Genomic DNA, 263370 nt, shown 5'->3' on the forward strand with positions numbered 1-263370 from the left:
ATAAACCTCTTTGCTTCAGTAGTAAGCTCAACTCCCCACTTAATGGGCAGAGAAAAGAATGTTTAATTGAACAGATAGTGTCTGGCGGCAGGACAGAAACACAATGTCTCAGTCCCGAATTAACCAAGGTGAGAAGCAATAAGCTAGCTCAACCTGGGAGAGCAAAGGGCAGCAAGAATTCCAGTGGCATCGTCAAAGGCAGAGTGAGGAGGGAGCCCAAAGGAGGACAAACACGTCACTAATAGGAAGCTCTGATCATTTGGGTTGAGGGTTCATGCAGAGGGGAAGGTTTTCGGAAAGGCAGTGAGAGATACTGGACTGGTACCCTCTACCCCATTAAGTCTGTGTAGGAACTGGATAGTTGGTTATACCAGCCCACAGTGTATGGGTTTCATGCCAGTGCAGTGAAACCAGAAATATACTTGAATTTCCCCCTTGTTTTCCATATCATACATTCCATGTCACTAGGAGTGATGCCTTGACCGATATAGTAGATAGGGATAACTCCGTACACTCCACACACCTGATTGGTAGCCACCATCTGCTAGCAGCAGCCACACCCACTGATTTCTAAGTGGACCTAGGCAGTTGCCTGCCAAGCAAGAGTGATGGACAGGATGAAGTTTTAGGAAATGATTGGACCAGATGCTGCCATTCGAGCTGCACACACATAGAAACTGTACTCCACGCTCCTGTCTCATCTACAGGAATAACTACCACCTCCACTCCCCACTCCGCGACATACAAACACCTTTCTGAGTTTCTAGGTGTTAATTTTATCTTTGATTTTTGTCCATCATCTTTATTTTTCCTACCTTTTCTTCCTTCTTATTGATTTCTTTTTCTTTCTTCCTCTCTTTTCCTCTCCCCGCTTCCTCTCCCCATTCCCCACCATCACCAATGAGAGGAACAGTTTGACTCCATCAGTTAGCCAGATGTACCATATCTAACACCTTACCAACTGGCAAGTGTCACCAATTGTGTGCCACTTAGACAAGGACAGGTGGTGGACAACATGTGCTCATCCTACCTGCAGCTGCTTTTCATAATCAGCAAGCAGAGACCTGGGATCACATAATCACCAGTTACTCCATCCACCTGGAGCTAGGAGAGTCATGGCTCAAAGTTGGCAAACTTTCATCCAAGGTAAGAAGCCCAACTCATAAGAAGATGTGGAAACAGATCTATGTGCACATATGTATAGATTTAGTATTAAGGTAGCAGATGGACATTGGGCCTCCACTAAAGTACTCCCTCAATGCAAGAAAACTTTCTTCTATTAAACCGGCATTCCATGATGCTCACCTTCCTGACACAATCGCTGAAGACAAAAGGAGTGCATAAACAAATGTGGCAAAGAAAGCTGATGGTGCCCAGCTATCAAAAGATATAGCGTCTGGGGTCTTAAAGGCTTGAAGGTAAACAAGTGACCATCTAGCTTAGAAGCAACAAAGCCCACATGGAAGAAGCACACCAGCCTGTGTGATCACGAGGTGCTGAAGGGATCAGTTATCAGGCATCAAAGAACAAAAAATTATATCATTGTGCGCTCACCTCCCATATATGATTGCTGAAGACAAATGGGTGCATAAACAAATGTGGTAAAGAAAGCTGATGGTGCCCAGCTATCAAAAGATACAGCATCTGGGGTCTTAAAGGCTTGAAGGTAAACAAGCGACCATCTGGCTTAGAAGCAACAAAGCCCACATGGAAAAAGCACACCAGTCGGTGTGATCACGAAGTGTCGAAGGGATCGGGTATCAGGTTCATCAGAACAAAAAAATCATATCATTGTGAATGAGGGGGAGTGCCGAGTGGAGACCCAAAGCCCATCTGTAGGCAATTGGACATCCCCTATGGAAGTGTAGCGGGGAATATATGAGCCAGTCAGGGTTCAGGGTATCAATGATGAAACATTAATCTTTCTTCTAGTTCCTAAATGCTTCTTCACCGCCCCCCCACTATCACGATCGCAAATCTACCTTACAAATCTGGCTAGAGCAGAGGATGTACACTGGTACAGATAGAAACTGAAAACACAGGGAATCCAGGGTGGATGATCCCTTCAGGACCAGTGGTGAGAGTGGGGATACTGGGAGGGTGGAGCGAGGGTGAGATGGAAAGGGGGAACCAATAACAAGGATCTACATATAACCTCCTCCCTGGGGACGGACAACAGAAAAATGGCTGAAGGGAGATGTATTGGACAGGGTTCTCTAGAGAGACAAACCAGATTGCTAGTAATTATATGTAAATATATTTATAAAGATAGATATATAATTCAAGAAATAAACCGTTAAATAATATACAGATAGATAATACAAGAAATTAACAGTTAAATTATAAAGCATGAGACACTAGCAGTCCTTCAAGTTTTGAGAGCTGCCAGGTGCCAGTCCCCTTCTGTAGAGAGAGCTGGGCTATATATACCCAGGCAGCAAACAGCAAGGCAGGTCCCCAACTGTCATCAACTGTCGGTCCCCAGCTCCAGAGATGAACATTCCAATTGTGTGGGCTTAAAGGGACCTCAACTTACAGCGACACAGTCCACAGGCTAGGCATCCCACAGGTAGTGTACCCCTTTAAACTGAGGCACAGAACAAGCAAGGTGAGGCTCACCGAGCCATTTTTCCCTCTGCCCTTCAGTTAATCCTACTTGTGTTTATCGGCCAGGCTGGCACAATAAACTATAGCAGGAGACACCAGACAGTGCAAGATGTGACAAAAATAATTTATAAATTATCTAGGGCTCATGAGGGAGTGGGAGGGAGGGAGAGGAATAATGAGCTGCTGATGCCAGGGTCTTAAGTGGAGAGCAAATGTTTTGAGAATATACAAATGTGCTTTACACAATTGATCTATGTATGGATTGTGATAAGAGTTGTATGAGTCCCTAATAAAATGATTAAGAAGAAGAAGAAGCAGCCCACCTCACCTGTCTGGATACATGCAAAGCAAAACAACAAATTGGGATGTAACAAATCGCTGCATAATAAACAAATAAATAGAACAACCCCAATATCTCTGAGGCAACAGAAAATATCAAATCAATTTTTAAAAACAGGACAAGATGGTGCAAACAAGTGACCGCAATAAAGAGAAAGATTTGTGCAATGAAGAATAAGTAATAGAATAACCTCTTAAAATATGTCAGTGACGTCATCTGGGCCAGGACTTGCTTTGTTGGGAGAGTTTTTTTGTCTTGTAACAATAGAAAGAATAAACAGGCCTAGAAGATAGTTCTTCAAAAGATTTAACAAAATTGACAAGCCCACTATCAAATTTAAGGAAGGAAAACACAGAATTTGCATAAAACACAAATGAGAAATGAAATGGGTGACATCACAACAGAACCGACCAAAATAAAAGCATAATAGCAGAAAATTTACTTCCAACCAATTTGAAAATCTAGAAGAAATGGACAAATTTGTAGAATAACATGACATACCTAGACTAACACATATTGAGTTCAAAATTCAGAACAGACCAATATCTCAATAAGAAGTTTAACAGTTACAAAAAAAGTTCCCAACAAAACAAGTCCTGACCTAGATGAGTTCATTGACAAATTCCACCAAACATTCAGCGAAGAGCAGAGGCCAAGTCCACTCAAATTATTCCAGATTATTGGAAGGGGGGTGGGGAGAATATGCTCAAATTCTTTCTGTGAAACCCACAATACCCTGATACCAAAGCTATGCAGAAAAACAAAACAAACTCATTGATGCCCACTAAGAGTAATCCTCCAGGACAGGTGAGAACGTCTCCTGTATGTTTCCAAAACTGTAACTCTTTGTGGGAGTTGAAATGCCCTACGTTCTCGCATGAATCAGTTTGTGTGTTTGAGCTGCTGACTTTGCAGTTAGTAGCTCAATGTGTAGTCACCAAGGTTCCTAACTAGGCAAAGATGGCACTGAAAGAAGAATACAGCTTTCCTCCAGTCCCTAAATGCTTCCTCCCTCCCCCCGCCCCCCATCATGATCTGAATTCTACCTTGCAAGTCTGGATAGACCAGAGGATGGACACTGGTGCAGATAGGAGCTGGAGGCACAGGGAATCCAAGGCGGATGATACCTTCAAGACCAGGGGTGTGAGTGGCGATACTGGGAGGGAGAGTGAGTTGGAAAGAGATCTACGTGTATTACAAGGATCTACATGTGACCTCCTCCCTGGGGGACGGACAACATAAAAGGGGGTGAAGGAAGATGTTGGGGAGGGAAAGATATGACAAATAATAATGTATAAATTATCAAGGGCTCATGAGGGAGAGGGGAGTGGGGAGGGAGGGGGAAAAAAGGAGGATCTGATGCCAAGGGCTTAAGTGGAGAGCAAATGCTTTGAAAATGATGAGGGCAATGAATGTACAGATGTGCTTTACACAATTGATGTATGTATGGATTGCGATAAGAGTTGTATGAGCCCCTAATAAAACATTATAAAAAAAGAAAAGAAAATTACAGATGAATGTCTATGATGAACATAGACACAAAAATCTTTAGCAAAATCCTGGCCAATAAACCAACACCATATCTTACCATAACACATTATGGTCAAATGGGATTAATACCAGGTATACAGCGATGGTTCAACATTAGAAAAACAATCAACATAATCTACTGCATAAATAAAACAAAGAACCACATAATCATATTAAGGGTTGAAGAAAAGGCATTTGAAAAAAAATCCAATACCCATTCCTGATAAAAATTCTCAACAAAATAGCAATGGGGAAAGGGTGTTTATTATCCTTAACATAATAAAGGGAATATATGCCAAACCAATGGTCAGAATTATTTTAGAGAGAGATTAGATGCATTTCCCTTGCAAACTGGAATCAGACAAGGATGTCCTCAATCATCACTCCTATTCAATATTGTATTGGAATTCCTAGCCATAGCAATAGGAAAGAAAGGAGAATAAAAGTCCCCCAAATTGGTAAGTCAGAAGTAACACGATTTTTATTTTCTGTGATATCAGAAATAAACTTAGAAATAAACCGAACCAGTGATACAAAACTTATAGAAAGAAACCTACAAGACACTATTATAAGAAACTAAGAGACTTACATGAATGAAAGAAAATACCATGTTCATGGATAGATTGACTTAATATTGTGAAAATGTCTATATTACACAAAATTATCCATAAACATACTGCAATCTATATCCCGAGAACCTCAACATTCTTTAAAGAGCTAGAGAAAAATTAATCACTGCCTTTATTTTTATTTTTTTATTAGTGAATCATGTCATTTATTATTATTTCCATAAGTAATATAATTAAGACAAACTACTTTGCAACACAAAATAACCACAACTTCGTATTTATTATTGTCAAAGGGAAAGATCTCAGATCTTTGGGAATTTAGAAAAGCAAATATTTTGGAAAGAATAACGACAGGAAGAAAGGAAGGAAGAAGGAAGAAGGCCACTTTCACAGTGCACATTTCCTTGTTCTCGAAACAAGATTAAGTCAGGGCCACCTTGGTTCTGAATCTCTCCATTTTTGTGGGAGGAAGACTCACCATCTCTTTGCTGAGTTCTAGCTCAGCTGTGATCTCCTGGGCAGCTTCAGGGTGCTTGCCACAGTAATCAACGATAAACTGGTGGTAATGCTCCAGTGAGGTCGCCAAGTTTCCCAGCTCTTTCTTGGGATCTGCAGTGATGATTTTGCCATAAAGATGGGCAACTCGAAACTTCGCTAACATGGCAGGGTGAAGAACATCCTCCCCTATGTGCTCAGGGAATACTTGATTGGGGTCTCTCAGGGAGTCCAGGAAGAGCTGGTAGTACTTCAATGCTGACTTATTCAGAGTGTTGATCTTCTTTACGATATGTGAGTCAGGGTCTCTTACCTTGTCTGCAATGGCAACCTTCAAGAATCACTGCCTTTATACGGAAAGGAAATAAACTTTGTATCAGAAAAGCAGTACTGAAAAAGAGGATCACAGTAAGAGACCTCACTTTCCAATCTCAGAACCTACTAAATATTTATAGTATTCAAAATACCCATTCTTAATACAATGACAGACACATAAACCATTGGAACAGGATTGAAAAACTGGAAGCCACCTCGGATAGCTGAACTTTGACAAAGGCCAGAATCCATTAAATGAGGGAAAAGATATTCCTTTCACAGACAGTGCTGGTAAACTGGATATGTCTTTGAAGAAAAATGGAATAAGGTCCATATCTTACATTATACAAAAAATTGCCTCAAGATTTATAAAAAACCTATGTATAAAGCCTAAAACTATAAATATCATCAAAAGTAGGGGCAAATCCAGGGGCCAAAATTTGTGGCATAAGTAGAGACTACCAAACAGTTTTGGAACTCAACTTGATGGTAGTGAGTTTTTGGTTTTTATCAAGCATACCCCAAAATGCGGAAACAGCAGAAGAAAAACTAGAAGATCCGGATCTTCGTAAATATTTCTGTGCGTTGGAAGAGGTCTCCAAAAGGGTAAACACAGAAGGACTATTTCCTCAAATGTATAGAAAGTGTCAACTCGTTGCCAACAAAAAGACAAAAGGCCCCAATGAGAAATGGGCAGAAGTTGAGAATAGACACTCCGTAGGGAAAGGCAGCTAACAGACACCGTCACCAGTCTTGGTGGTGGTTGGTACTAGGTGCCATCGAGTCAGTTCTGACCCACAAGGTCACAACCGAACGAAACACTGCAAAGTCCTGCACCAGCCTCACTATTGTTCCTACATCTAGGCCACTGTTGCAGCCAATGTGTTGATCCATCTCGCTGAGGACCTTCCTCTTGTTTGGCTGCCTTTAAAAGTGACATCTTTTCCCGTTAACATTATAAAGAGTCCTTGTGCAGCAGAACTGCCCAAGATAACATATAATGTTATTTCTGGACGGCTGCTTCCATACGGGTGGATTGTGGATCCAGGTAAAATGAAATCTTTGAGCATGTCAGTCTTTTCTCTGTTTATTATGATCGTCACTAGACAGTGGCTACATATGAATTTGAGCGAAAGGTAAGGCACAAATACAGCAAGGAGGTGTTACAGGCAAGATGAATACCATTACACTCACAGTCCTGCACTGTTGGCAATGCAAGCATCAATCTACATGTGGAAACACAGGCAGACAGGCAAGAGAAACAGGTATGCGTAGGAGAAAGTGACAATCATGACCGTATATAAATTTGACCAAATATATTTAGACAAACATGATTGCATATTCTATAAACAAAACCATGTTAATATAGAGCAAACAGGGTGCAAAATATATAAACTTCTTAATCATAGCCAAATACCTGAAGTAAATGAGTCACTGGGCCTGTAGACCTGAGATCAATGGCTACAGGGGTATTGTGGTAGTTACATAATTTGGTGGAGTCTAGCCTGTCAATCAGGTAGCAGCTCGATGACCTCATGGAGAGGCACTAACTACCGAAATAAATAGCTCACTGGAGGCCAGATACGCTCACTCCCTGTGAGACATTACTGACAACGAGCCTGATGGAGCTACGCCGATGCAGCCAGAGCCCTGGATCTGGAGGACACACGTGGAGACCCATGCCAGCATAGATGCTTCTACTGCCACTGGATCCACAAGACTGTCCACCCAGTCTTCCTGCATTGGTCATCATTGCATGTGTTTTGTGAGTCTGAAGAATTTATAGATTGATATTGGACATATGGGCTAATATTGGACTTATGGACTTGATCTGAACTGGGCTTGGTTGTTTTCTTAATATTCAATTGCTTTTGTATATAAAGCTCTTCCTTATTGTCTCTGGATTTGTTTCTACAGTCAACTTAGGCTAATCCAAATATCAAGGTCAATTGGCTCAATATAGCTCACAAAGTCAATTTTTTGTGAATAGTGAAAAGGGCCTTAAAGCTTTCAGGCAACAACATAAAGTGCCTGCTATTGGTCTCTCCTCAATAGAGCAAGAAGAATAAACATAATTAAAGACCCATGGAAAAAATTAGTCCAGGAGACTAATGGACCATGGAATGTCAGAAATGCCTAAGATTCTGGCCTGTCATTACCCTTCTGGCCTGGTACTAAGCTCAGCCTCATGGTTCAATTTTGAACCAAACACTAAAGGGATCTACAAGAGGAAAAATAACACTAGGGAGGCACGCATTTCTCCAAATAATCAATCATCTGAGATGAAAAGAACAGCAGTTGTCCAAGGACAAGGCTCAGAAGGCAGGGAGGGATAGGACAGGAGGAGGAATGGACATGAGAAACCTGGGAAAAGTGAGATAAATGATATTAAACTGTGGAGGATGAAGTCAATGACACGTCTGTGAATTGTTGCGTGTGCAACTGATTTGCTCTGTAAACCTTCACCTAATTCAAAAAAACGTTTCAAAAATCAGATTATGGTGACAGAAAATGGAAAAAGAGTGAACTAGAGCAGGCGCTGAGTTTATTCCATCTACTCAAATAGTGAACGAAAAGACAACTTGATTCCCACTGAGTCCAATGTTATATTGCATGTCTAAATGGAATAGTTTGAGGGCCATACAATGATTGTACAGTACAGAACAATGTAGAATAATAACCTGCTGTATATTGGGGGGATGCCATTAGAGGAACAAGAATGAGTTTTGGGAGGGTTGGTAATGAAGGAGCCCCGGTTGCATAGTGAGTTGTCAGAGTTCAAAAGAACCAACTACTCCACGGGAGAATGATGAAGCTTCTACTCCTGCCAATATTTCCAGCCTCAGAAAGCCACTGAGGCAGTTTGATTCTGTGCTATGGGGTCGCTATGAGTTGGAATCTAATCAATTCCAGTGAGTTTGGTTTCAACCTTTGAAAATATAATGTTGAGTACTAGCTTATAATAAAAGCACATTGGAAAGGGGGAGAAACACAGACACAAAATCTATAGTGGCATAACTTATTCTAGAGTGCATAATTGGAATAAATGTGATTATGATTGGGGGAACTGCCATTGCTGCCAATTCTATCATTTGTCTCCTTTTAATTTGTCATGCTAAATTGTTTTTTAGAATAACTCAAACCTTCTTCCATAGCAAATATGAAAAAGCACCAAATCATAAGAGGAAATAAGAAATTTCAGTTTTAATTTAAAAATAAACTAGGAGCAGAGGTATTAAATCCCAACAGCTTGCTTTATAACCATCTTCACTGACCTGTGAAAAAAATGAATGACACGTGAAAACTGTTGTATTTTGTGGCTTGAGTCAAGTAATTTCACTGGTAATTTTCATCATGTCAGACGTCGTTAAAGCCATTCAGAAAGCCCAACAGGCTAGAGATTACTCTATGCTGTGAGAGTCTCACTTACTACTTCCTCTTTTGTTCCAATATGAGATGGAAGTCAGGCAAAGCGTCCTTTTTCATGTTTTCTCTGTTGTATTTTGACAACCTGCTGAAGTTAGATTTCATCACATCTAATACAAACTGATATGTCACATTGATTTTAAAAGGAGACTTTCTTTCGTAGAGGAAGAAATAAGCCCACGAAGAGTTGAGGATGGTAGCTGCACATGTAACTAGATGAAGATGGTCAACCATCTAGCTAAAAATACACTTAGAAATCGTTTGAGAGCATTCTAGAGACAGAAGGAATAAGGTGACAGGAGTTTGGAAAAGAATGAGTTAGAGCAGGTGCTGAGTTTATTCCATCTATTCATAAGCCCTGCTAATAAGAAGCCCTCGTGGTGTAGTGGTTACAAGTTGGGCTGTGATCTGAAAGATCAGCAGTGCGAAACCACTAGATGGTACTTTCTATTCCCACAAACAGTGATAGCCAGAAACTAACCAGGCAGTTCTACCCTGTCCCCTAAGCTCACAAGGAGTCCACATTGACTCGGTGGCAGGGAGTGAGACCTAGCAAGAAAGAGGTGTAAAATAACTTGTGGGGCATTTTGTGGTTTGGAGGACACATACACTGGGCCTTGACACATTGTTAGCCCCAGTAAATCAAGTGACAAAAAAAAAAATCTAAATTTGAATGGGGTTATAAACAAACATGGGGATTCAGAGATTTGTAAAACAGCATTATTTGAGTTGTACCAATGCACAAATTATATGTAATTTTTTTCTATATAGATCCATGTAGGTTGGTATTTCTTGTTGAAATCAATGCCTTCCGTCTTCCACCCAACCAAACAGCAACTACTGGAATTTTGGGTTAAAAGTGGCCGATGCAGACACTAGGTGTGGTTCCTTTGATAGACAATTAAGGGCCTCTTACAAGACTTTTAAGGAGCCTTGGTGACATAGCAATGAAGTACTGGGCTGCTAACCAGGAGGTTAGCAGTTTGAATCCACCAACCACTCCACAGGAGAAAGATGTGACAGTTCAGGAGGGGGGCTGGAAGGTGGGGTGCAAAGGGGGAACCAATGACAAGGATCTACATATAACTTCCTCCCTGGGGGGTGGACAACAGAAAAGTGGGTGAAGGGAGATGTCAGACAGTGTAAGACATGTCAAAATAATAATTTATAAATTCTCAAGGGTTCATGAGGGAGGGGGAGTAGGGAGGGAGTGGAACACTGAGGACCTTATATCAAGGGATCAAGTAGAAAGCAAATGTTTTGAGAATGATGATGGCAACAAATGTAAAGATGTGCTTGACACAATGGATCTTTGTATGGATTGTGATAAGAGTTGTACGAGTCCCCAATAAAATGATTTTTAAAATGTTGTTAGGTGCCACTGAGTCCATTCTAATTCATGCTTATCTTATGTACAACAATATAAAACTTTCCCAATCTCGTGCCGCCCTTATAAATGATGCCTGTTTGAGCCCATTGTTACACATACTAGACTCTTTGTTTTGTTGTGGGGCTGTCTCTTTCTCTCTCTCTACTTTACCAATGGTGCTCTTCTCCAAGGACCCGCCCTGCTGATGACATGCCCAAAATACAGAAGAAGTTGAACTGTCCTTACTTCTAACGAGAATTCTGCCTAAACTTCTTTTAAGACAGGTATGCTTATTCTTCTGGAAGTCTGTGAGCCAACATTCCTTGAGAACACCACAATTTACAGGCATCAATTTTTCATTGGCCTTCATTATCCGCTGTAAAGGGTGGACATACAAATGAAGGATCATGGCGTGTGTCAGACACACTTAAGTCTTGAAAGTGACATCTTTCCTTTTAAATATTTTGAAGAGATCTTTTGCAGGAGCTTTGCCCAATGCTGTATATAATGTGATTTCCTGACGCCCGTTTCCATTGGCTTTGATTATGAATCCAAGTAAAAAAAATCCTCGACCACTTCAAGGGTTCATTTTTCCCGTTTATTGTCATGTTGCTCATCGGTTCAGTTGCAAGGAATTTTGTTTTCATTATGTTGAGGTGTAATTGATATCGAAGGCTGTTGTCTTTGTTCTTCATCAGTAAATGCCTCAAGCTTTCCTCGCTTGCAGGAAGCAGATTGGTATTATCTGTATATTAAAGATTGTTAGTGAGTCTTCCTCCAGTCCTGATCCCAAGTTCTTCATAGAGTCCAGCTTCTTGGGTTATATTCAAGGCATTCGTTTTAGCCTTTTCTTCCTTTTTCTGTCTTTTAAATACTTTTTGAAAATGGAAGAAATGACGTAAACGAGCTTAACCAAAGAGTTTAAAGGGCATTTGGAGAAGATAAAATATTATAATGAAACATGAAGAGACCTGAAGATAGAGAACCAAAAGGGAAGAACACTCTTGGCATTCCTAAACTAGAGAATTGAATAAGAAAATGTAAACTTTAAGCTACAATATTAAAGGATTCTATGGGGGAAATATCGAATGACATGGGAAACATCTATAAAGAATATGGAAAGAGCACCATAAATATATATATAGCCTTGGAGGAGGCTGCTTTATTCTGTCCTACAGGAAAAGCAAACAAAAAACTTACAGCCATTGGGTCGATGCTGACTCGTAGCGATGCTGTAGAGCAGGTTAAACAGTTCCTTTGAGCTTCAGAGACAACGGCTGTTACTTTAAGGGCACAGAAAGTCCCTTCCTTTTCCCAAAAAGTGCCTAGGGTTTCCAACATTTGGTTTGAAACCCATCACCCAACTCTGTACTTCAAGGGTCATTATGAATCAGAATCAACCAAATGGCCGTGAGTTTGGCTTATCTGTATCCCTATGTTCATAGAGTTTTAGTAAAGACCATTACCACCAGTCAGGGATTTTCTTTTCTTTTTTTTTTTAAACATTTTATTAGGGGCTCATACAACTCTTATCACAATCCATACATATACATACATCATTTGTATAAAGCACATCCGTACATTCTTTGCCCTAATCATTTTCAAAGCATTTGCTCTCCACTTAAGCCCTTTGCATCAAGTCCTCTTTTTTTCCCCTCCAGCCCCCCTCCCCCCTCCCTCATGAGCCCTTCATAATTTATAGATTGTTATTTTGTCATATCTTGCCCTATCTGGAGTCTCCCTTTACCCCCTTCTCTGCCGTCCATCTCCGAGGGAGGAGGTCACATGTGGATCCTTGTAATCAGTTTCCCCTTTCCAACCCACTCACCCTCCACTCTCCCAGCATCTCCCCTCACACCCCTGTTCCTGAAGGTATCATCCACCCTGAATTCCCTGTGCCTCCAGCCCCCATATGCACCAGTGTACAACCTCTGCCCTATCCAGTCCTGAAAGGTAGAATTCGGATCATGGTAGTTGGGGGGAGGAAGCATCCAGGATCTAGGGGAAAGCTGTGTTCTTCATCGGTACTATAACGCACCCTGACTGACCCATCTCCTCTCCTAAACCCCTCTATGAGGGGATCTCCATTGGCCAACACATGGGCCTTGGGTCTTCACTCTGCACTCCACCTTCATTCACTATGGTATATATATACTTTTTCTTTTTGCATGATGCCTTATACCTGCTCCCTTTTGTACCTCGTGATCGCACAGGCTGGTGTGCTTCTTCCATGTGGGCTTTATTGCTTCTGAGCTAGATGGCCGCGTGTTCACCTTCAAGCCTTTGAGACCCCAGACACTATCTCTTTCAATAGCCAGGCACCATCAGCTTTCTTCGCCACGTTTGCTTATGCACCCGTTTGTCTTCGGCGATCGTATCATGGAGGTGTGCAGCCAATGATATGATTTTTTGTCCTTTGATGCCTGATAACTGATCCCTTTGGCACCTCGTGATCGCACAGGCTGGTGTGCTTCTTCCATGTGGGCTTTATTGCTTCTGAGCTAGATGGCCGCTTGTTTATCTTCAAGCCTTTAAGACCCCAGTCACTATCTCTTTTGATAGCCGGGCACCATCAGCTTTCTTCACCACATTTGCTTGTTCACCCACTTTGGCTTCAGCAGTTGTGCCGGGAGGGTGAGCATCGTAGAGTGCAAATTTAATAAAAGAAAGTGTGCATGCATTGAGGGAGTGCTTGAGTAGAGGCCCAAGGTCCTTCCGCCACCTTAATACTAAACCTATAAATATAGACACATAGATCTATTTCACCATCCTCATACATATATATTTGCATGTACATGTCTTTGTCTAGACCTCCATGAATTCCCCTTGACTCCTAGCTCTTTCCTCCATCTCAGTCAGGGATTTTCAATAAACCAAAGACCCCAAATCCCTTTGTGCCAAGAGTAATGAATTACAAATGGATTCTAAAATAAGCGGGGGCGGGGGGAGGAATTCAGAGATAAAATGGAAAGGGTATATAGAGTAACACTAACCATGGACATGGAGATAAGGTCTTAGAGATACAGATGCTGTGTCCATAAATGTACTTGGGAAAGATAGGGAAGGAAACAATGGCAGGCCCATTTGAGTAAATATGTTTTCATCTGGACATGTGGGTAGCGAAAGCCTGTGAGAGTGGAGCCTTCTGGATATTCATTTACTGATGGGGCAAAACTCAGGAGAAAGTTGCAAAAAAATCTTCTAAAGACTGGAACTTGGAATGTGTGAAATATAAATTTAGGAAAATTGGAAGTAGTAAAAAATTCACTGGGACACATGAAGGTGGATAGCCTGGGAGCAATAGTGAACTGAATTGGTATTGCCCATTTTGAATCAGAAAATCATATAATTTACTGTGTCAGGAATAACATGGCAATCATTGTCAGAAAGGATCTTGCTAAATCTGTGATGAACTGCAATGCTGTCTGTGATAGGATTTTATCTGTCAGCCTTCAAGGAAATTCAATCAGCACAGCTATTTTTGAACTGTATGTACCAACCACAAAATTTAGTGATGAAGAAATTGAAGAATTTTACCAACAACTTCAGTCAGAAATTGATCAAACATGCAATCAATATGCATGGGTAGTTATTGGTGATTGGAATGCAAAAGTTGGAAACAAAGAGGTAGAAACAGTACTTGGAAAATATGGATTTGGGGATAGAAAGGAAACTGGAGATTGCTTGATAGGACTTTGCAAAACTAACAGCTTATTCATAGCAAATATATTTTTTGAACAATGTAAAAGGACTTCTCCAAATGGAATACGCAAAAATGAAACTGACTACATCTGTTGGAAGACACGATGAAAAAGCTCAATCTCATCAGTTAAAACCAGATCAGGGGCTGACTATGGGACAAACCATCAATCTGTCAGATGTAAGTCCAGCATAAAGCTGAAGAAAATTAACACAAGTCCACAATAGCCAAAATATGTCTCGAATCAATCCCACTTGAATTTTGAGAACATCTCAAGAATAAATTCAACACATTGAACATTAATGACAGAAAACCTGACGAGCTATGGGAAGACATCAAGACTATCATTCATGAAGAAAGCAGAAGGCATTAGAAAGGAAAGAACAAAATGGTTATCAGAAGAGACTATGAAATTTAGAGTAGCTAAAGCAAATAAAGAAAAGATGAAGTCAAAAATCTGAAAAGAAAATTTCAAAAGGCAGCTTGAGAAGACACAGCCAAATATAACAAAATGTGTATGGACCTAGCATCAGAAAACCAAAAGGAAACAGCATGCCCATTATACCTGAAACTAAAAGGACTCAAAACATACAAGCCTCAGCCGAAAGTTTGAAAGATTTCTTAGGTAAAATCTTACATGGTGAAGGAACTATCAAGAGAAATTGAAACGAAAACACAGAATAACTGTGCCAAAAAGAACTAGTTGACAGCCTACCATTTAAGGAGGTCGCATATGAACCAATGGTACTGAAGGAAGAGTCCAAAGTGCTCTGAATGCATTATCCAAAAACAAAGTTCCAGGAACTGATGAAATAACCGTTTAAATGTTTCAGAAAGCCGAAGAAGCACAGGAAGCACTCATTGGTCTTTTCCAGGAAGTTTGGAAGACATCTATTTGTCTAACTGACAGGAAGAGATTCAAATTTATGGCCATTCCATAGAAAGGTAACCCAATAGATTGGTCAAACTATAGAACAATATCATTGATATCATACACAAGTAAATTTTTGCTTAAAATTATCCAACAATGGTTGCAGCAATATATTGACAGAGAACTACCAGAAGTTCAGGCTGGATTCATTAGAGGACGTGTAACAAGGGATATCATTGCTGATGTCAGATGGATCTTGGCTCAAAGCAGAGAATATCACAAAGATGTTTGCTTGTGCTTTATTGATTATGCAAAGGCATTCGACTGTGTGGACCGTAATAAGCTAAGAAGAATGCGAATTATGGAATGCGTCATTGTACTTAAGAGTACATGTATCAAGAGGCAGTTGTGTGATCAAAACAAGGGACTGCTGCCTGGCCTAAAATCAGCAAATATGCATTTCAGAGTTGCATTCTCTCACCACCTTGTTCAATCTATATTCTGAGAAAATCATCAGAGAAGCTGGATTACATGAAAAGGGTGACATCTGGATTAGAGGAAGGCTGATTAACAACCTGCAATATGCAGATGACACAACGTTGCTTGCTGAAAGTGAGGAGGACTTGAAGCACTTGCTGATGAACATCAAGGATTCTAGCCTTCAGTATGGATTACAACTCAACGTAAAGAACACCAACATTCTCACAACTAGTGATATCATGATAAATGAAGATGATAAAAGTTTGAAGTTGTTAAAGATTTTGTCTTCCTTGGTTGCACAATCAATGCCATGGAAGTCTCAGTCAAGAGACCAACAGATGTATTGCACTGGGTAAATCTGCTGCTCAAGAGCTCTTTAGAGTATTGAAGAGCAAGGATGTTACTTTGAGGACTAAGGTGAACCCGGACCAAGCCATTGCATCATATGCATGTGAAAGTTGGGCGTTGAATAAGGAAGACCGTAGAATAACTGAAGCATTTTAATTTGGGTGCTGGAGAAGAATACTGAAAGTGCAATGGGCTGCTAAAAGGACGAATTGAGCTGTGTTGGAAGAAGTAAGGCCAGAGTGCTCTTTAGAGGCAAGGATGGCAAGATTTTGTCTTATACACTTTTCACATATAGTCAGGAGAGACCAGTCTTTGGAGAATGACGTCATGTTTTGTGGGAGGCTGTGAAAAAGAGGAAGGCCTTCAATGAGATGGATGGACAGTGGCCGCATCAGTGGCCTCAGGCATAGGAATAATTGTGAGGCTGGCGCTGGACCTTGCAGGGTTTCCTGCTGTTGTGCATGGGGTCATTAGGGATTGGAGCTGACTTGATGGCACCTAACAACAACAACAACAACAACAACAACAAAAGGGGGGCCATATCTAGACAGTTCTAGAATGTAAAGATGGGAGGGAAGGAGTCAGAGTTGATATAATCATAATAAATTTGTACTCTTGCTATTTCACAAAACTGACTTTTCATTTTTCTTCATTCAGATGTTCTGGGCCTGGGATTGCCTTTGTGTTTCCGAATGAATGAGATAGTGTTCAGGACAGTATTTTAATGCCTCTGGATGTGACTCAGGGGATTTTTAAAAAAACAAAGAGCAGTATAGTTAACTTCATGTCATGTGGCTAAACTAGTCCTGATTGAAAATGCTATCTCACTAGTTCCCCCATCATAACCTTTCTAACCTGACTGCTCTTTACTAGCCATGGGAAGAAGAGAAAACTCTGGCAAGATTACACTCACTGTCATGGGGTTGGGCAGAGACTGAATCCTAGAGGCGGAAAGTGGGTAACACATGGAAGCTGGCAGACACTGCTGGGCAATGATGCCACAAAAGGGCACCATCCCTCTTTTCGAGAGAACGCCTTCAGGAAAGCAAACAATACTTATAGCTGTCTCTCAGATGGGGGAGTCCTGGTCTTTGCTTGCAGATTTGTTTTCCCCTGAAAAGGTGAAGTGCAATGAAGCTAAACGACAAGATTCTGTATACAAGATACTGCTTGAAAGATTTGGAGAAAAAATATAAACCAGCATCCCTTAATGACTGGGCTGAATAATAAAAAAGATTGCAATTGCCATTTGGGCTGTTATACTGGCTTCATTTATTATATTGATTCTGCCATAGCCTTTAGAGGGAGCCTGTGTGTGAATAGAAGTATATACTGTGGATTTGGCATCTGTAGCTGGCTTTGTATATTTCTGGGAACCACGATGACAGCGTGTTAAAGCAACTGGGTACAATGCTGTCTGCCTGACGATATGTCAGGGTCTACTTTGCTCTTTTGATAATACCAGATGTGGAAGCAGATAGAATGTTCTAGCAGCCTATCTTCACAGATTCACATGGAATGCTGCCCAAGAAAATGAAAGCACGCTTGGTATAATTATCAAATGTCACTGATGATTCATCTCTAGAGCACAAAAGAGACAATTAAGGGAAGTTTTATGATTTATGCAAATGGAACTATATCTAACACTTGTATTGGCTCAATTAACACAATTTTTGCATTCCATCCAATCTACTAGCTCAGAGTGGAAAGATTTGTTGTGGTTTAATCCACGTGTGCATTAACCAATGACTGCAATGTACTTCTAAGAAGTCTAGCACGTGTAGGTCTGTAGTTTTGGAGTTGGTGTGTTGAGACAACTGGAGAGGCTTCTACTATAGCTTTGCCATCATGATCGGAAACTCTGCTAATCCCAATAACGACCACTCAAAGGTCACTCAAGGTTTTCACGGCTGATAGAGAAGGATGATGGAATAATAAGCAAATGAATTTTATGTATTACTAAACTGGTAGAGAGTCAGGCTTGCTAACATTTCTGGATGAGAACTTGAACCCTGTTGTGTTAGTCCGGGTAGACTAGAGAAACAAAATTCATAGGCACTCACATGTGGGAAAGAAAGAGGTTTATATAGAAGAGCAATTGAATATTGAGGAAACATCCCAGCCCAGTCCAGATCAAGTCCATAAGTCCGATATTAGCCCATATGTCTGATGCCAACCTATAAATTCCTCTTCTGACTAACGAAACACATGCAATGACACCGAATGCAGAAGATCACAGGCCAGTGGGTGCAAAGTCTTATGGATCCAGTAGTGGTAGAAGCATCTCAGCGCTGACTGGGGTCTCCACATGGCTCCTCCAGTTCCCAGGGCACGGTGTCTATCACCATAATTCCATGTGTCTTGTCAGCTGCTATGTCTCCCAGGGTGTGATCAGAGAAAGAGATGTGTCTCCTACCTTCAATGAGGAAAAATCCAGATTTCCAAGAATCCTCAGGAAAAATCCATGCCTACACCGAGGCCTCATTGGCTTTGATCCGATTGACATACTAGACTCCACCCCTTCACTTTTAATCTTCTCAAGTCCCAAGTTGACACCAGATTATGTAACTACCACAACTATTGGCAATAAATCTTATAGACTTCAAGGACAGTGAGCAGGTGTAAGGAGGCTCAAGCTAGAGGGACACACATGGTTCCACGAATGTGTAAACAACCATGGACAGACTAAACGATGGCAAGATGTCAGTAGTAAATGTAGTATTTGCCTTTGCTCTATCACAGCAGTAGAGCTAAAATTTAAAACGCTCTTGTATGCTCCATGGCACACATTGACCATGTTGAGACAAAATAGCGATCATTGCATGCCAATGCACACACAAAGCTCCACCAAAACCTGGACCGGAACTTTAGCAAAATCCCCACATGAGTTCTATGGACACTAACGTTAAACACTGGAATAGTTACACCGATCTTTCTCATGATACAGAATTGTCTCTTTCTGTGGGGAGAGCTGCAGAAATAATTAGAGGCTTGATTCTGTTTTGATATTTTCAAATAGATTATCCTAGCTAAAGGAGATTTTTAAAATGCCAAATATTTACCTGGAACCATCAAGTCTATCACTAGTTAAGCACCACATCTGGATCCTCTTTGCCCACGGCTCCCTCATTCTATTTTCGTTTTATGACTGCATACTATTTTTCATTGTTTTCGTTCTTAACTTTATCACCCTCATTCTAACTCTAGGTGAATATATACATTAGAATTTAAGATGGGAAAGAGCTTTAAGATTAACAAGCAAAATTCCTGGTCCTGAAAGGGAAAAAGCTGGATCCCAGAAAGATTAAGTGACTTGAGATTCATTACAAAAATAGTAGAAACATTCATTAAGCTAAAATATTAAAATGTGAAGCTATTGTGTCTTGATAGATGCTCTATCTAGGTCTATGTGCTTCTGAAGGCTGCCAGTGTTTCTATTGCTCTGCCATTTTCAGTTCACATCACACCCAATTGGCAGTTGTGCTCTCCTGGAGGGATTCAAATCATCTTCCTTTTCAAAATACTTTGAGATTTGGGAACAATGAAGGCACAAGGTCGTGGCTGTAAGCGGGAGGAGGTATGGTCTCCCAATGAAACTCTCATAGGATAGCCTTGTTACCTTCAAGTCTGTGGGTCAGATGTTAGGTTCGAAGCTTTCCCTGACTTGCTTAACTTGATGGTATAGGAGGGGCGGGGTTGAGGGGAAGGGGATAATAAACCCAAAATAGGCAGAAAGATCACAGACTTTGGGCTGCAGAGTTGAAAGGATCTAAGCTCAGCAAGTCAGGCTTCTGGCTGTGGAGGTGAATGAATACAAACTCAATGAGATGTTAGGTCCCTGATGGCTCCTAGTATTGGTAGGCAATAGAGCAGGCAATTGGCTCAAATCCAAAGAAATTGAAATCAATAAACCAGGCGCAGGATCAAGACTCAGGACAAAGCAAGAAAACTTTTCCACAGAGTCCATTTATACTGGAAGCAGGTCAACTTGCTTCCACCCCACTCCAAGGAAAGTTCCTTTCAATAGTTATAGCAGGTCTGTGACGTGAGCAAGGGCACCACATCCCACCTCAATCTTCCCACAACAGATGGGCTTCTCGTAGCAGATCATCATGGGGGCAATAAAATAGTGTTAGATTACATCAGGGGGAATTACTAGGTCATAAGTGCCAATCCACTGAGAATCTTGGTCCAGTCAAGTTGACACAAACCCTACTCAAAATCACACATGGTAGACAGACTTTGGCAGAACTTCTAGATTAAGGCAAACTTGGAAGAAGGAAAAGATGGCCCAGTTCTGAAGAATCCCCATTAGCCATTCCCACCAAGTTGATTCTGACTCATAGCAACATAGAGGGTATGTAAGACGATGAATCTCTCTGGGGCAGACAGCATCACCCTTCAGTGGGGAAGTGACTGGTGGGTTTGACGGGTCTCCCTCATGGTTGACAACACAGTGCTAAACCCACATCATCAAAAGGGCTCAACCGTTTAAAATGAACATCAGGAAAACATGGTGTGATAGGAAAATGTGTCTTTCAGGTTGGAAGGCAGTCAACATTCCACTGGGAAAAATCGTCTCCTCAAAGTAGCATCAACCTTTATGACATAGAGGGAAGCAAGATAGCAACGTCTTCATTTTCTGAGGGTTTACTACCCAAAATAAGAAGAGACAGCTACTATGATCTACCAATAATCAGAAAGTAGCATGTGAAAGTATAAATCTAGGAACATTGGCAGTCATCAAAAATGAGACAGAATACAAAAAGACAGATATCCTAGGCATTCTTGAGCTGAAATGGACTGGCATTGCCAATTTGGATCGGACAATCAACCTGTTTACTATCTGGAGAATGAAAAATTCAAGAAGAATGACATCACATCCATCATCAAAAAGAGCATTTCAAGATCTAGCCTGAAGTACAATGCTGTCTATGATAGGATAGTATTTATACCTATAAATAAGACCAGTTGATATAATTATTATTCAAATTTGTGTACTAACCAATAAAGCCACTGCTAACGAAATGAAAATATTCGACTAACTTCTTCAATCTGAAGTTAATAAAATATACAATCACGATGTATTGATACTTACTGGGAATTGGAATGCAAAAGTTGGAAAGAAAATGGAAGAATTAGCAGTTAGAAAATCTGGTCTTGGTGATAGAAATGACTCTGGAGACTGCATCATAGAATTTTACTGCACAAGATGTCTTTAGAGCATTGAAAAACAGGAGGTTACATGAGCACTAAGGTATGCCTGACCCATGCCATGGTATCTTCAATCACCTCATATGCCTGTGAATATTGGACACTGAATAAGGAAGACTGGAGAAGAATCGATGCATTTGAATGGTGGTGCTGGTGAAGAATGTTGAAAGCCCCATGGACTGTCAGAAGAACAGATAAATCAGTCTTGGAAGAACTATGGCAAGAGTGCTCATTAGAGTCAAGGACTTCTCTTATATGCTTTGGATATGTTGTTAGGCGTGATGCTTGGGACAGTAGAGGCGCGGTGCAAAACAGTGAAAAGGAGGCACACCCTCCAGAGATGGATTAACACAGTAGTGCCGCCATGGACTCAAACACAGTAGCAGTTGCTCTGTTGTGCATGGGGTCACTATGCGTTGGAACTAACTCAATGGTACCTAACATCGACAGCAGCAATGACTTTTTTTATTGCAAATACCTTTTTTCAACAACATAAATAGTAGCTATATGCATGGACCTAGTAGATTGAGTATACAGGAATGAAATTGATTACATCTGTGAAAGGAGATGATTATGAAACTCAATGTAAAAAGCCCAACCGAGGTCTCCATTTATATGGATGTTGATATTGATATCGGCATCAATATCTATGTATTAGTATATCTGATGTTGTGGTTGTATGCTGTTAGGTAGTTCTGACTCATGATGACCGTGTATGACAGGATAGAACTGACTGTATACATTCCTGATTTGGAGCATTGCCAGATGGTTTTTTTTCTTCCCCTTTTCATAGAGCTACTGGTGGGTTAGAACTGCTGACCTTTGGGTTAGTACCTCAGTGCTTAATCATTGTGCCACCACCAGGGTTTCTTCTACTTCTGTATGTGTGTGTATATGTATTGCTCACATGATCGTGAGCACTGCCAAGTCCAGAATTTGTATGATGAGCCTTTAGATTGGGCAAGAAATGATATTGTAATCTTGAATCCCAAATCTGTAGTGCATATATTAAAGAAAAACCAAACCCACTGCCACTAAGCCAGTGCTGACTCATAGTGACCCCCTCTGGGTTTCTGACACTGTAGTGGTTCAGGGGAGTAGAAAGCAAAGTCTTTCTCCTGCAGAGCTGCTGGCGATTTCAAACTTCTGACCATGCAGATCACACCCCATGCATAACCACTACACTACCAGGGCTATGCTAAAGACTCAGGAAGGTATTTGTTATAGTTTTGTGGCAGAATTCCTGATTCTCCAAGAGACCCCAGTTCTTGCTCTGAAGGTGTTCAATTTATTGGATGAAGCCAACCCACATTATTGAGGTTATTTTTTTATTTAGAGTCAGCTGATCTTAAACGGCATTCAATCTAGAAAATACCTTCACAGAAATAATAGACTAGCATGTCACGGAGTAACCAATTACAATAGCCTAGTGAAACTGACACAGAAAATGAACTATCACAAGTATTTTTATTTTAAGATTATTGATTGAATGTTTCATTTCTTATGTAGCTTTTTTATTTAGAGCTAACTTTTACTCATTTTTTGTACTGGCTTAGTTTTCTATGTAGCTTGAAAACAATTTTTTGGTAGAAGCCAGGCATAATATAGTGTGTAATAGAAACAGATAAATTGACCTTGAGTGAAACTTTATGTTACCTTGGGTAGGAGTTGAACTCTACTTAATGTTTGCTGTAGGTGTAAGTGCCAGAGGCTTAGAATACATCTCCTGTTGTTTTTGTCTCCCTTATTGACTTAAGACTTTCCTAAAAATAATCCTCCTCAGAGAGACTCTTTGTTTTGCAAATTTTCAGCTGAAATTTATTATTTCAGAGACTTCTTGATATGGTTGTAATGTGTGGGGGTGGAGAAGTATTATTTAAGCTTTGGATTAAGTCTCCGTCTTTCAGTAGACCTGTGTCCCTGCCCGTGATCTTCACAAGTATTTTCTTGGGCTTCCTTATTTCTCTGAGGTGAAACAAAGGGTAGATGGGACTAACGTGGGGAAAATGTCCTTTGGGATAAGACTCCAGTAAATCCTTTTTGTAGAGAAGTGGCTTTTGTTACGGATAACTGCTTTCCTGCTTGTGAAATTTTGGGGGACTCTTAGTCTGCAGTGGTATTTCTTGTGAGGTTGTGACTGTTTTTAGTCTCCTTTACTTACTGCCCCTTTAGGTGGGCTCCAGGAGGGGGTATAGGTGAGCATGCACATCTGTTCAAATAAACTACATCCACAGCTTATCTCTATCTTAATTGCCTTTGTTTGCAACTGCTTATTTAAAAAGTTGTAATTTTACACTTTTGCCTCTCCATACCAAGCCATTCTGGCAAGAACTTGAGCAGAGGCTAAAGGAAGGATGGTCTCTATGAAATTTTTTCTTAACCCTCAGTCATAGACAATTCTATTTAATCTTTTCATAATGGGCAGATGTGCCAGTGTGTGTGACCCACTAGTGTATAAGCTAGCTTGCACACTGCTTGCGTCCATTTACCGTGATCGTAGTTTTTCCTCTTGTCTCTCTACTCCTCATGGAGATGTGCTCCTCTCTGCTCCTTTAGTCTCTTACACTAGTTTCTACCATATTTTCTGGGGTCCCAAGGAGATTGTGTATGGCATCACTAATTCCATACATCACATCGACCAGGATGTAGCTTACCAAGACAAGTCATCGCATTCCCTGGAGGGAATAGTCTTCCGTGCCTACAAGACCTTTACTAAGCTGGTGAATCGTGATGACGATGCAGTCCTTAATGAGGGAGGAGTGATTTATGTCATCATAACCTTTGTGGTTGGTAAACCTAAATATGTTAAATTACTCTGCCCTCTGCTGCCCTCTTGCTCTTCTGAAAGAAGACCGGGCACACCAGTAAAAAAGCAAAGTCTTACATTACATGCACGTCGTTTAACTGTGTGTTCTCTAACAATAAAGTGAATATTATCATTTTTTAAAGATGGGTGGAGGGGGTGTTCACAGTTTATGTAACTGATCAAGATCACATGACTAGTCTGTTGAGGATGGATTTTGAGCCAGATTCGTCTAACACTAAAGGTAGGGCTCATTCTATTGAATCATCTCCCTTCTCTTTATTTTCCCAATAGGCATTTGCTTTGTCATTCTGACTCTCGCAACCCCATGTGGCATTCTGACTCTGCCCCTCAGGGTCTCCTAGGCACTGATCTTCACCAGGACTTTGTCCTGTGGAGCCTCTAGTGTACTAGAGCTGAAATTAAAAAGTACTCACTATGCGGGAGGTTGCAGTCTAGAGTGAAAGTGCACCTTGAGCTTTGTCATCAGTGCAGAGGCCATTTGAAGGCATGCCAGCCATGTGTCTATTCTTAGACAAGGTGAGATAGTTTGGTCTTCAGGAAGAATGTGTTAGGAGTACCACTCCTGAGGGAGGGCCAGCTGTACCTTCAGGCTTGTACAGGGGACTGCGGAACTGCCTTAAGGCTTTACTGAACAGAGCCACATGTTATCTAGTTTACGGTGGAAGCTGGAAAACAGGTAGCTATGATTTGGGGCTGCAGGGTCATTACCTTTCCTCTGTACACCAGGTAGCCAGGCAGTCAGTCAAAGCTCCAGAAACACCCTGTAAATCCTTAGCTCCTCCAGTTGTATGTGTGTCCCCATCAAGGTTCTTTCCTTGATTCTATAACCCCACCCACAACAGTGATGCATTGTACCACCCCCAATCACAATATTGGGATGATTTTCTTTTAATCATCTATAATTATCCCTGGTGGTGGTGTGACCACGAGGTCAGCAATTTGAAACCACCAGTCACTACTCAGGGGAAAGACAAGGGGCGGGTCTACTCAGTGAGTTGGGGTTTGGGATAATTAGCTTCATGGCCAAGAAAAATCAAATCCATGTGGGTCTCATGCTGATAGGTTCCCACATCTGGGATCATTTGTCTTTGTTTTGTCTTTACCCTGCTTACGGCTTAAGAAGAGGGTCTCCTGATGTTTGAACCTGGAATTTTTTACACACCCGCCCCCAGAAGAGTAGGTTCCAACCACCATCCTCGTGGATAATGGGAGAGTTCTGTACTATTGTGTCACCCAGTTTCCTGCAGAAACCAGCAGAGTTTAAAACGTAATTTTCAGTCCTTTAGTAAAGCTTGTTTTTGTTCTATAAGTGTTTTAGTTACTATGCAAAGATCATTTAACAGTATGAATTATAGCAAGCTATGCATACCATTGTGAAGAATGAATATTCATTGTGTCCTTGTGGTTTCTGTACACAAACCAGGAGGTAGCCTTTTGAACAAACTAGGGAATATTGCATGGGTTAAAATCAGGAAAGGTGCGCAACATGGTTGTTTCCTTTCACCATACTTATTCAATCTGCATGCTCAGCAGAAGTGTAAAAAATTGGACTATGAGTTATCCACCTTCCTGACAATATCACTGAAGACAAAATAGGTGCATATACAAATGTGGGGAAGAGAGCTGATGGTGCCTGGCTATTAAAAGATATAGCATCTGGGGTCTTAAAAGCTTGAAGACGCACAAAGGTCCATCTAGCTGGGCCATCTAACTGGGAAGCAACAAAGCCACATGGAAGAAGCACACCAGCCTGTGTGTGTATGAGGTGTCAACAGGATCAATTATCAGGCATCAGAAGAACCCAAACAAACAGTCATATCGATGCTAATTTGTGTGTGTGTGTGTGTGTGTGTGTGTGTGTGTGTGAAGTGGAGACCCAAAGCCTATCTATAGAGAGTTGGACATCCCCTCTCAGAAGGGTCACAGGATGGGACTAGCCAGCTAGGATGCAGTATAGCACCAACAAAACACACAACATTCCTCTAGTTCAGTGGTTCTCAGCCTTCCTAATGCCTGACCCTCATGTTGTGGTGGTCCCCAACCATAAAATTATTTTTGTTGCCACTGCATAACTATGATTTTACTACTGTTAATGAATTACAATGTAAATATCTGATATGCAGGATGTATTTTCATTGTTACAAATTGAACATCATTAAAGCATAGTCATCAATCACAAAACACTATGTAATTATATGTTGTGAAATATTTATTTCTAATTACAAATAAATGACATGTTGTCTTGAAGCATGGTATGGCATGGGTAACAGTCTTCAAGCCGGGTACTTGTATGTGGGCGCATCTGCATGTGGGCGGACTGCCTGGCGACAGATAGAGGGTGGTGTCTTGGTTCCTAAGACCATCAGAAATAGGTGTTTTTCCGATGGTCTTAGGCGACCCCTGTGAAGGGTCGTTCAATCCCCAAAGGGGTTGGGACCTGCAGTTTGAGAACCCCTGCTCTAGTTCTTTAATGCTTCCTCCCCCCACCCAACTATCATGACCCCAATTCTACCTTACAAATCTAGCCAAACCAGAGCATGTACACTGGTACAGATAAGCTCTTGCAACACAGGAAACACAGGGTGGGGGAGGAAGGGAAAAAAATGGGGATCTGATACCAAGCACTCAAGCAGAAAGAAAATGTTTTGAAAAGGATAATAGCAACATTTTTACAAATGTGCTTGACAAAATGGATGTATGGATTTTTATACGAGCTGTAAGTGTCCAATAAAATGATTAAAACAAAAAGAACGAGCTATCAGAATCGGAGGAAGGGCAACACAAACCCATGATATGCAGATGACACAAGTCCCCTTGCTGAAAGCCAAGAGAACTTGAAACACTGATGAAAGTCTAAAACTACAGTCTTCAATCGAGCTTCCACCTCCACACAAAGAAAACAAACTCTTCAGAACTGGGCCAATTATAATAAATGAAGAAAAAGTTAAAGGTGTAAGGATTCTATTTGGCTTGACCCCACAATCAATGTCTATGGAAGCAGCACCCAGTAAACACAACAGCACATAGCTGCAGAAGACCTCTTTACAGGGCGCCACAGCAAAATGCCACTTCGGGAACAGGCCCACGCCATGATGTTTCAATTGTTTCATTTGCATGGGAAAGGGGAGGATGTATGAATAGGGAGAACTGATGAAAACTGGATGTATTTGAATTTTGGTATTGGCAAAGAATATTGGATGTACCATGGGCTGTGAGAAGAATGCACAAATCAGTCTTGAAGAAGTACAACTGGAATGTACCTTAGATTGAGTACGTCTCGTGTACTTGACCATGTTACCAAGAAGGAACAGTCCCTGGAGAAGGGCATCTTACAGCAGAGGCTCAGGGAAAAGACAGCAGTCCTTAAAGAGATGCATTGATACAATTGCTGCACAACGGCCTTAAACATGTGATGGCGAGGACGGCTCAGGACTGGGCAGTGTTTCATTCTGCAGTACACAGGGTGCCTCTGAGTCAGACCTGACTCAGCTGCATCTAACAAGTGTCCTCAGACTTGCAATCATAAAAGAGTACCCAAATCACCTTCCGAACACAAGAGAGGTCAATATAATATCTAAAGCATTATAACTTGTAAGATTATCTTCCCACCCCAGCCCGCTAAACGGTGCTATGTTAGCAACAGCCAGAAAAAATTGAGGCAACAATCAAGTAGTAATTATTTGTTGTGTATGCAAGCCCTCAAACCGACTTAATGCCAGGAGAGAAATGAACTGAGTGTAAATATTGTTCTTGCTCCCCCTCAGACATGTGGACATACTACATGGAATCTTATTTGGATCACAGGCTTTTCCATTTGATAAATGGGATCAAACATTCTTACTGCGTAGTTAGGGAGACAAATTTACACGTGACAAATCCTAGTATCACAATGCAACTCAGAATTGTTTACCTATCTGTTAACAACAGCAAATACCAAATGCCTTCACAGCAGGAGGTCAACGGGAAAAAGGAGCAGAAACTACAAGGATGCATTGAGTGTCTCCTCCATGAAGCATGGTGCTTGATGCACTCTCAGAACATCCCGAGTAAGAAATTCCTAGATCCTGACTCGAAACTAGAGTAGTCAGTTGGGATTTCATAGGAGGCAGAAAAAAAGATACCATATATGTCATGCAATGAGAATATACATGACAACTGCACTGGAGTTTAAATTCTGAGCACTAGGCTTGCAGATTATGTTTGCAGTGAAAACACTAGACCCATTTTTGAGTCTCTGCATAGATTCAAACCTCGTTGAGCTCTTCCTGACTAGAAAGACCAGGGAAGTGTGTCTGAAAATGGGCTGCGGCTGGCTACTCCCATAGCCAGACCAGGGAGGGGCATTTTACTAACAGGGATTTGCCTCCATGTGCCCTTGTTGGAATTGAGGAGCCCTGGTGGCCTGCGTGGGGTTTCATTGGGCTGCTAATTACAAGGTCAACAATTTGAAACTACCAGCTGCTCAATGGGAGAAAGAAGAACCTTCCTACTCTTGTAGATAGTTAGAGGAAACCCACAGGGGGCAATTCTATGCTACTCAGCTGGGTCACTATCAGTCAAAATCAATGGCAGTGAGGCAGGATCACACTGTCAATCATAACTACCTTGATCAGAGGGCCCGAAACCAATTTTGTCAGCTTTTCTAGCTTCTGTGCTGTACATCACCCCATCCTGGTCTCTTTCCTTCTCCTGTGGTTCTGCCTGCGATTGTTATGAATTGATGGGTGGCCAGTCGTGATTTTGTGACAGTGTCTTTGCTCCCCATATTCTATGTAAGTGGCTGAGTTCCTTTGATTCTGGGAAACCATTGTGGCCTCATGCTGACGGCTTTGTTACTCTAGATGATTTGTCTTCATCCTGTCTTTGTCCTGTTTTAGACTTAATGACAGTGTCTTTATAAATTATATTTTAATTGGTGGTCTCTTTTATCCCCTAGAACAAAACAAAGCAATAAAAGTGACCCGAGTGACATAGAATGGCGGGAAATGGTCTGGCCGATGAAAAAGCAAGAAATTCAGTTAACTTATAGGGTAGGGCAATGTGTGAGTCTGGCGACTTTAGAGAAACAAACCCTCAGAAACTCATGTATAAGAGAGTTTTATATAAAGGTTAAGTGCACAGCAAAAAAACATTCTAACCCAGTGCTCCCCAAACCCACGAGTCCAACATTAACCTATATGTCCGACACCAATCCACAAAGTCCTCCTCCATCTCACAAAACACATACTATGACGCCGACTGCAGGAGGAAAGCCAAATTAGTGAACGTGTAAGCATTTCAGTATGGGCAGGAGTCTCTGCTCAGCTGCTCCAGTACCAGGGCTGCATTGGGGTAGGTCCATGTGGTTTCTTCTTGGGGATGTTTTACAGGAAGTGAGCCTTGTCAGCTGAAGCAGGGAACTGACTAAGGGCAGCTGCACCCTGTTCCAACCATCAGAAAGCAAGAGACCCGAGAACTAGAAAGGCGAGGATCACTGAGCCATTTGTCTCTCCGCCCTTCAATTAAACCCACATGTGTTTATCCACCAGGTTGGCACAATAAACTAACTACCTTAGGCAAGAACTAACAAAAGTAAAATAATTTCAGCCTTTTAGGCGGAAAAAGATATTGCCATATAGAAGTTGTTTGGTTGAAAACAAAGAGTTTGAAGAATTTTGAATTAAATAAAGGAAACATTACACACTCTTTGTAAGTGTGATGAGCCCCATTTTTTTCTGTTTATTGATTTATTTAATGTTATTTAATCCACAGTATTCTTGAGACTTGGGTAAGAAGAGAGATATTAAGGTGGAGCTCTGGGCTACCAATAATAAGGTGGGTGGATCAGAACCACCAGCTATTCCTCCAGAGAAAGTGGAGGCTGTCTGCTGCCATAAAGATTTACAGTCTTAAATATGGGGTACTGTGATGCAGAATTGACTTCATGGCAGTGGGTTATGCTTTATTAAATCATAGAAATCGAGGTGGCAAACTGTTAAAAAAAAAAAAAGGCATTCCCTTCCTCTCTTGAAAACCCAGAGGGCCAGTTGGCTGATTATTTCACTTCAGGTGGTCTTCATTTGAAAGACTCTTTATCGGGCAGGCTCCACTATGGTAAGGTGTAACTTTGAGGTTCAAGGTTTCCCAGGTCTATACATCTTACCTTGTCTAATTAGAGATTTCTGGGGCCTGCCTGCAGGTGAACAGTTGTCCATTCCCCAAAGAGAACAGAGTGGTATTGGGAGAATGGGATTACAGTGGTCCTTGGCGTCTTACTTCGTTTTGGCAAATAACTTCCTATCCCAGTTCAATCGACGAAGCTAATGGTCCCCTATTTTCCTGATATTTCGTTTTTGTGATTAGTTTACTGATCTGTCTAGTAGAGTAGCAGGCTTCTTTGTCCTTGCACTCCTTAACATTTGAAGAAAATTCTAAGTAAATAGAATAGGCAGCCACTAGGAGGTACTGGAGCTAAGAGTTAGGCGCGGGAGGGGGGCGAACCGAAATGGCCAACGGTGGCTCTCTAGGCTCTCTGGATACAAGCGGGTGGCGCTTTTCCAAGGTCGGCGTTGCGATCAGCTTGAATCACGCGCGACAAAAAGATATTTCAAGTTTACATCCCTTTCTTGTCAAAGGAGCAGACGGCCAACGCCTCTGCCAAGCCTGGTTGCGTCCTGGGGTCTGCGTCCTCGGGCACCAGCTGCCCGCACATCTGGATGTAGCGGCGCCTTTCCCTGCAGGGCGGATGAGAGGCGGAGGACTCCGGTGTGCGCGCACCTCCTCGAGGGCGCGCGTGTGCCCTTGTGCGCATCGCTCTGTGTGTGTGTGTGTGTGTGTGTGTGTGTGTTTTGCGCACGCGCGCGCGCTTGGGTGTCGGCTGGAGCCCCGGGCTCCGGGACCTGCTCCTGGGGATGGGGGTCCTTCCGAGAGCCCCTCTCCGCCGACCCCTCGTGCCTCCCTGCGGGTGAATCCCCCACCCGTTAGGGCGAGCCCCGGGCGGCGGCGGCGGCGGCGGCGTGCGGAAGAGTCGGGCTCCCGCCCGTCCGGGATTTCTCAGCCCGCGTGGTGGGCGGGGGGCGCGCCGTGGTATTGTCTGCTGCTCTCCTTGGAGAACAAGGGCAGGCGCGGGGTGCGCGCTCCAGCGGAGCGGAGCGTCGCCGACCCAGCGGGTCGGAGGAGGCAATTCGCGGGTGGGGGAGGCGGAGGAGCCCTGATTCCAACCAATCCGCGCGCGTTTGCCTGCGGAGTCCGGGGCGCAGCGGAAGGCTGCGGCGCGCCGCCCAATTCCCCGAGGCGGGCGAGTTCGCCGAGGCGCCGGGAGCCGGGCGGCTGGGGGTCCCGGGCCGGCGCCTTGGAGGGAGCACCCCGGGGCGGGCTAGCGGTCCCGGGCCGCCGTGGAAATTTCCAAGGACTTGGCGTGGGGTGGCGCGCGCGCGCCTGGGGGTGCCCGGCGGCGCGGGAAGCGGGGGCGAAGAGCCGGGCTCGGAAGGGACGCGGCGGCCGAATGTCGCGGCGGGAGCCCGGCTTCTGCCCGGAGCCGCGCGCAGGGCGACAGTGATGCTGCAGAAGCGGCCGGGGCGCCTGGTCCTCGTAGCCGCGCCTTCCGAGACCTCAGCGAAGGGGCAGCGACCATGGCCTTAGCTCGTGACTTGTCCCCCCGCCACTTCGCCCGGGGAGAAGAACCCCTTGGAAAAGTTGCCTTTGAATCATTCTCGCGCTGACCCTTGGGTCCGTGCGTGGGGACTGAAGAAGCGCGAGTGCGCGTTCCAGCAAGACATTGGAAGGTGTGTGTGTGTGTGCAGGGTGGGGGGCGTTGGTGGAGGGACTGTCTGCTGTCACTTGGCCAAGTGTAGGGCTGAAGCTGTGGCCCCGCCTCTCTCCCGGGCCCAGGGGATGCGATGGGCCCCTGCGGGCTGGTCCGGCTGCACACGCACCGAGGGGCCATGGCTGTACTGGCGTGGAAGTTCCCGCGGACCCGGCTTCCAGTGGGAGCCAGTGCCCTCTGCGTTGTAGTCCTCTGTTGGCTCTACATCTTCCCGGTGTACCGGCTCCCCAACGAGAAGGAGATAGTGCAGGCGGTGCTGCAACAGGGCACGGCGTGGAGGAGGAACCAGACGGCGGCCAGAGTCTTCAGGTACTCCTGATATCCCTCCCTCTTCTGTCCCTCCCGTCCTTTCCTCTCCAGCGCGCAGAGGACAGCAGCGGGGCGTCCCTTCCACGCAGTGCTTCTGGTCTGTCCCCTTTCCCAACCAGTCTCAGTCGTCGGGAACACTGAGTCAGGGTTTTTTTCTCCCCTACCCTCCATCCCACGAGATGTGAATACTCTGCGCTTTGCACTTGTAAAGACTACGCATTTCTTCCCAAGTCTGAGTTGTACTTAACGATTTGCCATTAACGGGCAGGAAGGAGGAGAACCCAGGGTAATTTAGTCCTTCGCACTTGATGAGAATTTATTTACTGGGTTCGGCGGCAGACTTTTGAAACCACAGAGAAGTAGAAGTAGCTTTCTTCCTGAAATGAGGTGAACGGCTGGTATTCTAAATCACAGACAGATCAACTGGATGATGTGTAAATCCCACGGTTTTGTGCAGTGTGCAAACATCATTTACCGGCGTCCTACTAGGAGCCGGTAACATGCATTTGTGTGGAGGCATGCGTGCGTGTGCGTGTGCGTGTGTGTATGTGTATGTTGAAATCTCAAAAACTTTTCAGTAACACAATGTTCCCATTTTATCGACCACAAACTGAGTCTGGAAGCTGAAGTTACTTGGTCAAGGTCATGTGCCTTTGAAATGTCAGAGCTGGAATTTACATAACTTAAGCTCCAGAACCCTCTGCTCTTTTCCTTAGCGCAGACCATGCATGCCTTCTCCATCCAGGAGAGTGGGAGATGTGCTTTAGGTGGGGTCTTGAAATAGGAGAGAGGAAAACAAATGTAAAAACCAGGCTAAAAAGGAAAACTCTTAAGTTCATTGAAAGGTTGTAGTTACCCATTCTTTTGGTACATTTCCGTTTCAGTGTCTAAAAATATGTCCCTTCCAGCAGGGGATGTGCAGTTTGGCTGCATGGCTGGTTTACTCCCCTTTCTTCTCCACTTCCTTTGGCCTGTCGAGGGGACACACTGCTGCTTCCACCACTGGGAAGTACCCCCCCCCCCCTTTCACCTTCAGCCCTTGGAGCAAAAGATACAGTCTCAATGGGTATTGCTTTCTTCACTACGATCTTTCCAAATAGTGTGTGGACAGGTGAGAGCCAGCTTTTACCTTATTTATAAGATATTAGTTGTAGATGTTCATTAAAACCTACATTAAACACACACAACTTCTAAAACATATGTTTATTTCTTCTCAGGCCTGCTAAGTGCCTAGAAAGATGGTCAAAGAGATGAGACTATTATTTCTGAAGAAGGCAGCTGAATGTTCTTTTAAAGGCTTTTCCTCTGTTTAGCTTTCGAATTTTACTATCATCCTATTTTTAAAAAATCATTTTATTGGGTGCTCATACAACTCTTATCTCAATCCATACATACATCAATTGTGTAAAGCACATTTGTACATTCATTGCCCTCATCATTCTCAAGGCATTTGCTTTCTACTTGAGCCCTTGATATCAGCTCCTCATTTTTCCCTTTCCTCCCCACCCTCCCTCCCTCATGAACCCTTGATAATTTATAAATTATTATTATTTTGTCATATCTTACACTGTCCAACATCTCCCTTCACCCACTTTTCTGTTGTCCGTCCCCCAGGGAGGTGGCTATGTGTAGAGCCCTCTAATTGGTTCCACCTTTCTACCCCATCCTCCCTCCACCCTCCTGGTATCGCCACTCTCACCACTGGTCCTGGAATGATCATCTGACTTCCCTGTGTTTCCGGTTCCTATCTGTGCCAGTGTACATCCTCTGGTCTAACTGGATAATTTTACTACCATCCTATTTTCAAACGGCCCTACTGTTCTTTAGAGGAATGTAAGGGTTAACTTTCTCACCTCTGTGATACTGATTATTGTCCTCAAAAGGCATAGCATCCCCCGATACTTTTCTCTGAGACAGAAAGCATTTTCATCTCATGCAATATAAGGAAATAGGTTAAGAACTTTCCATTGGTTCTCAATGAAAGAGTCCCCTCCCCGCCCACCCCCCCCTTTTTTTTTTGTATAGGAGACGGAAAAATGAAGCTCTTTTAGTGACTAGATTTTGTTTTGGAAGATGTGACCAAGCGGATGATGCTTCATATTATGAGCAACGCAGGGTGGCTGTTTCTGAGACACACTTGTTCCAGGCTGTCTGGAGCCTGGACTAATTGTCGCCGTGCTTGGCTGTTTCTTAGTCTAGTCTCTATGTGCAGAGCATTCCTAATTAAAATGTGCACAGTGTGAACTGCCTATACATGTGTACCTCCAAGTTAGTGTTTTCTGAAATTGTCTGAGAGGCACCCATTGCCTTTTGACAGAACTTTCGGTTTTAGAGTAGAATCCTGAAAAATGAGATAGTGTCATCCCATTTTATATAAGCAGAAGAGCACCTGGAAAATTGCTCTATATCTCTGAGTCTTCTTTACTTTAGAAAAGGCGGATAACATCCACCTTTCAGGGTCATCTCAGGTTTAAATACAATAGCTGCTGCCAACACCTTTTGCACCCAACAAATGGCTGTTGTTATGATTCTTTTTGTTTTGTTTTCAATGATCTTTTTTAAAAAGTCATTTTATTGCGGGCTCATACAATTCTTATCACAATGCATACATACATCTATTGTGTCAAGAACATACCATATATACTCGAATATAAGCCGACCTGAGTATAAGCCGAGGTACCTAATTATTACCTGGGAAACCAGAAAAACTGATTGACTCGAGGATAAGCCTAGGGTGGAAAATGCAGAGGCTATTGGTGAGTTTCAATAGTCAAAACAATTGAAAATAAAATTACTAAAAATTGAGACATCAGTGGGGTAATATATTTGAATATTTATTTTAAATAAAAAACAAAAGGACAAGTCATTTAACAGTAAACCAGCACACTAAGTGGAAAATAGGTTCAACAAAAACAATAAGGTATCAACAATGATACCTTAAGAGTACTATTTCCTGAGCTCAATCAGCAACTAAGCTAAAATGTAAAGAGTTAAAGTCCTTCAAAACTGGATTCCTCATCATCCATATCCCAATGCAGAGCTTCAGCTAGTTGAGGTCATCATAGACGCTGTCCTCACTGAAATCACCGTCATCACCATCACTGCTGTCATTTTCATACAAAACTCAGTCTTCACTGCCATCCATAGCATTACTAATACTACATTTCTGGAAGGCACATCGCACCATGTCTTCTGGAATGTCTTCCCATGCATCTCGAACCCACTTTGCTATTAACTCTATGTCAGGCTTCATGAGATTTTCTCCTTTTGTTAGTCGGGCTTGACCAGATGACATCCATTCATGCCACATCCTTCGCACATGGTCTTTAAAAGGCTTATTCAAAGATACACGTCATAGGACGGCTCTGATTGGTTAGATTTGAGTAAATGAACATTCAAGGCCCTGCAGCGTCAGCAGGGCTTTGAATGAACAGCGGAGGAATGTCAATCACCTGCGAGATGTTACACCTTGCTGGGGTACCACTGGCCTGTGTATAAGCCGAACCCCAGTTTCGGCTTATACAAGAGTATATATGGTATGTACATTTACTGCCATCATCATTCTCAAAGCAGTTGCCTTCTACTTGAGCCCTTAGTATCTGCTGCTCATTTCTATCTTCCCTCTCCATTCCCCGCTACCTCATGAACCCTTCATCATTCATAAATGATTATTATTTTATCATATGCTACACTGTCCGAGGTCTCCCCTCCTTCTTCTCTGCTGTCTTTCCCCCAGGGAGGAGGCTATATGTAGATTCTTGTAATCAGTTTCCCCTTTTTACTCCACATTCCCTTCACCCTCCAGGCATCGCCACTCTCACCACTGGTCTAGAAGGAGCCATCTGTCCTGGATTCCCTGTGTTTCCAGTTGCTATCTGTACCAGTGTACATCCTCTGGTCTAGCCAGATTTGTAAGGTAGAACTGGGATCATGATAGTGGGGTGGGAAGGAAGTATTAAAAACTAGAGGAAAGTTATACGTTTCATTTTTGCTACCCTGCACCCTGCCTGGTTCATCTCCTCCCCACAACCCTTCAGTAAGGGGTGTCCGGTTGCCTATCATTTGGCTTTGAGTCTCCACTCTGCACTCACCCATATTTTCAATGATAAGATTTTTTTGTTCCTTGATGGTTGATACCAGATCCCTTCGACAGCTCGTGGTCACACAGGCTGGTGTGTTTCTTCCATGTGGGCTTTGTTGCTTCTGAGCTAGATGGCCATTTGTTTATCTTTGAGCCTTTAAGACCCCAGACGCTATATCTTTTGATAGCTGGGCACCATCAGCTTTCTTTACCACATTTGCTTATGCACACAGTTTTCTTCAGCGATCCTATCATGAAGGTGTGCATCCTACAATGCCAATTTAATAGGACAAAGTGTTCTTGCATTGAGTAAGTGCTTGAGTGGAGGCCCAATGTCCATCTGCTGCCTTAGTACTAAACCCATAAATATATGCACATAGATCTGTTTCCCTACACTCATATAAATATATTTACATCTGTACATTCCACTCTTTGGACCTCTATAAATACCCTTTGTCACCTAGTTCTTTCCTCTATTTCCTTTTACTTTCCTCTTGTCCCACTATCATGCTCAGCTTTCATTTGGGTTTCAGTAATTTCTCTAGGTTACCTTGCCCTTGCTGAATCCCTACCAGGCCACTGACATCCTCCTTGCTACTGATTATGATTCTTATAAATTACAATTTTCTACACATGTGACAGTTTAAGGGAAGAGTTCTGGTTTACCTATTCAAAGTTAGAAATTTTCACCTGCTGAAGTTGCAAAGAATCCCTAGTGACCCCGCCATTAATATTTTTAACGTGTATACTTATATTAAAACCAGGAATAAGTTTTGAAAGATTATAATTAAAAGTTTAATAATGTTTTCAGTCAAATTGTTTAACTACTCTACCTATGATAAAAGCCATTGCAATTTCAATATCTGTATTATTAGTATGCCTGTGGTATCATATGTTTATTAACTATCAGAGATGTTAGCCAGACATGTATGTTAAAGAGACATAATTTTGACATATGATTTTTGCATAAAAGGGATCTCTGTTTCTCCAGTCTGAAGTATCTTTTATACAGATATACTATCTGTCCATAGATAGAGAACATGGATTTATGTGTGGATATCTACCCACGTTTATAAATACATCATGTAGTGACATCATATGTCCACATATACACTCATGCATAAAAGTACACTTATGTTTTACACTATATAAAAGTATATGTATTAGTATAAAATCGGTAGGAATCAAAGAGACTCTGCGACTTGTCCCTGAACGTAGAGTGGATAATGCAATTGGAAGAAATGGTGAGGGCTAGACAGCTGAGCAGGAGATTCCAAATGGTTACACTGGAAGACAAAGTAAAGTATTATAATGTATTGTACCAAGACCAGGTGTTATAAAACCAAAAAGGAAGTTTGCCTTTCTTAAGCTGAGAGAACTGAAGTAGGAAGGAAAGGCTCAGGTGGCAACACTGTTTCTGTGGGTCATCAAAGCAGGGAAGGACTACCCCCTCCAGTGGTACAAACAATAGAAATGTGGGTGAAGGGAGACAGTGGATGGTGTGGGATAAGAAGATAATAATAATTTATAATTTATCAAGGGTTCACCAGGGTGGGGGAGGGAGAGAAAAAAAAGAGGAGCTGATACCAAGGGCTCAAGTAGAAAGAAAATGTTTTGAAAATGATGATGGCAACATGTGTACAAATGTGCATAATAAAACTGATGTATGGATTGTCATATGAGCTGTAAGAGGTCCTAATAAATTGATTTGTTTAAAAAGCAAAAGAGGAGGCCTCTCGGTGAGATGGATTGGCATAGTGGTACTAACAATGGGCTTAAAGAGAGGAGTGGTTGTGAGGATGCTACAGGACTGGGCCATGGTTCCTTCAGTTGAACAGAGGTTACTGTGGGTCACACCTGACTTGCTGCTACTTTATAACAGCAGTGACATGGACAAAATATTGAGCCACATAGAAAACATCCCTAGAAGATAGAAGGAATACACAGAGTCGCTGTATGGAAAAGAACCGATGGCCAGTCCGTCATTTTAGGAGGCAGCATGTGATTAACACGTGAGGGTACTGAAGGCAGAAATCCAAGCTGCATTGAAGGCATTAATGAGAAAAAAGGCTCCAGGAATTGACAGAATACCAATTAAAATGTTTCAGCAAATGAATGCAATGCTGAAAACACTCATTCTTCTGTGCCAAGAAATTTGGAAGACAAGCTACAGCCCAGCCAACTGAAAGACATTCATATTTGTGTTATTCCAAAGAATGGTCCCCAGAAGAATGCAGACATTATAGAACAATATCATTAATGGTAACCATTAAAATGTGAAGATGTTCAAAACTTGATTCAGCAGTACATTAACAGGGAGCTGCCTGTCAATTCAAGCCTGATTGAGAAGAGGACCTGGAAGGTGGGATGTAATTGCTCAGGTCACCTAGGTCTTGGCGAAAAGCAGAGAATAGCAGAAAGCTATTCACCTGTGTCTTCCTTATTATGCAGAGGCATGGTTATAGGTAACTATGGGGACCTTTATGTAGAACTAGAGACAGTTGTTTAAACAGTACAAGTGAATACTGTATGATTTTAGAATCTCAAAAGGTATGCATCCAGACTGTATCCATGTAGTCAGTCTGTATGATGAGCCAGACATCTGAAAAGCTGGGCTGCTGTAAAGAAGGATGCAGCATCAGGATTGCAGGCAGGATCATTTACTTGAGATAGGTTGTTGAAAACAAAGCGGACTTAAAATACTGATGCAGATCAAAGACTACAGTCTTCAATGTGGGTTCCACCTCAATAGAAAGAAAGCTTACTTCTACAACCTTAGCTTTCATCTGTAACTTGTTTCCTTCCAATGATTTCCCAGTATTGGTGTCATTGTAGTTCTTGGGGCAGGACAGGCTTTGTTGGCTTTGCCAACCCCTCTTCTTGGAGGCACTAACGTCAAGACTACAGCTTTCTGCCCGGCTAATCCCTGCTCATCCTTTGGCAGCATTGGCTAAGGACAAAGACTTTGAAGTTAGTTGACCTGTGTTCAGATTCTGATTCCATCACTCTCTGTATCTTTAGAACAATCCAGCCTTGATTGTTTATTACCTCATCTGTAAGATGGGGTATCTGGTAGGATTGCTCTAAGAATTAGATTAAATAATGTATTTAAAATGCTTAGAACAAGTTCTGTCAGGCAATTCGTCCTCAGTCATGCTAGCTCGCCTGAAACCCCCTTTCTTATCCCTCCCTTCCTAGCCTAGCTGTGCAAGCAGCCCCTTTTCTTCTTCCAATCTTGTGCATATTAGTGTGCTGCTTTTATTCTTCTCAACACTTACTAGTAGGTTTTCTATTGTTGTCATGGAAGATGTTATGACTGTTTAACAGTGAGCTTACCAAAATTTTTGCTTGCTTGCATCTAGTGATGGGGACAGACAATAAGAGCGGGCATGTGTAAATCTCTGGCAGTGACCTATACATTTCTCAAGTTGTATTAAAATGGCCCATTAATTGATCTGCCGTCACGTCTGCATTCCCAGAGCTGGGTGTTCTTCACTTTCACATTCACAGTTCTTGATATCCTCATTCTTGTGGAGCTAGTGGGTGACCAGGAATCTTAGATGGGGGTGGGGTCAGAGAGCTAATTAACCAAGACGTACGTAAGGGGTATCTACTTTGTGTCCGGCATTCTGCTCGACAGTGTGGAAGAACCGAAGGAGCAAATGGCACAGGTGCTTGAAGATTTCTTACTCAAGAGCAGATTTTCCAGTTCATCTCTAGTTGATATTTTGGGCTGGATGATTCTTGGTTGTCGGCCTTCCCTGTGCACTGTGGGACACATAGTAGTGTCTCTGGCTTCTTCCCACTAAATGTGACAAGCAACAATGTTTCCAGACTTACTGAAATGTCCTTGGGAGGACACAGTTGAGAACAACTGGAGAAACGAAAGCAACCTATTTGACAGGATTATAAGAAAACAAAACAGAAAGCATCATGCAATTAAGAGCCAACTTTGCAAATGGCAAACTGGAAGTGTTTTGACGACTTAGAGAAAGCTAATGTCTCTGTGGGCATCTGCAGTTGTGGAAGGCTTCCTGGAAGAAGGATAATGAATTGTTCTTGGAGAGAAGAACAGAACTGGGTTTTGAAAAGCTTGGGAAGGGGGAGGCATTTTAGGATGTTTATTGTTTGCAGCTGTTTCCACCGAAAACTTCTGGGAAGAGCTGGTCCGTGTTCCCATAGGTGCGTCTCTTGGGCCCTGGCAGGAAGTGCCCCTTTTCTTTGGTCCTTCCCTTGTCTTCCCCTTCCCCATCCCCAGTGGGCACAGTGTCTGTCCATGGTGCCCTTCTAGATTTGGGAATTCCCTGCCAAGATGGCCCAGACTCACGTCTGCAGCAAGTGTGTGTGGTACATTCCCCAGCTGTCTTCCCGAGGTGGCCAAGGGACGGCACCTTTGGGGCAGGGCTAGGATGTAGGAGAACTTGACTATGAGACTGAGACGGCCACCCGTGCTCCCAGGATGGGTTCGTTCTGTCTTGTCATGCTTTGGGACCAAAGCCCCTAAGAATTCTCCATTTGAATGTGGCATTCTTTGTTGTTAGTCGTATATATTTGCCCAGGAGGGAGAATAGGAAATTCCTACTTGTTGATTTTATTTCTGACTTTTCACTATTTAGATTCATGATGTGTGGAGCCTTCAGGTGTTCTCTTCCCTCAGCCTCACAAATAGAGGTGCTGTTAGTGCCTTTGGTTTATGCTGTACAGTCGATCCTCCGGTGGAATATTGTAGTGCTTGTTTTGCGTCTTGGGAGCTAATATTATTCATTATGGAGAAGGATGTTGTAGTAAACTAGTTGGATCAATTGAAAAAATCATATCTGTTACTGGGGGTATAGCCCATTTGTTTTTCTGAAGTTTATCTTGGAAGTGATGCTGATGATAAATTATCAATGCAGTCCCTCACGTTGGAATTGATAGATTTTCTGGTAAAAGATAGATTTGAACAGACGAGCAGTGAGATGGGAGCAGGAGGCGGCAGTCTGCTTCCATAAAGACTGCAGGTTTGGAAACCCCACGGGGCAGGTCTGCCATGTAATCGAGGGTCACTACGAGTCAGAATGGACTCATTGGCAGTGGGCTTTTTGGTGTTTGGTAACCAGGTGAAGGGAATGGGGCTGACTGCAGGGGGCACACAGTCTGCAAGGGAAGGAGGCTTGGAACAAACAAATTCATCTATGATTTGTCTCCTATAAGCTCTACTAGGAATGCCTACCCAATTGTGTGATTTCATGCTACGAAATGGGTCTTTTCACCCTCAGAAATGGGTCTTTTCACCCTTCTCATGCACTGAAATAAATGGAAAGAGCATGATTGGCAAACAAAAAACCAGCAGAAACCAACAGAAGTACAATACAAAGAAAATTTATTTTAAAATCCAGAACTATAGTCGAAAGACATCTGGATGAATAAATAAACTGGAAACAAAAATTTAGCAACAGTGAAAACAGATGCCTGTGTTCCAGAAATCACGTTAAGAGCCACTTTATGAACTCGTTTAATTCTTATTACAACCTTCCGAGCTGGATACTACTGTGAGCTTCGTTTTACAAACCAAGACTCCAGGAAGTTAGGTAAAGAGTGGGAAGGTTTACAATTTGTGGTACAGGAGGGATTTGAACTCAAGCCGAGTCGCCACAGTCGGTGCTTCTTGGAGAATGGTGATAACTGCTGACGTGAAGGTAATATTCATTCATTCTTTTATTTGTTCCTCGCATGTTTGGAATTTGAGAGTCTTCTACCTGCCAAGTACTGTAACAGGGTTGAGGACAGAGAAGGGAACCACACAGGCATGAGCTCTGCTTCCTTGCAATTTAGAATCCAGTTGGGGGGACAGAAAGACAATAGTGACATAAAGAAAAAATAACGATGCTGTTGTTAGCACTACCCTGCAGTTGGCTCCTGACTCCCTGTGACCCCATGCACAATGGAAGGAAACGCTTCCGGGGCTCGCTCTGTCACCTGCAAGATCAGTAGAAGATCAGACCTATGTGATCCACAAGGTTTCCATGGGCTGATTTCAGAAGTACATTGCCACACCTTTTTAGGCAGTTCATCTTTTTTGTTTTTAAAATCATTTTATTGGGGGCTCTTACAACATTCCATACATCTATTGTATCAAGCATATTTGTACATATGTTGCTATCATTATTTCAAAAACATTTTCTTCTTGGACCCTAGTTTTATAAGAGGACTCCATTTTCCCCATCCCCCCTCCCACCATTGTGAATCCTTGATCAAGTATATATTGTTATTATTATTTCATATCTTATACTGTCCATTGTCTCCCTTCACCCATATTTCTGTTATGCATCCCCTTCAGGGGGTGCTATATATCCAACCTTGTGATGGGTTCCCCCTTTCTCTCCCTTCCCCTCCCCCACCATCCCTCTACCCTCACCCTCATGATATCACCACTCCCACTGTTCCTGAGGGTTTTATCTGTCCTGAATCTCACGTGTTGAGAGCTCTTATCTGTGCTGATGGGCATTCTCTGGTCTTGCCAGATTTGTAAGGTAGAATGGGCTCATGGTAGTGGGGGGGGGGGAGAGGAAGCATTCAGAAACTAGAGGAATGATGTATCATTCATCAGTGCTCTACTACACCCTGGTTGAATCATCCCTTCCTTACAACCCTTCTATGTGTTTGTGTGTGGGGAGAAGGGGGATATCCAATTGTCTACAAATGGGCTTTGGGTCTCCACTCCAACCCCCTCTTTCCCATCGATAGAGCTGTGTGTTTGGGGTCTTTGATACCCTATGGAAACACTGCTGAAGCCTGTTCCATGCCATAGCAGCGTCCAGACCTCCACTGACAGAAGGCATTGGTTGATATGGAGTCTGTTGGCCAGGAAATGAACCCAAGTCCCCCACATGGAAGAGGAGAAATCTGCTACTGAACCAACAATGCCCCACATACAATGAAGGGAGCAGAGACAGCAAGCAGGGCATCAGAGGATGGATTTTAATGCAGACTTGGGAAACCAGGGTGGGCTTCCTGGATGAAATGATGTCTGCAGTAAGACCAGAAGGATGATAAAGAAGAAGGAGTTTCAGTACAAGGAAAGGATGGAGGAAATGGCATAGAAATGGAAATCATAGACGCTGATGGGAAATGAAGCAATGTGATCTGGCTGGAGGGAGGCTAGCAGGAATGGAGCAGAAAAGAGGCCTGAGAGAGGGAGGTCGGAGCTGTCTCCCAGAGCCTTCCCTATACCAGCCTTATGAGGAGCCCAAGTACTCCGGGCACAGCATCTGGATCGGTTGTGCTCATTCAAAGCTGTTCCCAGCCTCTCTGCTGCAGGGCTGCATAGGTTGGTGTATAGAATTCCCAGTCATCCTTACCTGGCTGTGAGAAATGACAGGGAGCACATTCATACCTGTAAAGAGCCTGAGCAGAGAACTGGTTCTAGTCCCGATTCTGTGGCGTTGGCTCATTTATTTGGTCTTTCTGCTCTTTCACTGTGGATGGCTAAAGCTCGAAAGGATTGTTGTTGTTAGGTGCCACCAAGTCAGTTCCAGCTCATAGCGATCCCATGCACAACGGAACGAAACCCTGCGTCGTCCGGTACCCGGCTGACGGCGGTTACGTGTGAGCCCTCTTGTTGCAGCCACTGTGTCAATTCATCTCAGAGGAGCTGCCTCCTTTTCACTGATGCTCAGCTTTACCAAGCACGAGTTGATACTGCGTAATTGTTAGAAAGCCACTGAAGAGAAAAGCGGTGCCTTGGGATACATCCCATACCTGTGTCTCTGTTACCTCCGGAAAAGACTATGTGACCATGAAATGTGGCCTTGTGACCCACCAGGATGCGGTAATGTGACCTGACATATTTTAAGGAAGAGAGCAGAGCACCAGGCTGTTGGTTGATGCATTCACAAGTGCTGAGTTGCCTGTGTGTGCTAGTCAGGCACTGGGCATAAAGTGAGGGAAACAAGACACAGTCCCCGATTTTAGAAAATTGACAGTCTAGCATAGTGCATGAGTTGAATCAGTAAGGCAGTAAGAAATTGAGTAACATGGTGTTCCAAAGGCTGTAGTTTGTTTGGGTTAGTAATTATGCTGAATTTGGAAGCAATCGATTCCCACCTCCTTCAGCCCCCATCTCCCTTTCTCTTGAGCTCTCTCTCGTCATGGCATTGTGTGAGAGGCAAGCGGCCAAGTCCTTAGGAGCTGTGTCACTCCTGAAATTAGGTGCTAGGAGGAAAGCTGACCTGTAGTCAGAGGGACACGTTTACCGGTATTCAAGGCTAAGTCACTGGGTGAGCTGCCAGAGGTTTCCAAGTGAATGTGATGACAAAGGGGTTTGGTTTGTCTGTTCTTTGGTTTTTTTATTTTTAGATAAGTGCTTATTCTAACAATTGACAAGCTCATATACACACACAACTCTAAACCTTCTATACTTATTGTTAAAATTTATAGTGCTTATTGTCTGCTTGATTTTGGGGTAATACATATTTATTGCAGAAAGATTAACTATGTTATACACAGGAGAAAAAACACCCATAATTCCATCACTAAGAAAGGTTCATTGTGAACTCTGCTTCTTTCTTGAATATTTGCCAGTATGTGTGTGCATCACTAAAAAGGTATATAATTTGTAATGTATTTAATAAGCTTAACTGAATTCAACCTCTTCCTTTAGGATATTCACATATAATTCAATTATTTATCATTTCCAACCTTGGTGATAAGATGTCTTTATGATTTTCTTTTGGAAAAATTATTCATTTAAAAAAATTTTTTTGAAAAGTGTTACCATATTGGAACAAATTACTTTCCCAAAAAGGATACTCATGCTGCTTGAAATTTGCATATTAGTTTTTCTTTAATTAACTATGTTTTGCTATTTATTTGGTGATGTCTGAGTTTAGAATATCCAAAAGCCTTCCTATGTTCTTAAAATTGGCATTTAAATGATGAAAACAGTATTTTCATTTGTAAAACAAACATTTAATAATTTAGAGGCAACCATTGCTAATATTTTGATAGGTTTTCATTTGTATCACACAGATGTTCAATGCCTGTATGTGGAAAAAATATAAAGAATTTGACAGTAAGTTACAAATTTTTTTCAGTAACAATATATGTAGATTCACTTTATCCCTTTTCAATAGTCACAGGTTTTTCTATTGTTTGGATAGGTGATTCATGTAACAAATCCATTTTTATTAGGCATTCATTTTGTTGCGGTTTTTTACCTTTATACACAAGGCTGTGATGAACACCCTGTGTACACATCTCCAATATTTTTGTTTATTTATCAGACATTTTTAGGAGTTTTTTGAGTAAATGTGTGTGTGTGTGTGTGTGTGTTTTCTAACACAAATCCTTTGGTTGTTCGTGAAAACCTTAGATTCTGGCAAGTGGCAGATTTTGCGGTTCCCCCTTTAGTGTGGCTCTGCAGTGTAGCTCTGCATAAGACTTTCAGTGGCTTCTCTCTCTGAAGAGGCGAGCTGAGTCCTTCCTCATTGAACTGTGGTGTTGAAGAAGAATATTCAAGTACTCTGGACTGCTAATAGGACAAACAGATCTGTGTTGAAAGAAGTAAGGTCAGAGTGCTTCTTAGAGGCAAGAATAGCAAGACTTCGAGTGACGTACTTTGGCCATGTTGTCAGGAGAGACCAGTCCCTGGAGAAGGACATCCTGTTTGGTAAAGTGGAGGGGTGTGAAAAAGAGGAAGGCCCTCATTGAGATAGATTGACACCTTGGCTGCACCATGGGCTCAGGATAGGGACCATTGTGAGGTTGGACAGGACTGTATTGTGCATAGGGTCCTGTCTGAGGTGGCATCTAACAACTCGATGGCACTTGACAACGGTGCTTCGTGTGGCTGCGGGACCAGTACATCAGTAGCCAGCACACAGTGACTGCGGACGTGAAGTGTTGGAATTCTCCTTAGGTAGGTTTTGAAGAGGACATGCACCTAAGAATGACTCTCATACAACTGGTCTTGTACAGCAGGAGCCTCTCCCTTCAGTCTGCATGTGGAAACCCAGCTCGTGCACAGGGAGACAACATTTATTGCAGTGTGACATGTGTCTTTCTTTAGCTGGCATGGTGATTCTCTCCATTTAAGGACAGTGGGTATTTAACCCACAATCAAAAAGTAGTGCCCTTTGGGATCATTTACATAATTTGCTAGGCTTTAACCACGAAATGGATCAGGCCTTTAAACAGAAAAATGCACTTTCACAACCTTCTGAAGTAGATTTGAAGGAAAAAGGAAGTGTTTCAAATAAAACAGAAGCATTGAATTTTGTAATGAGACCATTTTAAGAGTAGTTTCCCTGTTTACTCAAATTAAAAGTGCTGGCCTTCCAGCTGAAGGGTGAAGGTGGGGTAGAATGATCAGGTCCATGATGACATTTTGTTGTGTTAGTTTTGGGGGGTCGAGTGTTGGTGATCATGGAGACCTTGGACAACCACTTGTCCCTTGTGCTCCCTTCACCTTTGTGAAGTGGCCACGCAGTTGCTTTACGACTGTCATGGATTCAATCATGTGTCCCTAGCTTCCACATCTACTCAGGACCTCAGAATGCGGCCTGCTGTATTTCCAGATAGGCTCTGTGCAGCTATAACAATTAAGTTAAGATGAGGTCATACTGAATCAGTTGTTGCTAGCTGCCATGGACTTGATGCTGACTCATGGTGACCTTATTAGAGGCTACCGTATTAAACACTGTCCAGTGCTGTGCAATGTGTGCAATTGCCAGCATGGTATCAACCATCAGTGACCTCATCTTAACTGAATAATGTTGCCATGATGCCACTTCATTTCACCAAAGGTTTGGCATGCCCTCCATTTCGCCGAACATAATGTTCCCCTGATAGTGAATCCCAAGCCAGGGAGTTGGACATTGTTCTGTTGGTGATTTGGAATGTTTTCCTTTGTCCATGGTCAGAAGTAGATCACCCGGTCTTATTTTCGAGTCTGTCTTAGTTTGGAAGTTCTACTGATACCTTATTGTCATCGGTGACCCTGATGGCCAAATACTGGTGGCATTTTGGTTGAACCCTAACTTTGAGGGCTAGTGCCCTTATAAGAAGGCCATGCAGAGATAAGGTAGATGTCAAAGGATGGTCCAGGGACAATATAGCTAGTCTGAAGTGACACATTTGTAAATCAGAGAAAGCCAAGGATTTCTGGAAGCCATCTGAAATTAGGAAAAGACCAGAAAGGAGTTAGCCCCTAGAGTCTTCAGAGGGAGCTGAGCTCTACTGACACTCGCTTTCAGACTTTGGGCCTCCACGACTGTGAGTTCATAGACTTAGCCTCCCTCTTTGTGGAGCTCTCTAACAGCCGCCCTCGGATCCAAAGGCTAAACTCAAGTAAGATGCATCCACATTGAGTCTTGTTTTCACATTTTCCTTGTCCAAGCTGTCAAATAAATATTTGTTGGACAAATCAAAACATTAAATTGCCTCAAGGATGTCCACATATCTCCTAGGGGTAGTTCATTTACTGGCTATGATTCTAGGATTAGGATCCTCGTATAGACTCTGTACTATTCCTGGTTGTTTTTAGATGTCGCGAGTTGGTTCTGACTGAGCAACCCTATGTTCAATAGAATGAAGCATGGCCTGGTAGTCTACCGACCTCACAATTGCTGTCAAGTTTGAGCCCATTGTTGCAGCCACTGTTAACAATCAATCTCATTGAGGGTCTGTCTCCTTTTCACTGACTCCCTATTTTACCAAACACGGCACTCTAAGTGTTCACCACCATTTCATTAGTCACTGCTTTATCAATTTGAAAAATATCTGTCCAGTGCCTTCTTTGTATTAGGCACTCTGCTAGCTGATGACAATAGAGTGGCATGCCAAGAATATGAGGGGGCTTCAAAAAGTTCATGGAAAAATTCCATTATCTTTCCATTCCATTTTCCCATGACCTTTTTGAAGACCCCTTGTATATGCAAACAGCAATGATTATAAAAGGAACAGTGATATTATACTTACTCTCCAAAATTACTGGCCAAAATTTCAACACTTCACTTGCTATGTCTCGGTGTCTGTAGGAGGGTGCTGCAAAGAGTCCATAGAAAAATGTAATGAAAATAATCTTTCCATGAATTTTTGAATCCCCCCTGGTGATTATGAGGATAGACACTTGCACCCAGTTTCTGGTGTAATATCTTTTGATTCTAGTTAACTTATGCAACGTGTAAAATGTGTTGCAGAGAAACAGCACTTTCAAACATTGCCAAAAGATACACGAGTTCACTGGGGAAAGCAAAGATACAGAGAGAGGCTGGCCTAAATGGGAATTGCTCATTTTGCAAGCAACTGGTCTCGACCAGTCACCTTGCCATCGAATAGGAAAGGAGAAGACGCATGGGGTGCAGGGGGTGGGGGTGGGGGTGGAGGAGAGAGAGAGAGAGAGAGAGAGAGAGGAGAGAGAGAGAGAGAATGAGAGAGAGAGAGAATGAGAGAATGAGAGAGAGAGAGAGAGAGAGAGGAGAGAGAGAGAGAGAGAGAATGAGAGAGAGAGAGAGAGAGAGAGAGAGAGAGAGAGAGAGAGAGAGAGAGAGAGGAGAGAGAGAGAGAATAGAAATGTGTTAGCTATGAAGTAGAAGTTCTATTTTTTGGTAACATCATAGTCATTTTTCCCAATAAGTGCTCCAACTTGAACATGCTGTAACTACTCCTCTGCTCTCCTGAACGCCTACTTGTGGCCTGTAATGACTTTCTGAAAAATGTGGTCAGATTTCATCTTTATGATGCTGGGGGTTAAGCATTGAATAGTTGACTGAAAGTTGGGTGGTTCAAACCCACCAGCCATTTATTGGAGAAAGCTGAGGCTTTCTGCTCCTAGAAATAGTTAGTCTCAGAAACCCAACCGAGCAGTTTATTCTGCTTCACAAGTTCAAGAAGCAGCGAAACGCACTCCACAGCCGTGAGTTTCCAGTTCCCAGGAACGCCCTGACTTGTGGCCTCTCTCTAGTCAGAGCCACTTTCCTGCTGCCATCTCTTCCTCATCGCCTTCTCATCCTGCTCGGGGCTGAAGTGCGCGTTCTCAATCTGAGCAATGATCCCACTCTGACCTGGCATCCTAGATCTTCCTTTCTTGGCTCCTTCTCAGTCCTTTAGGGAGAATCCATCTTCCCCAACAGAGTTCTGTACTTGTAATTCTCCCTAATATTATCTAGGAATGAGGGGTGCTCGTGGAGAATGGGGCTGGATTGCCAAAGATACCCTTCTGAAAGCTGAGCTGAGGGGCTAGCCACACAGCCATCCAGTGGTTCTACTCATCTCAGGATGTGGGGTCCTTAGCAGCTGGCCCTCAGCTGTGTGCACAAACCACTATGTCATAAAATGAAAGATTGATTCTTGTGTTTCATATTGCAAGCTTTATCACTTATAAGCAGTCCAAAATAATCTCTGTGGACATTTAAAATAGAGGGGACAGTATGGAAGATTAAATTTAGATGTAGGGAGCATTTATTGAGCACCAAGGATGTGCAAGTACTGTTCGAGATTATTTTTATGCACAAAATAATCCTGTACTTAAAAGACCAGCTCCATTTCTCAGACACTCCAGATGATATTTTTAGTCATGTTAGTTGTTATTTGTTTTGTGTCTAACAGATGCCACGCACTGTTTTAAGCACGTTCCCCTGCGAGATTTAAGATTCACAAATACCCTGTGAGGGAGATATTCTTACCTCATTTCACAGACAGAGGAACAGGCTGTAATTATTTGCCTAAGGCTATTGAGATTGCAAGTGGTGCCGAGAGCTAGCATTTAATGAGTGCCCTCTCTGAAGAACTTTTGTGTGTTCTTAACATCTGAACGTTATCATAGCAGCCATATGAGAGGGCCATAAGACAGTACAGTTTATTGTTGGAGGAACTGCAGCGCGCGTTGCTTAAAGAACTTTCCCAAGGTTCCATGGTTAGTAAATGGCCTGACTCATTCTGAGACTCAAGGCCTTCCTCACACTAAGCTGGACTGCCGCTTTCAGGAAGACTAATATGCACATTTAGGACTTCAAGACAAAGCCTGATATCTCTTTATATTATATATTATATTATATATTATATTATATATTTTAACATAAAGGAATGAATTTCAAATGGCCAAATTTCAGACTATGAAGAGTGAACACCTCCTATATTTTCCCATCTAGAGCTGTTTGTACCATTCACTCCACAAGGATAACTTCAAATAAAGTAGTAAATACAGTTCATGGGGGAAGAAACGTCCTCTTCCTTTTCCAGTTTCTCTCCCTTTAACATTTCTGATTCATCCCAGTGGTTAGGTCTACCCACCCTCCTCTAGACATCATAGACTGCTTCCTCCGTTCCCCGTTATCATGTGAGATATAGGTGAAGGAATGATGTACATTGTGATATGAATCAGCAGAAGGAAAACCTGTACAACCATGAGAGGCAGGAGGGGATATGAGGACTTTGATGTTGAACTCGCCCCACCCCACCATTTTTATTGTGACTTCACTCACTGCCTGAGAAATGGAATCTAAGTGAGAGTACCTTGGGTTATTCAGAAGATAAAGTATGGATCCAATGTAGTTTCTGCTTTTTAAAACATTTTTAATACCATATATTTATATGAGAAGTTAAAACTTAATACAAATGAATGATGAATTATTAAACATAAAAGCCTCTTCAATTTTACTCCCTGGAGGTAACCAGTAGTATTTTTTGGAGGGTCTTAAATAAAAATAATGTATTTTGAGTGGAAACATATCCAGCAAAATAAGTTCCTGCTCGACAAGTTCTCCAGCGATGTCCGTTCCAGTCTTCGTGGTGTGTCGGCATTCTCGTTATTTCTGTTCCCATGTTCCATTCTCAATAATGTGGTTTCGCTGCTCCTACTTTCTCACTCTTGCTGTCGAGTACGGTTGACCGTTTGGTCTCCTACAGATGATTTCTTGAGGGAGTACAGGTGCTCACGAGTGGTGTTCCTTATTTTATGAGTTAGCCTGCTAGTTAGCTAAAAGGTAACCTCGGGGATAGATCCAGCTCAGCGTCTTAAGAGTGTCTATGACATTAATGTCAGAGTTCTGCAACTTGTCCACTAAGTTTGGATTTTCCCTCCACCTCTGACAGCCCTGATTAGAAGGCTCAGTGGGAGTATCCCTGCCCCACTCGTCTCAGAGTACAGGAAGCCGTGGTTCATAAGGAGCCCTGTACACAAGTATCTACTCGGAATGTTGGGCTGTCTTCTTTGGGGGATGAGTAGAGATCAGTAGTTGATCATACCTGGTCACTTGCAAACTTTTAAGACATCAGACACTACTAGGATGGCATCCTAAACTAGGATGAAGAACATAAAATTTATGAACTATCTTATGCCTACTGTGTGTGTATGGTAGCAGCTGTTTGTTGACTGTCAGAGAGGTTAGCCAGACACATATATTAAGGAGACATAATTTTGGTCTAAGATTTTCGAATAACTGGGATTTCTATTTCCCCAGGCTGAAGTATGTCTTTAACAGATATAATATCTGTCCATAAATAAGCAACATGGATTTATGTGTGGGCACGTATCTACATTTATAAGTAGAATTTTATAAATAGGCATCATATATGTCTAAAATATGTACTTACTCATAAACTTATGTAAAAGTATGTGCTGTTCTATCAGATAAGGTTCCTACATTTTTTTAACCAAGAAAAATAATCCCACGAGGTGAATGATTATGCCAAAACAGAATCATTATCTATGACCTGTATTTATTTTATTATATAAGAGTACAGACATATATAGAAATGTATACATACGAGGGGTAATTCCCCTCACAAAACAGTAATTGTGCTGTGTGAAGCAGATCTTTTGTAGTACACGTTTTTCCCACTAAGCAAGCGTCGAGCAACTCATTCTGAGTTAGTGCACCCAGTGGCGTACCATGGGAAGGTCACAGTGAATGTTTTCGTTAAAGCAGTTTTGCTCAAACATCATATGGGGATGGCCGATTTAAGCAAACAGTGTGAGCCTGTGAAGTTATGTTTCCTGCTCGGAACAATGCTGCAGATACTGGTGTGATGTTGAACACTGCTTATAAGGACAATGATATTGGAAAAAACACAAGTGTGCGAGTCGTTTTCTCATTTCAAGAAAGGTGAAATGTCGATTGATGACAAACCTCATTCTGGTCGTCCATCAACTTCCCTAGTGGATGAAAATATTGACTTGTAGTGCATTTGGAATTTGTTCCACCAGGTCAGAGTGTTAACAAATCTTTCTACTTAAAGGTTCTGAAACGATTGCATAAGAGTGTGTGACAAAAAAGGCCTGAATTGTGGCAGATGGGAACTGGTTTTGCCCCCACAATAATGCACCTGCTCCTGCAGCCATCTTAGTGCACCAGCTTTTGGCAAAAATCAGCATGCTCTCTTGCCCCACGCACCTTACTCACCTGACCTCTCTCTGTGTGACTTCTTTTCATTTCTGTGAATGAAGAGAGACATGAAAGGCCAGTGATTCGACAACATAGAAGAGGTGAAGAAAAAAATGAGTGAGGTGCTTTCAGTCATCCAAACAGATGAGTTTGAAAAATGTTTCCAAGAATGGAACCACAGATTTGACAAGTGTGTTAAATGTAATGGAGAGTACTTTGAAGGGCATAAGGTTGGTTTGTAGAAAAATTTAAATACATAACTTTGGGGGAAAAAAGGTTCCCTTTTGGGGGGGTACCACCTCATATAACCATAAGTGTACATATATACATATCCATGTGTGAGTGTATGTGTATCCCTCAAAAGTTCATGGAAAAATAGAAGTAAAAGATGATGGAATTTCCCCACCAGATTTTTGAACTCTCCTTGTGTATATGCACACATTTATCTTCTGGTTTTTATTTTTGTTGTAAAGTTATATATTGCATAGCACTTACCAAGGTTGCCCTTTTCTTATATCTAACTTACTGACATCTGTGCATAATCCACCATGTTTGTGGTTGACTTTCTCATTCCACATGTAGAATGCATAGTACCAAGAAAATGACTTCTAGTCTCCCTCCTCACCCAAATACCCGTGCTAACCACCAGTGAACGTTAGTCTCTGTGTGGGTACTACTCTTAACTTTGTATAAAAGTAAGATCATAAAGCAAATGATTTTGATGTGTATCTTTCCAGACATTTTCCTATTCAGAGAGTAAAATTTGTCATCCAAATGGGGGCACTCAAGAGTGAAATCTTAGTTATTCCAGGAAAATAGGCAGAAACTGTTATCATTTCAAACCCATTGGGATGTATAGTCTTATGTGTTTATGTGTACTTTCATCTATATAACCATTAATATATACCTCCATATACACATTCTGTATAGTAGTACACATCCTCTAAGATGGTCTCCAATGACTTCTACCTTCTAGTATTCATGCTTTGTGTAGTTCCTTTCCTTTGAATGTGACCTGGATGTAGTGATTCACTTATAAAAATAATTGTATTCATTACCATTCTGTAGAATGATGGTCTTCCACTGCAGTGATTAGCTTATTGAATGATAGAAAGATAGTATTTTCTGTGTGGGTTCCTCTCTTTCTCTTTGTCTTGAATTGCTTGTTATGGGGAAACCTGCTGTCACCTTGTGGAAGTGTGCAGGCAGCTGATGGAGAGCCTTACATGGTGAGAGACTGAAGTATCTAGTCAACAGTCAACATGGAACTGAGGCCACAACAGCACATCAGTGAACTTGGGAGTATATCCACCAGCATTAGGTAACTGCAGTCCCAGTCCATAATGCAGCATCATGGGAGGCCCCAAGTCAGAACCACCCAATTAAACCACTCTTTGACTACTAATCCTCATAAACTGCCTAGCAAAATGAAGAGTTAGCGACTATAGGCTGTTACATTTATGGAAAACTTATTCCATAGTAATTTATAACTTCTTTATTTTTTTGCTTTTTTAATGTTTTATTAGGAGCTCATACAACCCTTATCACAATTCATACATACATCAATTGTGTAAAGCACATCTGTACATTCATTGCCCTCATCATTTTCAAAACATTTGCTCTCCACTTAAGCCCTTGGCATCAGGTCCTCTTTTTTTCCCCTCCCTTCCCGCTCCCCAATCCATCATGAGCCCTTGATAATTTATAGATTATTATTTTGTCATATCTTGTCCTGTCTGACATTTCCCTTTACCCCCTTTTCTGTTGTCCGTCCCCCAGGGAGGAGGTCACATGTAGATCCTTGTAATCACTTCCCTCTTTCCAACCCACTCTCCCTCCACCCTCCCAGTATCGTCACTCACACCCCTCGTCCTGAAGGTATCATCCACCCTGGATTCCCTGTGTTTCCAGTTCCTATCTGTACCAGTGTCACATCCTCTGGTCTAGTCAGACTTGCAAGGTAGAATTTGGATCATGATAGTCGGAGGAGGGGTGGGTGGGTGGGAGGAAGCATTTAGGAACTAGAGGAAAGTTGTATTTTTCATAGGTGCTATGTCGCACCTTGACTGACTCGTCTCCTTCCCTAGACCCCTCTGCAAAGGGATCTCCAGTGGCCAACAAATGGGCTTTGGGTCTCCACTCTGCACTTCCCCCTTAATTCACTATGGTAAGATATTTTTGTTCTGATGATGCCTGATACCTGATCCCTTCAACACCTGGTGATCGCACAGGTTGGTGTGCTTCTTCCATGTATGCTTTGGTGCTTCTGAGTTAGATGGCTGCTTGTTTACCTTCAAGCCTATAAGACCCCAGATGCTATACCTTTTGATAGCCGGGCACCATCAGCTTCCTTTGCCACATTTGCTTATGTACCCGTACTTTATTATAACTCATTTACACATATTTATATGTGTGATATATATGATACATAACTGATTTATAGATATTTATGAAATATAATTGAACTATTTAATAGTTCCTTCCCATCTTCCCCCAACATATCAATAAATGCATACTTCTTTGAGTATGTATAATACAAAGCAATACTTTCTCATTAAAAAAATGATTCAGGAGTTCTGGGAAGATGGCACCAATATAGGATCGGCCACATGAAGAGCTCCCTGTGGGCTCGCCAGATTTGTGGATGAGGTAGCTGTGTTGGGGAACTTGGATGTGAGACTGGGTCTTGCAGCACCATAGGGCTCTTCCACAGAGAGTGCAGCTGTGCTCATCTTGTGCCTGCTCCCTTTTCTAGCATCTTCCCATACTTTGCTTTCTTTTCTGGTGTAGGGCAACTCCCAGTTACTTCCCTTACGCTCCATGCCCTGTTTGGTGGCTTGCTCATGGGGAAGTGGTCTGGCACAGTCTGTACCTCGGGGGCATCCCATGGATGCTCTTATGGGCCCCTGGAGGCACTGGGTGTTGGAAGTCTTGTTGGCCTGCAGAATAGAGTTCCCATTGGTGATATTCCCTAGCCAAGGCCCAGCTTCCTCTCCTGGTGGTTCATCAGATAAATAACCCCAGCTAGTTGGAGAGTGATCCAGAACTTAGAAACAGAGGCGTTGCCGTGATCCATAGTGCAGTGGGTTGCAGGAGGCTGGTAGAATTGTTCCTATTTTGTTTTGAGAAAGGAAACACAAAACTCCTCACCCCACCAGAGGAAACAGAACTGGTTCATATCTGGATTTCTCAGAGGTTTTCCTGCCACAGGCTAAATCACTCTCTGATCAGAAGTCCCTCTTCCCTGGGCAGCTACTATAATAGCCTATTCATACCCTAGAACCACATATAAGGAGTGGATAGTTCCGAGTTGTTCAGGGATCCACGGTTATAAAGCACAATAATGGAAAGATTGCACATTCCCTACATAATATACAGGGTCGATAAAGGGACTCTGGTAGATTCATTATACTCCTCCACCTCAGCAATACACAATCTCCTTTAATTTACCGAGTAAAAGCACATCTCCCATTACCCTCTTCTCCAACTCATTAAAAATTGATACATCTAAAGGAAGGGTCCCTATGATTAATACCGCCACTTAAAACCTACTCCCAAGCACCTAAACCCCAATCATCCTACTCGCCCAATTAACCCTCCTTCCTCAGCGACACTCAATACATTTTCCAGCAATTATCTGATCCTCCCCTAACCTAAAGAGTCAACCCCTCCCCCTACACATCGCAGATGATTATGCTTCACCATCAGCTCACCCAAAATGTGATACAGGCAACACCCCAACCAGACACTACCGTACAAAATCTATACAAACAAAAGTCAATTAGTGAAGATGATCCAAACCCAACAATTTATGCAGAAGAAGCAATTCTCAAACTGCCAGAGAAAGAATGCATGAAAATATCGTTTAGGGCCAGACAAGAAATTAGGGGATCGATCCTGAAAATGAATGAAGAAATAGAGATACTAGAATCCTCACACCGAAGGGAAATTCAGGAGTTAAGGAATGACGTAGCAGAAATATAGAGAAAGGTATATGATCTCAACAATAGAATGGAAAAAATAAAAAATTGAATCAGCAATCCCAAAGCTAACCAAGCAGAATTCAGCAAACGAGAGAAACAGTCAAAAGAAGCAAAAGAATCTGAAGAAAGCTTGAAGATGATGTGGGATTCCAGAAAGTGAAATAACATTCAAATAATTGAGGTCCCCGAACAGGAAGATACAAATAAGCCTACAGTTGAAATAGTAAGGGAATTTTGGGGGAAAAAATTCCCCAATATCACAAAGGAGGAAACAAGAACCATTCAGGAAGCAGACATAACACCAATTAGATTAAACCACCCTCCCAAACGCTTCAAGACACAGAGTAGTCAAACGATAGAATTTCAAGAAAGAGGAGAGAATCATGAGATCAGCCAGAGAGAAAAAAGCAGTCACCTATAAAGGTAAACAGATAAGAAGCAGCTCAGACTTTGCCATCGACACCATGCAGGAAAGAAGAAATTGGAGCAACGTGTTCTGAATGTTGAAAGACGGCAACATGCAATCCAAGAATCCTTTATGTGGCACAGATCTCCATCAAATTTGAAGGAGATATTAACGTTTATCTATTAAGGGAACATTCGGAGAACTCATAAAAAACAAAACAAAACAAAAACAGCATTACAAAAATACTTTCCAGTTCTTTATGGGCAGAAAACCAACAACCACAGCACACAAATGTGGGACCACCAAAGGGTGTAACACCACCCAGTAACCAACACACTAAAAGCAGTACTCAAAGCATTACAGATCCAACGGCAATATGAAGACAAGAATAAGCTCCTCTCACATACACACCATCCTATAAGGAAGAAAGGAAAATACCAAACACAATTAGTGTGAGATGACAGCAACTAATCTACATTTAGATTTGATTACATCGAATGTTAATAGTTTAAATGCATATATTAAAAGACAAAGGGTAGAAGACTGGATTAGACAGCAAAATCCATCAATCTTCTGCCTTTAAGAGGCACATCTCAAACTCACAGAGAAAAATAGACTGAGAGTCAAAGAAAGGCAAAAAACTTACCAAGATAATGGCAATGTGTGTATATTTTTTCAAGCAGAGGTGGCAATACTGATCTCAGACAAAATAGTTCTCAAGGTACATGACATAATGAGAGATAAGAATGGGCATTACATAATGTTCAAGGGATCAGTAGACCAAGAACCCATAAGCATAATAAACATATATGCAGTCAACAAAAGATCCCTGAAATTTGTTAACCAAATTCTCAAAGAGATGCCGAGAGACATCACCAGATCAACAATTATAGTAGGTGATTTACATATAGTAATCTCCAAAGATAAATCAATAGGTAAATTCAGTAAGGAAACTGAAGAGCTGAGCAACACAATCAAACAACGTGACCTAATAGACATTTTCAGAGTTCTCAAGCCAACATAAAAAAATACACAGTTTTCTCCAGTGCACACGGGTCATACTTGAAAATAAACCACATGCTGGGGGCACAAGGCAAGTGTGAGAAAATGCAAACAGATAGAAGTCATTTAGAACACCTTCTCTGACTACAGCACCATAAAGTTGTACATTAACAACAGGAAGGGCAGCAACAAAAAATGACAAGCACCTGAAGACTTAATAACATGCTTCTCAAAAACTAATGGGTATTAGCCCAAATTTGAGAGGAAATCAAGAGGTTCCTAGAAACCAATGAGAATGACAATATAACATGTCAAAACCTAAGGGACACAGCAAAGGCAGTCATCAGAGGTCACTTTATTGCAATAAATGCACACCTGAAAAAGGAAAGAAGTATGGTCAGCATTTTAACTCCGCATTTCCAGCAGCTAGAACAGAGCCGATGGCATCATTCCCCAAACAGCAAAAGAAAAGAAATCATAAAAACTAGAGCAGAGATAAATGAACTAACAAAGAGAAGACTAATGGGAAGAATCAACAGACCAAAAGGACTAATAACAGATATATAGAATTTTACAAGCTTACAATAATAAAAAAAAACTAATGGCCTTCTGAGAAGGTGGGCAAAAGAGCTGAAAAGACAATTCACAAAGGATGACATTGGAATGACTAATAATCACATGAGTAAATAAATGCTCCAGCTCCTTCACCATCCAGGAAATGCAAGTCAAAATAACCAGATACCACCTAACACCTGTAGCTATAGCCCAATTAAAAACAAAAAACAAAAATAAAACAACAAATGTTGCAGAGGGTATGGGCAAATAGCAAATCCACTGCTGGTGAACTTGTAAATATATATAACCACTGCAAAAGGCAATATGGTAATACCTTAAACAGATGGCAATTGCATGATCCAGCAATGCTATTAATGGGCATATATTCAAAAGATATAAGAAATAGATCATGAACAGATGTTTGCTCCCCCATATTCATTGCAGCACAGTTCACAAAGGCAAGAATCTGGAAACAACCTAAATTCCCATCAATAGAAGATGGATAAAAAAATCCCTGGTATACACACAATGGAATACTATGCACCCCTAAAAACCAGAGCTGAAACCGTGAAACACCTCGTGGAGGGATCTGGAAGACCATCACAAGCACAAAAGGACAAATACTGTATGCATCCACTGCAGTAGAAACAAGGAGCCGAATGGGCACAAGTTCAAACTTTCAGACCACCCAGTCTTCTGGTAAAGGGCCTGACCTGTGCCAATGTACACACATCTTCCACTCTAGGCCAGGTGATGGAGAACACTGGGACGTTTAATCCTGGATCTTTGGGGCAGAGCAGAAGATAGCTGTCCCAAGAGCGGCATACTGTTGGTTTGTGGATAAACAAGGTCTTGCTACATCAATACCCTGTTTGCTGTATTGAGATGTGTATTATTCTGGATATCTTTGATGGCTATTCTGTTATATTTTGCTTATGCTTGTTCACTGTAGGGTGTATTTCAGAGGTGCATTGCCACTGGGGCTCACCTTCTTGAAGCTGTGTTGTTTGTTTCTTTGTTTTTTGGTAAATGAAACCCAGGGACTATGAGCCCATAGGGAAAGAAAATATAACAAGGGTTTGGGGTGAAGAGGGATATAGATGGGTGGGTGGGTGGGGAGAATAAGAGGGAGATGATGTCATGAAGTCCAAGAAGGAAAAGGATGTTTGGAGACTGATTATGGAAGCATTTGTACAATTGTATTTGACATGATTGAACTATGGAACGATAAGACATAGGTATTAAGTCCCAAGTTACAGCAAATTAAAAAAAAAAAAAAGCATAGAGCTAGGAATGCGTTTTTGGCTTCACTAAATCCTAGCTGCAACTTAAGAACAATCACTTCTTACAGCATGGCCCTGCTTGAACTCACCCTCATGAAATGTTCACTGAAAATAAGGGTGCTAGAGCAAAGTGTGGTGAAGAAAGCAGATGGTGCCTGGCTATCAATCAGAATAGTATCAGGGGCCTTAAAGGCTTGTATTTAAACAAGCAGCCATTAAGCGAGGAGTCAACTAAGTTCACGCAGAAGAAACACATCAGCTGTGTCATCCAATGATGATCATTACAAATTTGAATATGGTGAAAAGAAAAGCATCAGGGCTAAATTTTTGAACACCCAATTTGTGGAAAGCGTAGGGGACGGTGGGAGCACTCCAAACCTCTCTGCAGAGTGTCTAGTCAGACTGAGCCACTGGCAGATCCACGGTAGTCCCAGGTAAGAGTCGAGATCAGTCTTAGTATCGGGCAGAGACCATTCTAAACTTGAATATGCTGGATCAAATTCGATACTTGGCCAGTTGACCTCCCAATAGACCAACATGAGATAATTCTGGGTGCAAGTGTCTTACTTGGTCCATGACAGAAATTTCTTCCCTGACTTTTTGAATGATGCTGGGGCTCTTTTCCTTTCCACACATTTTTTCGTATTGTTCTCTTTATATTATTATGGTTTTATCTTTACCATCTTAGTGTGATTTTGTTTTTTATTGATTTCTGTTGCTTTTGCAGCTGTGAATCACAGGAGTGGATGCATAATGCTAATAACTGATACAAGGGGATCTAGGGAATACAGAGGCGGGGGTGTGATAGGGAGGGTAAGGGGATTTGGGGAATAAATAATGAAGGTGGGTGGGGGGAGGGAGCACTAGACGGATTGTGATTGGATACCTCATTTTAAAGGTGATTTAACCATGGGGGGCAGGGAATGCTCTAAAACTGATGTGGTAATGATTGTACAGTTCTTGATATGATGGAACGATTGAATTGTATGATATGTAAATTATGTGCCAATAAAAATGTTGGAAAAAAGATACGTTGTTTCTGTATACTGACACCCATTTGTATGTAAATTGAAAACTATAAAATTATTCAGGATTTAAAAAAAGACTCAGAATATCGATAAAATTTCATTTTAGGAAATGTTTCCTCAAACATCCTTGAAAATGTTTTTCTGCTTCTTCAATTGTCTTCACAGGAGATAGGAGGGGAAATTTTAGCACCATGAGACAAAAAAAAAACCCAAAACACTTAGCTTTTGATTAAGATTTGTGAATTATCTTTGAGTTGAAGTAATTTGTTTTATGACCCAATATGTTTGTGTGAGAGTTTTCCTTTCCAATGCTAAAGTTATCCATTAAAAAAAACATTCCAAACCGAACTTACTGCCATAGAATCTGTTGGCTGCTAGAGACCCTGTGGAACTGTTCTTAGAGGGGCCTGAGTGTGAACCTGTACGGAAGGCGCAGCCGCCCTTTTGGACTCTCACTGGCAGAACCAGGTCTCTGAGGGCATTCGAACCCCGTGTCATCCGTCCTCTAGTACAAGATATTTCTTCTGGTGCTTTTTAATTTAACTGTTTGCATTTCAATAATAGATAAATCAATTTATTTATTTATTTTATTTTTTAAAAATTTATTTTAACAATTTATTGGGGCTCATACAATTCTTTTCACAGTTCATACATATACATACATCAATTGTATAAAGCACATCTGTACAGTCTTTGCCATAATCATTTTTTCTCTTTTCTTCTTTTACATTTTATTAGGGACTCATACAACTCTTACCACAATCCATACATATACATACATCAATTGTATAAAGCACATCCATACATTCCCTGCCCCAATCATTCTCAAGGCATTTGCTCTCCACTTAAGCCCCTTGCATCAGGTCCTCTTTTTTTTTTTTTGATAAATCAATTTAGTATGTAAAAAATGAGTTAGAGGGCGTTTCCCCCCTATGTTTTAGAGTCACTCAGGAAAAACAATAAAATAGTATTATCACCCTTTTGATTTTGATGACAAGTGTGTCTGTATTAGATAATCCTCTAATATATGAAGTATTTTGGAAGTCCCTATTTTCTTCCATAGATTTTTGCGCTAGTCTTATTCATCAGCCTAATATCTCATTATCGTAGCTTGATAGGAACCATTGATACCTGATAGGACCAGTCCATTTTTCTTTGTCAGAAGCTTTCTTCTTCCTCTGCTATTCATTCTCTACCCCTTTTTAGGTAAACTTAACATTTGTTTTTCAAGTTTAAAAGATTCCTATTGAACGGTTTCTGGAATTGCCTGAATTGTATGTATGTACATATTATTACAAACAGGGAACTCATATAAAAGTGAGATATGTTTCTTCACGTAAGAGCATTTGATCCTTATATTACTAACCTGAGTAGAACTTTTCAGTTTTCTTCTTACAGTTTCTGCATATTTCTTATTAAGACTAGTTCATAGTATATATTTTATATAATTTATGTGCTGTTATTATATTAATAGCACTTTATTTCTCTTAGAATTTTGAGGTAATTATTGCTATATATGAACATTTTTCTTTTTATCACCACTCACCCATTTACATAACTTACTGCATTACATTTAGCCAGTTCGCTATTAGGTTTTTCAGATCCACACATATATTTTATAAGTTGTGACAACTTGTTTATATACTTTTCTATGCTTTGTGTTCCTAGGGGGATTCTTGTAGTGTTTTTCAGTAAATACAATGTTGAATTTTTGTCTCTCGATATCTTCTCTCCCCTTCTCTCTTTGTGCCTGTTTTCAGTTGAATCTTGATACTCATCAAGTTCTCAATCCATGACATTGAACACATGACTTAGCTGTGAAGAAGTGGTGAGTGACTGAGCCAGAATTTCAAAAACAGAATTCTCTGACTATACTTTTTAACCACTATATTTTATAGTCTTCTAAAATTCTTTATTACTTAATTGTGCTCATGGGGAGCCTATACACAGATCAAGGGGATCTGTTTACATTGGTGTTTGAAAAGAAAAAGGGGATACTGTATGGTTTAGAATATGAAAAGATGTGTATCAGGCTTTCTTCACTTACTTACTCAAGCTGTATGCTGAGCAAATCTGAGAAGCTGGACTCCATGAAGAGCAAGTGTTGGAATTAGAGGAAAGTTTATTAACAACTTTCAATGTGCATATGACATAACCTTGCTTGCTGAAATCAGAGGATTAAAAACACTTACTGATAAAGATTTTAAAAAAAACAAACCAGCCATTAATATGAGTTACAACTAAATGTAGAGAAAACCAAAATCCTCACAAGTGGCTTGATAGACAACACCATGACAAACGGAGAATAGATTGAAGTTGTCAAAGATTTCATTTCACTTGGATCCATAATCAACCCTCACGTAAGTAAAAGCCAAGACATCAAATAATGTACTGCACTGGACAATCTGCCACACAAAACCTCTTTAATGTGGTAAAGAGCAGAGATGTCACTTTGAAGACTAATGGGAGCTGGGCCCACCCTGGGGTTTTTAATTGCTTCATGCACATAGTGCCTGCAGCGATGGGCTCAAGCATAAGAACAAGTGTGAGGCTGGGCAAGCGCCGACCGGGCAGTGTTTCATTCTCGTGTGCATAGGGTGGTCGTGAGTTGGAATAACCTGGCAGCGCCTAACAAACCAATAAAACAACACGTGCTTGTGAGCGCTGGCTGATGAATAAGGAAGACCGAGAGGAAAAACAGAATCAATGCATTTGAATTGCGTGCCGGTGAAGAACACGGAAAGCCCCATGGGCTGCTAGAAGCATAAATAAATGTGCCTTGAAGGAATCCTCCTGAGAAGTGAGCATGGCCACATTTCATGTCACGTGCTTTGGACATGTTATCAGAAGGGACCAGTTCCTGGAAAAGGGCACCACGCTTGGTCAAGCAGAGGGTCAGCAGAAAAGAGAATGATCCTTGATGAGCTACTGACGCAGTGGCTGAAACAAGGGGCTCAACCCCACAAGAATTGTGAGACTGGTGCAGGCAGTGTTCATTCTATGCTACATGGGGTTACTATGGGTCAGAACCGACTGGACGACACCCAAGAACAACAAGATAGTTAAGAAAATGCGCTTGTTTCTGAGCTCATTCTCTCAGATTATGGTTTATGAGTACTATAAATCTAGTCACTAATCCTTTTCCCAAGATGCATCCAGTTTTAATGATTGTGATGGAAATCTACAATAGATATCATGACCCATCTACATATGTCAGAGGGTCGCTATGAGTAGGAACTGACTCTATTAATAACATCTAACATCAACACATGAGCCATGATGCTGAGTGGAAGCCAGACATGACGGATTTCTGACTTCAAGAGCAACTGATTCCACCATACAGTAGTCTCACTTGATGAAGGTTTTTTGTTTGTTTGTTTTGTTGGTTGGCGGCGGGGCGCCTGAATTGAAGTATTCGGTTGTCCTCACTTGTTTTTCCTAGATTGTTTACCTGTCCTTCACTTCCCAATTGCTTCAAGAGCTTTTGCTGCGTGGTCTCCTCAAGCTCTGTATTATTTTAAGGTTGTCAGCTTGTCAAGAAACACAGCTCACTGGGAGGTGCTTAAATCAAATGAATTTAGTTTCTGGAAATGTCATTAATTTAGTAGGGTCACAAGAGTAAAAGGCAGGAAAATATTTTGGTTTCTGTGGAGAAATGGAAAGCAAGAGACAGAATGGAAGTTCTGTTCAGAAAAGAAGGCAATAGACTTTTAAAATTAGATTGTGTTGATACAGTGGGGACACTATGGATTTTACTTGGGAGAAAGGTTGGCTGGTCTGAATCAGGTTCTTTGTTAGTGAAGGCTAGTTCTGCGATTGGCGGTTGAGATGGGGATAGGTAAGTAGAAAAATAACAAAATTAGAAACTCATTATATACTTTAATGTGATAGGACTTAGAAATCTGCTTAGCACATTTTCTTTATTCAACTTGGACTCTGATGGTAACTTTGAGGGGTGATAGAAACTGCATAGTCTCTGGCCTCTAGGAGACCGTCACTTGGGGCTCAGAGAGTGGAATGATGATAATTGGGAATAGAGACGATTGCTAAACTTAATCTGGCAGGATGAGTGGGTGGAATTCGGTAGAGAAATGGAAAGCACAGGTACTGAGCCTGAGAGAAGAGATGTGACAAATGTTTTTTGGTTCAGCGTAAGTGATGCTTGTTTGGTTTGAGTCAAACCATGTGAGTGTAAGGAACAGGAGAACCTACTGGGCACTTAGGCTGAGGTTCGATAGGAGGTTGAGAGCCAGAGGAAGTTCTTGAGTTTGAGAACATGTTCACTGTGATTGGGAGCATGAGTCTTGCCGTGGTGTTGGGGCAGCGTGAAGGTAAGTACACAGAGGCGGGGGATGACTAGGAGACGGTTCCGAGAGCTGCGCTGAGAGTGCGGATAACGGCCGCAGCATAGGATAGTGTAGTGCGGATGCACGGTGCTAATGTTCAAACAGGTCTGATGGCAACCTTGACATCGCACTTGACCTGCCCGAGTCATGGAATCTGGACTGGAAGAGTAGGATTTTGTTTATCTGACCATGGAACCAGTTGTCATTTCTTTTTGTTCTTAAGATCACATTTTTAACTTGTTTGAGAGATGGGATTCTCTCTACATTTGCATAGTTGTTGCATTGAAATGCGCTGGATTGTTGGAATGGACATTCCTAGTATAAACTCTTGGGTAGGACAAGCCCATGCTCTCATGATGATGGCGGCAAGAGAAAAGGTCACAGATCTGCTGGAGGAAAGAGACTGATGGGTTTATTTCTCTCTTTTTGGTTAGCACATTGTGCTCATATGAGATAACTCTATCTGAGAGCTCTTTGATGATGAGAGGTCCATGAGGGCACTTCAAAAAGTTCATGGAAAAATTACATTCTTTTCACTCCATGTTTCCATGAACTTTTGGAAGCCCCCTTGTACATTAAGTGTTTGTGCTAGTATTCTGGAATGGGAAGCTGGCCAATTCCACATAGCCACGCCATCAGTTCCTCTCTTTTGGGCCCCTATGCCTTGGGAGGGGATGGCCTGGGTGGACCATGCTAAGAGGAATCTGCATGAGGCAGCCTTCCTGACTTCATTCACTTGCTTTTTCTCTTTTTGGATGCACTTCCTCAGTGCTTTAAGGACCTTGAAGCATTTATTCCAAGTTCACCCTTGCCCTGCAGCACACACAAGCAGGGACACACATATGCAGAGCAAATTAAAAAATTTTAAAAAATAGTTAGACATTTGAAGACATGAACATCTCTGACTTTGTCTTACAAGCAAATGCCAAGGTGTAAATAGAACATGCCTCCTGGTGCCTGGACTCGGACATTGATTGGTCCCTCCATATGGCCGGGTATACCTTCCTGCTGGCAACACATGCCCTTGACTCCACAGACATCCCTAGCTTATTCCAGACACAGCAGCACCTGTGTGGGATGTTAAAGCACTTACTATTTTAAAAATCAAGAAATCAAGCTTATGAATAAGTCCAACAATATCCGTCCAATTTAGTGCACATTCCCGTGATTCTCTTTTGTTGTCGAACATCATGGTATCTGACTTAGATGTCTTGGTTCACCGAAATATGGTGACACTTGTGGACAAGTGGTTAGCCAACTGGCACAGGCTGGAATCCTCTTGCATCTCATTTTCAGCTCCTTTGAACAATGTCCCATTTTCTATCCCTCCAGGTCTGTGTGGAAATTAGCTCTTCCAGCGTGTGTGTTGTGCTTTTCCTGTTTCTGTTTGGCAGAACACAGATGCGTTTATTTGCTAGCTCTGGTGCACTGTGCTTTCTTGCTTAGCTTTCTCACTTGCTTTTACTTTGTGATGCAAATGAACTTAATAATAGCTGCCTTTCAGTGAGGAATGTTCTAAATCTCATGCAGATGGACTTAGATGTTCTTATTTAGTTTTCTGCACTAACCCTCCAAGGATCCTGCTGCCATAGCGGGTTATATGTTGGCTGCTAAGTCCAGCAATTCAAAGCCACCAGCTGTGCCATGGGAGACAGACGAGGTTTTCTGCTGTTGTAAAGAGTTACAGCTTCAGAAACTCTACTTTGTTCTGTAGGGTCCTTATTAGTCAGAATCCACTCGGTGGCAGTGAACTAATTTATGGACTTCTACTAATCCTTGAGGATGAACTGCCACCGAGTTAATCCTGACTCATGATGACCCTCGAGCACAGGGTAGAATTGCCCCTGTCGGTTTCCAAGACTGTATTCTTTACAGGAGCATAAAGCCCGAGCTTTCCCCCATGGAGCGGCTGGTGGTTTTGAACTGCTTGCTAACTTTGAGGTTGACTGCCCAACGCAGAATCACTATGTCAAGGTACTGTTTGGTTCCCATTTTTAATTGAAGAAACAAGACTTAAAGAGGTAACAGGACACACCCAAGGTTTTATACGTAGTAAAGGTTAGAGTCAGAATCCAAACTCAAGACCGCTGGTCTCCAGAACCTGTTAGCCATGAACTGTCATATTTGAGCTACGAACAATACAAAGATGTGGCAAATAAAGTTCCTAGAGAATCATAAGCATAAAATATTATCAAAACTATTATCAATAAATGTAGGATTAATTCAGTGTTTCACAAAACATTTAATTTTCCTACTACATAATCAAAAGTCCACTAAACCTTTAGAGATTCTAGGCATAGATAAGAGTATTGATGTACCTGGTTTAGCAAATACTTTAAATTTCCATTATGAATAGGTTAATGCTTTTTAGGAATTGTAAATATTAATTTACTGTGGTAGTTACAAAATCTGCTGTCAATTTGAGACTTACGAGTGAAGGGGTAGAGTTTCAGGCTGTCAATCAGGTTGTAGCTTGGTGACCTCATTTGGAGGTGCTAAGGAGATAAATGGCTCACTGGAGGGGGACACTCCCTCAGTCCCTGGGAGACATCCTTGTTGACAAGCCACATGGAGAAAGGCTGATGGCAGCTAGAACCTCAGACCTGAAGAAGCTATGTGGGGACGCCTGCCAGTGCTGAGATGCTTACAACACCACTGGGTCCAGAGACATCCCAACCACTGGCCTGTGATCTAACTGCATTCAGCATCATTGCATGTGTTTCATGAGTCTGAAGAGGACTTAACAGACTGGTATCAGACATAGGGGCTAATAACGGATTTATGGGCTTGGACTGGCCTGGGTTGGGATGCTTTCGCAATGTTAAATCGCTTTAAAAAAATCATTTTATTGGGGCTCATACAACTCTTATCATATCACTTGCTTTTGTACATAACCCTCTTCCTTATACACATACAGGTATCCCTGGATTTATTTCTCTAGTCTACCCAGACTAACACAGTCCAGGTTGACTAGAAAAAGATATTCATAGACACTCATATGTGTACAAGAAAAAGCCTTATATAAAGAGTAATTGTACATTAAGAAAGCATCCTAACCCAGTCCAGATCAAGTCCTTAAGTCTGATATTAGCCCATATGTCTGATACCAGTCTATAAAGTCCTCTTCAGAGTCCATGAAACACATGCAATGATGCCAAATGCAGGATGATCACAGGCCAGTGGGTGGGAAGTCTTTGGATCCAGTGGTGGTGTAAGCATCTCAGCACTGGCAGGGTTCTCCACGTGGTTTCTCGAGCACCCAGGGCTGCATCAGGGTAGCTCCATGTAGCTTCTCCAGCTCAGGGCACTAAATAGTTCCATGTGTCTTGTTGGCTGCAGTGTCTCCCAGGGAGATTGCTGAGGGTCTCACCTCGCTTCCAAGGAGGAAAAACCAGATTTCCCAGAATTCTCTGGAGAAGGCCATGCCCATACCGAGGCCTCATTGGCTATGATCCGATTGACAGACTAGACTCCGCCCCTTCACTTGTACTCCTCTCAAATTGACACCAGATTATGTAACCGACTACCATAATTACTTAAATTTTTTTTCATTTCTGTGATGCCTGTAGTTGGCACACCAAATACAAGCATAGTCTGCCTTTTGGCTAAACCGGCAGTGAGTAAAGTATCTATTTACAAACAAGAGCCGAAGCCTTGGGAAATAATATCCAGTTCTCAACAACAGTGATGATACACTGATCAAGCATGTCTTTTCTGACAATTGTGGGAATTTCAAAACTGTGCTTGTGTTCAGGCACAAAGGAGGCATTGTTCAATTGCCAAGTGCTGCACAGCAGCTGGGCTTCTTTGTAGAATGTTGAATTAGCATCCTTGGTAAACTCTAACAGTGTAATAAATCCAGTTTATGAATATAGGCAGTTCTTGGATTATGATGTACTCAGTTTTTAAATCTGTCCTTAAGATGAATTTGTATGTAAGTCAAAACAGTAGACTGTCTGGATGTTTAATGTACAATGGAGCTTTCTATGCACAAGAAAACTTCAAAGAAACACTTTCAGATATGCCACAATATCTATAACATAACAATACAAAAATGGTAATAGGTTTGATGTCTGTCACAAAGTAGCATCTGTGTTATTACAGAACATTTTATATACCTCAAAGTTTTAGCATACACTCACCCTGTCCATGGGTTCTGAATCCATGGGTTCTGAACCAATTATAGATCAAAGGACCCACCCGACCCCCTCTCACAAAAAAAGAAAGAAAAGAAGCAATTAAATGGTCAAAAATATGAGGGTGCATAAAGTATGAAGCATTTATGTTGCATTAGGTACTACAAGTAATCTAGAGATGATTTATACCATACAATAGGCTATAAACTAGTATCATGCATAAAGGATTTGAGCATACAGTGATTTGGGTATTTGGGGGATCCTGGAACTGACCCCCCATAGATCAAAGTACAACTAGAAGAGGTTTATGGTTCATAACGATAGGTTATCCACACTCCAGATGGGTGTAACCTGGGGATTGACTTACTGCATTTTCTTAACTCTTAGAAATCAATTTATTAGTTTATTAATATGTAACCCTCCATCACTAATTAACAAATAAAGTCTACAGAAAGATGTGCTTTCTTCTCTTGGAGCTCAAGGGTGCCTTGATATTTTCATCACTCTGCATCGTGTCACTGCCCTAACCCAAAGTGATCCAGTTTTTCTTATAGAGCCTTTTTTAGAGCCAGAAGAGGAGATTTGAAAACTCATGCACGTACATATTTATTGAGAGGAACAGGAATATCCTACTAGGAGCGCTATGACTTTGGACTGTGTGCTAGAATTTATGGAGCGTTTCATCAACTCCTGGTGATTTAAGCACGCATTCGCCTCGTTAGGTGGCGTGTTCTGGCACCAACATCTCATAAATGCGCACCAGAGAAAGAAAGCAAGATTCCTGAATATCACATCCCCTTACCTTCTGTGCCAGTCACATCCCTCTCCTTGTTTTCCTATTTCCTTGGAAGAGAAAGTCTCAACTTCTTAGCCAGTCATTTAAAGCAGAGGTGTCAAACTGGCGGCCTACAGGCCACACGCAGCCCTGAGGTAATTTTTTGTGGTCCGTGATGCTCTGAAATAAAATGAAAATAGAAAAAAATTGTTATGAAGTAAATAGTGCTTAGGGGAAACCGAGACAATACCGTGCACACAATTCCCTCATTAACACTTTAACTACTGAAGAGGAGTATGCACGTGGCCAAGTGCCTTTCCTGGGGGCCTGTGGCCATGTATAAACGCGCTATCAGTTCCGGTGATGTTTGGAAGCGATATGTCTGTCACTCTCAGTGTCACGTAATGTAAATAGATCCCAATAGCGAAAGGTTAACAAGAGCACTCTGGGTTGTGCTGTTATGAATCATACCTAGCGGCAGCGCTAGTTAACATTTTTAGAGTGAAGCCATTACGATTGTGCATCAGGTTTATCAGCTGTCCACATTTTGTGTTTTTATTAGTTACTTTGTTATATTTTTTGGGCACAACATAAGGGGTAAGTGAAAACTAGAGGAAAGCTGGAAAATTTCGGGTCAAAAAGAATACTTTCAGTTTTATAAATAGGTTAAATAAAATAAATGTTTAAATAAAAGCAATTACATAGTGCTTTAATTCTCCTATCCATATTCGTGAAAACTCACTTCAAAATATAAACTTAATAAAATTTGTAGACGCGATGTGGCCCACGTGAATCTTGCCTGTTCCACCAAATGGCCTGCGTTTTCATGGGTTTGGCACCCTTGATTTAGAGCCCTCAGAATAAGGTCCTACCTACTTTCTGAATTTAATCCCCTATAGAAAATGATCACATATTTATTTCCAAATGCATTCATGCATTATGGCTGAGGTTTCCCAATTTTTAAAAATTTTATGGACTAGAATCACAAAAATCAATGGATCGTGTTTTTAGATTTTCAGTTTGGGCAGGTAAGAACATGATAAAATGTCACTATTTCATTCAAGACTTTATAATTTAACATAAAAAAGTAAGAATTATACTGGTTAAAAAGAAATATGTAAACTTCACCTATGTAAATTTTCCTCATCTTGCCGGAGAGTGTTGAAAAATTTCTTATGGCTTGCTGCCTGGCATTTGTTCCTTTATGTATGCAGTTTCTTTGTCAAGAATTCTCTCATGTTTTTCTTGTCTCTCGCTTCTTGTCTGTCTGGATGAATCCTAAATCCTTCAATTGTCAGCTTATGCTTCACCATAGAGGATCTTCCGTTGTGCTGCCCAGTGTCTCCTTCCTGGTCCCGTCCCCCTGCTCCGGCCCGTGTCTCCAGCTATCTCCTCCTTGTGCAGGTCTGCGGGTCTCCTTCCGAGATGCTGGTAAACGCTGGGGCTGTTTTCCTTTTCCTCTCATAGACCAGGAGATTCTTGAGGACAGGAGCTACATTCGATTTATCTTTCTTCCCAAAATGTAACACGTACCCAGAGCCTAATAAGTAATTGATGATTGAATGGATGAATGAATGAATGAGTGAATGAGTGAATGAATACCTGGGTACCCCCCCATGGTCTCTTTCCGTGTCCTGTATATCTTCTGTGACTCTCAGTTTCAAGAACATAGGATTTATTCAAACAAGCACATACGCTCATTGCATTGAATGGATTTGTTCGTTTTGACTACTTGACGGATTGTGTTCTCTGGTGCCAGGGTGTCTGGCCCTCGTCAGCAGCTGCAGTCTGAAACACTTCCACACACTGAGATGCTTTCCGCAGCTCTGCTGGTCAGCGTGCGTGCTTTCTCTCGGTCCTACTCAGTGCTGGTTTGCCACGTCCAGGGTCACAGTTCACTTCTTTCTATGGTCAAAAGTCTGCAGGAGATTGCAATAGGTCAGTGTCATGGGGGTCAACTGTAGTGAAAGCAGTCTTTCTAGGGGCTTATGGTACTTTGACCTTCTGTTGCTGTTACTCCTTTAAAATAAATAAATATTTCTTTGCTTTCAAAAATCATGAAAGCCATTTATCCAGAAAGCACGGCCATGTTTTTTCATAAGAGTTAGCGGTTCGCTGGATTCAGGTGTTCCCTAGGCAGTACACCTCACCGGGTCACTTTGCCAGCCCACAAGATGACTGAGCCGCAAGTTACTGACTCATGCTTGCTCTGTCCCAGAGAGGAAACGGCTGGCTCTTTGACCTTGTCACTGAGGTGCCCGCCCCTAAAGCTTTGCAGCCAGGTGGCGGCCTTGCCTGGAGTGTGGGTTTGTTGCTGCTATGCTTTGGAAGGATCATTCACTTGATGAGCTCCTTAAAAAAAAAAAAAAGTCTTCCTTAGGCTCCCATAGCATTAATTGTTTTTTCTCCTGTACTTTATTGCGTTTGGCGTGAGAGTTCGCTTACCCAGCAAGTTAGATTCCCACTTGGCCATCTGCACAACTTGTCCCGTCGCTTTAGTTATTAGAATGTGTCAACAGTTCGTCTGGCTCCGTTTCCAGTATTCTCTATTCTCTCCTCTTTTAGCTCCCCACTTGTGTTTGGGAGTGACTGCTGACCCTTTGGTCTCATAATGATGACTTTTCAGTAGCACATCCCTCTGATGAGCAGTCTTTTATTTTGGGTGCCGCTCTGCTTTTCAGGGAGGAGGCTGGCTTCTGAGTGTAAAGGGTGGCTTTGTTAGGGTTGCAGTCTCAGGAAGCCCTCCTTCTCTGACACCTTATCATTGTCGCCGTTGGATTTTCTAAATAAGAAATTCCATTCTGCTGAAAAATTTCTCCCTCACCCTATTTGTCTCTCATTCTGTTCATGACCATTTATTATGATCCTGGTCAGAATGGTCAGTGGTAGCAGCCTGTGTTAGCCATCTGGTACTTCTGGCTTCAGGGAACAGGATCTTTTTACTCTTGTAATCAAATCTTTGGGTGAGCATGTTTTTAATTTTTATGAGGTCCCATTTATTTACTTTGTTTTCTTCCATTCATTTGTTGTTATGTTTGTTGTCCTATTTTTTTAAATTAAATCTTACAGTTTTCACCTTGTGCTTTTTCCCAGGAATTTTATAGTTTCATATTTGACATATTTGGTCTTTGATCCATTTTTGAGTTAGGTTTAGAGTACAGTGTTTCATTTTTATGCAGACTGATATCCAATTTTGTGAGCACCATTTATTTATTTTTTATTTTTCAAAAAATATTTTATTGAGGGCTCTTACAACAATCCATGCGTCAATGGTTTCAACCACATTTGTGGTTGCCATCATTATTTTCTAGACCACTTCTTTATATATATATATAAATCATTTTATTGGAGGTTTATACAACTCATCACAATCTATACATACAGCCATTTTGTCAAGCACATTTGTACATTTGTTGCCATCATCAATCTCAAAACATTTTCTTTCTACTTGAGCCCTTGGTATCAGCTCCTCATTCACCCCCCCTCTCACCCTTGATAATTTATAAATTATTATTATTTTTTCATGTCTTATACTGTTGATATCTCCTTTCACCCACTTTTCTTTCCATCCCCAGGGAGGGGTTTATATATAGATCATTGTGATCAGTTCCCCCTTTCTCCCCCATCTTCCCCATCACCTCCTGTTATCACTACTTTCATTATTGGTATGGAGGTGTTTATCTGCCCTGGATTCCCTGTGCTTCCAGCTCTGATCTGTACCAGTGTACATCCTCTGGTCTAGCCAGATTTGTAAAGTAGAATTGGGATCATAATAGTGGGGGGTGAGGGGGAAAGGACGCATTAAAGAAGTAGAGGAAAGTTGTGTGTTTCATCGGTGCTATACCTACCGCACCCCGACTTCCTTGTCTCCTCCCCTCTACCCTTCTGTAAGGGGATGTCCAGTCACCTACAGATGGGCTTTGGGTCTCCATTCTGAATACCCCTCATTCACATCGATACGATTTTTTGTTCATTGATACATCATACCTGATCCCATCAACAACTCGTGATCACACAGGCTGGTGTGCTTCTTCCATGTGGGCTTTGTTGCTTCTCAATTAGATGGCTGCTTATTTATCTTCAAGCCTTTAAGACTTCAGCCACTATATCTTTTGATAGCCAGGCACCATTAGCTTTCTTCACCACATTTGCTTATGCACCTGCTTTGTCTTCAGTGATCATGTCAGGAAGGTGAGCATCATGGAATGCCAGTTTAATAGAAGAACAAAGTGTTCTTGCATTGAGGGAGTACTTGAGTGGAGGCCCAATGTCCATCTGCTACCTTAATACTAAACCTATAAATATATGCACATAGCTCTATTTCCCCATCATCATATATAAATATATTTACGTATGTACATGCCTGTATTTAGACCTCTATAAATGCCCTTTGCCTCCTGTTTCTTTCCTCTATTTCCTTTTGCTTTCCTTTTGTCCCACTATCAGCCTTCATTTGGGTTTCAGTCATTAAGTGATTAAGGTTTTTACATTCCCATCTTGAACTCTTTTTACAATTGATTGGGTCAGTTATATATTTATGATCAAAGCATGGGCGATCATTACGTAAGAGCCAGATTATATCAGTACATAACTGACATATTACTGAAAATCATGGCTGTGCCAAGTTGGCACCTGGCTTGGGTGGATACAATGTAATCCATGACAGAAACCTATTTCATCTTCCTATATGTGGACAATTTCCCAGCACCATGTGGTAAAGAGATTCTTCTCTCCACATTGAGTGGACTTGACACCCTTAAAAAAAACACCCCATAACGTGTAACTATTAACGTGTGTGTTTATTTCCTCTCAATTCTGTTTGATTGCGTGCATGTCTTTTGTTATACCTGTACCAGGCTGTCTTTATTGTTTAATGCATAGTGTGTCTTAAAATCAGGAAATGTAAATACTGCTTTATTCTTCTTTCAAAGTTTTTCTTAGGCTGAATGCTCTAGAGAAGCAAAATGAATGAATCTTACTGATGTAAATATATAGACAAGTTGCATTAGGTAAACCAGCCATTCGAGAACTCTGTAGAGTATAGACAAGTATATGTTACTTTGAGGATGAAGTCACCTTGAGCCAAGACATGGAATTTTCAGTTGCCTCATATGCATGTGAAATTTCAACATTGAATAAAGAAGACTGAAGAAGAATCAATGCATTTGAATTGTGGCTGAAGAAGAATATTGAAAGTGCAACGGACTGCTGAAAGGACAAACTGATCTGTCTTAGAAGTAGTGGCCAGGGTGATTCTCAAAGCAAATATGGCTACACTTCATCGTACATGCTTTGGATGTGTTTTCAAAGAGACCGGTCCCTGGAGAAGGACATCATGTTTGCTAGTAGGGGGGCAGTGAAGTAGAGGAACGCCTCCAAGGAGCTGGGTTGACACCAGAGCTGGAACCATGGGTTCAAGCATAGGAACAATTGTGAAGATAACACGGGACCAGGCAGTGCATAAGGCTGCTGTGGGTTGGAACCAACTTAATGGCACCTAGAAGCAACAACAATCTATATTTATATCAATAAAATGCCTTACTCAGTTGTAGAAGTGGGGAAGTCCATGGCTAGGTAGGTTTCAAGTCATATGTTAGCTCGGAGGCCTCTCCTGATGCGAATAGCTGTGGAGGCTGATGGACCCAAGGTCAGTAGGAAGATGACAACTTGCAGAGATGAATGAATCCAAAATCAACAAGTCAGATGGCAGGCTGCTGATGACTCCCAGTATTGGCAAGCAACGTGTCAAGCCATTGGCACAAGTCTGAAGAAGTAGAAGTTGATGAGCGAGATACAGGATCAACACCCAGCTAAAAGAAAACAAGCTTTTCTGCAGCATCCACTTATGGTGGAAGCAAGCCACACCTCCACAGAAACATCCTTTCAAGTGATTGCATCAGGGCTATGATCCAACCCAGGACATTACGCACCATCCCCAAACTTATTACAAATGATGGCTTCTCATAGCAGATTCCACTATGGAGGTAATGGTATTGTGTTAGGTCTTATCATGTGGGATTACTGGGTCTGGATTACTAGACCTCAACTGCCAAACTGCTGAGAATCTTGGTCCAGTCAAGTTGACACAAAACCTAACTATCGCAGCATTGCTTTAGCTGTTTGTGCAAGGCATTTTCCTTTAGTTGTCAGTTCAGAACCACCATAACTCCATAGGAGAAAGTCTTAGCTTTCTACTCCCATAAACAGATACAGTGTTAGAAACCCACAGGGGAGTCACTATGAGTCAGCATTGACTTGATGACAGTGAGTGAGTTTAGACATAACTTCAAAGGAGACTTTGTACCATGCTAGAGATCAGGACTGCAAATTTGTGTAAATTTTATAGAAAGCTTGAACATATGGCATAACGATTATATAGAGAAAAACAGTAGTAGTAATTTTTTTCTGTATTTCAAGTTTTCTAGCACAAGTATCATTTGAAGTTGGTTAATAGTTCTGAAAACTAATGAGGTTTAAAATAAAAATATGGTTCATGGCACTATAAACCAAAATATCAATTCAAACCAAGTTGTAAAGCCAATTCTTTTTTTTTTGTATATTTCTTTTTTTTAACATTTTATTAGGGACTCATACAACTCTTATCACAATCCATACATATACATACATCAGTTGTATAAAGCACATCTGTACATTCATTGCCCTCATCATTTTGAAAGCATTTGCTCTCCACTTAAGACCTTTGCATCAAGTCCTCTTTTTTCCCCTCCCTCCCCGCTAACCCCTCCCTCATGAGCCCTTGATAATTTATAAATTTTTATTTTGTTATATCTTGCCCTATTTGGCATCTCCCTTCACCCCCTTTTCCGTTGTCTGTCTCCCAGGGAGGAGGTCACATGTAGATCCTTATAATCTGTTTCCCCTTTCCAAACCACTCCTCCTCTATACTCCCAGTATTGCCCCTCACACCCCTGGTCCTGAAGGGATCATCCACCCTGGATTCCCTGTGCCTTCAATTCCTATCTGCACCAGTGTACAACCTCTGCTCTATCCAGACTTTCAAGGTTGAATTCGGATCATGGTAGTGGGGCGGGGAGGAAACATTTAGGAACTGGAGGAAAGCTGTATTCTTCATCAGTGCTACGTCCCACTTCGACTTATTCATCTCCTCCTCTAGACCCCTCTGGGAAGGATCTCCATTGGCCGACAAATGGGCTTTGCGTCTCCACTTTGCACTTCCCCCTTCATTCACTATGGTAAGATTTTTTTTTTTGATGATGCCTTATACCTGCTCCCTTCGACACCTCATGATCGCACAGGCTGGTGTGCTTCTTCCATGTGGACTTTGTTGATTCTGAGCTAGATGGCTGCTTGTTCACCTTCAAGCCTTTAAGACTCCAGACACTATCTCTTTTGATAGCCAGGCACCATCAGCTTTCTTCACCACATTTGTAAAGTCAATTCTTACTCATAATAAGCATGTAGGATGGATGAGAACTGGCCCAAAGGCCTCAGAGTCTGCCATCAAGTATTTATGAAAGCACACTGTCACTTCTTTCTTTTGGAGAGGCTGTAGGTGTGAGCCACTCACCTCCTGGTTAGCAGGTGATCACTTAGTGACTGTGATACCACGGCTCCTACAATGTAAGAAACATAGAAAATGGAAATGAATAGCTTCTTTGTTCTCTGTTGAACATTTTCATCTGTCTGAGGTATCATCCAATTTTTTCTTGGTATTTTAATATATATATTTGCTTTAAAATCAGAACATAGTATTGGAAATTTCAGAGAAAGAAGTTAAGCTTATTTGATTCTCATTTTCTGATCCTCCTGAAAGGTTAATAAAGTGATAAGAGAAAAATATAAATAAGTATAAACTTGGAATAAAGGGACCAGAAGAGGAGATGATACCAGAAAATATATCAATAAAATTGTTAGGTGTCAAGTTTATCCTGACCTGTAGTGACCCTGTGCATAGCAGATGAAACACTGCTCTGTCCAGCGCCTCCTCGCAATTGTCACTATTCCTGAGCCCATTGTTGCAGGCATGGTGTCACTCCGTCTCATCGAGGGCTTTCCTCTTGTTCTCTGCACCTCTCTTCTTTGCCAAACATGATGTCCTTCCCTACGACTGGCCTCTCCTGACAACATGTACAAGAGATGTAGGATGAAGTCTCGCTACCCTTGCCTTCAAGGAGCACTCGGGCTGTACTTCTTTCAAAACAGATCTGTTTGTCTGTGGTACTTTCATGTTCTTCTCCAGAACCGTGGTCCACACCCACTGATCCTTCTTTGATCTATCTTATTCAGTGTTCAACTTTCACATGCATATGAGGCAATCGAAATGACTATGGCCTGAGTTAGGTACTCCTTCGTCCTCAAACTAACCTCCTTGCTTTTCAACACTCTAAAGTGGTCATGTGCAAGCGGATTTACCACATGCAATGTGAATGCGATTTCCTGACTGTTGTTTCCATGAACAAGATGAAATCTTTGACAACTTCAGTCTTCTCACCGTTCATCCTGATGTTATCTATCGGTCCACTTGTGAGGATTTGGGGTCCTTTACATTGGGTTGTCATCCATACTGAGGGCTGCAGTCCTTGATCTTCATCAGCAAGTGCTTCTTCAAGCCCTCCCCACTTTCAGCAAACAAGGTCATGTCATCATGTATCTCAGATATTAATAAGCCTTCCTCCGATCTTCTTCATATAATCCACCTCTCTGATTATTTGCTCAGCATACAGATTGAATAAATATGATAACCAAAAAAAGAATAAAGATGGTGAGAGGATTCAACCCTGACATAAACTTTTCCTGATGTTAAACCATGCAGTGTTCCTTTGTTCTGTTCACACAACTGCTTCTTGATTTTTATGCAAACTCTCCAGAAGTATGATGAAGGATTCTGAATTTCCCATTCTTCTCCAGGCGACCCATAGTTTATTATGATCAACACAGTCACCTGCCTTAGAATAGTCAATGCAGCATGAGTAGACATCTTTGTGGTATTCAAGAGCCATCTGACATCCGCATTGGTATAGCTTGTTCCATGTCCTCTCCTAAATCCGGTCTGAACTTCTGACAGTAGCCTGCAGTGTACTCCTGCAACTGTTGTTGGATGATCTTCAGTGAAATTTTACTCACATGTGATATTAGTGGTATTGTTCTATAACTTGAGCATTCTGTTTGGTCCTGGAATGAGTGCAGATATGGCTGTCTTTCGTTCTATTGGTCATGTTGTTGTGTTCCAAATTTCTTGGCATCGACTAGTAAGTGCTTTCAGTGCCTCTGAGTTAGTTAAAAGTTTACTGTGCTAATCTGGTCTATAAACATATGTAGGGTTAATTGAAGGGCGGAGAAATAAATGGCTCAGTGAGCCTTGCCTTTCTAATTCTCGGGTCTCTTACTTGGTGATGGTTGGACCAGGGTGCAGCTGCCTTATACAGTTCCCTGCTCCAGCTGGCAAGGCTCACTTCCTGCAGGACATCCCCAAGGAGAAGCCGCAGGAACCTACCCTGAAGCAGCCCTGGTGCTGGAGCAACCGTGTGGAGACCCCTGCCAGTGCTGAAATGCTTACATTTTCCCTGATTTGGCTTTCCTCCTGCAGTCAACATCATAGTGTGTTTTGTGAGATGGAGGAGGACTTTGTGGATTGGTGTTGTACATATGGGTAAATGTTGGGCTTGTGGGTTTGGGCAGCACTGGGTTGGGATGTTTTCTTGATGCGCACTTACTCTTTATATAAAACTCTCCCTTATACACGAGTTTCTGTAGATTTGCTTCTCTAAAGTACCCAAACTAATACATTATGGTACCTTGGAGGAGGTGGGGTCCTGGAGAAACAAATCATAAGATGGAGAGTGGATGTTTGTTTGACTCTCCCTCATGGTAGTTTATCTTCTTTGTCTAGCCAGAGGTCAGAGAAAGCCACACTGTTTACTCAGATGTGTTCTGGGAAAAACATGGGAAGTATGACAGTAGAAAGTTTGTAAGCCCATGTACTTTCAGCCATTAAAATTTGATCTTTAGGTGGGTTTAGACCAAGTCTGCAAAGAATGCCTTGAAAAGGTATGTCCTGCCCAGTGCTTTGGAGTTCTCGGGAACCAATGGTCTTTTTTCCGAAGCTGGAAAAAAAATCTGGAATCATGAAGAAAACTCCTCTTTGGAACTGAACATTAAAAGGAGCCTGTGGGCAGGCTGAAATGCTTGTTGGTGACCACCTGGATCCACTTGTTGAGTGGAAGTGGGAGAAATTCAGCAATAAAGAGACAGGTTGAGTTTGGCCACTGACACCTGTGGGCTTGGTTTACAGGAGAAAAAGGAGACGATGAGAGCAGGTTGACTGGGGTCTAGGCTTGTTGAGTATTGGTGAGAGCCCATGGTCTAAAGGCAAGACGACTAATGGGCGCTCTGTTGAGGCTGAGTGAGGCAGCCCACATCGAGTTGACCAGAACCGGACCAGATGGAGATTTTTGAGCCTGTGAACTGGTGCATATTGTTGCTGACTTTATGGATGGCCTGTCCAGATTTGACTTTGCTTATGGATGCAGGCTTCACAAGGTTCCAAATGGAATGAAGATTTCTTCATGTCAAAAAATATGAATGTACAGATGTGCTTTACACAATTGATGTATATATGGATTATGATAAGAGTTGTATGAGCCCCTGATAAAATGTTTAAAAAATATATGATTGTCTCCCCAGAGCACTGGGTTGATGTAAGTGGGCAGTATATAAATTGGATACCCAAAATTGGGGGGATAAAGTCATGAAGTGGTTGGCTTACGAACTTTCATAGGTAGGGGAACATATTCACAGGATTATAGGATTAAGGTGTAGGTGTTACTTAGTTGCTATTGTGAGACTAAAGAATGGTATAGGTGCCAAGTTGGCAAGGGGTGGATTGAGTTAGTTAAAAGTTTATTGTGCCAACCTGGCCTATAAACACATGGGGTTAATTGAAGGGTGGAGAGATAAATGGCTCAGTGAGCCTTGGCTTTCTAGTTCTTGGGTCTCTTGCTTTGTGATGGTTGGACCAGGGTGCAGTTGCCTTAGCCAGTTCCCTGCTTCAGCTGGCAAGCCTCACTTCCTGCCAGACATCCCCGAGGAGAAGCTGCATGGACATATCCCGATGCAGCAATGGGTGCTTGAGCAGCCTCATCAGTGTGTTGAAATATTTCCATTGGCATTCTATCTACTCCTGGAGCCTTATTTTTGGCTAATACGTTCAGTACAACTTGAACTTCTTCCTTCAGTATTGTTGGTTTTTGCTCATTTGTGCTCTTAAAATAGTACATTGTCAATGAGTTCTTTTTAATACAATGACTCTGTATTTTCATCACATTTTGAGGTTTCCTATATCATTCAATATTTGTTTAGATAACCTTTCCATTATTTCCACGCAGTGCTTGAACTTTGACTTAAGAGTTTTTCATTTTCAGATATGCTGAGTGTCCTCTTCCTTTTTTGGTTTTATAATTCTAGGTCTTTGCATATCACATTATAATATTTTATGTTGTCTTCTCGAGCTGCCCTTTGAAATTTTCTGTTCAACTCTTTGACTTCATCATTACTTCTGTTTGCCATAGTTATTTGAGATTCTCCTCTGACATTCACTTTGATGTTTCTTTCTTTCTTGTCTTTTTACTGACCTTTTGCTTTGCTGCCGAATGATGCACTTGATGTCCTCCCACAGTTCATCAGATCTTCTGTCCTTAGTATTCAATGTGTCAAGTCTGTTCTTGAGATGTTCCACAAATTCAAATGTGGTAGACTTAGGTAGTATTTTTGCTCTAGTGGACTAGTTTTTATTTTCATGAGCTTTAACCTGAATTTACCTATGAGCCACCTATTGTCTCTTCCACAGACAACCCCTGGCCTGGTTCAAACTGCTGATCTTGAGCTTCTGCATCCTTCCTTCCTCCGATACAATTAGAGGAGATGAAAGGCAGATGACTAACTCATATCTGAGCAGGAGAGCATGTTGGGGATCTCGTGCTTCTGTAATGGACAGGTCACAAATGTAGGATTTTAACAAATGTAAGTTTGTTCTCTTATAGTTTTGTAAGCAGGAAGTCCAGAATGGGTGGCAGTTATATGGGAAGGCCTTGTCTCTCTGTTGGCTCTCAGGGAAGATCCTAGTCTCCTTTCAGCAACTCTTGGAAAAATACCTGTGTGTTGGCATCACTATTCCCATCTGTCTACGAGATTCTAGGCACAGCGAACCCAGGTCCATTGGTTTGTTCTGCTCCTGGATCTTCTTTCCTGGTGATAGTCAGGTCCCCTATCTATGATTTCTTCTTCCTCCCTTTAGCCCTTTTGAGATAAAAGATTATACAGACCATGTCCAGGGAAACTCCCTCACGTTGGATCAGGGCTGAGACCTGAGTAAGGGCGCTTTATATCACCCTATTCCTTTGTAACCAATTTCCTGAAGACGTCAGATCACATTACATCAGCTGACTTCACCATCACAGGACAGCCAGAATACATCTTTACCTGTCGACTCTGAGAAACATGGCCGAGCCCAGAGCACCCATGCTTTTTAGGGGCATAGCTCAATCCATGATAGGATACAGGGATAGAAAACCATTTCTTGCTGTGGAAAGGCCAATGAAAAGAAAGCCTGTTTATGCAGTAAAATTTCAGAGAGATTCCAGAATTAGAGGTGAGCCCGATGGCACTAGAAACAGGATTGGTTGGACATGTTTCAGATGAACACTCCTACCCCCACCCCCCTTCCCAACTCAAGGAGTTTTCCTTGCCTATCTGTTAGAAGACTAGAGATAAACCAGAAACATAGTACATTTGGTACACCAGTTTAAAGCGAACTTAAGAGAAATGCTTCATACTGAAGAGCTAGACTTAAGGACCTCTTTTAACTTTGCTCCCAGAATGTTAGAAACTAGACTGAAATCTAACTCCCTATTAAGAAATTGAATGGCTCCTCTCTGGGTAAAACGACTGCTGGTGGTCTGAAAGGAAAGACTGTGGATCTTGACATTTTTGTGACGACTATGGAACTTGCTGGATCCCTTCTGGAACACTCTGTGCCGAAGGCCGGTAGTTGGAAACCACCATTCAAGTATAAAGAGCTTGCAGTCAGCTGCTTCGTACCTTGTTATGAAATGTAAACAGACAGCTACAGATCACTATTTCTAGAAAGCATGTAACATGAAAGGCCTTTGCGAAACAAATCAACAAAAATATACACACACAAGAAGTAGAAAAAGCAGGAAGAAGACTATGTAACAAGCCATCTAGTTGTGGTTTTCACAAAGAACATATATAGCATTCAAACAGTTTATGGAAGTAAGAAGGAACTTTTTGCTGTTAAAAGAGGAATCAGACCTCAACCCCGTGTGCCAAGATGTGAATGCAGCATACTGGCACGAAGCAGTGAACCAATCGAAAGGTCTGCGGGGTAGGCCCTGATTCCGGCTACAAGGATCCCCACCTTGTAGCTGCACTACAGAGGACAGCACTGAAGCTACAGCTTAGGGCGAGGGGCGTGTCTGATCGGAGCACATGGAAGAACACTAAGAGGGAAGGAGAGAGAAAGAGAGAGTGGAACACAGCCTGGCCCACCCAACCTCAAGGATGGTATTCCAGCTCAGAGCAGCCAATTCACAGAGAGGACCATAAAGCCGGCCCCACCACGAGACACAACATCCCTCACTGACCCATAGCACCACAGGGGACGACACTAGAGACACAGTGTGGGAGTTGTGGGAAACACTGAGGGAGTTAGAGCAGCAAGGGGAACAAAAGGGGAACAAGGCAATGAAGTCCCCAAGGAATCCCCCAAGTAGACTTTGGGGTCAGGGCATGGCACCCCATCAGACTTGACCAGAGAACATTCCTAAAGGTCAACAAACAGACCTGGGACTTTTTATAGGCTTTTCTTATTTGTTGGTTTTTGTTGTTTCATTTTGCTTTGTTTTGTGTTTGTGCTTATTATTTTTATGTTTATCCTCTGGGACAAACAATCCAGAGGAGAAAACAATGGGACCACTGGTTCTGGGGAGGACATGGGAGAGGGGGAGGCAGGAGAAAAGAAGGGGGTGCCAAGAAACCCAGGGACAAGGGAACAGCAAGTGATCTAAAGTCAATGGCAAGGAGGGAGTCGATTGACTGGTGGGGTTTGATCAAGTGCAATGTAGCTGAATATGAAGGTTGAACATGATGGTGGGACAAGAGGAAAGTAAAAGAAAATAGAGGAAAGAACTAGGAGGCAAAGAACATTTATAGAGGTTTAAATCCAGGCATGAACATATGTAAATATATTTATATATAACATAGGGATATCGATCTATGTACACATATTTATGTTAAATTTTAAGGTAGAAGATGGACATGGGGTCTCTACTCAAGTACTCCCTAAACACAAGAACACATTGTTCTAATAACCTGACCTTCTGTGATACTCACCTTCCCAACATGATTGCTGAAGACAAAATGAATGATTGCATAAGCAAATATGATGTAGAAAGCTGATGGTGTCTGGCTATCTAAAGATAAACAAGTAGCTATCCATCTAGCTGAGAAGCAGCAAGTCCCACATGGAAGAAGCACACCAGCCTGTGTGATCATGAGGTGTCGATGGGATCAGGTATCATGCATCAAAGACCCAGAACAAAAAGTTATGTCGATGTGAATGATGGGGTCGCAGTGGAGACCCAAAGCCCATAGACAATTGGACATTCCCTCCCAGAAGGGTCACAAGGAAGAGACTAACCAGTCAGTGTTCAGTATAGCAACATACAACTTTTTAATGCTTCCTCTGTGCCACCCCCCTCAGGCTAGACCAGAGCATGTATATTGATACAGATGAGCTTGTAACACAGGGACTCCAGGACGTATGACCCCCTCAGGACCAATAATGAGAGTAGCGATGCTAGGAGGGAAAAGGGAAGGTAGGATGAGAAAGGGGGAATTGATCACAGTGATCTACATATAACCTCCCTGCCCCTCCCAATAGAAAAGTGGGTGAAGGGAGACAGTGATCAGTGTAAGACATGAAAATTTTTAAAATACATGATCAAGGGTTAATGAGGGAGGGAGGGGGTTGAATGAGTCGATACTAAGGGCTCAAGTAGAAAGAAAATGTTTTGAAAACGATGATGGCAACATATGTGCAAATGTGCTTTACACAATGTATGGATGTATGGATTGTGATAAGAGTTGTAAGAGCCCCAGTAAAATGACTTTATACACACACACACACACACACATATATATATAAATGAAGAATTATACTTACTGGAAAAAAGCAGAATATGTTAGTGCAAACTAAATTTTCAATAGAGAGTCATTCAAACTACAGTTGAAGACGACCCTTTTAAAAAAGGAAAAATGTGAAAAATTGGAGTCAGGTGAGGCGTTTGGGTAGCCAGGATTCCAGAAAGAGCAATATAAAAGAAAGGAAAAGGTAGAAGTTATGAAATGAAATAATAGAAGTCTTTCTAGGAGCAAAAGATGTGACTTTCCTGGTTGAAAGAGATCATCAATTGCCTCTCGCAAAAAACCTTTTCCAAGGCATATTACTGAAATTTCAGAATTTCCCAATTCTTAAAAACTTCAAAAGAAGAAAAATTATAATGATTAACTGACTGGATGTAAAAACGAGTCAGCTATCTCAAGAAAAATACTGAAAGTGAGAAAACAATGGAGTGTTTTCTTCAAAATTGAAGGACAATTTTTTTCTAACCTAAAATTTCAGATCCAGCCAAATTACACACTCTTTTCAGCATCCAAAGGCTTAAAAATACGCTGTCATTATACCTTTTATGAAGAAAAAGTATAGTGTATGCTACACCAAGATAAGGGAATACTAAGAAATATGTAAAAACCAAAAAATGAAAACAGAAAACCAAAACTAAGTAGTATAACAGAGGAAAGACAAGCCCACTCCCAAGCAGCTAAAGCAAAGGCATCTTGGTATATTACAGTAGGGCAGGGCAGAAGGATCCAGAGAGATTTTTTCCAAGGAAGGAGGGGTAAGAAGAAAACATTTAACTGATCAAGTCCATGATGTATTTGAATATATTGAAAAATTCATATAGTTTTTTGGGTAGAGTTAGAAGTTAAAATTTTGAAAAGTACATAATAAAAGAAGCAATCAGAAGCAGAGTAGGTAATAATAAACTCCGGGAAAAGCAAATTAAAAATCAAAGGCCTACAGGAGAGGAAATACAATGAAAGTAGGAATTCACAGTATAATAACATTGCTTTAATTTAAACATTTAAAATGTTTAAGTCCTATGAATGTCTATGGTAAGATTAGGAAGTGATATCTGAACTTTCCATAATGCTAAATCAATAGATAATATATAAGATTGAAAAATACAAATAATACTATAGAAAGACATAGTAGGCTGTGTTGTCTATAGAAACAAAACCAGTGACAAGCAGATGTGTTTAAGAAAGAGCTTTATATCAAGAAGTCATCTTATATCAAGAAGGCATCCCAGCCTAGCCCAGTATATGTCCTTGGGCCAGGTTAGCCACACTAACCTCTGCACACTCATGCATAGGCAGGCTGAGGGCACAGAAAGGGGAAGTGTGATGCAGGATGATCACAGGTCAGTGAGTGCAGACTTGCGGGGTCCAAGGTCAGTGGAAACATGGGAGAGCACTACTGACGGGCTACCCCAGAAGGAAGGCCCAGAGTCCCAGTAGCAGAAAGAAGAGTGAATAGAGAGAGAAGGGAGGGGTCTCAGCATCTCTCATAAAATGGCTACACCTCCGGAGGCACTGTCAGATGTGACCTGATTGAGAGGCTGTCCTCCACTCATACATTTCCATACAGAGTTGAGTTGACCTAAAATCCATCTACCACGATGAAGATACAGATATAAGAAAGCCATTGTCTTTAACGATCTAGGCATGAGATTGGGAATATGAGAGGGGAACTCTTGTTTCAAATACTTTGTTGTAGTGTAAACTCTGAATATATTTACTTTGATAATAATTTAAAATTTTAGAAAGCTATCAAAGATTACATTCCATCTTTTTTTAAAGCGGAAGAAATCCCGTCAGTACAATCCTGCTTCAGAAGGAGCTATGCTGCTGTAGTGGGCTATGAATTTCACTGCTAAACACAGCATTGGCTGCCCAAACCCACCAGCGTCTTTGTGGGAGAAAGACGAGGCTCTCTGCTTTTGTAAAGATGTACAGCACTGGAAACCCACAGGAGCAGTTCTACTCTGTCCTGCAGGGTAGCTATGGGTCAGGATCAACTTGATGGCAGTGAGCTTTTTCGATTCAGCAAATTTACTAATAAAACCTTATCTGGTGAAAATAATCATGGGCGTGTTCACACATCTGAGTATAAGGATCTGTATTACAGAATTATTTGTTGTTGCTAGGGCCCATCCCATAGTGACTGTGCACCACAGAATGAACCACTGCCTGGTCCTGCACCATCCTCCCCACAATTGTTCCTATGCTTGAGCTATTACATCAATCCATCCAGTTGAGGGTTTGCCTCGTTTTCATTGCCCTTCTACTTCACCGAGCTTGAGATACTTTTCCAGGGCTGGTCTCCCCTGCCAACATGTCCAAAGCATGTAAGATGAAGTCTCACCATCCTTGCTTGCCAGGCCACTCTGGCCATAGCTTGGTTTGTCCTTTTAACACTCCATGGTACTTTCAATATTCTGACCAATAACATTTCCCCGTGCCTTCTCCAGTATGTGTTCACCAAATAGAGCATGGCTCTGTCTACTGAGAGCGCTTTCGTTTGCTTGACGATTATTAGGTAGGTTTCTCTAAAATGGTTACGTGTTAGCTGCTGAGAAAGATTTTGAGCAAGTAAGTGGCTTTTGCTCAGTCATCTCGGGTGTGGTGAAGAACCCCTTAGGTTGAACTTTATAAATGTTTGCCCTGGTCCATCTGATGTATATAGAGAGATCTTCCCCATAAAGAAGCATCCATGGCTGGCTCTACATTTTTATCATTAGTACGCACACCATCTGCTACTTGGCATTTTTAATAATGCCCTGCAATAGCTCTGAATTATCGGTAGGCTAATGGATATTAGACAGTTATGCTCATTTTTTATCAACAAGCCCAAACATTTTTGTACTTTACCCAGTTAAATGGGCTTTTGTTAATCTGTAGATATTGACTATAAAAAGAATTCTACAACATCACAGAAACCTTTATTCAACAAAAGTATCAAAACACAAAACTGTCGTTTCTCCACGTATCCTTGACCTTGTTCTCCACACTTTTGAACGTGGTGGTTAGGAACTCCTCCCTCTCTAAGTGCTCCCTGAAGAACTCTTCGCTCTCAGATGAGCACTCCACTCCATCAGACCAGCAGTGTGGGCATCCTGGAGAGGCTCACATATTCCTTTGCCACGTTGTTTGAGTTTGGGGAACGAAAAGAAGTCGGATGGAGCAAGGTACAGCCTGTTAGGTGGCTGGGGTAAGTTTCCCCCAAATCAGCACTGCCCTTGTTATCGCTGATGGGTGAGCAGGTATGTTACCATGATGAAAATAGGTTCCTTAGCGCAATTTTCCCGAACTTTGTCTCACCGATGTAGTTTTCAATTTTCTTAGACCCTTATCAAATACTCCAGGATTGTCCCGTGCGCTTCAGGAAAACTTATCTTGATTACATATTCTCCTCGAATCCCGGTAATGGTCACTAGCACCTCCTGAGCTGACTGACTTCTTTGCCTTGAATCCATCTTTGAGGTCTTCCTGGCCTTCCTTAAAATGCTGGAATGACCTCCAATCTGTTGTTTTATGTGGAACCACATTCCCGTAAACTTGTTGCAAAGCTTCATTGATTTCGGAAGATGTTACTTGAGTTTTGTTAACATTTTTTTCAAGTATAACCAACCTCAACATATGTTCCCCTATGGCACGGTCTCCTTTTCTCTGAGACATCCTATGGAGATTAACACAGAGACTGTGTGTTACTGAAAAAACTTGTCTGCAGCCATCCAGTGATCACAGAGACATGCTAAGCACATTTTACTTGGAATGAATCTGTGCGTGCATGAACTGGGATCTTATTTGCAGTACTTTTTGACTCACCTTCATATGGTGTAGGTCTAGATAGTCTCTAATTTTCAGCCTTTGCTTATCCTTTATCTACACACTGAAAAACATCTATTTTGTCTCTTAATTTCCTTTGTTCTTGTGCCAATCGTTTCTTTATTCATGCATTGTGGAATGATTAATACCATCCACATTTGCCATATCCTTTATTTTCTTAATGCTTTCAGGGTTTTTAGAAAAAATCATCTCAATTGGTTTTCATTTTCAATCCTATGCTTCCCCTTAACTCTTGCTTTCAACTCTCTCAATAGCCCTCCACCCCCCCGCCCCATGATAGGGTAAATGATATTCACAAAACAATTCAAAATTAAGCACAACTGCAGTGAACATAGCAACCATGTGAGGGGTATTAGATGGGTGAGCTGGAAATGCCTGCCTGTGCCAGTTTTTACAGTATGTCAGTGGTAAACCGAGTTGACATGTTTTACCCAAAGAATAATTTGGTTCACATTATGACACTTTTAAACACAGTTCTTTTCATATAATGTAATAGCTGATTTGCTTATGATGTGGCTTGATACAATATAAGAATGTCAAGCATCTAGCTCATGGAAGAAAGGCAGTTAGCATATTGCCCTGCCTTTATCAAACACCAGTACATTGAAGCATGCATTTAATTGGAACTAGATGGTTGCCATCACAATCGCTTATGAGTCAGAAGGCACCTGATGACAATGGGCTTCGCTTTGGCTCGCATGATCATTAATTAAATCTCTTTGCATAGCCTGAACACGCTGATATTCAGTAGTGAGTAAAGACACACCCCTCTGCGACAAAGGTGTGGCACAATTAATATTCTGTTAAGGAAACTGAGAATTCCTGACTCGTGTGCTTACTGAGAGTTCTGTCCTATGGAAATATGTTATAAAATTCACAGTTTCTTACTGAACACAATTCTGAATCTGTTAATAACTGGAACAATTACTTACTGAAAAACCAGAATCATGTGCTTAACATCGTGAGACCATTATGGCCTGGGAAATGGGGGGGACAAGTGCTGCCGGAAGTCACCAGTGGAGCCTGGATGGGTCCAAATAGATCCACCCTTGGACTTCATCCCTAAAATAGACCACTCCCCTGGTTGTCCTAGTTTAGAAAAAACCTTTGCAATTTGGAAAATTCATAAAGCATTTTCTTTACCTTTGTGCTCCTCTTTTTTGCTTTGCCTTCCACTAAACCTTGCTATCTTTCACGGAAATAATCTCAGTCCTAGATGCCATTTGAATAAGAAAGAAAATGTGTTTCTGGACAGGGTATTTACATTTAATAATTAATGCCTGGCTAGTGCACTGTAGGAGGATCTTTGACACTCATTAAACAAAGAAATGCCTGCTACATTCTGCCCTGCTTTGTAAAATTGCACATTGAAGAAGCAGCTCAATTGTAAGCCGGTTTGGAGCATCGGCCATCTGGGCACAGGGAGTGTGTGAAGGGTTCTCTGAGGACTGGTACTCCTGACAAGGACATTGTCCTGCACTGTTGTCATTGGTAACTGTCCGATCTCTGAGCGAGTGCACCTGCTCCTTCCCTGAACTCCTACCCAAGGCTCCAGTAGGGTGTGTGGTAAGCTAGGTTCTCTAGAGAAGCAAAGCCAGTGATGAATATATTCATATAAATGTAAATGGTTCACATGTATGTTGGTTTTGTTATGAGGTACCATTGAGTCCCTTCTGACTCATAGGACTCCTATGTACTATTAACAGAATGGAGCACTGCCTAGTCCTGTGCCATCCTCATAATTGTTCTTAGGTTTGAACCCATGACAGAAGTCTCTGTGTTCATGCATCTTGTTGAGGGCTTTCTGTTTTCCATGGCCTGCTATTCTACCAAGCATGATGTTCTTTTACATGGGCTGGTCTCTCCTGACAATATGTCCAAAAGCACTTGATGTAAAGCCTCACCATCTTGCCTCTAAGGAACATTCTGATTGTACTTCTTCCAAGACAGATGTTTTTGTTCTTTTGCCAGTCAGTGGTACTTTCAGGGTTCTTCAACACCACCATAATTCAAGTATACCAATTCTTTTTTAGTCTTAGTTATTCAGTGTCTGTATTAGTCTGGTTAAACTAGGGAAACAAATCCACAGAAACTCATATATGTATAAGAGTTTTATATAAAGGTAAGTGCACATTAAGAAAGCATCCCAACCCAGTGCTGTCCAAGCTCGTAGTCCAACATTAGCCCATATGTCCGACACCCATCTATAAAGTCCTCCTCCATCTCACAAAACACACGCAATGATGGTGACTGCAGGAGGAAAGCCGAATCAGTGAATGTGTAAGCATCTCAGCACTGGCAGGGGTCTCCACACAGCTGCTCCAGCACCCAGGGCTTCATTGGGGTAGGTCCATGTGGCTTCTCGTTAGGGATGTCTTGCAGGAAGTGAGCCTTGAAACTGAAGCAGAGAACTGGCTAAGGCAGCTGCACTCTAGTCTGACCATTAGAAAGCAAGAGACCCGAGAACTAGAAAGGCAAGGCTCACCGAGCCATTTATCTCTTCAATTAATCCCACATGTATTTATTGACCAGGTTGGCACAATAAGCCTTAACTATTTCTTGGGGCAATTGAGTCTGGCACACCTTATTTGTCAATGTAACCTCCCCACTTTTCGACATTTTATAGAGGTCTTATGCAGCAGATTTATCCAATGCAAGGTGTTCTTTGATTTCTTGACCGCTGCTTCCATGAGCATTGATTGTGTATCCAATCAAGATGAAAGTTTTGACAACTTCAGTCTTTCTCCATTTATCACGATGCTACCCATTGATCCTGTTGTGAGCATTTCGGTCTTTAGTTATAATCCATCATGAAGGCTAAAATCTTTGATCTTTAAAAAGCTTGTGTAATAGTTTTTCTCATATGTTTTATATGGTTATGAGGGGACTCAAAGTTGGAGGTTCAAATAGAATGAAGTTTTTCTCAGTAAGAGAAATATGAAGGTATGGTGGGCGGGGAGGTGGGGAATGGATGGTTACTGAAAATGACAGAACTGTGTCTCAGAGTGACAAACACTCAGAAGAAGACTTTATGTGAAGCTTTTGTTTTCAGTATTGCCATCACGTTAAAACTTTAGTAAACTAGAAATGTCTTTTTGTGATTTTGGAATTAGGCATTCTTTGTGAGGATGTATGAATGATGCTACAAAAATGGTAGTAAGGGCAGATTCTTCTGCCTTTGCCAGCATAAAAAGCCAAATGTGCATGTCCTTGCTTGACTCTTCACCTGAGACACTCCTCACACCTTCTCCTCTGTCATGGAACGTACCAGACACACTCCCTCCTTAAGCTTTGGCACGTGTTATATATTGTGCCTGGGATGTTCTTTCTCAGAGAGACACATGACTGATTCCTGTTATCTTAATAGTCTATCAAATGTTACCTGCTTCCTGAGGGCTTCTGGACCCACCCTCTTGAAAATTGCGCCCTTCTCCAGCCCCCTCCCCCTAATTTGTTTATCTTGCTTGTTTGACTTCCCCATTATATTTAAGAAAAAAGGATTTTTAAAAAATCTGCTTTATTTACAGTTCTGTCTTCAGTATCTAGAGCAGCACTGAATATATACAAACAAATAAACAAACAAACCCACCGCTATTCAGTTGACGCCAACCCATAGTGACCCTATATTGGGTTTTTGAGGCTGTTAATCTTTGGAAAACATTTTCTATTTTTAATCATTTTATTGGGGCTCTTAAAAATCTTATGACAATCCATCATTACATTTTATTAAGCACACTTGTACATATGTTGCCACAAACGTTTCCAAAACATTTTCTTTCTACTTGAACCCTTGGTATCAGCTCCTCTTTCTTCCCTCCCTCCCACCTCGCCCCCCATGAATCCTTGATCAATTATATATTATTGTTGTTATTTTGTGTCTTACACTGTCCATCGTCTCCCTTCACCCACATTTCTGTTATTCGTCCCCCTGGGGGGTGGGCTATACATCCAATCTTGTGATGGGTTCCCTCTTTCTAACCTTACCCCCATCCTGCACCCACCATCCCCCACCCCCTTGTAATATTGCTGCACCCACTACTTTTCCTAAGGGTTTTATCTGTCCTGAATTCCAGGGTCGCGAGTGTTTATCTGTACCAATGTGTGCCCTCCATTCTAGCTGGATTTGTAATGTAGAACTGGATCATGGAAGTGCAGGGAGGAAGCATTCTGGAACTAGTGGAATGATGTGTGTTTCATCAGTGCTGTACTGCACCCTGGTTGAATTCTCCCTCCCATGTAACCTTTCTGTGGGGTGATGTCCAATTGTCTACAGATAGGCTTTGTGTCTCCACTCCAACTCCCCTCATTCACTTTGATATAATTGTTTGTTTTGGACCTTTTGATACCTGATCCCGTCAACACCTCATGATCACACAGGCTGGTGTGCTTCTTCCATGTGGGCTTATTTGCTTCCTTGCTAGATGGTTGCTTGTTTAACGTCAAGCCTTTAAGACCCCAGATGCTATATCTTTTGATAGCTGGGCATGATCCACTTTCTTCATCACATTTGTTTATGCACGCGCTCATTTGTCTTCAGTGATTGTGTTGGGAAGATGAGTGTCAAAGAGTGCCAGGTCATTTGAACAAAATGTTCTTGTGTTTACAGAGGCCTTGAGTTAGGGCCCAAAGTCCATCTGCTGTCTTAACACTTTAATATATAAATGTAAGTACACTGGCCTCTATCTCTTTCATTATAAATCAATATATTGTGGTATTTACATAATCTGGTATCAATTTGAGACTATTAAAATGAAGGGGTGGAGTTTAACCTGTCAATCGAGTCTCAGCTTGATGACCTCATTTGGAGGTGAGAAGGCGATACATAGCTAACTGGAGACCAGATCCACATTCCCTGCAATATATTCATGTTGACAAGCCACATGGAGCTATACTGATGGAGCCAGAGCCCTGGAGCTGGAGGAGCCACATGGGGAACCAGGCCAGCGCTAAAATGCTTCCACCACCACTGGATCCACAAGACTTTACACCCATTTTCCTGTGATCTTCCTGCATTCAGTATCATTGCTTGGCTGCATGAGTCTAAAGAGGAGTTTGTGGACTAGAATCAACACACGGGGAAATATCAGACTTATGGACTTGATCTAGCCTGACCTGGGATGTTCTCTTAATATACAATTATTCTTTATATAAAGCTCTTTTTAATACACATTTGAGTGTCTGTGAATTTGTTTCTCTAGTCAACCCAGACTAATACATATATTTACATGTATACACATCTATATCTATACCTCTACAAATAGCTTTTGCTTCCTACTTCTTTCCTCTATTTCCTTTCACCTTTCACGTGGCCCACTATCATGCTCACCCTCCACTTGGCTCTCAGTATTTCTGCTTGGATACATTGCACTTGTTCAAACCCCACTAGACCTCCTCACCATCATTTTTAGATCTCTTCTTGGTCCCTCATACCTCAGTTTGTGGGATCCCCTATGAGACTGTTAATCTTTATGAGAGATGACACTCTTATCTTTCTCCCATGAAGCATCTGGTAGATTACACCTGCCACCTTCGTGGTTAGCCATCCAGCGATTGTCCGACAGTGCATCTGGGGTTCTAAGATTAATGTCCCAGGACAGACTGGACACATATATGTTATTAGTTGCAGTTCAGTGACTTTGGTTCATGGAGACCTTTGTATAGCAGAATAAAATGTTGCTCAGTCCTGTTCCATCTTCATGATTATTGGTATGTTTGAGTCTGCTACTGCACCTATTGTGTGGTGTCTTCCAATTTCAAGGATTCGTATTCCAGTATTCTATAGGAAAATGTTCTCTTGAGATCCATAAAGTCCTCCTTGGCTAATTTCTGAAGTAGATTGCTAGTAGGTTATACATAACCAGTATAATATATAAGTATTAGTTGAATAACTTAATGAATTAGTCTAAACGATCCCAATCCAGCTATTTAACAAAAAAACAAATTCTCAAAGGATAGTATTAAACTTTACTAGCTATACACACTAAGCAAGGAGAACTGATGGCATAGTGGGTTACAAATTGGGCTACTAACGGAAAGATCAACAGTTGAAGACCACCAGTCACTCCCCAGGGGAGAAACATGAGGCTTTCTATTCCAGTAAAGATTCACAGTGTTGGAAAGGGGGGAAGTTCTACTCTGCCCTAAAAGGCTGTTATGAGTTGAAATTGCCTAGATGACAGTGGTTTTGGTTTTTGCAGAGAAAATGAATAAAGGTAGGAAGACTGAGTGTCATAAAGATTCCTTGAAATCCTTCCTGGACACATTTATATTAAAAAATTCAGATTATTATAAGTATTTGCTAAATATGTTGTGAAACAAACATGCCTTAGGGGGCAACAGATCATCCCTGAAATATTTGTATTCCAAAATTTCTTCCTTTTAATTTGCTCTGCCTGCCCCAGAAAAATGCAAATTGGCACTAATCTCCCTTATTTTGGAACACTTCTTTATTCTGCAGTCATTTAAAATGTGAAGAATAAAATACTGCTAAATAAAAAATTACTTGCTGTCTTCAGTTGTGGTGAAGAGCTGTTTTTCCTCTAAGTTTGTAGTTCTGGCAAATTATTCAGATGAATCTTTTGGAGGACTTTTTATTACACCTGTAGAAGACATTATTTTCAGCAGTAATCTAGTTGAAAGTATCTTTCTGTAGCAAAACTCTCTTAACAGAAATTTTTTATGGAAAAATAAGATGAATACAAATCTGCACCCTGGACCCAGGGGGTCTTTGGGTGAGGGGGAGTTGACTTGATAACAGTGTGTTTGTCAATAATGTAATGTACTATGTTGTGGTTGCTCTGTGCTGCGTGTGGCTTCCTGTGGTCTTCAAGTCATGGGGGTCCTATGAGACTGACTGAGTAGAAATGCCTTTGCTTTGCTGTAATCATTGTGGTAGCAGATCTCCAGGTCTTTTAACCGTGGAGACACTAGTTGAGTTCAAACCACCAACCTTTTGGTTAGCAGCTGCGTTTTTCACCATTGCATTTTAGGAAGTCCTTTATAAGCCACTGTTGGGGACCATCTTGTGTACAGCACGTTCTGTCCTCCCTTCCCAATGTTGTCATCACTTGCTTCCGTTCTCTGCCATAGGCAGGACTCACGTGCTCAGTCATTTCAGACTTCTGCCAGTTCTTATCTGAGGTCCCATGCCCTCAATTCACAATGAACCGTGACCCTTAACCTTGCTTCCTAACTGATGGCTTAAGATCAATCTGTCTTTGAGTAAGACTTGTCAGAGATATCATCAAGACAGCCCAACCCTAACCTTCAATAGGTTGTGAAATCTGTCATTTACTTATTTAGAACAAAAAATAACAGTAGCCCATGAGAATATTTATATAAAGAAAGGACTTTATTGGGTACTACCTTTTTAGCTTTTACTCTTAATAGGTTGAACATCAGATTTATCATTCAAACAAGGACATACTTGAGAATGTCAGGGGATCTATTAATAATCATGGTGGAAAATAGTTGTCAACTAGGATTGTGCCAGGCAAATTTTTAAGGAAGCAAGTGAAATGAATGTTTATGGAGATTATAGAATGTACTGATTGCATGCACATATAATTCATATGTATAAAACATATTTATGCATTGTGGTTCTTTACTTAATCTCAAAAGTTTTCAGTGCTTTGGGACTTGATACTGGGACTTAGGCACCTTTTTATAATGGATCTGGGTCTCTGTGCTATTAATCCAAGGAGCCACATATAATCATCTAAAAAGAATTTTAGGAACTCTTCTTGGGACAGTTAATAATAAGAACTATTGATTCAGCTGTCTGATGGAAACGCATTAGATACACATTTTGACCAAATGCCAAACGTTAAACTCAATGTCAGACATCACTAGAATAGGAAGACCAGCTGGGAGACGAGATTGAGTCTGATATTTACCGAACATCTTTGAAATTGAATTTTGGAAGTTTGACATTATCTTGAAGGAAAATATTTATCAGCACCGTCAACTTCTATGGTCCCCACATTGGATGTTTGCAATGCTGAAGAGATGTTTCCTTCACCCACACTATTATTTTATACCAGTGTAAAGAACTCTGATTTCACTGTTTAGCAAATCTTAAAAAGCCTGTGTTTTCTAAAACGGAAAATGTTTGGCAGGCTATAGCAGTTGCTTTGACAGACTTTTGTTTATTTGTTTTAAGCATCGGGCTGTTAGCTGTGTAGTAGGTGGTTCAAGCTCACCAGCGTCTCTGAGGGAAACAGATGAGGCTATCTACTACTGTTAAGATTTACAGTCTTACAAACCCGAGGGTGGCTGTGAATTAGAATGGACTCCATGGCTGTGGTGTTTGGATTGTTTTGTTTGATCTTTGTGATGGTTGTTTACATTTTTGCCCTGGTGATGTAGCGATTATGCATTGGGCTGCTAAGTGCAAGATCCGAAGTTCAAAACTACCAGCTACTCAAAGGGAGAAAGAAGAGCACTCTTTAAAACTCCTGTAAAGAGTTATAGTTTCAGAAATTCATAAGGACAGTTCTACCCCATCCTTTAGTGTCCTATGAGTTGGCATTGACTCAATGGCAGTGGTTTGGTTTTGGTTATAGACAGAAACAGCGGATATTAACTTCTTACATTGAATTTTGATTCATGAAAATGAAGTGTGCTATCAACTTCTTTTGTTTCTCTGTCTCCTTGTCTACTTATTAATTAGTTATGCACAAAGTCAACATGAATCAGAATTGACTTGATAGAAGTGAGTTTTGTTGTTTGATTGCTCTAGGATCTGGGGATAAAGTCCTTCCCTCAAGGAGTTTCCATTTGGGGCCTTGGGCAGGCAGACACTAAGCAAGACTGATTAAAGCAGCCCAGAAAAACGTGGTCAGTGCTATGGAGAGAAAGCAATGCAGGACGAGGGACCTCGGGAATTGTTTGTTCTGTCTGGATTCAAGAGGAGTCCTCACTGATGTCGTTTTTAGGATGCTTCTTCCTAAGGACAATTCTTGAGTGGGGCAAAGTTGGTATTTGACTAGTAAACCCGCATGTCAGGCTTCTGGGGTGGTTTAACTCAGTTCTTCTCAACGCTAAAAGAATTCACACGGAAGAAGCACTTTTGTAAATCCAAGGGACTTCTATGAGGAAAAGGGAAGTTTCAGGTATTACAGTCTCAGAAAGTTCATGCTATTTCTGGAAAGTGCGAGAGTTTGCAGCTGAAGATGGCCACCTCAGAGAGTGAGAAACCCCACGTGCAAAGAGTACTGGAACAGGAGCATGCAACCAGAGTGCGGAGCTAAGCGAGACTGATTGCCCATGGGTCCTGCTCTTATCCCCTTCATTACTTGAGGGGGCCTGGTTGGGGGTATTGCCACTCCCAGTGGCTAAGTTCAGGTGCACCTGTGATGTCACCTATGAAAGTTGACCTTCACCTGCACTTAGGTGACTGTAGCCTATTCATGCTCAGTTCTGGATTTTCCTGTAGGTGCCCAATGTCTGCCTGATTCCTTTCCAACCCCTTTATTGTGTCATGGACAGCTCATTTTCATTTAGGGTAGGCATCTGGCAGAGACAACCTCCTTGATCCCTAATCTAGTTGCCTGTCATTCCCCACTGAAGGGGTATGGACCCAAATCGTTGGAAATTGGGTAGAACAGTCCTTTTGGCTACTTCTTGTTGGCAAATGGGCCTGAAGGGGGCCATGGTAAATGGGGTTCAGGTGACCCAGACATTGGCAATCATGGGAGTGGCAATCATGGCTCAGTGGCATTGGCAATCTGATGATTTCTGGAAGAGACACAGCAGGTGACAAGTTCAGGGAAGGCTAGGGCAAGAGCTCCAGGATGGCAGTGCTCATGGAAGTAGGGGTTAGTCTCATGTTGGGAGATTCTCAAGGAGATCTCAGGAGGTATCCTTAACATTGGATTGACAGGCATATCGGCAAGCTTATTTTAAACACAGGGATTGTGTGAAAGCATTTGTGAACCTAAAGACTGTCATGGGTTTGAGGTCAAGTTTAATGAGAGCACTTATCTGTCTCAGGGTGCTGACGAAACACCATCTTAAGGCCTTCTACTGGTTCACATGTGTGCTTACCTTGCTCAGTTTGATCTGAGTCTCGCAGACCTGGATCCATTGGTTTCCACAGCTTTACCTCTGAACAGTGGATCCATGCACTCTGGCCTGAAACTTTACTGGCAGTAGAGGGAGGCATAATTACTGGGAAAGGACTTCTCCAGTCTGGCTAAAGCTTGGGGTTGGGGGACCCATTTTTCCAAGTTTTTATAACAACTAGGCCTTCAAGAAGGCGCCTGGGGGTAGTTTTTCCTCCCCTTGGGCCTGTGTCAGCCCACAGTGATGGAAGGCCTCTGGGGATTGGGCGTTGGCGTCTATAGCATGCTCTGTTACAAGGAAATGAGGTCCATATACAACTTCATGGGGACTTAAACACGTAGGGTATCGTGGGGCAATTCTGAGACGTAAGAGAGCTATTAGCAGAGCATCTTTCCAGTTCATCTGAGTCTCTTGCGTCAGTTTCATGAGGGTTAGTTTTAAGTGTTGGTTAATTCTCTCTACCTGCCCTGAGGGCTGACTGCTCCAGGCACAGTGGAGACCACAAGCTATACTTAAGGGTCAAGGTAATGCTTGGAGTCTGAAGAAGGAGGCTAGGACAGACGAGGGAACACCAAGTACAAACACTTTCCTGGCCTACCTTGTGGTAAACTGAGGGACTGATGAGGAGGTAATCCAGCCAACTCATCCGTGCCCATAATTATGGGTCTGGAAAACTGACTCTGGTGGAGGGAGACTATGACAGTTATGAGTTATAAATAAATCTTAATATACATTCTCATGACTGAACATGGTCCTTCCAATAAGCCCCCATAAAACAGAACTGTCATAGAGGAGCTATCATATAAGATGAATCATTTCTGTGTCTGGCTACTTCACAATGCCTAAAAGCTATCTGTAGATAAAAGCAATCAGAGTCTATAGCCAACCCACGGTAAAATGTATCAAACTGTAGGGAAATTGGGATCCTTGGCTGTGTATTCAGTAGCCCAACAAAATCGTACCCAGGATGTAAATAACCCGGTGTGTGGGCCCATCCATTATGGAGACAGAAGGGATAGCTGTTCTTAAGAAGCCTCTTGAGTGGTCTTGGCAATGACAAGATTAGCAATTGTTCAGTGACCTCACACTTCCAAATGCCTTTTGGCCAACGATTGGCAAAAGGAAAAACAAACAAGGGAACAAAAGACCCAAAGCCCCAATCAAAACAGAGCTGAACTCAAGAAATCAGGGCATTCCTCTGTACCCAGTTTATCTGTAAACTGGAGTAAGGATGCTTGGAGAATCTGAAAGGAGCTGACTAGCCGATAAATCCAGCCCCCAAGAACACGTGGACGGGGGCAGAGCAAGAGATTCCGTCTTTGGAATGAGTCAGCAGAGGGTCATGTGTTCAGCTCTCCTGAATCATGGGGGACACGTCAGGGGGTTGAGAGAAGGGCAAACATGGGGAGGAGTGGATGCCCTCCTCCAGAGAAACCATCAGATTAAACAGCAGGGGAAGGTGGGCAGCAGTTGAGGTCCCAAGGAAGAAGCAAGGATGGGTGCAATGTGCCAGAGAGGAAAATGAAGGCGGATGGGGGCACCCGGGAACAAAGTGCGGGGCTGACACAGGCAGCAGTCTTCAGAGGGCATCATAGAAAAGGAGGCTGTAAGGAGGTGGAAGTACACAGCATGGAAGCAGGAATCGCAGAGGAGAGTACAAAGGTAGCCCCTGGGGGGTGGTTGGGTGAAGGGTTCCAGCAGCCATCTCATCAGAGCACATGGCTGCCGACATTTACAGGTGGCCTTGGGCCAAGGAGGTCGCAAGTTCACTGCCATTCAGTCAGCTCTAACTCACAACACCTCCACAGGGCAAGGATGAGTGGGCCTGTGGACTTCCAGGTCCGCCGCCCTGTATGAGAGCAGCAGGGCCCATCTCCGTCCCCCAGAGGCCGGTTGATGCAAACTGCAGCCTTGCAGCCTGAGTCCCATCCTCAGAAAGGCCTGCACTGGGCCGTGAGAAGTCAAGTCCAGAACGAAGGAGTGAGCAACCAAAAGTGAGTCAGAGAGATTTGTCACCAGCTCCAGGGACAGGCAGGTTTTGTCCCGAGCCTGGCTTGCTTCAAAGGAACATTCTAGAGGTTTATCAGAGTATCACTCAAAATGTGACGTTTCTGGGTTGGTTTACTTTGGTTTTTGCAGGAATTCACGCCGAAGAAGCACTTTTCTACATCCCAATCTCTTTTATGAGGGAAAGGAAATGTTCAGGTATTGCAGTCTCAGAAAGTAGACACTATCTCTGGGACCCATGCAAGGCTGCGCGGGGACCGAACAAGAGTGGGGACTGGAGCTGGCCCCTTCAGGAGAGTTCGAAACCCATGCGAAAGGAGTCCTGGAACATGAACACGGACCCTGAGTGCGGAGCCAAGAGGGACCCACTGCCCTTGGGTCCTGCTTTTAGCCCATCCTACCCTACTTGTGGGGCATGGTTGGGGGTATTGCCACTCCCAGTGGCTACGTTCAGGTGCACCTGTGACTTTGACCTACACCTGGGTGACCGGAGTCTCCACATGCTCAGTTCTGGATTTTCCCATAGGTGCCCAGTGTGTGCCTGATTCCTCTCCAGCCTTTATTGTGGCACGGCCAGCTGCCGTTCGTATAACGTAGGCATTTGATGGAGACACTCCCTTATCTCTAATCTATCAACCTGTCACTTACAGAGAGATCCAAAGAATTTTTAACCAGGACTTTTGTCCAGAATCCCTATATTACCTAAATGTGACAAAAATAATGAGACATTAAATACAGTTTTAAACGTTACTTTGTTTAATTTTTTGAGTGTTAATATACCAAATATATTTATAGAGACACATTTTATATAATCTCAGCTCTGTTATCTTTTCTTTTCATATTATTTTAAATTAATGACACATAATACGGTGTTCTTTCTAAAATGATCTAGCAAACACATTTTTCCCATTACCATTCCCTTTAGCTGACAATTTATTCTCCCCTCAAGTCAGCAGTCCCTCATGTTTCTATGTAAAGTTCGCAGCATGCACAATGACTGTATGACTGCATTATTTCCATGAAGAAATACGCATTTAAGACTGTTGGCAGGTGCCATGGAGTCAGTTCTGACCCACAGTGCCTCTCCGCACAACAGAACAAAGCACTGTGTGCGGCCCTGGGCCACTCTTACAGCTTTTCCCAGGCTTGAGCCCATTGTTGCAGCCACTCATTGAGGACCTTCCTCTTTCTCACAACCCTCTACTTTACCTAGCATGAAGCCCATCTCCAGAGCCCGGTCTCTCCTGACAGCCTGTGCAAAGGATGGAAGATGAAGCCTCGCTTCCCTGGTCTCAGGGGAGCACTCCGGCTGTACTGCAGATCTGTCTGTACTCTACCCAAACAGTAGAACTTTGACACCTAAAATACATAAAGAACTTTTCACTCCTACTTTCAGAATATGAGTTTTAAATTCCGTTTACAATTTTGAGCAACAGCTCCTGATAGCACTCCCTGTTTGTGTTAACCTTAGCGATAACTGGCTTAGAGATGATGGTGAGTTGCTTGGCTGCACAATCGTATGTGATACACATGTTCAGGTGTGCCAGAAACCGCTTTCACTCTGATGACTATCTTTGAATAGTCAGCCTTCCAAAAGCTGAGTCCAAAGCTAAAGTTTGACAACAGATTTTGTCTGAACACTGAAATGGAGTTAAAAATCTCATTGCGCAAGAGTGTCAGGTATTGGAGTGGCAGCCTCCCAGTCTTCCTGTCTGGTGACCAGGTATTGACCATGGCATCTGAAGGAGACTTGGGAAGATTCTTCAGATACAGGACATTGTTCATTGAGTGGCCTGCTTTTCACTTTTCTTTGCTTGCCTGATTTCGCCAGAATTTCAGACTTCCTGACCCTTAGATGTAAGTAGCAGATCAATTCTCTTGGGAGTGAATTGTTTTGCATGGGTCTTATTAGGAGAGGGTGGAAAACCTGAAAGAGTTTAGCAAGAGGCTCCCAGTCACTTAAATGTTTAGCGTCATGATGCAGCTATGGCATTCTCAGTTATGACTGCTCCTGGAGCATGAATTCCAATAATACAAAGCATTTAAATTTTAATTCCAATACCCATCAAATCCTCAGCTGGACCTTAATGATCTGCAAAATTAAACTTGAATATGAAAATAGATTTCATTTTGCTTCTTGACCCATCTCATTCTGCTGCTTGCTGTAAAAGAGAAGCAGATAATAGCATCAGGGTAAAGCGTGGGGGAGTGGGGGAGACCAACATTCGCTGGCATTTCTAAAAGCTGGGCTATATCATTCTTTTCTCTAGGAGTACTCTGAGGGAAGGCGTCCCTAGGCGGTGCAAATGGTTAGGCGTTCAATTATTCGTGTAAAGGTTGCTGGTGCCAACCTACCTCGAGGTGCCTCAAGGTGTACATTGGCTCTTGTGGACTCGTTTTCATTTTCTTCAGCTTCAACTTGAACTTGAACTTGAAAATGAACACTTGATTCTTCAGCCAGACCCTGGGTCCTGGCCTGTTTCAGACTAATAAAATGGGATGTCTCCATCAATTCTTTCCACCGATGTAGTCGGTTTGATTCTTATGTATTCCATCTGGCGAGGCTGACAGGCATAGTCACTGCTTATGGTGTGGGGAAATGTGTTTCTAACAAACATGTTGTTGGTCTTCTATAGATTCATACTTTGTACATTTGACATTCTGATTGTCAATGGACGTTCGCAACTGTTGCTTCTCATTTTGAATTGTCCCACACTAGTAAATGACCGTCTCTACTTCTGTACTCTATCCTCAGTGAAATTTGAAGTTCATCTTCTATCACTATATCAGATAATTTTCTATTGATATTCATAAGGTTTCACAACATATATATATGTTGTGAAACCTTATGAATATCAATAGGAAGAAGGATCCAACTATATATATATCATCAACTATGTCATCATTGTCTAGAAGCTCTGCTGAAATTCATTCACCTTGGATGTCCCAACTTGCTTTTGAAATTCCAGTGGCATCACTTTCAGCACCATAACAATAACAAGCCACCAGAATATGACAAATGGTAATATGATTACTATGAATTTACTAGGGCCTACAGCCACTGTAAGCCTGTTTCCTCAGTTGTAAAGTGGAAGTATTAATAACTTTCAGGGGTTCTATAAGAATCAAAATATCTGTATCAGCAGATATATAATGTTAGTTTATAGTTAATTCCCGTTGAGTTGGACTCTGACTCATGTTGACCAAATACACAATGGAATGAATGCTACCAGTCCTGCTCCAGCCCCGTGATCAGTTGTGGATAAGGTTTTTGCTAGATGTCACCTCATCCATTGGCTGAGTTTGGTAGATAGATTGCCAGGACGTTTTCTTTAAACCATAGTAGTCTGAAAACTGCTGAAACCTGTTCTGTCTATAGCAACACACAAGTCCCCAGTGATGGACAGGTCTTCCCCATCTAAGGCAAAAACTCTGCCATTGAACCACCAATGTGACACCCAGAGGGATTACAGAGGCTCAAAAAATAACCATACCCACTTATTCTAAAATCTGCCTACTACTCTGTTTCATGATTACAGAGAACAGTGTTTAGGATGCTCATCTGACAAAATGCAGAGAGTTTACGATCACACTTTACAGTGATCAATTTTGCGTGGTGGGACTGCTAGACATTAAGGAGAGTGGAGGAGGAATGGAAAGAAAGGAGCAGCTGGTGAGAAATGGACCAATGCATTGGGAGGAGGAAGAGACACTGAGTCCAGACACTTTAATTCGATGAAGATTTTCTTCCTGAGCCCTCCTCCCCTGCACTCCTGTCCCCTGGCATTTGTGAAGGAGAGACGAACCAGTACGCCAAGAGCACAAGAGAAAACGCAGGGTGGCGGGAAAAACAGCTTCAGCCCAGGGATCTGGGTTAGGCTGGCCCCTGCCCTGCTCTCCTAGGCTGCTTAAGCTGCAGCCTCACGACTTGGCTTATTCCTTTCTGCAATCAGGTTTGGGCTGCATAATAATGACAGTGCTGCATATCGATCGAGTACTTTACTACATGTTCTGCCCGTATATTCTCAATGAATTTTCCTAAAATTGTTTCTGAGACCAGTAGTGAAAGACAGTAACTTTCCCAGTTCTTAGTAGGTAGCAAAGTCGAGATTTGAACCCAGGTACTTCCATTTTGTAGTTCCTGGGTAGTACAAATGGTTATCAAATTTAGCCACTAACCAAAAGGCTGGACCTCCCCATCCACTCAGAGGAGACTTGGAAGAAAGTTTCAGCAATCTATTAAAACAGAACTACAAGGAAGCAGCCATTGAAAACCCCAGGATTCATGGTTCTATGGTACAGCACAAGGTATCACCATAAATTGGAGTCAACTTAAGAGCAATTGGTTTTCTTCCTTTTTATTTCCTTTCCAGTTTCTCCTTCCAATTCCAAACATCGATTTCAGATGTATCAAGAGATGTTTAACAAAGCCTGACTGCCTGGCTCTCTCTCTTGGACGTTGTCAGTGCCTGTGTGTGGGAGATGCTCACAGTGGTGGTTTATGTCAACCCTTTTTCTTACTCATCTTTTTTTTCTTTTCTCATGTGAATGAATGGAATGGCTTCTGAAAGATGTTTAATTGTCGCTGTTGTTTGCTAGGGAGTGCATTCTGATTTATGGCGACTGAGATAGAGTTTATTGTGCCAACCTGGCCAATAAACACATGTGGGGTTAATTGAAGGGCAGAGAGCTAAATGGCTCAGTGACCCTCACCTTTCTAGTCCTTGGGTCACTTGCTTTCTGATGGTCGGACCAGGGTGCAGCTGCCTTGGCCAGTTCTGCTTCAGCTGGTAAGGTTCACTTCTTGCAAGACATCCCTGAGGAGAAGCTACATGGACCTACCCAAATACATTCCTGGGGACTTGAGTAGCCATGGGGAGACCCCTGCCGGTGCTGAGAGGCTTACATATTGACTGATTCGGCTTTACTCCTGCAGTTGGCATCATAGTGTCTGTTTTGTGAGGTGGAGGAGGACTTTGTGGATTGGTGTCAGACATATGGGTTAATGGATTAATGTTGGACTTGTGGGCTTGGGCAGCACTGGGTTGGGATGTTTTCTTGATGTGCACTTACCTTTTATATAAAAGTCTCTCTCATATATGAGTTTCTGTGGATTTGTTTCTCTATGTACCTAGACTAACACAGAGACCTCATGAGTGCAGCATATAATAATTGTATAGTGTTCCCAAGGCTGTAACTGTTTTGAGGCAGATTGCCAGATCTTTTTTTAAAATACCTTTGGGAAGGTATGAATGGCCATTTAACTCTTTGTGTCATGCAGGGACTCTAAGTTTTAATGAGTGGAGTGGAAAATACTATAGAGCAGTAGCAGGGCTTGCACTGGGGGGCAAGCAGAGGAATAGCCTGAAAGCTTGTCCAGAAGGTGAGGTGACCCAAACCCTGGGACAAGGGAACACAAGTGATCCAAATCGGTGGTGAGGAGGGTGTAGGAGGCCTGGTAGTGCATGATCAAGGGTAACGTAACCAAGAAGAATTACTGAAATCCAAATGAAGACTGAGCATGATAATGGGGCAAGAGGAAAGTCAAAGGAAATAGAGGAAAGAGCTAGGAGGCAAAGAGCTTTTATAGAGGTCTAAATAAAGACATGTACATATGTAAATATATTTCTATATGAGGATGGGGAAATAGATCTATGTGCATATATTTATAGGTTTAGTATTAAGGTAGCAGAAGGACATTGGGCCTCCACTCAAATACTCCCTCAATACAAGAATACTTTGTTCTGTTAACTGGCATTCTAAGATGCTCACTTTCCCGACACAATTGCTGAAGGCAAAGCGGGTGCATAAACAAATGTGAAGAAAGCTGATGGTTGCCCGGCTATCAAAAGAGATAGTGTCTGGAGTCTTAAAGGCTTGAGGATAAACAAGTGGCCATCTAGCTCAGAAGCAAGAAAGCCCACATGGAAGAAGCATACCAGCCTGTGCAATCATGAGGTTTTGAAGGGATCAGGTATCAGGCATCAGAAAAATAAATTTTATCATAGTGAATGAGGTGGGGAGTGCAGAGTGGAGACTCAAAGCCCATTTGTAGGCCACTGGACATCCCCTTACAGAAGGGTCTCAGGGAGGAGATGAGCCAGTCAGAGCAATGATGAAACATACAACTTTCCTCTAGTTCCTAAATGCTTCATCCTTCCCCACTATCATGATCCCAATTCTACCTTACAAATCTGGCTAGACCAGAGGGTGTACACTGGTACAGATAGGAACTGGAAATGCAGGGAACCCAGAACGGATGATCCCTTCAGGACCAGTGGCATGAGTGGCGATACTGGGAGGGTAGAGGAAGGGTGGGCTGAAAAGGGGGAACCGATGAGAAGGATCTATATGTGACCTCCTCCTTTGGGGACGGACAACAGAAAAGTGGGTAATGGGAGATCTTGGACAGGGCAAGATATGACAAAATAATAATTTATAAATTATCAAGGTTTCATGAGGGAGGAGGGAGCAAGGAGAGAGGGGAAAATGAACTGATGCCAGGGGCTTAGGTAGAGAGCAAATGTTTTAAGAATGATGAGAGCAATGAGTGTACAAATGTGCTTTACACAATTGATGTGTGTTTGGATTGTGATAAGAGCCCTAATAAAATATGGATTGTATGCGCCCCTAATAAAATGATTTTTTAAAAAGACAACCAGTGAAGATTAAAAAAGAAAAGAAAATGATGATGGCAATATATGTACAAACATGCCTGATATGATGGATGCATGTATGGATTGTGATAGCTGTATGAGGCCCCAATAAAATGATTATATACAAGAAGGGTGAGGTGACCCAAGAAATACAGGTGTTTTACAAAAGATGAGGGTAAGGAGAGATCTCAAAGCAAACACTTTTGATAGATAAGTCAGACCAACTGAGAGCCAGAAGGTCCGCAAGATCTAACAGCTAGAAAGCATGCAGTTTCGCTAGTGTCCGAAATCAGAACCCTCATTTCAAATAAGTGTCAGAGTAGTTGTTTCCATCTCTGTACCCGGTTTTGGAGAGTGCACCCTCTTTTGGACCCCTCTGTGCATTTCCTACAGCCTAGAGCTCCCATAAAGTCCCTCTTCACAAAACGTCACCTCCCGGATGTTAAGTCAGGTGAAACAGTACATTTAGGATGCAAGTGAGTGGCTCAGCAGTCTCCCCAATGAGCTATCCAAGTCTTTCCTACACCTGGATGTTGAACTGAGGCAGACATATGCGATCATAATCGTGATTCAGCTTCGTCTGAGGGCTGATGTGACTTTCTGAAACATCTTTCAGTATTGTGAAATGTTCTAGTCATGCCTCCTGAAGGCTGGAAGAGTGAATTAATAGTCATCCAGCCACGTTGGAGACATGATGTTTCAGGGAGCTGGCGCTGAGCAAAGGCTGCATGTCTCTGTGGGAATGACAAGGGAGTGAGCGCACTGCTCACTTAACCTGCTGTTCTTTTCTCTCCTAGGAAACAAATGGAAGACTGCTGTGACCCCGCCCATCTCTTCGCCATGACAAAAATGAATTCCCCCAGGGGGAAGAGCATGTGGTACGATGGGGAGTTTTTATACTCCTTCACCATTGACAATTCAACTTATTCTCTCTTCCCCCAGGTTAGTATAGCGTTTGTTGTCATTCAGAATCGCTTCTTATGTTTTTAATGTTGCATAGGAAAGGAATAATGATTGTGCTTGCCGTCCTCATCAGTGCTACTTTCTTCATTCCTTCCTTTGTAATTTTAAATGTTTTTCTTTGTGTGTATCTGTCATTTAAAATAAAAAGAAATCATACAATGTTTTGATGGAAGTAGGGTGCTTTAGAGTTCGTTTTCCTGGCCATTTGAGTTTAGTCACATGAGACTGATGCTAGCAAGCAAAAAAATGGTCAGAGGGTTATGGAATTCCAGTGTTGTGTGTTGGAATGTTTTCTTAAGATTGAGGTTTCTCTCAGGGAGAGGGGGGCCTGTGGCCAGAAGTCTGCTTCTTGCCCCTCTTGAAAATTAACCCTACTAAAACTACTGCAGTGAATCAGAGTGGTGAATATGGAGGAAATCATTCAACTGGATCACTTTTGAAGTGGTCTCAAACGAGCTTTGCGTACTTCATATTTTCCTTTCTTGGTCTCCTGAGCATTGAGATCAAATGTTGTATAATCTGTCTAGGCAGCAAGTAGGAAAAGACTAAATCTTTCTTCCAGATAGCCTAGTGAGGGAGCGGGGGCAATTGTCAGTGAAATTGCTACTAAAGAGAAAAGCAAGAACTTGATCTTGGCTCCCCAACCTTCTAACCACTTGGGGTTTGGCAAGATGACTACGCAGCAGTAGAAGCCAGTGTTAGTTAGAAAGTAGAATTGAACTGTTTGCATGGCTGGATGAAGAGCCAAAGAGTCTTTAAAGGAGAGGTCATAGACATCGGAGACACACGTTCTAGCAGAGCCAAAGTCATACTCTAGAAAATAGCCAATATTTGATGATTCATCCTCTGTTGTGGTCTAATTGAGTGGTGTTGGAGTATAATGATAATATTTTGAGTATTAAAAAGGAAATAGAAGGTGTAGTACATTGACAGCATCTATATGCTTTATCCTGCTTTGCCCTCGGAGATTCTGTAGTTTCAAAAAATTTTACCGAGTCATAAAACATGGGTTTGAATGTATCATCATCTCTTATTAACTAAATGCCTTAGGCTAGTGACTGAACTCTCCTGAGACTCACCTTTCTCACCTGACCTGTCCACCTCACAGAATTGCGGTAAGGATTAAATGAGGCAATACATATCAGCATACTGTGTAAAATATAAATAATTATCCCAATAATAGGTATTACTAATGTCCTGATTCATGTGCTATGTCTTCAGACTGAGGAATGGAGAATACAGTTGAGTTAATCAGCATGTTTAAAGCAAGAAGCGGAAATCACCCTAGGTATTTTGGTTAGAAACTTAAGTCACACAGGGACTTCAAACCCCAACCAAACCCACTGCTGTGGAATGATGCTAACTAGTAATGACCCTTTTGATGGAGTAGGATTTTCAAGCCTGTAAACCTTTCCCAAAGTGGACAGCCACATCTCTTTCATGGAAAGTGGCTGGTGGGTCCAAATTGCTGACTTTCTGATTGGCAGCTGAGCACTTTACTGACTGTGCTTAAGAGATGCTTGTAAGAGAGGAAAGTATAAGGAAATAGAGGAAAGAACTAGGAGGCAAAGGGCACTTATAGAGGTCTAAAGATAGGATGTACATATCTAAATATATTTATATATGACTATGGGGAAATAGATCTATGCACTTATATTTATAGGTTTAGTATTAAGGTAGCAGATGGACATTGGGCCTCTACTCAAGTACTCCCTCAATGCAAGAACACTTTGTTCTATTAAACTAGCATTCCATGATGCTCACCTTCCTGACACGATTGCTGAAGACAAAGCAGGTCCATAGCAAATGTGGTAAAGAAAGCTGATGGTGCCTGGCTATCAAAAGATATAGTATCTGGGGTCTTAAAGGCTTGAAGATAAACAAGTGGCTATCTAGGTGAGAAGCAACAAAGCCCACATGGAAGAAGCACATGAGGTGTGATCACAAGGTGTCAATGGGATCAGCTATCAGGCATCAAATAACCAAGAAAATCATATTATTGTGAATGAGGGTGACTGCAGAGTGGAGACCCAAAGCCTATCTGTAGGCAACTGGACATCCCCTTAGAGAAGGGTTGCAGGGAAGAGATGAGCCAGTCAGGGTGCAGTGTAGCACCGATGAAACATACAACTTTCCTCTAGTTCTTTAATGCTTCCTTCCCAATTCTACCTTACAAATCCGGCTAGACCAGAGGATGTACACTGGTACAGATCAGAGCTGGAAACACAGGGAATCCAGGACAGATAACCCCCCTCAGGACCAATAATCAGAGTAGTGATAGTAGGAGGGTAAGGTTAATTGGGGGATAAAAGAGGGACTGATCACAAGGATCTACATATAACACTCTCCCTGGGGGACAGACAACAGAAAGTGGGTGAAGGGAGACATCAGACAGTGTTACACATGGCATAATAATAATAATTTATAAATTATCATGAGCTCATGAGGGAGGGGGAAGCAGGGAGGAAGGGGAAAAAATGAGGAGCGGATACCAAGGGCTGAAGTAGAAAGCAATGTTTTGAGAATGAAAATGGAAACAAATGTACAAATGGTTTTGACACAATGGATGTATGTGTGGATTGTGATAAGAGTTGTTCTAGCCCCCAATAAAAAAGAGAGATCCTTATAGGGACTTACACACTTAAAAATCATTAGACAAGTGGAGAAGTTGGAGTTTAGAAGGAGCTCTTGGAATTATTGAGTACAATTGGTTATATAAATATGTAGACTGAATCAGCGTGGGACTACTCCCACATATACAGGCTTAACAGAAGATAGACTATTTATATGTGTGACAGACATATCCAGGAATATAGTAGAGCATACAGGGAGGGGTTTATGGAAACTTTGTAGTCATAACCAAACACCTTGGTGGTTAGAGTCTCAGGGGCTGGCAGGACCATAGTTTCAGGGGACGGTAAGGTCAATTGACATAGTTTACAGTGGTTCTGCATCCTACTTTGGTCTTCAGCAGCTGGAGTCTGAAAACCTCGTGAGTCACCATCATCAAGAGTAAAGAAAAGGGAAGACAATCAGAGATACATGGAAACAATCCAAAGGGCTAGTGGACCCCCGATGTCAGCCTTCACTCCACCGAGACCAGAAAAAGCAGACAGTATCCAGCGATGGCTGCTGAACGCTCTGAGGTCACAATCGAAGGTCCTGGGTAGAGTGGGAGAAAAATCTGTGACAAAACCCACAATCTTCAACGTGGCTGGGCTTCCTGGTCTGACGGAGGCGGGTGTAACCCTGGACACTGTGGCCCTTCAAGCAGGGAACTGAGCTCACCCTGTGGATCACTTCTCAGCTGAACAGCAGACAGGCTTATAAAGGAGCAGTTACACCAGACAGGTACATACCACTTAGAACAACCAACTGTCAGAGACTGCCAGGGCAGTCTGTGAAGGGAACAGCTCAGGAAGCAGGCAAGGGCAGGAAGGAAGGCGGAGGGAAGTGGGAAACACAGGGAAGAAGTGGCAAGAACGCTGTTACCGTGTGGGAAGTGCAGTCGTTGTCATGAAACAGGTGCACAAACTGCTGAAGGGAGAATCAATGTGTTCTGCCAACTCTCAGTGAAACCACAATGAGAACCTGGTCATAACCTGGTCCAGGAAGCCCAGAATCCCTGTGGCCATTGCCACTGGCACGACCACAACTCCTTCCAGTAGAATATGAGCGGAAAGACGGGTTTCACCTTACTAGGTTCTTCTTTCCAGGATCCCTCACGAGCTTCTGGTGGTGAAGACAAATTGTTATCACTTGCTGGAAGTAAATCCTGAGGGAATATTTTTCAACTACGCAGTATCATCAGGAAAAGTTGGAAGAAGGTGGGAAGCAGGCTGAATAATCCAACATACCATATACTTCACATATCAAAAGGCTTATTATCAACCAGCTATACAATGAACAGGAAGGAATATTCCCCATGAACAGCTCATCAAGTAGGCTAAAATGGAAAAGAAAACCAAATTAAGCTTTTCATGGTTGAGGGAGTTTAGTTATACCAACTGACTTCTGATGTTCTTCTAGAAAATATATGTGAAGAAAAGTGATGATTCAAGACATATAAACCAACCTCCCATTTTATCTGTCCCTTGCAGCAGTCAGGTAGTAAAATATGTGCAAATGAATTCTGTACCTGCTCTGCCGGTTTCAAAACCTAGAAACCATCCCAAATAAAGGATGCCTTTTTGCTTTAGCACCAGCAGTGGTTGTGTGTGTTTTTTGAGTCATTAACAGAGGGTTGAACAAACTCCAGGAGTAGATTTTTAAAAGCTGTTCATATCGTTTTTCTCCTGAGATTCCGAAATGACTATATTAATCCACAGAAATTCTGCAAAGTCCCTTTGTATCAGCCAAAAGGGCAGTAGATCCCCCTCTCTTCAGTCCACTGTTGTTTCTTCGTGAATATTTCTAGTCCGTTATCAGCCAGCTGATTCGCTGGGAAGCACACAGTGTTGACCGACTAGGCGGAGGCGGAGGTGCAGGTGCGTGGGCTGGCCTTGATTTGGCATGGATGAAAGAGGCCATCTCCTTTCCCCGAGATTCAGTAAAATAACGCAATGCCCTGATTCCGACTCACACGATACACCTCTACTTGGAATCTCTTCTCCTAAATGGTTAGTGTATGTTGACTCTTATTATTGTCATGATTCCTTTGCCTCATTTTATTCAGTGTTTTTGTTTTTACAGAATGAAACAAAGGATGGGTGATGCTCTGTGTGTCAGGGATTCCCCTCCAGATAGTCTCATGATAAACAGTTGCTTCCTATTTGGATCCCCGCCAATTGACTGCAGCATTCAAATGATACTTATTTATTCCTGCCTCATGCTACAGTTATCTACACCGCACAGTCATCTGCAAGTCCTTATCTCCCTAATTCCATAATTTCCTGTGAACGAGGATCTCTCTCTCTCTCTCTCTCTCTCCCTACCTAATGTGATGCTTTCCACTCACTCAATAGACATACTTGGTTCCCACCACTTGTGTTTCACGAAAGGTTGCCTGCCTGAGTCTCACTGCAGTGTCCTTGCTTGAACTCTGAGTACGAGCCCATTCTGAATGGGTCTGTAAGTGTGCTGTGGATGAAGGATAGCAGAATACTCCCGCACGATGGAGGATGGGCAGTGTGTGTGTCTGTGTGTGTGAGTGTGTATGCACCCACACGCGCACGCGCACTTTGAAAGAACAGGGTATGGTAAGCACTCTCACTTTGAGAACACCCCCATCCCTTGGGTCGTGCTCACCCTTTGCCTGCTTGGCCAAAGACCGCCCCTTTCAAGCTTGCATGGTCCAGAGTTTGTAGGCATTATTAAATAAGCTGTTCTGGTCTAAAATATGCTTGTGCTCAAAAAGAGCATCAATTTCCTTGGAAATGAACAAGGAAATAGGAAGAATGAGAGAAAAACAACCATGCTGGTACAATCTGAAAGAGATTTCCCTCAGTACAATAAAATCGTGGTTGATTCATCAGTCTCCATGCTGAACAGACATGTGATGAAGAAAAGCCCCAAACCACCTAGACCAATAATTTCCCCGCAGAATAGTCCTGCCCAGTGTACAGAGAATCATGAAACATGATCAGTACTGCCCACCTTTTCCCTATCTCCTTCAAGCTGCGGTAGCTTCCCTGTCATGTTGTGCGTGGCCAGGAACCTTGGCCAATGAAAAACCCAGAAAGATCATCTGAAGCTACCTTTTCTAAATTGCCTTGTTCAAGACACAGATACATCCTCCCCCTCTTTCATAATATTTACTGCTTGTGGCTATCTCAGACTCTCATAGCATGCTTTGCTCTTTCTCTTGGTCAACTGGAGACCATACTACATCATCCACAGCACTTGTCAACCTGCCTTTTTGCTTTTCAGTATTGTTATCACTTTCTCAAACATATCCCTTTAAACGAAGGAAACTAAGAAGACTAATGTCTGGTGGGCACAGATTAGGAGTTGTCTGGTTAATAGCAAATCTGATTGAAAACCCACTGTAGATTAACAACCCCTCGTTGTGAGACAACACTCATAGAGTACTGCCAAACAACAATCAATGTCTTATATGACTTTTATCACAGAGAGGAATTACTTCATACATATTCAGAACCTAAAATATAGTAGGCACTGAGTGAATGGCTGTTGTTATTGTCTTGAATTTCCTTACTCCATTTGGTGATTAATATTCCCTGTGGGCCTCTCCAGACTCTTGGGTGGTGTGAGGTGGTAAAGGGAAGTAGATACAGCTACACAAATGGACTCCAACTCTATAAACTTATGCAGTAGTTTGGAGGTTGCTATGATACTAGAATTCTAATACAGTGGTTCTCAGCCTTCCTGATGCCGCCACCCAGTTCCTCATGTTGTTGTGAGCCCCAACCATAAAATTATTTTTATTGCTACTTCATAACTGTCATTTTGCTACTGTTATGAATCAGGCAACCCCTGTGAAAGGGTCGTTCGACCCCCAAAGGGGTCACGACCCACAGGTTGAGAACCACTGCTCCAGTATTTCAAATAGCAGCAGGATCATTCAGAGTGGACATATTTCAGAGGCACTTTCTGACTACGAAAGGCTTCATGATCAACTTTCAAAAATAAGCCAATGAAAACCTTATTGGATCACAACAGAAAATTGTCTGCCTCACTTATGTGGGACACAACATCAGGGGAGTTAAATTGCTGAAGGTGGGTGTCATGTTTAGTGATGCACAGGGACAGTGAGGATGAAGAAGACTTCTGGTGAGATGAACTGGCAGAGTAGCCACGATGATGGATTCAAACATGGTGGCGATGAGAGGATGGTGCTGGACCTCAGCATTTTATTTTGTTAGATGGATCACCATGACTCAGAGCTCACGTAATGGCAGCTATCTATCTCCATCCATCCATCCAGTGGTGGGATTCAAATAATTTAACAACCAGCTCACTCCCTTAATGACTATCTTAAGTGTAAAAAATGATATGCCAAAAGGTAGTGTATTATGTCATAGTTAGTACTTAACTATGAATAAAAGAAGTATTCAAAACCAGATTGAGTTTTGAAATATAAGTGAAAAATATTAAATACCTGACAGAAACAATAACATTGTTATTTAAGATGAAAAAAAAAAGAGCGCCAGCAGCCCATGAATCTCACTTGCGTCTGCAGTGTCTATACAGGTTTTACGGTGGCTCAATCACACACTGTTTGAATGGCTGACCTTTCGTTTCCAGTCTCTTCTGAAAGTTGGCCTAATCCTTTCACTCTCCAGTTTCTGGAGTTGGAACTGATGTGGCGTGGTTCCAAGTCCCTGTCATAATACCATTGTTAGACTCTTCAGTGGCCAAACATCACAGGCAAAATAAAGACACTCCTGTCTGACAGGACATTCCTGGAGTCTAGAGATCACCTTCGATCGCTGATAGAAAAGGCAAGACTGGTCTGGGAGTACTAATTCTTCATCATACACCGTTTGGCCATCTTTATTTGATGGTGCAAGAAACCTCTTCGATTCAGTCCACGATCCCAGCAGAAAGAAGGAATGAACAGAAGAGGAAATGTTGGAAGAGTCCTGTGCATTGGTCAGAACGGAGTCACATGACAATGGTTAGCTGCAAGAGGCTGGGAACGCCAGCATATCAGCTCTCGGTTTGCGCCAAAGGGGAGTGAGTGTCTGTTTTAGTGTCTTCACATATTATCTCCCCTATTTTCAGAGCAACTGTGTCGTTGCTGCTATTAACTTAGAAGGATTGAAGAACTTTCTGAAAATTCCAGAGCTTGAAGGTAGAGGGAATGGAATATAAGACCAGACTCATCTGACTTCAAAGCTTACCTCGTTTTATTTTAGAAAGAAGTGGTTAGTTCGTCTGAATTAGTCGTATGTTTTTGTAATTTGGCTACTTTGAATGCTTTTAAAGGTTATTCATGTCCTTTACAAGAATATCCTTAGAAGAAATGGAGACTTTTATTTTGCAGTTATTTGGGAGAAAGAATAAAGGGTAGTTATGTAGGGATAAAAATCTCCGCAATTACTGTAGTTCCCCTATGTTTTTGACTTTGAGCTCCCTAGTGTTCCACCTTGAAAGGGGAAATTAGACCAGCTACCTTATTTTCATTTCTATAAAATAGAAAACCAGGTCCGCAGGGGGAAGTACTTGTTATTCCTTGTGCACTGTGTCTTTATTGTGGGAATCTAGAACATGGGACTGCTACCATTAAATAATTTAGGTAATTCACCCCGTCATTACTGACTGAATGCCAAGATTAGAGAAATATATAGGGAATAGGATCTAAGCACGTGAGCTCTAGACCTGGCTTTCTCTATGATGTCATTTATGATTCCAGACAAGTCATAATTTCAGCTGAAATTTTGTAGTTTTCAAATCAGGACCAATAACACTTTATTTCCTATGTCAATATTATGAGAGACAGTGAAAAGGAGATGATGGGCACGAGTGCTTTGTAATTAATGTGCTATACAAACATTATCATTGTTTGCTGACTAAGCATTTATGGCTCGCAAGCATTTCTTGGGCATTCTGGTAAAACCCAGAGCTAATTACAATTTTTTTTATTAAGATGAAAATCAAGTCTCTAGGCCAGTAAATGATGAATAGGAATGAACTTATTGAATCTTAGGTTTGGAGAAATATGAAGTTGTAATGGACAATGCTACAGATACTGCAAATTCTACATGTATGTTTTTATAATTGGATAATAATCAAACTGAATCAAAACTTCAATGAGAAGCAAATTAGTAATTACCAGTGAATTCAGGTGATGAGTATGAAAATGGCCTAATAATATTGACTCTATATCTAATTGATATGCAAATGAAAAGATGAATTATCCCCCCAAATCAAAATCAAAATAAGAACTTGTGGCCACTGAGTTGACTCGAACTCCTGGTGATCACAGGTGTTACAGAGTCCAGCAAGTCCAGCAGGGTTTCGTGGATATGATCATTCTGGAAGCAAATCACCAGGCCTTTTATCCATGGTGCTATGGAGTGGGTTCAAAGTGTCAACTGCACATGAGTGCAAACTCTTTGTCTCCCCACCCCTACCCCCCGAGACCTGGATCATCTCGGTTCCTCCATATAGCCGGGCTTCTTTTTTCCAGGTTAAAGGTAGTGAGATGTTTTAAAGTGAAGCAGTACAGTAAGGCCATCCGCTAGAATAGCTGAAAATCAATGTTAAGATGATACCTGGTTTTGCAGCGGGGGACAAGGTGGGCTGTGAACTTGCTCTAGAGTTCAAATCCCGCAGCGCTCCAAGGAAGTAAAACTTAAACCTCAGAACCCGCATTGTTGCTATGAGCTGGAACTGACTGGATGGCTGGAAGTTGATTCCCTCCCGCCCTTGTGTTTCAAATGGAAATTCACACATTTTCTATGGTTAGGAACAAAGTGGGAAATAAATGTGAAGAAGGGTCTGTATCGCCGTGGCATACACCCTTCGACAGTATTTGACAGTGTGTAAAAATTTAGTGCAAGGACTGATGATGGCTCAGGATTCTAACTCCCTGGGAACAGCGGAGAAGAATTCATGACACCAATTACCACTGAGTCCAATCTCCTCCGAGTCTCATGACACCAATTACGATTGAGTCCAATCTTAGGTCTGATGGAAATGGTACCATTTCTCATGAAGTGTTCATGTTCCATCTCGCACTTTCATCTTCAGTGTGGTGACGTGATGGGGTATTGTCCTGCATAAAGAGCCAGTACCTCTTGTTTCAAGTGAGCTCTTCATCCTGGCAAAGGTCCAGGCGTAGAATGGAATTTCCATGCTATTTCTGTGAAGTTTTTAGCATTGGTTGGAGTACCAGGAGGCCTGTTTTATTTCTGCTGTTAATATGCTCATTTACCTTTCTTAACTGTATCAGAGATTTCTGAAATGCATTAAGCTACATTTGATTAACTTAGAGAGCTGTATCATATCCACGCTGAATTTTTCTGGCCGAATTAATTTGATCAGAGAACAAAGAGATGCATGTCAGTGTAGAAAATGCTTTCTTAATGTTTAAAATAATCCATTGCCATTGAGCCAATTCTGACTCCTGTCGACCCTACAGGGAAGCATAGAACTGTCCCAAGTGTGCTGGGTTGGTAACTGCTGCTCTGAGGGGAAAAGATGAGGCTTTTTATTCCTGTAAACCAATCACAATGATCAGTACATACCCTCCCCCCCTCCCCCCCCCCCACACACACACACCGGGGGGGATGAACAACAGAAACCATGGGGGAAGGGAGACAGATAGCGGTTGGTGAAAGATATGAAAATAATAATAGTTTATAACTTCTCAAGGGGTCAGGGAAACCAGGGGGGGGGGCAGGGTAAAAAGAGGAGCTGACACCAAAGGCTCAATAGAAAGCAAATGTCTGGAAAAGAATGATGGCAACATATGTACAAATATGCCTGATACAATTGATGTAAGGATTGTTATAAGAGCCCCCAATAAAATGATCTTTCAATAGAAAAGAAAATGTTCTAAAATTGGTTGCAGTAGTGATTGTGAAACTCTTCTTGATATGATTGAACTATTGGATTATGATAGGTGAAGTGCCAATAACACTATTTAAAAGGGAAAAAAAAGCATTTGAGTGTCTGAAACCCACAGGAGCAGCTCTACTCTGTCCCTCAGGGTCACTAGGAGTCACAATGGACCCTGTGGCCATGAAGGGGTTGGGGTTTTAGTTTAATCTTTATGGAAGGCAGTTGCTAGATATTTCTCTCATGCACCAGTAATTTTGAACTGCCAGACCTTTTGGTTAGCAGAGAAGCTGAACAGATTATCTATCTATCATCTATCTATCTATCTATCTATCTATCTATCTATCTATATCATCTATCAAGTCAATTCACTATCTTTCTTCTGCTAACTTGTTTCTAAATCTTTAGGTCACATGTAAACTGCGGCCACACTTTATCATCCGTGGACTGATTAGCCAGAAGCTGGAGTGCAGTGTGCAGGACCTGTGGGAAGATGGAGGGATGGGTCTAAAACTAGACTCACCATTCAGGGTCAGAGAAGAGTCGGGTGTGGATCGGAGGATGGAGGGAATATCTCGCTCTCACTCGGTGACTTGTACTAACCCTTTTGGGCAGGGTAGAACTGCCCCATCAGTTTCCAAGACTAACTGCTTCCAGGAGTGGAAGCCCTTGCCTGTCTCCTGAGGAGCGGCTTGTGGTTTCGAATGTGGGCCTTGCACATCACAGCCCAACGTGTACCACTGGGCCACCAGGGATCCTTGCAGGGAGTGTAACCGACAGGAAATCCAGTGAGGAGCTGTACAGGAATTTTCAGTTTAGCCAGAGGTAGTTGTTGGCTCTGTCCTTAAGACAACAAGGTGCAATGTTAGGTACAATCGTATGAAAAACTCAGAAGTACAAATGAGGGAGGGTGGAGGTACATCTAGAGAATCCGCCATGATGCAGTTGATGGCGATGGGCCAGGTAAAATTGTAATTGGTATCGTAAAATTGTAATTGGTATCAAGTGCCCAGCCTTTAGGTTATAAGATTTTGGCAACAAACAGCTTCCAAGAGGTACTGGCCAGAAAAAGGCGGGATCCTTGCTTTTCAGAGGCTTTGAAAAGAACATTTTGCTATGCGTCCTCAGGATCCCAGTCAGAGGTAGGGACTGTTCTTGAGGGTAGCACGGAAATGTAAGTACTGCACCTGGAAAACCAAAATTTGGAAGCACAACCTAGGATGATGTTTTGAAAATTAGAATCCAAGATACTAGACCCTTACCTCAAAGCTAGGCCTAGAAGATGCCCCCCACCCCAGTCGATCCCATAAAAAACTGACTGCCATCAAGTGGATGCTGACTCAGTGAACCTACAGGATAGGGTGGAACTGTCCTTGTGAGTATCCAAGACTGTAACTCTTTACCAGAGCACAAAGCCTTGTCTTTCTCACTGGAAGCAGCTGGTGATTTTGAACTGCTGACCTGGCAGTTAGCAGTCCAATGCGCGATCCCCGTGCACCAGGGTTCCAACAGTGAATGCCACTGCACCGAGTTATGCTCCCTAAATCACTCCGCCTAAAGCCAGGATTAACTCCCATGCCCCAGGCCTGAGTCCGAAGCGGTAGCGGCCCCATGCATGGCTGCAGGGTGCATTCATCACAACCTCACCGAACGCACATAGGGGCCGAAGATTGGCCCGATAAAGGTGTAAAAGTTGTCCACAAAACTAGGAGGATTTGCTCTCTTCTGTATGTAGCTCTCTCTTTTTTTTTAATGTTTGAAATGAATCTGTATGCCATTGAAGACTCTAAACCCACTTGTTTGGCTTTTCCTCTTATATATAATTATATATGTAGCTCTTTCGAGATAGGTGTTACAGAGGAAGCAGAAACTCAGTGAAAGAGAGCCTTTGGGAAACTTCTTAATAAAGAGAATACAGGAATCATTTTTCAGAGAAATAGGTGAGTGGGACAGATGGGTTATGGGTCAAGCTTTTCTAACTTTAAATGTAACAAAGTGCTTTGGGAGGACAAGAGGACATGTAATCATTTTGAATAATATTTACATAGGTGTTTCTTGCTCCCCCCTCACCCCAATCTACTAAGGTAGACGGTGAAAGGGGAAAATACAAATGAAATTCCTCCAATAATCTCTCTGCCTGTGGCATGGTTTGCTGTCAGTAAAATACTTCCCAACATTTCCCCATAAAGGATGCATGGTCAGATTGTTTGCGGAGGAGCAATCGTGGCTTAGTGGATGATGCTTTAGGCTGCTGACTACATGGTCAGCAGTTTGAGGTCGCCAGCTACTGGAGGAAAGTGAGGCTTTCTCTTTTCTGAATCAGATCAGATTCTGAAGAGGACGTGGAACAAGGGATGCCATTGCTGATGCCAGGTGGATCTGATACCAGAGAGATGGTGACTTGTGCTTCATTGACTATGCAAAGGCATGCGACTGTGTGGACATAATGAACTGTTGGTGCCCTTGAGAAGAATGGGAATTCCAGAGCACTTTATTTTCCTCTTGAGGAACAGGTACATGGATTGAGAGACCATTGTTCAAATAAAACGGGAATACTCCATGCTTCAAAATCAGGAAAGGTGTGTGTCAGGATTGTATCCTTTCACCATACTTGCTCACCATCTTCAGCATCATGATAACTGGAGCACAGGTGAAGTTGTCAAGGATTTTGGCTTTCTTGGATTCACAATCAGTGCTCATGGAAGCAGCCGTCAAGATGTCCCAAGGCCACTGCATTAAGTAAATCTGCTGCAGAAGGCCTCTTTAGTATTGAAAAGCAAAGTTGTTATTTGAGGATTAATGTGAGCCTGACCCAAGCCATGGTATTTTCCCTTGTCTCGTGCATGTGAACGCTGTCTCACGGCGACTGCAGAGGAATCAATGCGTGTGAATTGTGGTGCTGGAGAAGAATGTTGCAAGGACAAACTGATCTGTCTTGGAAGAAGTACAGGCACAGCACTTCTTGGAGGCAAGGATGGCAAGACTTCGTCTTACGTACTTGGTACGTGTTGTCAGGAGAGACCAGTCCTCAGAGAAGGACACCATGCTTGGTAAAGTGGAAGGACAGCAAAAAAGAGGAAGGCCCCGAATGAGATGGATGGACACAGTGGCTGCAACAATGGCTGGTGCACGGGAACAACTGGGAGGATGGCGCAGGACTGGGCAGTGTTTGTTCTACTGTGTGTAGTGTTGTTATGGGTGGAAACTGACTCAATGCCACTTAGGAACAAAAAGAACACACTTCTATAAAGATCTACAGCCTTGGAAACCCACAGTCCAATAGGGTCACTATGAATCAGCCCTGACTCAACGTCAGTGAGTTTTGTTTGTCTTCTTCCCATGGTTTGCTCTCTGAATTATAGTCTGTTCTTCAGACTCTAGCATATTGACAAAATATCATCACCCTGGAGTCGTAATTTATAAATTTCCCACACACTTCTTCTAGCCTAGATCTTGACAATACATAAAATAGCTTAGTGTTTTCAGCTTAATAATATAAGCAAAGTAGCTTAAATTTTCAGCTGTTTCCAGACACATGAGATTGGGGTTGTTGGACGGCTTTTCTAACCATGAAGCCTTGACCGCTGTGCACAGGAAAAGTGCAAGGCTTATAGATAAAAATTAGGATCGATCTAGGTCTATGAAATAAACTCACAATTGAAATTAAGTAGGGAGTTGATGTGGTTGAAAATTGCCTGCTGCCATTAAGACTATGCTGCCCTCAAATTGTGATGATTCTATGTAAAACAAGTTCTTCAACTATTCACTCAGCAAGTAATCACTGAAGCACCCACACTGCTATACCGGGCACTGGGCTAGTTGGTTGGCACTTACTGGTGAGCAACAACAACAACAAACAAACAGGCCCAGCCTCTGTTCGCATCCAGTCCTGTGTGCCCCTGAGGTTTCTCACCGTGAACACGGCCAAACTCCCACCAGCCCCATCTGATCACTGCCTTCTGTTGTCTGCCTCGGATCATACTGCATCCACAGAGTCCTTTCAGCTGGGCTTGTCGGTCTTATGTTTGACTTTGTCCTCCATACTAACTACTTTTAAAATAGAATTTTCCTTTGCAGATACCTCTTAAATCTATCTCCTCTTTGGCGGAAAAAAACCCCCAAAACACAGCTCACTGCCACTGTGTTAGCTCAAGTTTTATGACATGCTTTCTGGAAGGATTCAAGGATTTTGCAACTTGTTTTATGACAATGGGTTTTGGCATCCTATGACATCCTCCACCCTTCGGCCAGTTGTCTTTCTATAATGTAGATCTGATTATGTAATTTCTAGGAAGGCCCTTCTCACCAGCTGCCATGCAAGCAAGGGCCCAAGGACAAACAGCCACTCAGAAAGCCTGCTGGAGCAGTATTCACTGGAGAGAAGTCAGGGAGAAGGCCAAGGATTAGTTGGAAGATACTGTGCCCCTCTCTTCGCACTATGGCACACAGGTTAGTGTAGCCAGAGGTCAGATGCCAGGAGATGCACGTAACGCTGGGCTGAGGTTTTCAGCGGTCTACTAGGGATGCACCAGCTCTCCTCTGCAGTGATTCATGGACGGTGATAGGATACAAAAACCAACCAGTTGTCATCAAATAGAATCTGACGCCTGGTATTGCAGAATAGCACTCTGTTCCACCGAGATTTCAATGGTTGTGATTTTTTTCTTTTTGAAGTTTAACAAAGACCTTTGTGGCTTTCTACCACGACACTTTGACTTACCTTTATCCTTATTTCTTTTACATGCCACCTTATCTTGAATTTGCACCATATTATTATTCTTATGTTTTCAACTATAATACTTGGTTTAAGTGAACATTTATTTACACAGCAGATTAGGTTTCCATTTTCACAGTTTCTATGTGTTCAGTGACATTGGCTCATTTTGCTGCTTGTGATCATGGGAAAGAAGATAGCTAGGTCTTTCTTCTCTAGGTACATTTGAACGGTCAGTCTTTTGGTTAGCAGCTAAGTGCTTCGCTTTTTGTGCCACGCAGGGACAATGTTTAATATAATAAATAGTACTATTGTGTGGCAGAACCTGGACTTCAGCCATGTGTTACTAGCTCAGCATTTGTGGCCAGGAGGAGCCGATTGTGGGCTCAAGTAGAGGCCTTGCAGTTAAGGTCGTTTGACATGGCTATGACAGACTCACTGGGTTTGCTCCCAGTTAGACAAGATCATCCTTTCCTGGTGTGAAAGGGGTGCCAACATTACTGAGTTTGACAGACGGCTGCTCTGTTTCCTGGACAGCCTGCAGTAGAGTAGAACCATATGAGTTAACTGATGAGTTAACCCTTGTTGCTTGCATCCTGTGGGATAAAGTGCAAGCTTGGTAGGGTAGCTTGTGAGGCCTTCAAGATTTGAAAACTGAGAATATAAACGAACATAAGTTTATCAACTAGCATCACCTTGCTTCCACAGGCCCCCCGTTACTTTGTATCCCATATTATCAAATGGTTGGCTTTCTTTTCAAAAACACGATGTGCTTTTTCATATCTTAAAAGGCGATAGAGTTATACCATATGAGGGAAGACAAGAGCATGCTTTTTCATATCTTAGCATATTTGCACATGCTATTCTCTCAGTTCAGAATGCGCTCTCTTACTTTGTCAGTCTGATGGATCTGGTTTATCCTTCTAGATCCAGCTAAATCATCTTTGTTTCCATAAAACTTTTCCAGTTCTCTCTCAAATCTCTACTGCCCTGTCATTAATTAAATATCTTCCATTCTTCATTTAGGGAGCCCTGGTGGCTCCCCATGGAGCTGCTAATAGCCAACTCAGCAGTTGGAAACCAGCAGCCCCTCTGCTGGAGAAAGGGGCTTCCTGCCCCTGCAGAGAGTCACAGTCTCAGAAACCCACAGGCGGTGCTACTGCGCCATACAGGGTCACCGGGGATTATGGGCAACTTGATGACTGTGGTTTCTTTTTCTTAGTTTAACTATTTTCTCTGTTGACTCATAGACTGTGAGCCCATTGAGGGCAGCACCTGGACAGAGATTGGCAGATAGTAGACCATCAAACAAACTCACTGCCATCATTTCTGACTATGGGCAACTTGATGACTGTGGTTTCTTTTTCTTAGTTTAACTATTTTCTCTGTTGACTCATAGACTGTGAGCCCATTGAGGGCAGCACCTGGACAGAGATTGGCAGATAGTAGACCATCAAACAAACTCACTGCCATCATTTCTGACTCAGCAACTCTATAGGACCGAGTAGAACTGACCCTGTGGGTTTTGGATGCTGTAAATCTTTTTTTCCCCCCAACAGTTTTATTGGCACATAGTTTACATATCATACAAGTCAGTAGTTCAGGTGTTCAATCATGTCAGAGAGAACTGTACAATCATTACCACATCCATTTTAGTACATCCCCCCCCACCCCCCGTAGTAAAATCGCCTTTAAAATGAGCTTTGCAAGCACAGTACGTTCGAGTGCTCCCTCCCCTCTCCTGCCTTCATTATTTACTCCTGAAATCCCTTCCCCCTATCACCCACCCCCACCCCTGCGTTCCCTGCACCCCCTTGTATCAGTTGTTCTCATGCATCCACTCTTCCTGTGCATCACAGCTGGAAAACCCAACAAAAAACGAAATCACGACTGGAGCAAGTCCACAGGTACAGATAAGAGAGAAGCGTCCACAACACTCGGAATCCAGGAACAGACATGGAAGTAGCAATACCGGGAGGGTAGGGGGAAGGTGGGGAGAAGGAGGGAAGGAAGGGGGAACTTGTCCCAGTGATCTACACATAACCACACCCTGCCCCAGGGGAGTAAGCAACAGAAACTGTGGGGGAAGGCAGACAGCGCTTGGTGTAAGGTACGAAAATAATAATTTTACAACAGAGTAGCAAGGGGAGCAAAGTAACGAAGTCCCCGGGGAATACCAAAAATAGACTTTGGGGCCAGGGCATGGTGCCCCACCAGACTTGACTGGAAAACACTGGTAAAGGCCAACAAAAAGACCTGGAACTATTAATAGGCTTTTCTCTGTTGTTGGTTTGTTTTTTTGTTTGGGGGGGGGGGGTTGTTGTTTGTTAGCTTTTGTTTTCATCCTGTTTGCTTTGTTTTGCTCTACTTTGTCTTTGTGTTTATTATTGCCTCTATATGTCTTTCTAGATAAGATAGGTGGGATAAACAAGCCAGCTGAGAAGATAATGGACCAAGGTTAGGCCTGGGGCATGGGAGAGGGGGGGCGGGAGAAAGGAAGTGGGTGTTAAGAAATCCAGGGATAAGGGAACAAACAACAAGTGATCTAAAATCAATGGCGAGGAGGGTGTAGGTTGCCTGGTAGGGCTTGATCAAGAACAATGTAACCGAGGGGAATTACTGAAACCTGAATGAAGGCCGAACATGGTAGTCAGACAAGAGGAAAGTCAAAGGAAGTAAAAGAAAGAACTAGGAGGCAAAGGGCATTTTTAGAGGCCTAAATGCAGACGTGTACATATGCAAATATATTCATATATGACAGTGGAGAAATAGATCCATGTACATATAGTTATATGTTAAGTATCAAGGTACCAGATGGACATTGGGCCTCACCTCAAGTACTCCCTCAAAGAAAGAGCACTTTGTTCTGATAGCCTGGCATTCTGTGATGCTCACCTTCCCGACACAATCGCTGAAGACAAATGGGTGCATAGCTAATGTGGTGAAGAAAGCTGATGGTGCTCGTCTATCAAAAGATATAGCATCTGGAGTCTTAAAGGCTTGAAGATAAACAAGTGCCAATCTAGCTGAGAAGCAACAAAGCCCACATGGAAGAAGCATACTAGCCTGTGTGGTCATGAGGTGTGGATGGGATCAGGTATCAGGCATCAAAGACCCAGAACAAAAAATCATATCATTGTGAATGAGGGAGAGTGTGGAGTAGAGACCCAAAGCCCATCTTTAGGCAACTGGACATCCACTCACAGAAGGTTTTCTGGGAGGAGATGAACCAGTCAGGGTGCAGTATAGCAATGATGAACCATACAACTTTCCTCTAGTTCTTTAATGCTTCCTGCCCCACCCCCCTATTGTGACCCCAAATCTACCTTACAAATCTGGCAAGACCAGAGCATGTACATGGGTACAGATAAGAGCTGGAAACAGGGAATCCAGGACAGATAAACCCCTCAGGACCAATAATGAAAGTAGTGATATCAGTAGGGTAAGTGGAAGGTGGGGGAAGAAAGGGAGAACTGATCACAATGATCTACATATAACTCCCTCCCTGGGGGATGGACAGAAAAGTGGGCAAAGGGAGACATCAGTCAGTGGAAGACATGAAAAAATAATAGTAGTGTATAAATTATCAAGTGTTCATGAAGGAGGGAAGGTGGGGCAGTGAGGGAGGGGAAAAATGAGTTGATACCAAGGTCTCAAATAGAAAGAAAATGTTTTGAAAATGGTGATGGCAACAAATGTACAAATATGCTTGACATGATGGATGAGTGCATGGATTGTGATAAGATCTGTATGAGCTCCCAGTGAAATGATTAAAAAAAAAAGACTTCAATGATTCTAAAAGAGAGAGACAGAGAGAGAGAGAGAGAGAGAGAGAGAGAGAGCTATGAACCCCCAGTAAAATGATTTTTAAAAAGAAAAGAAAATAATAAAATTTATAATTTATCAAGGGTCATGAGGTTGGGAGGGAGTTAGGAGGGAAAAATACTAAGGGCTCAAATAAAAAGTAAATGTTTAGAAAAACATGATGGCAACATATGTACAAATATGCTTGATACAATTGATGTCTGGATTGTTATGAGCTGTAAGAGCCCCCAGTAAAATGATCTTTTAATAAAAAACAAACAAACAAAAGCAAAATTGCACCAAGGTATTAAAGGTAAACTCCTTAAAAAATAATACAGGGAGAAACATACAAATAAGGTGTAAGAAGGAAAAGTACCAGGGAAGAGATTTCTGTCATGGAACCAGTAAGAGGAGACACTTGCTCTCAAAACAAATTCAGGTCGTATCTATAGCATGTGGTCACCTGCCAAATACGGAGTTCGATTGGATGCTGTAAATCTTTACGAGCGCAGAAAGCTTCATCTTTCTCTCATATAGTGGCTGGGGGTTCAAATTGTTGACCTTTTGGTTAGCAGCCCAGTGCATAATTCTCTATGTCCCCAATTGCATAGCGGGTGGTGAGTGAAAACACACCGACTAAACAATCGAATGATGCCTACTCTTCCAGAACTGAAATCTTATCAGATGAATAATTCTGGGGAAAATGTCGTGCCTGTGTTCCAAGACTCAGGATCAGTCCCATGCAGGCAAGAGCAAGGTCGGAAAGGCCATTGGTCCTGCTCTCAGTGCTCAGAATTCTACCCTAAGTCTAGTAGGTCTTTGCTAAAGTTCCGTGGGATTTCTATATGGATTGAGCTGCTTAGTTTGCTGTATTCAACCACATGTAGTGACCGTTGGAGACCCGACAGCGTCTGCTTTGCTAAGAATGCAATGGGGTTTGACGTTTTTCATCCGAGTGGAGAGGAAAGCTCCCAGGGTGGAAGCCTCGTGCACAGGAAACCTCGGTGCGTAATCTCTCCTAGCCCGAAGGGTCTAGGAAAAAACTGGAGAAGGCAAACAGGGTTCCAATCCGTCCCTTTTGTTACTGTAGCAGTTTGTTGTCTATACTTCAAGGAATTGCTGATTTTGCTGAAGATTTAAAGTCACTGCCAGGGATGTCAGCTCAATGAGCCTTGACTTGCTCCCCAACCAGGACAAAATGCCAAGAGCAGTGATGAGCAGAAAGAGGAGGGACTGGGGGGAGGGGGCTGCCATGAACTGGTACCTGCTGGGGTCAGACCCCTGTGTACACGCCTTGCGGTTCCTTCTCATCAGTCTTCGTTATAGCCATCAGCTATGTATCCCTGCACCAATTTTCCCACAAAACAAATGAGTGGGCTTTGTATTTTGAAATCATAGCTATTATAATATCACCATCTCTTAAATTAGCATACTGCCTCCCCACTTGTTTTCAAGTTATCTTGGCTCCGCTGCCGGGGGAAATTATCTTTTAGTCCTTGTCGCTCTGTGGAGCCAATATGTTTAGGAAATGAGCCAGTCGATGCTTCGCCCAAACTCTCTTGCCAGGGAGTAAAATTTTATTAACCCCTTGGAACTTGAGACAGGAAAAGGGTTTCAGGCAGACTGTAGACCCCAGACTGTGTGCGTAATGTGAGCAGTTAGAACAATCAACCATCTTGGACTTGAAAATGTCCTGTCTTCTCTGGAAGTTAGTAGCAGACATAAATGAATCCCCCAAGACTTCCTTTACAGATTGTAACCACATTTCAAGAAAATGGCCCTTGTAAAAGAAGTTGTTGTATGCGTTGCGTGTGCTGCAATATTCAGAAGGAAGACAATAACAGTTTAATATTTTTTAAAAGTGAATTACAGTTATTAAATTCTCCAGGCATTTTGTTGTTTCATTGTTGGCCTTTTGCAACATGAACAAAGCAAGGAAGAATTTAGATGATGAAAATTTGGGTTTAGGGAAATAAATAGTTACCAGGAAATGTTTATAAGATGTGAGGTAAATGAAATATGGGTTAGGAAACCTGGGGAGAAAAACTTAAACTGCTCCATTAATAAAAACAGTGACAAACTTTCAGAGGCGATGTATTAACCGTGTACAGAGAGTACCTGAATGACACGTTGGTCTCATATTAGAGGGCATGTTACACGATGATAATGTATTATTAGGTGTATAGCAATTCCATTTCATGTCCACATGGCCGAGAGACATAGAACATTTGAAGGGTACAGAGCATAAAGGGGCAGGAAATAGGGACGTGGGTATTGGAAAATTACATAAATCAAGAGAGAGACCAGAAAAATATAGTTATTGGATATTGTTAAATTTAAGGATGTTCATTGTTAACATGAGTATTTGCTGAATGATACCTAGGTGCCAGGATTAGTGCTTTTTATAAGTATCAGCTTCTTTATTCTTAAATAACTTGATAGAAAATGTAAAAACTCACTGCCATCAAGTTGATTCTGACTCAGAGACCCTCCAGCTTTCTCCAGGCTGTGAATCTGTACAGGAGCAGAAAGCCTCATCCTTCTCCTGAAAAATGGCTACTGGAGTTGAACTACTAACCTTCTGCTTAGCAGCCCAATCAGTATCACACTACCAGGACTCTTGTAGAAGTAGTTTCTTATATTTCTCCCATCTCTGCATTGTACAGATGAGGAAGGGGAGGTCACATATTTAATAATTGGCAGAATCTCTGGGTCTGTCATGTACATGATGCGGGTTAAATTGACCAAGGCAGAATGGTCCATTGCTAGTTTTTCTTGGGGGATTGGCATTACGTTGAGTGCGATTGAAAGGAAGTCCTTCTAGCCTTGAAAATAACGATATACTCACAATCCCTTACTGAGTCACTTAAGGGATATCTGAGCCAAACAGTCCATCAAAGCCAGTATTACAGAACAGCCAAACGTCATTTGAGAACATTAATGGGAACTGCTAGGAAGCAAAAGAAAATCTGTGATTGATGCAGAGATCTAGCTCCTGTGAAAGGCCGGCTCCGTTGTCAGAAGAAAGGGTAGCAGTGATGAGTGGCGGCAAGTGACTAGGCCAACCGGGAAAAGACACATTTCAATACGTTTCCATTGCACGTATGAGCTCATGGTCAGCACATGTATAAACAAAGCAATGAATAGTAAACACCGACCGCTCCTGCAAGGTTCTTAATTCAAATATCTTAGACACATTTGTAAGTTAGGTTTTAATTTTTACTTGGAAACAAATAAGTTAATTTTAATAAATCTATGTGGGTTTTTAAAAAAGAAAAACTAGGCAAAATGTAGGGAAAAATTAAACTTGTGTGATTTGTGTGGTCTTCAGATGCAAATCATCAGTTTTGCATTCAGGTGTCTGACAGTTGGCAAACAGTTTCCTCAATGCAGCCACCCATTTTCCTGTTTCTTTCCTTGCCCACTGCCCTTGGGTCAATGCTACCCTTTGATCTTAAATGACTGATTCTTCTAACATGAGTGGATTCAAGTTCCAGACCTTCAGGATGACTGAGGCCCATAGTCCAAGAGGTATGATCAGTTTCTATTTGACCAATAAGCCTCGACTCTCTTTCAGTCTTGAGTTCTTTTCCACATTTCCTCCCACTCTATCCAGAACTTTCTAATAGGAGCCTTTTTTGAAAAGTTGGCAGTGGGAGCCAGGCACCATCTAGGGCTTCTGCTCTCAGCATTGTGGAGACTGATGTTTGCATGGTCCATTAGTCCACTTGACAGATTGTTTCTATGCGCCTATGATTCTCATCACCCTGCTTCCAGAAGACATCCTCATGGTGTAATGGGTTAGGCACTGCCCTGCTAACCCCCAGGCCAGCAGTTCTAAGCCGCCAGCTGCGCTGGAGGAGAAAGATGAGGCTTTCTGCTCTGGTAAAGATTGATATCTTCAGAAACCCGCAGGAGGTAGTTCTGCTTTGTCCTAGAGGGTCTCTATGAGTCAGAATTGGCTCAAGGTCAACTAGGTAGGTTTTTTGGTTTGGTTTTGTTCTCTGTTTTCTTTCTTCCAGACAGGAGAGGACAATACTTTGATCTTAGATAGCTTCCCACTAGCTTTTAAGACCCCAGCTGCTACTCACCAAAATAGGATGTGGAATATTTTCTTTGTGAATTATGTCAGTAAACCTTTGTGTCCCCCAGACTATGGTCATGAGTTCCAAAGCTCAGTGGTTGATTTTATCAAGGTCAAGCACCTTGATAAAATGTATCGAACGTCTTGGTTAAAACACATTGAAATGGTAATGAAAACAAAACAGAAAATGTACTGGAGTGGGTGAGCTATGGTTTTATAATTTGATAGTTTTTAAGGACACGCGTTCATTGAGCATCTCCCGTATGCTAGGCTCTGCTCTACGTGCCGTTCGATAATGGCAGGCATCAGTTCTCTCCATGTCACATGTAGAAACTGAGACCGAGAGATGCTGAGGGACCCATCCAGGGGGGCGTAGTTAGAAACTGATTGCAATGGATAATTCGCCACCGAATTTGAACGCAGGCCTGCTGAAGACAAATGATCTGCTTTTAACTGTAAACACGCCCTTGCTGTCTTTTCTCCTAGATTCAGAATAGACCACTGATTGATTACCACCTAATAACTTATGTCCTCTGGCTTGTAGGAAGCAGCTGAAATAGCACAGAACTACCTTGTCTTTCTGGGTCTTGCAAGTTTTCTTTGACAGGGTGCAGCCTTACAGCTTTTGAGAGTATCAGTCTCGACTAGTGGGAAATGATTGAATTGCCCGTCTTGACAGGTTTCCTCTGCCTTACACAGTTCCTGGCTCTCTCAGGCTTTCCTGTACACACAGAGATTCGTGTGGAAATAGAGGAGTCATACTCAGTGGGTAACGTTTATCCATATGACCCAAATTGTAGGAAGGTAAAGGGTTGATAACTAGGTGTTCTGCGGCACACTGGTACCAGTGCCCCTAGTAAGATTTCCCAGCAATTTGGTGATGTATACTAAAAGCAGTAAATAGGTGCTTACCGTCTGACCTAGCAATTCCACACTTCAGTGTTTGTGGTAAGAAAACCAATGGATAAGTGCCCAATTCCATGTGTCAGACCCCAGGAGGGGTCAGATGTGGAATATAAGAGGGACAGCCTGGGCATCACAGGAAACAAATAAAACTTACTCTTTTTTTTTAAATCAAAGGACATAATCATATCAAAGGAAATAACATACCCACCTCCCTCTGGGATTGTCCCCAGTTCAAAGATGTCTATCATCTCTAACCAAACCCACTGCCTTTGGGTCCTTTCCCACTCAGAGCAGCCTTCCAGGACAGGGCAGAAATGGCCCCAAGGGCTTTGGGAATAAAAAGAACCTGAAAGTTTTCACTCCCTGTCACAGCAAAAGACATTTCAGTTGGACAAAGAACAGGGATTCTTTTAGAATCTGTGGCTAAGAGTTCTACGTTCTTTCCTACATCTTGCGGAATAATTTAAGATCGACACTCAACTCTCATCTCCCACTCCTTGATCAAGGTCAGTCTGCTGGGCTCTGGAATAGAAAATGCAAACTGACTACCCTGCGACAATCCAGGGCTTTGGCTATGGTTTGGCTGCCCTTCATTGCCCCGCCTCTGCTGCTAACCAACAGGAGGCCCGGTGGTACAGTGGTGAGCTGCTTGGCTGTAGAAAGCTTGGTGGTTGGAGCCCACCAGAGATGAAGAAAATGCAGTCCCCATCGCAACTGGCTCGGCTTGGTTTTAGCTCTGCTGTTTAAAAATATTTTAGAAAATCATTTCAACGTTATTACCAGTATTGGAAAACTGGAGAGTCCACAAGGAAATCTGGGTGCTGATTATCATTTGGAAAAAATAATCAGAGTATCTGCAACTCACAGCCAGTGATAGGATCTGATACTTTGGGCTTGGTCATGTGTCCTCTAGTTGCCACAGTCTCCAGCATCCCCTCTTGATTCCTTTCACTGATGATGTTACTGCCACGCTTCTGTAGGCATTTGACTGTGAAACTCTATGCTAGACAGTTTTAGATGACCTGTGTTCCATTTCTAAAGAGCCCAGGTGACTCATTGGATTGATAACAAACGGGTTTGTGGTTCAAATCCACGAGGTGCTCCTTGGGGAAAGGATGAGGCTGTCAGCTCCCATTAGTACTTACAAAGCCTAAGAAACTCTGTCTAGGATCACTATGAGTCAGAAGGACTTGATGGCAATGTTTTGTATGCCTGCATGTACCATTTAGTCATTTTATTAATCATGGTGGTCAAAAAATAAACAGATTCATTCCATTAGCTCCGATATTTTCTTGGAATTTCTTTAGATGGACTGGGTATGGAGAAATCAATGAACCAATCAAAACATTTTATGTACCTACTGTGATGGGTTCTGAGGACAACAAGAGTTATAAAACATGATTTATACCCTTGAAATATTTCCTTAAAAAGCCTGAATGTGTACCTAGAACAATAGGTAGTAAACTGGGACCAAATACTAAGTGTTGAGGATGTGTGGTTAGTCGGACTGACAGTCAGTGCAGCAAGTATTTCTGTGGGGCAAACTGGAGTGTAGTAAGCCCACGAAGATAGGATTAATCAGGGATAGTTCCTGAGGAAGAGTGGGCTTGAGATTGTATTTGATAATTATGAACTTCATTATTGTCAAGGACTGTAAATTGTGTAGGGACACCTTAGCCTTTCGAGGTCTGCTCAGGGATTCTATTTCAGGATGGCTGACATGTGACCAAGAATGTGTGTTTTAAACATGAATTACAAGTGATCCTCATTTCCTGAGGCCACACAAGTGAGGACAACAATGCAGAAGACCACGCAGATTAAGTGGGCAGGTGAGTGGAGAATGTGGTGGCCACAACAGGGGGGTCGGTTTGAACAAGTGAATGTGGGGGCATTTTGCAGATAACGATGGTGGCATGCTGGGAAGAAAGCATGCTGGGAAACGTCTTTTCCTGTTTGTTTCCATGAGAGACTTAATCATACAGCTATTCCTGAAAAGAATATTTTTAGCTTTTTAAAGAAATAAAATGATTCTATGTGAGATATTGTCTTAAGCCTCATTTATTATTTTTTAGTAAATAATAGTTCATTATTCGGTCCCGATTCCACTAACTTAAGGGCCTAATCAGTTAAACTGGGCCAGCAATTTAGAAATGGTGTGCATTTTTTAGTAATTATTGCACATTTTTTATAGTTGAAAAGTGACAGGATATCGTCCCTCACAGCAAGTTGCAAATACCTAGTTGGAGAGGAGTTTTGCTGGCTCTCTTGTATCACGCCCAGTATGTGGTTGGCTCTCTCAGCATTCACCATCATCAAGTCCGTGCATTCACCATCATCAAGTCCGTGCTGACTCATTGATCCTATAGGACTGCCCCCGTGAGTTTCTGAGAGTGTGGCTCTTTATGGGAGGAGTAGAAAGCTCCTTCTTTCTCCTGAGGAGGTGATTTTGAACTGCTGACCTTGCAACAAGCAGCCTAATGCACAACCAGTAGGCTACCAGGGCTCCATATGTGGTTGGCTCAAAACTTCGAACTCACTGCCATTGCGTCAGTGCTGACGCACAGCGACCCCTGGCGGTTTCCGAGACTGTAACTGTCTATGGGAGTAGAAAGCCCTGTCTTTCTTTCTCCACAGGAGCTGCTGTTGCTTTCAAATCGCCTTCCATGCAGATCGCAGCCCAGTGCTTTACCACTGCACCACAAGGGCTCCTCACACAAGTAAATACTTAATGCAACTCCACGCTGGGTATCTGCTTGGTGTTTGACAGTCTTCCTTTCTGAACAACCAGCGTTGGATTAGATTAGTAGCTTCTTGCACTTTGAAGTTCCTTGGTGTCACTTCTAGAAGTAAGGGATAAACCAGAGGCCAGGGAGAGGACTCACTCAACTCTTCACCCCTGCTCCCCACCCTTTGAGCTGACAACTTCGGTTTCTGTTTGTCTGCTTGTTTTGAGTTTGTTTTTTTTTGGGGGGGGGGGTAAGGTGGGCTTTATCTGCATACAATCTTGTTCAGATGCAAAACAAACAAATTAGCACCAATCAGTTTGACTGCAGCTTCAGTTATTGATGAAACAATTTGATTAAAAATCTATAGCCATGGAGTTGATTCTGACTACCAATCCATCCTAGGTCTGCTTCTTATCTTCTTTAAGCAAATAATGTTTAATTATCAGGTAGTTTATCCTAGTTCTACTAACACGAGGGCCTAGTCCATAAAACTGGATTCACAATTTAGAAACTGTGAACGTCATAGCCTTGTAACTGACTCTCTGGGCTTTCGAGGCTCTAAAATCTTTACAGAAACAGACTCCCATAGGCCTATTAAGGAGCGTCTGGGGAGTTCGAACCACTGACCTTGCAGTTAGCCACCACCCAAACTCCGTTTGATATGAGTTCATCTTTATTTGCTAGCCGCTGCACAGCTTGGATACATAATTCTCACAATTGATTGAGGATAAATAAATTATAATGTGCCGCTGGCCTAATTTGATATCTGAGCATTTGTTGAACTCACTGCAGATCTTCCTGGCCACATACCTGAATGTACATCTCTGACCTGGAAAAAAATGTGATTGGCAGGTAGAGAGAGATACAAGAGTAGGAAAAGTCGAAGATGAGGGAGAAAAGGCCTTCTACCAACCAGAATAAAGGCATTTGGGCCGGTGGGTTTGGGGGAAAACATGTAAGTAAAATCATTTGCACAGGATATTGGGTACATAGGTCAATTACACAATGGAAGAAAAGATGGGGCAGGAAGTTTGACGTGTCTGTGGGCCCTATGTGTGTCAATGAAGATAAATGAAGAGCTTACATATATTTGTCTGTGGGCCCGGGAAACGTGGTACCTTTTTTAGTGATTGCACTAGCTTTTATTTTATTAGAATAATCAGGATATTAGAGGGAAGGGTGGATGGATGGAAAAGGTCCAGAAGCCAACTAATAAGCGTAAGCCATTTTCGACATTTTCTTCCAGGGAGGAGCAGCGGGTCAGGGCAGGGATGTAAAGCCTTTGGAGAGGTAGGTGTTCTGGAGATCTTAAAGAGACAGGAGCAAAGCTGACTCCAGGATTGCTGAGAATATCTTGCTCCTAAAAAACTAAACAACCCCAAACACATGCAATCCTCATTCCTACCACAGTGATACAAAGGAGAAGTCTAAGAGTCTCTGGTTAAATAGCTTCCTGTCATCCAGAGGAACCTGTGCAGCCAGAAATGGGATGCAGGCAGTAAAGAGAGGAAGCTCCTAAACTGTGGAGGCGCCATCTGTATGCTCAGAGAGAGAATCTTTCAAAGGCACTTCCAAGGAGCTAAGCTGTGAGGCTTAGCTCTTGCTTTGGCAACTTTTCTTTGCTGCTCTCTACTAAGAAGCACTGACTACTACTTTTGAAATGTTTTGTCCTTTTATTTTATTTTCTCCTTTTTCCTCACAGGAAAAACAAACCTCAAACAGTGTTAATGCTTACTGTTTTTTAAATAATTTTTTTAATATGGCCATCTTCTAGCCTAGCATGTAGGCTTAGCCTTCATTGCCACTCTGGTGGATTTCATATGAAAAAAGAAATATCAGTAAGAAATTTCAAGTGGCTCAGAATTGATTGGGGAATGTTGAATATGTCTATGGAACAAGTCATACGCACTTCTATTTGGTTTCCGGGTTGTGTACCCAGGACAACAGATCGTATGTAAAACTTGGACTACTTAATTATTATTGTCATAATGGACTAATTCTAACTTTTTAATGAGAAATAATATCCAATGCTTTGAATATGTCTAATCCAATATACTCAGTATCTGATATGCACATAATTTCCAGAGCAATTCACCTCGTATAGAAAGCATAATACTGCATTAATCTATTTTTAATCACAATTTTATTAGCAGGATGGAGGATATAGCATTTAGCAGCAGCTTTCTGGAAATTTTGTTTCACGTAATTGAAGATAAGATAAGCTTCCATGATTGATTGATAGGGTTGTACAAATATTCTATAATTAGTGCTTATAAATATAAAACTGCAGGCAAAATTTTAGATAATGCTTTTTTAATGATTTGGTAATTAAATGTCTGTAACGAGAAGCATTTTTTCAGGAAATGAAATAACTACTAGATGTTTAATCATAAAAATGCTTCCATATACAAAATAAGAAAACAGTGGAGAGATTTTAATTTAAATTTCCAAGGAGGTAGGTAAATTACTTTAAAAGAAAAATCAAATACATGTTAATTAACTTATTGGAAAGGACCGAAGTTGCTCTTAATTCAGCTCCATCTTGCCATTATTTTGTCCATTTAGCTGAGGGCCATGCTTGTTAGGAATTGGCTTGTGGGAAATTGCCCCTCCTGGGTTGAAGAAATAAAGCAACAGAGGCAATGCGATAAAGGGATGTGCAACTGAGGAATAATTGGCAGAGGGTTGGGGGCTTAATTGATGCACTGGTTAGAATGTAATTAGGTCCATGAGCAGGGCAGTGCAATTAAATATGTCAAGGAGGGCTTAATTAGATCGGTGGTTGAATGGTGTAATTACATTCATAAGGGGGGTTGGTAATTAGATGTGTGGCAGGGGGTGTATTTAGATGCCTAAGTTGAGGAGATAATTAACATATGGGCGAGAAACTAAATGATGTGTGTGGGTGAAGCAGAATTATGGGTGGGCATCCATGTGGCTATAGGGTGAGGGTCCTCTTGAATGAATGGGTAGGAGTGTAATTAGATGGGTGTGTTGATGCTCTTACAGACAAAGAACTTGAGAGTTTCATCAATAGGGGCAAGGACATGTTCTGGCACAGTGGCTGACAGCAGCTGGCATCTAGTGACAGCCTTGCAGGCCACTCTGAAGTTTTGGAGCAAAAAATCTCTACTTTTCTAATAAGCTCTGAGGCTCACATCTAACAGTGACATGGTGACACTGTTCTTAACAGCGACATGTTGGTGTCCTAAATACTGAGCAGCTCAGTACATCTTCAAGCTGTAAAATGCAACTGCATGATAGCAAAAACAGTTTCCCATTACTATCAGAGAGAAAGGGTTTCAAGGGAAATAGTGAGGTAAGGAGCCCTCCTCCCCCTGCCCCCGTGATGGTGGTTAAAGCACTTATCTGCTAATGAAGGTCATGGTTTGAACCTACCAGCTGTCCTGTGCATGAAACGTGTGAGAATCCGCTTCAAAAAAGACTTCCAACCTTGGAAACCCCGTGGCGAAATGCTACGCTGCCTGGGAAAGTCAATAGAAGACAGAGCTTGTTCGATAGTGGTGGGTCTGGTTTGGGCTTAGCGAGAGAAAGAATGAAAAAGAAAAAACATGCAACTTTCCTTTGTCTTGTGACGTGCGAAGAGAAAAGTCTCCGTTCTATTGGAGAACAGAGTATCAGCATAAAATTACACGTATACCCAAGCCAGTGAATATTAGCTAGAGTAGCCTCATTTTAAAAATTACAGTAATGTTTCTTCAGTGATATTTGTATCAGTAAGACACTCCTCTCATAAAAGCTAAATGAACTGATATGCAAGTAATGGCAAATAGGAAGGTTTTAGTTCACACAAACACGATTTATGGCAAACAAAATGTGTTGCAACATGTCTCTGTGAGCCGTGGATGGCTGCAGACAAGTTCTCTCCATATTCCAGACACTTGCTCCAGTCGCGTTAGAATGCCTTCAAAAGGGGCTACTCACAACCATGGTTTCCAAGGGGATCTGCTGGTCCGGGTAAATTCAAGGCAGTTCCGAAAGTTGTGATGACTATGATTTATGTGTTTGGGGAATTACAAAGGGGTAATCTGGAGAGATTTTCTCAAAGGACCCAGGAAAGTTCTGGAAGTTTATTATGAAAAATGTTTCAGAAAATAGAAAACTATATTGGTGCCAAAATACCATGAGTGTTCTGTCCAGGAACTTTCTTCCAATGAAGAACATTCTCCAAGGTGGCAAGGGCTGTCCTGGAAGACCCCAAACAAATAATCATGTGAATGAGGGGGAGGGCAGAGTGGAGATCCACAGCCCATCTAAGAGATGAGCCAGTCCCCTAGTTCTGTAATGCACCCCCTACCCACCCAACCCCAATTTGACCTTACAAATCAGGTTAGATCAGAGCATGTACACTGGAAACCCAGGGAGCTGGAAACCCATGGAATCCAGGACAGATAAATCCCCAGGCCCAATAATGAGATTAGCGATCTCAGGAGGGGAAGGTTAGGGGAGAACGGGGAACTGATCGCAATGATTGACATGTAACCCCCTCCTGGGGAGATGGACAACAGAAACGTGGGTGAAGGGAGACAGTGGTCGGTGTAAGATATGAAAAAAAAGTATAAATTATCAAGGATTCATGAGAGAGGGAGGGGGAGGGAGGGGGAAAATGAGCTGATACCAAGGGCTCAAATAGAAAGAAAATCTTCTGACAACGATGATGGGAACATGTGTGCAAATGTGCTTGGCACAATGGATGGGTAGATGGCTTGTGATAAGAGTTGTACAAGTCCCCAATAAAATAATTTTTAAAAGATTTTCAATGGAAAACCTTATTCCACTGACCCTACAGTCCTAAACTTCCCCCTCCAGACTTCTTTTTGTTTCCAAAACTCAAATACATTTTCAAAGGAACACGCTTTCAGCCCCAAAGTTGCCCCAGATGCCAATTGGAGGTGGTATGCTACTAATAGATTCCCCGGGAAAGCACTGATATGCTGGCAGGTCAAACCCAGACATATAGTCTCGACCCTAGGGGTCACTATGAGTCAAAATCGATTGGATGATCATGAATATGGTTATTGTTATCAATTGCAAGTAGGAAAGATTACAATTTATCTCCTAATCGCTCATCCTGCTGTATAGTGGTGCAATAGATTTTTTAAATATTAATTCTTAGCTACAGATTTTATATCAATGTATTATACTAATTTATAAATTATGACATGTCTTAAAGGTGACTTTTCTCACCTCCTTCCTACTTCTTCCCTGCCTCTTGCCCCAAGGCAAGCTCAAACAACAACAAAAATCTATGATTTATGATCATTACCGCTGATGCTCGTGGATAAGGGCCTAAAGGTAGGTTCATTGGATTTAGTTACATCTTCTGCTAATAAAGTTGTATCTAGTTGTTAAGATGGAGTTAGATAAATCACTGTTTTAGTATGGTCCACTAAAGCCCTGTATGTTGCTTGGATGCATAATCAATTATCATGGAAGTAGCAGTCAAGAGATCAAAAGACGCATTGCTTTAGGTCAGTCTGGGGCCCGGGATCTCTTTGGAATACTACAAAGCAAGGATATGACTTTGAGGATGAAGGTGCCCCTGATCAACTCATATGCATGTGAAAGTTGAACCTGAACAGAGAAGCTCAAAGAATTGATGTTGCATTTGAATTGTGGTACTTGCAGAGTGTTGAAAATGCCGTGACTATTAAAAGGATAAACAAATCTCTCTTGGAAGAAGTGTGGCTGGAGTGTGCCTTAGAAGCAAGGAGGCGACATTTGGTATCACCCCCTTTGGGCATGTGGTCCGGAGAGACCAGTCCCCAGAGAAGGGCATTATGGTTGGTATAGTGGCGGGGCAGTGACAGAAAGGAAGACGCTCGAAGAGATGGATTGACACCGTGGTGGCAGCAGTGGGCTCGAGCATGGGAACAACTGTTAGCATGCTGTAGGACCGCGCGTGTTTCATGCTGTTGTGCATATGGTCCCTATGGGTCAGAGCTGACTCGATAACATCTAGCAACAACAACAAAGCCCATGAAATCTAGGCATTTCATGATGTAAACAAACCACTGAATGTGCAAAGACCTAGAGTTAGCAAAAATGGAAAGGAAGAACATGGTGAGCATATCTTAAACTGAAAAAAAAAACTAAAGAAAAATTCAAACCTCGAGTTGCAATATTGAAAGTGTCTATGGGCAAAATATTGAATGATGCAGGATGCCTCCAAAGAAGATGGAAAGATATACAGTCACTTTACCAAAAAGAACTCGTCAACTTTCAATCACTTCAAAAGGTAGCGATGATCCAGAACCAACGGTGCTGAAGGACGAATTCCAAGCTGCGCTGAAGGCATTGGTCAAAGATAGGGCTCCAGGAATTGATGGAATTCCAATAGAAATGTTTTAACAAGCTGTTGAAGCACTCATTCATCTATGGCAAGAAATTTTGAAGACAGCTACATGGACAACTTACTGGAAGAGACCCATGTATGTACCACTTTACAGGAAAGGTGATCCAACAGAACGCACAAACTGTAGAGTTATATCGTTGATAGCGCATGAACGTGAATGTTGGCTGAAGATCATCCAACAACAGTTGCAGCAGTACATTGACAAGAAACTGCCAGAGGTTCAGGTTGGATTCCGGAGAGGACATAGAACAAGGGATATTATTGCTGATGTCAGAACTTAGCTGAAAGAAGAGTACACTGGAAACATGCTTGCTTGTGTTTTATTTACTATTCAAAGACATTCGACTGTGTGGATCATAACAAACTGTGGATAGCCTTGAGAAGGATGGGGACTACAGAATACTTCATTGTGCTCATGCAGAACCTGTACATGGAACAAGAAGCAGTTGTGTGAACCAGAACAAAGGAAAACCACCTGGTCTTAAAATCAGGAAAGGTGTCTGTCATGGTTGTGTCCTTTCACCATCCTTATTCAATCTATATGCAGAGAAAATAATCAGAGAAGCTGACTTATATGAAGAAGAATGTGGTTTCATGATTAGAGGAAGGCTTATTACCACCCGTGTTATGCAAAGAATACAGCCTTACTTTCTGAAAATGAGGTTAACTTGAAGTACTTGTTGATGATGATCAAGGATTGTAGTCTTCAATATGTATTTTAACTCAGAATAAACAAAACCAAAATCCTCACAAATTGACCAATAGTTAACATCATGATAAATGGAGAAAATATTGAAGCTATCAAAGAGTTCGTCTATGTTAGAACCACAATCAGCCCTCATGGAAGCAGCGGTCAAGGATCAAAAGATATATTGCGTCAGGTAAATCTGCTGCCTAAGACCCCTTTCCAGTGTTGAAAAGCAAGGATGTTACTGAGGATTACTGTACACCTGATCCAAGCCCCGTTACTTTCCAGTGGTTCATATGCATGTGAAAAATGGACAGTAAATAAGGAAGCCCAAAGGAGAATCTATGAATTTCACCCATGGTGCTGGCAGAGAATATTGGAAGTACCATGGACTGCCAAAAGAAGAAATAGACTTTCCTGGAAGAAGTCCAGCTAGCAAGACTCTGTCCCATGTACTTTGTACATGCCAAAAGACACCAGGCCCTGGCCATAGCATGCTTGGTAAATTGGAGGGGTGTTGAAAAAGAAGGAGGCCCGTGACGAGACCTATTGACATAGTGGCTGCAACAATGGGCTCAAACTTAGAACAATTGGGAGGATGGTGCTGGAGCAGACTATGTTTCCTTCTGTTGTGTGTAAGGTCATTCTGATTGGAACCAGCCTGATGGCACCTCTTAAGTAAACATTGATGGAAGGGAAGAAATGCACGGAGGGAAAGGGAAGATGAACTGATCATCTTGTTAGCGACTAGATACATTACATGCATTATCTTATATAATCACGTGGAGTATTAGCACCTTTCTCTTAAATACAAAAAATGGAGGGCAGAGGTGTTTGGCAGCTTTCTCAACAATCCCATAATTAGGGAGTTAGTAAATCGTGTTTGCACTACTAGGTCTGTTCTGTTGCTGGTGCTTTCTAGATCTGCAGGTTCTGGTCCCGAAACTTGCCTGTAAAACTTGGGAATGTCCGTGCATCTGTTTCAAGAACTTCTCTTTAACAAAAGTTCAGTTAACTTTTACGAAGACATCCAAATATTAGTGAGAGATGAGTGAATTTATGCTTAGCAAATAAACTATGTACAACTGTACAAGGGGTATCCAAAAAATCCCAGATTTTTTTCCTTTTTCCAAAGCTATGTATTTAAATGTTTTTTACAAATCAACCTTATCACCTTCAAAGTATTCCCCATTACACTTAATACATTTGTCAATTCTGTGATTCCATGCCTCAAAACCTTTTTCAAACTCATCTGTTTGGATGGCTGACAGCACCTCCCTCGTTTTTTCCTTCATCTCTTCTATGTCATCAAATTTATGTCCTTTCATGTCCCTCTGCATTCTCCTAAACAAAAAGAAGTCACACAGAGCAAGGTTAGGTGAGTAAGGTGCATGGGGCAAAAGAGCCATGCTGTTTTTTGCCAAAAAGTGGCGCACTGGGATGGCTGTTTGAGTAGGTGCATGGTCATAATGGCAAAACCAGATCCCTGTCTGCCACAAATCATTCTTTTTTGTGTTGCACACTGTTATGCAATTGCTTCAGGACCTCTAAATAAAAAGATTGATTAACAGTCTGACCTGGTGGGATGAACTCCAAATGCACTACTAGTCGACATTTTCATTTGTTTGGGAAGTTGTCAGACGTCCAGAATGAAGTTTGTCATCCATTGATATTTCACCTCTTTTGAAATGAGAAAACCACTCCTACACTTGAGTTTTTCCCATAATGCTGTCATAAACTGTGTTCAACATCACAACAGTTTCTGTGGCATTTTCCCCGAGCAGGAAACAAAATTTCACAGCAGCATGCCATCACAAAAAATGAGGTTCCAGCGAAATTTCGTTTACGAAAAAATTAACTGTGACCAGAGAGAACCTTCCCAAGCAACACCAGTAGGTGCACTAACTCAGAGCAAGTTGTTCAATGGGTACTATGACAGCTCTGCTCCACCCATCACAATTCTGTTTTTTGGGGGGCACCATCCCCTCATATATGAAAATAGACATATATAGCTCACCAAACTCAGATCAGACTTTTGTCCTTTCTGCTAAATCACATCTCTTTTTAAAGTCACCACTGGCTTCCCTATTGGTAAATCTAATGCAAAACCCCTTTAAAAATCGTGATCCATCTAGCTTCTACCTAATCCAGCAGTTCTCAACTTGCGGGTCACTACCCCTTTGGGGGCTGAACGACCCTGTCACAGGGGTTACCCAAATCAAAATAGTAGCAAACTTACAGTTATGAAGTAGCAACCAAAATAATTTCATGGTTTGGGGGTCACCACCACATGAGGAACTGTATGTATGAAAGGGTGGCAGCATTAGGAAGGTTGAGACACTGATCTAATCTATCTGTCGTATCAAAACATTTGCCAGTTCACCTTTCTTTTCCAAGATAGATGTTTTACTTGGCTTCCAGAGCCCCACGTTACTGCTGTTTTCTCATTGGCCCTTCCTATTTAGTATCCTTGACTGAATTCTTCTCAGCCTACTAATTGTTGTTGGAGTTTCTCAACACTCATTCTGTGGACCTTGTGTTAGACAGGGTTCTCCAGACAAAAAACCCAAGACACTTATGTATATTTGAAAATAGATATATACAGCATGAAGGAATAGACTATAACACCTAATTAGTCCACACAGCAGTACAGAGGGATCAGTTTAACTCATTTCCATGGAACAGTTAATATACTAGAAGTCCTTCAACTCACAGGACTTCTAGGTTCAAGGTCAAGGAAGCAGACAGCTGAGTCTTCCCTAGGACAATGCAGGCAGTCCACCCACAGACAGCACGCAGCAGGGTGGGTCACCAACAGTAGCTCAGGAGTTTAGCAAAGCAATTCAAGATGACAGGACCCACCAGCCTCAAGCTGAAGCAATGTATACACCAGCAGCATGGTGAAGCAGGTCCTGAAGGGACCTCATGCTCTAGCAAAATGATCCATGGGTTGGCTGCCCCCCAGGTAGTGTAGCTCACAAGCTGAGGCAGAGAACTAGCTACAGCAGCTGCACGCTGGTCTGATCACCAGAGTGTAAGCCAGAGAGAGGCGGGCCCTGCTGAGCCATTTATCTCTCTCCCCTGCAATCAAATTGTGACCTTATGAATCCATATGTTCCTATTCGCCAGGTTGGCACAATAAATCTACCTATCACAGACCTCCTCTCTCTTCTATCTATACTCATTTGCAATCTAGATTCATAACTTTAAAAAGGGTGCTATCTGCCGCCATCATTCTGACAGAACAAGCATCGTTGGCAATCCAGAATAGTGTGTGCTAGGATTGTATCCTATCACCATGCTTATTCAGTCTGTGCGCTGAGCAGGTAATAGTAGACTCTGGACTGTATGGAGAGTATGGCATCAGGACAGAAGAAGGCCTATTCACTTATGGCATGAAGGTAGTATTTTTGCTTGCTGAAAGTGAGGAGAACTTGAAGTGCTTGCTGATCAAAATTAAAGACTACAGCCTTCCGTGTGGACTGCAACTCCACGTAAAGAAAACTAAGATCCTCACAAGTAGACCAATAGACAACATCAAGGTAAATGGAGAAAAGATGGAAGTTGTCAAGGATTTCATCTTACTTAAATCGGCAATGAATGCTCTAGGAAGCAGCAGGTAAGAAATCAGTTTGCTTATCTATCTTCTTAGGAAAATGTGCAGCCTGAGACCTCTTTAAAGTGCTGAAGAGCAAGGATGTCACTTTGAGGACTAAGATGTACTTGACTCCAGTCATGGTATTTCAGTCACTTCATATGCATTTGAAAACGGGTATGAATAAGGAAGACTGAAGAAGTATCGATGAATTTGGATTATGGTGTTGGCAAAGAACAACAAACAAATCTATTCTCGAAGAAGTATAGCCAGAATTTTCCCAAGAAATGAGGATGTCAAGACTTCATGTCACGTACTTTGGGCCAGCCTCTGGAAAAGGCCATCATGCTAGGTAGAGGAGCAGGTCAGCGAAAAGGGGGAAGACCATCAGGAAGACAGATTTCCACAGTGGCTACAACAATGGCCTCAAACATAGCAGTGGTTGTGAGGATGGGCAGGAATGAGCCATGTTATGTTCCATTGCTGTGAACCAGAACTAGCAACTACATTATATGCTGTTCACTCAGACTTTCTCCCCACCTCAAATCATTTTGTTAGGATATAATCAACATACCATTCAACAATACAGTCATATCAAGCAGTGTTATGTAACCACTATCACAATCACTTTCTGGATACTTTCTTCCTTTTCACACTCCTTCTTATCAGCTCCCATTCCCGCCCACCAGCACCTTCCCTGCAGAACTTTCCAGGAACCCATATTCCAGTCATTGTCTCTGTAGAGTCACCCAACCTGGATTTCAGTTATCAAAAAGGATAGAAAAATACACAACAGAGTGTAAGTACGCTAACAACATACAGCAGAGATACACTCCAATTTGAAGACAGAAAATATTAAAAACCAGGTCGAGATTAAATTGGATCAAAGGCAAGATCAACTGTCAAGATTTTAACCATTGAACTCATATTTCTCATTTTAATCAACTATATTCACTCCTACAATATTCTCTGGTAACCAGGTTATTCCTAGCTCTCAATTTGGTCAGAGGGAAATCCCCGGAGGCTATTCCATGTGTAGATTCTGCAAACATATTTTGGGCTTTCACTGTCATGCATAACCTTCTGCAAACCAGAATTTCACAATTTAAGGTCTGATACCATTTCCGACTTGGATTTGGATTATAGCATTTACAATCCTTGGATCAAAGAGGGTAGTGTGCTTCTTCCATATGGGATTGTTGATGTTTTACTTAGATGACTGCTTGTTAGAAAGTAAGCCTTTAAGTCCCCAGACACTATTCTTCCTGATAGCCAGGCACCATCTGCTTTCTTCCCCACACGTTGCTGTAGCACCCATATCTTCAGTGCTTCCTTCATGAGGACACTTATTAAGCAGGGCCATGTGGTAAAAACTAATTTTTCTTAGACTAGAGCTAGGATTAAGTGTGGGCCCCAATTCATTCCTAAACCTTTGTTTCCTATCTACTTCTAGTTCACCTTAGAGACAGCTTTGTTATTTTATGATAGAGAATCTTATTGATTATCCCCCTGGAGAATAAGATCCATCTTTTAATAATGTCATTGATATAGCCCACGGTGATGTATTTAAAACACAATTGTGAAAGGGAGATTAAACAAATGTAGTTTAACTACAAATTGCAATATATGGATTATTAACTTGCGCATATCAAGTCCTATTGATACAAACAATGGAAATTGGGGGCCAGGTAAAACTTACAATTATATTCACTGACACAGGTGAATATTATGTCAGACACAGGTCTCCCAGAATAGTAGATATCTTTATACAGCAAGTATGGCATGGAATTAGTCAGTAAATGTTCATCCGCCTACTGACAGTTCAACATTTGTTCTAGCTGCCCTCTGCTTCACACATCATGTAGTTTGGGCCTCATATCTTTGGGTCAGTTGGATTTCTACATCACACCCTCTCAATATGCCCTTTCACCTTTCTTCCCATTCTGGAATATGTTCCGTGCCTCGAAGATCCAGGGCTCAATGTCCCAGTATTCTACCTGTAGGCAGTCCACTTCTCGGACCGCAGTTTCATGTAATCACTGAGCTACTTGACTTTACCATTTGAATGTTCCTACAGTTATCTGAAATTGATCCTCATGTTTGTCCCCAAACTTGTTCCTCCACTAATCTTCCATGTCAGTGAATGGCAGGTTCATCTCTCCAATTGTTTAGGCAAAAATCTTTGGTGTCATCTTTTTTAAAAAAATCATTTTATTGGGGGCTCGTACAACTCTTATCATAATCCGTACATACATCCATTGTGTCAAGAACATATGTACATTTGTTGCCATCATCATTCTCAAAACATTTGCCTTCTACTTGAGCCCTTAATATCTGCTGCTCATTTTCCCCCTCCCTCCCCACTCCCTCCTACCTCATGAACCCTTCATCATTCATAAATTATTATTATTTTGTCATATATTACACTATCTGATGTCTCCCCCCGCCTTCTTCTCTGCTGTCCATCTCCCAGGGAGGAGGCTATACGTAGATTCTTGCAATCAGTTCCCCCTTTCTACCCCACATTCTCTCCACCCTCCAGGCATCGCCACTCTCACCACTGGTCCTGGAGGAGTCATCTGTCCTGGATTCCCTGTGTTTCCAGTTGCTATCTGTACCAATGTACAGCCTCTGGTCTATGGTGTCATCTTTAAATATCTTTTTTTACCCTCTTCCCTTATTTCTACTCATCAGTAAATCCAGTCAGTGACCCTCTCCCCTCAAAATATATTTCCAGAATTGGGCTACTTTGCATACTACACTGCTATCACTGCAGGCCAACTCCATTGCACCTTAGCCAGGGTTATAGGAGTTTCTAAGCTGGCCTTTCTTTTTCTTCCCTTGATATCTGCTTTTGAATGATTTTTTCCAAAATATGTCATGATACTATTCTTCTTGGGGTGGACCTCTGGAAGTGTAATGGGTTGCTAAGTGTAAGGTCAGGGGTTTGAATCTTTTAGGTGTCTGGGATGGCTTTCCCTGGTTCTTGCTTCTCAAGGCTGGAAGAATTCATGCAGCAGAAGCACTTTTGTAAATCCAAGTAGCTTTTATGAGGACAAGGGAAGTGTCAGCTACTACGGTCGCAGACAGTGCACGCTCTCTCTGGAAAGGCTGCGAGGCCAAAAACGGCCGCGTCAGAGAAGTGCAAATAAGCACACGGAACATGGCCATAAAGTGGAGTCCACAGAACCAAAAGAGGAGTCCCGAACCAGAGAAAAGGAGAGGGAGAGCGGGAACCCTGAGAGGACTTAGGGGTCCCGCACACAAGAGAGGGACCCCACCCTCGACCTGAAGAAGAGAGTGTTTTGCCCTCAGTCTGTGCTGTTTCTCCCCTCCTATCCCCGCTGGGGATATTGACTGTTCTTAGTGTCCGAGTTCAGGTGTATGTGTGATGTCATGTTGCTGGTGCCTAGTATGTGTGCCCAGGTTGACCTCCGCCTCAGTCTCAGTGACTGTGGTCTGAGCATCCCCAGCTTTGGAGTGTCCCCGTGGGTGGGTGTCTAATGTGTGCCTGATTTCTTTCCAAACCTTTTGTTGTGGCCCGACCAGCTACTTTTTGTTTAGCATAGGTATTTGGTGGAGACAACCCTCTCTGTCCCTAATCTTCCTCTCAAATCCACCACCTGTGTTTTGGGAGAAGGATGAGGAGTCTGCTCCCATGTGGATTTGCAGTCCCTGAAACCCAAGGGAGCAGCTTTACTCTGCTCTGTGGTGTCGCTATGAGTTGGACTCAACGGATGACCTGGGTTTCCTTTGGTTCCACCACTCCTCGGCTCAGTTCTGCAAGATTTGCTCTTGGCTTTGACTCAAACAAACAAGGTTTTTATAATGCCCGCAAGGCCCTACTGATCTTGTCCTTCACGCCCCCCCCCCCCCCCCCCCCCCCCCGTTGACGCGTTCTTCTCTTCAATCCTCTCTGTCTTCTCTCTAGCCCCTGGGCCCTCTCCTCCTCCTTGCACACCTCGCACAGGTTCTGTCCCCGAAGCCTAAGCCCCAGCCACTCCCACATCGCCTTTGGGGTTTTGCTTTCAGGTCTCCTTTGAAGCCCGACCACCCTCTTGAAAATTGCATCTCCTCTCCCAAAGTATTTCCGGATCTTCTCATGCCAATACCTTCTCTTTCCACAGACCCTCTGACATTCTGAGCATTTTACCAATTGATCTTTATTTATTGCCTGTTTCCACCACGAAAATGGTGGAACATGCCAGTTCTGTAGGAATAGGGGTTTACGCTTGTATCCCCTCATCCCGGGCACTACTTGGCAGATAGCAGGCACATCGTCAATGCTTAGGGAATGCATGCGCAGCGAACTGGGTATGTGTACTGGCGTCTGCAGAGGACAAAGTAGAGGTCTAGCCAGTGTGTTTCTCCCTGTGCATCCAGGAATCTGCAGCTGACAGAGTAGAGGTCTAACGGCGTCTTTCTAGTGTTCATTCCTGACGCTCCTCTGAGGGGTGACTGAGATAAGTGCCTGGTGTTATCCATCGGCCTGCGCCAGGCACTGCTTGAGGCCTGCTCCTCCCTGCCTGTATTCTGCTCCGGCTTGCACACACCTGGTCTCTGTTGTACGAATGCAGACGGTTCTCAGCTTTCCCCTGGCAAATGTTTAGACATCACACTCTAAACACTGTCGTTTTATCAACGCTGTTTTCAGAGCCTGACTGTTCCTGGAAGTCAAGGAAGCCCTCTTCAGCGCTCACCCAGTCGCCAAGGAAGACAAGGGCTCCTGGAGGGGAGGGGGGTCTATTGATTTCATTATTTCATCCCAAATGGAGGGGCCCTTTCTACCACATAGTCAGGTACTAATTCACGTTAGTCATTTGGTATAACTCTTATTATTTGATTGAGTTTCATCAAGCCTGGCCTACTTACTCTGAGTATTTTTCTGTACCAGTCGGGCATATGTGATATGTAAGTTCATAGACGGAAGGTCCTCCTCCCCCTGCCCCAAGCAACTGCAGACAGTATGCATTCTTTCCACAGGCAGGACATTCTGTACATGAAGGTTCTGGCTGACCCAGCCGGGAGAAGCTGAATGATGCCTTTCATTTGTAGAGGCTGTGGCTGGGTTTGCAGACACCCCAGAGCTATAAATAGCCTTTCAGGCACACTCAGGTACACTGAACTCCCCCCCTCCCCACCCAGCTATGCTTGCAGAAAGGAAGTCACACAGGATGCTGGGTTCACTACACGTCTGAGCACCGTCGAAGCATTACCTAAGTTCTAAACTCACCGGCCTAGAGGATTCATTTGCTCTCAGACTTTTCTGCCCTTGCTAATGCTGTTCTCCTTCTGCCTGACACCGTCCAGTGTACCCTCTAACAGTCATTTCCAGTGGCAAAGTATTTCTTGAGTCCATTTAGCATAAAACCCCCTCCCTCCACTGTGGGGGCTTCCCCCCCCCCCTTTCTGGTGCCCACCCCTTCCACAGCAGCTTCAGTGGGACAATAAGGTCTTCTTTGTTTTGCTTTGCTTTCACATCAACATATGAATTCACATTCTCCTCGCATCTTTCATTCACTTCACATCCCAAATTGTCAATCTTGAGGCCTAGGTGCTCTATGTCTTACTATTGCAAATGCCCAGACCTAGCTGCTTAGTCACTGGCTGATTCTATGAATGAGTGAAATTGCATTCAAATAAGGCAATTGAATTGATCTGTGTTTGTTCCCAGTTCAATGTCTTTAAAAATAATCTTATGTTTAGCTTGGATTTTTCTACTTTCCCTGGCAAACAGACACCCTCTCTACTATGTGCCTGGCCGATTTAGGACAGAAAAAAAAAAAAGCAGCTCTTTTAAAAAAATATAATTCAGAGCAGGGTTTTAAAATTTTTCAAAAGATCAGATACTCCCTTCTCCCACCCCACGCCCACCCCCCTTTCCGAACGAACGTCTTGGCATTTGGCTTTCTACCCACTCCTTTCATGCTGCCAGGGCTTCACTCAAATGCCTCCAAAGAGTCTGTTGTAAACAATGGTTCTGTGAGTGGTTGTACGTTCTCTGCAGTGAAAACTCGCCTTGTTTTCTGTTGCTAGGCAACCCCACTCCAGCTGCCATTGAAGACGTGTGCGGTGGTGGGAAATGGTGGGATTCTGAAGAAGAGTGGCTGTGGCCATAAGATAGATGAAGCAGATTTTGTCATGCGGTAAGAGAGAGCATCCTAAGCTCGACCTCTGTCTCCTCTCCTCTCCCCTCTCCTCACGTTAGCCCCGGGCCTTTCACAGGTAGTCACTTGTGATTAGCCAGTGCTGCCATGCTCTGTTATATACAAGGGAATTTAGGATAGGGTAAGGGGGTACCAGGGAACATGTCCCAAGAAAATTTAAAATGAAGAAGAATTTAGAGATACTCTTTCTCAGAGATAGAGGTTCAATCTGATTGTTGTCAGCCTGGGAAAGTGAGGGGGAAATCAGATTTTATTTTAGAGTGTACAGTTGGATAATTATAGAAGATTGCATTGTTCTCTAGTCAAAGCTCGCTCCTATGAACTAGAAACAAAACAAAAAACCTCACTGCCCTCCAGTCAATGCTGACTCATGGTGACCCCAGGTGGGTTTCTGAGACTGCAACTCCCGGGAGAAGAAGGCCCAGTCTTTCTCCCTCAGAGCTGTTGGTGGTTTTGAACTGCAGCCCAATACATAACCTCTTCCCCATCAGCAATACACAACCCGGGGCCCGATGAATAGAATTCTTTTCATTTCACACTACATCTTTTTCCTTATCTTTTCCTAGTATATTTGTAAGTGGCAAATAGAATCTGAAGAAGGATTCAATATTTGCATAACTTGGAGAATTGCAAGAAATAAGGGGACAAAGTAGACTTGGGATTCGGTACCAGTGAAAGTCAGGAAAGACTTGCAAAGACATGTAAAGGAATTGCTGGGACACCTCCAGTCCAACCCAAGTGGACAGTTGTTGTTATCTCTTGGATGTGGGAGAAGAATTGTATACCAGAGGGCTTCCAGTGGCTGATTTTGGGGGATGTAGATTACTAGGTCTTTCTTCCAAAGATCATCTTGGTGGACTTGAACCTGCAACCTTTGGGTTATTGGCAGAAGGTGTGAACTATTTGTACCACTTAGATACTCTCAGTAAAGGTACAGGTCTTCAAATTATGGTTGCATATCATTGTCTGGAAAGCAAAAACTAGTGATAAATAAATAATATATATCCATACCTAAATTTATATTTAAAAACTGGCTCACACAGTCATAGAAGCAGGCAAGTCTGAACAAGTTCAGGCAGGTTCCACATCTCTGGGTCAGATGTTATGCTGGAGGGTTCTTTTAGCTCTTGCCGCAGGGACAGCTGATGAATCTGAGATGGTCAGGAAGATGGCTGCAGATGCAAATGAATCCAAGATCAGTAGCTCAGGCTTGTGGTTTCAGCAACTAATGAAGACAAGGTCAGCAGGTCAGAGGGCAGGCTGCTGCTGACTTCCAGGATCAGTAGGCAATATGGCGAGCCATTGGCTCACGTCTAAAAATCCAGAGACTGAGGAGTCAGATCCAGGATCCAGACACAGCAAAAGGCTAAACCAGCATTCTCACTTATATTTCAAGCAGGCCACACCCCTGAGGGAACTTCATTTCAGTAGTACCAGACAGGTCCTTAAGGCAGGGTCTTAAGGCAGGACTTAAGGCAGGGTCTTACATCCCACCTTAATCTTCTTACAATTTGATTGCTTATAGCAGGTTTGGTCATGAAATGAATCACAGTGTGTTAGGTTACATCATGGCATTACTAGGAATTCACTGCCAAACACCTGAGAATCCTGACCTAGTCAAGTTAACACAAAATCTAACTCTCACAGTGGCAAAGTGCACAGATAGGCAATTTGGAAACAGATATGCTTAGCTGTCAGTGGTCAAAGCAAAGGCAGGCATAGATGGATCAGAGTGATGCAGTCTGGGACTGGCAGGGTGTGGTGGAAGATGGATAGGGCAAGGAACGTTGAGGGTTCTGGGATGACAATGTGTGAAGTTACGCACCTCAGAGCCCAGGATGGACAAGACGTGGGTCACAAGGGATATAGTGGAGAAGGAAGGGTATTTCCTTTCCAAATGAGGGGAATTTAAGTCCCCTGGAAAGGGCTACAGGGGTCGTTCTAAAGATGGGGGGAGAAGGCAAAGTCAAAGAATACCTCAGTGAATCATATAATTTCAGAGCTTACGTTTAGCTGGGGGTAGCGGTGGGCAGTAACTGGATGTATTGTTTTTAAAAAACGAAGACATCCCTATTGAGTCTGTGCAGTGAGAGTTCCTCCAGGTCAATCCCAGAGTCTCACTGACACTGGAGCAGCTATAAACCAGGTGTCAAACGGTTCAGTGGCTTTAAACCGGGATGACAGCACCCTAGAGGAGGTAGAAGACAGAATGGGGAGTGGTTTGTCTTTTTTACTTATTTTAAGGACAAAGAAATAAGGGTCTAGAAGTGGCAAAGATCATTAAGAGAACACTAACCCAGCTCTGAGATACAGGGGAGCAGGAAGAGTAACGACTATTTGAGAGAAGGGGTCAGGCTAAGTGTAGACTATTTGAGAGAAGGAGGCATGAACTTGGAGGGAGATCTGTTTCTTCTCTGGGGATGAGAGATCAGGTTCATGACAGACACTGTACCACACCTAGTAAGCCGGCACCTGAGGAGGGGACTCTTCCTTACCTACCTTTCTTCACAAAGGTGAGCCAACATAGGTTTTTCCAGTGTAGGACTGTGTTTTCTTGTCTATTGCTTTCCCCCCCATCTCTATAAACAAACAGTAGGAAAGGTGAAACATTGAAAAAAAATCGTTTTTTTTAAATCAAATTGATACAGCCTCCATTTATTGAATGTAGCAGGTATGAAGCAGGGTATAGAAATGGAATGTTGAACAGTTTTCTCAAGGACCTATGACTGAGAGGTGTACCAATAGGATGGGGATCATTCAGAGAACGACAGAGAAGGGACAGAGAAGCTTATGGGAACACTGGTGTCTGTGATGCTCTGTCTCTCCTCTCCACGTTTGGCAAAGGACCAATCGTTTTGAAAACGACCGATGGAAAGGCACCAAGTTCTGGTGCATTGTCATGAGCAGGGGGGAGGGTAGCACGAGGGGAAGCTCCAGAGGCCTAAAGTGTGAACTGAAACCCAAATACTGGTTGCCATTGAGTCAATTTCTCATGTCATGGTTGACATGAGTATACCAGTCTAGAATGTACCCCATAAGCTTTCCAAGGCTATGACCTTTTGGAAGCAGGTTGCCAGATCATTCTTATAAGGCACCTCTGGGTGGGGTTGAATCACATACCCATTTGTTAGTAGTCGAGCACATAGTAATGTGTGGTCCCAGTGGTGACCATAGAAGTAAAAGCAATGGATAAACTCACCCGAGGAGAGTAGACTGATTTGAAGCACAGAAGAGCAGAAACTCAGCTATCCATTCTAATATCTTGGCATTAGGTAGGTGTTGAGGAGCCAGCAAGAAAAATCAGAGGTAGGAGAAGACCCCTTCTCTACTAACTAGCCCAATGACTGATAGTGCACCATTTTACATTACCTTTACCTAGAGCTCAACTTTGTTATCAATATGAGAAAGTTGGAGTAGACAAATCCTCAAGTCAATCCATGTGGCCTAGTGGTTTTGAGTTGGGCTGGGATCTGTAAGGTCAGCAGTTCAAAACCACTAGCGGCTCTGAGGGAGACCACCATGGGACCTTCTACTCTGGTAAACAGTTAACAGTCTTGGAAATCTCATAGGGGCAGTTCTGCCCTGTCCTACGGTTTCGCTATGAGTTGGCCTTGACTCGGCAGTCAATCCACTGGGCTAACCTGGTTTTATGATCACTGCAGAATTGCAAGATGTTTTAGTTAAAATTTCCAGGTTAAGTAATTGAGCCATCAAGTGCTTTAATAAAATGTAGGAGGGCAACAAATGTATTTTATATTAATTTTGAATATGTATGTGTAGGAGCTTCCTGACCTAAGGGGCCCCAAGGGTTGAGCACAAATCTATGCTCACCTGCTAACCCAAAGGTTGGCCATTCAAGCCGACGCCGAATGTTTTTGGAAGACCAGCCTACTGGGATCTCCTCCTGAAGGGCCACAACATGTCCGTGGCCCTGAATTTAGAGAATAGACACTTTACACTTAATATGCAGAAGACACGACTTAAGTATTTTAGGGGATTATCCCGTGGGGCTCACCTTACAAATACCCAGGACTGAGTTTGCATTGTGTACCATTGCATGTTGGGGTAATATTCAAGTTTGGAATTAATGAACTCCAAATTAAATGTGGAGTGCTTTTGACTAGAATGTCTGACACAGTATTAAACTTAGGGCTCAAGGAATGATGGGAGGTGAGGATTTAAACCAATTCAAAGAAGGTGCCATCATGATGGTAGCTATGTACACGTGTGGCTTAGACTCAATTTCAGGAGTAGCACTATGCCATAACACATTTGAAAACATCAACAAAAAAGCCTTACCATCTACAATATGGGAGAAATAGCTAACTATATATTGTTTATAAATTATTCTTATTTGAAAATGTACGAATCTGTGTAGAAATGGCTGCTTAATTCACATTTGGTGGTCACCTTAGCAAACTAAGGTAGTATTTATATACTCAAAATTAAACATGTAGTGAGTAACTGATTAGAAAGTAGGTAGAATGCCTGACTCTAGGCTGCATGGATGGACACAGTGAGAGAAAAAGGCTACTGGTCATCCAATATAGTCCACCACATAGTGGCACGAGAGGATAGAATACAGTTCCAAGACTAAATCTTTACTGGAGCAGACAGCCTCATGTTCCTCCCTCAGAGTGGCTGCTGGGTTTGAACCACTGGTTAGGGTTAGCAGCCTATAGCTTAACCCACAGCACCACCAGGGTTCCTCACAGTGAGGGTGAAGGACCCAAAATAACCTTTCCTAGTGCGATGGTGCAGTTTGGGGTGTTGAATTGGCTGGGCCAGGATGTGTACAGTGACCAGATGAGACTGAAACACCTTCCAGAACTAGCTTATGACAATGCCATCCCTTTCTTTGTTTGGACATATTTAAACACTTACGTCTTTTGATGCTAAAAATAAATGTTGTCATTTTCAAAGTTAATGCCTACCCCTTAACCCAAAGCAACACATCTGTAAAATGACAAGTAGAAGTGATCTGGGAAGTCTATGTGAAAGCAGGAAATGTGGCTTCTGCACTGGGAGAGGAACTGGGGGGACCTCAGGGACCCAGTAAGAACAACACCACTTTGGGCCCATATAAATGAAAAGCCAAACATGCTGCGTATCCTCAATGTGCCGTATGTACTCGTGCATAAGCCAAGTTTTTCAGCACATTTTTAATGCAGTTTTTGCGGTAAAATTAGATGCCTCAGCTGATATTCGGATGGCTTATGCTCCAGTATATATGATAAGTAACATTGGAATGTATGAGTTTTCAATTTAAAGACTCCTTTCCACCGATCCTATTTCTTACCCACCTGCACTCCGCAATTCAAACAATATTCCTTTTTCGTAAATCCTGTTGTTATCCTTCTTTTAGGATCAGGAGCATGGTTACTAAGACACTTTAGCCATTAATACCTGATAATTGTGCCAGTAAACTATAATGAAAAGTTTAAAGCACGGTTATGCAATTACACCATATTAGAAACAATTGACTGCATTAACTGAGCCTTTTATGTAAATCTGCATAATTATCAATTTAGGGGTTCTGGAGCTATATTATATTGTACTTTTTCTGAGAAAAGACCTACATGGAAGTTTCACAGATATTTGGACTTGAAGAGAAAGCTTACTCAGAACAATTTAAGGCAGGTATTTATTTTAATATATCTCCACTTTCAGAAATGTGTTTATAGAACAGCATATAAGCATTTCTGTTGTAAGATAAGGAGCCCTGTTGGTGTCATGGTTACATATTGGGCTGCAATCCTCGTGGTCAGCAGTTCGAAACCACCAGCAGGGACTACCATAAACATTAGTCTCAGAAACCCACTGGGGTTGACATGAGTCCGTCTTGACTTGATGGCAGTGAGTGTGGTCGGCGAGTTGTAGGATATGGCAAACCGTGTTTGCAAGTTTTTCTTGAGCTTTGGCCTGCAGCAGGATATCAGAATGGAGGCAGGATACAGGATATGAATCTGCCTACGAGGAGCACCCAGAAAGACAACGTGTTCGCTCATGAAGACAGGTTGGTTGCACTTCCTGGTAATAGTCAGCAGGTCTGGTTTTAATATAGCCTGGTTGGTTATCAAATGTTACCAAGTACCATCAAGATCAAAGCTTCTTTAATAAGCAGTTGTCTAAATTCTAGCATGAGTTTTATCCTTAAAAAGATGATGCCTTTTTAATCTTTGGAAAGATCAGTTAAATCACAAGAAGACCAGAAGCAGCACCCTGTTGGTTGACTCTGCTTCATGCATAAGCACACTCCTTCACAGAAATTCTCAGGAACCACATGGGGTATTCTGGGACCCTAACCACAGAAACTTCAAGAGCAGGCTCTGCAACATGGGATTCCCCTGAACTTCCCACAGTGTCAAGTGCATTGTGTCCTCTATGGGCATTTAGCAAAGGTCACTAGCTGACTAACTGGTATGTGGGTAGATGCCAGGGGAACTGTATCTCATTAACTAAAAAACAATTTAAAAGAATATTCCAAAACTACTCAGAGCATTTCTGCCTAGGATGCGCTATTGTGAGAGAAGTTACAAGGAAAATACATGGGGGGGGGGGGGCGGAAATCAGCTGATCAGCTCTTGGGGCACATGGACAATTCAATCTTCTAGGGACAATTTGTTGGAGAAATTTAGACAATTCAGTATTTATATCTGTAAGCAAACGAAGCATTGGAATGCAAGTTATGGTAGGAGTTTTGTTAGAGAGATGGGGCAGAGGAGAAATGAAGACACAGTGACAAAGAAAGCCTAATGTAAACGATAGACACATCTGTATTTTCATCAGTCATAAATGTACATATATATATATTTAGTTATTTGATATGCGGTTCTTTGGGACGTTACTATGTGCTAGGCATTGTAGAAGGGACTTTTCACACATTATCCCCCCCCCCTAAATTTTATATTTTGTTCCTGTTGAGAATATCTCTGTCAACACATAAGGCAAGTCAGCAGTTTGCACGTACGCGATAGTGACATTCGCGGCAGCCTTCGACTTGCGCAGTCTCTCGCACCCTCCTTTCTTAAGTGTCCCTCATTCGTGAACAGAAACGCACTGCCTCCACGGCTCCTGTTCCATCGTTTGAGTTGCAGTCGTCAATGTGTGCCTCTGTAGAAAGTTCTCAGAAGAGCATTATGCTCAAGACGGACCTTTTTTTCCTTAGTTAAACTAAACTGGCTCTAAGAAGATTTCAGGAGATACTCTTGGGTCAGGGTGATCTGAGGGGAATAAACTCAGGAGTTCTTCTGCCTTCATGGCTCCCAAACATCTAAAGTCTATGAGAATTTGAAAGTCTGTCCTGCATGCTTCCCCCTTTGGTTGGCATTCCTGCATGGAATCTTTGATGTTGGTGTCGTGGTAAGGCAGTTAGCACACATACCATAATCTCCTCTTATCCTGACTCTCCTTCGTCCTCTGTTGCTGCGGGTGAGTAGAAGCCACTTGTACCATGGACAGCTGCTTTTAATACCTAGTAATCCTACATGAGAGGAAAAGTTATCCTTATTTTATGTCCCGGGGAAACTGAAGTCGGGGAGGTGAGCTAAATTGACTAATGTCACACAACTAGAATGCCATGAAACCTGCACTTAGGATGCTATAGTTTTTTGTTGTGAATGCTCATAAGATGCTCATTTTAATCTGGGAGAGCAATTGGGACAAGGGTATGGGGGTTGGCGGGGAATACCATTTCTTTCACCTGAACTCTTCTCCTGAAGATGATGGAAAATCATTACACATTATGTTTCCACCCGTCATGCTCTGAGCAGGCACACGAAAATGAACTTTGCCTTGGGATAGATAGTGGAACTTTCCCTGACTGTCCGATGAACAATGTAGATTTGGGGAAAAGAAAGACAAAATCACCCAGAATGGCTTTCTGTGCTTTGCGCTTTGTGAGTAGCTAGAGAATGCCATGGCCTCTGTGCTGTGCTGTCCCAGCACTTAGGGGCTTCACTTCAAGCCCTAAGATTCCGTGTCCTGCTCCCTCAAAGGTAGTGGGAGTGGAATAAATCCATTCTAGTTACTGCCTTAACATTTTCGCTAGGATTTTCTTTCTTCTAAAAAGATTTGTTTTATGACTGCATCTTCAGACACTAATAGTCAGTAAGTCATCCAATGTCTAGTAACAGGGAAGAAGGTGGTAAAATAGACATTTGTGAGTTGAGCTAGAATTACTAAAGTTCCTACTCGGGTCATTATATCTGATTTGATTTTCAAAGCATGCAAGTCATTCTAAAATGTTTGTTCTTGTTTTTCTAGATGCAATCTTCCACCTTTGTCAAGCGAATACACTAAAGATGTTGGGACCAAAAGCCATCTCGTGACGGCTAATCCCAGCATAATTCGGCAGAAGTAAGTTACTGACTTCTGTGTGCGGGAAGCTAAAGAAGTGGAGTCTGCATCACCATAAGGCAGGGAGCATGATTCAGCTTGGGGAATAAAGAAAAAAAGCATCTGGATAGGCTAGAAGGGTGAAAGAGGGAATTGTAAATAAAGGAGGCTGGATTATGGGAATACAAATAACATTTCACGTTTCCTTTGTGATTATGCTTTTTGTCCCTTGACACGGGAGAAATGACATGAGAAGAAACTGTTTTGCTCTAAAAAGCAGCACTGTATCCCGTTTACTCATTACTACTACTTTCCAATTTGTTGACTTCAGTTCCAACGGACTAATTGGCACTTGTGGGCTGAAGTACTATCAAGGATGCAAACAAAAGAATGACCATTCCACTGCATACATGGGCCTTAAAATTGCCACGTTGCCATCAAGTTCTTGGATGTGCTTATGTATGCTCTAGTCTACTATTCCATCCTGTCATACTATGTTGTACTGAATCCGTTTGAGGGGAGCAATTGGAAAGATCTTGCTGTAACACAGATCCCAGACATCTTAGCGGCTGCTCCAAGAGGCCCTGGGTCAGCCTCTGCTGATGAAGCTCCGTCAAGGAGCGAGGACTACTGTCGAGAATGCCTCCGTTTCTGTGATAAGAGGAGCCAAGTTTTGCTTTAAACCTGTGGCATGCCTAGAAATTAAGGGTGCAATAGCAGACCATTGTGGGTTTAGGGGCTTGTCTTTTAAGGAAGCTCCGTCCAAAGAGAACAACACAGGTGGGTTACTCTGCAAGTAATTCCCCCTTACGTATTTGAGGTCACAAGTGTATGCTCCCCAAATAGATGTGCAGGAATGAAAGACATTGAGTTTTCATTTTAATTGCTCTCTCAACATGTGCCATTTACTCTGTCCCAGGAGTAATACTGTTCCTCATACCAAAAACAATATCGTGTGGTGGTTTTTCAAAATCTTTCTCAACTACTTGGGTGAAAAATTATATATAATTTGCAGTTATTTTATTTTTAAAGATTCATGGAAGGAACAGCCTACAAATTTTATTACATAAAAGGTTACATTTAGATAGAATGATATGTTTAGTTTAATCAGGTAGTTTAATGATATGTGATAGACTCAAAGGAAGCATTTGCTGCATGGGTAGCAAACAAAGACTCAATATCCAGAATATAAATAATCATTCTATGGTAATAATAAATTTTATTAAAAAGAGAAAACACAAATAGGTGACTCACAGAAGAAACTCAAGTAGTAGTACATTTTAGCATCTTCATACAGCTAGCAATACATGTAAACAGTGTTTGACAAAGTGCACATGTTTGTATATGGGATGACAATCTAGATCATGGTGTTATGCTATAATGGCCCACTGAAATGGAAGAAGGACAATGGAAATAGGAGCGGTATTAGGTATTTCTATATTACGAAATTATCCTATTTATCGTATAATCTGCTCACACCTGTAGGCTTCTCGGAAAGCTGCGAAGACCTAGGTAGCAGCAGTGTCTTATACTTTCGTGCCGCACTGCTATGGATTTGGTTCCATCAGTGTTTCTTATCTAATGTCAGCTTGCAAATATTTGTCTTGGTATACTGCCCACCTTCCCATGCTTAAGAAAACATTACAGAAATATGGCCAGATACAAAATAACAGTTTTAACATAATAGTATAATGATGTTCATAATGTTTGATGCAGTTTTCAAAGCAGTGCTTCTTTGTTACTAAGGATACTCAATAGGCTTTGGGTTGTGGAACGGGCTTGTAACTATACACATTAAGCCCACTGCCATGGAATCTCTTCTGACTCCCACCTACAGGATATGGCTACCCTGAGACTGTACAGCCGTCGGGGAGTACACGGCCTCGTGTTTCTCCCACAGAGCAGTTGGTGGGTTTGAACCCCCAATCTTTTGGTTAAGATTTAAGAGCCCAGTGCCAAACTCACAGCACCACCAGGGCTCCTTGTGAACCAAATTGACTGTGGAAAGGCTGTCCTTCAAAGCTTTGGTTCTCATGAAAATAACCAATGAGAGCTCAGAAATATTCACAACTAAATTAGAGAATCTGAACAAAGCACTGAGCTTAGGGACTCAGAGCATAATTTAGGGCAGTGGTTCTCAACCTGTGGGTTGTGACCCCTTTGTGGGTCCAATGACCCTTTCACAGGGGTCACCCGATTCATAACAGTAGCAAAATTACAGTTATGAAGTAGAATTGAAAATAATTTTATGGTTGGGGGGTCACCACAACATGAGGAGCTGTGTTAAAGGGTGACGGCATTGGGACATTTGAGAACCACTGATTTAGGGGGACGATAAGGTCAATTGGCAACGTATAGTTCACAAAGATAATAGTTCACATCCTGCTTTAGTGATAGGGATTTGGTGACTGAGGTTTTAAAAGTTTCTAAGGTGCAACTGTTGGTTTCTCCCCATCGGAGGAGAGAACAGTGATGGAAATCAGAAGGCACGTGGAAGAAATGAACGCAATGGACTGACAGACCACACCAAACACCACCTCCTGACCCGGAGAAAAGAACTCGATGGTTCCCAGCTGCCAATTCCTCTGAATGGGAGCACCTCGGAAAGCCCTGCCGAGAGTGGGAGATTGTGGATTAGAGCTGGAGTCAGGGTTCCCGGATGATAGAAACTGGTGAAGTTCCCAGAGTAAGCTCCTTAGTCCCGCTTCAGGCTTGGAAAGGAGCTCAATTGGAAACTCTGGCAAAGCACTGTACTTGGGAACTAACATTAGATGTTGACTGACTGACTGACTGACTGACTGACTGACATTAACTAAACATTAAGCAGAGCCATATGGGGAATAGCTGCAGCCCCGGTACTGTAGTTGGTTGTAAGTTGGGCTGCTAACTGCAAGGTCAGCGATTGGAAACCACCAGCTGCCCTGCAGGAGAAATAAGAGGCTTCCCACATCCACAAAGAGTTACCGTGTGGGAAACGCCAAAAGGCAGTTCTCCTCGGTCTTACAGGGTCACCGTGAGTCAGAATAGACTTGATTTCAATGATTTTTGTTTGGTTTTGAAATAGGGGAATGGAATGCGAGCTCACCTTGGGCGCACGGAAGAATTATGACCAGTTGAAATGCAAACATGACAAAAGGAGTTTTATTTTTCTAGCTCGAGCTAGGGCTTTCCTCCCTCCACTGCCCAGCACAGTGGGGACCCAGCATCCCAAGGGAATCAGCCCCGAGTTCTTTGTTCTCCAGGTTTTTATAGGGCTAGGGGGCAAGGGGAAGTCCAGGGTTATTATTCTTGAAATTTATTGGAGAATATTTCTGGTGCCAGTCTTGTCTGGCAGTGACTGGCCAGTAGGGTCGTGTGTGTCCTCCCGATTGGTCTGCCGGTGGTGGGTGGTCGCCTGTTGGACACTGTGTCCCATCGGTCAGCGCGAGTCTGGCTGCATCAGGCGGTGGTTTACGTCTGTTCCAGGAACCTGAAACGGAACCTTAGGCCCTTTCCGAGAAACCAAAACTTAAGCCCACCTCCAACTTTGGCTTTCCACAGCCTATTCAAGCCCTGTCCCAGGTGGACTATACCTGTGCCCCAAAGAACAATAACATTAAGGAGATACATGCACCTTAAAGTAATTAACCGTTCAGGATCAAAAGGGCAGCATAAAGCCCAGCAACATTCAGGAGGGTTAGTGAAGGAGAGACAGAAGCATGACACCCCGAGAAGAGAGGGGCTCAGTGATGGTACATTGAGGGGATTGCAACGAATGAAGCGAAACAGAATATGTTTGCCGCGTGGAAACCTGCTCTGTAACACCTCACCCAATTTACAATAAAAAGTGTTTAAAAATAAAATCAGTAAAAAAATAAGAGGTTTGAAAAAATTAAATATATGTGAAAGGCACACATACTTGTGATAGTAAAATTAAGGTGGGGGGGCAGTATTTGTTGTATGTAAGATAAATTCTTAGTTAGAAAGAGCTTTACTCCAGAATACTTGGTTAGAACAGTTTCTTCAGAGGGCATTCTACTTGACAGTTCCTAGAACAACAAAAATACCAGTTACAGCATCTAAGGCATAAGAGGCTTTCAACCTCTTATTGTACTTCCATGGACGAGGAAAATCAAGATTGCTCTAATGTGGCCGTGGAGACTGTTGGATTTTCAATTTCATTTTTAAGTTTATATTTTATTATTTTAACAGTTTAGTTGGCATGAACATAGCATGCGATTTTCAGTAAATGTAGTAAAAAGATTTGTGCAATCATTACGACAATTAGTATTGGAACATTTTCTTCATGTTTGTACTCATTTTTCGTTCCTCATTTCTGCTCAACTCCCCCTGCCATAACCCTACGGAACTGTTAACCTAGTCTCTGTAGAGCTACCCATCCGGGATTTCATATAAAGAAAAATCATGCCCCCAAATGACAACAAAATAAAACACAGAACAACTTCAGTCTAAAAGAAAGCAGAAAATGATTCAATATAGAACAAAATGGATCAAAAGAGAAAAAAAATGATAAGATGATAATTTTTTATTTTAAGGCTTGAGAGCTGCCAGTTGCCAGTTCCCTTCTTTTTTTTAATAACAATTTATTGGGGCTCATACAATTCTTATCACAGTTCATACATATACATACATCAATTGTGTAAAGCACATCTGTACAGTCTTTGCCCTAATCATTTTTTTCTCCTCTTTTCTTTTTTTACATTTTATTAGGGACTCATACAACTCTTATAACAATCCATACATAAACATACATCAATTGTATAAAGCACATCCATACATTCCCTGCCCCAATCATTCTCAAGGCATTTGCTCTCCACTTAAGCCCCTTGCATCAGGTCCTCTTTTTTTTTTTCCCCTCCCTCCCCTTTCCCCCCTCCCTCATGTGCCCTTGGTAATTTATACATCATTATTTTGTCATATCTTGCCCTATCCGGAGTCTCCCTTCCCCCCTTCTCTGCTGTCCCTCTCCCAGGGAAGAGGTCACATGTGGATCCCTGTAATCAGTTCCCCCTTTCCAACCCACTCACCCTCCACTCTCCCAGCATCGTCCCTCACACCCTTGGTCCTGAAGGTATCATCCCCCCTGGATTCCCTGTACCTCCAGCCCTCATATGTACCAGTGTACAGCCTCTGTCCTATCCAGCCCTGCAAGGTAGAATTCGGATCATGGTAGTTGGGGGGGAGGAAGCATCCAGGATCTGGGGGAAAGCTGTGTTCTTCATCGGTACTACCTCACACCCTAATTAACCCATCTCCTCGCCTAAACCCCTCTATGAGGGGATCTCCATTGGCCGACACTTGGGCCTTGGGTCTCCACTCTGCACTTCCCCCTTCATTTAATATGGTATATATATACATATATATATACACATATATACACAAACATACACACACTTATATCTTTTTTTTGCATGATGCCTTATACCTGGTCCCTTGGCACCTCGTGATCGCACTGGTCGGTGTGCTTCTTCCATGTGGGCTTTTTTGCTTCTGAGCTAGATGGCCGCTTATTCACCTTCAAGCCTTTAAGACCCCAGACACTATCTCTTTTGATAGCCCGGCACCAAGATGATAATTTTTAACAAATGATAAGATGTTAATTTTATATTTGCAGAAAAATCACTTCCCAGGGAAGTCTGTCTTAAAGCAAGGCTATTCCTGGCTCTGGCCGATGGAATTCCATGGACGCTTCTCTGCAAATATGCTGTGGCTTTCGCTCTCCTCCATAGCTGCCTGCAAAGTCGAGTGGTCTCAGATGTTATTATTTACCCTCTTTGGAGTACTCATAGAAGCCAGTGTGCTGCTTCTGTGTAGGCTTAGCTGATACCTCATCAAACCCATTGCTTTTGCCCTCCATCTGTTCTCTGCTGCATTTTGTAGGTGGGGCTTAGTAAGGGTTTTATAGGTGGGGCTTAGTAAAGGTTTTGTAGGTGGGGTTTAGTAAGGGTTGTAGGTGGGGCTTAGTAAGGGTTATAGGTGGGGCTTAGTAAGGGTTTTGTAGGTGGGGCTTAGTAAAGGTTTTGTAGGTGGGGTTTAGTAAGGATTAATTTATGGCATTTCCCTTCTTGAGCATGCCCCTCTAACCCATCGATCTTCAAACATTTTTGCTCAAATACCATTTCAATGAAGTTTTAAACTGCATCTTAGCTCCTGGATGCTTTTTAAGTTGACCTATTTTCCTTTGGGGGAGCATAAAATTAAAATGGTTTGTTTTCTAATCTCTGAGGATAGAGGAAAGTCCCAAAGGCTGAGCATTGGATCCAAATTGGATCCGAGCAACAGAAGAGCATGGAATTATTAGAATGAGCCGAACAAAGAGAGGAGGGCTAGGGATGAGAGAGGAGTCAACAGGCAGTTTAGTAGCTGTGGGGAAATCTTTGGGAAACTTGTTTCTCTTCTTTGTATATGATGAGTGTGTATACATGCAAATGGTGCAAGGACTGTATGTCACCTGGGAGCAGCACAGCTTGTGCTCTGAACGTGAGCAATAATGGCATGTATTGGGAGAAGATAGGACCTTGAAATTGTGACTCTCGTAGGAATTTGCAGATGGAAATTCTGGGAAGTACTACACTTTTTACAGACCCCGTGCTCCTTTTAAACTGCAGGCTCGCCCTCTCAGCTCCCACAGCTATTTTGTTAGAGCCAAAGCATTTGCTCCCCGAGCCGAACTGTTGGAAGCAACCTTAAGCGTGAAGGAGGAACGTGAGCAATTATCAAACTCTCCGTGTGCCAAGAGCTACGGGGCAAAATCGCTGGTCCCCATCTGTGAATAATTCCATTTTTCAGGGTGGAATATATTTTCACCACTTTTGTCTTGTTCAATTGTTAATGATCTTCCCTAGTTTTCCTCATGGAAAAAGTCTATGACAATAATTATTTAATTCTCTATATAAATATTTCTATAGCCTGAAAATTACTTGCTTGTGAAATTTATATTTGTAATACATTTTACTGTAGAATATGAACCACGTGGATTAAATGGAATATATAGTTTCAGAAATTGCTAATTGTAACTATTTAATTATATACTGGTTCAAGAGCCCTAGTGGCTCAGTGGTTAATTGCTCGACTAGGAAGTTTAAACTCATCAGCTGCTGTGCCAGAGGAAGATAGCCTGTTTCCTGACAGATGTGTACACTGGGAAACCCGGTTTCCAGGGGTTGTGGTGAGCTGGCATTGACTAGCGGCAGTGGGTATTTTAAATCACATGCATTCTTACTGAATAAAGATTTGCTTTCCAACTAGAGTTATGATAAGAACATGTCTTTATAAATGCCTATAATTGCTTCAATTTATTTAATAGAAAATATATTTTGTAATGAAAACTATGACTTGATTAGATGTATAAGTCATAAGAGGCATTTTAAAATCAGATTTCTAGTATTTATTTTGATGTCTCGATCCTCATGACACAGTCAGCCCCCACACAAAGCAACAACACAAGCAGGGAAACCCCAGGGTGTTCCTCGGCTGAGGACTTTAGAGGAGTGGCTTGTCATGCCTTTTCTGTCACAGGGGCTGGTGGTTCAAATCACCAACCTTGGGGTTAGTGGCCGAGTACTCTAACTATGCACCAGTAGGACCCCTAGTAATGTAATTATTGCCTCCGAATTGCACAACTTCAAGTGTTTGAGATGTTTGCTATGTGTATTTCATTAGAATAAAAATTAAAGAAAGAAGAGGTCAGTACAGGAATATTCATAGCACTATTGTTAAAAAATTAAGTCGCAGTTTAGTTAGCATTTTTCATTGTTATGGGCAAAGACTATGCTCACATCTTAGATGTATGGAATGTTATTTTAAATAAACAATATGTGAAGTGGCTGTGAAATGAAAATCATTAGATATAAAATAACGATTTGGTAAAAGTTGACACACAAAGGAAAATAAGCATTATGTTTCTCCTACCATATGTTTAGCATATCCATTAAGCACCTAGAACTTCAACATGAAGGCAAGGATTAGCATTCTTCTTACTTTGCAGTGAGAAAAAAATCATGATAGACAAACCAAGAGATGCTCTTGGTCAACTAAGTGGCGGAATTGGACTTGGGCCCCTGAGGTCCTTAGACTCTTCGTTTAGGGGAAGTGGTTAGGGGGAGATCACTTTGGTGCTGCTAGTCATCGGTGTCTCCAATTAGTCCAGTCTCACTAGCAGAAAAAAAAAAACTCCAGATGTCAATGGTGAGCTCACTAATTAAAAGGGAAAGGGGATTTTACTGATTGAGATACAGCAGAATGAAACTTCTGGGAGATTAGAGAGATTGATTGATTGATGACTTTGTAATGCCACCTTTCAAAGATACTGACACCAGTGGAAGATACGAAAGGGTGAAAGAAAACCTGCTCAATCAATGTGAAGCTACCCCATAGATGGCTACTGTAAGAACCGCCAGCCAGTGCGAGATCGACCACAGGACACCCCAAGTTAGCACAGGACTCTCTCCGTAAGGGGTCATTCACAATACACGGATCTCAAGTGGTAACTTTAAATGAAACCCTAACCATTTCTCATTGGACAGAGGTGATTCCTTGCTTCTCTTCCTTGTTTTTGCTTCCAAACAATTTCATTGGCACATGATCCACATATCACACAATTCAGTGGTTCAGTTGTATCAAGAGTTGTGCAGTCATCATCACAATCCGTTTTAGAACACATTCTTCTTTCTTGTACTCATTATTAGTGCCCCAGAAACCATTATCCAGTTACTGTGCCCGTAGAGTGACCTAGCCTCCATTCCCTACACAGAAAAACGTACCCCGAAATCTTCAACACAAAAACCTAACAACAATAGCAAAGGGAAACAGAAACACCCAATTAGAAAAGAAATCAGAAAATATTAAAAAATAGGACAGATTTAAAGTGGATCAAAAGGGAGATCAAATGATAAAGTGTTAAATTTCAGCCTAACTATATCTGCAATAATCCACTTTCCAGTGCGCGCTACATGATAGCAAGGTCATTCACATCGCTGGCCTATGGTCAGAGGGTATTTACCCGAATCCATGTGTTTTTCTCCTTCATTTTTTCAGAAGCTGAAACAACTTTATTATTCTAAAAAGTGTGATTGGTCCATGCACCACCTAGCATTTGAAGATCTTTTCCTAATGTTTGGGAGATGCAGTCTTGTTTTTGAGAAAACTGAAGCCATTGCGATTCCTGATATTATGATGTATGTTTTATACATTTCTGTTCTCCGTCCCCATTCAGGGGTCCTGAGTGGCATTTGACTGTCAGCTAAAAGGTTGGTGGCTCAAACACACCCACACACGCTTGGGAGACAGAGTGCATTGGAAAGTAGATAGCTGCAGATATAGACGGCTTAAAATTCAACATCTTACCCTTTGTTTTCCTTTTGACCATTTTCCCATTGTTCTTGCTTAGAGGGCAAGCGCTTGTTGACATCTGTGTGCGCAGCATAGAATTGCTCCCTAGGGTTTTTGTTTTTCAATTTAACCCTTTATAAACATAATTCAGATGCAATACAATTCAATGTTCTTAAAATGTGAAAAAAAGAGTTGTGCAATTGTCACCAAAATCTATTATAGATCATTTTTTCATTCTTGTAGCCATTGCTATTATCAACTCCCTATTTCTTCTCAACCTCCCTGTCACAATACAAAATTCCAAAACTTTCACTGCCATCAAGTAAATTCTGATTCATACTGAACTGCCCCTGTGGATTTCTGAGACTGTGATTCTGTCGTCTCATCTTTCTCCGGTGGAGTCGCTTGGGGTTTCAAACTGCTGACCCGGTGGAGAGCAGCCCTATGCCTGAGCCAGTACACTACCAGAGCTCCATCATAACCTTAAGGAGCTATTAATCTAGTTATCGCCTTTATAGATTTACTTATCTTGAATTTTTTATAGAGAAAATCATATAACAAACCCAACCACAAAATAAGATGAAACAGAAACACAACACCAAAGAAAGCAGGAAATAAGAAGCCACCGTGATCTCTTTTCTGAGAAATTGCCACGGGCATTCAGTAAGTTCCTTTGTTTCCACCCTTGCTGCCGATGCTGTTTATTAGGTTAATGCTTCTTAGTTTCAAATTCGCTTTTCTTTTACTCGGGTTTATAATGCTGTAAGCAAGATTCTACAAAGTACATTTCTCCTTTGTCAGATGGCTCCGGGCAAGGCTTTCTGATTGTAGGTACCCAAGACCAAGTGGAAGTTTGGCGAAGGAGAATAGTCTTGATGTTTCCTGTTGGTGTATTGTGGGTTTCTAACTCCGTTTGGTTCCTATGAGCATCATCCTTTCCATGGCCGTAGCTGAATCCAGCTGGCAGTTTTCCTAACACTTTTAAACCAAGTAGCACAGAGAAAAGCGGTCCTTATTCATGCTTTTAATGAGTTGGTGTTTGCAAAACCACAACAACACAATCTAAGCATAAACAATGTTGCCTTACGCAGAGTGGATGAATGAATATGCCTTTGACCCTCCCAGATCCTCTTGCTTTTCTTAGGCATTCTTTTCCCATATTGGCTGATTTTCCTGATTTGAAATCTTAGTTCAGACTATGACAATGATATTCTATGATGTTCTTTAACTGGTATTTGGAGAGTCGTGTTTAGATAATTTATTGGTTCAGACAAATTTTTGCCCCTTTTTAAAAAATGAAACTGTTAGACTAGCGAGTCAAGGTCTTCAGCCAGACATGGGTCCTTGGAAGAAACAGACAGCGTTATATCATTATATGTTTATACTAAAAAATGTCCACAGTCCAAATTCCAGAAAGTCAAGCTCAGAGATTATTTTTACTTGCTTATGACTTGCACACTATTAGTATTTCTTAGGAACAGTCACACCCTGCCTGGGAAGTACATTCGAATCTCGAGAGGCCGTAGTAGTACAAGAAATGTTAGTGTTTATGAAACCCAAATCGGGTTTTACAAAGTGTGAGAAGCTCCACATCACCCCTCACCCCCGCTTGAGTATCCATTCTCCTCGGTGGCATGGCGTTCTGTGGGTGCACAGAGCCCTCTTCTCTTGCTCAAGAATTCTCCATCTCTACTCTCTTATCTAAATGACAGCAAGGTTTTTTTGCTAAGCAAAATGTTGTTTTTGAAGAATCAATGCTTGATAATGGCTTAATGTTTTCTTCCTTTAAATTTTAACTTGAGCCACCTGGAAGAAACGAAATACTTTAGCAAAATTCTCTAACTGTTGGAATTGCTACAGACATCGAACCTGTCTTGGGGGTTTCGACTGGAAAAACATTATAGGCAAAAACATTGGAAAGGGACTTCCAATACTCTCATCACTTTGTTTATATGGCTTATAATTTCTAGAGCTGATCCGGCTACTCCAAGATTTGTGATGGCTCTCGGAGAACCGAGAACCGAGATTCTATGTTTCTGCACTGCCAAGCCCTCTAGACGGCAAGATCTGGCTACGGCCGTCATCTAGGAGCCGGGTCTGTGGGAGCCCTGGTGGAGTCGTTCTTCTGCACTGGGCTGCAGACTCCAAGGTCAGCAGTTAGAAACCATCCAGCGCTTCACCGAAGGACGAGGCCTTACTCCAGTAAAGAGTTACAGTCTGGAAAGACCCGCTGGGGGGGCAACACTCTTAAGTCATATTTGACTCAGTGGCAGTGAATTTGAAGTTTTTGAGGAGCCCTGGTGGCACTGTCAAGTAAGCATTGGGCTGCTAACCTCTGGGCTGGGAGTTCAAACCCACCAGCCCCTCCATAGGAGGGTGAGGAAGCCATGCCCTCCCGTAAGGGTGAGGGCCTCAGAAAACTAGAGCAGGCACTGTGAGTTGGAGGCAGCGCCGTGGCAGGAGGGCAGTGGGGTGCTGTCTCTTAAGACTGGACTGGTTAGAAGTTCCGCCCCTCAGGTTACAGGTTTCTTTCTTCTCCAGCAAAGTCTGTGAAACAAGGTCTGAATTTCTTAAGTATTTTCCAGATAGGACCCTCATGACATTACAAATAAAGGACTCGGAAAGCGAGAGGTTTCAGTAACACACGTTCTCTTCACATAGAAGTTTCTGAGTAGATGCATCGTGCTTTCTGTTATGATTTGTGTCAATACAGTTATTAGTAAATGAGTGTCCAGAATGGGAATGTAAAGAGCAGAAATTAGTGATTATTGGCTCTTATATCATTTAGCCTGTGCTGGGGATTCAGTGCTTGGCTGCTAACCAAATGGCTTATGGTTAGGACCTGCCAGCCAGTGCAGGGGGACAGACGTGGCAGCCTGCTTTTGTCGCCACTAGAGCATCTACTGTATACTATTGGGTCACTCAATGGCAACTGGCTCCTTTTTATTTGGTTTGGTTTTTGTTTAATATTTAACACAGTTGTATTTTGCTTTCTTGAAATTCTCCTTTCCCTGGTGTCGCAGTATACCTAATTTTCCTGTTTCTTGTTAGATTCATTTTCTCAATTTTTTTTTCATCCATGACCTTAATGTTGCTGCACCCCAGTGTTACCTGGCACCTCACTCTTTTTTCTCACTATATTTGCCTAACTTTGGGAATACAGGCATGACCTCAGCAATCATTGCCACGTAGTCCAGTGCCTTCCCAGGCTTTGATGCTCTCCCGTGCTTCAGATAATTGATATCTAGTGGCCATCTCCATTAGAAGTCTCCTAAGGCACCGCATATTCCATGCATCCCCAAAGCAAATTAATTATCTTTCTCTTCAAATCTTCTCTGGCCCAAGAGTCTCCTTCATAGTCATTAGCACTTAGGTGGCTCTGCTTTAAGTCATCTTTGCTTTCATCATCCATATCCTTTCAACCACAAAGCCATGCCAATATTCCACATTATACATTAACTCTGCTACCATCTCATTACATCTACTGCCATTACCCTTGTTCTGGCTATAATAATCTCTGGCCAGGAGCTAACATCTTCCTTCAATGTACTTTTAAATTTTAAAATCAATGTGTCTTCCTAAATCCCAACTGATTAATTCTTCATTGACTCCCATTTACATTCTAAAGGAAGCCTCAGCTCATCAACCCTCATCACTGTTCCTGTTTTCTCCTTAGCTCATCAAACTCTCCCATCACTTGATCCCTACAGATCATGCTCATCAGCACCTCGGCACTCAGGCAGTGTCCTCTCATCAGCAGGCCCTTCTTCTTATTGCCCACTATAAGACTCATGTACACATCACATTAGGTAAATCTGCTGCCCAAGACCTCTTTGAAGTATTGAAAAGCAAGAGTGTGACTTGGAGGACTAAGGTACACTTGACTGGAGCCATGGTCAAGTCACGTCCTACGCATGTGTAAATTGGACATTTAAAAAGGAGATGGAGAAAAGTTGATGCATTTAATCTGTGGTGTTGGTGATGAATATTGAAAAGACCATGGGCTGTCAAAAGAACAAACAAATCTGTTTTGGAAGATTTGCCTTCGAGGCAAAGAAGGGGAGGCCTCCTTTCATGTAGTTTAGCATACGATCAGGACCTCTAAGTCCCTGGAGAAGGACGGGGCTTGGTAGGTGAAGGACAGCTGAAAAGAGGAAGGCCCTCCATGAGACGGACTGACAGAGTGGCTGCAACAGCGGGCTCAAACATGACACTGTGAGCATGGTGACATTAGGTGGTGGTTCCTTCTGTTGAGCATGGGGTTGCTATGAGGCAGGGCTGACTCACCGAATGACAGGGCTCAGGGAAGAGGGGTAGTATGAGAGCGGCACCTGACTTCCTGTGACTTTAAAAGGGAAGATAAATCCACTCAGCATCAGCCCAAGGTCAATTCCTATGAGGGAGAGGCTAGACAAGTCTCCATCTTTCAACCTCTTTCACCATCTGACACCGGCTATCTCTCCCAACTGCATTATCCACTACTCTTTTGGGGTGTGATGATCCATTTTAATGGCCATAGAGAACTCTCAGGCAATATTGAACATTATCGGGCTTATCAGGAAAACGAACTAGTTAGAGTTCATGATCAGAAATTCTCAGCATACAATTATTTCAATGTGGAGTGCCTCTTTTCATCTGTGCCCACAGGCATGCATCTCTGGTCCTTGGCTTCAGCTCTACTTGAGCAATAGTACAGAGCTTCTTTAGCATTGTCAATAAATTCCTCTTGGACAGTCTATTCTGCCAAAATCTACAGAACTAGGCTCTTGGCTCTAGTTCTTGGGTCCAGCAAGCCTACCTCCCTAATTAAGTTCTGTAGGCACCTGATTCCACATGAGCCTTCTGTCCAATGGTCCTCAGCTATACTCACTTTGTGGGCTAGCAAGCCCTCCACTCACTCTTGCATGTGCTTGTTTCTGCTGCTGCAACTGCTTTGGTACCCCTACTTCTCCTTCACTCTTGTAGAAACCTCTGGAGTTATCATGCCTCCTGAGCCAAGGAGATTCAGTGCACCTGGATCTCAACATCAGGAGGATGTGCCCTAACTCTGGTTCTTATTTCTTGACGGTAATGGGATGTCTGTTTTCTGCTTCTGAGATGATTCATTTTATACCCAAGAGGATGACAAAATTTACCAATCCTCATGGTAGACTTCCTTTATTTTTAAAGTTCAAACAGAGTAAGTGCGTTTATTTAAAGGTCATGGCCAGCACAAATCATTCAGATGAGAATCTCAGCCTGTCTGAGAGTGTGTTGCTAGATGGAAATTTATATATATTTTTATAAAGTTCTGATAGCAGACTTTCTGTTACTGACTCTTTTTTTGTCGTGTACTTCACTTTACAAATATTGTGCATGCGCCCAAATATGTTAGACTTCTACATACAAAGTCTGTGTGGCAGCATCCAGTTGTTTGGTGGGGGTTATAAAGACTGTATAGAAAGTCATATCAAGTAATTCTTTGCACCATATATCAGCTCTCGAAAAATAAGAACTTTGTGTTTCATCTTTTATTCTCAGTACCCAGTAGTATTTGATGCAGAGGAGTTTTGTAGTGTGTTTCTGGGATAATATGGTGGAATTTGGGAAAATACTCAACTCTAGCTTACATATTCAATCCCCACGAATCAGGGGAGAATAGTGATAATGATTGCAAACACGAAGAACATAATCCATATCAATGTAGAAATTATTGAGTTGGTGGATGTTTTGTTGTGTATGTATTCGCCACAATAAAATTGATAAAGATTAAATGATCCTAAATATACAAATAGACAAGAATCTACAAAGGGACCAGAGAATGAGGGTACAAGGAGTACAGATGCTAGAATCTGAGAGTTTCCACTAGCTGCAGCAAGGAGGGAGCCGGGTCAAGAGTCATAATCGTATGCTGAGCAACGCTGAACCAGAAAGATGGGTAAAGGCTATAACTCAGCTCCACTCTAACAACTGGCAAAGAAATACAGAGAATTCCAAAGCCACGTGACCTCTTTTCCTAGTTAGAGTAACGCCTTTCCTTTTCTCCAGCAATTCCTGTCTGTCTTTATCCACTTGGAAACCACACTTCACAATTCCCCAAAGGACCATGGATCAAGAGTGACAGAGGGGAGAAGACAAAGCCTTTCAGATTGAGTTGTGTAAAAACTTCATGAACTTGTTTTCAGAGGGAAGGCGAAAGGAAGACCCCCTACTTCAGTCAGAGGAGCAGGAGGTGCAGTTTTAACCGCTCTAGCAGAATGAAGAACTGACGTCTGCATATGTCACCCTAGGCTGAAGTAAAAGACCCCCCGGTCTAGCAGAAACATTAGGCAAACGCTTCTGAGATCCTGAATCCTGGGTTCTGGCCTCAGCACCTCAACATCCTCTATTGGTCTAGATTTGTCATGGCAGGCAGGGTGACATTAAAGTTTGAACAGAGTCATCCTCTGTATAATTGGTCTCTTATTCTAAACACTAGCAGTATGGGACGTGCTATAAAGAAACTTCAGATATGTGCTATGTATTATTGTGGGTATAAATTGGTGAGAGGAACCATATTTTAGAGAGCTGCTATATATAATTAATAAATAACACATTTGTTATCCAAAATATTGTTGATTACAGGCAGTGAAAGGGAGCAGGTAGAAATGGAATACATCGCTATTTGCCCTCTAGCTAATATACATGTAAGCATGGAAAATGGTTTCTTTAAAAAGCTGATGTAGTTCGCTAAGACTGAAATTACAACCTGGAATGAACATAGATGTTCTATTTTCCACAACTGTAGTATAATTAGCTCTTAGACCGTTTTCACCTAGGTACTGCATCAAGTGTTGTGCAGTCTGCTGCGGTTTCTTTGGGACCGTTCGCAGTATGTGATCTGGAAGAATCGGAGGTGAGGTAAAATGCGTGTATAATTAGGCCTCGAGGTTGAAGGGAGTGAGACACATCTTCGCACATCCATCCTCCTCTTTGCTATTTTCTTCACTGCCCTATTTTCCTGCTCCTGGTTTGTTCCGGGTGGCAGATAAAAAAATCCATGATAGAAAGGGAAGTGATTCTTTTTTCTTCCTCCTCCTTGTATCTCAAACTCAACATCGCAAAATTCATTAACATCTCCTGATTGCTGTTGTGGTGGTTGCATTTGTTACGATCTGTATTTGAGGAGCCCCTGCTACGGAGCCCTGGTGGTACGGAGGCGCCACCTCAGGCTCTGATCCACATAGTTTGAAGCTACCAGCGGCTTCTCTAGTACCAGCCTTGGAAACCCACGGGGGCTGGGTGTGTGTGTGTGTTTCGGGGTTGGGGTGTCACTTTGAGTCACCATTGACTCGATAGCAGTGATTTGGTTTGGGTTTGGTGGCATAATAGGTAGTGGGGTACTAACCCCACAGTCACCAGTTCAGAACCGCCAGACGATCCACAGGAGAAAGACAAGGCTTCTCCTCCTGTGAAGACTTACAGTCCCCTAAACTCACAGGAACAGTTCTACCCCTATAGGGTCACTGGGTCCGAGGCCACTGCGTGGCAGCAAGTGAAATATTTTTATTAGCTTCCTCTTCCTCTAGTCTCTTTCTCCCTTCTGTTCTCTGCCTCTCTCTCGATGGCATCGTTTGGAAAGTTAGGCAAGTCGTGGTGTTGATGAGCAGGATGGATGTCTAAAAGAACTGCATGCTTATCCCCAAAGACTGAAGTCCATATAGAATCTATCCCGGGACTGAGAGGCAAATTAAAAATGGCCGAAGGTGTGGGGGCGGGGGTGGGGGGAGGAGGTGCCAGGGGATGTGCCTGAGATGACACCTCTGACTTCCTGTAGTGCGCGAGTGATACTTTTGCAATCATGAAATTCTCACATTTCTAGTAGGAAGATACAAAAATCCTGATTGTACTGATGGAGCAAAAGAGGCCAAAAGTTGGGAAGGGGCAGTCACCAAATACTGGGGCAATGAAGGCAGGCACAGATCTGCTCTGTGGTTGCCACCTGCGTGTGCAGGGGAAGCAGGTATACCAACCACATCTGAGCACAGACAGAGCTTGACCCCAGAGGCAAGACCAGCTCAACCAGGGCACAGGGGAGCCAACGTAAGGACCTGCCAATGCTCTGGGGATACAGGGGGGAGGGGGAACCACCACCTGAGAGGGTAAAAAGAATTTTAATAGGACGTTCCATTTTCAATAAGTTTAATATGGACCTCGGGAGACTGCTTTACTTTGAAAGTCACCGAACTACTTTTAACAGACAAAGTTAAGGCGACGTGCTGCCACCAGTGCGAATGGAAGCAGCTGCAATGGGGAGGGCGGTGGGCAAACTTCACAGATGAGTGTGTGTGCATTCCAGTCCTGCTACAGTGTATGTGAAAGATAGATATGAATATATTAACAGAGGATAACTCTGAGTGGTGGAACTGACGGGTGCTTTTTGTCTATCTCCCTGCCTATTGCTCATCCTGTGTACTGCATATTTCCTTTCGGCCAAGCACACCCCTTTGGTGTAGCCTTGTGTCATCATTCTTTTCTGCAGTTCCTTGTACTATAGAGCAGAGGACAAAACCCCTGCATGTTAGTTAGTAACAAATTCTACCCATTCCTTCATTGTGCATGTGAACGAATGCTACACGCGCACTATGGGAGTTGTACATGAGGTCCTGAGCAAGTGCTTTTGATGCTACTCAAATATACATTCTAAGCTTTCCTGAGATCATTGTTTGGATAGAGCTTCAGGCCTGTGCTAACCTTTTTGTGCACACCTTAGCCCTGTCGGGTTGGGAGTGTGTCTAAATCGGCGCTCGGTCTTGATCGTCAGAAGTAACACCAGTTTGCAGAGCGGCAGAGCAGTGTCTAGGACTCAAGGGATCGTGCCCAGCGTAGATTAGGAAGGTTCGTGTGAATATCCAGGCTGGTAACGGATGCCATTCATAAAAAGATTGTGGTGGTGGAACAGGGACCCCCCCGTGCATTCTTGGCAAGTGAATCATGAGTCCCCTGACAGATCTGTGACCATGTTCAGCATAAGCATATGTACGTAGAGGTGGCCCGTGCTAACAAGAGAGTTCATCTGCCTTCTCACTAGCAAGTATAATCAAGTACAATCTCTATGGGTTTTGGTTCTTATAAGGGAACATTTCATAGCAAGTCCATCTTCTAAAGTTGTCACTAAAGATGCTCCTGAGATTACTTCCATCCTTTTGCTTGCAGTGTCCAGGATTCATTTCGACCTGCCAAGTCGCCCAGCCAAGGGCAGGTCCAGTGGAACAGTAAGTCCCCTCTCATTTATTCAGATTTAGGAAGAGGGCCTGATCGTGGTGTTGGGTGCCCTCACCCGCAACTCTACCCTGGCTCTTATGTTCAGCTAACGCAGATAATAAGAGCTTGACACCCTCCCCAGAATTGGGATTTGTGTTTAGTTTAGGTAACAAAGAGAAATTCAAGTATTTCCTAGCTTTCCAATGGAAGAATAATTAAAGAATGTGTAACTCAAACTATGAAAATGCCCTAAAATAAAAAATACTACATTGCCATGAAACCGATTCCCTCTCTTTAAACACTACAAGCCAGAACAGAATTGCCTCGTGAGGTTTCCAAGGCCACGTATCTTCGCGGAAGCAGACTACCTGCCACATCTTCCTCCCGAGGAACAATTGCTGACCTTGAACCACTGACCTTTTGGTGACAGCGGAGCGCCTTTATCACTGCGCCACCAGAGTATGAAAATACCATGCTTAACCTAGAGGCTTGACAGATTTTAACAGTAGAAAAATGGTCACTGCACATGTTATTAATTACATACGGAGCCTTGCTTGTGGTTAACATTGGACTGCTAACCACTTGGTGCGCAATGACATCCCCAGTCATTCCCAGTAAAAGGGTCATCTGGCAGTTTACAACATGCCTCATGAGATAGGGTGCTTCTTAGGATAGATTGTTCACCACCAGATATTTGAAATAGGAAGAGAATGATGGTTGATACTTAGTATGTGCGGAGCACTATTGCAGGTTCACCTGACCTAAGTAAGCCACAGTATCTTCGACAGCCTCGTGCGCTTGTGAAAGTTACATTTCGAATCAGGAAGACAGAAGAAGAATCAATGCACTAGAATTGTGGTGCTGGAGAAGAAGATTGAAAGTGAATAGGCTGCAAAAAGAATGAAACGTGTTGTCTTGAAAGAATTATATCCAGAGAACTTAGAGGCAAGGAAGGCAAGACTTCGCCTTCGGCCATGTCATTAGGAGAGACCAGTCCCTGGAGAAGGACATCACATTTGGTACAGTGAGGGGAGGTGAAAAAGAGAAAGGCCCTCAGTGAGAGGGATGGACACCGGGGCTGCGGCAATGGGCTCAGGCACAGGAACAGCCGTGAGGGTGGCACTGGACCGTGCACTGTTTCTTTGGGATGTGCATCGAGTCACTGTGGGTCAGTGCCTACTCGATGGCACCCAACAACAGCATTGCCCTCTAATACTGTGAAGGATATCCCACTGAAAATATAATTTAGAAAATAGATCCCCTATAGATACAAATATGGTAAAGTCAATCGGCTTCAGAAAGTGCCCTTAATTTTTTTTAAACTCAAGATTATTGCATTATACCAACATGGCCAAGATTTTTACTTAAATTTGGATATTCCACAAGTAGCTTAACTTCACACATTTCAAAATGAAGCAATTTCTTTTTTTTTAAGCTTTTTATAGTTTTTATTTTATACTGAAATTTAGGGGAAGGAACATAATTGTTATTCTGAGAATTACAAAAGGAAGAAATCGTAAGAGAAGGATACCTGTGTTTAAACAACAAGGACAATTTTATTCATCCTGGAGAAATAATATTTTTCTAAATAGTTCCTAAGATTAAAATGTTTCCATAGTTCTTGAAGGGGTTGTGTGTGGGAAACGGTCATACTCTGTGAAAAATGAGACTAATATCTGAGGATATATTTGTCGATAAGGGTACTATTCCGTTTCCAGGGGAGCCATGGGAGCATCGTGGGTTACCTGGTGGATGGCTAGCCACAAGCAAGCTCAGCAATTTCAGTCTCCCCGCCACTCTGAGGGAAAAGCCGAGACTCTTTGCTTCTGTAAAGATTTACAGTCTCGGAAACTCTAGGGAGGAATAGTCCTCTTCTGTGCCATAGGCTTGCTAGGAGTCAGACGGAACTTGACGACAGTGAGTATTCCGTTCCTAACTGCCCATTTTCTGCTGTAAGGCAGGGAAAGTAGCAAAAATGCCGCTAGACAAGTGTTAGTGCAATCACAAGTACATCGAATTTTAGTTTCACTGTCCTGAGAATAACCTTTTCTCCTTTTATCAGGATGTTACTCATGGCTCAATTGTGAGGATTTGTGTTTTCTTTGCGTTGAGTTGTCATCCACCCTGAAGGCTGTTGTCCTTGGTCTTCAGCAGCAAGTGCTTCAAGTCCTCCTCACGCTCAACAAACAAGGTTGTGTCACCTGCCCTCCGTTGCCTGGGCTCTGACTGATAAAGATCCTATTAGAAAGACTAGAACCACCTCAGAGGGGTGCCCAGGCTGTAAATAGTCACATCATCCCAGAATCACAGCTTTCTCCCACAGCAGGGGGAGCACTGCACTGTAGTGCTCCTCTGGAAATAGATGAGGCTTAATGGATGAGAAAATAGAGAGCATTTGTGTTTTATGGAGCAATTCTTTAAAGGAGACATACAGTTGAAAGAGATAACTACATGACAAGGTGATGAGTATCTTGATGGAATTATCTTGAGAAAAAGGGAGCACTGCTTTAGATGCCTAATCCAGACTCTGTCGTGGGAGTTGAGTCCTGAAAGATTAAGAGATAATAGTTGGGCAATTAGCTGGGTTGGTCATTAACACTCTGACAGGTCTCTGGCATTCTTCAAAAGGTTTGTTTGTTTGTTTGTTTGTTTGTTTCAAGTTGACTTGGTACCTATCCAATACCTGGTTCAGAGTTCATTGTTCTCCATAACATTTGGAGAATTTTCATACGCGTACATTTACATGATCATTGTTTGCTTTGAGGTTTTAAGGCTCAATCTCCTTCACGTTTCTTCTTTTAAGTCTCCGTTGCCTTTCACTACATCTTCTACAGTTGTCTCTTTTCTGTCCTCTACATTGATGCAGGCACAGATGAAAGCTTTGTTTCCTTGACGTCCCTTGGACAATCGCCCCCGAGACTTGTGCGCATCGGTTTTACAGAAAGTGTGAGGTGATGGAGGGGAGTTACACTGAAAAACAACGCAGCCCAGAATGGAAAGTGTTTGAATCAGACGTTCGTGTTTTTAAAAGCATTTTGGTCATGTTCTCCTTCCACCGGCCCCCTTGCTTTCGTTTCTAGGAGCCTCTCCACTGTTGTTACTCCTTTTTCTTTCTCTTTTTCTCTCTGACTCTCATGCACTGACTCTCCTCACTCCCAGATTCTAGTTAACTATATGCAGGAGAAGCCCTGATGGCGCTGAGGGCTAAGCACTGGGCTACTGTCTGCAAAGGTGGCTGTCCTTCAAACTCACCAGCTGCCCCAGGAGAGAATGATGAGGCTGTCTGCTCCCACAGAGATTCATGGTCCCAGAAACCCTAAGGAACAGTTCTGTTCAGCTCTACAAGGTTGCTATGAGTCAGAATTGACATGTGTAAGCGAATGGAGTTATCAGTGATTTTGTTTTCTGCTCTAGGGACATCATCCTGGACTTCCACCTTGAATACCCAAAGCCCTGTGCACACCTGACAAAGCGAGTTTCCCCCCATGAGGAACTCTGGCCTCTGCTGCCTACGTCTTAGCTTAAGTCATGAGAGTGAGTGAAATCCCGAGAGTATGTGTAGCATAAGGCAAGAAATAGAGCTTTGATGGGCAGAAAAGGGAGAAGTAGTGGGAGAAAGATACCCTATTGAATAACTTGTCGTCTGTTGTTAGTTTGTGATTTGAGAAAGAAAGAAAAGAACTCAGGTGAGATAAAGGACGGATGAGAGGAAGTGGCTAAAGATCAACCCTAAAACCAAATCCAGTCCAGTAAGTCGCTTGTGACTCGTAACAACGCTCCAGGACAGAGCCGAACTGCCCCTGCGTGTTTGCGAGGCTGTACATCTCAACGGGAGTTCAAGGAAAGCCTTATCTTTTTCCTGTGGGCTGGCTGGTGGTCTCAGACGGGTGACCTTGCACTTAGGAGTTCAACATATACCCACTACATCACTAAGGTTTATAGGTGGATGAGGACAGAGAAAGGAAAGAGCATCATGGGACCAGGTTCTGGAGAAGGTGCAGAGTGGAACCCAGAAATCAGGGAAGGAGTTGGTGTGGGGCAGGAGGGGTGCTTCTTCCCCTCGGGGAAAATACACCCCTGCATAACTGAACCGGCTCCCAGTCCAGTACCTGTGAGCAGAGGTGTTTTCTGGGTCTGCTACATTTCTGTTGTGACGCTTATGAGAATATTTAACTGCTCAAAAGCAGGAAAAGGCCAGAGCTTTCTTCATAGTGGTACTAGACGATTATATATATTAAATATTAAAGATAATACAATATGTTAAGCCAGAATTGCTTGACCCTCTCAACTGTTTGCCTAATTCTACACATTTTTTCCTAAAACTCAGCAAAGCACATACAACCATTTCTGAAAGACCTGGCTTAAATTCCTTTCAGCACTCTTGCAGTCTCATTTGGACACCGCCCCCCAGCAATCATTTTACACATTTGCATTCTTAAAGCACATTCCTTCTGCATTATGTACGAATGGACTCTCGTGGTGTGAAGTGCTGTTAGCAATCTTGTGAAGTATTTTCCTGCGGAAAAGACCCACCCATCGGATGACAAGGTGTACGGATGAGGAGGAATGTCCTATAACTCAGCACAGTTAGCGCACATCGACGGAAGGAAAGGGAGCAACCGCTGGACAAACAGAGAGCTATGTAAAGGGACCGAAAAATGACAGCGAGCAACTGTGAACATGGCAAAGTGTCCAAAAATGTTTGAAAAGCAGGAAAACAATATGAGGAAATGCGCTGACCCATTGGGAAATTGCTGGAGCATTTGAATCGGGAATAAATGTTAACATACAAGTTTTATAAAGAAAATAATTAGAACAGATATTTGGGCAAGAGAAGTAGACTTTTGAAATGGAATTTGCTGAGAAGAAACAATGCGAATACACATGTGACATCATTCTGTAAATATGTTTTAGTTTACAAACACCCTTCTAACAATATTAACCTTCGTGGCCTAATTATTTTCTGCTCTGACTTTTTTGTTGATTTGTTTTCTTCATTGGAAGGCATGTTGAAATCAAGGGGAAAATATTTGTGAGGGCATATGGAGTGTGGTGAGAATTTTTTATCCATCATAACAGCACGCGTGTTTATTTTCCTAGGTAGCAAGGGCTGCCCTACGGGAATTCCATTGGAAAAGTTTGCCCCTCCCACTCTACACTCCTTAGCTTCCTCTCCAGGCTTCTTTTGTTCTCAAAATTCAAAGAATACTGCAAAGGAGTACGATGTGAGTGTGTCAAGGGTGCTGGAGTGTGATTCTGAGTGTGCAGAAGGCTTCTGGGGAGGGTTAGCCTTCAGAAGCGTGGAGCCCTAGATGGAGGACACGTTGACAAGCAGTTGCATTCTAGTTGACGTTCTGGCTTCATTAAGCTGTCTGTGGTTTTGTAGCAAGGCATTTGACTTACCATCATATGTTGGCCCTCAGAATTTCCTCATCTCTGACTTAGCAGTTCTAGATCCTCATTCATTTTTATAGCGTGTTGTTTGCACATTTGTTAGTGACTTATGACTTATATTGATGGCAGTTTGTATGTCAATTGGCTGTTGCATGTCGTGAAAGTCATTTCTATCAACGATTGCTTGTTTCTTAATTTTAATTAAAGTATCCTTTATCTTGTAGAATTTTTAATTTTGAGGAACTTATACTTACCAATTTTTTTCCTTTATGAATTTTGATCTTATTACCTTTTGTTAAAAAAGTCTTTCGTGTCAACAAGACTTAAAAAAAGATATTTTCTGAAAACTTCCTGTAATCTAATTTTAAAATACATCTTTATTCTACATAGACCTTACTTTCTGAACAGCAGGATGTGGGATGTCATCTTAATTTCTGTCATTGGCTAGTCTGTGGTCACAGTGCAATTTAGTGAAGTTTCTTTTAATTGAACTACTCTGAAATATTACACAGGAAATCCCCAAGTACATATTTCTGAGCTCTTTGTTTCCTGTCATATATCATCTGTTTCTGAGCATATACCATATTGTTATTATTAGCATATCTTTAAAATTCTTTTAGCATTCAATCATACAAATTCTCCCTCTTTGTTATTTAGTTTAATCAAAATTGCCCAACTATGTCTAATAAAATAGTGACACAGAGTGGAGAATATATTGAATGTTAATAAGTTATGTGTACTGACATTGTTAAATGGGAACCTAATTTTTTATGTAAACTTTCCCCCAAATCACAATAAAATGTTTTTATAAAGAAAAAAAGAATATGTCTAATGATTTAGTTTCCATGTGAATTTTGAAGTAATTGTGTCAAGTTTTATTTTAATATTGGTACTTTGATTTGGATTTTCATTGAACCTACAAATTTATTTTGGGAGGCAAATTTATGTATTTTATTTTATTATGTTAATTTTATTTATGGGGGCACTTACAGCTCGTTTCACAATCTGTACACACATCCATCGTGTCAGACTCATCTGTACACACATCCATCGTGTCAAACTCATCTGTACACATATCCATCGTGTCAAACTCATCTGTACACACATCCATCGTGTCAAACTCATCTGTACACACATCCATCGTGTCAGACTCATCTGTACACACATCCATCGTGTCAGACTCATCTGTACACACATCCATCGTGTCAAACTCATCTGTACACATATCCATCGTGTCAGACTCATCTGTACACATGCTGCCATCATCTTTTCAGATCATTTTCTTTCTACTTGAGCCCTTGGTCTCAGCAGCTCCTCATTTTTTTATTCTTTCCTTCCTGTCCCACCCACCCTTGATAATTTATAAATTATTTTTTTTACATGTCTTACGCTGACTTCTTTCTCCTTCACCTACTTTTCTACTGTCCGTCCCCCTGGGATGGGGGCCATACATTGATTACTGTGACAGTTCCCCCTCTCTCCCCCGCCCCTTCCTTTACCCTCCTAGTATTGCTGGTCCTCGTATTGGTCCTGGGGGGTTTAGCTGTTCTGGATTTTCTGTGTTGTGAGCTCTTATCTGTACTAGGATACATGTTCTCGTCTAGCCAGATTTGTAAGATAGAAGAGGGGTCATGATAGTGTTGGGGAGGAAGCATTAAAGAAGTAGAGGAAGGTTATGTGTTTCATCGGTGCTATATTGCACCCTGACTGGCTCTTTTCTTTGTGGCCCTTCTGACAGGGGATGTCCAATTGACTTGATAGACTTTGGGTCTCCATGCCACCCTCCCCCTCATTCACATCGATATGATTTTTTGTTCTGAGTCTTTGATGCCTGATACCTGATGGGCTTTTGGTCTCCACTCTGCCCTCTCCCTCATTCCCATTGATATGATTTGTTTGTTTGTTTTGTTTTGGATCTTTGATGTCTGATACCTGATCCCATCAACACCTCATGATCACACAGGCTGATGTGCTTCTTCCATGTGGACTTTGCTTTGTTGCTTCTGAGCTAGATGGCTGCTTGTTTATCTTCAAGCCTTTAAGACCCCAGATGCTTTATCTTTTGATAGCTGGGTACTATCAGCTTTCTTCACCTTTGCTTATGCACCCGTGTTGTCTTCAGCAGTCATGTCAGGGAAGGTGAACATCACAGAGTGTTGTGTTAGTAGAACAAATTGTTCTTGTATTGATGGAGTACTTGAGTGGAGGTCCAATGGGAGGGACAGATTTATAAAGACATTAGATTTGTTGTTTGTTTTATTTCAAGGTATTTATGGACTTTGTTGCTATTACAAACTAAATTTGTGCTTCAATATATTTTTCAAACGTTATTGCTTTTGGGTGAAAAAGTTATGCATTTTTAAAAGCTCTTCTTGCCTAATCTCATATTTATCCCAATAAATTCTTTCTTCGTGAGTTGTCTTGTATGTTCTTAATAGGTAATGATAATTTCTGCAAATATTGATTAATTTCAACATAAGCATAGTTGAAAAATATATATTTAAAAAATTTAGCACTGTGTATGTGTATCTTGATATTGTCAATTTCTTATATATTTGATCATATTATTTGGTCTATATGATTATAATTGTTATAATATATTAACATTTCTTCTGTGATATAATGAATCACCTAAACATTTTCTATTCATATTTTTAAATAATAAGAATTTTTTTAAAAGATTCTCACTATGATTTTAGACTTGTGAATTTCTTTGGGTAGTTTTACTAGTTCTTGTATTATATGAGGGGACTTCCAAAAGCTCATGGGAAAATGGAATTGAAAGATAATGGAATTTTCCTATGAACTTTTTTAAGATCCCTTTATACATATTGAATCTTGTTATGTGCTTAAAGTTTCCTATTATGTTAGTGATATTGTCATGTGTCAATATAAATAGTCTTAGTAATTAAATTTCAGGCTATTTTATCAATGAATCCTTGGATGACATAAATGGTTAAGCAGTTGAATAGTAGCCAGATGACAGATGAATTGAGTCAATCACCTGGAGGTGCCTCAGAAGGCAGACTAGTGATCGACTGTTGAGCCCTTAGCCATTTAAAACCTCGTGGACCCATTCGACTCCGTGCACATGAAGTTGCCATGAGTTAGAATCAACTCGATGCCCATGAATAGCAACATAGCTTTATCAGGATAATAACACATGTACAAAACTTGAGATGACAAAGCGAAAACGGAAAACAGCAATCCTGTCTCACACCTCCTTCCCTTCTAGGTTATAGTCCAAGGAATAGAGTAATTTGTATTTCTTTCTTTGACTATTGTTACATGTTCACGTACTATCATTAATTATAATTTTTAAAATTCCAATTTGTCTGTTGCTTTTCTATGGAAATAAAGATTTAACCCTCAAGATGTACTTCACAGCATCTCCCTCCCCCCACCCACACTTACATTCCCCCAATTTCTCAAGCCAGATACATAACAATTATCAGCATAAATATTGTTCACAGTGGAACAAAGAGGATTTCACAGGTATTTTGATATCTTTCCAACTAATTCATCTCTCCCATTCGAACTGTAAACCATGTAACTACCAAAAAATATTAGTTTGTCAGTTGATTTTTAAAAAAATACATTTTTCTAGGAACTGTCCTTTTTTTGTCTCTCTTATGAGACTGATTGGTAGCTTTCTAGGCTGGCTGTGTAGCTATTTTCCTAGAGATTTTCTTTAACCTGAGTACATTCGTTGTTATATTTTTAAATTGCCAACAGCTCTTTATTACCTGAATGTTCTTTTACTTTTCATAACATCCTGGTCTTATTACATGAATGCAATTATTAGTCACAGTTCTAAACAACTAATTACAGATTTTTAAATGAAAACTTTTAAAAATGTAATCTTGAGACTGTACACAGCAAAGCATTCAGCAACTCAACAATTTTGACATGTGTAATTCAGTGACATTAACAGCGGCCTGAAAACTGTGTAGTCATTCTCACTTCCGTCTTCTGCGCTGTTCCTCCCTCATTCGCTTAAGTTCCCTGCCTTCTAGGGTTTGCACAGTTCGTGGTATACTCTACGCCAATACCGTAATGCAAATGAGCGAACTCTAGGGGCGGGGCAGGCTAATGGACAGAATTAGCAAATTCATGGAGAATTTAAATGCAAGCAAAGTATCTTACATATGCTTAGCTCTGAGATGATTTACACTATCAGGGCTATTAGAAGAAAAACCATCGAATGCCCCATGTGGGGTAGTTTCTAATGTTCTCTATTATAAAATGATACCTCTAAAGTGAACCAGAGACATATATAAACTGTAGATCCATGAATGGATTTTGGTCTCACACTTCATCCTAGCCCCAATCTAAAAACAATTAGTTCTTGTGGCATGGCCCCACTTGATACCCAACTTCCTGAAGAGACCACTGAAGAAGATACAGGTGCTGTAGCCAAGTGTGACGAAGAAAGCAGATGGTCTTACAGGCTTGTTCTCTTAAAACCAGCAGACATCTAAGTGAGGCATCAGCTCAGACCTCAACTAAGGCCACAAGGAAGAAGCACACCCACCTTTGTGATCCAAGGATTACAAATGATAAAATCCAAATCAAAAGAAGGCATGGTATTAAATTCTGCACTTAAATTCTGCACACCTGGTTTGGCAAGGCTATGGATGACAGTGGAAGCCCAAACTCCATCTGCAGGGTCCACGCATGGATCGAGCCTTGGGGAATCCCCTCTGGCCGGAGTCCGGGCACGTGACTAGCCTTGCCATGAGACTGAGGATTGTAAGTCAATTATGGCACAGGGAGTTAGGTCAATGCAGCCACCTATCACTCGAATTCCCTTTGGACTCATTTGATAACTGTCTCACTTTTTAATATTTACTGCTTTCTTTTCAATTGAGGTCTTTCTCTGTTTCATTTTGTCATTGTTGTTGGGTTCTTTTTCCCGTTGTTTTGTTAGATTCTTCGCAGGTGAAATCCAGGGTAGGTAAATCTATAGGGACAGTAACTGGATTAATAATAACCTATGGGCATGGGCGGGGAGGTTGGGGAAAATGGGGAACTAATAAGTACAAGAAAGAAGAAAATGGTCTAAAATTGATTATGGTGATGATTGTACCATTCTTAATAGGACTGAGCTATTGAATTTTATGATGTGTGAATTATGTGGCAATGAATTTATTTTTAATAAAGAAGAACGATAATGTGGATTTCTCCAAGTTTAATTGAGCTTCTTCTTGTTCATAGGTTTCAAAACCTGCTTTGGTCCAGAAAGACATTTGTGGACAACATGAAAATCTATAACCACAGTTACATCTATATGCCTGCCTTTTCCATGAAGACAGGAACAGAGCCATCCCTCCGGGTCTATTATACATTGTCTGATGTTGGTGCCAATCAAACAGTGCTTTTTGCTAACCCCAACTTTCTGAGTAGCATTGGCAAGTTCTGGAAGAGTAGGGGAATTCATGCCAAGCGCCTGTCCACAGGACTCTTTCTGGTGAGTGCAGCCTTGGGGCTCTGTGAAGAGGTGGCCATCTACGGCTTCTGGCCCTTCTCTGTGAATATGCACGAGCAGCCCATCAGCCACCACTATTATGACAACGTCTTGCCCTTTTCTGGCTTCCATGCCATGCCAGAGGAATTCCTCCAACTCTGGTATCTGCATAAGATGGGTGCCCTGAGGATGCAGCTAGACCCATGTGCGGACACGTCACGTCTCCCTGCCTCCTAGGGACTCCAGAAGGAGGAGGCGCTGTGCAGGGTACTTTTGTTAGGTTTTCTACGTGACGACAAAAGAAAATCATCAAGTTGTTTCATGGATTTGCATGGCCACTTGGAAAGACCAAAAACAAACAAACAAACAAACAAACAAAATGGACAACAAAAACCCAAGGGAAACTTAACGTTTGCTGTTGGCTTTGAAGATAAATAAGACACATCCTGTGACATATTTTATAGTACCTGTGGGATATTCATATGGTAAATGAAATGATGTTGTTTCCACAGTTGCAATCTAGAAGATACAGCGCAAAACCAAGATGGACCTCTAGTTACTGAGGCTGAGGAACTAGTAATTAAAGTTGAACAAAGAAAATGCCGGGGAAAGGGTTGCTCATTATCAACATAAGCTGACTTGACTGTGGTGGGGGTGGGGGGGAATCAACCCATCTTATTAGGTTTAAAACTTTAGAGATTTTTTTACTTATTATTTACTTCTTTGCTCTGTTTTGGGGGTTTGGGTGGGTGCTGGAATAGATTTCAAAAAATCTGTTACTGAGTAATAAGGATATAAAATGCCAAAACTGATTATCGTGAACTGTTGAACCAAGTCTACGTTGATTATAGTTTCCCTCCCTTCCCTTCTAAAAATTTGAGATAACCATTGGTCCTTCCCCTTCTGTTAAGTCTACTTAGACGATGTGAAGCACTGTTAACTTTAGACGTTGTTGATTCTGTTTGTATGTAACTGAGAGTCACTTTCTCTCCTCCTCAAATATAGTGCACTCTTTCAAATTTGAGATTTGAAGTCTGTAGGCCTGTTTGCATTGTTGTTATTAGTTTAGTTCCAAAAGTCAACAAATGTGAATGCATCATTTACTTTAAAAATGGCCATAATTGGTTCATGATTTAATGTCCAGAGGTGAAGTGAAGCACAATGGAGTAAGGTTCAGTCTTGGGGGACAGACTGCAAACCACATTCCTTTTTCTTTTGACTGCCATGTAGGAGGACGAAGGACATAAGCTTGTGCAGAGACCCACACAGTTCGCTCTGGGTGACTACATAGTTTGCATCCACGTGACCTGGTTTGGCACAAATCTATGGCCAAAGTTGAAGAGCTACCATTGATAGTGCATTGTCCACTATGTATTGTTATTTTCAAAAAGCCAGCTCCATGGTTCTTGCTCCTCATGCCCATACAAACATCAAATGCAACGCTCACCCCAGAATGGGAAGAATTAGTCTACTCATTCCAACTCCTCAAATAAGGCATCAACGGACCGTGGTCACACAAGACAGGGTCCACACAACTGAAGCAATGCGAAGTAGTAGCTATGTCTTCCTCTGTAGCAGGAAGGTCTTCAGATCCGACACACAGCATGAAAACGCTAGACACAGCTTACAAACATCTGGGCGTGGTGACATCCACAAAGCCTCCTGGTGTTGTGCTTTGGTTGCTTAAAGCTACAAGGAGGGGACATCAGAGCTCACTTTCCATATCCTATGAGAAAGTTTTCAAAGTGTAGGGAGAAAGATTGGCTCCAATGTGGAGACGAGAAACTGAATATACTATAAAAGCAAACTTGCTGCCATCGAGTGAATGCTGACTCATAGCGGTTGACTGACATATTTTGACAGGTGATATATTTTGGTGGGTTAACTTATGAGATGTCAAGATTTTAAAAATCCCCCTTGGAAAAATTCGGCATCATTGGCACAGGCAATTTTTAAATGTGACTGAAAGTGAAGGTATTGTAATGATTAGCAATTAAAATGTGACCCGCTGACATAGCACAGGTTACATTGCTACTTAGAAAGCCAAGAATGAAAGTACTGGTTCCACACAGAACTGGCTTGCTATTTTGATTCTATCTGGCACCAAAAATATGATAAGAATGTAATGTCACATCAACTGTGTTAAATATGCGCTACTTGGAATTCTGAATATCTTTTCTCCTTGAGCTATTGTTATTATTTAATAGTTACCTGGAAAAGGGAATACATTTTTATTTCTATGGTATATGAAATATGTAAAAGGGCTATAACAAAACCACCCACTAAAGTCATTAAAATGTCATTCAAATTAGTACTTTATTTATCAAAGTTATTAAAAATGTAATTGATGTGCTTCAGAGAGCCCATACACTAGAGTTCTATTGAAAATATTATCAGTAATGTTTATGTTTTCTTATGATTCCTGAGACAGTTTTATGCAACTGATTCGTGCAATGTTTGTCTGTAAATGTGTGCAAAACCATGTATGTGACTTCTGAAAGGCAAAACAAAATGGGCAGAACTAATTATGTTTAATTGGGTAATTGCTTTTCAAATAAGTGTGATTTTGACTTCTCCCCAGCCCTGGGACAAGAAAATGCCTGGAGCCTTCTCTCTCTCTCTCTCTCTCTCTCTCTCTCTCTCTCTCTCTCTCTCTCTCTCTCTCTCTCTCTCTCTCTTGTCATGACTGTGGGATAATATTACCCCCATGGAGCACTGCTATCATATCGTGGGTGGGGGCCCGGCTCCTGCTATGTATTCTCACAACGAAGAATTATCAGCTTTCAAATGTCAGTAGTGCCAAAATTGAGAATACAGAATTAGAACACAATGAAATGTTGATTCCTTCAGTCTTTGCAAAGGACTCGCGCTGGCACAGGGAGGGTTGGACTCGTTGGGCTACCCATCACAAGGCCAGCAGTACAGAGAGCCCTGCTTTCACCCAGTGCAGAGATGGGGGTTCTGCTCCGGCAAAGGGCTGCAAGGTCAAGCCCACGAGGGCAGTGCTACTCTGTCCGCAAGGGTGGCCATGAGTTGGAGTCATCTGGGTGGTGGTGAGGGTTTTAGTTTTGTTTGTTAAGTTTCCAATATCTTCATTTAATCTTTTAAAAATATTTTCTATTTGGATCTTCTTTCGAAACCATGTGTTTTCAGTAACAAAAAGCATTTTTAATCAAATGGAGCATTTTTTAATATGAAATTTGGTATAATTAGTCCTGCGTGATTGGGTTGGTGGGGGAGATCTGTTTCTTCAGATTCAGTTATAAAGATCCCCAACTTGATGGCAGCATGCATCTAGTGGGATAGCAGCTCCCCACTAAACCCCAGAGGCAGAACATGTTGGGAGGCGCTATATGTCCCCTGGGTTGTGAAAGGGTTAAGAACACACCCAAATGCTCATGCTTTTCAAAGTATGACCACAATTTAGTGAGTGTTTTCTTGAGTAATGAAGTTTGGCATTTCTTTATGGTGACAATTCACAAATATGCCCTTTTCACTGATTAGATAGATGGGTCTAAACATAGAGATATGTGTAGTATGAGGTATGTATCTATATTTTTATCAAGCAATATGTGTTCCTAAGTGAGAATCTTTCTGGAGTTATCTTGTAGAGTACGCTGGAATACTCTAGTACCGTGCACGTATTATATTTTAAACTCCTGTTGTTTTATTTGATCTGACATTAAGACCGTCAGGGTGGGGCCTTTTGGTCAAGTATATTTTAATATTACTGACCCTTAAGATTTGGTTCAGATGATATTCAGGTTTTGATAGACACAATCAATAAGGAAATTATCCCATCACTTTTGATACATCTGCCAAGTGAAGTCATTGCCCTTTCATGTCAACCTTAATTTTTCTATTGATTTCTAGTAACAACAATTAAGTTGTCCTATGGGAGCATAAGAGATAGCGGACAAACAGACTAGAGGAAAGTCCCTTTTAGACTTTTACTATGGATGACCCTGATTTTAAAATGTCATTGACTCTAAGGACCATGAGGAAGGACAACTTGTGTTTAATTTTCATCTTGCTTCAATGAAATAGCCTGGTTGAAGAATTAAGTCATTCCATTAGTTGTTCTTTAATCTGCGAGAGGGTTTCTAGACACATCAGCCTGATGGAAGTTGTGCACTAACAGCTACACAAACCTGGGCTGCAAACAGCAACCTTCACTTAGAGAAATCCCTGGATTTTGTCTCTGTACAGCTCACAGTAATTCTAAAAAAGAAGCATGTACGTGATCCCTATTGGCAGATAATCAGACACTACCCTGCTTGTTCTTGTGATGCTTAATGCCCTTCTCTTGGCAAAATACTTTATTTCGCTTAAATATAGCTTGTTGGAGTAAATTGGACAGTCTGGCATAAATACCTACGTGTGAGTAAACTGCTTCAGGAATCTTGGGAGTCTCAATGTGCCAAAAATTATTCTTAGACAAGGCAATACCTTCATAGAAAAGTGATGGATGATTTAAAATGAAACAGATATCCGTAATGTGTCTTGTCAGTGATTGTGGAACTTTCATAATTTTATTATAGAAGCCACCTATTTCTTTAAACACCAGTAGTTTTAATTTCTATGCTTGAGAATGCTGACTCTGTAAACAGTACATGCCAAGTCTCTTGTAGGTATATGAATCTAAAGAAAACAATATGAATCTAAAGAAAACAATGTCAAAGAAAACAATATGTCTCCCATGAAATCCTTAGGAAATGCTCATTTCCCACCCAAACTGGGTAAGTTTTACTTTGTATTTGTTGAGTTCCAAAGCACAAAAGCTACATGAACTTGTACTGGAACTAGACGACAAAATATGTAGCAGAATAAGGATCCAGAATTATATTGTGATTTTATTCATTCACAGCGTTCACCCTCAGACTATATGATGGTTTTGGGTGGGCAGGCATCAGGGATGAAAACTGAAGCGGGTTAACAACTCCCAACCCCCTGCACCGAGGTTCCGATTGATGCCTCTGAACGTCCGCCATCATTCTTACGAGCAACTTTGGCCACTTGAGTCTTCCAGAGATGTGGGCCGGGCAGGGGGTGAGGCAAGGGAAAGGAGCACTCTTGGCACATCTAAAGGAGCAGTGAGGTGCTTGCCCTTGTCTGGCCAGCGTTGCCTGTCTCTGTCCACTAGCAGAGGAAGGCGCTGCCTGGCTTGGGGCTGAGTTTGTAACCTCGTGACGTAGAGAGGTGGGGTGGAAACTTATTGAGAAGCTCACACGTTGCCACTGCCTTCCACACTGGAGGAGAGGGCAAGTTGGGAGAGGAATGTCTAAACTTGTGCTCTCTAAATTTGGCTCTCATGTGACAAAATTCTGGTCACCTTGATCAAGTTATGACCTGGCAGGTATTGAAGGTGGAGTGTCTTTTGTCCCATTCGGGTGGATTTCTTTGTTCCATTCATGTGGAGTCCTTGAAGCTAGATAAGACATCACATATTCTAAATATGTCACCAATTCCTATGTAGCTTCCTGGAAAGTCCTGGGGGAGTAGCCCAAAGGAATTCAGAAACCCAGAGTGTCTGTTTATAAACTCCTTAATATGAGGCCACAGTATGTAGGTTGCGTCCTAGGAAAATCCCAGTGTTGTCAATGGAAGGAGACCTACATGAATCTGTCGTTACGCTAGATTCTCTGAGTCATACAGAAATGGATACGGTCTGCTTTATCTAGACTTGTTTTCTGAGTTTTTAACATTTCACATCCTAGAGGTGAAAGGTGGCACGGCTGCGAGAATGAAAACTTACTTAAATATATCTGATCTCTGCTCATCGTCGCAACAAAGGGGAAATATGGATATGCTTCTGTTCCTCTTCTGCTTTCCTTCTGAGGCCAGCATTTCTGATTTCTTCTAACAAATAATAATTAGGATCATTTGTGCAATACCCTTGGAAACTCATGGCTATAATTATTTAAAGCACAAAAGGGGAATTCTTTTCGTTGGTTATTGGCCACTTCTTTTCTTGCCTCCTCTGTATTCCTATTGATCTCCAATGTGAGCAAAAGTCTTCTCCAAGTTTGCTGTCTTGTTGGAGCTGTGGGATATGATCAATGACACCAACTGTCTGGGTGTTTTATTGGATATTATCCAAATATATTGATCATGTCTCTTTCTGCTTCTATGTAATTAGGCTTTCTCCCTATGCTTGTCATTTTTGTTTAATACCATTTGAATAGATATCTAAGGGATGTGGTTTCATCCAGGGCAAAGACATTCAGGAGTAGTTTTCTCTGCCCGACGGCAAGGAACATGGAGAATTGTAAACCAAAAGAAAACAGAACCCAGGGCTCCATCAGAGAGAAAGATCGTGGGTGGGAGGGAACCTCAGTAGGTCGCTGTGCAGAGACCAGTCAGGGACCACTACCCTAAATGCAGTCCCTAAATGAAATCTCCCCTAGATTCCCCCCAACAATTAAATATTAAATATATAGTTATTCCATCATTCTGGCTAATAGCAAGACATCCAAGGAAGCAGTGTGAGGGCCTGATGGCAAACTCCCTGGAGAAGAGAAGGTGGCCCGTGTCCACCCTCTTGCATCCTAACCACCTGCAGCCCTGCCCCTTCCCGTCCCTCGCCAGCCTCCCTTTCCTGGGGGTTTGAACCGAGCTAAGCAAGCACTTGCATTTCCATACCCCCCTTTCTACTGCATATTGGAAGGTACTCCCAGCGTAAGACTCTGTGTACACCTATTGCCAAGATGAGACAGCAAATGCAGGAAATGTCTCCCTGAAACTGACCTTTGGAAGCATGGTCACCAAAAGTCACATGGAGTGACACAGACAGCAGGAAGGCTTTTCTTCCTTTCTCCAGCCAGGATTTCAGAAGAGGTCTGCTTTACTTAACCAGGAGCCCCTGCGTGACCCTCTGCCAACAAAGGTTAGCAGTTTGAACACCCCCAGGTGCCTCGGACAAAAGGCCTGGCGACGTGTTTGTGGAAGGTCACCGCCTTGACAGACATGGGCGGCAGTTCTCAGGAACACATGGGGCCACCTGGAGTTGGAATCGACTCATCAGCTAAACTTTTCTTAGCCATTTGTTTTGATCTTTTATGTAAATAGACTCGCACAAGGTTTTCTCCCTTCGTGTTCTAGGAAACACACACACACACACACACACTGTGCATCATTATTTACGCCTCTGGGAAAGAGGTGACTGCTGCCTAGTTGGGTGGATGGCAGAGGATGCCTTAACTTTCTGGCTTGACTCTCGCTTTTTACGTATTTCCTTTGTTCATTCCTCATTTAAAAGGTGTTGCCATTTCTGTTAGTCTCTTGATCATCAGCAAGAACTCATCCGTGTAGCAGATGCAACTCTTTCGTATACATTCACAATAGTCTATAAGCCTTGGGGACATCTGATAGCAGGCTGTAAGTAGCCTTTGTCGAAGTAGTACTCTAGAACCTGCTTGTGGGAAATTTCATCGGTGGTAAGAGAATTCGTACACGAGGACCGTTTCTCCAGTGCATTCTAGTATGAGAGTTCGAAAAGTTCTTGGGAAAAATTCCATTATCTTGCAACACCATTTTCTCATAGTCTTAGAAATAAGAAAACAAGGTTTTTCATTCACTCCCCAGCCTGGTTGTCGTGGGCATTCTTGTCGGCAGGTTCAGATAGATGGTCCCCTGGGATGATACCAGGCTTACACGTAGGATGACTGATAGCCACTAGGGTGGAGCAGAGAGTCACTGAAGGGGAGGGGAAGGACCTGAGGGAGGATAACTCTGGAAAAACCTGTCTCGTCTTTAAACAAGATTGCAGTGTTACTGGACATTTGTAGTTGCCTTACAGCAGAGTTGGTCTGGAAAGCTTTGAGGGGAAGCAGAAAAGCATCTCCCCTTGGTCTCAGTGAGTCTTTTATTGCATTTGAGGTCCTATTCCACATGTGTGCAAGCTGTGTTTTCAAAAGCACATTTGCAGAGCCTGGAGGAAAGTAGGGAAATTCAAATCCTCAGAGTGCTCACAGTGGGATTTGCTTGCCAGCCCACGAAGGCAATAATGTTGGGAAAGGCTTTAGATTAGAATATAAACTTGAAATCCCTTTGAGGGATTTTTTGCGTAGGGGTTTGCTTCCTCACCATGTCAGACACAGGACAGGAGGGGTGGGGAACATGGGCGCTCTTCAGCTCTCTTTTCAGAATCTCCTCTGAAGAGGTGGCAGGTAAGGGAGGGAAAAGAAAACCTTAGTTGAACCTTTTCTTTTATAAGGCGACTTGAAAAAAGAAAGTATCTGTCTCTCTGGTTCTGCCGAGTCGGTTCTTTCCACAGATTCTAAACGTAATGTCAGGGGAGGAGGTTTGCTGTAAAAACATGTCTTTTCTTTGGTGCGTTCACTGTAATTAAGGCTGGCGGGAAGAATGTTCTCCAAGCCTCAATTTCTCTACCTTGCTTACATGGAGAAAACTTGGAAATGTACCCTACAAATAAAATGGCTTCTAAAATAGCTTGCAAAGTCTCTTTATTACCCAATAAAGTATATCAAAAAACTCCAACTCAATCCTGACTAGAACTATATGACATAAATAAAATTTGAGAATGCCGTGAACCATCTTCTCTGTTTAGAAGACTCAGTCCAGTGGGCAAAGTTAATGGGAATAAAAACAGCCTGTGTTTAACATGATTAATGTCAACGAGGCTACTTTTTCAAGGTTGCAAATTGTCCTTTTTTGTAAGGTGTCGATATCTGTATGTTGATAACTTACAGAGATACCTTAATAACTAACTAACTTCCTAACTAGATTAAAAACATTAAGATTCCTTTTAAGTTCATATTAGTGACTTTGCAAAGTTCAAATATGCCTTCTTGTCTGAATTATTAAGATAATTGCCTCCAACTGCCATTTCCCTGGGGCACCCGAGGCCCAGTTCTGCCACACATTCTCTTGAGGGTAGGGGTTGGGGGTGGGGGACAGAGGATGAGCCAGGAGGAGAGGTGACCTTGATCCATCCTCTATCTCTCATCCCGACTCAGAAATTGATCAAAGTGGTTTGTGCCAGTTCCTTCTGAATTCCAGTGACTTCATTCTCACATAACAACACTTCCTTTTGAACTGCCAGCTATTTTCGGAAAAGAAATTCTATTACCTAATGGAAAGTCTGTCCTGTGTTTAGCTGGATCTTTGGAGAGGGGGCGGGGGGAATGCAAAGCTCTTGTATAAATATGGGTAGCCTCACTCAGATTACATGATTACATGAGCAAAGCAAAATTAACTTCTTTTCAATAACTATCATTAAGTCAAAAATCTAGATTTTACTGAGTCTTGTTGTTCTACTTTGTTGCCATTTAAGAATAGAAAAACATATATTAAAAATCTAAAGGCATGATTTTTCTATGCTTGAAAGGAGGGTAATTACAAGTCACTGACGAGTGTTGCATAAAACTTATTATTTGGGGTTTTTTGCGCCATTGAGTCAATTCTGACTCAGAGTGACCCTGTGTGCAGAAAACCAAGCCCTGCTGCAGCCTCAGTGTCAGCCCATAGCCTTATGGGGCTTCCTCTTTTGGGTGAACTCCATAGTCAGTGGTTTATTGATGTCATTCTTCATGATATCAAGAACTGAACATGTTGGGGAATTGAATTTGACCTTAGTACATTGTGAGCTGTCAAAATACCAAGGGAAGAAATCAAGCCCAGGTGTAACTATATTTTACCTTGAAAATGTAGAGGCAAATGAATCCAGTTTTCTGGAATTCTGAAAATATGAGAAAGCAAGCCCTCTTTTAGTTCTTTGATACACAGAGAAAACAAACGATCCCTTCGTTTCACAAGAGTCATGGTTTCTATGCGTGAATTTGAAAACCAACCTGTGTGTGAAAAATGTTCCATGCTAGACAATATAATAAAAAATTAGACTAAGAGGTAATCAAGTGTTTATTGGTCTCAAGGGGTAAATCAATATCTGGGTGATTCCAGTCTTTGGTGGCAGAGCGGGGAGGAGGGGGCAGAAGGAATAAAATATGATTGGTCATTGGATGGGTTCACTATAATCAACCTACCCAATGGACAACTGCTTGCCCCGAGGAACATCTTGAATTAAAGGCAGGTCAGAGCATTCTCTTGAAAATAAGTTATAATTCTTGATAAAGTGGACACTTTAAAAAATTGTTTTATTGAGGGCTCATTCAGCTCTTATCACAATCCATGCAATGTGTCAAGCACATTTGTACATATGTTGTCATCATCATTTTCAAAACATTTTCTTTCTACTTGGCCCTTGGTATCAAGCTCATTTCCCCCCTCCCCACCCTCTCTCCTTCATGAACCCTTGATAATTGATACATTTATATTTTTCATATCTTACACTGACCAATGCCTACCTTCACCTACTTTTCTATTGTCCATCCCCCTGGGAGGGGGTTATATGTAGATCATTATCATCAGTTCTCCCTTTCTCCCCACACCTTCCCCTTCCCCTCTTGGTATCAGTACTCTCATGATTGGTTCTGAGGGGGGTATCTGTCTTGGATTCCCTGTGTTTCCAGCTCTGATCTGTACTCGTGTACATTCTCTGGTCTAACCGAATTTGTAAGGTAGAATTGGGGTCATGATAGTGAGGGGAGGAAGCATTAAAGAACTAGAGGAAAGGTGCATGTTTTATTGGTACTATACTGCACCCTGACTGGCTCCTCTCTTCCTTGTGACTCTCCCAGATGGGCTTTGGATTTCCTCTCTGCACTCCCCCGCATTCTCATTGATATGATTTTTTTGTTCTGGGTCTTGATGCCTGATAGCTGATCCCATCAACACCTCATGATCATACAGGCTGGTGTGCTTCTTCCATGAGGGCTTTGTTGCTTCTGAGCTAGATGGCCGCTTGTTTATTATCAAGCCTTTAAGGCCCCAGATGCTCTATCTTTCGATAGCCGGACACCATCAGCTTTCTTCACCACATTTGCTTATGTACTCATTTTGTCTTCAGCGATTGTGTCGGCAAGGTGAGCATCACAGAATGCCAGGTTATTAGAACAAAGTGTTCTTGTGTTGAGGGAGTACTTAAGTAGAGGCCCAATGAAAGCAAACACCTTTTGAGAGTTGTTTTTGCATATTATAAAGCTCTAACATACAACATATCAAATGAAAGCATTGATAATCTTGTTTTGTTGATATTGATTATGTTTTTTATATTTGAATGAATACCTTTTACAATAAGTTATTGGATATGATCCTAGACTTTGTGAGGAATATAAATATGCTCATATATTGGGTACATCTATAGGAGATTTTCACATTAGTGATGGGAGAAAACATGAATGAAAAGTAAAGAGATGCATGAGACAATTGTTAGAAATTCAGCTCAATGAATTATCAAAATGCACAGGAGTGGTGAAATCTTGACTAGACCATGAAATGTAATTTCCCTGACTTGAGAGAAAATTTGTAAGCCACCTGAAGCTAATCGGAGTGGGATAAGAGCAGATGGAAGCAGTTACTTTTTGTCAGGGTGCTTTAGGGGAGACTGTGATGCGTCTAGGGGTGCACAGCATTATTGCCCATGCAGGCATCACTAGCTCCTCTTCTCTGACTCTCCTCCATTCTGTTTTGTCCATAGGCTTTTCTTTCTGTGTGTGTCTTCTTTCTTGGGTTCTTACCTAAGTCCCTGGTTGGTGCAAAGGTTAAGCTGGGGCTACTAAGTGGCTGGTGCTGTGGATGCACCCAGAAGCACCTGGGAAGGTTCCTGGGAAAGTTCTAAAGGTCACAGCCATGCAAACCCCGTGGTCCTGCACGGAGATATGTGGGATCCCTATGAGGTACAATGAAAGTCACTAGGTTTGTTTTTGGTTGTCTCCGTGTAGCTTGCTAAAGAATTTGTTAACTTCAGCTTCAATGTAAAAGGTGGGACTTTACCACCAAGGCCCCTTGTTAAGCTTACTGGGTATGCATTCTCGGTGTTGTTGAATTACAGGAGAGTGTTCGTGGATCTCTAAAGAGGGGAGAAAGGCTAGCAGAAGCACAGCTGCAGGAGAACCTCGGCCCTTCCGTTACGATCACAGATGCACCTTGTTGACCAGTTGCCACCCAGGGTCTGTTCTCGTCTTGCTTTCTGAGCTCGCAGACCACGCAAAACTGCACATCAACTCCGAGTCTTCTTTCTCGAGAGCTAAGGCCTACTCAGTGCCAGGAGCCGAAGGCAAACATATTCCCCGTGCCCTCATTTTGTTATCTCTTCTCGGGGTTGGAGCTTGCGAAACAGGTATTTGGAAAGAAACTTGATATATTTTTTAATTTTAGAGGAAATAACTTACAAAGTTAAAAATATTGTACGCCCATTTAATCTTTACTCAGAGTTAATCATCATTAATAGTTTCCATATCTCTTTATAAAGGTTTGCTAATTATTGCTATTGCTGAACAAATTGAGAGGGAGTTACAAATAACACTCCTTACCCCTCTGCAATGTTAGTGTATTCCTCCTGACAACAGGGTGCTCTCCTACATGATGTAAGTATAAGAGTACAGTCTATTCCTATAATAAAAACCCTGAAATTCCATGTGGGTAAAGTAATTTATACCCCAGATTAAAATGTTAAGAATGAGCTCATCAATGTCCTTTGTAGCTCCCCACCCCCTCCCCTCCATCTCAGGATCCAATCTAGGACTCCACATTGCATTTAATTAACATATCTCTTTAGGCCCATCTGGAACCACACCTCTCTCTTTGTATGTTTTGCATAATTACCCTTTACATAATGTTCTGCTAGTATTTTAAAGTTTAAATTTAGAATTGCTTTTGAAAGTATATGGAAATATTTATTTCCATCGATGGATATGGAAATGTACAGATACACTGGAATCAGTGACGCAATGTATGCTCTTGACTACTTTCTGGATTTTCTCTGTTAACAGTGATGCTTTCTGTGAATAGTCCTGTAAGCCATCCTGCCCCTTTGGGCAACACCTAACCACAGACACGTCCACAATCTCAAAAGACTTCAGACATACTGATTGAAGAACGACATGTAATGAAGGCAACAACTTGCCACATGTTGATTACAAAGTATTTATATCTCTCGTTTACAAAGTGATTCTGCTGCCAGGCATACAGTGATACAGTGCATAATGGTTTTGGGTGCTGCGAAGTCAGTTCTGACTCATAGTGCCCCAATGTACAACAGAATAAAGCACCACACTTGGGGTTAGGGCTACTTTCTGCTCGCTTTGAGAATACAGGTGCATGTGAGCAGAGAGCACCAACGGCCGCTACAATCAAGTCCCACGCAATCAGTCACCCCTCTCAAATCAATCCCCACAGTACCTCCTACTCAAAGCCAAGCTCCTTGGCAGCTAGAAACCAAAACATGAGTGAAATTCCAAAGAAGAAAAGCAATTAATCTTCCGGGCTACAGAGAAACACCCACAGTCTGGATTCAGAATCGTTTCCAAAACCAAACCTCATCAGCATCAAGTGTGTCCCTGAATTCCCATCTAAAATGCTTCAGCTCAAAGCCACAGAAATGAATCCCTGCTATTTAAAGTCAGCAGTGCTCTGATTCAATGGGCATTTTTGAGAGGGTACATTTTATGGGTGACAGGAAATGAGACAGACGCTGGACCAACAGAGAGGACAGAGATGTGAAGGCAGAGAAAACAATGGTCTATTCTGCCCTTCGGAGGAATAAATAAAGCACTCTTACAAGAGAGACACCCAAACAACCACATTACTACTCCCAGTAGGTTTTGTATTATCGATGAAAATGAATTGAATTTCCAATTGTAAAAGATTCCTAACAGCTTGTCGAAATGTCTCCTCAGACAGCTACAGTACCAATGGCTGAGACCCAGCTCACAAGGAACACACACACAGACACGCCCATTGGAAAGCAAAGAGTGAAGTTATTTTTCTATGGACTGTTGTGTTCCAAAATTTTTTAAAGTTTTATTCAATAATTTCAACAGGTTTTTAAAGATATAACTACCATATAATAGTGCACATATTTAAAATATAAGTCACACACACACACCCATTAGGCCATTTCAAAAAGGGCAATGAAAAGTCCTGTTCTTTATTGCTAGGTTTGGTAGGTGGCAAATGTGCCTTATGTTGGGAGGCTTGACTGTGGGCAGCTAGACCCGTGAGGGCAGGTAAGTTTGGGGGAGGTGGGCACCTTCTTTAAGGTCGCAGGTGGGAGGATTCACACCTGCTTATGGTGGGGTGCGGGGGCAGGAGGCTTTCCTGGGTGTCAACAGTGTCTGACAGACAGGCAGTGAGGCCAGAGGTGGTGGAGGTGTTTCCCACCTCGAAGCACTCACCTCCTTGCATGGTGCCAGCTGGGGGGGTTGTGTAGGCTGCTACTGCAGGCTCCCTACGCAGGAGGCTGTGCTGTTGGCTAAGCTTGACCAGCATAAGCTAGGTAGCTTAATAGGGGATCAGCCGGCCCTCTAAGTCCGGGAGGCATGGTGGGCAGCCAGGCCAATGGTGGCGGAGGTTTTGGAGGGGGCACTTTGGGGGATGGCCCCAGCACAGAGGCTTCATAGATAGCAACAGTACCCTCGGTGGCTGGGAGACACGGATGGATGGCATCTCTGCCCTCAGTTGTTGGGTGATTTTCTGAGGCTCAGGTGGTGGGTAGACTTGTCTGTGTGTCAGCCATTCTGTCGTTGGAGGAGGAGTATGTCCTCACGGGTTGTAAAATATCACCCCACAATGCCAGTTGGGGGTAGCTTGGAGATTCTGAATCTGCTGCCACCATGCAGGGTCACAGGCTCAGCACCGTGGATGGGTCCCTCATGGGGGGTGCTCTGCTCCACCCAGTCAAGCTTGTGCTTTGGGCGGGCAATACTGCCTGGGCACCAGGAACTGGAAGGCAGGATGTAGTGGCCACATTTCTGAGGCAATACATCGAACTGGAGATGCGGGCTCCAGCTTTCTCTGGTCCCAGCAGCCTCGGGGTCCGAGTGCCGCCATCTTTGCCCCGCACCATGACCCATGAGGATGGATCCATTTTCTTTTCATTCCATTTTCCCACAACTTTCTAAGACTGTATATAGATATATTTTCAATATATGTTCATGTTTCTATTTACATACACGCTTATTTTTTTGTTTATGTATGTGTTATTCTGGGTACTTTAGAGAAACAAATCCACAGAAACTCATATGTATAAAAGAGATTTATATAAAGGTTAAGTGTACATCAAAAAAACATCCCAACCCAGTGCTGCCCAAGCCCACAAGTCCAACATTAGCCCCTATGTCCGACACCAAACCACAAAGTCCTCCTCCATCTCACAAAACACACACTGTGACACCGACTGCAGGAGGAAAGCTGAATCAGTGAATATATAAGCATCTCAGGGCTCACAGGGGTCTCCACACGGGTGCTCCAGCACTCAGGGCTGCATCAGGGTAGGTCCATGCAGCTTCTCCTTGGAGATGACTTGCAGGAAGTGAGCCTTGCCACCTGAATCAGGGAACTGGCTAAGGCAGCTGCACCCTGGTTCGACGTGCAGAAAGCAAGAGACCCAAGAACTCAAAAGGCGAGGCTCTCCCTGAGCCATTTATCTCTCCGCCCTTCAATTGACCCCACATGTGTTTTTCGGCCAAGTTGACACAATAAGCTTTACCTATCTCAATACATGCATACATATTCATATAAAATGTTATTTATAGGTGGCAGCTGTGCTCTCCCCATCAGGGAGGCTTTGCTGGCTGTTACCTTGTGGTGTGCAAGTAGGCCTGCCATGATGGGGAGGTTTTCTCCTTATATATCTCCAAGAGAAGACTTTAGTCATTGGATTCCCCCACTGTTTGCCCCTCCTCTTGTGGGACATCATCTTCCCCTTCACCCACGTTATCACTTGCTTGCCTTCTCCAGCCTAGTGCTCCTCCTTCCCGTCTTTCCCATTCCCCATTGGCGACCATCAAAGCAGCTTTCATTTGGAATGAAAACCTTTTCTTGATTGAAAAATAACAGTGGTCTCATACAGTATTTGTTCTTTTGTGTTTGCCGAACTTCACGCAACAGAACACTCCTGGTCCTGCCCCATCCTCACCATTGTTCCTATGCCTGAGCCCATGGTTGCCACCATGCTGTCAGCCCATCTTGGGGGGGTAGGGGGGTGGCATCCTCTTCTCTTCCTCCAAACTTCACCAAGCTTGCAGTCCTTCTCCAGAGACCGGTCTCTCCTGAAACATGTCCACAGTAGACAAGATGGAGTCTTGCCTTCCTTGCCTCTAAGGAGGACCCTGGCTGAACTTATCCCAAGACAGATTGGTTTATCCTTTTGGCAGTCCATGGCACTTTCCAGATGTTTCTCTAGCAGGAAGATTAAGATGCATCGATTCTCCTTTGGTCTAACTTTCACATGCACGTGAAACTATTGAAATACCATGGTTCGGGCCAACCACAATTTAGTCCTCAAAGTAACTTTCTTGCTCTTCGATACTCTACAGAGGTCTTGGGTAGTGGATTTACCTGAAGCAAAATGTCTTTTGATCTCTTTACTGCTGTTTCCATGAACATTGATTGTGAATCCAAGCAAGACAAATTGACTACTTCAATCCTTTCTCCATTTATCTTGATGTTACCTATTGGTCCAGTTGTGAGAATGTTGGTCTTCTTTACATTGAGTTGTTATCCACACTGAAGGCTGCAGTCCTTGACCTTCATCAGCAAGTGCTTCAAGTCCTCCTCACTTTCAGCAAGCAAGGTTGGGTCGTCTGCATAGTGCAGGTTGTTAATAAAACTTCCTCTTCTCCTTCTTCATATAATCCATCTTCTCAGATTATTTTCTTAGCATACAGACAGAACAAGCATGGCAAGAGGATATAGCCCTGACACAAACACTTCCCGACTCAAAACCACGAAGTATTTCCTTGTTCTTTTTGCACAACTGTCTCCAGAAACATGTGCAAGTTTCTTCTTAGCACAACAAAGTGTTCTGGAATTGACACATTGAACACTAATGACAGAAGACCTGATGAGCTGTGGGAGGACATCAAGACCGTCATTCATGAAGACAGCAAAAGTTCATTTAAAAGACCGAAGGGAAAGAAAAGATTAAAGGGATGTCAGAAGAAACTCTGAAACATGCTCTTAATCACAGAATAGTTAAAACAAATGGAAGAAAAGATGAAGTCAAAAGTTGATAGAAAATTTCAAACGGCAGCTCACCAAGCCAAATTTACGCTAGTTTTTATTATTTTCTGTTATATTTTCACCTGATGTTTTTCTGTTTAGTTTATTTTTATTGTTTTTTAATTTTTATATCAAAAGGATAGGTAACTCTATTGTGATAGTAATTGGATTAATCATTCTTGGGATTATGGTAGTAGAGGTTGGGGGAGATAGAAAGCTAGTAATAATGAATAAAAGAAAGAAAGAAAAAAATGATCAAATTGATTGTGATATGCTTAAACTATTGAATTATATGATATGTGAATTATATGTCATTAAAATTGTTAAGATTAAAAAATAAATGGTTGTAAAATGCTACCCCTCATTAAGTTAAAAAAAGAATCATATTAAAATGTAGATTATGATTCCAAATATTTTGGGTGGAGCTAAAGAACTCTAATGGTGCTTTTAGGTAAGTATTGGGCCACTAGGTACAAGGTTGGCAGTTCAAAGCCACCAGCCACTCTGAGAGAAAGTAGAGGCTCTCTGATAAAAGAAAGCCTCTCCCGAGTCACGTGGAGTCACAATTGACAAGTTGACAGTGGGTTTGTTTGGGGAGTGGAAATGCATATTCTCAGCAGATGATCCAAAGGGAATGAACCAATTCAAACCCTGTTTTGCTCACATCTACACCTGCCTCTGTGACCGCACTGATTTTGCTACCTGAGAACTTTCTTGAAACCTCCTTATGACCTGAACTTTTCCTGACAGTTAAAACTGGTATGACATCTTCCGCCTGGAATTGGCTTTAACTTGGCATTCAAAACCACCACTGTGCCTTTCTCTGGTACCACAGGAGAAGTAGAAAAACTTCTTTATTTAGTTTATTATTTTTGTAGATTATCATGGAACTTCACATTCTATTTTATTTCCTACCTCTTTTGCATTTCCTTGGCTAACTATTCAATTCAAAGCAAATTTTCTGAAATGGTGTCTTAAGTTGACTACCTGTTTACAGGTTTCCCCCTTTCTTTACAAGTAAATGTGCTGAAGTATCACATGCTTACCAAAAAGAATAGATAGTTTTACAAAATGTAGCACTCAACAGGTTTTTACAATCACCAGGCTCCAGCTAGAAAAAACAGGCAGCACCTCCAGGAAGCTCCCTGAGTGCCTTCCCATTCGTCAGCAGTGAAAACGCAATTGTGTGCTGCTGCAAGGCGTAGGCATTAAGATGCCGTGGAGTTCTTGTTCTCACCCACTTGGAACAACGTGTCTCCATATAAGACACTTGACTAATTCACTGGAGGATGAAACTATGTGAAGTAGAAATGAGCCAGCCCACTGGGAGTTTCCTAGGCTCGCCAACCCTTAGTGTAGAGACCAAATAATCGATAGACTCAGTGATTCTATGTAGAGACTAACAAAAAATAAAATGAAATTAAAAAAAACATTTCCACTCTCAATTGCTAATTCAGACAATCATGAGCAAATAAATACATGGCTGTTATTCTTCTAAGCCGCTAAGTTCTGTTTAGCTTTGCCCCCCTCAGTACTTTGTATTTTGAATTGAGTGGGTTTACATATTAGATCATTTTATAGTCAACAACTTAAACCATTTATCAAATTCCTCAGTCCCTTGTCCTCCTCCTTCAGCCCTTGGCCTTGTCTTGTTCCTCTCCTAGTGTCCAACCTGCCCCTTCACCCAAGGTGACACCAGTCTACCCTCTCCAGAAAATACCACACAGCACCGTCTGGAAACTGAAAAGTGTTGTCCTGCAGCCCACTCACTGTCCAGTATAAAATGTAAGCATCTGCTCTTGCAGACCCTCCCCATCGTGCCAGCACCCTGCCCAAGGGGAGGTCCTGCCCTCTTTGGAAACTCTGGCATTGCTTCATCGTCTTTCACATTCCTTCCCACACTTGGTAATTAGCAAAGTCTAGTTCTTTGGTATAAAAAACCCATTGCCTCGATATTTTTCTTAATAACAGTGGTCTTTTACAATATCTTTCCTTCTCTGATTGACTCATTTCCATCAGCATCATGTTCTCCAGGGTCATCTGTTTCAGAAGCAGCTTCACAATTTCATCACTGTGCTGGGGCGATGCACAGTACTGCATTGTGCTTGCAACAACGTGTTTTTATCCATGCTTCCACTCATGGGCGTTTAGGTTGTTTTCCTCTTCTTGCTTTCACACAAAGTGCTGCAGTGAACATGGGCATTAAGCCACCGAGCTTCGGAGGGGCTTGTTTCCACAAATAAATCCTTGATACATAATCAGCAAGCGCCTTACCATGTCTAACTTCTCCACCCAACTTAATGTCAGGGAGGTGCACCTGGGGCTGAATGAATTCATTGTAAAATCAAACAAAATCTCTCTCTCTCCTGCCCCTCCTGGTACTTGTTAATTTTTATAGCCTCCCCTCCTAGTGAATCAGTGGAAGGTAGTCTTTATAGTTTCCAAACCTAGATCATAAAAAGTGTTGTAGTATCCTTGGTAGGCTCTGTCTGGGAACATAGTTACTGTGTTCTGAGAAAACCCCACGGAGAAGGCGTGTGTCCCTTTTGCATTCAGTGGGTCCTGATGAGCTTCCAGCCACCTGCCACCATCAGCTGTTAACCTTGCGAGTAAGCCAGCTTGGCTGATGAGCTAAGGTTTGATATCAAGCCATTCTCAGCTGCCATGAACAACCGCATATGGGACATAGTGGCTTTTTTGAAAAACTACCATAGTTTGAGGGGATTTGTTATAAAAGAAACAGATAATGAAAACAAAAATTGAGAATGACAGGTTTTTTACCAAAAGTTTACAACATGTGACAGTGGCTTTGGGAATAGACAGGAAGCAGAAGTTTGGTAGGTCTCAAAGGACTGAAGAACGCTTGAAGGACAATGGAGCGCTGTTATTGGAGGCTGGGTAAAAGAGAGTGTGGATTTCACATGAAAGAACTGTTAGCAAGACTCTCATTGAGATGCTATGGACCCAAACCCCTGGGTGAACCTTACTGCCATGAGGCAAAGGTCAGCCACGACTCCATTCTTCGTTACCTCTTCTGACACCTATTATTCCTCGCGGGCACTCTGCTGCCCGGCTGGGTTGACCATTCCTTTCAGTTGCCACCTAGAAGTCACAGAGAGTACTCAGGATTAAGGAGGGCTTACTAGGGAAATTAACAGAATCAGAAAACACAGCAAGGACACAATGCAGTCATTGGCGCACGGCCAACTTCTCAGCTAGCCGCCAAGTCTTTCTCTAGTCCTCTGCGGCTCAGTGACACAGTCCTCTAGCCTCTGCCACAGCGGGCCAGGCAGCTAGCTCGCTGTTCTGCCTCCCAGCTCATAGCCGGGGCTCATAAAGATGTCCCGCTTCGAAGCCCTACGCCGGGCTGCTGTGAGTTGAAGACGCTTCTCTTACAATTGATGCGTGCTTCCGCTCTGGTGCCTCTGGCCTCAGCATTAGGTCAGTCTGTTGCACAAAGCCTCTCCAGAGGCTTTAAGGGATGAGGACTATGGTGTGCCTGTACCAGGCCATGAGCTTTTCCATTGTCTCCTGTGCCTGTGAACGTTGGACGGGAATAAGGACACCAGAAGACAATGTGAAGCAGTTGACTTGTGGTGGTGTCGAAGAGGATGGAAAGTCCCACAGACTGCTCCAAGGACAGCGCGGTCTGTCCAGGAGGAAGCACAGCTGGAGGGCTCCTCACAGGCCATGATGGCAAGACTCCGTCTTACATACTTTGGATGTGTTCTCCAGCGAGACCAGGCCCCGGAGAAGGACGTCATGCTTGGTAAAGTAGAGGGCAGTGCAGAGAGGAAGGCCCTTAATGAGACGTGCGGACGTAGAGCTTCCAACAGAGAGTTCAAGCATGAGAACCATTTGGAGGAATGCGCAGGATAAAGAGTGTTTTCGTTATGGGTCTGAACTGACTTCTTGGCACCTACCAACTACAAGAGAAGATCCAGGATAGCCTTTCTAGATAGCACGCAAGCAAACAAACAAGAACAACAAAGCCAATCGCATGCCATCTAACTCATAGTGACCCCATAGGACAGGTTAGAATTGCCCCTGTGGGTTTCCAAGACAATACCTATTTATGAGAGTAGAAAGCCTTGTATTTCTCTTCCTGGGTGGATGGTAGATTTGAACTGATGACCAGTTATCAGCCCAGTGCATAACCATCTACACCACAAGGGCTCCCATTCTAGATAGCAAGCATTCTCTAATTCAAAGATGGCCTCAGAGCAGTGCGGCCAACGAGACCTAGTGTTTGGGTGCAGAGGAAGTCCACGGGGATGCAGTCATACGCAGTTTCCCAGAGGAATCCTGGGTCTGTGTGCCACAGGGAGCCACGAGGGCTCTGGGAGCCTTTGAATTGCGTAGCACCAACACCTCCATAGTTTTTGACAGCATCCTTGACATTGAACTTTCCCTTATTCTTTTCCCCATAGGGCAGAAATCCTTGTTCTTATGTCTTGTCAGAGCTGGGAGCCGAGAGAATGGCCCGTTCCTTTTGACATGCCATTCCTGTTTTAGGAGCATGATTCTGGCCAAGGCGATAGTCAGTTGTATGCTTTTCTTGCCTTCCCATATGTGGAATCTCTGCCTATGAATAAACTGGTCCAAGGTGAATTGGACCCTAATATCACTCACTTGCTCCACTGCGGGGAGTTTCTGCACCCTCTGAGGGGCTGGGTGGGAAAAGGGGCCCTCTTTGTTATACTCACTTGCAATCTAGAGGCAGAGGAATGAGGAATCTGTGTGTCCTTCTAGCAGCGGAACTGCAAAGAGAAAGAATCCTATCATTTGGGCGGTACCTTCCCAGAGTGCAGTTTCCACCATGAACTTGTGGGCCATGCTGGGAGAAAGCAGCAACACTCACACGGTTCTTAGTGAGATTAAGTGATGATTTAGATAGCCGTATGCTCCTTGGACAATTTCTAAGGAATAACCACCAGACTTTTGATGAGCAGTTCCTGAATGAATCATTGCGATACCAGGGCTCTTAAGCAAAGGTAGTTATGTAATATACTGTTAGAGGTTGGCAAGGGGTGAAAGTTCCAACTTCCCATTGCTGTTTCCAGGCTAGTGGGCATAGGAGCCCAGCCCCCAGGCTTAGCTCCTTTTGAGTGTGTCTGTGTGCTTCGTGGACCTCTCATCTGCCTCTAAGTCAGGCTCCAGAGACCCTCCCAAATGGAAGAGGCAGGTTTCCTGCAGTGTAGACCTCCAAGGAGACTTTAAAAGCATAAACATACGGCATATGTGTGTCTCTTATATTGGGAAAAATATTGCTGCAAATGCAAATTATATTATTGCCCTACAATTCCTCAGGGTAAAGTTGAAATGAAACACGTTGTTCTGTGAATCAATAGCTCTTGCCTTTAATTCATGTTACAGTGGAAAGTAATTTATGATATCTTTCTGGGTTTGTTTGTTTTTTTTGCAGAAGGTGACTGGTATGTAAATAACTATACTGTCTATATTGGTGTCTATAAGTTACAGCCCTTGTCAGCCAAGGTACCCACTGCTAGAGGGCATGGTTTATATTCTCTCTCTATCATCAAAATGCATTATCAAAATTGTAAATTAAAATAATACATATAGAATTATGACTGGCATGCATGGCTATTATCATTATTAATATTTATAACCTATATTTGTTAATGCTGTAATCTTAAAAAGTCTTAATATCAAAACACATGATGCAAATGAGAATTCTGATCTTTAAATACTTATTCAACTGTAACACTCTCTACAAGTATATTTTAATATTTCATTTCACTGAAATGAAAATGAACTAAAGGGAGAGTAGGCCTGCTAGGCCTGCATTAAATGGTTGGGGACATGACTTTCACACTGGCAGATAGAGAAACCATCCCGGATTTCTACTTCTCTGCTCCAAGTTACTGCGGTTTACAAGATCGAAGCACATTCGTCATTTGCTATATGTAAACATGAAGTGGTATTTTAATCAGAATATGCAGTGGTTGACTTTCATCCTTTGTGATATGTGGACAGGGTGTTTGTTTATTATTTGCTTTGGTCGCACATTTAGAATGTATTTGCACACAAGCAGAAAAAAGGTTCAGACTCTTTCTTCAAGGAAGAAAAGAGGGAGGAGGATGAGTGTGCGCAGTCACAATAACACTCTTGTCCCTGATGTGCATCCTAATCAAGGTAGCGTCTAAGTGCAGTGAGAACGCAGAAAGGACCGAGCAACTCTGCCAGCGCCCTGGGAGTCAGGAGAGAGTTTCTAAGAGGATGTGGTATGTTAGGGTTAGGGGGAAAAAACACACTAAAAAAAACTTTATGAAAGAGGAAGTGGTACGAGCTAGAGGGACCAGTAAGAACTGTGTGTGAAAAGCTCGCTTTGTGAATTGGAGAAGGAAGTGGCTGAATGGTCACAGAGACTATTTCAGAACTAGAAATAGCACAGATAGTTTTCATGTCCCTTCATGCGCTTTAGCCTGTGATTAAAAATCAATTTTTGTCTGAAATTCAACAGGTTTCAATGGGTGTCAGGAGGTAATAATAACTATAATGAGATTAATGCAGCCGTTGCTTTTACAACCTCATGTTAATGTTCTAGTTCCTTTCATCAAGAGTGCCATTTAATTAAAATGGATTTCATTTTATATTTGTTTAAAGGCACTCATTGGACTGCAGATGTCATTAAGAACATTCCCCATGCAAGACTCTAACAACTTCTGTTGAATTGGGAACCATTTCTAAATTTGAAGAGCTAAAAATGATTTCTAAATGAAGAGTTATTCCAACACATTTGAGCTGTTACATGCCACCATCAAAATGAAAATAAAACAGAGCAAGGTGTGTTAAGGACAGAGGCTTGGGAGTCAGACAAAACTGGGTTTGGATGTCTATATTCTGTCAGAACAGAATATTCCTAGAGGGAACATTAAAAATATTTTAACTAAAAAAAAGAATAGTATTTAAACAGCAATGACAAGATACTGTGTACTTGTAACAAGTAATTAGTCGTGTAGCCTTTTTATAATATCAATCATATTTTAAAAATAAAAACACAAAGCCTACAAATCAAAGGAGTTCTTCCTCTGTTTATCAGTTCACAACTATGGCGCTTCCATGTACACCTCTTCGTTTTCTCTCAAAATGAAAATCCAGTCCACCAAAGGCAGAATGTCAGAAATTCTGCCCTTATCCTGAGTAGATCTATCAGAACAGTGGAACGCATACCAGCATGATTACACGTTTCCTCGTCCAAGCGCTTCAATGTCAAACAATCCAATAGACTGTCTCTAACACACACACGTAGAGACTTGAGGGAGGAATGGGATCTTGTCAGCTCAATAACCCAATAACCTATATGCAGGACAATGCAGTCACATTGACAACAGATGGCCAGCACAAACTAGCGAACGTGTTTTGCATGACTGTGCATTATAACAAGACAAGTGCTAGGTATTTTTGTCTTTCATAAGAAAAGAAACTGATGGTCAGGAAGCCTCAGATGCTTCTTAACTATGACATTGAAGGTCCCGTCTTAAGGTAACTGAGGCTCTCCAGTGGTAATGAGTCTCCCAAGAGACTGACCAGCATCACTCATGGCATACTTCAGAGAGCTGGCGGCTGCTCTGGCCTTGCTTGCTCCAGCAGGGCCTATGAGACAATAATTTGCTCCCCTCACCTTTCATCATCAGCTCTCAACTCTAAAAAGCCTCCCCTGCCTTCTCCCAATCCCCTCTCTCTTTCATTTCATTATCTTTCTCAACGCTCTGATGTGAAATATGCTATCCCACTAACGTCATGATGTTTTGTTTACCATTTGACAAATATTTATATTTAACAAATATTCAGCACATACTTTTCTCTGAGTACTAGTTTGATTTCCTTTCATATCCTCCTGATTTCTTCAAATATACTGTGTTAATCTTTGTTGACAAAATATGTATTAATGGAATATATTGTCTTTCTCAATAAATAATCTCTTACATGTGACTTTGGGCATTTTCTGAATATTTTAAAAACCTTTCCTTTCAAAATAGAGGAAAGAACGAGGAGACAAAGGATATTTATAGAGGTCTAAATATAGGCATGTACATATGCAAATATAGTTATATATAAGAAAAGGGAAATAGATCTCTGTACATATATCTATATGTTATATATTAACATAGCAGATGGACATTGGAACTCTACTCAAGTACTCCTTCAACTCAAGAACACATTATTCTAATAACTTGGCATTCCATGAAGCTCACCTTCCCGATATGATCACTGGAGACAGAAGCAAATGTGGTGAAGAAAACTGATGGTGCCCAGCTATGAAAAGGTATAGCATCTTGGGTCTTAAAGGCTTGAAGTTAAACAAGAGGCTATATAACTGAAAAGCAACAAAACCCACATAGAAGAAGCACACCAGCTTGTGTGATCGATCATGAGGTGTTGATGGGATCAGGTATCAGGCATCAAAGACCCAGAACAAAAAAAACATATCAATGTGAATAAAGCAGAGGGTAGAGTGGAAACCCAAAGCCCATCTGTAGACAATTGGACATCCCCTTACAGAAGAGTCACAAGGAAGAGATGAACCGGTCAGGGTACAGTAAACACCTATGAAACATACAACTTCCCTCTAGTTCTTTAATGCTTCCTTCCCCCCACTGTCATGACTCCAATTCTACCTTACAAATCCAGCTAGACCAGAGCATGTACATGGGTCCAGACAAGTGCTGGGAACACAAGGAACCCAGGACAGATAAACAGCCCCTCAGGACCAATAATGGGAGTAGTGATACCAGGAGAGTAAAGAGAAGGTGGGGGGAGAAAAGGGGAATTGATCACAATGATCTATATATAACCATCCTCTCAGGAGGATGGACAACAGAAAAGTGGGTGAAAGGAGACATTAGTCAATGTAAGATATGAAAAAATAATAATTTATAAATTATCAAGTGTTAATAAGGGAGGCTGGAAGAGGGAAGGGGGAAATGAGGAGCTAATACCAAGAGCTCAAGTAGACAGAAACTGTTTTGAAAAGGATGATAGAAACATATGTACAAATGTTCTTGACACGATGGATGGATGGATTGTGATAAGAGCTGTACGAGCACCCAATAAATGATTTTTAAAAAACACCAAAAACCTTTCTGATGAAAAAAAAATTCTTCCCAACTATATGACTGGGTCTTATGATTATATACATGGTGTCATCACTTTTGATTAAAGCAATGGATTTTAAAAATAGTGCTCTCTGAGCCTGGGGATTCTGAAAGTTAGCCTAGGAGGAGGTTAGCGGATACTTGTGGAGCAAGGTGATCTCTTATTCTCTCTTGGGATGAAGACTGTGAAGGAGATGAAAGGTAGCCAGTTGCTCAGGAAGACATGTGGGGTAGTTACATAATCTGGTATCAATTTGAGGATTAAGAGTCTAGGGGTGGAGTCTAGTCTCCATCCAGACAAAGCCAAATGAGACTTCTTTGTGGGCATGGCCTTCTCCTGAGAATTCTGGAACTCCTGTATATTCCTCCCTGGAGGTGGGAGACCTCTCTCTCTCTCTCTCTCTCTCTCTCTCTCTCTCTCTCTCTCTCTCTCTCTCTCTCTCTCTGTCTCTGTCTCTTTCTCTCTCTCCCTCCGCTCACTCCCTTGGAGCCTCTCTACTGACAAGACACGTGGTGCTATGCCATGGGAGCTGGAGAAGCTGCATGGACCTACCCTGAGGCCACAAAATCTCTGGAGCTAGAAAAGCCACATTGAGACCCCTGCCAGTGCTCAGATGCTTATGCCACCAGATCCAGAAGACTTGTAACCCACTGGCCTGTGAGCTTCCTGCATTGGGTGTCATTGCATGTGTTTCATGAGTCTGAATAGGACTTTATAGATTGGTATTGGACATATGACTGAATATTGGACTTACAGGCTTGTACTGGACTGGGTTGGGACCTTTCTCAATATTCAACTGCTCTTGTATATAAATCTCTTTGTTACACACATATGAGTGTTTCTATGGATTTGGTTCTCTAGTCTACCCAGAGTTACACAACATGGCCTTGACCTTCACACACCTCTCAATTAACAAGAGCAGGTACTGTTCATGTGGACCACACACAAGACCATGAACACAGTGCTGAAAAATACAGTCATATATGTTAAATGGCTCAGTAAAAGTTCCTTAACTAAGTATAGTGTATCCATCCCAATTGCTGGTTATAAAGCCAAGAGAATATCTGGTTTTCAAGCAGGATTGATCATGGTTGAAATTCTCCTATTACTTCCAGTTCCTTACTATATAAATGCACAAAAAGGTGAGGGGTTGTGTTGTATTTGTCATGATTGTTGTCTTCACACATCACTCTGTCCTCCAGTATGTTCTGGAGCTATGTATGAGACCCGAGCTAGCCCAGAAGTTTAACAATGGATTCAAAGCTCTGACCCCAACTGACTGCTATCGAGATAATTCCAACTCATAATGACAACAGAGGCAAAGATAGAACTGCCTGCAGGTTTCTGAGACTTTACATCTGTATGGCAACAGCCAATCGCATCCTTCTCCCACAGAGCAACTGGTGAGCTTCAATTACTGAGCTTATAACAAACTCAATGAATATCTCACTAAGCTATCAGGGCTTCTTGACTCTTGATAGGGCTAATTAACTTGCTTCATACATTTTCTTTTACTTTCCTTTCTCTGGAAGCATCGTATGCTAAGTCTTTCTAAATGATTTTTTTTTACCATTTTCTTTTAAAAATAATTTTATTGGGGGCTCCTACAACTCTTATCATAATCCATATATCCATCCATTATGTCAAGCACATTTGTACACATGTTGCCATCATTTTCAAAATATTTTCTTTCTACTTTTAGCTCCTAGTTTCCCCCCCTTCCTCCCCCTTCCCTTCTTTATGAATCCTTGATAAATTGTAAATTATTCTTTTCACATCGTACACCATCTGCTGTCTCTCTTCACCCATGTTTCTGTTGTTCGTCCCCTGGGTGGGAGTGTGGGATTATATGTCGATCATTGTGATTGGTTCCCCCTTCCTCCCCAACCCACCTTTTTTGGTTAACCATATTTTAATCGTTTTATTAGGGGCTCATACAACTCTTATCACAATCCATACATACATTAATTTTGTAAGCACATTTGTACATTCATTGTCTTCATCATTCTCAAAACATTTGCCCTCCATTTAAGACCCTGGCATCAGGTCCTCATTTTTCCCCTCCCTCCCTGCTCCCCACTCCCTCATGAACTCTCAATAATTTATAAATTATTATTTTGTCATATCTTGCCCTGTCCGATGTTTCCCTTCACCCACTTTTCTGTTGTCTGTCCCCCAGGGAAGAGGTCACATATAGATCCTTATAATCGGTTCCTCCTTTCCAACCCATTCTCCCACTACATTGGAACAATTTTATATTAATAATGCTGTACAGTTTTTACTTTTGCCACAGGAAAATTTTAACTTATGAAAGAAACCAAAGTCCTGGGTTTGAAGATTCATCTTTATTTTAAATGTTGTAAAAAGTACTGCAGTACTTTATATACTGGTGTTAAAAGCTATCTACAAAGTATGGGTTTTTCCCTTATATGCTTCTACCAGACTCTATATTTCTATTATGACCATTCAAACATACAAACCCAAACTCCAAACTCACTACCACTCAGTCCACTCTGACTCAAAGTCAGCTGAGGAAACAGAACAGGATCCTCTCTTTGGGATTCTGAGGATGTGATTCTTTATAGTACCAGTCATCTTTCTTCCCAAACTCACCCTAGATAGATGGCTGGTGGTTTTGAACTACTGACCTTGTGGTTAGCAGCCCAACGTCTGTCTGGGTATATGTTATTGTCAGGTACCATCGAGTTGTCTCTGACCCATTAGCGACCTTATGCACAACAGAATGTACCATCCTGTACCATCCTCACTCTTGTTCCTTTGCCTCTTTAAGATCTTCTTTTTGCTGCCCCTCCACTTTACTAAGCATGAAGTCCTTCTGCAGGGCCTGGTCTCTCCTGGCAGCGTGTCCACAGTGTGTAAGATGAAGCCTTGCCAGCCTTGCCTCTAAGGAGATCTCAGGACTTACTTCTTCCAAGACAGCTAGCTTCATTCTTCACAGTCCATGGGACTTTCAGTATTCGTCACCAGCACCACAATTCAAACGCATCAATTCTTCCGTCTTCCTCGTTCAATGTGCAACTTCCACAAGCAAGGGAGGACTTGAAGATCCTATGGCTTGGGTCAGGTGCCCCTCAGCCCTCACAGTATTTAGTAGCTACTAAACTGATATTGATTGGAGTTATAGCCTTGGTGATTAAGTCAGCTTCTGACTTTTTTGAAGATTAAGTTCGAGAAAAAGACCATTCCAAACATGTTTTCTCAGAAACAAGAATAGATCCTTCATAAGGAATTTTACTGTATGTAAACCATGCCTTACAATGTATGGATATTAAAAGATTGATCTTATGTACAATTTCATAGGATTTTCCCAAGTATGCCTCTAAACATATAGGACTAAATTCAGCATACAGGCTTATAAAACAGACACCGCTTGGCGGAATAGCAGCATCCGCATGGCTTGTATCCTTGTTACAAGTGTCGTATCTCAGGCTTCATTCTGGACCTCTGGAAATCAGAACTTACCTTCTAATAAGATCCCCAGGCGATTCCTGGGCACATCAAGTGCTGAAAAACACGGCCTAAGTTTAGGATTAAGGATGAGCTGGAGCTTCCAAGAAATCCACGTAAGACCTTGATTTCTACAGGTGAGGCTAATTTTCTTTCTTTTAAGAAGCGCTTTGCATTGTGGATAGGTTCGTTCAAGATAAATGACTGCTATGTTTGTAACGCATTATCTGCACCATTAGGAATACAAAAGAGAGAGCTGTTTCTTTGTGCCGTCCTCCATCTCCCCGCACTGATTAATATGTGGGCTGCCGTTTCACAGCTGTTCCTCAAGTAGATGGTAAATGGACCAATGCTTGTTATTCATAACATACAGTGAACTTAACCCTCAAGATGAAAGCATCAAAGCAGAACTTTGAATGGATGTTTACTACCACCTATGTTCACACATACATTAGACTCAATTCTTTTATTTCTATAGCAGTCTTCTCTTGTTTTACTTCTTCCTCGTCATCCTGATCATAGACGAGTAGCGTGTATTAACAATTATTATTAAACTGGGTTCAAAGCAGAGATGTATTCTGAAAACACACCCCTTTTCATATGTCATTGAAGTTATAGTGTTCAGGCTTTGGTGTATGATAATTAGACACTGACTGTCAGTGCAGCAAGGTAGCGCTGAGACCTGCACAGGTAGCTTGAAATAGACCTTACACTCACCTAGAAAATAAAAACAAAACAAAATAAACATGTATGCACTTTTCCCCAAGTCCCTCAAATACACGAATTGTGATAGAGCAATCCGTCTTTTAAAAAAATTATTGATCGTTTTATTGGGGACTCTTACAGATATTATCACAATCCATAAATCAATTACATCAGGTGAACTTGTGCCGCTGCTGCCACCATCGTTTCCAAAACATTGTCTTTCTGTGTGAGCCCCTTGATATCAGCTCCCCCATCACCCTCATGGACCCTTGATAAATGATATGCTGTTATTATGTTCATATCTTACACCATTCAGTGTCTCTCTTCACCACAGCCCTGTTGTCCATGCCCCTCGAAGTGGGTCGAGCTTGGGTTGTACAACAACAGGAAGACATCATCGGCATACACCGGCCCCTATGCCATCCAGACCTGGAAACCTCAGCATCTTTGACGCCTTGAGAGTGGTTCCTTTCTTCGGCTCAGTGATGTGCAGCCCTGGGCAACAGCACAGCATTCTATTCTGAATTTACAGCTCTCTTGAAACCCCGAGAGGACATCAACACGATGCAGGGTTTAGAAGAGGCAAGGATGCTATTTCTTGATGGACTTCGCCCCTCCCCACCCCAAATGCACTTTGTCCTCTACCATCTAGTTGGTTCCATCTCCTAGTGACCCCAGAGGACAGAGTCGAGCTGTAAGTCTTTGCGGAAGCTGACGGCCTCTTCTGCTCCCATGGGGTGGCTGGTGAGTTCGAACAGCAGAGACGTTGCTTATCAAGAGAGCTGGTAGCTGCTGAGCCACCAGGGTTCCCGCGAGGGCTTGAAAGAGTCCTTCATTCCCAAATCCACGTGGTACGTGCTCATCGCTAGGCTGCCCCTTGTGACCAGCCAGAAGGCCATAGCAGAGGTAACACAGTGAGGACTCTGGTCACCCCTCGGAGGTCCTGCTTCCATTTGCTGTGTTCCCCACCAGAGAACATGCTAGGGCACACTGTTTCACGGCCTCCTTCTAATCGAATTGCCTTCTTCACTGATGACAGAATTGCAAAATTCCACCCGATGTTTTCAGGAATGACAGGTTCCTTGAAGGTTGTCTGACTAAACATTCCCTTGGGGTTTGAATCCTCTTTACATAATTCCCAAGAGTTGCATAGGCCAAACTTCCCAACTGTGACGGCAGACCCGCCACCTTACAAAGCAACACCTTCCATCTTGGAGCTGCTAAGCCCTGGACCAGTACTGTGTGCTTCCCCAAGTGATGCAGACACTCAGCTAAGTGTTATGAAGCATTATCCTACTTCGTCCTCACTGAGACACCATGAGAGACATGATCCGCATTTCACAGCTGACAAAGTCAGACCATCAAAGAGGCCAGGTGACCTGTCTATAGACCCATAACTAACAAGGTACGGAGACAAGATTCAAATCAGAGCCTCCAACAGTTTTATTCCAGTTCTATCTCCCGGTGAGAATGTTTCTTTCCACCCCAGGTAAATTGAATCAGAATCGACTTTTTTAACAAGATCCCTAGGAGATTATTATAGATTTCTAGGTGGTTCTTCTATGCAATAATCATTTTAAGAGCTTCCTAACGTATTAATTTTGATTCCGTGTATTTGGGCTGGAAAGGCACAATCTCAGTAGAGGTTCAGACCAGAATGCAGGGGCCAAAATCCTGATTTAAACTCAGATGTCAGCTCTGCAATCCTTCCCCTCCAAGTCTGTGTCACAAGACAGCCTGCAGAAAACCCTTTGCTTGAGTTTTAATTCCTCTTCCACACAACAGCCTTCTAAATATTTGAAGATAGTTAGCATGCCTCACGCTCCCATTCCATGTTTGGAGTGAGCTGAGTTTAAAGACAGAAATTATTTTTTTAAAATCAGATTTTGAATCTGCTTTCTCTCAAGGCAGGAAATACTGCTTTCATCTACGATGATTATGCAACGTGGCTGCCATCCCACCCCAACACCAGGGCTGAGCTCTCATTTGGCCATATCGCTATGACTGCATTGCTCAGAGGCAGCACATACTCTAACGATGGTCTGCCGCACACGGGGAGAACGGACCTAGTTCTCCGCTTGTCCTGGAGAGAGTTTTCCATGAAAGGAGCCACACAAGAAGGCCAGTCCACCCAGAACCTAGAGATGCTAACTGGCCACTGGGGACCACTTTGTTATTACCACATCGCCAGGAGCATACTTTGAAAAAAGCATGCTAAGTGATTTTCTTAGTAGACCATCTCAGGTAAATTAATAGGAGTTTATCCTAGATATATTTTATTTATAAGTGTACTACATAAGTAAATCTGCCTGGGTAAAATCGTACCACCAAATATAGTCACTTTCACTTAATTTGCATGTAAGCAATAGCTTAATTTTTTACTTCTTAAATGTTTTCATGGTTGTTTTTTAATCCCTGTGTGTGTAGCAGTGTGGAGGGGGTAGCTATATGCCTATGAGAATGTGTTTCAGGGACTATCTTTAATAGCATTTTTGGAAGAATTCCTTCTCCTGCAAATGGCAACGTGATACAGTAGGAAAAGCAGACTGTGGAAGACAGAAGACCTACATTCCAGTCTTGACTATAATTTACCCTCCGTGTGACTTGACCTGTAGCACGACCATCCTCAGATTCAATTTCTTAATCTAAATAAAAATAATCTAGTTCACAGCATTATCTACAGCAGCGGTTCTCAACCTGTGGGTCGCGGCCCTTTGGGAGTTGAACGACCCTTTCACAGGGGTCGCCCGATTCAAAACAGTAGCAAAATTACAGTTATGAAGTAGCAACACAAATAATTTTATGGTTGCGGTGGTCACCACCACATGAGGAACTGTATTAAAGGGTCGTGGCGTCAAGAAGGTTGAGAACCACTGATCTACAGCTTTCAATTAAGTGACAGCTAAAATGTACTATAGAAGTATTCCCATTCTGCTAGACATGCAAACATTTAAAGACTTTGTTTGCATTCTGCTAGACATGCAAACTTTTAAAAAGTTTCTCATTTGGGTAGAAATGTTCCCAGCAGATATTTATTTAGGGAGATTAATTTACACCCGCATCATCATAATGTCATGTACACATCTCTGTACCATAGATTAGACATGAGCCATGCCTCAAGAGAGTACATGAACAAGGTGCCACTCACTGCACATTTATGTCACATCATCTGATTCATCTTGTTTTCGTTCACTAAGCGTGTTAGGCAGGGTTCTCTGGAGAAACAAAACCAGGATACTTATGATTATATGCATATAAGAGGATAGGTATATACAGCGAGAAGTAATATAACAGCTAATTAGTCCACACCGCAGCACAGAGGGTTCAGTTCAACTCATTTCCATGGAACAGTTAATGTACTGGAAGTCCTTCAACTCGCATGAGTTGTGGGTCAAGGAAGCAGACAGCCGAGTCTGCTACTGGCAAGGCTCGCAGAGCCTGCCTACAGGCAGCAAACAGCAAGGTGGGTCACCAAAAGTCAGTAGCTCAGCTTAGCAAATCAGGCCCACGTGGGATATCAAGCACAAGCAATGCAAGGCGACAGGATCCACCGGTCTCAAGCTCAAGCGATGTATGCACCAGCAGCGTGGCAAAGCAGGTCGCGAAGGAACCTCAAGTTCTAGTGACAGGATCCGTGGGTTGGCTTGACCCACAGGTGGGGTAGCTCACAGGTTCAGGCAGAGAACTAGCTAAAGAAGCAGCACACTCTGATCACCAGAGAGCAAGAGAAGGGGCGGGCCTTGCAGAGCCCTTTATCTCTTTGCCCTCCAATCAAACTGTGACCTGATTAATCCCACATGTTCCTCTTGGCCAGGTTGCCACAAAAAACCTCTCTATCACACTAGTATACAAAGATGTCATAGGCATTCAAATTAAACCACTGTAAATTGTGTTCTGGAAATATGTTGTAGATTAGTGCTTTTATGTGACTCATATTGTAACATTTTAGTTTTCATTTTTCAATATCCCCACCCCTCCATTCTTATATTAGGTATTCATTTCTCTAAACCCACCTTGTTCCAAAGAATGTTGCTTTCCTGCATCATTAGATCTTCAAGGGCTTTCTAAAAATGAAAATGTTCTTAGTAATTGGACATAAGGAACAGAAAGGTTATTTGCAAAAAAAAATGTGGAAGATTTGAAATACCTAGAGAGAAGACTAAAAGTATATGATCTACAGGTTAATGCCCATAAGATTAGAAAAATCAACTTCTCAACACAAAACCAAAGCCACCAGGTCTATTCAGCCCCGTCAGACCTTACAGGTAAGCAGAACTGCTGCACGGGGTTCCTAAGGCTGTCGATACCGACGTCAGCCGAAAGTTGCAGCTTTGTCCCGTGGAGAGGCTGATGAATTTGAACCACTTAACTTACGACACCTCCAGGGCTCCTTCAATGAACTTGAAGTGGCATAAATACAAAGGGTTGTGGAAATTTCACTAGTAATATTCCGTAAAAATGGTAGAGGAGAATTTAAATGCTTAATTCAATATTGTTTTCCAAAGGGGATGATACCCATAGTTTCCCAAACCTACTTGGCCTACTGCTTCCTTTCAGGGAGAAAGAAAGAAAGAAAGAAAGAAAGAAAGAAAGAGAGAGAGAGAGAGAGAGAGAGAGAGAGAGAGAGAGAGAGAGAGAGAGAGAGAAAAGAAAGAAAATTACTCAGTGCCTGACTAGCAATGAAAATCGCTTGTACTATAAGCCAGGATAAAGTTATAGGTATTTGCTTTTGTGCAGCCCTGCCCTCTTCCTGGTCCTTTACAGCACCTGCCAGGGGGTGGTACTGCCCAGTTTCAGAAACACTCCTCTGGACCATAAAATGTATGGGCGGGGCCAGAATGAATCATTCCTAGTCAAGGGCATTGTAGAAGAAGGAGTCTTTGTTATATAGCGGAGGACAGAAATGTAAAAACAAGATATGAAGACTAAGAGGGAAAGAGATAATTCTGTGGCTTGAATGACACGAAAGAAACTGATTGATCATATAAGGAAGATTTCAAACTATAAAACTACATTTTCTTTAAAACCATGGGTCTACTAATGACCCATGAGGATTTTGCCTTGAAAATTATTCAGAAAGCTATTTTTTGTTCTAACCCTTAAAAAATCGCCTTCTACATATATCCCAACATATAAGTTAGACTATATACTCAGACTATAATAAGAAGACGTTCCTGTGTTAGTAAGGAAGGAACAAGTAGCCAATTGCTTGCCATTACTTTGCCTAGTGAGTTTCTTTCAGAACAGACCTGCTGCCATCAGGCCAATGCTAACTCATAGTGATCCCTGGCTGTTGCTTAGGGTTTTTAGACAGTACATCTTTATAGGGGCAAACAGTCTCATCTTTCTTGTGAGGAGCAACTAGTGGTTTCAAACCACTGTCCTTACAGTTACTAGTCCAAGGTTTAACACACTACACCATCAAGCTTATTTTTATGGAACAAGGTATGTAAATTAATGCATTAATAATAGAAGAGGTAATTCTCAAATGACGAACAGATTATTGTCCAAATTTTCAGTCTTAAGTCCATTCTGAGAAACTGTGGAATGAAGTTTCCGAATGCAAAGTCATAAAGGTAAGGTCGCTTACACCCAAACATGAGGGTCACACTGGTGTCTGCGCTTCTCCGGTCTACTGCTCACAGAAGAGCCCCGGGTGGAGCATGTCTTCCACAACATTAGCCACTCTGGACAGTGGCATCATCCTGAAGGAGGCCTGGGCAGTGGCTGCTGGTTGGAGGTGGAGGAGTGGAGGGCCGCTGTGAGCATGGGCCGAGACACCATTGACTAGTTTGTGTCTTAACTTGAGAGAAAATCCTTTTCCCTTCTGACCTCGTTTGCTGCCTGGGAACAAGATGGTCATTCTTAGCAGGTGAGCACTTTGTCACTGAGCTAGTAACTGGGCGAATTCTAAGATCAGGAGTTGGCTGCATCACGGAAGAGCCCTGAGATGTCTGACCATGCAGAGCCAGTTCGTGTTACACTACTCTGTGGATCGAGGGAGTACAAAATCGGGTGGACTCTTTGTGAGACCACAGTAATCCCTGACATTCTTACTGAAAAAATATTTCATGATTATTTCTTGACCTTTGTTTCATCGAAAGCTGAAGTCATGGAAAAGTGCAGTTCGTTCGGAGGTGATCACATTTCAAGTTACTCAAGCTTTAAATTTCAAAATGCCAAGCACAACGTTTGGCAGACCCAAAGATGGCATCTAACAACAACTTCTGTGGCTTAATAAATGCGGATGAGCTGAATGGTCAGCAGTTTCCAGAACACTGCTAGCAGGGTAGCTCTTGTGTGATTGGAACACTCGCTAGGTGAGGACGTGGTGTGGGGGTGGGCCTATTTGACTGCCTTTATTGCCACGAGACAGCGGTCAGACATGCCTCTGCCCTCTGACTTTCTTTACCTATTCAGACACCAACGGCACTCTATTTCTATGCAGGGTTCCATAATTCACTGCAATGGCCACCCAGAACTCACAGCCAAACTCCTAACTATGAGTTAGGGAAATGCATAGGTTACCATAAGTCAGGTTCAGTAAATCATAAAGACACAGTCATTGGGCCATGGCAATACCTCTCCTCAGCCAGTAACGAAATCTCTCTCCAGTCCTCAGCCTCACAGCCCAGTGGTTCTTTGGTCTCTGGCTCTATGGACCAGGAAGCCTGCCTGCCACTATACCCCACAGTCCAATCGTCTCTGCACTGCTCCTCTGTTTTGCCTCATGGCTTCCTAACCTCGGTCTCTGGTCTCAGCCCGGCTCCTTTATTCTGCCCTGTAGTCTCTGTGCCACTGACCCCGATGGTCTTGGCCTTCACCACTTTAGACAAAGATCTTGAACATGCTCTTCTTCCTGTGGCCCTAGGATTTCTCTCTGTGTCCAAGAGAACACATAGCTCTTATAGGAATGGCCCTGGTGGATGTGTGGGTGTTGTCTTTTAGCAGACCATACCCCCAAGAAAACAAAGGATGGGCTTGGTTCACACCCGCTTCTAAAGTCAGGACTTAATCTCAGCACCTTGTTGTTTTTATCTGCCGTCAAGTTGGTCCTGACTCATACAATAGGATGAAGCACTGCATGGTCCTGTGTCATCCTCACGGTTGTTCTCATGTTTGAGCCCATCGATGCAGCCACTGTCAATTCATCTTTTCAAAGGTCTTCCTTCTTTTCAAAGGCATCGATTCTTCTTGTTCAATGTTCCTTATCCAATATCCAACTTTCTTATATAAGACAGGGAATGGAAAATATCATGACTGGGGTCAGGTGCACCTTAGTCCTCAGAGTAGCCTTCTTACTTTTCAACACTTTAGCCAGGTCTGGTGCAGCAGATTTCTCCAGTACAATGTGTCATGTGATCTCTTGACTGCTGCTTCTATGGTTACTGACTGAATCCAAGCAGGAGGAAGTACTTGACTGTGGGAAACGGAGGGACTGGTGAGAAGGTAACAGCTAAATCATCCGTGCTCATAATGACCGATCTGGAAAGCCGACTCTGGTGGGGACGACTCTCAGAGTTATGAGATATAAGTAAACCTTAATATACATTCTCAGGACTGCAAGCGGTCCCTCCAATATCCTCCCATAAAGGAACGGTCATAAAAGAGCTACCATATAAGATGAATCATTTCTGTGTCGGGTTACTTCACAAGGCCTAAATGTTATCTGTAGTTAAAAGCAATCCGAGTCTATAGCCAACCCACCATAAATGTAGCAACCCCCTGGGGAGGGCTCAGGGGGGTGGTTGAGGCCAACTAGCACCAGGTCAAGACGGTGACTCACTTCGTTGCTCGTCTTTTATGTTATTCATTTATGATATCACCCATCGCCTTTGTCCTATGTTAGCTGTATGACATGCATGCCTTATGAAAGATCTGTGAGCCCCACAGTCCTGACATGGCACGAGGAGCCCCTGTGTTCCACTGTCTGTCCTGAGAACCCATTCGAGTATTGGGGATCCCCTCACCCTGACACTTAACAACACCATTTTGGTCCAGTAGTGAGGATTTTGGTCTTCTTTACAGTGAGTTGGAATTCATCCTGAAGACTGCACATCCTTGAGCTTCATCAGCCAGTGCTTCAAGTCCTCCTCACTCTCAGCAAGCAAGGGTGTGTCACCTGCATGGCACAGGTGGTTCACAAAGCTTGGGCTCGTTTTCATATTCTTCAGCTTCAACCTGAATTTACACATGAGCAACTGATGTTCTCTTCCAGTCCACCCCTGACCTTGTTTGAAGCGCAGAATACCGAGCTGCTCCGTAGTCTCTTCCCACTCATGTAGTCAATTAATTTCTGTGTGCTCTGTCTGGAGACTTGACACCTTTTGTGTTGTTGAAAAGAGTATTTGCAACGAAGAAGTCATTAATCTTGAAAAATTCGATCATGCCATCTCCACCTCCATTTCTATCAAGACCATGTTTTCCAACTACTGTTCCTTCCTCTTTGTTTCCAACTTTTGCATTCCTGCCGCCAATAATTATCAATGCATCTTGATTGTGTGTTTGGTCACTTTCAGACTAGAGATTTTCTTCGGTTTCTTCAACACTAGCTTTTGTGGTTGTTGCGTAATTTTGAGTAATAGTTGTACTGATTGGATTTTCTTTGATATGGATAGAAACGATCCTATCACAGACAGCATTGTGCTTCAAGGCTTTCAAGTGTCTTTTTGATGATGCCGTTCCTCTGGATTGTGTCATTCCCAGCATAATAAACCAAATGATTTTCTGATTCAACATGTCCAGTACCAATCCATTTCAGCTCACTAATGCCTCCAGTGTCCATTTAAATGCATTCCATTTCATTTTTTACAACTTAACATTTTCTTAGATTCATACTTCGTACATTCCAAGTATGCCCAACCTTGTACAATCCAAGTATGTACATTCTGTCAATTATTAATTGATAGTTGCATTGTTTCTTCTCATTTTCAGTTGTGTCCCATCAGCAAATGAATGTCCCAAAGGCTTTACTCCCAGAGGCTTAACTCCATCCACATCATGAAGGTCAACTCGACTGTGAGAATGCGACCCTTTCATAGTAATATTTTGAGTGCCTCCCAACCTGAGCGGTTCATCTACTGACCTTACCTCCAGCTACGCTCTGCTTCTTTTCTTGAGGTTTTCAATGTTCAACAATGTTTCTATTCTATGGCCAATCCCTCAGATGTGGACAAAGTGTTTTTAGTCTGGAAGCTCCGCTGAAATCTGTTCACTTCAGGTGATCCTTCTGGCATTTGAAATACCAGTGACATCAACCTCAGGCAACACATATAGGCCACCACCGAATGACAAACTGACCGCTGAGTGGCATAATCCCACCTCAAGCCTGTCCACTAGGATAGCAGAGAAATCCCTCAAAATGGTGTGATCGTTACAAGCATGGAGTCCAGAATTATAACATATCACCTAAGCAAGCATATGGTTGGAAGGATCATATTAATTTACTACATCTCACTAGAGTTCAGTCTTTGATGATAAGATACATGCAGAATAATGGATGTGTAGTATTTTAAATTACTTTGCTTTGGGGCTTCTAAGTTAGTTGATTTCACTCAGTTACAAGTGAACGTTGATCACCTTGTGTTTGTAACTGTCATTGCTGTAGGGATTATTTTACATGATGATATTTCACTCTTCTGGGGAATTTTTATAGCTGTCATTTAATGACAGCAACAATGGGATGATATAAATAACAGATAATGTCATTCGGATTCTTCAAGATAAGTGAATAGGTTTTTCTTTCTTTTGGCAGAAGTTTATAAACTGTTTATAGTAAGAAGCAATAATTATAGAAATCATGACACGCTATAGGATCTATCTTCTTAGAGTGCCCTTAATTGAATGTAGTTATTAAAATAAACAAACCAAACCCCCTACGAATCAAACCAGTTGGTGTTGAGTCCATTCTGACTCATGGCTAACCCAAAGGCTAGTAGTTTGTACAGACCCAGAGGTACCTGGGGAGAGAGGGTCGTAATGTCCTTCCAGAAGGTCCCTGGGAGAAAGGCTGAGACAGTGCCATTCTACTCTCGCCACAGGAGGTGGCCAGGAACGCCGTTCTCAGAACACAATTATTGGGAAAGCACGCACTCCCTGTATCTGTTGCCACTTCCGATTATAAAATAATATTTACTAAAAATGTGAACATAATACATCAGTAACCTCATTAAGAAATGTGGTCATCGAGCTTCATTCGCATTACATTATCGATTTAATTGAAACAATTGTGAAAACTGAAACGGGTTTAAAGAAACCTGGTTTATTCTGGAGTTTGATATGCATGTACGCCCTTTGATAGCTTAGCTGGTAGAGCTGGTGGCACTGTAGCCCAGATGTGTGCGGACACCCTTAGGTCACTGATTTGATTCCTACTGGAAGGAGATACCTGACATGTTTGATGAACACTGTTAGCAAAATGTGCTTTTCTTTGATCTGCTAACAAGGTCAGTGGTTCAACCCTGCCAGTAGCTCCTTGGGATAAAGACACAGAAACATGAAAGGGCTTTTCCCTGTCTTTAGGGCCACTAGACAGCAAATCAACTCACAGATTATTACTCAACTAAGGTGGGAAAAACTCAGGGGCGCGTATTCACACTTTATATTACTGCAGTTGTATGGATACTGATCCAATCATGATTGAAGCTTGGGAGAGCACAATATTACTTTTTAAAATAATTCTTATTATATTATGTAAGAAAATGAAGAAAACAAATCCTTAATTTTCCAACAATCTAAATTTACATTAAACAAAAACAGCAAACCAATAAATAAATCTTCTTTTCTTATTTTAAAGCATGAATTTGAAGTTTTGATAAGAATGACACCATTTGTCATTTATTTACTTGTGTGTTGCTCAGGAGCGTCCTAAATTCATAAAGAAAATAGCTACCTTCCTTGGTCAGTGACAGTCAGATTAATAAGATTGCTTTGAAAAATCTCATTTAGCTAAATGAAAAATAGTGCAGTCAGAAATAAAACTATGATCTAAATTGCATGATCTATAGCCTCACATCTAATATGAATCCAGTATTTAAGAAAGGTATGCCAGATTGGAGGCATGGACTTTTGCCAAAGGGTCTGTAGTTACATGTGGTTCTACTGGACTAATTGTAATCTTTCATCTCCAGATGAATACACTCCAGATCTTAGACACTGCTTTTAATATCATCCTTCCTCAATGGATACTTGTTAAATGAAATTGATGGGTTCCATTCTTTCCAGATATTGAAATTTCCATGCCCAGTTGGGAATCAATTGAGAGCTAAACACAGGAGTCAAATTTATAGATATGATAAATTATTTGAAGAATGTTTCTGAGGTCTGTAGCCTAGTACATCTGCTGATATGTTACCCTGTAATTACTTAAACCTACCACCCTACTCCCAGTCAATGAAATTCACTCCTCTTCCTTCTGGGGAACATTGTGTAAATGGTGACGTGCATCCACCTCTTCAAGATAGAGGAAGACTAGGAACAGTGTGTTTTCACATGCTCACCATTCAGATCAGTCTCTTCAAGAGTGAGCAAGGGTAAGGAAGAAAAGCTGGAAGTGCTATCTAGGGACACTCTTCTGCAAGATACATGGGGCGGGGTCCAGGTAGTATGGCAGGAGCCAGACCAAATCCAGGGATACATATGGCAGTCAACTTAAAAGGAGCAGGGGTATAAAAGAAAGAAAAATACACAGGTAGCTGGCGAACAGGGCACTAACCCACCCAAGGGGACAGTATTGTTTATATCTCCACAGGGAAAGAGAGACCAGACTTCAACCTGGTGCTCCAAGATGTGAATGCAACATACTGACATGATGCGGGGAATCAATAGAGAGGTTTGAGGGGCTGGCCCCAAACCCAACTACGTGGACAGCCCCACCTTCCCACACAAGAATTCACTCCAGAGGACACCACTGAATCTGCAGCTCTGGGAGAGGGACATGTCTGATCAGAGTCCACAGAAGCAAATGAAGGGAGTGGAAGAGAGAGTGGAGCACATCCTGGCCCACCAAGCCCTGAGGACAATATTCCCACTCAGAGCAGGCAAAGCCCAGAGAGTGCCATAGGACCAGCCCCACTACAAGCCACAACATCCCTCACTGACCCATAGGGGAACAACACTGGAGACACAGTACGGGACTTGTGCCCAGTCTGATGCCACCAGACCAAGGCAAAAACTAAAGGTGTGCATCAGAACAGCAAGGGGAACAAAGCAATGAAGTCCCCAAGGGATACCAAAAATAGACTGTGGGGTCAGGTCATGGCACCCCATCAGACTCGACCTGAAAACACTCCGAAAGATCAACAAACAGACCTTGAACTATTCACAGACTTTTTGTTGCTTTGTTTTCTTTTGTTGCTTTTTTTTACCGTCTTGTTTTTGTGCATGTTATTATCTCTGCAGGTCTGTCTAAATAAGATAGGCTGTCTAAAACAATCTGGAGGAAAAAACAATAGGACCTACGGTCCTTGGGAACATGGTAGAGGGGGAGGCAGGGGAAAGGAAGTGGTATTAATAACCCCAGGGACACGGGAACAACAAGTGATCCAATATTGACGATGAGGAGGGTGTAGGAGGCCTGGTAGAGCTTGATCAAGGGCAATGTAACCGAGAGGAATTACTGAAACCCAAATGAAGGCTGATAGTGGAACAAGAGGAAAGTAAAAGGAAATAGAGGAAGGAGCTAGGAGACAAAAGGCATTTATAGAAGTCTAAATACAGGCATGTACATATATAAATATATTTATATATGACGATGGGGAAATAGATCTATGTGAATATATTTATAGGTTTTGTATTAAAGTAGCAGATGGACATTGGGCCTCTACTCAAGTACTCCTTAAATGCAAGAATACTTTGTTCTATTAACCTGATATTCAATGATGTTCACCTTTCTGACACAATTGCGGAAGACAAAGCAGATACATAAGCAAATGTGGTGAAGAAAGCTGATGGTGCCTGGCTATCAAAAGTTATAGCGTCTACAGTCTTAAAGTCTTGAAGATAAATAAGTGGCCACCTAGCTGAGAAGCAACAAAGCCCACATGGACTAAGCACACCAGCCTGTGTGATCATGAGGTGTCAATAGGATCAGGTATCAGGCATCAAAGAACAAAAAATCATATCAATGTGAATGAGGGGAGTACAGAGTGGAGACCCAAAGACCATCTGTAGGCAATTGGACATCCCCTCACAGAAGAGTCACGGGGAGGAGATGAGCCAATCAGGGTGCAGTGTAGCACCGATGAAACATACAACTTGCCTCTGGTTCTTTAATGTTTCCTCCCCCCCACTATCATGATCCCAATTCTACCTTACAAATCTGGCCAAATCAGAGGATGTAGACTGGTACAGATCAATTTTGGAAACACAGGCAATCCAGGACAGGTAAACCCCTCAGGACCAATAATGAAAGTAGAGATACCAGGAGGGTAAGGGTAAGGAGTAAGGTAGGGTAAAAAGGGGGAACCGATCTCAATGATCTACATATAACCCCTCCCTGGGTGATGGACAACAGTCAAGTGGGTGAAGGTAGACATCGGAGAGTGTAAGACATAACAAAATAATAATAATTTATAAATTATTAAGGGTAAGGAAGGGAGGGAGGGAGCAGGAGGGAGAGGAAAAATGAGGAGCTGATACCAAAGGCTCAAGTAGAAAGCAAATATTTTGAGAATGATGATGGCAACATATGTACAAATGTGCTTGATGCAATGGATAGATGTATGGATTGTGATAAGAGTTGTACACCCCCCACTAAAATGATTTTTTTAAAAAGATTTACCATCTCAGAAACCTTATATAGGAAGGGGACACCAACTCAATGGCTGTGGATTTTGTTTGTTTGTTTCTTCGTTTTAATAGTTGCCAAATCAGGGCAACCTGTTTTAAATATTGATGATCCAGGATGTCGTTATGAAGACCCACACTGGTATTTTCAGTTGCTCTGTAGACAACAGATATGAAAGCCTGGAGACCTGATGCATTTGAGTTATGGTGTTGGTGAAGAATGCTGAAAGCACAATGCACTGCCAGAAGACCAAGCACATCACCCTGCAAGAAGACCCTTCTAAGAAGCTACAGCCAGAACGCTCCTCAGACGAGAGAATGACAAGACTTTACCTGCTGTAGTTTGGACATGTTATCAGGAGCGACCGGTGTCAAGGGAAAGGACGTGATGCTTGGTAAAGTAGAAGGCCAGTGAAAAAGAGCAAGACTCTCAGGGAGATGGATTGACAGAGAAACTGTAGCCATGGGCTCAAACTTAATAATGCTTGTGAAGGTGGCACAGGCCAGGCCAGTGTTGTGTTCTGTTGTACACAGGGTTGGCCAGTTGGAACTGAATTGCCAGCACATAACAACAACAGAGTCATGGATCAGAAGGAGGTGAGAATTCTGTTCATCATCAAATACTTATGAATAAACTGTTAGGAACTAGTCTTGAAAGACTGAATAAATTATAGTCTTGTCTGTAAAAATATCATAATCCAGTCTATAAGACAGGGTTATAAGGAGTGTACTAGTAATATAATCGAAATACCAAAGTGTCATGGGTAAGGGTTAGGGAGTTTCCAGCAAAGTGTGGAAGCAGGTGCGGGGTAAGGAGAGCATAGCAAATCTGGGAGTGGAAGTACGAGCAGATTTTTCTTGGTAAAAATGACCGGGAGGAAACAAATTCTAGCGAGATTTATCAGTAAGAAGCAAAGTTTAGAACCATCATGAAAATGAGATGATATTTCCTAGTATGAATAGGTACTCTCAAATGTTAGACTGTATCAGGCAGAATGTGGAGCATGCCTTTGTAAAGAAAGACTTGAGCCAGGAAGCAAAAGGTTTGATGGATATGGTGGGGAATTTTTCCTCTTGACCTGTTTATTTATTTTCAAAGAAGGTTCTTGTCATGCACACACATGGGTGCTATAAAATTATAGTGCCAGCGTGAAAATTGACAAGAGAGGGAAAACAGAGACAGAAAGTCTAGCAAAGAACCCAGCTGCAGTAAGCCAGGCAAGGGGCATTGAGAGCTGTGATTCGGGCAGTTGTAGTTGGCAGTCGAGCTGAGCAGAGGGGTCAGTTTAGGAGATCACAGTAGACTGCAGAATTGGGTAAAATGGTTCCGGGTTAGAGGAGAGTTATAAAGACAGAAGCATCCCTTATGAGGCCACAGTTAAGTGCTGACTTCCCACCAAACATTGGCTGTTTGAATCCATTCAGTGGGTCCACAGGACCAAGAGCCGGCAATCTGAGCCCACACAGATTTCAGTGTTAGAGTGCTGTAGGCACCGCGAGGTGGCAGTTCTACTTGTCCCAGAGGATGGCTATGAGCTAGAATCCATGACTCAATGGCATCAACAATGACAAGTAAAAAGGAAGGAGTAGTCTGGTGGTGCAATGGCTGAGCACTCGGCTCGCCCACCGGGAGGTTGGCTAACTGCTCCTGCTGTAGGAAAGAGACCTGGCTATCTCGTTTTGTCAATATTACAGCGAGACAACCCTGTGGGGTCTCTGCCCCCTGTCCTACGGGGCTTCTCGGAGTCAGCACTCAAACCACAACAAGAAAAGGTAAAGAAAGGTAGCGACTTCGCTTCTGAGGGCTGCTGTAATGCGTGTCTTCCACGAGGCTGGCTCTAAAGAAAGAACTGCCTCTCGGTTCTGCAGTCGGAGTCTGCATCAACTCGTTGGCAGAGCCATGCTTTCTGTTGGCTCTACGGGAAGACCTCTCCTGGTAGCTCCAGCTTCTGGAAAGCAGGATGTTTCTTGCATTTCTTGCATTGTGGATGCATCTTCAAGGGGCTGTCCTTCTTCTGGACTCAGATGAGCACTCAGATGAGATTAGGATGCATTTTACTACCATATGCTCTCATGCTAATTTTACTGATGACACCATAAAGACCCTATTTCCAAGTCATACGGACAGCTACCAAGGGTTGCAACTTCAGTATATCTTTATTGAGAGACACAGTTAAATCGATCAACAGGTTATTGAACAACCAAAGAAAACAGATCAGCCAGAATAAGAAGAAAAAATAGGACTAAATTGCAGTTCATTTGTCAGTTTTGAGCCCTGAGAACACTGTGTACATAGTTGTGGGCACGGAAGCCAGGTGGAGGGTTTGAATTCATGACAGATGAAGAAGGAATTTAGGAGTGAAGGATAGGAGCAAGAGGGGGTGGGGGTTTGAGAGAGAAGCAGGATCAGAAAAAGGATGAGTAGAGTCAGAGGAGAGACAGCAAAAGAAGACAGAATGGACTTTAAAAGAGCCCACGGTGGATGGTAAAGGAAGAAATCATCCCAAGGAACCAAAGCACGAGTGGCTTCCAGCTCACACAGCAGACTGCCTCATCGTTCTCCCCCGGGGCAGCTGGTGGGTCTGAACCTTCAGTCTTGAGGTTGGCAGCCCAACACCTCCTCCACAGTGCCATCAGGGCTCCTCAAAGAAAGAAAAGTGTGAGAAAGAGAGAACTTCAAGGGACCATAGTTAAGAGAAAGATCCTTCGTTGTGAGTTAAGCTGCTGGCTGAAAGGTTAGCAGTTCTAACCCACCAGCTGCCACGAGGAAGAAATACAAGGCTGCCTGCTCCCTTTACAATCTGAGAAAGCATTAAGGAGCTGTTCTATTCTGTCTCATAGGGTCACTGTGAGCAGAAATTGACTGAATGGCAGTGACCCTGATTCTACTTTACAAATCTGGCTAGACCAGGTACAGATAAGAGCTGGAAACAGGGGATCTAGGACAGATAACCCCCTCAGGACCAATGTAGAAAGTAGTGATAACAGAAGTATAAGGGGAAGGTGGTGGGGAGAAAGGGGAACCGATCACAATGATCTATATATAACCACCCCCAGGGGGATGGACAATAGAAAAGTGGTGAACAGATACCAGTCATGTAAGACATGAAAAAATAATAATTTATAAATTATCAAGGATTCTTGAAGAAGAGAGGGGGAGGGGAGGGAGGGGGGAAAATGAGGAGCTGATACCAAGGGTTCAAGTAGAAAGCAAATGTTTTGAGAATGATGAGGGCAACAAATGTACAAATATGCTTGACACAGTGGATGGATGTAGAGATTGTGGTAATTGCTGTAAGAGCCCCCAATAAAATGATTTTTTTAAAAACATGGAAAAGAAAGAATAATTTATAAATTATCAATGGTTCATGAGGGGAAGGGTGGGGAGAGAGGGGGAAAAATGAGGAACTGATTCCAAGAGCTCAAGTAGAAAGAAAATGTTTTGAAAAAGAAGATGACAACATATATACAGCTGTGTTTAACACAACGGATATATGTATGGATTGTGGTAATTGCTGTAAGAGCCCCCAATAAAATAAAAACTAAAGCACAATCACGAGGTGCCGAAGGGATCAGTTATCAGGCATCAAAGAACAAAAAATCCTATCATTGTGTGCTCACCTCCATGATATGATCGCTAAAGACAAATGGGTGCATAAGCAAATGTGGCGAAGAAAGCTGATATGCCCGGCTATCAAAAGATATAGTGTCTGGGTCTTAAAGGCTTGAAGATACACAAGTGGCCACTTAGCTGAGAAGCAACAAAGCCCACATGGAAGAAGCACACCAGCCTGTGTGATCAAGAGGTGTTGAGAGGATCAGGTATCAGGCATCAAAGAACAAAAAATCTTACCATAGTGAATAAGGGGTGGGGGAGTGTGGGTTAGAGACCCAAAGCCCATTTGTAGGCCACTGGATAACCCCTTACAGAAGGGTTTGGGTAGGAGACGAGCCATTCAGGGTGTGATGTAGCAATGATGAAAAATACAACTTTCCTCTAGTTCCTAAATGCTTCCTCCCTACCCCCTACTATCATGATCTGAATTCTACCTTGCAAATCTGGCTATACCAGAGGATGTACACTGATACAGATAGAAACTGGAAACACGGGGAATCCAGGGTGGATGATCCCTTCAGGACCAGTGGTGTGAGTGGTGAAACTGGGAGGGTGGAGGGAGGGTAGGTAGAAAGGGGGGACCGATTACAAGGATCTGCATGTGACCTCCTCCCTGGGGGGGGTGGACAACAGAAAACTGGGTGAAGGGAGACAGTGGATAGGGCAAGATATGACAAAATAATAATTTATCAATTATCATAGGTTCATGAGAGAGGGAGGAGCGGGGAGGAAGGGGAAAAGATGAGGACCTGATGCCATGGGCTTAAGTGGAGAGCAAATGTTTTGAGAATGATGAGGGCAATGAAGGTACAAATGTATATACAATTGATGTATGTATGGATTGTGATAAGAGTTGGATGAGCCCCTAATAAAATTATTTTTAAAATAAAAACTAAAAAAAAAAAAAAAGAAAAGAAAGGAATTGACTGGATGTCAGTTTGATTTTGCTGTTGTTGTTGTTGTTTGTTTATGGTAAATAGGATGGGGAGGAATGAAGAAGTCTGGTGCTGAGCAGTGTTCTGCGTTACTACTGACATTGCTTATCATTGCCCTTTCAGATTCTGATCAGTGAGATATTAGTATTTCACACCTATTATCCTTAAACCTGAGAAGTTCTATCATAAGGCGAGTAGACTTAATCGCTTGTTTGCCACATCCCCGACTGCAGTAGTTACATAATCTGTTGTCAATTTGAGACTTATGAGTGAAGGGGTGGAGTTTACCTGCCAATCAGCTCGCAGCTTGATGACCTCATTTGGAGGCGCTAAGGAGATAAATAGCTCACTTGAGGTGGGACACTCGCTCAGTCCCTGCAAGACATACTTGTTGACAAGCCACATGGAGTCAGGCTGATGGCAGCCAGAGCCTGGAAGCCACCTGGAGACCCCTGACAGCACTGAGATGCTTGTAATGCCATGGAACCCACGAAACTTTCCACCCACTGGCCTGTGATCAGCCTCCATTCAGCATCATGGCATGTGTTTCATGAGTCTGAAGAGGACTGTATAGATTGGTATTAGACATATGGGCTAGTATCAGAATGATGGACTTGATCTGGGCTGGGCTGGGCTGGTTTCTTAATGTACAATTACTCTTTGATATAAAACTCTCTCTTACTTATATATGAGTCTCTCTAGATTTGTTTCTCTAGTCAATCTGGACTAACACAGTGAGAAAAGCAAATATTACTAGATGGCACTATAGCAACATAATTATAGCGAACAACATTAATTCTAATGTATTTAAATTCTATGTAATACACATTTTCCTTGTGCTAGATCAAACTCTGCTCAGTAAGTTAACAGTGCAGACACCCTAACTGTTACTGGTCATCCTGAGTATCTCTTAATCTGTGCTATGGGAGGAACTGAGCACAAGGATGGAGCCGTAGATCCCATTCACCTCACTCCTCCCATTGCCTGGGTGCAATAGGGGTTGGAGGTTCATTTTCTGCAAGTGATCATTTCAAAATGACCAATGCAGCTTTGCATTTAATGTCCTTAGCGCAGAGATTCATCACTCGGTGTTTGAAGGAGACCTTGTTCCTTGCAGATGTCCTTAAAGTACGTTCCAACAATGTGATCTTCCCTTTCCCATAGATACCATTTGTAAAGCCAGTATTCTAACTGTGGTGTCCAGGGAAATAACATGACAAATAGGCATTCAGAGAAATCCACCCTTAAGTGTCAGAGTCCAAGGGCCCGCGCAGTTACACGGATAAGTGCAAGTGTGTGGGGAGGTGTATAGGGCAACATTGCTTCTATAAATGAAAGCCTAAAATGTACTTAAATGGGCCACTAATCAGAAGCCAAATTATGGCCTTGAGTGTATCCCACATGAATTTAGAGAACATCTCAAAAACAGATATGAATCACTGAACACCAATGTCAGAAGACCTGAAGAGCTGTGGGATAATATAAAGAATATCACACATGAAGAAAGGAAAAGGTCATTAAAAAGACAAGGAAGAAAGAAATGACCAAAGTGGATATCGGAAGAGACTCTGAAACTTGCTCTTGAATGTAGAGCAGCTAAAGCCAATGGAATACATAGTGAAATAAATTGCTAAACAAATGTTCAAAGGGCAACTTGCGAAGACAAGGTATTATAGTGAACTGTGCCATGACCTAGAGTTAGAAAGCTACTTAGTCACCTGACTAGAAGAGATCCGTGTTGGTGCCCATTCCAAAGAAAGGTGGCCCAATGGAATGTGGAAAGTATAGAAAAATATCCTTACTATAACATGTCAGTAAAAGTTTACTGAAAATAATTTAAATGCTGTAGCAACAGTACATCAACCGGGAGCTGCCAGAAATTCAAGCCAGTTCAAAAGAGGACATGAAGTGAGGGGTATTCTGTATAATGTCAGATGGATCTTGCTTGCAAGAAGAGAATATCAGAAAGATATTTACTTGTATTTTATAAACTATGCAGAGGCATCAGACTATGTGGATCATAAAAAGCTACAGACAGCATTGTAAAGAATGGGAATTCCGGAACCCTTAATTTTGCTCATGAGGCAGTCGTTCTAGCAAGATAATAATACTGCATGGTTTAAAATCAGCGAAAGTGTGGATTGTGTTGTATCCTTCCCTATACTTAGTCACTCTGCATGCGGAGCAAATTACTCAAGAAGCCAGATTATGTGAAGAATGAGGCATCCAGATTGGAAGAAAGCTTATTAATATTCTACAATATTCAGTACGGAATGCAACTCGATGTAGAGAGTTGCAAAATCCTCACCACTGGACCAATGGACAGTCGCGTGATAAACGAAGAAAAGGTCGAAGTTGTCAAGGATTTCACTTTACTTGAATCCACCATCAGCGATCACAGAAGTAGAAGTCAAAAATCAAGTGACTTATTACATTAGTCATAGGGGCTTCACAGGCTTATTTGAAGTTTCAAGGGGCAAAGATGTCACTGGGAGGATGACGGTGTAGCTGACCCAAGCCCTGGTGTCTGCAAACACTTTATACACCTGCAAAATCTGGACACTGTCAAAGGAAGATTACAGAAGGACCGATGCATTTGAATTATCGTGTTAGTGAAACTAGTGAATGAATATTCTTCATGGACCGCCTGCCAGAAGAACAAACACCTCTGTCTTGGAAGAATTACAGGCAGAGCTGTCGAAGCGAGGATGGTGAAGACTCCACCTCACATGTGTTGGACATGCTTCCATATCCTGGAAAGGACATCGGGCTTAGCAAGGTCAAGGGTCTGTGAGAAAGAGGAGGAGACGCTGAACAAGATGGACTGAGCGAGTGGTTGCAACAAAGGGCTCAAATATAGTGTGAAGATGGCTCAGGACCAAGCGGTGCTTCGTGCTCTTGTACATAGAACTGAAGCAGGGCGTCTGACACCAACACCTGTCAGACGTTGTTATATATAGTTACATTCATTCAAGGTTTTATCACAGAATCATGAAAAGTATCAAGTAACAATAATCAGCATGAGTTCAGTGCTTACTACGTGACAGTCATAATACACGATTTATGTTATTTCACCTTGACGGTGAACGTTTGAGCATAGTATTGATGTTATTTACATTTTGCTGAGACCCTGGGCACCTGAGAAAATTTGTCCTAACTCACACAATAGTAGGTGGTAGCGCCAGCATCCGAATCAACTCTTACTCTACTCCACCTCCATCTTTATTGCGGCGCACAAACATTAACCTAGGGTGTGAGCAGGGTTTAATATGCTCAAGAACAACAACAGCAGGCTGTAAACGCACCTCTTTCAGGGGTATGAGGATGAGCTGGATATTTATGTTTACAAAGAACATCTGGAAGAATAAGTACCAGCCAACCTGTTAGCTACATTAGAGGAAGGTAAGATGGCAAGTCAAACGGTATTGTTACAACCTTTATTAAAGCAGCCTATCAAAATGTGAAAGTGTTGTTTCTCAGCAGATCTTCTACAGAGGTCTATGTACTTCTGAAGGCAGTGTTTCCATCTCTCGAATCCTCTCCAGAAGAATTCTACACTCTCCCATTCACATCAGATCAAAATGGCAGTGGGGGCATCCTGGAAGGACCCAAATAAAGGTTCTTTGTGTTTGGGGACCCTAAAGAAGTCCGACAGGGCACGATCAGGGCCATGGATGGATGGAATACATGTCCTCCGTCAAGTCCTAGTAGGCCTTGCTACTCCCAAAGAATTACCAGGTGCATTGTCGTGATGGGGGAAATTCCTTGGTGCAACTTTCACGGCCGTTTCCTCAACAAAACTGTTTTGAATTTTCGGAAAACTTCTTCCTAATAAAGTCCCACGATCATCCGATGTCTATGAAGACTGCTGCTTTGAAGGGCACCCCCTCGAGAACGCAGACACCATAACTTTGAGCTCATTTTTCTGCCTGAAGGGTAGCTGGCCCAGCACATCCCTTTGGTACCCACTCTTTTGACTGGGCTTGTTAAGTTGTATTTTATGAAGGCACCCTAACGAGGCTGCGGCGTGCGTATTACTGAGAGAGCGTGTCTGTGGCGACCCACTGGTGGCAGAGCTACGGTTATGCGTGTCTGCGGGGAACAGATGCATGGACGTAAGAGCTGAAACCCTTCGTCGCTGGGCTTTTGTACTTGCGCTTCTCTTTCCCAAGGAACCTGAGCACTGCTGTGGGGTAAGCATTGTGGTGCTAGCGCAAAGGTGAGTGGTTCAAATCCACCAGCTACTCTTTAGGGGAAAGGAGGATGACTCTCCCTGTAACACTGGGTCCTCTGAAACTCTGTATAGGGTTTCTATGAGCCAGAAGCTACTTGGTGGCAGTGTTTGATTTGGAGCTTTATTTCCTTAATGGTTATTTTCTTTGCCTTTTCTGAATTTCCTGTAATCCACGTATACAATTAAAGCGTGCTAGTGGCATAGTAGGATCCCCTGTGGTGGCTTAGTGGTTACTCATTGGGTTGTGATCCTCATGGCTGGCGGTTCAAAACCGCCAGCAGCTCCGCTGGAGAAAGACTGAGTTTTCTACTCCCCGAATCAGCTACAGTCTCAGAAACCCACAGAGGGTTGCTCTGAGTCAGCAGTCGCTGGAGGGCAGGGCGTTTGGTGTTTCTGAGTGGCATAGTGCTTTACGCGGTGAGCTACTAACAGCAAGGCTAGCTAGCAGTTTGAACCCACCACCACCCTGCCGGAGAAAGACAAGGCCGGCTGCTTCTGTGAAGATTTAAAGTCCTGGAAACCCCAAAGGGGCAATTCCACCTTCCCTATCAGGTTGCTATGCATCAGAATCAATTTGATGGCAGTGAGTTTGGTTGGAATGGTTTTACACATACAATCATTCCTTTGAATTATATATATTTTTCTTTTCTTAAGAGAATGTTATGCGAGCCAGATGTCTCAGTTCCCTGGTGCTTCAGTAACAAAATCTGTCCCATGGAGGTGGTGTTAAAGAACAGGAATTGGTTTTCTCACAGATCAGAAAGCTAGAAGTCCACACTCAGGGTATGGCTCTAATGAGAGGCCCTTCTTTGTTTGTGGCTTTAGAAATCCCTTGGTACTTCTTGGCATTCCTTGGCCTCTGTCTTCCCCTTGTCTATGGCTCTGTGTCTCTTCTGGTCTTCTTATGACTCCGAAGTAGTTATACTTAGGATCTAATCTACCCCAGTGAGTAATCACTAGCATAGCAAAAGAAAGCCCTTTTTGAAAATAGGAGCATGTCCACAAGTACAGTGAGCTGAACAATCACTGCCATCCAGGCAATTTTGACTGATAGAGGGCAGAGGAGAACTGCTCCTTTGAGCTTCTGAGGCTGTAAATCGGTACTGGAGGAACAGCTGAGAATTTAGAACTGCTGACCTCATGGTTAGCATCTGTGAGAGTCTGGGTACTTCAGAGAAACAAATCCACAGAAACTCATGTATAAGAGAGAGTTTTATATAAAGGTTAAGTGCACATCAAGAAAACATCCCAACCCAATGCTGCCCAAGCCCACAAGTCCAACATTAACACATATGTCCGACACCAATCCACAAAATCCTCCTTCACCCCCCAAACTCATGCAATAATGCCGACTGCAGGAGGAAAGCTGAGTCAGTGAATATGTAAACATCTCAGCTCTGGCAGGGGTCTCCACACGGCTGCTCCAGCAACCAAGGCTGCATTGGGGTAAGTCCATGTGGCTTCTCCTTGGGGATGTCCCACAGGAAGTGAGCCTTGCCAGCTGAAGCAGGGAACTGGCTAAGGCAGCTGCACCCTGGTCCGACCATCACAAAGCAAGAGACCCAAGAACTAGAAAGGCGAGGCTCACCGAGCCATTTATCCCTCCGCAATTAACCCCACATGTGTTCATCGGCCAGGTTGGCACATAAACTAACTACCTCAGCAGCCCAGTGAGAAATCCACAAAGCTGCTAGGGCACCTCGCAAGGACATGGCTGATGGGAATTCAACATGCATTTGGGGGGACACAATTCAATCTGTAACAACAGACAAGTAAACAGGTTAAATGAAGGAAGTTTAGGTAAATTAGGCACCAGAAGTAAACAGGGAGAACCAGGAGCAACTAAAGAATCCTGATAAGTAACATCATTCTTCTCCTTTGAAGTACCAGGCAACTTGTTGAACCACATTACGTTGATCTGATAACCCATCTGACAGCTTTTAGAAGCAGCGAGACTTCCTTGACTCTGGGACCTTCCCGTCCCACCCCATCCCCCAAACCCTTTTTCTTTGTCAAGTCAGAAAATTCTACATGGCTACTTCTTATACAGTCTTTATCATCTTTGGAGTCAACAAAGATTCTGATAAATAAACAAAGCCGTTTTGTTGGGCGCTCTTACAGATATCATACCATTCCATAGCTCAATCACATCAAGCAGTATTATAGAATCACTACTACCATAAGTTCAAAAACATTTTATTCCTTCCTGTGCACCTTGATATCAGCTCCTCCTTACACTCCCTCTCCCTCTGTACCCCCAGGAACACTTATTCTATATGTTGTCTCTATAAATTCATCAATCCTGGTTTCATACATGGGCACACAGATAAACAACTGAGGAGGGCTAGCCACAGTGACAAAATACATCATATATAAACCCTACTATGAAACACACACAGTTGTGTGATTGAAAACCAGATCCAGCCCAAAGTGTATGAGAGGGGATCAAGTGACAATGTTTCAACAGTTCAAATCGGATTTCTCATTTTGATCTCCTATAGTCATCTCTCCAATACTCTCAATTTATTCCCATCCATTTCCTGTGTCGATCTTGCAAACGTATGCTGGGCTTCTACTGCCAGCCATCACCTTCTGCCACCCAAAATCTCACAACTTAAGCTCTGATACTATTCCCTCTCCTTCAGCTTTGGATTTTATAATTTACAATCCTTGGGTCATGAATGTTGGTGGACTTCTTCCACATGGGCTTAGTTGACATCTCACTAGATGGCTGTATGTTTGGAAACAAGCCTTTAAGATTCTAGATGCTGTTTTATCTCATAGCTGGGCACCATCTAATTTCTTTATCTAATATATTTATTTGCTAAAAGTGCTACTGTCCAATATTCAATCAAAGCACTGATATTTATTGAGCATTTGCTATATAATCAGGAGCTCTAGTGCTGTAGTGGGCTATGTAATGGGCTGTTGACCAGAAGGTCAGCGGTTTGAAACCATCAGCCACCCTATGGGAGAAAGACGAGGCTATCTACTCCCATAAAGATTGACAGCCTCAGAAACTCACAGGGGCTTTGCAGGGCCACCGTGCATTTGTTTGTTTTTTGGGTTTTTTTTTTTTTTTGCATTTTATAGGGTCAATGTGGTGACAGTGAATTTGGTCAGAGTTTTTTGTCTTCATAGGTCAATGTTTGATTAGATGTTACAGGATTATACACCAACAAAATATCATAGTCACTGACTTGAAAGAGGCTATGATTTAACTAGAAAGAAAAGATGATAGAGGACTATTAAGTAATTGAGGGATAAAATGATGTTTATCACCAACTCCCATTGCATGAAGCTTGGGGCCAAGAGTCGCCAAAGATCACGATGCCGGTTTGAGTTTGACACGCGTGCATTTGGAAGTCACAGGGAAGCTCTGCAATCCTGAAGACCTTCACTGAAAGGTGAGAACGCCACACAAGCAACTTGGAGTTTATATTTTCAATTCTCTGTTATCAGTTTGTCAAATACGTCTCATGAAGATGAGTTCAATTACCCACTCTGTGATTTGTTATTACAAGAGCCCGGTGTCGCAGTGGTTATGGTTCGCTGTTGGAAATCATCGGCCACTCCTTTGGAGAAGGTGAGGCTTTCTACCCCTGCAAAGAGTGACAGTCTTTGATATTACTTTTAAGTATTTTTTAAGAACTACATAGTCAAACTGCATAAATTAATTATAGAAATATTAAAAGAACAGAGAGTCGACTGAAGAATGCGATAACCTTCACAATCTCAGTATCAAGAGATAACAAATGTTCTTATTTTATTGTGACGATGAAAGATTTCATGACTTCTATATATTTAAATTCTCTTTTTGTCTGCTTCATTTCTGATTTTTCCAGGAGCAGTGGATGATTGGATAAATGACTTTGCTTCAAAGCAGAAGAGAGTATTTGATGAACTATTCGCAGAGAAAATGAAGCACAGTGAACTGGCAAGACATTTTGAGGATTACTCTTAATATAAATGGGAAATGAAACCAATTTCCATTTTATGCGATGCGGTGCTTGGAGACTCTAAATATTCATCACCAGTGTGGCGAGCAGCTCTTTCTTCCAGCGATACACAGATGCTTTCTGGAAGCGGCGTTACTGGTCTGTGTGAGAGACTGTTATTATCATATTTGACGATAGCAGGCAATTATTAATGAAAGGAAGTATACCCATTTTGAATGACTGAATTATGGATCTGTTTTCTGGATATGCAGTCAGGCAAGGAAATGGCAACTTCTCTTCAGAACGAGCATGCTACCTTGGATGCTGTCTCTGGTGCATTACTTTACTATAAACAACATGAGGGATTATCTGAGATCACAAATGTCTGGGAAGAATTAGTGCTTTGTCTCTTCGAACAATAATGACATCTAGACAAACATTCTTGTCCACACATCAGTGGGGTCTCTTTACACGGACGCTGCAGTGTCATAACGATGAGAGGCATGGCCTTACTACTGGGGAAACATCTACTTACTAAGTAGACCAGGTGACCAATCCCAAAATATGAGTGAGAAAACGAATGAGAAGACACCCTTGTATCCCAGTAGTCCTCTTTAATCACGGCAGGTGTTTTTTAAAGTGAGTTTCCAGTTCTGGAAAGTATGATTTTCCTCAAAGTGCTTATCTTTCTTTACAGCAATTTAAATATGTGTGCCTTTGCGCAGCTCCATTTATAGCCTTAATCCTGTCTTTCCAATCCTGTGATGAGAATTTTTCTGTGGCTTCAGACTAGACGGCATGGTAATAAAATTTCAGTGAACTTACTTAGATGACAACATACAAATTATGTGCTTCTAGGTCATATTGTTCACATCTGTGTCATGTTATCTAACACAAGGATTAATGGGAAATTAAAATTGCATATTGTGCTGCTCCCGTCTGTTTGCTCAGGAGAGGTGGGAGACTGGATTGGATTGGAAGATTTATAAAAACAAAACAAAACTATAGAAACCAGCATCTATATGATGAATTATCTGGAAAGTTTGAACTTCAGAGACTGGCTGAGATAGTTCAAATACAAACCAGGTTGGGTTTGATCCTGGAAGTCAGATCATGCAGGGAATGAAGATTCTGGTCATTGTTCGGCTTGCCTCCTTCAAAGCAGATTGGTTATGTGTTGTGTTCTTAACTGCAAGGTCAGCAGTTTGAAACCACTAACCACTCCAACAGAGAAAGACAGGATGTTCTACTCCCATAAACAGTTATAGCCTCTATCAAAAGATATAGCGTCTGTGGTCTTAAAGGCTCAAAGATAAGCAAGTGGCCATCTAGCTGAGATGCATCAAAGCCCACATAGAAGAAGCACACCAGCCTGTCTGACCACGAGGTGTCGAAGGGACCAGTAGTCAGACATCAAAGGCTTTGGACTGATTGCCCTAATTCCATGCTTACCCAGGCGTTCCCCATTTCAGATGTAAACTCTGGATCGCTGCTCTTCAACTGTGCACTACCATTGTGCTTCTTCACGGCAACTGTCCAAACAACTGGGTACACATTTCCACATCCAAACTGGCTCCTGCTATTGTTCTATTGATTTCCCTCTGTCACTGATTTTTCAGTCTTGTTCACTCTGTAGTTAATGAATGGCTAATCCAATGAGTCTTCTAAGGTTTAATTAACTGGTATATATATATATATATATATATATATATATATTCATTCAGTTTTTTAAATAAATCATTTTATTGGGGTCTCATACAACTCATCAAAATCCATACATGCATCCATTGTGTCCAGCATATTTGTACATTTGTTGCCATCATAATTCTCAAAACATTTTCTTTCTACTTGAGCCCTTGGTATCAGCTTCTCATTTTTTCTTCTCCCTTCCCCACCTTCCCTCCTTCACAAACCTTTGGTAATTTATAAATGACTATTATTTTTCCATGTCTTACACTGTCCGATGTCTCCCTTCACCCACTGTTCTGTTGTCTGTCCTCCAGAGAGGGTGTTATATGTAGATCATTGTGATCGGTTCCTCCTGTCTCTCCCACCTTCCCCTAACCCTCCTGGTATCTCTACTCTCACTATTGTTCTTGGGGGGTTTATATGTCCTGGATACCCTTTGTTTCCAGCACTGATCTGTACCAGTGTACATCCCCTGGTCTAGGCAGGTTTGTAAGGTAGAACTGGGATCATGATAGTGGGGGTTGGAGGTGAGGGAAGCATTAAAAAACTAGAGGAAAATTGTATGTTTCATCAGTGCTATACTGCACCCTGACTGGCTCATCTCCTCCCTGCGACCCTTCAGTAAGGGGATGTCCAGTGACCTACAGATGGGCTTTGAGTCTCCACTCTGCACCACCCCCCCAATTGACTATGACAACATATTTTGTTCTTTGATGCCTGGTACCTGATCCTATCAACACCTCAAGGCCACACAGGCTAGTTTGCTTCTTCCATGTGGGTTTTGTTGCTATTTAGCTAGATGGTTGCTTGTTTAATTTCAGGTCTTTAAGACCCCATATGCTATATCTTTTGGTAGCCAGGCACCATCAGCTTTCTTCAAAACCTTTGCTTGTGCACCCGCTTTGTCTTCAGCAATCATGTTGGGAAGGTGAGCATCATGGAATGCCAGTTTAATAGAACAAAGTGTTCTTGCATTGGGGGAGTACTTGAGTAGAGGCCCAATGTCCATCTGCTACCTTAATACTAAACCTATAAATAGATGCACATAGATCTCTTTCCCTATCATCATATATAAATACATTTACATATGTGCATTCCTGTATTTAGACCTCTATAAATGCCCTTTGAATCCTAGTTCCTTCCTCTATTTCAGTTCTATGGGTTTGTGCCTAAAGGAATTTCATCCCCATCATTAGGTTATAACCAACTTTATGAAAGCCTATCCTGATTACTCTCCCTCCTCCTCATGTTCCCTTTCTCTTTTCATTGGCTCTCCAATGAAACTTCCCTTGTATTTTACTTCAGTCACTTAGGCACTTCAAAACCCAAACAAAACCACTTCAAACCCCCGCACCCAAGCCAGCTGATGCTGACTCCTAGCAACCTCCTGTGCTATAGGGTTCTCTCCTGCCTCCTCCATGCCAACACTCTGTTCAAAAGCTCGTCAAGCAAATGATTAGGTAAACGTCCTCCATTTTCATTTGTGAAGTCCCCGCTTCAGGGTCTACCACCTCTAGTCCCAGGCAGCACTCATAGCAGATGTCATAATGTCATAATGTTGGTTGTGAACTGAATTCATGGAGCACTGTAGGTGGTGTCTCCCAGAAAACTCAATTCCCAAACTACAACTCTGATGCTATTTTTGTATTTTATTAGGACTTAATGTCTTTAGTAGTCAACCCTTATTTAAAAACAAAAAACAAACCTCATCATCTCTTCCCTTCTATGATTAATTTTTCACATCATACAAGCCCCAATTTTGTTGTACATGGACAGAGAGCTTGTAGGAAATCTCTTTAGTGACCGAGGCAAGATATTGCCCACAGAAATGTTCAGTGGCATGGGAAAATGACAGGATGGATGATTTAAAGAATGGGTGAACATAATGCCTTCTGATTCTGTGGGCACAAATGCTTATAATCATACTAGATTCTCTACTTTTTCTCCACTCTCTAAATGAAACCCATCACAAAGTACAATTTATTCTTTTTTTTTCATCTGTTAAAATGCATTCTGTATGTAATGAAACACTAACCGCTTTTCTTTTAAACATATAAATAACCAAAGATCGATTCTAAGGGATCAGAAACACTTACCCTCGAGAGGGCAGAGCAAGTCTACAGGACAGGTCTTTGGGGAGTTCACACAACGTGCATGGGTTGGTTTCTTTTTTTAACCTTTATGGTTTTTTTGTAATTTTTCTTTGTAATTTTGTAAGACTTTAAATAAAAACTCGTTTGGGGGCCTTTAAGCAGTGCATTCATGCATTTACAGGCCTTAAGCTAAAGTTAGATGATTAAACATCAGTTTCAGGAAACAAACGAGGGCAGATAGAACACTGAGTCACCTTCACCGTAACCTTTGGGCATTGAGTGAAGCATCCGTTGATCCTTCTGAGTTGTACAGATACAGACCTGGCTGGAAGTTTCTTAGGAGTTGGCAGAGGAGTTGGATGGAAGCGTTCCTTATGGCCAGTCTGTGACCAAAGGGACAAGTTGCGTGAATAAGTAAGGGGTCATCAATCTACTTCTCCCACGAGTTGCCAATTAGGACACCAATGATAGGCAGCTCAGTGTGCACCTCATTTAGATATGGACAGATTGGATTATTATCCTTCTAACGTTTGAATAGAATGAACCAAGCTATAGCTAAATCAATTTAGTAGATAAATTTGGGTCTTAATATTGTTGTTCATTTGCTCTATAATAAGCAGTTTACAATTTTTGCAACTGCTGAAATCTAGCTAAAAGCATTTCCTTACAAGGCTTTGAAAAGGTTCATTCAAGTGCAACCCCCTGCAAAGAATTTGCATTTCTGCCCAGATGTACTGAATTAGAGTATCTATTTTAACAAGATCCCAAGTGATTCTTAGGTTAAACAGAAGGCTCACCTGTGGATCTATAAAAAGCTGTTGGGAATCAATAAAAGTCGCCCGGGTCTCTTATTAAAATGTAGATTCTGATTCAGAATATTTGGGGTAGAGCGGCAAGTTCGCAGCAGAGTGTCAGAGTAGAAGGGGCGAGTTCAAAGTCCTGGTTTGTGATCTGTACTTCAGGACGGCCCAAACCCTAGTGGCTCAGTGGACTGTTGATCTTTAAAGAAAGATCGGCGGTTCAAGCACACCGTGGCTCTGCTTCCTTAAAGACTGACAGCCTTGGACATTCTGAGGAGCAGCAGGCTTATAATCTGTCCGGTTGGGTTGCTTTGAGTCAAAATTGACTCGATGGCAGTGGGTTAATTGGGGCTTGACTCAATAATTATTACCCCTGGGAAGATAAGAAAACTCTCATGCTGTAATTAATAACAAGAGTACAAAGTCAAGCAAATATATATATGTATTTTATAAATATATATATATATATATATAAATACATATATATAAACTCAAAAAAACTCCACAAACTATTATCGAGTGGATTTCAACTCATAACGACCTCATAGGGCAGGGTGGAATGCGTACGGGCACATATATAGTTCTCCAAAAATGATTTGTAAAGTTCAAATTTGCTATTTATTTCAATCGCTTATATTACTTTGTAGTATCACATTTGCTCCAATAGAGATAAGAAAATGTCTCTAGAGGGAGCCAGTTGTTTCGATTGCTTCCTCATTTTGTGAACGTTTCATAGTCTATCCCGGTCCCTGAGAGGGACCATTGAAGAGGGATACGGCAGGCAGGAAATGAACATCCTGTGATGTCAGTCAGAGAGGGCAACTATCTAATTGACTCAAAGGGGAATTTTAATTAGAATAAATTAGTTTGACTAGCTACATATACAGCTGTTCAAAAATGATAAAGATAAATGAACAGGATTAGCACCCCCACCACCCCAACCCTGGGACAAATAACCAGAAACTGTGGGGGAAATGAGACAGCAGTTGGTGTAAGATATGAAAATATTAATAATTTATCAAGGGGTCTCAGTGGGGGGAGGTAGGAAGGGAGGGGAAAAGAGGAGCTGATACGGAGGGCTCAAATAGAAAGTAAATGTTTAGAGAATCATGATGGCAACATATGTATACATTTGCTTCATACAATCGATGTATGGATTGTTATAAGAGCCCCCCAATAAAATGATCTTAAACAAAAAGATCTATTAATAAAAGTAAATAAATAGAGATGTCCCATTGAGGACCAAGGTGCACCTAACACAAGCCTTGGGGTTGTCATGGTCTCGTGCGTGCGGAAGCTGCACCGTGAGTGGGGAAGTCTAAAGAAGAATCGGTGCACTTGAGTTATGGCGTTGGCAAGGAATGTTGAATGTACCAGGGACCGCCAGAAGAACGAGCAAATCTGTCTTGGAAGAAACACAGCCAGAATGACTCTTACGAGTAGGGATGATAAAACTTCATTTCACATTCTCTGGATATGCTCCCAGGAGCAGCTCATCCCGAGAAGACCAGTGGTCACCAGCAAGACCCTCGAGGAGATGGCTCACCCGTGGGTGTCGGCTCAGATAACGTTCTGCTGTGCGGAGGGCCGCTCATCAGCAGCACTGCCTTGGTGTCACATGGCACTTCAATCATATACAAATCAATGATAATCAGATTCATTTTGTTCCCAAAGACAATCCTTATAGATTCAATAAATACCCCTTCTTCTTTTGCTTACACTCTAAAGGTCAACAGACTTCTCGTTGTCAGGGTCATCTTCCGATTTCTGACTGAGGGTAAAGGGCAATGGAATGAACTGTGGGGAAAGTTCCCTTGTGAGATTCTTCATGACCACAAAGTGTAAATAAAACTGAAGCCTCCACAATGGTGAGGCAGCCCGGACAGCTTCTTCCAAGTTGTCAGTCAAGCGAAGGGCCAAGTACTTCAGGTGAGGAGGGAGCAAGAGCAGCAGACAGGTGCAGTTTATACCTACACCTGTGAAGGATGAGAACCTATTGGTTTAAGCAAGGGCCTGACTCCGATCACAGATATTAATTCTTTAAAGTTTGGCCTCAGCCCAGGCCTTTGTAAAGGAAGCAACATTTTAAATTCTAATAACAATACCTTGAGTGGTGATACTTCCATTTATAAAATGGAAATACTATAAAAAGGCTCCTGAAGGTCAATTCAGTAGGCACCTCTCCACACACGGAATCGCCTCCCTCAGTGATGGCAGCCCTGAGAAGTGGGAAAGATGAAGGGCAGGACAAAAGGGACTGAGCCCAAACGTGTCATTTCCCGTGCCAGCTCAGCGCCTGAATGCCCTCCAATGTCTTCACGTGTCAGGGTAAGCACGGGCTTGCTTGTTCTGATGTGCTAATCAATAGTGAACTACTCCCCACATGTCGGAGGGCACGGGGGCAGCCTTGTGGCACCGTGGTTGCACGTTGGGCTGCTACTGGCGAGGTCAGGCGTTGGCAACCACCAGAGCAGGAGAAAGAGGGGCCTTTCGACTCCTGCCAAGAGTTCCGGCTGGGAAACCCACGGGGGCAGGTCTCCTTGTCCTATAGGTCGCTCTGCGTCGGCCTGGGCTCAGTGGCAATGGGTTTGGATTTTGAGTGAGCGGGAGGGGCGGGGCGGGGCAGGGGTGTGTGTGTTATTTTAGACCTGCTGATATTCCGCCCGTGCTTCCTGAGGGTTATTCCATTTCACCTCCCTGTCCAAGAGGGGAGGCCTTTCTGACTTAAGTCTCTTCATGGATTCTCCAAATGAGTGTGCTTAGGAGTCAGCTCAGAGGATCTTACTAAAATACAGATGCTTCGACCTTATCAAGGATTATGATCCAATAACTCGGGGATGAAGCTAAGCGTGGCTTAATATTTTGGATATTTAATACTTATTATAGGTGATGACCATACAGGTAGATGAGGGGTCACATTCTGAGAAGACACTGTGCAAGTCTTCACCAACAGACTAACTGGCTTCCCTTGGGAACGTGTCTGACTTGACTCCTGGCTCTGCCACCTGGTGTCTTACCTCTGTCTCACTTTCTGCATCGGCACAACGAGAACATACAAGTGTTCAGAGAAGTAGCAGAATGCCCAAACTTTCAGTTGGCAGGCAAGCACTTAACCACCGCCCCGCCGAGGAGCCTCAACCTGGATAAAGGTCACCCTGTGGCCCGAGTTGAAAGAGCAGGGTGGTGCTGCACGCTCTGGTCCTTTCACAAGGCAGCAGTCCCACGGTTTACCTGGCCTCCTTCATCCTTCCTCTTCTCTCGCCACCCGCCCAGCACTCCCCCGCGTGCTTACAGGGCATCCCTAAGAATTGTTACATGAAAGTTCATCTTCCTGGCATTTGGTGGTGGTGGGGGGTGGGTGGGGAGTAAAATATGCTGAAAATGTCCCTTATGATGAATTTCCTCTGGTGGATATTGCTGGTCATTATATGAAGGTTGAGAAAATAAACTACAAGACTTTAAAACGTTCCTCGTTATTTTTCTGTTCCATTTCTCCACACGTTTTTTAAACCCTCTCCTATATTGTAAAATCGCATTTGGCTCCATCGACTGGTAGAACTGTACATTCTGCTAGCTCGGTGGTGACCCCCAGTGGTCAAAATATGAACCACTGAGATTTTTTACAGTGGAGGATTTTCGGCAGCATACATATTATTAAAATGGTATCTATTTTATCTTTAACAACTTAATACCAAAGCTTAGAATAGTCCTGCACCAGAATGATCATCGATGAAATGTAAACAAAGCAAGATTTTTTGTCACTAATAGATAAGGAGTCTGGGTGACACAAATGATATCAGTTACTAAGTGTTGGTGGCCCCAATCCACTCAGCATCTGGTGCTGGGGGTTGGTTACATGTTGGGCAGCTAACTGCAAGGACATCAGTTTGAAAGCACCAGCTGATCCACAAGAGAAAGACGAGTCTCTCTTCTTCTGTCAAGGTGTGCCGCTTTGGAAACTCACAAAATATACCCAAGAAAGTCCTATGAAGCGATTTAACTTGCTAACATATGAGGTCCCCAGCTTCCAAGTATTCGTATTTGAACTTCACCATAGCACTTCACCATGTAATGTCTGAAGGAAGTGCTATAAAGTCTAAGCTTTCCAGTTGAAGTGGTCTACAGCAGTACAAAAGACCACATGGCAGATAGATTAATAGAGACTGCTAAAATTCCACAGTGCATATAACGCTTCAGATTATTAGGGGAAAATGCCATGCTTCCCTTTACCAATGTAGGTAGCAGTAACACTAGCAGTAACAATGCCCCCCGACGTTGTATGAGCTACCCTTTGTGCACTCGTCCATTTAGACACTCAAAGAATGCTCACTGGTTGTCAGGGGCTGAGAAACAGATTAGACACAGGAAGGGTGACCGTGTGGGAAGGAGGAGGAGATGGACCGCTATGCAGGAACAGGGCAAGAAGACTCAATGAATCCCCCAGGCGCTTTTAAGCTGACATGGCCCCTGAATGTGATCCTTTATTTAATAAAGAGGGCCGGATGCTTAGCCCCCAACCCTTGGTTGTTGGACACGAGCTATTTTGGGAAAAGTGGCTGTCGAAGTTGTCTTGGGCCAGTAAAGCAGGTGGCTAGAACCCACTGAGGAGGCTAGAGGTTCGAACTCAGGCTACGGCTCTAGAGTAGTCGTTCTTCCTCTCTTGAGCTTCCAGCGCTGGGTGATCATCTGGTGGCACGGTGCCCCTCTTTCCCATCTCTGCCTACTTGCTCATTCTATCTTTTTGCTGTCTCAAAAGGGAATGATTTAAGACACACCCTAAACTAATCCCATTCATCAATATAACAGATACTGCCCATTCCAAAATGGGTTATAATCACAGGTGTATGGGTTAGGATCTACAATGCATATTCTGGGGGGACACGATTTAATTTAAACTGTCACAGTCACTTTTGGAGAAGTAACACTTTTCCGTCAAGGCAGCTCGGGAGAGGGCTGACCACGGACTAACAACATGCCTGCAGTCCCGAAGGATGATCTGAGGGTCGTGTCACAGCATCCCCCACACTGGGGCAATAGGATTTGAACAAAAAGACAGGCTTATAGACCGGTTGAACCCAAAAGACAAGCTGCAGGGGCAGTGGCTCTTCAAGCCAGTCTCTACCTTCCATCAAACACCTTGTCCTGCATGGCTCTGGTAAGAAGGTGGGGGGAAATATGATGGGTTCACTTGTGAGTGATTGTGAACAAGATTCCCTAGGGAAGTGGTTCTCAACCTTCCTCATGCCAGACCCTTTAATACAGTTCCTCATGTTGTGGTGACCTACAACCATATATCGTATATACTCGTGTATAAGCCAAGTTTTTCAGCACAAAAATGTGCTGAAAAACCGGGGTTCGGCTTATACATGGGTCAGTGGTACCCCAGCAAGGTGAAACATCTCGCAGGTGATTGCCATTCCTCCACTGTTCATTCAAAGCCCCGCTGACGCTGCAGGGCTTTGAATGTTCATTTACTCAAATCTAACCAATCAGAGCCGTCCTATGACGTGTATCTTTGAATAAGCCTTTTTAAAGACCGTGTGCAAAGGATGTGGCATGAATGGATGTCATCTGGTCAAGCCCGACTAACAAAAGGAGGAAATCTCATGAAGCCTGACATAGAGTTAATAGCAAAGTGGGTTTGAGATGCATGGGAAGACATTCCAGAAGACATGGTGTGACGTGCCTTCCAGAAATGTAGTATTAGTAATGCTATGGATGGCAGTGAAGACTGAGTTTTGTATGAAAATGACAGCAGTGATGGTGAGGACGGTGATTTCAGTGAGGACAGCGTCTATGATGACCTCACACCAGCTGAAGCTCTGCATTGGGATACGGATGATGTTGAAGAATCCAGTTTTGAAGGATTTTAACTCTTTATATTTTAGCTTGGTTGCTGATTGATCTCAGGGAATAGTACTCTTAAGGTATCATTGTTGATACCTTATTGCTTTTGTTGAACCTATTTTCCACTTACTGTGCTGGTTTACTAATGTTAAATGGCTTGTTGTCTTTTTATTTGTTTTTTATTTAAAATAAATATTTAAATACATTACCCCACTGAAGTCTCAATTTTTAGTAATTTTATTTTCATTTGTTTTGATTATTGAAACTCACCAATAGCTTCTGCATTTTCCACCCTAGGCTTTTACTCGAGTCAATCAGTTTTTCTGGTTTCCCGGGTAATAATTAGGTACCTTGGTTTATACTCGGGTCGGCTTCTATTCGAGTATATACGGTAATTATTTTCATTGCTACTTCATCACTGTCATTTTGCTACTGCTATGAATCGGGCGACCCCTGTGAAAGGGTCATTCGCCCCCAAAGGGGTCGCGACCCATAGGTTGAGAACTGCTCCCCTAGGGTCATATGAAATGCATGCATATAAGATGAGCCCTCTGGAAAACCAGAGGGGGGACCTCATTACCAGCAAGAGCCTGAAAGGAATCTAAGATCCCCATGCTGTGAGCCTCCTGGATGCAGAAGACAGCTATAGCATCAGTAGAGCAGCAGCAGAACCAGGAGCTGGGACATGGACCAGAGTGGTGAACTTCCCAGTCCACAGAGCAAGCGATGCTGAGTGCTTTGTGGCAAGTGGCTGTCTTGTGGAGTGGCGTGCCTCTGGGTACTTAATTAGGGAAGCCCAGCTTGCTGACCCATGATGGCGCAGCCTTTGGGCATTTATTATCAGACCTGAAGGAACTTGGAAAGATATATATCCTGATAAACAACTGTATCCTGAGCATTTCTCACTTGCATTGCAACCTGTTGACTTCCTTAATAAGCCTTTTAATTATATTTGTGAGCTCTGTGTAGCTATTGCAATGGATATTAGACCCTAGACATATAAAGTAGAGGATGCTACTTAAGATAACACACCTACATTAAACAAATGAACACCTAGATACACATGAGGCCAGGTCAAAAAATATTGTTACCAAATCATAGCCATTATAAAAATATACAAATGTGAAGCTATTGTTTCTCATCATAGTCTCCATCTAGGTCTATACCCTGGCTGAAGGTATTGCTTCCCTTGCTAACCCTTCATACCACATCAGAACGGTAGTTTGGGCATCCTTGGATCCTCAAAAAAAAATCATCCTTTTCCATGTCTTTGGGCTTTGGGAACAAAATGAAATCTAAAGGAACAAGATCGGGGGTATGGAGTAGAGGGGTGGGGTTTGTGAGCACAGTTCTCCTAGGATGGCCCTGCTACCCTAGAAGAACGAGCAGATGCATTGAGATCCAATATAAGATGTCAGGTGGCTTTTCTGGCCTCCTCACCGATGCCGCTTTCAATTTTCTTAAAATTTCTTCATAATCAGCCTCTATGATTATCCTGCAACCTTTGAGAAAATCTATCAAGATGACCTTTTGGGAATCCTGCAAAGCAGTCACTACAAGGAGCCACAGTTTGCATTGGACCTGGCTATCTGGATCCTAATTAGTAAACTCACAATTCATTCCTGGTTGCAATTCATTCCATACAACTATCTTCTTAGCTTTGATCTTGCTTATAAGACTGATGGAAAATTAGGTCTTTAAGCTAGCTGATATTCACATGGTGGTGTTTCTGTTTAGTTTTGTTATTTTTTTTTTGAGGCATCATAATGGTCGTTTGCAGCCATCCACTGTTTGCAAAGTTATGTTTGACCACATTTTAAAAAATTATTTTTCCTTTGACAGTTTATTAGCATATAATTTACATAGCATACAATTCAATTGTTCAATCATATTAAGAATTATACAATCAACCCCACAATCAATTTTTAAAATTTTCTATTTTTTCATAATAGTTCATTGTCATATTTTACACAATCCAATATATCCATTCACACATATTGCTGTTGTTCGGTTCCATCGAGTGGGGTTATACAGTCATCAATGCTATCAGCTCCTCATTCCCACCCCCCGCCCCCCGCCAGGCCCCCCGGGAACCATTACTTCCGTTACTCTTTCTGTAGAGTTATCTATCTTGACTTTCACAATCTTAAATATACAAATAAACATACTCAAATCTAACCTGATGAATGAGGTAAAACAAATAACAGCCTTGATAGTGAGGGGGGAAATATTTAAAAACTAGTGGATAATTATGTGGTTCATCGGTGCCATACTGCATCCAGGCCTTATCATCCTTTCTATGATGATAAATGGAGGGGCTGAGAGGGACTATCCAAGTAACTTGCAGATGGGTTTTGGGTCTCCAGTGCATCTATGGCCCTTCACATTGAATTGGCTCCATGTTTTTGAACTTCTTTTATTTTTAACTTCTGATACCTCTTTCTGCCGAAACCTCATGATCATACAGGCTGGTGTGATTCTTCCATGTGGGATTCGTTGCTAAGACCCCAGACGCTATATCTTTTGATAGCCAGACACCATCAGCTTTCTTCACTACATTTGCTTATGTACCCATTTGTCTTCAGTGATTATGTTGGGAAGGTATTCCACCACATTTTATTTGTTATAAACCCATGCATGTTAACTAGAACCCCATCAGGCATGTAGTTTTACTTACCCTGATGCTCTGGACAAAAAAGGAAGAGGGTGATAAGGGACAAAGCTAGGTGAACTTCACATGGGCAGTTAGGGAAAGTTTTTCTGAGGAAATCATCATTATGACTTGATAGATTAGTATGATTCACATAGGAGCAAGGAAAATGCCCATTCCAGACACAAAGCCCTCAAAGAGGAAAGAGTTAAAAGTGGGTAAGTCTAGAGTGGACCTACATGACCTCATTTCTCACCCTCTTTTGTGTTATTTCTTGGCTATATGCTGCTTTTATAGGGAAGAGAGCAGGACGGATATAAAAGAAAACTAACACCTGGACTTGGAATCAGTTACCTTATTCTATGGACAGTATGGTGTCTCCAAACTTCAAGAAGGCAAGCACAAAGCTGACAATTAGGATGAAAACTGAATAGAGTGGATTGGAAAGACATTGGTCATTTCAAAATCAATGCAGAGATCAAGTCATTTTTAATCCATCCCACAATTTGAGAGTCTTACTGTTTCTCGGGGAGAAAGATAAGTGCAGACTTATCTTATTCCTGTGAAGGGTTAGTCTCAGAAGCCTGAAGAGGCAGTTCTACTCTGCCCCACAGCATCTCTGAGTCAGCATTGACTTGATAGTAGTGAGTTTGGAGTTTTGTTAATTGTTTCCACCTTCATGTCTCATCATTTCCTTCTAGAGCCTGTAGGCCCTGGTTAAAACAGGCTTTTCCAGGGTCACAACACAAGGGGTTAACTCCAATTCTTTGCTATAATCTTTGACACCAATGAAACGTTTCCATCTTTAGGTGTAGCTCAATTTTCACTTCCCTCTCCTGCTTCAAGCCCATCAGTCTCTACTCTTATCCTTTGAATATGGTAAAAATTTCTTTAGTGTAGTTCACAAGACTGTATGATGTGGTTTCTGCTTATTTGCCTTGGGGCAGTACCTTCCTCACCCTATTTTATTTTTAAAATGTATCTTTTGGTGTTTGGTATTCTCTGAGCTTCTGGATTTGTGGCCTGGTGCCTGTCATTAATTTGGGGAAGTTTTTGGCAGTGACTACTACACATATTTTTTTTTCTGCTTTGTTTCCTCTTTCTGGAATTTCAATACATATTGAAGAGGCAGTGAAATATTTAATATGGCTCTTTTCGTCAAAGCTTCTAACTGCCACCAAATGATCTTTCCCTGCGTATGTCTGGCAAGAAGTGAGGGAAGATACAGGATTCACCTGTGTGTAATTGAGAAGAGGATTCCTGGTTGTGTATAAAATGAGCCCTCTGAGAAGCAGGAGGAGGGATTTCATTACCAGAAAGAGCTGGGAATGGAGTGCTTCCCTGAACCTGAGAGCCCTGCACCATGAATCTCCTGGATCCAGAAACAGCTGCAATATCAGAGGAGGAGCAGCAGAACCAGGAGACAGAGCTTGGAAGAACGTGAGTGATACATTTCAAATAAAGTTAAGTGCTTCTGTGCAGGAGGCACTTAATTGGGGAAGTCAGGATTGCCAAGGAAGGGGAGCTGAGTGCTTTCATGCTGAGGCTCACTGGAGTGGAGTGAGGATCCTCATTCAGGGAGTAGGGTTTGCTGACACAGGAAGCTTGGGCTGACTGCCTTTGAGCCGAGGTTGAGAGCAAAGTGCCATGCCCTGTGAACATTTATTAGCAGCCCTAAAAGAACTTAATAATAAATCCTGATAAACCTAGCCTAGCACTTCTCGTTACAAGTCGTTCATTTCCTTAAGAAACCTGTAGTCATGAATTTTGTCTGAGTTCTGGGTAGCCATTGCAGTGACCACTATACCCTAGAGATCAAGTTGTTGTTAGGTGCCACAGAGTCGGTTTCAACCCACAGCAACTCAGTGCACAATAGCTTGGACCCTTGCCCAGCCAGCCATCCTTACAACTGCTCCTGTGGTGGAAGCCAATGCGGCAGCCGACTGTGTCAATCATCTCCTCCAGGGCCTTCTCCTTCTTCACTGCTCCTCCACGCTCATGGTGTCCTTCTCCAGGGACTTGTCCCTCCGGACATGTCCAAAGCATGTAAGAGGAAGTAAAACGAGTGTCACTTGAACACATGGTCTTGCGCTGACCAATGGGATGGCTGCAAGCGGCTGACACATATGCTGGGCAGAGGGACGATTTGTGTTCTAGGCAGGGCGGTCTGAGATTTCAGCACATTACTCAATGGCGCACATTTTAAAGGCGATGGATTTTATGAACTGTCCATTTAATATTTCAGTCAGCGCTTTATGTAGGGTTTTCAGGCTTCTACATAGGGACCTGGGACATATCTTAGGTGGAAAGGGGTTGGGGGAACTACTGTGTCCCCACTTAAGATGGAAAGTGTATGAATAGCAAGAAACACACAACATGCAAGGGCAGGTTGGTAAAGTGAGAGAAACTAAACTAAAAGCATCAATGACAACAGTGGGAGAAAATCAACACTACAGCAACAGAAAGAATGCCTTGAGTGGGAACATTATAGACTCAACACAGCCAAGGGAAAACCATGAGTGGACTTAAAGATAGCCCATCCATCGCTACTGGCTTCATTAAAAAGTTCTAAAACTGAAACCCAGATATAAAAATGAGAACACAAGATTCTCTAAGATTGGTGTCGTGAGTCAACATCAAAATATGCACATGTATGTGCACTGGTTTACACAGTACCATCTAATCTAGCGCACCTGATCCACGCCATGGTTCCTTCTGTTGCTTCACCTGCGTGTGAAAGTTGGGCATTGAATAAGGAAGACTGAAGAATCAATGCATTTGAATTGTGGTGATTGCCAGGACTAATCTGTCTTGGCAGAAGTGTGGCCAGAGGCAAGGAGAGTGAGACTGTGCTATATCTGAGTCTGGTTCTGGGGGGTTTGTCTTTGCACTGTTTGTTGCTGTTGTTTTGCCTTTTGACATGACTTGTGCTGTTTTCTTCAATATTAGACGAGTGGTATTGGGCTGTACACACAGAACAAAGTGAGTGTTCGTGGGAGGCTTTATGCCACTATTGTTAAAGTGGGGCTGCACTGAACATTTTTGTGCCCTTAACTGCAGTATGAAATCTGACTCATAGTGACCGTTCAGGACAGAGCAGGACTGCCCTGTCGGGGCTCCAAGACTATAAACCTTTACAGAAGCCAAGTGCCAGACCCTTCTCCCTCCCTCCAGTTCGCAGCCAATCGCATAATTGCTGTGCCACCCCGGCGTCTTCTCGGTCTGCAAACCACCCTCACGTCTTT

General features: G+C 42.3%; 1 protein-coding gene across 1 annotated transcript; it reads left to right on the forward strand.

Annotated features, from left to right (window-relative positions):
• The first annotated feature begins 30991 nt into the window (after window positions 1-30991).
• On the forward strand, window positions 30992-197737 carry ST8SIA1 (ST8 alpha-N-acetyl-neuraminide alpha-2,8-sialyltransferase 1). Its single transcript, XM_075552008.1, has 5 exons — window positions 30992-32204; window positions 108721-108865; window positions 152283-152392; window positions 160679-160771; window positions 189914-197737. Exons 1-5 carry the CDS (start codon window positions 31969-31971, stop codon window positions 190398-190400), a joined length of 1071 nt encoding a protein of 356 aa, XP_075408123.1. The 5' UTR covers window positions 30992-31968; the 3' UTR covers window positions 190401-197737.
• The last annotated feature ends 65633 nt before the right edge of the window (window positions 197738-263370 follow it).

The sequence above is a fragment of the Tenrec ecaudatus genome, chromosome 6 (assembly GCF_050624435.1).
Source record: "Tenrec ecaudatus isolate mTenEca1 chromosome 6, mTenEca1.hap1, whole genome shotgun sequence".
In the NCBI taxonomy this organism is placed as follows: Eukaryota; Metazoa; Chordata; class Mammalia; order Afrosoricida; family Tenrecidae; genus Tenrec; species Tenrec ecaudatus.

Coding starts and splice junctions, on each gene's coding strand:
- ST8SIA1 (XM_075552008.1), top strand. CDS start 31,969: ATGGGCCCCTGCGGGCTGGTCCGGCTGCACACGCACCGAGGGGCCATG. Junction 32,205..108,720: donor ACGGCGGCCAGAGTCTTCAG/GTACTCCTGATA, acceptor TTTCTCTCCTAG/GAAACAAATGGAAGACTGCT. Junction 108,866..152,282: donor CTTATTCTCTCTTCCCCCAG/GTTAGTATAGCG, acceptor TTCTGTTGCTAG/GCAACCCCACTCCAGCTGCC.